Source organism: Orcinus orca, chromosome 12 (genome assembly GCF_937001465.1).
Source record: "Orcinus orca chromosome 12, mOrcOrc1.1, whole genome shotgun sequence".
Taxonomy (NCBI): domain Eukaryota; kingdom Metazoa; phylum Chordata; class Mammalia; order Artiodactyla; family Delphinidae; genus Orcinus; species Orcinus orca.
Window position 1 is genome coordinate 41080874 of NC_064570.1, and position 212475 is coordinate 41293348.

The window sequence follows — 212475 nt, forward strand, 5'->3', positions numbered from 1 at the left end:
GTCACACCATCACACAACTCCTAGGAGCAAGGATCTTTCCTGACCTCAGCACTAACTTTATAAAATGTACATAGATTGTTTCTTCTCTCACTCAGTGACTTTGAGTAGACAAAGTTTATTCTGGTAAGAATGGATGTGGCTTATAAAACTGGAATATTAATTCAAGGAGACTAGGAGACCACTTACTGGTGTATGGAACTGGCTTTGGTGATGAAGCAAATGCTCTTAGTAACCTGCGCTATGTCCACTCAGCCCACCTTTGATTTTCGCTGCAGGAGTAGTGGATTTTCCGATGCGTGCTGACAGAGTCCCATCCCAAGTGCCCTCTTCATCTCTCTGGCTTTCTTTTCCAAGTCTTTCTCTGAAGCAGTGGGAGCTTATACAGTGTGCAGGAAAAGCTCAAAATGTAAGGAAGAAATGCCCCCCCAGGTATGCTTCAACCAACGGGGCATGGAAGCCAGGGGATAAATGCTTCAGCCTCCCATTCATTGGAGGAATAATTCTGAGGTGTATTCCACAAGGTTCTTCAGAGGATCCTCAGAAACTTGAGCTCTGTTCTCCTCAGTGGTAGTAGTTAGCTCAATAGCATAGCTTTCACTGACTTTATCCAGTCTTTCTTTTTCTTTCTTTCTTTCTTTCTTTCTCTTTCTTTCTTTTTCTTTCTTTCTTTCTTTCTTTCTTTCTTTCTTTCTTTCTTTCTTTCTTTCTCCATTCCTTCCTTCCTTCCTTTCTTTCTTTTTCTTTCTTTCTTTCTTCCCTTCCTTCCTTTATTTCTTCCCCCTTCCTCTCTTCCTTCCTTCCCTCTCTCCCTCCTTCCTTCCTTTCTTTCTTTCTTTTTACTGAGGTATAATTGACATACAACATTATATTACTTTCAGGTGTGCAACATGGTACACTATTTGTATATATTGCAACATGATCACCACAATAAGCCTAGTTAATGTCTGTCACCATACATAGTTACAAATATTTTTCTTGTGATGAGAACTGTTGAGAATTACTCTCTTAGAAAAGTTCTTTTTTTTACAGTGTCATAAACATAATTTATTTCATCAAAAATTACTATATCATAGTAAACATCATTTATTTCACCATATGTTCTCGGGTATACCGTGGGTTGTCCTGATAGTTGCATTAGGCTCTTCAGACCTCAAGGAAACAGTAACACCCTGTAGGTTTTTGGATGATACCCAGGTCTTTCACTTTTCAGTTTAATTTACTGACCTTTTAAAATAATAACTTTTTACTCCTGTTCCACCTCATAGCAATTAATAGTTGATGAATGTTTAAGTGTACATAAAGTCAGGTGACATGACTCGCGAAACTTATCCTTATGAAGAGTTATTGAAATCTATCCAGGCTTTCTTTAAGCCCAGTAGTAGTTAATTCATAAATGTGAGATTTGGTGAGATATACCAGGTATATATACAATACTGATGATTATGGAATGGGATAGCTCAAGAAGATTCATATGAGGCCAAGAAAACTTGGGACATATATGTTTATAGAATGGATTCTTCAGGGAGATTGACCTTTATGAGGTTTCTATAGTTCTCCAACTCAAATTCTTTTCTTATTGCTTTTCTAGCACCCTTTACTATAACAAAATACTCACTAGGGTTGTTAAGAGTTAAAGCTGGGTATGAAATGATAGATTTGGCTTATTTTACTGACTTGATGAGTACAGGAAAATTGTAAAAAAGACTTTGCGATAAAGAATATGCTATGCTTTTTAAAAAATATGTTAACTTATTCCAAGTATATTATAATAGAAGTCAGTAGGGGAAATAAGATTTGATATATAATTATTAGCTTTTTCTACTGAGAATTAATATAATATGTAAAATTGGGTCATTCTATGTGCCTTTTAAAAAAAATACTTAACACCTAAGTGCTACTTGTATGTTTAAGATTCTTAGAGGTTTTTGGTTTGGTAGCAAGACAAAAATTCTTCTTTCACTTATTGTGTGTCAGAGATCTTGGAGAAACATGGACTTGAGAAGCCGATTTCATTTGTTAAAAACACTCAGTCTAGCTCAGAAGGGGCATGCAAGCTGATGGTTAGATTGACCAGGCGCACTGGTTGGAAGTAATAAACAAAATTAATTGAGAATTGTATATGATTAAAAAGAAGTACTGCTCTTTTTCTTTTTTTAACTTCTTTGGGTTATAATTGACCAAAAATATATTGCACACATTTAAAGTATAGAATCTGATGTTTTGCTATAGTTATGTACCTATGAAACCATCACCTCAGTCAAGATAATGAACATATCTGTCATTCCTAAAAGCTATGTCTTGCTCATTTATAATCCCCTCCCTCCTCCTGCTTCTCCCCTTCACAACCCCATCTCCTCCCCAGGCTACCACTGATCTATCTTCTGTCCCTACATATTACTTTGCATTTCCTAGAACTTTATGTGAATGGAGTCATGTAGTACACACTCTTTTTGGCTTCTTTCACTCAGCATAATTATTTTGTGATGCATTCATGTTGTATCATGGATCAATAGTTTCTTCTATTTTATTTCTCTCGGCAACTTTAAAACGTGTAATGCAAATAGTATTATTAAATGTAGTCGCCAAGCTGTATATTACATCTCCATGACTTATTTATTCTATAACTGGAAGTTTGTACCTTTTCACCACCTTCACCCATTTTGCCCACCCCTACCCCTCCCCTCTGGCAATCACCAATCTGTTCTTTGTATCTATTGGCTTGGTTATTTTATTTTATTTTTTTAGAATCTAAGTGAGATCATATGGTATTTGTCTTCCTATGTCTGACTTATTTTACTTAGCATAATGCCCTCGAGATCCATCCATTTTGTTACAAATAGCAAGATTTCATTCTTTTTTTGTGACTGAACAGTATTATGTCACATTTTCTTTATCTGGTCATCATTTGATGGACACTTAGGTTGTTTCCATGTCTTGGCTAGCATAAATAACGCTGCAGTGAACATAGGGTGCATATATCTTTTCGAGTTAGTATTTTTGTTTTCTTTGGATAAATACCCAGAAGTGGAATTGCTGGATCATATGGTAGTTCTATTTTTAAATTTTTGAGGAAATGCCATACTGTTTTCCACAGTGACTACACCAGTTTACATTCCCACTAACAATGCACAAGAGTTCCCTTTTCTCCACATCCTGGACATTTGTTATCTCTTGTTTTTCTGAAAATAGCCATCCTAAGAGGTGTAAGGTGATATCTCACTGTGGTTTTGATTTGCATTTCCCTGATGATTAGTGATGTTGAGCAACTTTTCATGTTGCTGTTTGCCACCTGCATGTCTTATTTGTAAAAACATCTATTCAGATCCTCTGCCCACTTTTTAAATTGAATTGGTTTGTTTTTGCTTTTTTTTTAAACTTTTGAGTTGTATGAGCTTTTTTTAAAAATATATTTTGGATATTAACCCCTTATCAGATATATGATTAGTAAATATTTTCTCCCATTCACTGACTTTTTCATCTTCCTTCTCTCAATAAGCTTACTCACTTCCCTCCTATTTTCTGGAGTCATCCAGAAAATTAATTACCTAAACTCAAGTCCTTACTTCAGGCTCGCTTTTGAGGGACCCCCAAACTAAGACAGTAATACCAGATATAACCCTAGAAAGCAGACCTCAGGATAGTATTCTGAAAATGGTTTATTCGCCAGTTAGATGGAAACAAAAACTCCATTGCTGGTGGTATTTGTAATGTCCATACCTCTGGCATAAATACCAAACTCTCAACTGTGGGGGATAGGATGTAGAAGAAGAGGGAGATTTGCTTATCCAGTATCTCTAATACTGGCATGAAAAGGGGCAATGGTATTTACACATGGAGTGAAATTGGATGGCTCTTGTAAACTGCCTTAGAAGCCTTGAAGAATGATTTAAAGGAAAAGAGAGATAAGTTCAGTCCAGCCAACTATCAACTCATGGCATTCTGTGAAAATCAGAGTCCTCCGTGACAGACAGTAAGGAGATCCTGTGGCAAAAGGGCAGGCTGTGCTGAAAGCCAGATTCCGAATTTAATATTAAGAGTGACACAATGGCAAAGGAGAATGAACATGAGGGTCTCCCTGCTCAAGTGACAGCTTTGAGAGAGAAAGACCGGGACCCCAACACCTGGAATGTAGGCATCAGTGAGGACCTTAAACCCTGGATGCTCTTGAGTCATGGAGGCTGTAGAAGCCAGTCTCCTCCCAATGGCTAGAGGACAGCAGTCTCCCCTTGCCTCAAGAGGATAAACATCTCCCTGAGAGGAAGGGCTTACAAGATGATGCCGTCCTCCTTGGGATCCCCTCCACTGACTCCTCCACTTGCTTTCAGATTGATAATGTGAGTCAGGACCTAGAATATGGTAAGAGGGAGGTACAGTCTCTGCTATGGGAAGAAATAACCATGAAAGAATTACAGTATCTGGTTAGTATGTACTGACAAGAATGAGGGAAAGATCTATGGGAATAGATTAAAAAGTGTTAAATTGAATAGTGAGTGGGATATAAGGGTCAATAGGGGAGAGTTTATTGGAAAATATAACATGACACAGGATTTAACATCCTTTCAATTGTCCCTGGAGCTTGTCCCAACACACTGCTAAGATGGTGCTTGGAAGCTTGGACAAGACAATGACTTAGAGATGCCAGAACTGCCATCAGAGTATAGAGGAACAGGTCAGAAGGCTCAAGGAGGTAGCATATTAGAATGAGCTTTTTATGTGAGACCCACTCTTTGACTATGTTTCCCAGAATACTCCCTTCACTAGGGCAATAAGAAATGCACTAGCATTTTTTAAAATCTCAGTGTCATTGTTGTCTATGAACCAGGGTTCATGGAATAAAAGGCTGCCACAGAATTGGGTTCCCTAGAGTCAATGGGATTGAAAAAATTCCATGATATTAAAGGCCAAGTAGCTGTACTTAAACATCAAAGGCATAATTACTATAATAGGCAATAAGATTAGAAGGGTAACCAGGGTGCCTGGACCCAGGGATTTGGAGTAATTGCTAATAGACCTTTATGTTCCTAGGGATAAGATAGATAGTCAGCCTGCAAAAGTATTACTTGACTTTCATATTCAGAAAAAATTAAAAGCAGGTGAGTAGCAGGCGAAGATCAGCAACCATAATAGAAAATCATAATCCTTTGTTGAGTTTCCATATCTGAGATAGTTCTCAGACCCAGACCCACTGCCTGAGGGGGAAGCCTGATCCCTCTTGAGGAAAGACCCTGAAACTCCATTATAAATATATACATTAACTCTTCAGTTCTTCCCCTAAAAAAGCCTATGACCTTTTACCCAAACCTTTCAAGGGCTGTTAGATACAGAATTTAAGGTGACACTGATAACAGGGAACCTAAATGCCAACATGGCCCCGTCAGTAAAGTGGGAGCTTAAGGAGGTCAGGGGATAAATGGAGTCCTGGTACAAGGCATCTCCAGTAGGCTTGCAGGCCATCTTATGGTTACTCTCCCAATTTCCGAGTGCATAACTAGGATGGATATACTTAGTTATTGAACTTTGTATTCCTAACATTTAGAAAGAGGTACAGCACAAATTTGGTCCTTAATTTTGGAGGCAGCAGATACCACATGGGGTATACTGTTCCAAACCATTCATTGAGTGACTCAGAAATTTTCCAATTACAAGTAGGGTCCAAAGCAAGAGAAGACTCTACGGCAGCTTCAGGCAGTGGTACAAGCTTCCTTGTATCTAGGACTACGTGACCCTACAGATTCAGTGGTGCTAGAGATACTTAACAAAAGAGTGGCAACTCAGAGATCTGAGAATCTGAGTCAAGACATGACTATTGCTACAGGGAACCACCCAGTGTTTGAAAAACAGTTTCTGTTATATTCCAGGGTCCTAGTACAGACTGAAAACATGACCATGTGACATCAAGTGACTGCAACTGGAAATGTCAAAACATCTAAGTTACAAGGTGAGCTTGCACAGCAGCAATTCATCATATGATAGAAATGGTACATACAGGATGGGGCCTGAGAAAGTCCAGGAGGCACAAGTAAATTTTATAAACAGGTAGTCAGATTCTCATGTCACTATCCTCTGTTGCATCAGTGAGTCTCTATCAGTCCACATCCATGGCTTCGTGGGATGTTCCCTGTGACCAAGTGATAGAGGAAGAAAAAAATCAGAGCCTATTTTAAAGATGGCTTGGCTCAATATGTTGGTACAGGTGCAAATGGTCTGCTATTGCACTATACCCCATTCACAGGTAGCCCTAAAAGACAGTGATGAAGAGAAACTCTCACAGTGCTCAGAGCATGGAATAGGCACTTGGTGTATGGAGGAAGAACTAGCCTAACCTAAGGTTATATATGCTCTCTTGTGCAGTTGTGAATTATTAGGCTGATTTGTCAGAGGCCTAGAATGAGCAAGATCATAATATTTAGTATAAAGAGATTTGAGGAAAAGGCATATGTAAGTACCTAAAGGAATAGAAACAAATATGCACAGCTGTATGGCTCACACTAACGTCTATCATAAAGCATCTTTCACTGAGTAGGCTCTTAAAAACCACACAGACAGGATTCTCCTCAGGTAAATGTCAGCCAGCCTCTATTCTTTTTTTTTTAATTAATTTTATTGGAGTATGGTTGCTTTACAATGTTGTGTTAGCCTCCACTGCAAAACAAAATGAATCAGCCATACGCATACAGATATCCCCTCCCTTTTGGACTTTCCTCCCATTTAGGTTAAGCCAGCTTCTTTTCTTGACATCTCAGTGCTAGTGCGATGAACCCATGAATATAGTAGCCTTGTTGGCAGGTATAGAGACTATACATGGCCCTAATAGTATTGGCTGCTTCTCACCAAACTGACATAGCTACTGCTTCTGCAGAAGTTCTGACTTGTCAGCGACAAAGACCAGTACTAAGCATTGGGAAGGGTATCAATCCTCAAGGACACAGCCAAGCACTTAGTGGCAAGTTTGTTACATCAGATCTCCCCACCCCCACCCCACAGAGGAGGAAGCAGTTCATCCCTACAGGAAGCATCTCCTATTCTGGATATGTGCTTGGCTTCCTTGCTTATAGTGTATCTTTCAGGATTATTATCTGAAAGCTAAGGTTAGTTTGGGACAACATCCTGCATGGTTGAGAGTTGTCCTACAGGATGTGGTATATGCATTTAGCCAATGACCGATATAGGGTGCTGGGTACCAACAGCTAAAATACATGAGTCTGGGAACCAAGGAGGGGAAGTAGGAATGGCTCCTCTCACCATCATACCCAGTAACAGAAATACTTGCAGAATTTGTGCTTCCTATTCCCATGTCCCTAGGTTTTATGACATTTTTAGGTCTTGGTTACTGCTAAAGGTGGGAGAAAGAAAATCACTTCTAGTAGGGGACACAGTAAGAGTCTCACAAAACCTATAGCTGTGACTACCACCGGTTCACTTTGGCTCTTTATTCCAGAAGATCAGCACTTAAAGAAAGGCCACTTTTTATACTGGTAGGGTAATTGATCCAATTATCATGAGCACCTAGGATTTTTGGTAAATAATGGAGAAAAGGAGGAGTCTTTCTAGATCGCAACACATTCACTGGGATTCACCTTATCCTTCCATGCTTGGTGATAGCACCGCATGAAAAATTGTAGCAACCTCAGCCTGACATGGGCAAAGCTTAAACTCCTCAAGGTTGAAGGCCTGGGTCTCCCCACCAAGCAAATAACTTATATCAGCAGAAGTGTTTGCTAAGGGTAATAAGGAATGTAAAATGGGTGGTGGAGAAGGAACCTGATGAATGTGTTATGGCCTTTGGACCAGTTGCAGCAAGGGACATCTGCTTGCTACACTAACTCTCTTGCCTTAACTCCTTTTGAAAATTAGCAGCTGGCCGTGACCTTAAAGAACTGGTGGTAGAATGGACTTTACACACGGCAAAAAATGTATCTGAAAGGTGCAAGTCATAGACTACAGCAGATAGTTTTGGCGTACTGTGCCACTTCCTTTGATTTCAGCTGCAGAGGTGCTGGACAGTTCCTACACAGGCCACGGTACCCAAGTGCCTGCTGCTAACTCACAGCTCTCTCCAAAGCCCCAGGAGCTAAACCCATACTGAATGACCAGACACACAGGGAAGTTAATTCCTCTGAGAGCCACCCTCAACCAATGAGTGAAGCGATATAGTGGATAAATATGTCAGCCTTCTGTCCCAGCAGGGAAAATTTTGATATGCATTCTACATGGTTCCTCAGAGAGTCCTTAGTGAGATTGAGTCCCAATTGATCAAAGTGGTAGTCAGATCAATAATGTATCTTCTAATGGCTTTTCCTTCTTATCTTTGTCAATTTCTCTGGCTCCCACAATCACCTACCGGGTAAATTACCTGATTCAGTCTCTGCTTTCAGAGAAACTCACACAAAGCAGGTTGATAAACCAGTTAGCTGCTGGTTGATCATGATGTTTATAGAAAAATTTGGCTTTGTTAATAAAGGAAAAACTAATAATATTTTTGCTGGATGAAGTCAACTAAAATTCAGAAACAAACAGTTATTAAACATTTGTTATGGATTGTGCCCTTTAGAAGGTATTCAATACTATTTTCAGTTGATTGATGTGACAGAGATTAGTTTTCTGAGCTCAAGGGGAAGGAAAAAAAATAACAAAGAGGTTAAAAAGAGAAGGAAGCACATAGCAAGACATCAATGAATGACAATCAAACTCATTTATGGTGCTGTCTACCAGCTTGTAGCCATCTGGATTTATCTGGACAGATTCGAAACCTGATTTAGGATTATACTGTGTACCATGCTTTGGGTGTGTTAAAAGGTGAAAGTGAAGGTTGGGACATGATTGATTTGTGGTATATCCAAATAAATGTAACAAAATTATGTTCTAAAAATACAAGGTAATTCACCATGTAATATGTGAGAAATATAAGAAACCCTCAAGATCATTTGGGCAATGTCTTTGCTTTAAAGATGAAAAAAAAAAGAGGTAGCTTAGTGGCACAATCAGGGCTGGACTATCAGGATTCTGATACTCTTTCCAATTATACTTGGAGCCTTGCATTAAGAGAAGAGTGGTCATCTGAAAAATGTTTAACGCAAAATATTTTCTGTATTTGTGTGACGTCTTACACAGATCTACTGTGTTTATTGATTCCGCTGGAGTTCAGTTGCTGGTAGACAGTCTCTATTGATTCTGAGTTCCTTATGCAACTAAGCCTTGTTGCATGACCTTAGATTAAGTCCCATTCAAGTACTGAATGTTCCCAAGAGGCTTAACAATGTGATGCAGATGAGAACAAAAGGTTCCTTGGAGATCACCTGGCCAACCCCACTTGTCATGCATTTTTGTAGATATTTAATACCATTTTTTTTTCGTGGTACGCGGGCCTCTCACTGTTGTGGCCTCTCCCGTTGCGGAGCACAGGCTCCGGACGCGCAGGCTCAGCGGCCATGGCTCATGGGCCCAGCCGCTCCGCGGCATGTGGGATCTTCCCGGACCGGGGCACGAACCCGTGTCCCCTGCATTGGCAGACGGACTCTCAACCACTGCGCCACCAGGGAAGCCCTTGAGCATCTTTTCATGTGCTTAGTGACCATTTGTATATATTCTTTGGAGAAATGTCTATTCAAGTCCTCTGCCTATTTTGCAGTTGTGTTGTTTTGTTATTGTTGAGTTATAGTTCTTGATAAGTTCTGGATATTAATCCCTTACCAGATATATAATTTGCAAATATTTTCTCTATGGGTTGCCTTTTGACCCTGTTGGTGAAGTCCTTTCATGCACAAAAGTTTTAAATTTTGATGAAGTCCAATTTACCTGTTCTTTCTTTTGTTGCCTGGGGTTTTGGTCCACTAAGTTTTGAGTATGCATCTTGATCCTCATTTTAAAAAAAATTTTACCATTTAAAAAATTTGAAGTATAGCTAATTTACAATGTTGTGTTAGTTTCAGGTATACAGCAAAGTGATTCAGTTATACATATACATAAAATACATACGAAATTCTTCTGAAAAATAATATATATATATATTTTTAGATTCTTTTCCATTATAGGTTATTACAAAGTATCGAAGATAGTTCCTTGCACTATACAGTAGGTCCTTGTTGTTTACCTATTTTACACATAGTAGTGTGCATATGTTAATCCAAAAACTCCTAATTTATCCCCTTCCCCCCACTATCCCCTTTGGGAACCATAAATTTGTTTTCTATGTCTGTGAGTCTGTTTCTGTTTCGTAAATAAGTTCATTTGTATCATTATTTTAGATTCCATATACAAGTGATATCATATGATATTTGTCTTTCTCTGTCTTACTTCACATAATATGATAATTTCTAGGTCCATCCATGTTGCTGCAAATGGCATTATTTCATTCTTTTTATGGTTGAGTAATAGTCCATTGTATGAAATATTCCATTCCAGTCCTCATTTTACTTCTTAACTTTAGGTACTGCTGCCTGGGGTTAATCTAGGTTTCCTGGAGCCTGAAGTATACACAATTTGGGAAGTTTAATGGAAAAATACAAAAAATGTTATCTTTATAAATTTTTACTAAATTTTATAATCATGGTATCACTCGCGAGGACACATCCTGGAAGGAATCACATGAGCCTCATTAGCTTCATCATTAATTGGTCTTTACAGTGACCACTACCACTTTCTTCTTCCCTCCTCCCACCATTTCTAACAATTCAGAAAGTGTGTAGGGGATTTGCAAGCCTGTGCGACATCATTGCAAATATAAATCATAGTTGAAAGATCAGTGTATGGAAATATTAGCATAAGAAATGTCTAGTTAAAGAATACCAGAACAGAGATTCTCTGATAAACAGCTTTAAACTATTGTTTGGTAAACCAGAGAGAACTGGGGTTTAAAATATCTAGGTCATAATCTAGCTCTAACTGGTTTTTAAAATCTGTGCAACTCAACCTTTCTAATCTTTAATATGTGTAAAATAAGAGACTTGAAGTTCTGTTCCAGCTCTAATCCTCACAATTATTTTTACTTCCAGCTCATTCCTCTACTTGCTTTCAGTGACTGTTCCCCTGCATCAGCCTCTACTCCTGCTGTGCCCAAATTCTGCATTAAAAGCCCACTTCTCAGGTATCATTCCCTTGGGCCTGATGCTTCCATCTATGGATTACAACTACTTCTCAAGGATAAGTTCTATCATGTCATGGATGACAACCCACCTAGACAGATGCTTCTTTTCACATACCGATGGCTTCTGGTCTTCTCACGTAAGCAATGCTTACCTTCTCTTGTTGTATTCAAATTTGATTACTCTTTTTTGTCTTTTTTTTTTAACATCTTTATTGGAGTATAATTGTTTTACAATGGTGTGTTAGTTTCTGCTTTATAACAAAGTGAATCAGCTATACATATACATATATCCCCATATCTCCTCCCTCTTGCGTCTCCCTCCCACCCTCCCTATCCCACCCCTCTAGGTGGTCACAGAGCATGGTGCTGATCTCCCTGTGCTAAATGTGATTACTCTTATTACCTCTCCTATTCTATATTCAATTGCAACTGAAATCTCCACTTAGGCGTTCCACAGGCATCTCAAAGATAACACGTTCTACCTTGAACTTATCACCTTCCCCCACCTCTTCCTCCTTCTCCAGTCCCTGTCTCAGGGGGAGCCCCTGACTACTCTCTCCTCCTCAGCCCCAGTGTCCTTTCTATTTTAACTTATGGTTGTTTCAGATCCATCCATTTCTTTTATTCTCACTGCCATATTTTAGGTCACTGGTCCATCCTCTCTTACCTGAGTAAGTGCAATAGCCTCCCAGCTAACTAGTCTCCATGTCTACAAAGTTGCCCGTGTAACCCATTTTCCACAGTCACAAGAGTTAACGTTACTAAACTGTGAATGTGATTATTTCAGTCACCTACTTAAAGCCCTTCAGTGGGTCTTTATTGCCTTTAGAATAAAGTCCCAACCTCTTTATCAAGGCAAATAAGTTCTCCTTCCCGAATAATCTTGCTACATACTCTGCCTCATATTTCGACATCCCATCAAACCCTTTGCTTCAGCCATATCATACCACTTGCTGTTCCCTAAATGGGTTATGCTGTCCCTCATCCCCAGGGCTTTGCCCTTGCTGTCCTCAGAGCCAGCAGTCCACATCTACTATCTCTCGTAATCCGAAGAACTCATCCTTCAGGAGTCCATTCAGACAGGACCTTTTCACATGTGTGAAGCCTTCTCAACACTCCAAGGCTGGGTTAAGGGCCCCTCTTGTGAGTTCCTTTAATTAACACTTACCACACTGTATTGCACCTTATTACTTGTCTGTCTTTCCCACTAGACTGCTAACAGAGACTGATTCTTAGTCATCACTGCAGCCTCAGCACCTGGCACACAATAGGCTTTTGAGAAATATTTCTGCATAAACCGTCTCACGGGAGATACAGGTGCTAAACAAAGATTTCTTGCCTAACTAGCTTTTCCTCTTTTCTCTGTTATTGCACAACTTCTTTACTGAATTTTTAAAAAGTGTGATTCTGAGTGATGGGATTATGAGTGTATTATATTAGACTTTATATTTCTATGTATCATTCATAATTAAATAGAATTCTGTATCAGATGACCTGTTTTAGCCCACTGTGGTCAGGTAGAACTATCTGATTCATGGAATGACACTGGGTGTCTATTGAGCAGAGTATTTAGGAAAAGGCTCCTCCTGGGCTATGCTGTATAGCAATGGCAGGAACTCTTGTGATGGGGTTCAGAGTGAACTACTAGTGGACCAGAGTTGCAACCTTTAACTCCCAAGTTAGACCGGGAAGGGGCTGATAACACTCTGCAGAGGATGCACTTGAGGGATGAACAAGATTGGTGACTCAGTTGAGGCTACATGTTGGTCTTATTTCCAGTCCTATATTCTTTCCACTATATCATAGAGACAAAAACAAAAAACACCTTCTTTGCCCTAGCAAAAGTTAGCTATAAAAATTTAGGGAAACTTAGGAGCATTTGGAGCACACACACTTCTGCATAGAATATAAAGGACACGAGGGTTCTAAAATGATTGTGAATATTCCATGCCTAGAATTTGATGAAATAACTCACCTTCTAATTCTCTTTAATTTCATTTAATCATTAGAGTTTAAGAAGGGAGCAAAATTTGCATGGTATTTGTTTCTGGCCATCTGCTCCATTCAGGACCTTGGAACTAGACAACTTATTTTCTGAAAGTTCTGTTAGAGGGAAGGCTGAGTACTTAGCATCTGGGAAAAGAGGTAGCCAATTTCAAAATTCCTTTCTGGAATTCCAGCAGTTCCAGAAGTATTTCAAGATCCTATTTGACCTTCATCTTGTAGGTTTAGATTTTGTCACAAATACTTTAATATGGTCCCCAATCGGATTTGTTAATAATATCAGATTTATATGGTGGTTAGTTGCATGCTAAAGAGAAATTACATATTATAACAGGAGAGGATTCAGACAATGCTCTAAAATGACTGATTTACTTCAACAGAGGACAGCACGTTAAAAAAAATTATTTGACCTGCAGAAGTAGAGATGTTAGGAGAAAATTAGTAGGAAATAACACATTTAGTAAGGTGAAAATGCACAAGTAATGACACATTTTAGCCCAGCTCCAAATCCTTAAGGACATCTTGTTCAGCTTCTGTTTTCCCCTTTACTTGCAGCCAAGTAGATTTCATATATAATTGTCTGGGGCTCCATTAGACTGGGAAGAAGTAGTGGTGCAATGCTATACCAATTGACTGATGAAATGTGTTCTCTCCACATAGACACTTGGTGTTGAATGAGGGACCAGTGCCTGGCACGTAGTCGGTCAGCCTAAGACACTCTTAACAATCATGTTTGTGTGAGTTTGAAAGGAAGGGTCTGGGTAGGGGGTATCGGATTCCCCGCGACTTCATTACGCACGTCTCCGGTGCTGAGGCCATTGTTGGGAGGGAGCGGGATGTGAGTTTGCCGCTTTTCTTGGGGAAGAGCCACTTGGGTCCCGCGCACGCGATGATGCACGTGGAAAGGCTCGGTAAATCGGCACGCGCTCTACACACCGAAGGTGACCACGGCCCAGTTTTTTCTGGCACGCGCGGCACACGGGGCTTACCACGAGCCGGCCGGAGCTCGGGGCTCCCCGCCGCAGTGGTAGACACTGGCTGCGAGCCCCGCAAGAGGAACCCGCGCCGGTAGCCGGGCTGCGGGGCAGGCGGCGGCGCGGGGCGGAGCTTGGCTGCGGGGAAATGACGTCGCCACCCCGCGCGCTCCGCGAGCCCTGGTAACGGCGGCTCCGCGGCTCCCGCGTCCTCCTCCAGGTCCCCGCCTCCCCCCGCAGCAGCCCGCCCAGCCTCCTCCTCCCTCCGCACCTCCCTAGGCGGCTGTCCCTCTGGGTGTCGGGTGGGAGCGGGACCTGCGGGGCCACGCTGCCCTCGTCTCCCCTCGCCAGGCGCGAGCTGAAGAGAGGGTGAGAGCGGATAGGGCCCGGGGCCGCCGCCGCACCCTGGGCATCTGCCCCGCGCCGGTGTCACCCGCAGCTTCGGGCCGGCGGGGCAGCCCCGTCCCTGGACGGCGGTGACTCGGGGTTCGCGGGCGGGGTGGCGCGGGCGGCCGCGGCTGGCGGGCACCGGGTGTCGGGTCCGGAAGCGGCCGCCCCGGCTCCTGCGCCCCCGTCGCCGTTGCTCGGCGGGCCGCACCCCGAGCGCGGGCACCGGTGCCCCGGCCGGGGTCTGCCGGGAAGATGGCGACCCCGGGCATGAGCTGGCAGCAGCACTATTACGGCGGCTCGGCGGCTGGGGCGGCCAAATTCGCGCCCTCGCCGGCCGCCGCGCAGCAGGCGGGGCACTGCATGGACTACAGCCTGGACTTGCACCTGAAAATGAGCAAGAAAATCGCCCAGCTCACCAAGGTAAGGGAGCGGCTGCGGGGTGGGCACTGCGGAGACGCCGCGCGGGGCCCACCTGCCCGGTTGGGAGGCTGCGCGCCCTGCGCCCGGGGCGAGTTGAAAGGGGGCTGTTTTGGGGAAGCAACAGCCAGAGGCTTACCTCCTGTAACCGTTCAAACTTTGGTGCAACGCCGGTGACGTTAATTTAAACTAAATTAAACCCGACAGCAAAGCTGGGTTTATGGGACTTGCCCCCCGCTACCCTTTTGGGGTAAGCCAGCACAGAACAAATTAGGATTTACTTCTTTTACGGCACAATAATAAATCACTTTAGTTTTGCTCTCGTGCATCTGCCAAGGCTCCACGAGGCTTTACTGTAACTGTATAAAGTACAGTACCGTATTTACCCAATATGATCCGGAGTCTTCGAATTCCATCAGTATCTTTCATTGGTTACGTAGTTAAGGGGAGAATAAATCCTGCTGAGCGATGTAGGAGGATAAAACATACCTAGCGTGCCATTTTCAGGATGTAATGAGTCATTCCTTATACTGACAGAATGTCAAACAAGGCTTTTTAGATGAATCATGTGTCTGCATTTACTTAAATGTTTCAGTCTATCAGAAGATAATTGTCAAAGGGCAAATACGCCCGCAGATTTGGCCAATTGTAGTTTAGAATCGTCTTTGGATAGTGAGCTTTTTTTTCTGCTTAAGGAAATGTTGATAATGAGAAACAGTTGGTATCTGTGAAGCAGGAGCAACTTAGATCAATTACATTGCTCTCTTTAGAGCTCAGGAGCAATCTTTCAATACCCATTACGTGAGAAGTGATTCGTGGTTTCTGAAAGCTAGTAGAAGTGATAGACCTTAGTTTAGTGTTTAAGTGGAGTTGGCTAACCACTTGGTAGGAGTGTTGGTATGTGAAGAGAGGCTGGCATTGTGGGGTTTGCTACTAGATAACCTCTGAAGTGCGTCTCTTTCAACTTCAAGCAATTTTGCTTGTTGGTGTTTGGTTTTTGTTTTACGTCAGCACCGTCTCAGAGGTTGCTACGTGTCCAGTTTTTACTTTTTCTCTTTTGACTGAGGGTCCCCAAATTCAGAGAAGGGAAGGCCCAAGAAGGAACAGTAGTATACCATCAGAGCATTTACACATTTGGGAGCTAAAAGCCAGGCTTTCTGAGATCATGTTTGGTCTTTAGAATACTGATGTCCAGAATGAAGCACATGTATATTTATTTGTTCTGATTTTCTCTTATAGTGTGTCCAAAACATCCATTATTTTTGTTTTAGGTTGTAACCCTCTAGGGCCCTGCTGTAAGTCATAGAAACACTCAGTAAGCTGGTAGTGGAACTGTGTACAGTTTAACAAATGAAGTTTCTTTTCTCTCCAGCAAACTACTTTACTTTTAACTATACTTTTTCAATTTCCTGTTCTTTTATCAGAAAAAAATCACAACTGTGAAATGTTGGAGTACTACTAGAAGTTGCAATCACTTTCTTTATACTACCCACCTCAAACCTAACAAAGCAGGAGGCTGCCCTCTTTCCAGCGCTCTCATCACGGCTTGAGTGCTATATCTAATCTTTCCTGAGTATTACTGGACTCTGATTTAGTGTTTATAGTTACAGTCTCTAAACACTCACGCCACCCTCTCTGCTAAGTGCCTCAGACATTTAATCTCACACTAGAGTTTCTCAGCCTCGACACTACTGACATTTTAGACTGAATAATTCCTTGTTGGAAGTGGGCAGGGCTGCCCTGTGCACTATAGGATGTTTAGCACCATCCCTGGTGCTACCTAGCAGCTTCTACTTGTAGTCCCCACATGCACACACAGTAGTGACAATACACATGTCTCCAGGCCAATTTATGTTGCCAAATGTTCCCAGGGGAGGGACGGGCAGGTGGAGAATCGCTGATTAACACTGAAATATCCCACCCCGTCTCTTAACCTCTGTTACTAAGACAATGCAGGAGACTGGAACAGTCTGATAATAGGGCTGTGTTTCAGCCAACACCCTTCAGTTTCTGAAACATACAATAAGACCTGCTTGCTTTAGGTACCAACTTGGAAACTGTCAATTTTATAGTCACATATACTTATGGTAAATACCATAAGAATGATATCATGAGTAATATATTGACTGATAGAAATTTTACTGCTATCTGCTTTATAGAGTTTTCACTCATGAAGAGTTTATTAATAAATTCACACCAGTAGAGGTTTGTTAATAGAACTATGTTTGGAACTTGGCAATAGCTTGTATTTCAAAATTAGACATTATAAAGGTAACCATTAAAATAAGATTTTATTTCTTTTGGAAATGAGTCAGCAGAACTCACCTCTTCAATGTTATTGTTAGCATGGCTTGGGAATCTGACACACTGTCTTGAGTTAAAACTCCTGCTCTACCATTTTTTTTTTTTTTTTTTTGCTGTACGCAGGCCTCTCACTGTTGTGGCCTCTCCCGTTGCGGAGCACAGGCTCCGGACCCGCAGGCTCAGCGGCCATGGCTCACGGGCCCAGCCGCTCCGCGGCATGTGGGATCTTCCCGGACCGGGGCACGAATCCGCGTCCCCTGCATCGGCAGGCGGACTCTCAACCATTGCGCCACCAGGGAAGCCCCAGTTGTTGCACTTTTGATATACTTTAGTCCAGTTATCACTTACGGATGTAACTAGTATAAGATTGGGTATAAGGTTGCAAAGAGCAGGAACAGTTGCTTTGTGTTCTCTGTGCTTAGCATCAAACCATTCTTAAAAGTCTTCTTTTAATACCAAACTTATGTGTCTCCTCCCAAGAACTGCCCTGACCAACCTGGGCCTTTTTGGGTTTGCCTTACTCTGAATTACTGTAACATTTATTGTCTGTACTTCTTATTTGATACTTAATAATACACATTTGCACACCATTTATTGTGTTTATAAATATACTTTGTTTCTCTAATTTGGCTGTAAGTTCCTCAGCTGTAGAGACTATATATTTCATGTAACCTTAATATGAATGTTTTGCACGTAGTGTTTTAAAAGCTTAATAAATATTTATTGAAGATAATGATGTACCACGTAATTTTGTTATATAGTAGAGTAAGTCAGTAAATATTTTTGAGTTGTATCTGCTACTCTTCTGGATTAATGCTAGATCATTTCAGCTGAGTTAAATTACTCTTAAATATTTGGCTTCCCCTTAAACTGCTTCAAAAAGCTATATATTATTTTATTATTTTTGATGCAAAAATAAAAACATAAAGCACTTTGTCTAAAATATAAATATTATTTATCATTTCAAAAGGAAGGTAATTTATATGCCAGATTCTTAGCAAATATGCAAAAATAGTCTTTTGATCATTTAACATTAACTCTGCTTTTACTATATTCAAAACCTGAATGTGTTTATATAATACCAAAACCAGTGAAATTTTCAAACAATTCTGTTTTCTCTATGTTAACTTCAACTGAGTTCTCACTAGTTGGTTTGTTTGAATTACCTAAATACTGTTTCATAATAATATTTAGTTTTGGTTATGACTTGGACTGTTTCAGCTTGGCATATGCCAAACGTGGCATCTTTTTTTCCCTTCTTTGTTACATTGCAGCTTTGTCATTCTATTATGCAGCAGCTTAGGTGTAGGTGTAATCTTTTGGTCATAGCTGAGTGGTTTGAGTTAATTTCCTGTGTTTTAATAATGGGCACAAAAGCATGATATGCTATTAATCAGTTGTCTAAAAACTTATAAATCGACTGCCTTTAGAGTTAAAAGGTTTAGAGCTGGAAGAAACTATAGATTCTTACCAGCCTAACCCTCTCATTTTACAGGTATGGAAGTTGAGGGTGTAAAGTCATTTGAAGACTATATAGCTTGTCACTGGCAGATCTTGGATTCGAACCCAGGTCTCTGGAATGGTCTAGGAGAGGGGCAGCCATACTAGCAGGTGTCTTTTTGCTGTGTATGCCTTCCTTCTAACTAATATTACCCACTCAGCTCCTAAGAGGCCACGGGGTTTTTTCCCCATGTTGGAACTGTTTTGCTTACCATTTGAATCACAGACCTGATGAGAGTGAAACCCGCCTGCCTCTTCCATACACTGCACAGTTTCTGGATATGTGGGTTGTACAGTTTGTGACTGTGGCTTTGGTAGATTTGTAACAGCTATTTTTTTATATTCTCAGATAAATGTCATAATATTTTCATGTTTTTATTAACAGCTTCAGTCGTTCCAGACTTTAAAAATTCTTTAATTAGGTTGATTTAGATACTGTCATACTTGGTGTCCAAGTTACTACTATGTGGTTATTTTAATTATTTTTCTTTTGACTGCTTGCTTTCTTAATTGGATTGTTGCTTAAGTCCCATTTCTGAGGGCAGTATGTTGGAAGTTTTCCAATTTTTCTCCCCCTGACCCCTCTCTGTCTTATTTGTTTATGAAAATCTTGTGCTGTCTTCTAAATTGTCAACCTCTAAAAAAGTAGTATGAAGGATAATGGTTCAGCAAAATTTGAAACAATTTATTTATTTTAATTAATAAGTAAATTTCTATGCTTTCTTAAAATTATGAGTATTTCTGAAATTTTCGTATCTTAAATTTGAGATGAGAATGGAGTAACCTGGGTCTGTAAAGCCAGTTAACTTCCAAATGACAATAGGAGGTAATGGGGGTGGGGTAAGAGTGGTAAAGTACTGTTATTCTGCCCTTTCAATTTATGTTATGAGATTAAAAACCTCTTTTATCTGTGAGCAAATAAACTTGAATATTATGCCATGAAAATGGGATTGATGTGAATAATAGAAATTCTTTTTTTTTTTTGCGGTACGCGGGCCTCTCACTGTTGTGGCCCCTCCCGTTGCGGAGCACAGGCTCCGGACGTGTAGGCTCAGCGGCCATGGCTCACGGGCCCAGCCGCTCCGCGGCACGTGGGATCTTCCCCGACCGGGGCACGAACCCCTGTCCCCTGCATCGGCAGGCAGACTCTCAACCACTGCGCCACCAGGGAAGCCCAATAATAGAAATTCTTAATTCCATATTTGTTTTTTCATCGGAGAAAGTTTCTATCCTTCAGGCTACTTTTGAATGAAAACAACAGTGAGTCTATTGGAACTGGTGTCCCCCATCCCTTTTGGGAGACAAACACCTGAGGAGAGATGGGAGAAAATTGCTAACTGAATTCAGTGTTTGTTTTTTTTTTAAATAAAAACTTTTATAAATATGTGGGGAAAATACAACTTTCAGGTGTGCTCTGAGCCATAAAGTTTTTTTTTTTTTTTTTTTTTTTTTACTTTAACTCCATAACTTAACGGTCCTTTAAAATATTTTGGAAAATAGTCTCTGACTGTCAATCAATTAATATATAGAAATGAATTTTGGAAACACCAATCTTTGCAGGTTGAGGATCACCAGTTATTGTCAGTTAAGTTTGGTATACTTAACATTTGAGACCAGAGCAAATATTTTAGAAAATAAACCTTTTATTTTTAGCTTTCTATTAAACCACAGCAGTGAGTACTGTCATTTGTAGGCCTCAAACTTATTTCATTAATGATTACATCTTTCTTTCCTACCAAAACTTTAACAAGAATGTATAAAAAGTGGTGAAGTTGAATATGTGAAAAATTTTTGTTCTATATCTTTTATTACTGTCATTTTGAGATATAAAGGGAGGCTGAGACTACCAAAGGACCTATAGTGGATGGAAAAACAAGACTTAGTGATTAACCATAATACTTGGGATTCGGATAATAGACTCAGCTACGCGGTAACACCTTATTTATTATAAGGGAGATAGTATTTTAATGACTTTTAAAAATTACTAATCTGTATTTCTTTATATGTACATCTCTGTTTTGAGGTTTAAGAAGGTTTGAAAATAAAATGTTGGTTCATAAAGTGCATTACTAATATTTAAATTATCAATAAAATTGCTAATTTTAGTAAAATATAAAGATAAATCCCTATTCAAAATTGTTGGATAATGAATTATTTCAGTTAACAAGAAGTTAACCATAGGGATTAATGATTTTCTACCTTCCAAAATAATATACTTACATTCAAGTCATACCATTCATAAATTATGTAGAGTCCTTTATCACTTCCAGGTCATTGTTGATGATCAGTATATTTACAGATTAGGCCAGACATATACCAGTCCTTTGCCAAATGCTGAAACTTTATTTGTGAATAAATTGTTATTTTCTTTTTTTTTGCGGTACACTGGCCTCTCACTGTTGTGGCCTCTCCCGTTGCGGAGCACAGGCTCCGGACGCGCAGGCTCAGCGGCCATGGCTCACGGGCCCAGCCGCTCCGCGGCATGTGGGATCTTCCCAGACCAGGGCACGAACCCATGTCCCCTGCATCGGCAGGCGGACTCTCAACACTGCGCCACCAGGGAAGCCCTACTTTCATTTTTTATTTGCCATGTCTCTCTTCCTTATAAAATGAAGTGCGGAGTTTGGATAGTTACATACTCTAGATATTGGGCTTTCCGGTTGGAAAGATTTTGTTTATTCTGTTAAATGTGTGTCTGAGTGTTCACAGGTATTTGCATTTTGCATCCTGTTTCTCCTTAAGCACAGTCTTAACAGAATCTCATTTCTTTCAGAAAACATTTCATAACCAAAACACTAAATAGTATTCTATTCATTTTTTTTTCTTTTTAAAATTTTTATTGGAGTATAGTTGACTTACAGTGTTGTGTTAGTTTCAGGTGTGGTGTACAGCAAAGTGAATCTGTTATACATATATATATATATAGCGCCACTCTTTTTAGATTCTTTTCCTTTATAGGCCATTACAGAGTATCAAGTAGAGTTCCCTGTGCTATTCAGTAGGTTCTTATTAGTTATCAGTTTTATATATAGTACTATGTATATGTCAATCCCAGTCTCCCAATTTATCCCTCCTCCCCCCTTGCCCCCTGTCTATTCTTATATCTTTTGCCTAGTGAAGCACTATGTAGACAAAATACAAGTAATTTTGAGAGGAAGTTGTGTATTCGTGTATGTTTAATATAATGATCTACTCAGAGCAACAAGAGAAGATATACTTAAATATGACTAAAATAGAGCATGTAGATCTAAAAGGTTGGTAAACTTTTGTTGACTGTCTAGTCCTTGAAAGATACTGTGCTGGGCACTATTAATTAATACTATGAATTTATAGTACCGTTTTTAGCCTATATATTTAGCCTATATATTTTTCTCATTTTTTTCTATAGACTTTTTTTTAACAGCACGTTCTTATTAGTCATCAACTTTATACACATCAGTGTATACATGTCAATCCCAATCGCCCAATTCATCACACCACCATCCCCACCCGACCACAGCTTTCCCCCCTTGCTGTCCATACGTATTTTCTCTACTTCTGTGTCTCAATTTCTGCTCTGCAAACCGGTTCATCTGTACCATTTTTCTAGGTTCCACATATATGAGTTAATATACGATATTTGGTTTTCTCTTTCTGATTTATGTCAGTCTGTATGACAGTCTCTAGATCCATCCACATCTCAGCAAATGACCCGATTTCATTCCTTTTTATGACAGAGAAATATTCCATTGTATATATGTACCACATCTTCTTTATCCATTCATCTGTCGATGAGCATTTAGGTTGCTTCCATGACCTGACTATTGTAAATAGTGCTGCAATGAACATTGGGGTGCATGTGTCTTTCTGAATTATGGTTTTCTCTGGTTATATGCCCAGTAGTGGGATTGCTGGATCATATGGTAATTCTATTTTTAGTTTTTTAAGGAACCTCCATACTGTTCTCCATAGTGGCTGTATCAATTTACATTCCCACCAACAGTGCAAGAGGGTTCCCTTTTCTCCACACCCTTCCCAGCATTTGTTGTTTGTAGATGTTCTGATGATGCCCATTCTAACTGGTGTGAGGTGATACCTCATTGTAGTTTTGATTTGCATTTGTCTAATAATTAGTGATGTTGAGCAGCTTTTCATGTGCCTCTTGGCCATCTGTATGTCTTCTTTGGAGAAATGTCTGTTTAGGTCGTCTCCCCATTTTTGGATTGGGTTGTTTGTTTTTTTAATATTGAGCTGCAGGAGTTGTTTATATATTTTGGAGATTAATCCTTTGTCCATTGATTCGTTTGCAAATATTTTCGCCCATTCTGAGGGTTATCTTTTTGTCTTATTTATGGTGTCCTTTGCTGTGCAAAAGCTGTGAAGTTTCATTAGGTCTCATTTTTAAATTTTTGTTTTTATTTCCATTACTCTAGGAAGTGGATCAAAAAAGATCTTGCTGTGATTTATGTCAAAGAGGTTTCCTCCTAGTTTCTTCTAAGAGTTTTATAATGTCCGGTCTTACATTTAGGTCTCGAATCCATTTTGATTTTATTTTTGTGTATGGTGTTAGGGAGTGTTCTAATTTCATTGTTTTACATGTAGTTGTCCAGTTTTCCCAGCACCACATATTGAAGAGACTGTCTTTTCTTCATTGTATATCCTTGCCTCCTTTGTCATAGATTAATTGACCATATGTGCGTGGGTTTATCTCTGGGCTTTCTATCTTGTTCCATTGATCTATATTTCTGTTTTTGTGCCAGTACCATATTGTCTTGATTACTGTAGATTTGTAGTATAGTCTGAAGTCAGGGAGTCTGATTCCTCCAGCTCCGCTTTTTTCCCTCAAGACTGCTTTGGCTATTCGGGGTCTTTTGTGTCTCTATACAAATTTTAAGATTTTTTGTTCTAGTTCTGTAAAAAATGCAATTGGTAATTTGATAGGGATCGCACTAAATCTGTAGTTTGCTTTGGGTAGTAGAGTCATTTTCACAATATTGATTCTTACAATCCAAGAACATGGTATATCTCTCCATCTTTTGGTATCATCTTTAATTTCTTTCGTCAGTGTCTTATAGTTTTCTGCATACAGGTCTTTTGTCTCCCTAGGTAGGTTTATTCCTAGGTATTTTATTCTTTTTGTTGCAATCATAAATGGGAGTGTTTCCTTAATTTTTCTTTCAGATTTTTCATCATTAGTATATAGGAATGCAAGAGATTTCTATGCATTAATTTTGTATCCTGCAACTTTACCAAGTTGATTGATTAGCTCTAGTAGTTTTCTGGTGGCATCTTTAGGATTCTCTATGTATAGTATCATGTCATCTGCAAACAGTGACAGTTTTACTTCTTTTCCAGTTTGTATTCCTTTTATTTCTTTTTCTTCTCTGATTGCCGTGGCTAGGACTTCCAAAACTATGTTGAATAATAGTGGAGAGAGTGGACATCCTTGTCTTGTTCCTGGTCTTAAAGGAAATGCTTTCAGTTTTTCACCATTGAGAATGATGTTTGCTGTGGGTTTGTCATATATGGCCTTTATTATGTTGAGGTAGGTTCCCTCTGTGCCCACTTTCTGGAGAGTTTTTGTCATAAATGGGTGTTGAATTTTCTCAAAAGCTTTTTCTGCATCGATTGAGATGATCATGTGGCTTTTATTCTTCAATTTGTTAATATGATGTATCACATTGATTGATTTGCGTATATTGAGGAATCCTTGCATCCCTGGGAGAAATCCCACTTGATCATGGTATATGATCCTTTTAATGTGTTCTTGGATTCTGTTTGCTAGTATTTTGTTGAGGATTTTTGTATTTATATTTATCAGTGATATTGGTCTGTAATTTTCCTTTTTTGTAGTGTCTTTGTCTGGTTTTGGTATCAGGGTGATGGTGGCCTCATAGAATGAGTATGGGAGTGTTCCTTCCTCTGCAGTTTTTTGGAAGAGTTTGAGAAGGATGGTTGTTAGCTCTTGTCTAAATGTTTGATAGAATTCACCTGTGAAGCCATCTGGTCCTGGACTTCTGTTTGTTGGAAGATTTTTTGTTTGTTTGTTTTGTTTTGGTTTGGTTTTTGCGGTACGCGGGCCTCTCACTGTTGTGGCCTCTCCCGTTGTGGAGCACAGGCTCTGGATGCGCAGGCTTAGCAACCATGGCTCACGGGCATAGCTGCTCTGTGGCATGTGGGATCTTCCCGGACCGGGGCACGAACCCGTGTCCCCTGCATCGGCAGGCGGACGCTCAACCACTGTGCCACCAGGGAAGCCCTGTTGGAAGATTTTTAATCACAGTTTCAATTTCATTACTTGTGATTGGTCTATCCATATTTTCTATTTCTTCCTGGTTCAGTCTTGGAAAGTTATACCTTTCTAAGAATTTGTCCATTTCTTCCAGGTTGTCCATTTTATTGGCATAGAGTTGCTTGTAGTAGTCTCTTAGGATGATCTGTATTTCTGCGGTGTCTGTTGTAACTTCTCCTTTTTCATTTCTAATTTTATTGATTTGAGTCCTCTCCCTCTTCTGCTTGATGAGTCTGGCTAATGGTTTATCAATTTTGTTTATCTTCTCAAAGAACCAGCTTTTAGTTTTATTGATCTTTGCTATTGTTTTCTTTGTTTCTATTTCATTTATTTCTGGTCTGATCTTTATGATTTCTTTCCTTCTGCTAACTTTGGGTTTTGTTTGTTCTTCTTTCTCTAGTTCCTGTAGGTGTAAGTTTAGATTGTTTATTTGAGATTTTTCTTGTTTCTTGAGGTAGGCTTGTAGAGGTATAAACTTCCCTCTTAGAACTGCTTTTGCGGCATCCCATAGGTTTTGGATTCTCGTGTTTTCATTGTTATTTGTTTCTAGATAGTTTTTGATTTCCTCTTTGATTTCTTCAGTGATCTCTTGGTTATTTAGTTATGTATTGTTTAGCCTCCATGTGTTTGTGTTTTTTACATTTTTTTTCCCCTGTAATTCATTACTGATTTCATAGTGTTGTGGTCAGAAAAGATGCTTGATATGATTTCAGTTTTCTTAAATTTACTTGGACTTGATTTGTGAACCAAGGTGTGATCTATCCCAGAGAATGTTTCGTGCGCACTTGAGAAGAAAGTGTAATCTGCTGTTTTTTGGATGGAATGTCCTATAAATATCAATTAAATCTATCTAGTCTGTTGTGTCATTTAAAGCTTGTGTTTCCTTATTAATTTTCTGTTTGGATGATCTGTCCATTGGTGTAAGTGAGGTGTTGAAGTCCCCCACTAGTATTGTGTTACTGTCGATTTCCTCTTTTATAGCTGTTGCCTTATGTATTGAGGTGCTCCTTTGTTGGCTGCGTGTATATTTATAATTGTTATGTCTTCTTCTTGGATTGATGCCTTGATCATTATGTAGTGTCCTTCCCTGTCTCTTGTAACATTCTTTATTTTATCTTTTTTTTTTTTTTTTTTTGGTACACGGGCCTCTCACTGCTGTGGCCTCTCCCGTTGCGGAGCACATGCACCGGATGTGGAGGCTCAGCGACCATGGCTCACAGGCCCAACCGCTCCGCGGCATGCAGGATTCTCCCGGACCGGGGCACGAACCCGTGTCCCCTGCATTGGCAGGCGGACTCCCAACCACTGCGCCACCAGGGAAGCCCACATTATTTATTTTAAAGTCTATTTTGTCTGATATGAGAATTGCTACTCCAGCTTTCTTTTGATTTCCATTTGCATGAAATATCTTTTTCCATCCCCTCACTTTCAGTCTGTATGTGTCCCTAGGTCTGAAGTGGGTCTCTTGTAGACAGCATATACATGGGTCTTGTTTTTGTATCCATTCATAAAGCCTGTGTCTTTTGGTTAGAGAATTTAATCCATTCACATTTAAGGTAATTGTCGATATGTATTTCCTATGACCATTTTCTTAATTGTTTTGGGTTTGTTTTTGTAGGTCCTTTTCTTCTCTTGTGTTTCCTCCCACTTAGAGAAGTTCCTTTAGCATTTGTTGTAGAGCTGGTTTGGTGGTGCTGAATTCTCTTAGCTTTTGCTCGTCTGTAAAGCTTTTGATGTCTCCATCAAATCTGAATGAGATCCTTGCAGGGTAGAGTAATCTTGGTTGTAGGTTCTTCCCTTTCATCACTTTAAGTATATCATGCCACTCCCTTCTAGCTTGTAGAGTTTCTGCTGAGAAATCGGCTGTTAACCTTATGGGAGTTCCCTTGTATGTTATTTGTCATTTTTCCTTTGTTGCTTTTAATAATTTTTCTGTGTCTTTAATTTTTGTCAATTTGATTACTATATGTCTCGGTGTGTTTCTCCTTGGATTTATCCTGCCTGGGACTCTCTGTGCTTCCTGGACTTGGGTGGCTATTTCCTTTCCCATGTTAGGGAAGTTTTTCAGTCTAATTTCTTCAAATATTTTCTCAGGTCCTTTCTCTCTCTCTCTTCTCCTTCTGGGACCCCTATAATGCATATGTTGTTGCCTGTAATATTGTCCCAGAGGTCTCTTAGGCTGTCTTCATTTCTTTTCATTCTTTTTTCTTTATTCTGGTCCGCAGCAGTGAATTCCACCATTCTGTCTTCCAGGTCACTTATCCATTCTCCTGCCTCAGTTATTCTGCTATTACTTCCTTCTAGTGTAGTTTTCATTTCAGTTATTGTATTGCTCATCTCTGTTTGTTTGTTCTTTAATTCTTCTAGGTCTTTGTTAAACATTTCTTGCATCTTCTCGATCTTTGCCTCCATTCTTTTTCTGAGATCCTGGATCATCTTCACTATCATTATTCTTAATTCTCTTCTGGAAGGTTGCCTATCTCCACTTCTTTAGTTGTTTTGGGGGGTTTTATCTTGTTCCTTCTTCTGGTACATAGCCCTCTGCCTTTTCATCTTGTCTGTGTTTCTGTGAATGTCGGTTTTGTTCCACAGGCTGCAGGATTGTAGTTCTTCTTGCTTCTGCTGTTTGCCCTCTGCTGGATGAGGCTATCTAACTTCTATAGACTTTTGAGAAAATGTGACCAGAATAAAGTAGGTGAACATTTTAATCAAGAGATTAGTTTAATATGACAAATTTTAAATGTTTAATTATTGGCAGCTTTTTCTGTTTGGTTTGTTTTGAGTAGAATATATATATATAATTTTCTTAGAGAAACTATGCTAATACCTTTCAACTTCTTCTTTAATAAGGCTTTTAAGAATAATTTAAAGAATAAGGTTGACACATTCTCTGGTTACAAACCTTTGTAATGACCAGGGGTAAAGGGGATGAGGGAAATTTCGGTTTTTTGAGTCCCAGGAGTTAATGGGTATGTTTTGGGTTTTGGTGTCTAGGTTGTGGGTCAGAGAATGATGTTCCCAGAGCCACTGGCCCAATAAGGCAGCAGTGCCTGCCATACGGGTCAGAGGTGCGGTTCAGTGGGTTAGACAGACCCCAGTTTGAATTTCTGTTTCACCACTTACTAGGCTGTGACTTTTAGTAAGTGTTTTAACTTCTCAGAGCCTCAGCTTCATCATCTGTAAAATAAGAATAACAAAGCTTATTTCATAGAATTACTGTAAAGATGAAATAAGGTAATTTGTGTAGGAGAGGAGGTCAATAAATGTCGATTTGTACCCACTCTCCAGGCCTCTCCCGTTTGGTTCAGCCTCTGCTGACATTGTCTCTAACGTATTTGTTTTTGTATATATTTTCTCCTCTGATGGGGATATATTCTACATTATTAGGGACCACAGCTATCAAAAGTAAAGGTTGGACGGACAATAAAATACATTTGACTCTCATTATTTGAGGTAGTTATATTCTATGAAGTTATATAGGGGAAATACGGGGTTATGATCCTAACACCCTGTGGTCACATTTTCATCAAGCCATCAATACATAACCTTGTTTTACGTGTATTTCTGTTTAATGACACTTTATTTAATACATATTGTTGATTCATTAACAGAGTACTCACAGCAAACAGCACTATCATTCATGCCTGAATAAAGCTTGTCTAACACATTGTGTTAGATTTTGAGGTTCCATGTAAATTTTAGCAAGTAGCCGAATTTGGAAATATGGAATCCATGAATAACGAGGATCTAGTGTATCTAAAAATGGATGTAGAACTTTGCATCTGCTGTTTACTTAGTCCTACTTTGTCAGATGTTGTCATGGGCCTGTATGACTATGACTCTTATTACACCTTAAACACCCTCATGTGAGTGTGAGTTTGACTTAATATTTCCCTAAATACCCTTAGATGAGAGGGCTGGAAGGGATGGTGGGGATGGGAATACTCATCTTTTGTGTGAGTTGCCAATTACCTAGCAGCCACCCTGCAATCATAAGCATGGGATAAAATTACAATCAGATTCTCTCCTTGTATGTAAATTGTAATCTGCATAACCTGAACTTGGATCTACCATATTGCCCTAGGTCAGAAAAAGGAAATGTATAAATTATTTCATGGCATGGAGTGAACCCTTTAAAAATATAATGTTGACTTAAGTAAAACAAAGCCTTATTTTTTATAGTCATCATTTGCTTAAAATGTTTGCAGTTACAGTTACTTTCTTTCCAGCACAAACTGTCAGTGTGGGAGTTGGTTTTGTTAAAAGCCTTTGTCTAGGCACCTAAAGATAACTAGAAATCTTTTACTCACTGAGACTACAGCACAATTGGTTGGATGTTTCTGGGTTGACTTCATGCAACATACAGAAAGCTCTTAAAAACTATTTATTCAAATATAGAATGTCTTTGGCAGATAATTAGTCTTACTGGTTTCTATTCTGACATATATCTTCCTTAAATGACCTAGAAGAATGTGCACTTTCAATGTTGTTAATTGTAAGGTATGTTCAGATCGGTACAGGCTTTCTTGTCCCAGTCTCCTGGTGATAATCAGAAAATACTGGTGAAAAAGGAGCCCAGATAAGACTACTCTGTGGTCATGAAGGAATTAGCAAAGTTAACTGCTGTAGAAAAAAATAAGAATTTGATCTGAAGCCAAGCCTGTCGCTTTAATATTGCTCTTTAGGACTCTACATATTTTTAACCTTCAATCCTGCGTCACACCTGCTATTTGTTTTCTCTGTTTGTATTTCTGGATTGTGGAACATCGCTAGAGCAGATTCTGGGACTGGACCATGGCAGAATACTGCCATCCTCCCCCCACCTCCAAGACGTCCCCGTCCTAATCCCTGGGACCTGTGAATATGTTACATTACATTTACGGGTATTATTAAGTTGAGGATCTTGAAATGGAGATTATCCTTGGTTATTTGGATGGGGCAGTATAATCACAAGGATTCTTCTGAGCAAAAGAGGGAGGCCGGAGAGTCAGTGTGAGAGCGATGGGGTGTGAGAAAGACTTGACAGCCATTGCTGGCGCTGAAGATGGAAGGGGACCACAAGCCCAGGAATGCGTGACCTCTAGAAGCTGGAAACAGCAGGGAAACAGATACTCCCCAAGAGCCTCTTTTCAGACTTCTGACCTTCATAGTTATAAGATTAATAAATTTGTGTTGCTCGAAGTCACTGACTTTGTTATAAATTGTTACAGTAGCAGCAGGGAACCAGTGCATGGACTTCTATTGCTCTACAACATCATGTAACCCAGTGTTATCTAATCAACATCACGTAACTCAGTATGGCTGCGCTGTGCCATGTGGCTGTCTCTGAATTGTCCACAGTTGTATCCTCTCCTCTTTCTGTATACACATTGAGTAGGTAAGCTACTTTCTATTTTACTAAAACTATGAAGACTATCAAGCCTAAGTTACTTGTGTACAAAGACTACAGAGTCATCTAATCCTTGAGAGAACTTCCTCCTGGTCCTGCCACCTTAACTCTTGTGTATGTGCTGTTTCTCTGTGTCTGAAATAGATCACACTTGACAGGGACAGATGAGAATCAAGGAAACTAATTGGGAGTCTATTGTAATATAGTATTGGTGAGAATTGTGAGGGCCTGAATTAGGACTATGGTGAGAGAGGGAAAGAGGTGATTTGGGAAATCTCAAATATGAGGGGCAGATTGGAGAAACGTTTTGGAGATAAACTTGTAAAGATTTTATGACAGTTTATTGTAGGGAAGATTGAGGATAAGAGGTCTCTGTCACATAGTAAGTACTCAAATAATGGTTAAATGAATGAATGAGCAACTAGATAGATGTTGATTGATGTCAACTGAGATAGGAATATAGGAAGGACATCTATTGTTGTGTAACACATTACCTCCAGATTTAGCGTCTTAAGACAACAAACGTTTATTATCTCCCAGTTTCTGAGGTCCAGGAATCCAGGTGTCACTTAGCTGGGTGGCTCTGGCTCGGGGCTTCTCGTGCGGTTGCAGCCACTCTGAAGACTTAACTGGGTCTGGAGGCTCCAGCTTCAAGTTGACTCGTGGCTGTTAGTGTGGGACTTCAGTGCTTCACCAAGTGAGATTCTCTGTAGCAGGTGTTGCGAGGGAGTTGAGGAGAGATTACTAAATATGAGGGGAAGTGTAGTAATCTCCCCTCATATAGGTGATTATTAAAATCATGAGTGACTGGGGCCTTAAGCAGAATAGAAAACATTTAGAATAGCTGCGGTGGGAAGGAGGAGAAAATAGCTAACCAGATTCAAGTGAAAGGATCAGTGAGATGTGTGGTTGTCCCAGGAGGAATTTAGATGTGATATTTGGTATCAGTTTGAATGCTGCGCAGTTTTCTGCAAAGTCCTGCCGTACTGTGGAGAGGACCATTGTTCACCAAATGTAGGAGAAAAGGCATGTTATTAAAGGATTAATCCAGAGTCTGAGTTTTGCCCGAGAGGTGTAGCAGAACTGGGATTTAAGAGACTTAAAGAGCTTTGATAGAGAATACTTCAGTTAATCTATCCTGGTGTGCTGCAGGGGGAAGGAAGTGAGGTTTAGGATGGAGCTAATAGATAAAGGAAAATTTAGGAATTGAGAGGACCATCGGTGTGTAATGTAGATAATGGCCAGTGGTTGAGGGATAACACAAGGAGTTGTAGCATGAGAGGGAGCTATATGAAGATTTCTAAGATGGACTAAGTTATAAAAAGATCCAGGGCACAGTCTTGAGAATGTTTATGGGTGAGTGAGGTTCTTAGAGTTAGGAATCCCAAAGAACTTTAAGTCTGGTCTTTTGGATTCTACATGCATTTTTGAAATCTCCAAAGATAATGGCAGAGTTGGGATAGGAGGATTTGCGAGTCCCATGGCTAAATTTATTCTAAAGTGGGCAGTGACTGGGAGCCTGGTTTGTTACTCTGATGAGGCAGGTGGAGTGAGTGATAAAGCTAAGTAATAAAGCAAGAGGCTGTTTTCATTATGGGGGAAGAATAATGATTTGGAATGGTTAACAGTAAATACCATTTTTAAGCAACGATTTCGTGTTATTTTCTTATGATATTTAATTCAATTCTTACCATACCCTGTGAGGTTATTAGACTTTATGAGGAAGTTGAGCATTAGAGAGTTTAAGTGACTTGCCCTGGGCCCTGCTGCTAGAAGAGGTAGGAGTTGAACCTCGGTTGTCTGACTTTTTAGAAAGCAGCATTAGGCAGCTAGGTGAAGGCCCGCATCACTTCCAGACCCCATGATGTATTAGGTACAATGTAAAGTCCAGCTTCTGTTGGAAGAGAATCTGTGTCTTTGGCTGAGAGAGACAGAGATGGGTGAAGGAACCAGGGAGTGAGGATGGATACTGGAATTTAATTTGCAGCCGTTCTGCATTCACATGTCTAACTAAGCTGGAATATATGGTCTTACAACGCAGAATCTTATTTTGCTTAAGCGTTTTTTTTTAGCATCAACTAGAAAATTATAGGTATTCAACAAATGTAAAACAAGGGGCTAGATTTTTTGAGAAAAATGTGATGCTTTTAAGTGAATTATTTGCTCAAATTGTCTTTTCAACTTGATTGTTAACTTGTTTATACAACATTTCTGGATAGTTTGTCCTCCTAAAAGTAGTGAATAACGTAAATAAAAATGCCTATTTACTAAATATCTGGGACTTTTTTTAGATTGTCAGCTTTTTGTTGATTGATACTTAATCTTAAATCTGAAAATGACAGTTTATAAAATCTAAGCATCTTTTAGAAAACTAGCATAGAAGTTATTTAACAAAAGAAGAGATTTTGTGCAAAATGTAGCCTCTGGAGTGAACATCTCTGAGGTGTGGGACTTTGCCTTTATCCCTGTGTGGATAGTCATTCAACAGCCATTCAGAGTGTCTGGTAAATACTAGACTCTGTGGGGGACACGAGTAAGTCAGGAGTATGTCCACCAAGAGCCTGCAGTCTAGCAGAGGTACGAGACAGAAGTTACCTGAGGCAAAGCGGTATTTGTAGTCAGTAAACCGCTTAATGGTCAGTGTTATCTGAGTGGAACTCTGGTCAGATCAGCAAGAACGTTCTGAGTGCTTTCATCCTCTACTGAGCACAGCTGCCTTCACCACAGATGGGAGGCAGTGGGACTGATCAGTCTTGCCTCCCACATACCTGGTTACAGTTTCTTGGGAGGACCACGTCAAGAACAAAAGCCATTAAACCAAAAAGCGTATTGCGCACTAAAGTGTATCAGGCCCTGTATTAAGCAGTTTACTTGTGTTGTTTCGTCATCATACGTTTATGAAGTTGGCAGTATTCTCTTCACTTTACAGAAAAAACCCCGAGGCTTGGAGACGTTTAAAGTAACTTTCTCACAGTTGTACAGTGGAAGTAAGAAGGCTGGCCTTGGTCACTTTTCTCTAGCATATCTGGGATCCTGTGTAAAACCCACAGTCTGCTGTGTTCAAAATGGTAAGACCAGAGCCCATCTTGGAAGCTTCAAGCCAGCTCTTTCTATCTTACGTCACGTCTCTGTCCCTGGACCCGGCTCCACATATAGCCCCCTGGGTCATCTGGCTTATCCTCAGGCAGTTGTGCTTTCTTCTCCCGGACACTTGTTGGGTTTTTATATTTGCTCTCTGGAACTCTTATTCCATGCTCAGCAAACTTCTCTGCAGCCACATCTCTTCAGAAAATATGCCGTCTTCTTACTTTAATTGAAAACCTGGCTCCCTCCCCAGGATACTGCCTTCCCCTGCTGCTTTTGCAGGTGACTACTACTCACTTTCACACATTTCATCAACCAAATACTCATAAAGAAAATGAAGTTCCATTAGGAAAATGAAGAATTTGATTTTTTTATGCTGTGATTTGTGAGTGACCAATTTATACTTATTAAATATAGTAGTAAGTTATAAAATAGGCTGTATTTACAAAGATGCAGTGGTTTGAAGAGTTTATATTAAGATTATATCTCAAATAAGAATAGTCTTTTTGCTGAAAATAGTAAAATGTGCTTTTCTGCCAAGATAATTCTTATGGGTAAGAGTAGATAAAATTCAGTATAGCCACTTCTTATTAACACAGCATTTATAATGATAAACGCCTGAAGTACTGGTATAGTTTATTGTTATGATAAGTACTGAATAATTCTTATGCCTGACAGAATATTTACTTATCATGGTATAGTTGGGTGCACAGCATTTGCTTCAAGTAATTATGCCTTTAGTCATGACCTAATTCAAACACAGATTGGATTAAAAGGGTGAAAAAAACTGAAATAATTCCAATAAGTAAAGAGGGATGTTAGAAAGAAGCTTTTAAAACAAATAAGCTGGGAATTCCCTGGTGGCACAGCGGTTAAGAATCCTCCTGCCAATGCAGGGGACACAGGTTCAATCCCTGGCTGGGGAAGATCCCACATGCTATGGAGCAACTAAGCCCATGAGCCACAATTACTGAGTCTGCGCTCTAGAGCCCGCAAGCCACAACTACTGAGCCTGTGTGCCACAACTACTGAAGCCCATGCGCTTAGAGCCCATGCTCCACAGCAAGAGAAGCCACTGCAATGAGAAGCCTGTGCACCGCAACGAAGAGTAGCCCCTGCTCGCCGCAACTAGAGAAAGCCCATGCACAGTAACGAAGACCCAGTGCAGCTAAAAATAAGTAAATAGGGCTTCCCTGGTGGCGCAGTGGTTGGGAGTCCGCCTGCCGATGCAGGGGACATGGGTTCGTGCCCCGGTCCGGGAAGATCCCACATGCCGCGGAGCGGCTGGGCCCGTGAGCCATGGCCGCTGAGCCTGCGCGTCTGGAGCCTGTGCTCCGCAACGGGAGAGGCCACAACAGTGAGAGGCCCGTGTACCGCAAAAAAAAAAAAAAAAAAAAAAGTAAATAGATAAATTTATAAAACAAGCTGAAGACCAAACCCTAGGAAATAGTTTTATTGGATATGATGGTTTCTAAAGTTGAGCTGTCAAAATAAATTGGGGAAATTAACAGGGACATCTAAAAAAAAATATTGGAAATGAAAGTTTCAGTAAAGTAAACGGGAAGAAAAATGTGGACTGTGGTCATTAAAGTGAGGAGATGGCCATGTTACCTAAGGTACCTTCCAGTTACCTATTGCTGCCTTTCACACCACCCAAAAACTTGTATAAAACAACCACCGTTTTATTCTCATACATTGTTGGGCTGGGAATTCAGAGAAGAAACAGTGGGGATGGTTTGCTCCACAATGTCTGGATTTTCAGATGGGAAGACCAGAATAGCTGGGTATGACTTGATCAGGGGGAGTTGAAACAACTGGGGCTGGAGAATCCACTTCCAGGATGACTTCTTTACTCGTGTGGTGCCTGGACTGAGATGACTTGAAGGCTGGGCTCAGCTGGGGCAGTTGACTAGAGGAACTACATGTCCTCTCCAGGTAGCTGGAGCTTTTCACAGTTTGCCGGCTTCTGGAGACTGGGTCCTCCAGAGACGAAAGAAAGCTGCAAGGCTTCTACTGATGTAGGCTTGGAAGTCTCAGTATCACTTTTGCCACATTCTGTTGGTTGCAAGTGAATCATTTAGGCCAGTGTAGATTTCAGAGGAGGAGAGTCAGACTCTACTTCTTGATGGGGGAGTGGCAAGGTCCCACTGCAGAAGAGCATGTGGGATGGGAAATGTTGTGATCGTTTTTGGAAAATACAGTCTGCCAAAACATACACTTTCTGAGAAGAGAGGAAAAAATTTAACTCACACTTACAGCTTTTTCAGTGATTAACCACAAACTTTCAAGGGATTAAAAAAAGAGAGATGGTACCTTATATACATTACTAGGAAATAGCTCTTACTGCCATTTTATTTTTATTTATTTATTTTTTACATCTTTATTGGAGTATAATAGCTTTATAGTGGTGTGTTAGTTTCTGCTTTATAACAAAGTGAATCAGTTATACATATACATATGTTCCCATATCTCTTGCCTCTTGTGTCTCCCTTCCTCCCACCCTCCCTATCCCACCCCTCCAGGTGGTCACAAAACACCGAGCTGATCTCCTTGTGCTATGTGGCTGCTTCCCACTAGCTTACGTTTGGTAGTGTATATATGTCCATGCCACTCTCTCGCTTTGTCACAGCTTACCCTTCCCCCTCCCCATATCCTCAAGTCCATTCTCTAGTAGGTCTGTGTCTTTATTCCCATCTTACCCCTAGGTTCTTCATGACATTTTTTTTTATTCTTAAATTCCATATACATGTATTAGCATACGGTATTTGTCTTTCTCTTTCTGACTTACTTCACTCTGCATGACAGACTGTAGGTCCATCCACCTCATTACAAATAGCTCAATTTCGTTTCTTTTTATGGCTGAGTAATATTCCATTGTATATATGTGTCACATCTTCTTTACCCATTCATCCAATGACGGACACTTAGGTTGTTTCCATCTCCGGGCTATTGTAAATAGAGCTGCAATGAACATTTTGGTACATGACTCTTTTTGAATTATGGTTTTCTCAGGGTATATGCCCAGTAGTGGGATTGCTGGGTCATATGGTAGTTCTATTTGTAGTTTTTTAAGGAACCTCCATACTGTTCTCCATAGTGGCTATACCAATTCACATTCCCACCAGCAGTGCAAGAGTGTTCCCTTTTCTCCACACCCTCTCCAGCATTTATTGTTTCTAGATTTTTTGATGATGGCCATTCTGACTGGTGTGAGATGATATTTCATTGTAGTTTCGATTTGCATTTCTCTGATGATTAATGATGTTGAGCATTCCTTTGTGTGTTTGTTGGCAGTCTGTATATCTTCTTTGGAGAAATGTCTATTTAGGTCTTCTGCCCATTTTTGGATTGGGTTGTTTGTTTTTTTGTTATTGAGCTGCATGAGCTGCTTATAAATTTTGGAGATTAATCCTTTGTCAGTTGCTTCATTTGCAAATATTTTCTCCCATTCTGAGGGTTGTCTTTTCGTCTTGTTTATGGTTTCCTCTGCTGTGCAAATTTGGTCTTGTTTATGGTTTCCTTTGCTGTGCAAAAGCTTTGAAGTTTCATTAGGTCCCATTTGTTTATTTTTGTTTTTATTTCTATTTCTCTAGGAGGTGGGTCAAAAAGGATCTTGCTGTGATTTATGTCATAGAGTGTTCTGCCTATGTTTTCCTCTAAGAGTTTGATAGTTTCTGGCCTTACATTTAGGTCTTTAATCCATTTTGAGCTTATTTTTGTGTATGGTGTTAGGGAGGGAGTGATCTAATCTCATACTTTTACATGTAGCTGTCCAGTTTTCCCAGCACCACTTATTGAAGAGGCTGTCCTTTCCCCACTGTGCATTCCTGCCTCCTTTATCAAAGATAAGGTGACCATATGTGCATGGGTTTATCTCTGGGCTTTCTATCCTGTTCCATTGATCTATATTTCTGTTTTTGTGCCAGTACCATACTGTCTTGATTACTGTAGCCGTGTAGTATAGTCTGAAGTCAGGTAGACTGATTCCTCCAGCTCCGGTTTTCTTTCTCAATATTGCTTTAGCTATTCGGGGTCTTTTGTGTTTCCATACAAATTGTGAAATTTTTTGTTCTAGTTCTGTGAAAAATGCCAGTGGTAGTTTGATAGGGATTGCATTGAATCTGTAGATTGCTTTGGTAGTAGAGTCATTTTCACAATGTTGATTCTTCCAATCCAAGAACATGGTATATCTCTCCATCTATTTGTATCATCTTTAATTTCTTTCATCAGTGTCTTATAATTTTCTGAATACACGTCTTTTGTCTCCTTAGGTAGGTTTATTCTTGGATATTTTATTCTTTTTGTTGCAGTGGTAAATGGGAGTGTTTTCTTGATTTCATTTTCAGATTTTTCATCATTAGTGTATAGGAATGCCAGAGATTTCTGTGCATTAATTTTGTATCCTGCTACTTTACCAAGTTCATTGATTAGCTCTAGTAGTAGTTCTGGTAACACCTTTAGGATTCTCTATGTATAGTATCATGTCATCTACAAACAGTGACAGCTTTACTTCTTCTTTTCTGATTTGGATTCCTTTTGTTTCCTTTTCTTCTCTGTATGCTATGAATAAAACTTCCAAAACTGTGTTGAATAAGAGTGGTGAGAGTGGGCAACCTTGTCTTCTTCCTGAGCTTAGTAGAAATGCTTTCAGTTTTTCACAATTGAGGACGATGTTGGCTGTGGGTTTGTCGTATATGGCCTTTATTATGCTGAGGAAAGTGCCCTCTATGCCTACTTTCTGCAGGGTTTTTATCATAAATCGGTATTGAATTTTGTCCGAAGCTTTCTCTGCATCTATTGAGATGATCATATGGTTTTTCTCCTTCAATTTGTTAATATGGTATATCACGTTGATTGATTTGCGTATATTGAAGAATCCTTGCATTCCTGGAATAAACCCCACTTGATCATGGTGTATGATCCATTTAATGTGCTGTTGGATTCTGTTTGCTAGTATTTTGTTGAGGACTTTTGCATCTATGTTCATCAGTGATATTGGCCTGTAGTTTTCTTTCTTTGTGACATCCTTGTCTGGTTTTGGTATCAAGGTGATGGTGGCCTCATAGAATGAGTTTGGGAGTGTTCCTCCCTCTGCTATATTTTGGAAGAGTTTGAGAAGGATAGGTGTTAGCTCTTCTCTAAATGTTTGATAGAATTCGCCTGTGAAGCCATCTGGTCCTGGGCTTTTGTTTGTTGGAAGATTTTTAATCACAGTTTCAATTTCAGTGCTTGTGATTGCTCTGTTCATATTTTCTATTTCTTCCTGATTCAGTCTTGGCAGGTTGTGCATTTCTAAGAATTTGTCCATTTCTTCCAGGTTGTCCATTGTATTGGCATAGAGTTGCTTGTAGTAATCTCTCATGATCTTTTGTATTTCTGCAGTGTCAGTTGTTACTTCTCCTTTTTCATTTCTAATTCTATTGATTTGAGTCTTCTCCCTTTTTTTCTTGATGAGTCTGGCTAATGGTTTATCAATTTTGTTTATCTTCTCAAAGAACCAGCTTTTAGTTTTATTGATCTTTGCTATCGTTTCCTTCATCTCTGTTTCATTTATTTCTGATCTGATTTTTATGATTTCTTTCCTTCTGCTAACTTTGGGGTTTTTTTGTTCTTCTTTTTCTAATTGCTTTAGGTGCAAGGTTAGGTTGTTTTTTCGAGATGTTTCCTGTTTCTTAAGGTAGGATTGTATTGCTATAAACTTCCCTCTTTGAACTGCTTTTGCTGCATCCCATAGGTTTTGGGTCATCGTGTCTCCATTGTCATTTGTTTCTAGGTATTTTTTGATTTCCTCTTTGATTTCTTCAGTGATCACTTCGTTATTAAGTAGTGTATTGTTTAGCCTCCATGTGTTTGTATTTTTTACAGATTTTGTCCTGTAATTGATATCTAGTCTCATAGTGTTGTCGCAGAAAAGGTACTTGGTACGATTTCAATTTTCTTAAGTTTACCAAGGCTTGGTTTTTGACCCAATATATGATCTATCCTGGAGAATGTTCCATGAGCACTTGAGAAAAATGTGTATTCTGTTGTTTTTGGATGGAATGTCCTATAAATATTAATTAAGTCCATCTTGTTTAATGTATCATTTAAAGCTTGTGTTTCCTTATTTATTTCCATTTTGGATGATCTGTCCATTGGTGAAAGTGGGGTGTTAAAGTCCCCTACTATGAATGTGTTGCTGTCGATTTCCCCTTTTATGATTGTTAGTATTTGCCTTATGTATTGAGGTGCTCCTATGTTGGGTGCGTAAATATTTACAATTGTTATATCTTCTTCTTGGATCGATCCCTTGATCATTATGTAGTGTCCTTCTTTGTCTCTTCTAATAGTCTTTATTTTAAAGTCTGTTTTGTCTGATATGAGAATTGCTACTCCAGCTTTCTTTTGGTTTCCATTTGCATGGAGTATCTGTTTCCATCCCCTTACTTTCAGTCTGTATGTGTCTCTAGGTCTGAAGTGGGTCTCTTGTAGACAGCATATATATGGGTCTTGTTTTTGTATCCATTCAGCCAAACTGTGTCTTTTGGTGGGAGCATTTAATCCATTTATATTTAAGGTAATTATTGATATGTATGTTCCTATTCCCATTTTCTTAGTTGTTTTGGGTTCGTTATTGTAGGTCTTTTCCTTCTCTTGTGTTTCTTGTCTAGAGAAGTTCCTTTAGCATTTGTTGTAAAGCTGGTTTGGTGGTGCTAAACTCTCTCAGCTTTTGTTTGTCTGTAAAGGTTTTAATTTATCCATCAAATCTGAATGAGATCCTTGCTGGGTAGAGTAATCTTGGTTGCGGGTTTTTCTCCTTCATCACTTTAAATATGTCCTGCCAGTCCCTTCTGGCTTGCAGAGTTTCTGCTGAAAGATCAGCTGTTATCCTTATGGGGATTCCCTTGTGTGTTATTTGTTGTTTTTCCCTTGCTGCTTTTAATATGCTTTCTTTGTATTTAATTTTTGACAGTTTGATTAATATGTGTCTTGGCGTGTTTCTCCTTGGATTTTTCCTGTATGGGACTCTCTGTGCTTCCTGGACTTGATTAACTATTTCCTTTCCCATATTAGGGAAGTTTTTAACTATAATCTCTTCAAATTTTTTCTCAGTCCCTTTTTCTCTTCTTTTTCTGGAACCTGTATAATTCGAATGTTGGTGCGTTTAATTTTGTCCCAGAGGTCTCTGAGACTGTTCTCAGTTCTTTTCATTCTTTTTCTTTCTTCTGCTCTGCAGTAGTTATTTCCACTATTTTCTCTTCCAGGTCACCTATCCGTTCTTCTGCCTCAGTTATTCTGCTATTGATCCCATCTAGAGTATTTTTAATTTCATTTATTGTGTTGTTCATTGTTGTTTGTTTCATCTTTAGTTCTTCTAGGTCCTTGTTAAATGTTTCTTGTATTTTCTCCATTCTATTTCCAAGATTTTGGATCATCTTTACTCTCATTACTCTGAATTCTTTTTCAGGTAGACTGGCTATTTCCTCTTCATTTGTTAGGTCTGGTGGGTTTTTATCTTGCTCCTTTATCTGCTGTGTGTTTTTCTGTCTTCTCATTTTGCTTATCTTACTGTGTTTGAGGTTTCCTTTTTGCAGGCTGCACGTTCGTAGTTCCCGTTGTTTTTGGTGTCTGTTCCCAGTGGCTAAGGTTGGTTCAGTGGGTGGTGTAGGCTTCCTGGTGGAGGTGACTAGTGCCTGTGTTCTGGTGGATGAGGCTGGATCTTGTCTTTCTGGTGGGCAGGTTCACGTCTGGTGGTGTGTTTTGGGGTGTCTGTGGACTTATTATGATTTTAGGCAGCGTCTCTGCTAATGGGTGGGGTTGTGTTCCTGTCTTGCTAGTTGTTTCTCATAGAGTGTCCAGCACTGTAGCTTGCTGGTCATTGAGTGAAGCTGGGTGCTGGTGTTTTGATGGAGATCTCTGGGAGATTTTCGCCGTTTGATATTATGTGGAGCTAGGAGGTCTCTTGTGGACCAGTGTCCTGAAGTTGGCTCTCCCACCTCAGAGGCACAGCACTGACTCCTGGCTGCAGCACCAAGAGCCTTTCATCCACACACCTTTTGGGAGGTCTGAGGTCTTCTGCCAGCATTCAGTAGGTGTTTTGTAGGAGTTGTTCCACGTGTAGATGTATTTCTGGTTTATCTGTGGGGAGGAAGGTGATCTCCGCGTCTTACTCTTCCACCATCTTCCTCTTACTGCCATTTTAAACACAAATATAGAATCTCCAGATTAGCAGAGACGCTTTCCCTCAACGTTTAAGGAAGGCATTATTAGATATGTGGTAATATATGGTAATAAGAAAACTTTCTATTGTAAGTGTAGGGGAAAGTTAGAAAATATACTGGTGTGCATTTTGGATATTGTCACTGCTTAGCCATTTGCCAGTCTTACTTACCTATTGGGACAGTAAGCAAGAAGACAATAATTTCAAGGCCTTTGGAGATTACTTCCAAGATTTCGGATCTTTTGTAATGGTGTATGTGTGTATTTGGGCAACAACCTTTATTGGCTTCAAGTTACAGTACATTAATATTTAACCATATTGTGGAAGAAAATTTTCAATGTGATTAAGCTCTTATTTCTGTCCTCTTTGAGAAGGGGGCAGATGGTAGTATTTACATAAGTAGTGTGTCAGGAAGGAAGAGAACCGAATCTTTAGCACACTGGTGAGTTCCCACCAAGCCAGGATTATCTAGGACATAGTTCCATCTAGGGGGATTTAAGGAGGTTAGTGATATTGTGGTTCGAATACTGAATATTTATGACAGCTCTTTCCTTTGTATTTGTCCTTGGCTTCATTTTATCACAGTGTAAATGCTCAGCATGTTTGAGTGCCCAAATTTACATCACTTTGGAAAGGGATAAAATACTTGGTATATTATATGAATAATTTTAGTTTGGGAGATATTTGAAGATTTTCGTGACAGAGCTGAAACTAACTGCATGCTGGAACTGTGATTCAGTAGCCAGTTACTTTGATGCCCAATGCCAAGTGATGCCCTTGAATAAGACGAGAGATATATTCTGGTGAGCATAAAATGTTGCTGTGGGGTGGTAGAACTCTAAATTAATTTTAGGAAGCTTCTGTCCATTTAATTTTTAAGACTGTCGCCTGTACCTGGATATCTGCCATCACCTGAAATACCACATGTCCAAAATTGAATTAATCATCTTCTCCATCAGACATCTCCCACATGCCAAAGAATAAAAGAAATAGGCCAAAAAAAAATCTAGTTTCCTTTCTCTACTCTAGCATTTCTGTCTGACCCTACCTTCCTTTGAGAGTGGAATTTGGGGATTAAATTTTTCTTTTTAAGTATTTTTGTTTTTTTCTTTGGTATTTCTATTAGATTTTCCTTTTCATTTGCATTCCCCCAGGTAGGAATCAGTGTAGACCTTGTTTTTGTAGTCTCCTGACTTTCGTGCTCTCCCTATTTCAATTTATCTTGCTTCTTAGTGCTGTGGTACGATTAATAAATGTAATCCCCTGCATGAGTATTCATTTTCTCTTCTTAGTTCACTAGACCAAATCTAAACTCCTCTGCATGTTTTTTGCTTATTTGCCTATTCGTGGGACAAGGGGCTTCCAGGGCTTAAGTATAAGTCAGATTTCTCCAGAGAAACAGAGCCAGTAGGATATATATCGTTAAGTTAATTAAACAAGGTGGCTCTTAGACTAAGGTGGCTCTAATGCCATGGTGGCCTAGGTAAGCCCACCAAAATCTAAGCCTGTAAATGCCTCAAGATTATGAAATCTAAGCCTAAGGAGAACCCATCACAAAGAGCCAACTAGGCTTTAAGCTGTAGCCAATCAGATAACTTCCTTGCTTTGCTTCTACCTCTTCTCTGTTAAAGCCCGTCCCCGAGTTCCTGTTGGTGGAGTGCTCCCAATCACTTCCGGTTTGCTACTGCCCAACGCGACTCAGTTTTTTCTCAAACAAACTCTTAAAATTTTAAATATCCCTCCGTTTATCTTTTAGCAATATATAATAGGATATATAAATATGATTTATTATTAGGTATTGGCGCACATGATTATGGAGGCTGAAAAGTCCCAGCATCTATCGTCGGCAAGCTGGAGACTCAGGTGAGCCCAGTCCAAGGGCAGGAGAGGACAGATGTGCCAACTCAAACGGCACAAAGAAGTTCCCTCTTAACTCGGCCTTTTTTATTCTATTTAGGTCTTCACTTGGTTGGGTGAGGCCACCCACGTTAGGGAGGGCAACCTGCTTTACTCAGTCCACCAATTCAGATGTTAATCTCATGCAGACTAACCCTCACAGACACACTCAGAATAATGTTTGACCAGATATCTGGGTACCCCATGGCCTAGTCAGGTTGACACAGAATTAACCATCACATCACTTCGATTGGAAAAGGTTTTCTTCCATTATTGCTTTTAGTCACTTACAACTCAAATGGCAGACAGACTCCAGGCTGTAGTGAGAAGTGGGGAGTAGAGAACAAGAGTGGGATAACATTTCATAGTGCGTAGAAGAGAGAGTCAGTGAAGGGCTAGGTGTAGCGCTTGTGGCCTGAGGCGTGTCAGGAGGGGGAGACATGCAGAGGACCAGAGGGGCACAGAGGAGGCTGGAGTCACAGGGAGAGGTGGTTTGGAATGTGGAGGAATTAGGAAGGACTTTGGAAATGTGGAATGTCAGACTGGGAAGTGGAAGAGGGAGTTGAAAGAATGGGAAGGACTGAAGTCTGCAGAGTTAGGACTGACAGAGTCTACTGGTATGAGAGCAGGGCTCTCTGAGGTAAAGCGGAGTATGTGTCGTTGGGTGGGAGCAGGAAAATGATAAAGACCAGGCTTCTCTGCAGAGAAGAAGTGGGTGCTGCAGGCCTTGTAGGAGGGAGAAGAGAGTAGTGTGTTAGACAAAGGGCATGGCTTTTGGGGAGGCAGTCAGGACAAGGGCTGAAAGGGTGGAAGAAGCCCGCAATAAACCACATCCACCGCAGAGAGTAGTAGAGGGTAAAAGAGCTTGTTGTAATGCCGAAAGAAATGTAGAATATGAGATTGGACACCAGAGAGATGTATTATCTGTACCACGTGTACTTTCAAGGAGTTAGGTTGCCATCACTAGTCATTAGGGAACTGCAAGTCAAAACCACAGTGAGGTACCACTTCACACCAAGTGGGGTGGCCATAATTTTAAAAGTGACCAATAAATTGTTGGCAGAGGTATGGAGAAATTGGAGCCTCATGCATTGCTGGTGGGATTGTAAAATGATGTTGTCACCTTGGAAAATAGCTTTTCAGTTTCTCAGTAGGTTAACATACGTGAAGTTACCACGTGATCCCTCAATTCTAGTCTTAGATATATACTCAAGAAAATTGAAAAGACGTCCACACAAAAACTTGTACATGAATGTTCAGAGCAGCATTACTTATAATAGCTAAAAAGTGGAAACAACCCAAATGTCCGTCAACTGATGAATGGGTAACAAAATGTGGTATGTAGTAGAATTTTACTTGGCCATAAAAAAAAAAGGAATGAAGTACTGATACATGCTAAAACACAGATGAACCTTGAAAACATCAAAAGTGAAAGAAACCTGACACAAAAAGACACATATTGTGTGACTCCACTCTCTGAAATGTTCAGAATAGGCCAGTCCATTGAGACAAAGGGTGGATAGCTGTCACCAGGGGCTGTGGGGAAGCGGGAAGTGGGAATAACTACTAATGGTCATGGGTTTCTTTTTAGGCGAGGATACTCTGGAATTAGGTAGCGGTAACGGTTATACAACCTTGTGAATATACTCAGAACTGAGTTGTACACTTTAAAAGGGTGACTCTTCTGGTATGTGAGTTATATCTCGTCGTTATCTTTTTAAAAGGGATTGTCACACTATTCAGTTACTCAAGGCTCAGAGCAAGAGCATTCCTGAGTATAGGACCTATAAGACAAGGTGTCTATGTGAATTCCTCTGCCTGCTTCAATCTTACCTTACGCAATAATATATGACTTCACAGATTTGATGTGCTACTACTGTGTTATTTCTAGGGACCATTAAAATAAATATATTGAATATTTAAAGTCATCTGTGTCACACTTTGGAAAAATCTAGATTATTGTATCTAATTACTAAGCCAACCTGCTTTATTTTATTGTAATTCACTCATTTATCTTAGCTTTCCTTTCAGGGTTACATACAGTATTTTCTTTAAAATTTGCTGATAAAAAAAGCAGAGACAGGGGCTTCCCTGGTGGTACAGTGGTTGAGAGTCCGCCTGCCGATGCAGGGGACACGGGTTTGTGTCCCGGTCCGGGAGGATCCCACATGCCGCGGAGTGGCTGGGCCCGTGAGCCATGGCCACTGAGCCTGTGCGTCCGGAGCCTGTGCTCTGCAACCGGAGATGTCACAACAGTGAGAGGCCCGTGTACCACAAAAAAAAAAAAGCAGAGACAGGATGGTAAAAAGAGGAATATGTGGGGTTTTTTTGTTTTGGTCATTAATATGAATTTTTTTCTCTAAAGAATTTGAATATTGACAACTTTAAAGCTCTTTTCTAGGATTTCATTACCTTTCTTCAGATCCTTTCAGAATGGCACTGAGGTTTTCTCAGTAGGAAGAGCATCATAATATTCGTTTCATTAAACTATATGTAGTTCCTGCTGAGAAATAAATTGAGAACTGAAAATGTTTATCATCGTAAAAAACAACAGAAAAAAATATTTCAAAAACACAGAGTAACTTCTCTTGGAACTCAGTATAGGATACTATTGTTATGTTTCATAATTCTTATTCTTATAGAATAGGTAGGCATAGTGTTTCTTCTTTTTAATTACTGAATTAATTTTATAGGCCCTTATCTTTGCATTTAGTAAAGCAGCAGGTAGTTCTCAATCTTTCCAAGCAGGGACTTCCTTGGTGGTGGTGTGGTTAAGAATCTGCCTGCCAATGCAGGGGACACGGGTTCGAGCCCTGGTCCGGGAAGATCCCACATGCCGCGGAGCAGCTAAGCCCTAAGCTGAGCCTGAGCTCTAGAGCCCGCGAGCCACAACTACTGAAGCCCGCGCGCCTAGAGCCCGTGCTCCGCAACAAGAGAAGCCACCGCAATGAGAAGTCTGCGCACCACAACGAAGGGTAGCCCCCACTCGCCGCAACTAGAGAAAAGCCCGCGCGCAGCAACAAAGACCCGACGCGGCCAAAACTAAATAAATAAATATTTTAAAAATTAAAAGAAAATCTTTCCAATCAGTCAGTCCCCTTGGTGGGTGTGTGGATAGCCATCTGAAAGGGGAGGGGAGTGAGTGTGTAGTGTTTTAAAAGGGCACTTGCTGATTCTTATACCGTGTCCTACCCCTACATCAGGTTGAGAATGACCACCATAGTGATCACAAGTTATTAATGGGAGTGTAACAGCCCTCTGGTTGTTGAGTAGAAAATAGTTCAGCACAGCGAGCCGTAGCGAAGGCTAGAGAAATTTGAGTGGTGTGTTTTTAGAAGTGCCCGCTCTGCTGGGAAGATAGATGCTCAGAATGGAATGGTGGACCTAGAGTCAGAGGCTCCTGCGTTACAACCCATCCCAGCCCAGAGATCGCCAGTGGGGCGGGGAGCATGTGAGTAATCTCAGTGAGGGGTGCCATACGAGTCCCTGTAACTCGTCAGATATGAGCCCTGCTTGAAGCTACAATAAAATCTGTAGAGGTCCATAACCTCCTTGACAGACTGAACACCTCGGAGCGGGTGTCTCTCCTCCCACCTTGAATCAACCACCAGATTCTCATGCTGTGTATGACCTCCTAAACAGCTCTTCAGTCAGGTCTCATCCCTCCCCATCAAGATTTGTGTAGGAACCTCAGGCTGTTTCCTGAGTTATTGTGATGCATTTTGACTGTTCTTTAGTTTCCTCCCATTGCATATATCCTCCACAAGGCAACCAGAATTTCAGTTTCTAAAATGCAAGTCAGATCTAGTTATTTCTCTGCTTAAAATCCTTCACTGGTTCTCCATTACGTACAAAGAAAGGCATGTTTATTGAATTCTGTGAAGTGTTGGTACCTTGACTTTTGATTCATTCATTATATTGGGGTACTTCCTTTAAGAAAACTCAGTATATAGAAATTCAGATGCCCCATGAGTTTTACACAAAACCTCTCTCAACACAGCTACACAGTTGGTCTCTCTCAGCTACTGCTGCTTCCTGACCTGTCTCTGGTGGTATGTTTGTTGATTCCTTTGGTGAAAGTGGCTTTAGGCTTAGGTCAGGAGTGGGGACCAGATCAAGTACAACTTTGAAGGCCACAGAAAAGGATTTTGGCTTTTTTTTTCCCTGTATGTGTGTGATGGAAAACTATTAGAGGGTTGAAAGCAAGGGTTAGTTATGATTTATATTTTGAGAGGACCACTTTGGCTGTTGAGTGAGGAATGGATTGCAGCACAGCGTAAATGGGAGCCGGGAGGTCATTGAAGAGACCACTGCAGTGGTCCTTGCTCTGGCGCCAGTGGTGATGGTGGCTTGCACTAGGGTGGTTGCAGTGGAGATGGAGAACTGCAGAGATTCATGATATATTTTGGAAGTATAACTGATAGGACTTAACAACGACTTCATGTGGGAGGTGAGGAAAAGAGAAGGAAGAACTCTTAGGTGACACATTTGTATATTTTCATTCTAAATAGCATATTTAGGTGTAAAACGAGGAAATGAGAAAAATATAGTTGTCTACATCCAAAACAGATAATTAATATTATTTTAAGTCCTTGAATTATGCTTGAGCAAGGGAATACGTGACTTAGTGTACATAAGGGTTAGTCAAGGGCTGACATAGTGGAGGGCCCAGTCTGAGAGACTGATTGTACCTCAGGAGCTATTCAGGAGTCCACACCCCAGCTCAGGACCTGAGTCTTCAACACTGGTGTCTGGGGACCTGGGCCTCTGTATAGGGCCACTGGCTCTGAAGGCTCTGATTTTTCAAGGAGGGTATCTCCCCAAATTCAACCAGGTTCTAAAGAGCTTAGTGTATGTTGTATGGAATAATATTATTCCAATCTTACATGACTCACCTTATTGAATTTTGCTGACATCCAAGCCCTTATTCAAACGCCTACTTACTTGAGTCCAGTGACCGGACAAGATAACACACTATAGCCCTCCTGTTCTAACTCCACCTCTCCATCCAGTGGCAGAATATTCTTACCAATAAAGATTCTACAGTCTTGTGGATCCTGTGATGTACCAGGTAATTGTTGTAGTGACATTCACTCTTCTTAATATCTTTTCTGCATTCCTGGCCATTCAGAGGCACATTATTGGAGTATGCAAGAGTAGGGCTGGGGCCAAAAAAAAAGGATTGGGGTCTGACGTGGCTTCTCCCAAATACTGGTGACATGCCAGTCATAATGGCTTCACTCTCTTGATATGTGGCACAGGGAATGCATGCTTTTGATGTACTGCTTCTTGAAGTAAGAAGCAGGAAAATTGTAGAAGAATCAGCTTCCTGCCTGGGCCTCCTGAAAAGAAGGTACTTGTCAGCTGCAGGAATGTTACATTGGCTTCATCTTCCTTCTTCCTGGCTGATGACACTTTACTCTTCATCCTGTTTCCACAGCACAGGATCTTTGGAATATTATTATTATCCTGTTTTGTATATCTGATACAGAACCTTCTAGGACTTGAGTTAAAATGTTGGTTAACAATTCACTAATACTGCCCAATACACATTTACATATGATACCTTATATATCCAGTTATTGCAAAGGCTCTAAATATAGGATAAAAAATAGATTTTTATGGGGATGGGCTATATTATATCATGTTAAATAAGTACCGTAGTGGAGATATGTTCAAAATATTATAGGAACCTACATATTGTAGGTCTCCCTAGGATTCATATGCTGGTTGGAATAGAGGTGATATTATGGTAGATTTAAAAATACTTTTACATAGCCTTACCACTTCAGTTTTGACAGTATTGATTAGTGTATTACATATTATGCATGTCTCTGACTGAAGTTCCTTTGAGAAGAAAAGTAGAAATGGAGAAGAGCAATACTACAGGAAGTTGGATGGGTATCATAAAAACTATGGTGCATAGTTATGGTGTATTTGGGTAATTTTTTATCTGGTGGGCATAACAATTACTACAAAATTGTCTGTTCATCTGAGGATCAACTTGGTAGAATTAACTTTACAAAGTATACCTTTTCCATCATAGACACAACTGTTTTTCTGACTTCTTAGGTTACAAGTATTAGTGTGATTTTCATTCTTCTTTGTACTTTGTTCCCTGTATCCAATCTCTTATAAAATTCTGTTATAAGGAGAGAGGTGAGAAAAAAAAAAAGGTAACAATTGTAATAGCATAAAGGGTGACAAATATTTTTTCCTTTTTTTTGTTGTTGTTGTTTTTATCTATTCTATTGGGTTGGCCTAAAAGTTCGTTTGGGTTCAGTCAGGTTTTTCCATAACATCTTATGGAAAAACCCAGACGAGCTTTTTGGCCAGCCCAATATTTTTCAAGTTTTCTACGAGGCACAAAGATTACTTTAGTAATCAGAAAATATATAGAACATACAACTTTTTAAAAAGATAGTTTTTGATAATTGGACATAACAAGAGGAAGACATTCCAGGGAGAACACGAGTATTGGCAAAGGTCCAGAGAAAAACATAATTAGTTATGAAATACTTATCTACTTCCCTAATCCAGATTTTTGCAGTATAAATGTTTTTTAAGAAACAATTGTTCATTGTATTTGAGAAGATGGTTTGAGTTGAACTTGAAAATATAGGAAATCTTTGTTGTTGCAGCTTTGTTATTTGCCATTCTCATTACTAAATTCATTGTGGTGCCTTATGCATCGTCTGTCTGTGAATGAGGATGGCAGGCACTCTGGTCTCCTTTGCCATTTTTGTAGCCTACTCCACATTCCCTCTCCACTAGTATTCTGACTCCTCCAAGTCCAAGCTGCAGAATGCAGTGCGTGGGCTTCTCATTGTGATGGCTTCTCTTGTTGCGGAGCTTCTCTAGGCGCACGAGCTTCAGTAGTTGTGGTACGAGGGCTCAGTAGTTGTGGCTCACAGGCTTAGTTGCTCCGCGGCATGTGAGATCTTCCCGGACCAGGGCTCGAACCCATGTCCCCTGCATTGGCAGGCGGATTCTTAACCACTGCGCCACCAGGGAAATCCCTGTGGGTGATTTTTCTACTGGAGAAATAGGGTTTGGTAGGGCAGGGAGTGTTGCCAGAGTGGCTTTTTGAGGGGACCTGAGCAAGAGCCAGCCCTATGAGATGATCATGTAAGCTGCTCAGCAGCTAGGAGGAGGAGAAACAACTAGAAGCCAGTAAGTGGTTTAAAAAAAAAGGCTAGTTTCTATTAGGGTCTCTTTCCTTGATCTAATTAGAAGAATAAAACAAAAAAAGAAGTTTTGAGAGACTCATGGACAGTAATAGCATTTTGTGTTGGTGAGTGGAAGAGAGGAACAAGCCTTCCTTTACTCTTGATTTATTTTTATCAATATAGCAAGGGTTTCCTAGCTTCTCTGTAATTAGGAGCTAATTTTCTTTTCCATGGGTCTTTGAGATGGTTCTTTGACCACAGAGCCATGGAAGATGAGTAGATGAAGGAAGGAATGTCACTTATGGTTTCACTTGCCTTAAGCCCGCACACCGCAACGAAAGAGTAGCCCCCGCTCGCCGCCACTAGAGAAAGCCCAGGCACAGCAACGGAAGCCCCAACGCAGCCAAAAATAAATAAATACATAAATAAATTTATAAGAAACAAGCTGCAGTTTGCCAGTCCATTTCAGCTGCGTCTCAGAAGTTTTGATATGTTTTGTTTTCATTTTCACCCTTGCCCAAAAGGTTATACTCTTTTTCTCTTTCCCCAGACTCGGTTGGTTATCACCTGTGCCCTGGGGGGAGGGGGGAGGTAGGGCCGATGGGGAAACAAGGTTTGTTGCTCTTACCCAGGTAGCTTGCGGCTCTTGTTCCTTAGATGATAAGGATCTGGGTGGGGTTTTGTGCTTTTTCAGCTGAGGCTGGCTGGCCTGTTGCATGGAGGAAGGCTTTCTCTTGTTTTCTGCCCTGTCCCCAGTCTTTCTTGTGGTCACCCACTGAGGTCATGGCTGAGAGCTTGTGAGTGTGCGCAGTCCTGTGTGCCTGTGGCATTCGTGGGTTCTGTGGTCTCACACTTGCCCATTGTAACTTTGTTAAATTAACATTTGTAACTTTGTTAAATTTGTTAATTTAACTTTGTTAAATTAACATTTGTTAACATTTTTGATGGATGGTTCAATAAAAGACCACAAGAGAATTGAAATCGAATTGATTACTTTACAGGTCCTGGAGGAGGTACACGGCACACCTTAAGGGGCCGTGAGGGAGGTTAAGGCAGGGTGTAGGCAGCGATCGGGGTGGATCCAGGGGGAGTACTTTGGGGGATCCCAGGCTAAGGCCAGATTGGTCAATTCAAACCAAAAAGGAGGGGGAGGTGGTTGGTAAGCTTCTCAGGGGCCTGTTTTTATCCAAGGGGCACAAGAGGAAGACCCTGGGAGGTGGGGGAGACTGACAATCACCAGGGCAGCTGGGGGAGTCACATCAGGAACTTCCATTTACTTACGAGCCCGTGGGCTGTTTTCTAGGGCATGCATGCTAGATGGAGAGGATAGTATCAGTTCAAGGCCCTGCAGGCCGATTGGCCACACAAAATGCATGCTGAGGCAGCAATGTTGTGGAGTGGTTTAGCTAAGCCCATGCTCTACTCTTAACAGCTTGTTATAAATTTTAGCTGAATTCTTCTTACTCACTTGTATGAGAGCCTCATCTTACGTCTGTGCTCTGCCGTAAGTTTGTGTCCTGTGTGTCCTGGGAGGCTTGTCTTAGATTTAAAGCCAGGAGGAGTGTTGTGATTTCAGCTCTTTGATAGGTTCAAGAAAACTTACGATTTTGTAGGTTGTTTGGTATTTTTAGTTGTTACTGAGGAGCATTGCTCTTTTCATCTTTCTGCATCCTGCATAGAAACTGGAAGCCCCTCAGATGATTTTTTTAATTGAGCACACACACCCAAATGTCGTTATGATTAGGTTTTTTGCTTTGAGTGGTTCACTTCCTCCAGAGGGTTCTTTAGTCTGCTGCCAGGGGCCTGTTCTAAGCCTGACTCCTGGCATTTGGCATCTAGGGAGGGAAGGGGAATGGGGACTCACTGTACAGGCTGCAGTTTTTATTAATAGGCTATATTTTAGAGCAATTTTAGAGTCACAGAAAAATTGAGCAGAAAGTACAGAATTCCCACATACCCTTCTCCCCTAATGGACACAGCCTTCCCCACTATCAACATCCTGCGCTAGATGGATACCTTTGTTAACTGATGAGCCTACATTGACACATAAACACCCCAAATACATAGTTTACGTTAAGGTTCACTCTTAGTGCTGTATATTCTATAGATTTTGACAACTGTGTAATGACATGTGTCTACTATTATAGTATCATACAGAACACTTTCACGGACTTAAAGATCCTCTGTGCCCTGCCTTTTCATCCCTCCCTCCTTTTTGGCAACCACTGATCTTTTTACTGTCTCCATAGCTTTGTCTTTTCCAGAATGTCATATACATACAGTATGTATCCTTTTCAATTGGCTTCTTTTACTTAATAATATGCATTTAAATTTCTTCCACGTCTTTTCATCGTTTGATAGCTCATTTCCTTTTAGTGCTGAATAATATCCCATTGTCTGGAGATACCACAGTTTACTTATCCATTCATCTACTGAAGGATAACTTGGTTGCTTCCAAGTTTGGGCAATTATGAATAAAGCTCCTATAAAACATACATGTGCTAGTTTTTATGTGGACATAAGTTTTCAACTTATTTGGGTAAACACCAAATAGAAAGGTTGCCAGATCATATGGTAAGAGAGCATTTAGTTTTGTCAGAAACTGCTCAACTGCAAAATGGTGCAGCCACTTTGAAAGGCATTCCTGCCAGCAGTGAATGAGCGTTCCTGTTGCTCCACTTCTTCATCAGGATTTGATGTTGCCCGTGTTCTGGAGTGTGGCCATTCTAACCGGTGTATAGTGGTAACTCACTGTTTAATTTTCAATTCCCTAATGACATGTGATGTTGAGCATCTTTTTATATGCTTATTTACTACTGCATATCTTCTTTGGTGAGGTGTCCAGATCTTTTGCCCATTTTTTAATCAGGTTATTCATTTTCTTATTGTTGAGTTTTAAGAGTTCTTTGTATATTTTGGATAGCAATTCTTTATCAGATGTCTTTTGCAAATATCGTCTCCCAGTCCGTGGCTCTCACTGAATTCTCTGCTCTTAGTTTCATGCCTTATCACCTGCCCTCCTCTGGTTCCCCAGGCTGGAACTGCTCCCGCTCATTTTCCCCATTCACTTCTCTCCTGTTTTTTTACCAGCATAGAGGAGGGTTAACTGCTTGGTACAAGTGATGACCTGAGGGCTTAACTGCTCTTGACAAACTTGGAAACAACCTCTTTATCATCAGCCCCTGGTTTTACCCCGTGTTTTCTAGCACTCTGCTGGACAATTCAACTTGCTTTTCAATGGCATTTCTCTCTCTCAGCATTTAGGTTTTACAGCTTGTACTCTGACGAATAATTTACTATTTCTGCATTTGCCTTATATCCTCTGGTCTCTCTGGCTTGGACTCATCTTCACTTTCTGTGTTAAGAAAGTCAATTTAGACTTGTTCCTGCGCCTTCCTACTGTAGACCCTCAGGTTTCTTCTGTTCCTTGTGAGCAAGAGGTTCAGACAATTTTTTGCGGAATTGAGAATTGATTATGTTCTACTTTAAACATAAAAGACTTTACTCATTCGTTTGTTCTGATGACTTCATAGCACTCTTGATTCGTGGTGGTGGTTGATTCTTAAGATGCATCATTGTTTTATGTACCACTTAGAGGGAAAAAATGCTGTCCATCTGTGATACACAATTGATTATAAGATTCTTCTCAACTTACGAGATGTTTAAATATGGGGGAAAAGAAATGTATGTCTTAGAATCATTGTCCAGCACCACTGTGAGCATACAGACCGAAAAATATGTATAGATTCTAAATCTCTAAAATTCTTAGAGAGACTCGTTTCCCAATTAAATTGCAGGGACAAAACGCATCACCGGGAACTTTTTGACTCTATCTGGCTTTCCCTGGCACTCACGCGTCTCTCTGTTCAGGATTATCTGACCATACCAGCCACCCGCCAAAACCATTCCTGTCTTGTGCCTTAACTCAGGTTGCTTTCTTCACAGTTCTCTCCACCGGCCTTTGTCCTTTCAAGCCTTTCTGTTTACTGCAGTCTTCATCCAGTTCCTCTACTGAAAACCTCTCATGCTATATATACAGTATTCTGTACTCAACAGCTTGACACTTTACGTGTATTATCTAAAATTGTCTGCTGTTAAGTTTGTGTGTGTGTTCAGCAGTTCTATTTAAGTAAGATTAAGTACGAACATGTATACTTTTCTTTATCATAATGCATATTTAAAAAGTGCTGAGAACATAGTAAGGCATTCACTCAAAATTTGTTGATTGATTTTTTTTGTTGTTTTTTTTTTGGTTAAGGTTTGGTAGCACAGATCCCATTGCATGGACCTTAAATAATAAGCCTTATAATAAGACTTCTGTTTGCTATTTCAAAAGTCAAGTTAAATTTTTCTTGGAGAAACAGATGTATTCTCTATTACCATCAAGGAAAATACCTCCAATGTTATTAGACTTTATATTTTTAAAAAGATTCTTCTAACAATCATTATAGAAATGCATAGAACAAACATATCTTTAAAGGTAATTCTTTCCCAAAGCAATTGGATTTCAAAGGTCTTTTTATTTATTTTTTTAAATTTTTATTTATTTATTTTTGCACATAAAGGGTTTGTTTTAAATGTTTTAAGGATAGGATAGAGTTACATCATAATTATAAAAATTACAGCATTAACAGATTTATATTGTTTATACTTCTAAATGCAGAGAACAGGGAACTGTCTACACATTGTATAAAATAAAATTAAAAATGAATTCAAGCTTGAAAGATGAGGTCATTTACCTAATTTTAAAATGCGAACACAGAGACCTCTGAACTATACACATTCGTTCAAACTGCACTGATGATGGAAAATACAAAAAGCGCAGCATTTCCAAGGAACCACAGACATTTCGACCGTAATTATTTTCTGTTACAATAATTCCTGTCTTGTCTTTGGAGAACTTTCTTTCTTTCTTTTTTTTTTTTTTAAGACAGTCAGCTTGAAGAATGTTTTCAGGCACTACGATTTGTGACAATCAAAACAGTCTTCTAATGGGTCCACAGCGTTCAGAGATTCAAGACCAATGCCTTTCGGGGTTTGGCACGTAAAACAATAATAGAAATGAAATCTGGTTTAGAAGCAACTGTGATTGTTTTAAGAATGCACAGTCCCTTCAAATGCTGCAGGACATACACAACTGGAAAATCACCTTCTGTTGGCACTACATTTGCTTCACCAGTGCATCTTTATCCTACAACCACTAAAACGGCACAATTAAGCAAATATACAGAAACTGAAAACAAATAAAAACAAAGATAGAAAAGAAAAAACTGAAATATATTTAACATGCAATTTTAGTTAGTTACATTGAACATTCTACTTAGAATAGAGCATGCAAAAAAGGATGGTCTGCTTTTAAGGTTTTCCTTTGAAGCTTTACATGGCAGCCAGACATCACACACGCATACACACACGACACAATAATACTACAGCAGGTCAATGAGAAAGGCCAATACATTTTATACAGCGTTTCATGTCTTGTGTTGTCACAAGTCCCATGATAATTTTAGAAATTAATGTTGTATTCCTAGAACAAGGAACCAACATTCCGATACCAGGAAAATGCAAGCAACGCATGCAGATCTGAAACATGAGCCTAGACGAAGGCTGAAATACTCGGCCGGGGAGCAGAGTTAGTCACGGCATCAGGAAGTGTGGTTTAGGCCACCAAAAGAAAAAAGAATGGGAAAAAAAAAAAGGAAAAACAACAACAACAAACCCTTCCCCCTCCTTCAAACCTAAAGGCAATAAATGGAACAGTGATTAAAATAATGATGATAGTAAATCACACGTCACATTCATCTAGAGAGATCACGGGTATTAAAAGTTGCTAAAGGTACTTGCAGCAAAACCACAATGCAAGTCATTAAGTAATGCCAGAAATGTTTCAACTGACCCAACCCTCAGGATACCTCCAAAGGACTTTGTTTCTCAGTCTGAAGTCACTGTGTCCTGTTCACGCAGTGCACGCTGGACAACTCCCTCTCTGGGCCACACATGTCCACTTGGGCACGGGGAGCTCTGCTCAGCCTTGAGATTCACATGCAGGAACTCTTACAAGAGCCACCGGGAGAACGGATGACAGATCTGTAGCATGACACTTGTTTCAAGCACAGGAGGAACATCTAAGACCTGGGTACCCACTGCATGGAGAAGCTCACCCCTGGCTGCCCTCGGTGAGGCACTGGGCATGCTGGAGAGAAGTGGGGTGCTGTATTTACGTGGTGAGCGAGGTTACCACCCACCAGCACAACAAGGCACAGCCTTCCTGAAGGCGAAAATGGGCATCACACAAACCTCGCATAGCGCGGCCTTGAAACTACAGAATCTCTTAACATCAAGAACAGCCATGACGGACGTCACACAGACCTGGTGTTTGGCTGAGATTCATATGCATTTAAGCTTTCTGCCCAAATCTTAGGTAAGATTTTCAATCTCCACAAGACTGGTTTCACAAACCATCTTTGTCCTAGCTTTCAAACTGCCAGGGACCATCCAAAACAAAGTGATAGACTGACGTTTTGCTTCTAAACGAACCACTTTTGCAGTTCTATTTTAGTTAAGGACAACTTGCAGGAAAGGATTCAATGGCTAAGGGCTGCTATCAGTCGCACCCACAAGCCAGTGCAGGTGACTGACCCTGATGTGGTAGGACCCACCAAATGGAATGAATCCACATGGGCAGCACGCCATGAGCAAGAACATACAGCACCACAAGAGGTGTCAGGAATTCAAGCTGTTGTTTGTCTAGTCACTCTTTGAGGGGAAAAGCCTTCTGACCATAATCATATATCAGTAATAATAGTAATAAAAATAAAGGTATCCCAGAGAACTTGTTAAAAGGCAACACCGCCATTCTTAAACTTACATTTCTAATATAAAAGCACTATGTTCTTCCAGGAGCTTACCAAATACACAGAAACCACTGATACACTGTTGCCTTTTAAATCCATGTGCTAAAATCCAGATTACTAATTTATACAAATAATGGACCAAATGTGCCATCCAAAATACACCTGCATTACACTGTGTGGACCAAGTACCTGGGCTTTGCTTAAAAAGAAGTATTTATGATAAAAAAAATGTAAACAAATAATGTACAAAGCTTAGAATTAAAGGCAGCCTTTTACCCAGATTTCTAACTGTTTTGTAAAATTCTAATGTGGGTAATTAAATGTTCCCAGGTGATTCATATTTGAATTTACACTTTAAAGCCTCCAGACTGAAATGGTGCTCTGAACTTGACTTTCAAAATAAGCTGAATGTCCCGATGCGCTTCCTGTGCCCAAATTTAATTTTGAATAAACAGCAGTAATACACTAAATACACTGAATACAAACGGCTTGGGTCAGCACTCCTGTTAAACTGGAGAAAATTATGTAAGCCCCACTCCAACCCACAAAGAAAGGACTGCCTATGCAGTGCGTGTGTGTGTACACACAGATCTGTTTGTATGTACATATACATTATGTATGTATACACACAGATATAGATAGGTAGGTAGATATAGATACATATATATCTCAAAAAAAGCAATAACAAAAATACCAAACTATGCTTGCATTGTGGCAGCAGAATAAGAGTGTTAAGCATGAAGGGGAAAGTGGATAAGATCTACTGCAGTTTTAAATGACTGTGATACTAGCTTAACTTTTACCGGACTTGCCTGTAAGTCCCTTCCAAACGGATAGGCTTCTTTTAAGAGGAAGGAGTTCCTTACGCAAAATGCTTTGTGTTCACCTAAATCTGTACTATTCAGAACAAAACCAGTTCTGCTGGCAGAGATTGTGGCTTCACAGGGACATATAAGCTTTCATTAAACTGGAAAGCAATCAAGTCTTTATGTCTACAAATTATACATTTAATAGTTCCACAAATTTGGCAAAGTCCGTGATGACATCTAGGATGTTTTCACCAAATCGTAGACATAAATATGGAAATCATCATCAAACTTAATGAAATAGGTGGTTTGGCTTCTACTTGATGAATGACCACGCCAGTCCTTTCAGCGTCATCTTCTTTGGCATATTCCACTTGTTTGCCTACCAGGCTGTCCACAACTTCTCCCGGTTCCCTTTCTGCTGGAGGTGAATCATTAGAATCGGGCATAATGCGAAGGTCACCTTCTTTATAATCATCGAAGAGCTGGTACATGTACAAGACAGGATCCTTTTCATAGGTGATGTAAAACCATGTGTTCATTAGCTCGTGCTAAGACCATTCCCCTCCACTCGTCTTTAGAGCCATCCTCCGTCTCAAACATGTGCTCCACTGCTTTGCCAATCATCGTGTCGGCTAGGTGTGCATCACTGATTCAAGATGTTGCAACTCTATTAGGGAGGACTTCAAGCGCAGAAACTCTTTCATCTTTATTAAGTTCTAGTCCATAAATACAGTCAAATCCATCGTATTTTATAAGATACAGAGGATTTACAGGCACCTGGCCCAGAACGGTTCCTTTCCACTGGGTGATGGGGCCATTCCCCTCTTTCCACCCATGCTGAATCCTGCAGCCTACGATGTTCCTCCGGGGCTGGGAAACAGGTTTACTCGGCCGCACACTGGTCCGGTGTTTTTTGTGGGATGTTTGTTTCTTCATCATGCTTGCAGATACACCAGCATGGCCTGCATCAGCTCTGGACCGCTGGCCAGGTGTCTTCCCGAATGGGGTCTTCATTCATCTGTATTTAAGTGAGCAGCAGAGCTGCTGGACTAGGATGAAAATTCAGTATGCTCCAATTTGAAACTTTTCACAGAATTTCAATGTTCTTGTTAATCCACCATCCCAAGCGTCTTTGTGTGTGTGTGTGTGTGTGTGTGTGTGTGTGTGTGTGTGTGTGTGTGTGAGTTCAGCAAAAATACGTGAAATCCTAAGTACTCGGCCGGCCACCTAGGCCACCGTCGGCAGCCCGCTGGCCCTGCGGTCCCGCACCGAGCTCCGGCCCCTGCCCGACCGAGCCAGACGGCGCTGCCCCGCCCCCGGCCGCACCGCGCATGCGCCCTGCGCCCTCCGATGGCCGGGCGGCCGGGCCGTACTACCCAAAGGTCTTTTTAATTTAGAGTTTTATAGTGCCTTTGGCTTAAATAAATCCAGATGAGCTTTTTATTTTGTTAACTGGTTCGTAAATGTTTTATTTGGACATAAGTCTGTTGTTGGAATTAATTTGATTACATAATGAATGAAGAACAGACTTTGTTTAAAAAACTTTTTTTTCTAACTTATAACAAAAGAAACTGGACCAAGAAAAGAAAAACGTGGAAGTAATTCATTGCTAGGAGTAAACTCCTGTATATGGGTAGCATCTGTTCCCCTTACACTCACCTTGAACTACACATATTCTGTGAATCTTCCTGGTAGATCCAGTTCCATAGTTAATGATGGCAAATGAATATGTGGCTTAATATTTTGTGAGAATATGGGTTAAAAGGTTTACATCTCATATCATATTCCAAAAGACTGTTAAAATTCTCTCTAAATATCTAGCCTGCCAGTTGCCTTGTTTCTTCACCGTTCTCTCAGCCTCTTTAAAAAATCCCCTCAGAGTTACGAGCAGTTCATGCTTGGCCTTTGGACAGGTAGCCCACAGGGGGAGCTCTTACTATTCAGGCAGCCCCTTTGGAGGGCTTGTCACATATAGGTAGGATGGGTTTTCATAGGGACTAAACCTTTTTAAACAAAATTAAATTCGTTTTGTCATTTTTTTCTCGTTTCTTTAAACTGAGTAGGAAGGACATCATGAAAAAGGAACAGTGGGTTGGAAGAAGGTTGGTAAAGAGTAATAGTTGAAAAGAAGACTGATAAATGTGCCCTCATAATGTGGTATTAAGTACTCTAATCACCAATAGGGTGGATTGAGAAAGCACAACATAAAATTTCCACAAAGAGGAACTTGACATAATTCTATGAGTCTGTATCATATGTATTCTACAAGACAGCCAGCCTGGTCTCTTCAAAAATGTCAATGTTCAGATTAAAGGAGACTGAAGACTCAGTACAGTGTGGGATCCTTGATTGGATCTGCACTGATAGAGAAAAGCTGCTATAAATTTTATTATTGGAATAATTTGGTAAACCTGAATATAGGCTGTATATTAGTTAATATTCCATTAGGCTGAACTTCTTGGGTATAATAGTGCTATTGTCTTTGATCTTAGGAAATATATACTAAAGTATTTAGGGGTGACACGTACCTGGAACTTATCTTCAGATGGTTCAGAAAAAAGTGTGTGTGTGTGTGTGCGCATGCATGCGCGCGTGCACGCATGCACATGCTTAGTGCTGTATGAGTTTGGGATTTTTTTCTTTCAGACACTGATTTTACACTAAATGATGTTCTGTGGGTTTTGCTTCTTGTTTTTTTTTCTTCAGGATGAATGGTCATTTGTGACCTCATTTTATTTCTTTCCTTTTTTCCACCTCATTTTGCTAGCATGGAGCTGCTTGAGGCTAGTTCTTGAATTCAGTTCTGTAAACTTTTCTTACATTGCAATGATTAATCCTATAACCTAGGTAGCATAAATATATGCTATTATTGATCATCAGTAGAATAGTAAAATATGGATGGATTTGTGCAATTTCATCACCTCTAAAACACATTTTAAATGCATTTGATTAACATGCCCTTAAGGATGCTAATAATAATCAGGTTCCAAAAAGTGAACCATTTTATAGAAACATTAGATTCTCTGAGTTAGCTACTTAGAGCGCATCAGTTATATTTAATAATTTGTGAAACATTTACTTGTAAAGCTGGTCTGGGAGTGCCATTGAATGTAAATTGAGGTGCAGAGTTCTCTGGTCTGTGTTATTGCTCTAGAACAGATAGAACAGACCCTATATGGCAGAGGTCAATAACCCACTGTTTTTGAGAAGTTTGAGAGCCTCTTTTCAATATTCTTTAACTTTGGTGGCTTAAGGACCAAGTAACCTTTTGCTAATTGTATCTGAGTGCTTAATAATAAAAACAGAATTATAGAAACATATTCTTCCTGTGTTTAGGGCTGCTTTTTTTTTAATATTTATTTATTTGGTCATGCCAGGTCTTAGTTTCAGCTCATGGTCTCCTTAGTTGTGGCTCATGGTCTCCTTAGTTGTGGCATGCTAACTGTTAGTTGTGGCATGTGTGATCTAGTTCCCTGACCGGGAATGAATCCCGGGCCCCTTACACTGGGAGCGCAGAGTCTTAACCACTGCGCCACCAGGGAAGTTCTTCCTTTGTTTAAAATGTATGAGATCTGTTTTTTTAATCAAAGTATAACTGACCTACAACACTGCATTAGTTCCAGGTGCACAATATAGTGATTCGGTATTTCTATGTTACAAAATGATGTCTGTTACCATCTGACATAATACAAAGTTATTACAATATTTTCTATATTCCCCATGATGTACATTTCATGCCCACAACTTGTTTATTTTGTAACTGGGAGTTTGTACCTCTTAACCTCCCTTACCTATTTCACTCACCCCACCCCCACCCCTGGCCCTGGCCCTGCCCCACCCTGCAACCACTTGCTTGTTCTCTGTATCTGTGAGTCTGTTTCTGTTTTGTTCTTTGTTCTTTTAGATTCTACATGTGTGAAATGATATGGTATTTGTCTTTGTCTGGTTTATTTCATTTAGTATGATACTCTTTAGGTCCATCCATGTTGTCTCAAATGGCAAGATTTCATTTTGTAAATAAGTTTCAAATGAACTTATTTACAAAACAGAAACACAGACTTAGAGAACGAACTTATGGTTACCAGGGGGAAAATGCGGGAGGGGAGGGATAGATTGGGAGTTTGGGATTGACATGTACACAGTATTATATTTAAAATAGATAACCAACAAGGCGCTGCTGTATAGCACAAGGAACTTGGCTCAATATTCTGTAATAACATAAATGGGAAAAGAATTTGAAAAGGAATGGATACTTGTATGGGTATAACTGAATCACTTTGCTGTACACCTGTAACTAACACATCATTGTTAACTATACTCCAATATAAAATAAAATTGTTTTTAATTTCATTTTTTAGGGCTGAGTAACATTCCATTGTGTGTGTGTGGGTGGGTATGTGGGTGTACCACATCTTCTTTATCCAGTCACATATTGATGGGCGCTTAGGTGGCATCTTGGCTGTTGTAAACAATGCTGCAGTGAACATAGGGGTGCATATGTCTTTTTGAATTAGTGTTTTTGTTTTCTTTGGAAAAATACCCAGAAACAGAATCGCTGCATTGCATGGTAGTTCAATTTTTAATTCTTTGAGGAACCTTCTTACTGCTTTCACTGTGTGTCGGTACATAGTGACTGCACCAACCTGCATTTCCACCAACAGTGCGCAAGGGTTCCTTTTTCTTCACATTCTCATCAGCACTTGTTATTTGTTGTCTTTTTGATAATAGCCATTCTGACAGGTGTTAAGTAATATCTCACTGCGGTTTTGATTTGCCTTTTCCTGATGATTAGTGATGTTGAGTATCTTCTCTACGTCTCTTGGCCATCTGTATGTCTTCTTTGGAAAAATGTCCATTCAAGTCTTCTTTCCATTTTTTAATCGAGTTGTTTGTTTGATGTTGAGTTGTATGAGTTATTTGTACATTTTGAATATTAACCCCTTATCAGATAGATCGTTTGCAAATATCTTCTCCCGTTCACTAGTCTGCCTTTTTGTTTGGTTGAGTTTCCTTCACTGTGCAAAAAGCTTTTAAGTTTGGTGTAGTCCCATTTGTTTGTTTTCATTTTTATTTCCTTTGGCTGGGGAGACATATCCAAAAAGAATATTGTTAAAACTGATCTCAAAAAGCATACTAACTTGGGGCTTCCCTGGTGGTGCAGTGGCTGAGAGTCCGCCTGCCGGTGCAGGGGACACGGGTTCGTGCCCCGGTCCGGGAGGATCCCACATGCCGCGGAGCGGCTGGGCCCGTGAGCCATGGCCGCTGAGCCTGCGCGTCCGGAGCCTGTGCTCCGCAACGGGAGAGGCCACAGCAGTGAGAGGCCCGTGTATCGCAAAAAGAAAAAAAAAAAAAGCACACTAACTACATTTTATTCTAGGAGTTTTGTGATTGGTTTCACATCTTACATTTAAGTCTTACATCCACTTGGAGTTTATTTTTGTATATGGTGTGAGAAAGTAGTCCAGTTTGATTATTTATTTTTGCATGTAGCTGTCCAGTTTTCCCAACACCATTTATTGAAGAGGCTGTTTTCCATTATATATTGTTTATCATAGGTTAATTGTACCAGAACTTAAAAAAAAATTGTCGAATCTGAGATTGCTCCTTTTTGCTTTGTTAAGTAGTCTTGTGCCTCATGTAGTACTTATATACTCTGAGGGTGAGTTTTTCTCTCTCTCTCTTCTGTTGGTCTGTCTGACTGTCTCTGGCATTGATCAGAAAAGGAAAGTGAACAAATATCCAGAATTTTCGAATAAGCAAGAGATAGAGGAAAACATCACCCTGAGGAGCAGTGATGACAGGGTCTGCTCATGGTTGCTGAGTGGTTGAGTCTGTCGTGAGACAGACATACTGGGAAGACTGACTGAAGCTGGCCTCACCAAGGTGAAGAGCATCATCTGTGGCCAGTGGAGAGAAGCTACTGATGGCTTCTGCACTCTAAGAGTGTGATCTCATCTCCCTGTTACGGAGGAGCATGCAGCAGTCAGACGGGAGCTGCCCGTCTTCCTTCTCCACCTCTTTAACCTTGCTCTCTCGGGAGGAGTTTTTCCCTACTGTCAGTCAGTGCCAGTCTCTCTGCCTGTCAGGCAATCCTAGCCTCAGACTTTCTCCATGACTTTGGTGCAACAATTAGCCCTTCCTTAGGATACATTTTCAATTCCTCTTTAAAAAAAAAAAAAAAACTGTCCCTGGAATGGACGCTGCTGCCCCCTAAGCCATCATCCTAGTTGTCCCTATGTATTTCCTTCCTTTGACCGACTATTTCTTGGAGTTTTTTTTTCTGCTAGCTGAGCGCCTCCATTTACTCGGTATCCACTTGTCCACTCGCTCTGCCCTCACCACTCTACTGAATGTGCTCCCTCAAAGATTATTTCTGAGATTGTGAATGCAGGGGCTTTAAGTGTTCCTTTTTCTTGACTTTTGTGCAGCTTTTGACAAGACGCCCTGCCTGTCCCTCACACCGTGGACTGTGATTCCCTGCTTCCACTCTTGCTCATCTCTCTCAGCATGTGGCCTCTGTCTGTGGGTCCTCATCCTCCTCCCGCCGCAGAAACCCGCCCAAGGCCTGGTCCTCGGTCTTCTTCATTCTTCCTCAGTAGCTTCTCCCTCTTGATCTTGTCCAGCTCAGCAGCTATGAGTATCTCTGCAGTGTGGACCATGTCCACTTTTCTAGCTCCAGAGCCCATCTTTCCTTTCACAGAGTCCTGTGCTCACCCATCGATGTCTTTCGCTCATACCGTTCCTTCAGCCTGTAATTCCATCTCTATAGCTTTCCCCTTAACGTTTTGACTAAAAGAGATTCTGGTTAAAATATCCTGTGATAAACCATAATGGAAAAGAATATGAAAAAGAATATATGTATAACTGAATCACTTTGCTATACAGCAGAAATTAACACAACATTGTAAATCAACTATACATTGGTAAAATTTTTTTAAAAAAGAGATTCTGGTTAAGATAAAGAAGCATTTTACTCAGAATAAGGGAAAACTCATACATTACCATCCTCACTCCCACCCCAGCAGAGACTCATTTTGTATTTCTCCTCCTTTGTAAGACTTATCAATATTTCACTTTGACAAATTGAGTAAATATTTCTTTAAGGTTAGTCTCCACTAAGCTGCAAGAGAATAGACACCACACATATGCATCCAGTTCGCTGTTGTGCCGATTATAGGTCTTGGCACGTAGCAGGTGTGCAGTAAATTTTTGTTGAAGGGAAGAATGAATGAAGTAGGAATTGACCATTAAAGATTTGCTAGTAAGCTATCAAACTTTATCTAGGTAATTAGATTTTTTTTACATTTCCAAAATACATGTTCTTTTTTATAAGTGTAATGATTAATGTTCAGTATTCTTGAAAAAGTTTAAGGATGATTTTTATAAATCAGTTTTATTTCAGTCAGTGATTTTTAAGGAAATTTGAAGGGTATCTGTTGGAATTAATGTTCCTTTAACTTTCTGTTTTCATTTTCACTGTCATGTTTTTCTACAGCTAAGGCATTTCGAGTATTGATTCATTCTTTTAGCACTGTTAATGTTAGTCTTTGAAAATGGTTTATTATTTTCTGATTATAGTAGTAACATGCATTCATTACAGAAGGCTTAGAAATACTGAATATCCTCAGTTAAAATTTGGTTAATTTCTTAATACACCTTTAAATATGCATCTGCACACACATGCACATTCATTGTTTTCTCTGTATGCGATTGGATCTTATTGTATATAGTAGCATGTGTATTTGCCTTATACTACAAGCTTTTTCTTTGAAATATCCTCCTAAATGAGATGTGCTTTTTAATGGTTTCATGGTTTTACATTGTGGGAATGTACCATCATTTATTCAACGATTCTCTTACCTTAGCAGGGTTAAACCTATTGGTATAATATTGCAACAATTGAGGTCCACTTAAAATATTTTAAGCTAATATAACATACTTATCAATGAACATGCTTTATTACTAATGAGTTAGCTTTTAGTGGGAACATTTATATTGCCAATGTATTTGCTCTGTCGACCATAGCAGAATACTGTAGAACTTCTTGCTGTGTCCTCACATGGCGGAGACAGAGAGAGGAAGCAAGAGCTCTGGTGTCTCTTCTTACAAAGGCACTAAGTCCTATCATGAGGACCCCATTCTCATGACCTGTCTAAGCTTAATTACCTCCTGTTATCTCCATATAACATCATGTTGGGGGTTAGGGCTTCAGCATATGAATTTTGTGGGGTTGGGGGGAGACACAGTTCAGTTCATAGCAGTCAACAGTGAGAACTATTTCAGACACTTTTGTTTTTACCTAAGTAGCATTTTTAAAATTAGGATCTAGAATTGTTCTCACTTTATCTGTGGGTAAGAGTACCTGAAAATCTTCATAGAAAAAATTAAAATTACTCACAATTGCTTACTCATCATGGGTTATATAGTTAAATTATGCATCATTGGCATAAAATGGAACTGTGAAATTGCATGAAATTGCTGAAATGATTGTACTGTCCCATTCCATGAATGTTCATAGTTCCAGAAAAATTGCGAATGGCTCTTAATGTCTTTTAAAATAGTTTATGAAAAGAGACGTTAGAGAATTTCCTTTTCTATATGGAAAATCATAGCCAAGTTTTTGGATGATTATGATCAGTTACTGAAGTTTCTTTTAAAATTAGTCTCGTTCTCTCCATAAATAAATGATACAACTAACAAGGAAGGCTTAGTATCTTATAGTGCTTTATATTTTTAAAAATATTTATATAACATTTAAAAATGTCAATGATAAGTTGATCTTATAACAGTGTCACTAGGGTAGAATAAATACAATCTCCATTTAATATTGAGAAACTTGGGCTTCCCTGGTGGCGCAGTGGTTGAGAATCTGCCTTCCAATGCAGGGGATACGGGTTCGAGCCCTGGTCTGGGAAGACCCACATGCTGCAGAGCAATTGGGCCCGTCAGCCACAACTACTGAGCCTGCGCATCTGGAGCCTGTGCTCTGCAACAAGAGAGGCCGCGACAGTGAGAGGCCCGTGCACCGCGATGAAGAGTGGCCCCCACTTGCCACAACTAGAGAAAGCCCTCACACAGAAACGACCCAACACAGCCAAAAATAAATAAATAAATTTATTTAAAAAAAAAAATATTGAGAAACTTGAAGCTTGGAGAAATTATTTTACCTAGGGTCAAAAATTCAGTTTGGGTCCATTCTGTTACTTCAAGTCATATATCTTCTGTGTGTTCAAAGAACATAGAACCATCTATATTACCTTTGTCTGAGAAATAATAATTAATCAGAGAAAGATACTAATAAATGGTTACCTTTGTAATTATGTAGAAAAGTGAATAGCTAGAAGGTACTTTGTATAGTTAAGGTACTTGAAAATTCATATATAGCATTCTCATTTAAAAATAATATAATTAGTAGTATATTTTATATGGTCATTTCTAAGAGCACTGCTAATTTGTTATTGTCCTTGCCATCTTTTTATTGTTCCTTTTTAAGGTTTTAGAAATTTATTTTAACATTGCTTTCCTGGAAGATACAAATATATGGTCAGCATGATACTGTATTTATTTTATGTAATATACTTTCAGAATCACATAATTGGTGTTGTCAGTGTATGAGTTTTAGTGGTACAAAGCCTAGACTGTTTAGTAGAGAGTAAACAAAGCTAGTGCAAAATCAGACTTTTTTATTTTGGCTGCCAGTTTTGGCTGGTAAGATAGCTATGTATAGGTTAGGACAGGAGTTGGTAATAAGGTCTTTTCCACAACTCAACTCTGCTGTTGTAGTGGGAAAGCATCTGTAGGCAATACATAAAGGAATGGACCTAGCTGTGCTCCAATAAAACTTTATTTACAAAGACAAGCAGCAGCCATATTTGGCCTGTAGGCTCTAGTTTGCTGATCCCTGGATTAGAATATATAATGAAATAGAACTTCTCACCATAATATTTCCCTATTATTTATCAGATGTTTTGTTTACTTAAATTGTTTTAATTTAATGCTTTAATTCATAACCTTGATCCCCTTTAATTTCACCTTTTTATTCACATTTTTGTGTGCTCCTGAGCATCTGTACCTTCAGCTACTTTTCTAGGCTAACATCATCACACAGCTTTCCAGCCTTGTTGTCAGGACACCCCAAATTAAACCAATCTAACAATTGCTGAGTTTCAGGAATGAGTGGTGGTAAGGAAATGGTGATGTTGGATATAAAGAAAAGATAGAATCCCATGGATGTAGGTGGCTTTGGAAGGCTTATTAAAAGAGGCAGAACTTGAGCTGACTCTTGAAGACTGAGGGAAATTAAATTAGAAAAAAGAGAAGAGTATTTCAATAAATAGTTGGCAAGGGGAGGCTCACATGTTGCTTCCCTCTCCCTTTTCATCACCAGTTATACAGAATCCCACCATGGACTGGTCCTTTTCATGATCATTTCCTGGAGCAAAGTGCTAACAGCGTGACTCATTTTCTTTGGGGATCCCATCTCTTGGGATTATCTCTTTTCCTTCCACGTGCTTATTAGTAGCACGTGATGAAGTGCTGAAGAGGGAATGCATGCAGACATGCTCTGGGAAGGTCTGCAACCTGTGGGCTCGACCAGCTCTGTTCCAGGCACTCTGGCAAATGGACTTCTCTCCAGCTGGTTGGTGTCTTTTTCCGTAGTGCCCCTTCCAGTCTTTTCTGGCGTCAGTGTGGTAGACAGGTATGACCCTGAGGGAAGGGAACAGGAAGCCACCCAACTTTCTTGGTTTACAGGCTACCTTTAAGATTAAAAGTGTAAATAAAAGGAGTCCTCCACGGGGGTGTGTGTTAGCCCATTTAGGGACATAACGTGGAATTTGGAATTAGGTTTATTAAAAAAGAGAGAGACACCGTGAATAAGTATTTATTTTCCTCTGTGCACATGTTTTCCTGTGGCCCTTGTAGGAGAAGGGTAGTTGTGGCAAGACAGGTAGAATCTTGCCATCTCTCAACCTTTTTTCTTTTGGTATGACCACATCTCAGTCACGCTGAAGAAAATAGATACAGCAGACCTAGCCGAGTGTATGGACAGGGGACTGGGTGTGGAAGACAAAGCCCTGTATGGAGGGAGTGAAGCCCCTGCGGTGGGGTAGCTCCAGTGTGTATTCTGCCTTCTGCCAGTGTAGCTGCAGGCTTAGCAGGCGACAGCCTAGATTTAGCAGCAGGATTTGGAGTTACCAGGATCTGTGGAGAGCCAGGTGGTTTGTCTCAGTTGCCTCAGTCTGCATAAACAAGTTCTCTACAAAAAGGACAACACTTCCTCATCTTAATTGCAAAAGTATTTGGTGCTGGGACTTCCCTGGTGGAGCGGTGGTTGGGAATCCGCCTGCCAATTGAGGGGACGCGGGTTCAGGCCCTGGTCCGGGAAGATCCCACATGCCGGGGAGCAGCTAAGCCCGTGTGCCACAACTACTGAGCCTGCGCTCTACAGCCTGTGAGCCACAACTACTGAGCTTGTGCTCCGCAACAAGAGAAGCCCCCACTCTCCACAACTAGAGAAAGCCCACGTGCAGCAATGAAGACCCAACACAACGATAGATAGGTAGGTAGGTAGGTAGGTAGGTAGGTAGATAGATGATAGATAGGTAGTATTTGGTGCTGGACTTCATTTCTGAAGCCAAAGTAAGATCATATTAAAATAAGCGAAGTTCCAGGACGCTGATTTTTGCCTCTGGATTTTTGCTGGAGTGTATAATATTTACTTTTTTTTACTTCAGAAGAAAGTAGGCACATCTCTAAGCCTTAAGTTGTGAATATTACTGTTGGACCGCGGGGCTGTGTGGAGGACATCAAGGAACATATGAGAGTGGGAGTGTTACTATAAAAGGAGTATGTTGTCATTGGAATTAAGGTGGGGAAATCTCAATGGAATCATTAAAACCCAAGGACAAAAATGAAAATAAAGACCTGTACTCAGAACACTCTGGCTCTAGGAATCTGGCTGGCTTGGAGGCAGAGGGAAAATTAGGCAATGAGTAAAACTACAACATTTGATAGGTGAGCACAAAAGTACTAATTGGATTTTGTAAGGAGACCACTTGGGAGTGAAAAGGATCAGCTTTAAAAACAGACCATAATGGAATTAGAAAAGGAAATTTCTAAATTTAAAATATACCAGACTTTAGGCAGTTGAAAGAGGCCTTTGGGAAGACTTAGGGCCTAGAACTTCCACTCATGCAAAGCCTCCTTCACCTCTAGGCCTCCAGTGCAGGGCAGAGACTTACCATGAGGCTTTTCTCCTGATCCCACCACAGTCCCCAGGAAGCTAGACTGGGCCGTAGGAAAACTCCATTCTCATAGACCAGGTAGCCTCCTTTGTCTCTTTCCTCCTCACTGTTTCATTTCTAGGAAAACATTCTTAATTTTGAATGCTTTAAAAACCTACTCAAAAAGTCTTCAAGTATAGGTTTTAAGATTGGGCTATGTAAATTTGCTAAATAAATCTATGAGTACAAAAACAGTGCATGAAGATTTAGTATTTAATATTTACCATAGCCAATATTATCTGCATAGAAAAAAATGTCAATCCAAATGAAAGAATTAACTTCAATTAGAAAATAACATGGTTTACTGAATTCTTCTCCCTTTTTCTTTAAAACCATGCAGGTAATATATGCTTTGAACACTAAAAATGATGAGCACGAATGTGCAATTCAAGCCCTCAAAGATGCTCATGAAGAAGAAATCCAACAAATTCTTGCAGAAACAAGAGAAAAAATATTGCAGTATAAAAGCAGAGTATCAGAGGAGTTAGACCTTAAGAGAAAGATTCAAGTTTTAGAAGCATCATTAGAAGATCACATAAAAATGAAGCAGCAGGCTTTGACAGAATTTGAGGCTTATAAGCACAGAGTTGAGGACATGCAACTTTGTGCAGAAGCCCAGCATGTCCAACGCATAGTAACCATGTCTAGAGAGGTTGAAGAGATCAGAAGGAAATTTGAGGAAAGATTACGGAGTTTTGGACAAGTCCAAGTACAGTTTGAAAAAGACAAACGGTTGGCATTGGAAGATTTGCGAACTGCTCACAGACGGGAGATCCAAGAGCTGCTGAAGTCACAGCAGGATCACAGTGCCTCAGTTAGTAAAGGACAGGAGAAAGCGGAGGAGCTGCACAGAGTGGAGGTGGAGGCCTTAAACAAGACACTGGAGGAGCTAAGGATCGAGCGGAAAAAGCTAATTGAGGATTATGAAGGCAAGTTGCGTAAAGCTCAGTCCTTTTATGAACATGAGCTGGATACTTTGAAAAGGTCACAGCTTTTTACAGCAGAAAGCCTCCAGGCTAGCAAAGAAAAGGAGGCAGATCTTAGAAAAGAATTTCAGGGACAAGAAGCAATTTTACGAAAAACCATAGGAAAATTAAAGACAGAGTTACAGATGGTACAGGATGAAGCTGGAAGTCTTCATGACAAATGCCAGAAGCTTCAGATAGCACTTGTTACAGCAGAGAACAGTGTTCAGGTGAGTAAAGAATATTACATTCAACACATGGATTTTTTTTCCACTTTTTTTCTTTTCGATTAGACCACTTTAACTTTTTTTTTTCCATTTTGCTTTTTTTCTACTTTTGTGACAAAATCAGTGAAAAGGTAATCTTTATTACCCTGTAGTGTTATTTCCTACAACAATTTCAGATATGAAAGGCCCAAAAAGACAAGCTTGAAACCTTATTGATTGTTTATGAAAGGATTTTTTAATAACATGTTAATATTTTCCCAGTGATTTGGGAAGTTTAAAATATTGGTCTTTAATTATGTTTTTTTCCTTTTCCTCCATTAATGATGGGGTCTGCACATCAGTTGATGTCCAGACACTGAACAAAAAATTAAGATTGCTTTATAAATAGGGGTATGGCACAAGTCTAAAAAAAAAGCCAAAAAGTCTCTCTGGCAAGTCTTTGTTTCTTGGCATAGAAAATTTCATAGGTATGTTTTTAATATCTGCGCAGCATTTAAATATATTAAAAAGGGTCGAATAGCCTTTCATGTTTGGGTCATATGACTTATGAAGATAACAAGTTATGTGTCACTGATACAGATTCAAAACTAGGTATTGTTAAGTGTGACTTTTGAATAAGAGGAAGTTGCTGCTCGTAGTTTAAATGAATTTTTTAGCTTAGCATCATCCTTGCATATTAATAATGGCTATCTGATTTTTCTTAGGTTCTTCAAAAACAGCTTGATGATGCCAAGGAGGGAGAAATGGCCTTATTAAGCAGGCACAAGGAAGTGGAAAGTGAGCTAGCAGCAGCCAGAGAACGTTTACACCAGCAAGCTTCAGATCTTGTCCTCAAAGCTAGTATGTCTGACCGCAGTTCTTGGTGTATTCCTCAGCTAAAACCAACACTTAAATGTTAATTTGAGACAGATTAGCCTTTTCTTCTCATATTTTAAAATTATTTAGATTCTAAACATGTTAAAGGGTTCTGTTATCTTGTTAATCAATCATGAGATAAGCAAATGATAACTTATTTTTAGGAATATATTTCTATAAAAAAATTAAGATTTATAGGTTTTAGCACCAATGTCAGTCACTAAAAGAAAAACACTCTAAGAGGCTTTGTCCTTTAAAAACATGTCCTTTTAAAACATAAATATTTGAAAATACTTAAATTAGCGGAACTATATTTAAATTACAACAGCCTCATTTCATTTGGCTTATTAATGAGGATCATGTTACGTACTAAAGCTGGGTCGCCCGTCCTGACGTGGCTGACATGCTCACTTCGAAGCCCTCACTAGAGGAGGGGGGTGGCCTGTATTGATCTGGAGTGACATTTCGCTGGGGTGTTTGGTGAGCCCGGGAGGCCCTTGAATGAGTTCTGTGAGGATATCATGTGATTGACTGGCTCATTGGTGAATCCCAGATTACCCTCCCCCTGAAGCAGAAGCTTTTCGACTTTAATGTGTATGAAAATCACCTGGACAGCTCGTGCGACCACAGACGCTAGGCCCCAGCCCCAGAGTTTCTGATGCAGTAGGTCTGGGGCGAGCTTCACTTATGACCAGTGCTCCCAGGCGCTGCTGGTCCAGGGCGCTTTGAGAACCGCTGTCCTAACGCATATGCCTTCTGAGCATATTTTCTCATATTCACTTTCCATCTCTCTGTCTCTGTTCATACCACCCCCGCACACTTTTGTCTTTTTGCTGTCGTCATTTAGGTTTTCATAGCCTTGCTGTCCTTATCTGTCTCTTGCTCTGCCTCAGTTCTTTATCAGGTCTGTTGTCTACAACAAATTTAGTTTCAGCCAAACTGCTGCCTGCCGTCTTTCCTTGCTGCATACAGATTTCTTCCTCTTTATGTTAGAATTTGAAAAAAAAGAGATTAGAAAAGAATAAGTTACTCATTTTAGTGCCATCGTGCTACTCAGTGCATCTTCTCTTACTTTGCTTTACTCCCAGGACTTTTATATGTACCTGAGGAGTTGTTTCTACCTCAACCTGTAGAGCTTGAAATCTTCAGAAATGATTGGAATGGTTCTAGGTGCAGGGAGCAACATCAGTGATGTGAAAATGGACTGCTTTCTAGTTTAAGTAATTCTACTTGGATAATAAGTATTCCCATGGTAAATATTTCTATTGCATACAGCGAGGAAACCAAAGAACTATTTGTACATGCAGACCATTTACTTTACTTCCATATTAAGTACATTGTGTCATTAACTATAAACTTTTATACCACAACGTAACATTTTAAATTGGGGCTTTCTTTTGGGGGGGTAGGTCATATTGGAATGCTTCAAGCAACTCAAATGACCCAGGAGGTTACAATTAAAGATCTAGAATCAGAAAAATCAAGGGCCAATGAGAGATTATCTCAGCTTGAAGAAGAAAGAGCTTTTTTGCAAAGCAAAACCCAGAGTCTGAATGAAGAGCAGAAGCAGCAGATTTTGGAACTGGAGAAGGTAAAGAATGATGGAGAACTCCACCCCCCCTCCCCCGCCATGAAAGAAAAGAAAGAAAAGTTCAGTTTTCCTTTTTCAGATTTTATTTAGAGTGTTTACTTCTATTTCATAGTAACAGTCTATGTCTTAACTCCAGGAATTTTTTGTTTTTATTTTGAGGAGAAAAGGTATTGATATAAAGCTGGGCTATCCCATATTGTGTATATGTTCAAAATATTGCTGATAACAATTTATAACGTAAGAACTTAGGACATTTCAACCTATTTCAAGCCAGAAGCTGAATGAACTCTTACTTCAGTGGGATGTACATTACGGTTAATCGTATTTATTTTTCTGTTGATGAAACGTATTATTGTGTATACACCTAGGAAATGTCTGTTAAACTGAAAAGGATGACCAAAATCAAGCCCTGAAAATTCATATACCAACATACTTAATTTCTAAATGAAATAAATAAGACATATGATGTGTAGAGTAATTGCTGAATATTTATTCCAGTTTTTCACATATCTACAATACCAGGTGAGGGTTTGGGACACTCTTCCTCCTTCTCTCAGCAGCCAAGTGTATTGAAAAGTGTCTGTTCTCCTCGCCCTGGTTCGCCTCCCACTCACTCCTTACCTCGTGTGGGCTGGCTTCTCCTGCCACCACTCCACAGGCTCGACATTGGCCTCAGCCTCCAGTGACGTCCTGGCTGCTGGACTGGGGGGAATCTTGTCTTCCTGGGATACTGACTCCTCTGATTTACAGCATCTCTCTTTGGTTCTCTCACACTTTCCTCCTGTCTCCCAGGCCCTGCAGTCCCAGGCCCTGAGTCTGTGAGCTTCCCTCTTCTCTCTGTGGCCTTACCTTTTTTTTTTTAAATTTTTATTTTTTAATTAAATTTTTATCTAATTTTTTAAAAAAAGTTTTTATTGGGGTATAGTTGATTTACAATGCTGTGTTAGTTTCAGGTGTACAACACAGTGAATCTGTTATACATATACATATATTAGTCTTTTTTAGAGTCTTTTCTGTGTCCTTACCTTTAATGTTCCTCTTGCATTCTCATCTCATTCCACAAGCTCATCCATTCCAGTAACATCCGCTGTCACTTGGTCAGTGATATCTCCCAAAGCCGTTCGTCTAGGCCAGATCTTTTCCCTGAACTTGAGTCCTGTGTATCTAACTCCCACTAGATAACTCCCACTGCAGACAGATATCTGTTTCTCACAGATGTGTCAAATCAACCTGCCTAGAACTTTCTCCCCTCAAAATACTATATTTCCTTTATTCCTTTTTCAACCAGTAGCACTATAGTCTGTCTAGTTTGGTAAATCAGAAACCTGGGAGTCGTTCTCGATTACTGTTTCATTAACCCCCTTATCGGTTCCCAAGTCCTGTCAGCTCTGCACTCCCCCTGCCTTCCGTCAGCTCACTAGCCTACTGCCAAGATGATTGTGTTTTTAAAAATGTCAGTCACTGAAGACATTCTGCCTGTGGACAGCAGCTTTAGCCCATGCCCAAGAGTTCCTGCCCACCCTTCCTGATGGCCTCTCTCTTCCTCAGCACCCCTCCCCTTCTTTCTCCTTCCTGCTTCTCTGGTTGAGCCCTGACTGGTACAGTTTTATAGGTAAAAGCTATGATCTATGATGAGGGGGACTTCGTGTCTGAGCTGTGAAACAAAAAGACCTGGGGGTGATGTTGGTAAAAGAACCTTAAAAGTGTTGTATTCAAGTAGGGGCTCTGGTTTCTGGTGTCCCCAAGTCAGGGAGAGCTAGCAGAGGGATTGGGATCCAGCTCTAGAACACTGCTCTGAGCCCTGAGCCCCCAGTACCCCCATCCCTGTAGGGGAAGCTTGAAGGGAAGAGCTGACACCCAGTCTGGCCCAGGCAAGAAAGAAGAAGCTGGGAGTTTCTGTTTCCTCTGTCTACACCTTCTGGCTTTGAAAGGAAAGAAAGTCCAGTGCCTTACATTCAAGATTCTTCCCTAGGGCTTTCCCCCCTCATTGGGCCTTGGGAATAATGATAATCTCTTTATTATGTAAAATAATTGCTAACTATAAAATATTTACAGTAGGCTGGGTATATTGCTAAACATTTGGGGGCACATTATCTCATCTTCAGCAACCCTGTAAAATAGGTTCTTCCTTATTGTTCCCATCTCACAGATGGAGAAACTGAGGCCTATAGACGTTATGCACGCATGGTACCCCCAGTCACATGGCTAATAAGTGGCAGAGCTGGAACTTGAACCCAGGTCTGTGAGACTCCAAAACCCATGTTCTCCACCTCTGCAGTGTGCTGCCTCCTATGACGTGAGGACCTTTAATTTCCACCTGGGTAGTTCTAGGGACCTGCAGACTGAGCCAGGCAGGCAGGTGCTGTAGAGGCCAGACAGCAGGATCGCTCTGCCCATCCAGGAGGAATTAATGATCCAGATGAGGTGTGTCTGTCTTCCGAGAGTCTTACAGAGCATCCAGGTCGGGGGGATCTGCTCCAGCCCCTAAAGAGATTTAAAACATCTTTCAACCTCATTTTCTTGAAGTTTTACTTTCTCATCTTCCTCTTTTGTAACACCACATAAGTTCTTCAAAGAGTAGCCTTCATTCAGTACCTCCATTTCCTCCTTTCGGCCTGGCTTCCCCTCTCCTGCTCTGTTGTACTGGGTCCTAAGGCATCAGTGGGAACACAACCAGCACACCCAAAAGCTGTACGCATTTTCTCAGCAGCACTCACAGCTCTTGGCCGCCCCCTGCCCACCCTTTGTCTCTGTGATGCTCTCCTCCTTCCCAATGGCTCGTGCGCCTCCTTCACCGGCTCCCCTTCCTCCTCCTGCTCCCGAAATTCAGATACTTCCCAAAGTTCTTCCTGTCTTTGTTTCCTTTCTACTTTCTCCCCTTGACAAGTTGTCTTGGTTTGCTGGGGCTGCTATAACAAAACGCCACAGCCTGGGTGGCTTAAACAACAAACATTAAAAATAAGTAACTTGGGCTTCCCTGGTGGCGCAGTGGTTGAGAGTCCGCCTGCCGATGCAGGGGACGCGGGTTCGTGCCCCGGTCCAGGAAGATCCCACATGCCGCGGAGTGGCTGGGCCCATGAGCCATGGCCGCTGGGCCTGCACGTCTGGAGCCTGTGCTCTGCAACGGGAGAGGCCACAAGTGAGAGGCCCGCGTACTGCAAAAAAAAAGTAAATAAAAATAAATAAGTAACTAAAAATTAAAAAAAAAATTTTTTTTAAATGTCAGTTTCTCATTGCCATCAGAATAGAATCCAGAGGCCTTAGCATAAAAGACCCCTGGTCATCATTTGACCCTGCCTGCTTCGGAGCCTCATCCCTCTCCACTCCCAGCCTTGAATCCTGTGTTCTAGCCACACTGCTCAGCTGCATGGGTTTCCATCTCGCTAACTTCACCGCCTGGTAAACTGCTGCTTAGCTTTCAAAATGCTGGAAATGGTTATGAATGCAGGCTTTTGACATCAGATCTAGGTTTGAAATTTTCTCATCTCTTGTTTCCTGGTGGGCTTGTGAGAATTAAATGAGAGAATGTGTCATCATCAGCTCAGATGTTTTCTCTTCTGGAAAGCCTTCCCTGATGGATCAATCTCACTCTGTCTCTCTCTTTCTCTCTCTCTCTCTCTTTCTTTGTCTCTCACACACATCACATTGTTTCCCACCCCATCCAGGTTAGGTTCCTTTCCTGTATACTCTCACAACATACGACGCATGCTCCTTTCAAAGAACTTAAAAAATTATACTGCCACACTCTTTTGACTTTTTTCATCATCAGACTGTTCATGCTTAAAAGGCATATAATTGGCACACAATAAAATTGTATTGAATAGTATCATTTGAGTGGGTAAATTGGTAAGCCATTTTGTGTACAACTTTGACATATAGGAAGCCTTTTTCTCTTAAGCCTGCAGATGTGCTGACTCGCACTTGGTTCTAACCTAATAATAGTGTATTTTATCATTTGCTTTAAAATTACTCATTTTGCCTGTGCCACCCTGTCATTTTCTGAGAACACCCAATGGTGTATTCTCATGTACCATATCTAAATCCTGTAGCACTCAGTTCATCCAAGTTTATTTACTGAGTATTCAAAATACTAGTAGCAGGGCTTCCCTGGTGGCGCAGTGGTTGAGAGTCCGCCTGCCGATACAGGGGACGCAGGTTCGTGCCCCGGTCTGGGAAGATCCCACATGCCGCGGAGCGGCTGGGCCCATGAGCCATGGCCGCTGAGCCTGCGCGTCCGGAGCCTGCGCTCCGCAATGGGAGAGGCCACAGCAGTGGGAGGCCCGCGTACCGCAAAAAAAAAAAAAAAAAAAAAAAATACTAGTAGCAGTAATGAAAAAAGCAGATGCCAATTATTGATCTTTATTTTTGTTCAATTTTAGAAAGTAAATGAGGCAAAGAAAACTCAGCAAGAATATTATGAGATGGAGCTAAACAACCTGCAAAATAGACTGGAAGGAGAGGTGGCCCAGTTAAATGAGGCCCATTCTAAGACTTTGGAAGAATTAGCTTGGAAGCACCATATGGCAATTGAGGCTGTCCACAGTAATGCGATTAGGGATAAGAAAAAACTGCAAATGGTGAGTAAAAATTCAGCTTAGCATTGCATTGTAAATTGGTGGGCTTTCTATAACGATCTAGCTGCTGTCTTGTAATCACTCTGTAAATCTCGGTTCAAAGAGTAACATACATAAAAGTTTTTATAGGGGATGTAGTTTATTAAATTGATATGAGGCATTTCTACTTGGTGTAAGCCGTAATAGAAACACTTGCTTGATCTTGAGACAGCAACATTGGTGTCCTCCTCAGGAAGCCTCACTAGTTGAAGCACTTATTCTCCTGTAGACAGTTTCCTTCCCTGGGAAAATGATCTGTTTTGTTTTGGTTTTGCCCTCAAATAAGTAATCAGCTCGCTAATAGTAATACATGGCAGACGGTAATTATATAGTAGAGAAAGCAAGGGAGCTGACAGATTGGGGCCTTACACTGAGTTCTTTGCTTACCAGCTGCTTATTCTTGGGTCCCAAAAGCTATGCCTGAGGCTCTCTGCATTTGACAGACGAAGATAAGATCCATCTTGTGATATCCCTGTGAGGGTTAAGTGAGGCAAAATGTAAAAACCCAGACATGTCTGAGTATATAGTGATAAATAAGTGTTAGTATTTCTTACTGTGTGTGCCAGACACTGCCATGATGTTTTACGTTTATTTTTTCATTTAATCCTTGTAACACTGCTTTTGGTTTCATTGCTGTACCCATTTTACTGAAGAGGAGGTGGAGGCACAGAGGGGTTAAATACTTGCTCAAGCGCATGCAACTAGTAAGAATCAGTCAGACCTTGAATTCAGGTCTCAGGTATCAAACCCTGAGGCATTTAGCCACCACATTGTGTAGGCATGTATTAATGATGCTTGTTAGGTGTTTATATAATAGCACTTGACAGTTTACTGAAAGCTTTCTTGTATATTCCTTATTGTTTGTGTCTTGGAGATTAATGACATTTTTATTCTATGGGTGGTGAAATAGGTTTAATAAACCTAAATGATTTACTCAGAGCCACAAACCTAGTAAATAGAAGAGGTAGCATGTGAATTGAGATCTTCTGCCTCTATATTTCTTCCTTTTCTGACAACCAGTTGGAAAAAATAACACCTAAAGTTAATTAAAAATTCAAAATAAAACTTTCGTTTAGAATATGTCTATCTAAACATACTGTTATATGTTTATATAACTAAAGACAAAACTTGATGATATGTTATTTCTCAAAGTTGTGGTTGTCCTTTTTTCTGTGCCAGCTCACTATTCCAGAACCAATCAGTACAGCTTTAATTGATTAGTTAATTAATTAAGCGTGTGCGTGCTTACCGACTCTGGATATATGTATCAAGTGTTCGAGGTTTTATAGTAAAGGATTTAGCGGTAACTGTGGCTTCAGTAATCTTTCCCGTAGCTATTTTTTGTTACTCTTTTTCATTTCTACATTCTCTTTTCACCTTAACCTCCTCCTCTCTTACTGGAATATTTAAATTGCAGGTGCCTTTTGCCTCTCGTTATTCCTCTGTATTAAGTTCTAAGTGCTAGAATCAAGGCATCTTTCATCAATACAATTTTTACCTCATTACTACTCTTCTAATCATCCCTTCACCCATTAAATTTCAATTTCTGAGCTACCTGAAAATCTACTTTCATCCATTTGCATTTCTTACAAACTTTCATTAAAGCATGGTTGCCATAAGGCAGATGACATGGATTTCCTGTATGTGAACATAGTCAAAACCTCTTAGGATAGCCTCATCTTTACCCTTGTCTTTTCTCAGAATAACTTATCACTTGCTGCTTCATTCCTTTCTTGCCCAGCTAGTTCATGTCTGAGCCTAAGCTAAAACCAGCCTCCTTCCAAATAGTCTTTCTCCTATGTCAAATATCTTTTAAAGAACATTTAGCTAAAAGTGACTTCACTATTCCTTATTACTTAGCTACCAAAAAGGATGTGAATATACAGAGAATCCATGCAGAAAAGAGATAACATAGCAGGCCTGAAACTGCCATCCTTAGAAAACGTGGTGCAAGGTTGGCCCTTGGCTGGTGTCTAGAACTTGAATTTCAGGAGGGTTCCCACCATTCCCTGATAAGAATGGCTCCCTGTGCCTAAACTGTTTATGCAAACAATATGGTTTATCCTGAACATGTACTTTCCTTCCTGGAGTCTCGAATTTTGGAACATGCTAAACTGGCCAGCCCCCAGTAAGAAACCTGGCACTAAGTCCCTCATGAGCTTTCTTTTTTCCCCCAAGTATGTTTATTTGGGAAATGAAGTTAATCATCATGAAAGTAGATACCTAACCACCTTGGCTGAACTGACAAAGTTCTGTACCATTTTTATAGACACAAAGGCAATTTTACAAATCCATCCTAAGTGTAAGGATATCATTTAGGGTTAAGGTAAATTTATAAAATAATAATTATAATAATGTGTTTGTTATATTTCTCATATTTAGTTATTTACCAATATCTGATTCTATGAAAGTTTTCTTTTTTTCTTTTTAATTTTTATTGGAGCATAGTTACTTTAGAGTGTTGTGTTAGTTCCCTCATGAGCTTTCCTAGTGGACATTTCACATGTGTTGTCCCAGCTTGCGGGAGAGTTCTGTGTGAGAGGACTCTTAGAAGCTTGAGGCTGGCTTCCTGCAGACTTTGCCCCATGTGCCTTTTCTCTTTGCTGATTGTGCTTTGTATCCTTTTGCTGTAATACAAATAGCTGTGAGTACAACTAAATGCTGAGTGCTCTGAGACATCCCAGCAAATCATCAAACCTGGAGTTTGTCTTGGGGACACCCAACATAGAACCCTATTTATTACTGTTCTCACCTTACACTGTAGAAATACTGAACGCCTGTAACATACCTTGTTCTTTGCTACCTCTGTGGTTTTTGCACATGCTTTTTCTTCTGACTAGAATGTTATATCTCCCTCTTGGTTCACCACCTTTTCTTACTGGTACACCCCAAACTATGCTTAGGAATTGCTTTCTCTGTGGAAGTTTCACACCAAGCCAGCACTTATCAGTTCCCTATTCATATACTCCAGTACTCCCCGTTACATCTAATTTTAATCACATATTCTTTAATGAGCCTATTAAGGACAGGGACCGTGTCTTTTTGCCTTTGTATCCCAAGTAGTAAGTAGCATGTCTGGCAAATAGTAGGTGTTCTTCAGAAGGATCAATTTTAGTAGTATTGCTCTTTAGATACCTTAATTTCTTACTTGTTAATCCTTGACTACACTCCAGTGCTAGACCACTGAGTTCCAGAAGTGTTACTAAATTTTGTATTTTTGTGTAAATATAAAAGAATTATGAACCCAAGAGATAGTTAGAATTTTTTCTCATCTCACCAAATTATCATTTATATCACACATTTCTTTTTTTTTGACTTCAGGTTGATCTAGACTAGTCAGATATTCTTACCATTTAAAAAATGACTTAACCACTGCATCATAAGTGATTCAGAATGATAGAGTCTAAGCCCCTAGGATTAATTAGATTCACCATTAACTCTGATATTAATAATTAAGTATAAGACTAACTTGAAGAGCAAGGCATCAAAATATAAAACAGAGCAGTCTTTTTCTTGGAGTCTTCGAAGTATACAATATTTGCAATTTTGTTAATTTCTAAAAAATTTCTTTTTCTAAGGAATTGGAGGCACAACATAAAAAGGAAAAGCTAAACCTGGAAGATGATAAAAATCAGCTTCAACAAGAGCTAGAAAACCTGAAGGAAGAACTGGAAGACAAGCTGAATTCAGCCAATCAACAGGCAAGAATTCTTTAGGCCAATCATTCACCTATGTTATATCTCATTGATAGTACCTTATTTGGTAACATTGTATAAGTAGATGAGCCTCAATGAAGGTAACATATCTGGAGTAAAAATAATCAAAAACTTTCTTTAATGCTGAAATTTTCATAGTGACATTGATTATATCTCACCAGGTAAAAATTTACTACAAAAAATGTTGGACCAAGATGCTTTTGTGGGGAAAAGCAAAACAAGGGAGAATATCCCGTTACACGAAAGAAAACAAAAGAGTTTTTTCTACCCTTTTGCAAAACATTGACTTTGTATTCTCTACCCTGGATCTTTAGGAAGTGACATCTAAAATAATTTTTAAATTCTATATGAAAATAGTATTGTTTAGCTTGGAAAAGAAAAGACTAAGAATAGAATAGAATAAAATGTTATAAATCAAAAAGTTGTGAATAGAAGAAATGTAAAGACAGTTGAAAAGCTATAATATTGCTTGTTCCATCCCTTGCTGTCCTGTGTCCTGGTTCATCTGCGTCCTAGAACAGCCCCCCCTACTGTCCTCTTTTCCTTCCTTTCCAGCTCATCCTTCATGGGGCTCGTAGACTGGTCTTCCTAAAACAAGTTCTTGTCTTGATGTGTCTCATCTTGTCAGCTGTTCCTACCTCACTAGCCTCATCTTTCTCAACAGTCTTTAAGTTCTGCTTTCTCATCAGTCTGCTTCTGCTCACAGAAACCACACCAAAACACATGAGTGCCCCTGGGCAGGCTAATGATTTGCACTCAGTATTCTTTAATTATCTTTAAACATTTATCCAGAGAAGGTACCAAGCACGACATTTGGATATAATAGAGAATTAATGTTGTTACTGGTATTAGCTCAGTCTCTCTTCGATTGCCCAAGATCATCCACTGCATACCTCTCTCGCGGTCTGTGATCCTTGTGGTTATGGTGTCCTGCTGTCATTAGAAGGTGGTTTAGTGACCATCTGTGTTTCTCATGCATGTGCCCTGGAGTTCTACTCTCAATTCCAAGTGGTTTCAGCATTCCTCCAACCTACATATTATAATGTCACTGAGAAGAGTTCTAATTAATATGTAATTGATTTTGCTTCTAGATACATTCTCAGTTATGTTTTAGCACCTTGGTAATATTTTGGTGCTGCTTTAGAGTGGCTCCCAAGAATCTGCCTGACTCATCCCTCTGTATGTATCTGCCTTCCCTTCACGCTGGGACATTTTCTTTCTTGTCCTACTTTGCTGGCTAGGATCTCCAGAGACAGTAAGCATTCTTGTTTTGTTTCTTGCTCTTAAAGTGAAGGGCGTCAACATTTCCTAGTTAATTATGATGCTTCTCTGAAGCTTTATTTCGTAAATGCTCTTTATCAGGTTTAGAAAATTCTCTTGTAATTCTAGTTTCCTAATTCAAAAAAAAATTACAAATTGATGTTGATCTTTCTGCATCTATTGGGAACATACTCATTTTTCTTTAACTTGTTAATGTGGTACCTTACATTAATCAGTTTTATAATTTTAAATCAACTTCGGAGTTCTAGAATAAGTCCTAGTTAGTCATGACAGATTATATATATCTTTTTTATATAATACTAGATTCAGTTTTGAAATATTGATTTTAGGATTTTTAAGCCTAGGCTTAAATAAGATGGCTTCGTACTTTTCCTTCTTTATACCATCCTTTTCTGGTTTTGGAATCAAGGTTATATCAAGCCTCATAAAATGAAGTGGGATTTATATCCTTTTCTGTTCTCTGGAAAAGCTGTGTGAGATTGAAATGCTTTTGTAACCTTAATTGCATTGTGGTTCATGTGAAAACAATTTTTGAAACTTGTTAAGGCCTAGCATTGTGACCTCACACATAAAAGAAGTTTAATGTTCTGAGTGCATCCACTCATTTAATGCAATGTAGTCTGCATTCTGGTTCATTAAATCAAGATTTTAAGCTATTTTCTTCAAATATTCTGTATTCTTTTCAATTTTTATCTTCTTGATCTGTCATTTTCTAAACACTGATACTATGATGGTGTATTTGCTTATTTCTTCTTACATTCTATCAATTTTTGCTTTGTATATTTAGAGGCTTTGTTACATGCATACAAATATAAAATTGTTTTAGCTACTTAACGAATCATACTTTTTGGCTGAGTCTGTGTTATTTGATATTGTATAAGCTGTCTGGTATATCTTTTTTCATCCACTGACTCTCTGTTTTTCTGCATCCTATGTTTACGTGTGCCTCTTGTCCAACACATATAGCTGCATTTTAAAAAATACCTCGTCAGAAGTTTTGCCTTTTAAATAAAAATTTTATTCCACTTACATTTATTGGATGGAAAATAGATACATCTGTGGAAAGACAGGAGGAAAGAATTAGGGGGGTAGTTCATAAAAACGGAAAGTGATTGTTTTAGAAAAAATTAAGGAATGTACTATCTTCATCAGTTGGTAGATCTTGATACCCTTCCAAGTGAAATAGCCTCAAAATGTAAGTAGTTCAACTGTGGATCTAGATGATAAATTCATAAATGCCAGAATCATAATAGTATATTAAAGGAAGCTAGTGAGTTTAAAATCTCAGGTGGAGGATAACCCTGTTATCCTATGAAATGTTATTTTGGGATCACCTTTGAAGATAAAATCGTAGGCTGAATCATCAATAATTCTGACCATTATGGTCTTTTAAAATGTACTTATAACATTTAAGTTGTAGATTTTCTTCTGGAAATAAGCTTTTTAAGTGGATATATATTTTTTCAATATTTTGTTAAAATGAAAAGCATTTGGATTTGTTTATTATAAGATGTTCTGTCACAGTTGTTATGCTGCCTGACACATGGTAGGAGATCAGTAAATATTTGACATCAATTGTAGTAATATTTTTTGGATCTGTCTCCTAAGGTAAAAGAAATAAAATCAAAAATAAACAAATGGGACCTAATTAAATGTAAAAGCTTTTGCACAGCAAAGGAAACCATCGACAAAAGAAAAGACAACCTACCGAATGAGAGAAAATGTTTGCAAAAGACATGACCAATAAGGGGTTAATATCCAAAATATATAATCAGCTTATACAACTCAATATTGAAAAATAAACAACCCAATCAAAAAATGAGCAGAAGACGTAAATAGTCATCCATATGTCTACTTTGGAAAAATGTCTAACAGGCATATGAAAAGATCTGCAACATCACTAATTATTAGACAATGCAAATCAAAAACAACAATGCCACGTCACCGCTTACCTGTCAGAATGGCTACTATCAAAAAGTCTACAAATAACAAATGTGGAGAAGAGGGATGTAGAGAAAACGGAACCCTCCTACACTGTTGGGGGGTATGTAAATTGGTGCAGCCAAGATGGAAAACAGTATGGAGGTTCATCAAAAGACTAAAAATAGAACTACCATGATTCAGCAATTCCACTCCTGGGTAAATATCCAAAGAGAACAAAAACATTAATTCAAAAAGATACATGCACCCCTCTGTTCATAGCAGCATTATTTACAATAGCGAAGATATGGAAGCAACCTACGTGCCCATCAACAGATGAATGGATAAAGAAGATGTGGTATATATTGGATTGGCCAAAAGGTTCATTCGGTTTTTTCCACAAGATGGCTCTAGTAGCCCTTAGTTGTCTTTAACTTCATTTGAAACAATTTTGTTAGATTGTATGTGACAGCTGTCATATCAATGTGCATTTAAAAAAAGACTTATCAAAATTGGCTAATTCTTATATAGCCATCTTAATATTGAAGATGGAAGAAAAGAAAGCAACATTTTCAGCATATTACGCTTTATTATTTCAAGAAAGGTAAAAACGCAAGCGATACACAAAATAATATTTATGGGACTTCCCTGGTGGTGCAGTGTTAAGAATCTGCCTGCCAATGTAGGGGACAAGGCGGGTTCAATCCCTGGTCCAGGATGATCCCACATGCCGTGGAGCAACTAAGCCTGTGCAGCACAACTGCTGAGCCTGCGCTCTAGAGCCTGCGGGATGCAACTACTGAGCCCATGCGCCACAACTGCTGAAGCTTGTGTGCCTAGAGACCATGCATCACAACAAAAGAAGCCACCGCAATGAGAAGCTTGTGCACCACAATGAAGAGTAAGCCCCCGCTCACAGCAACTAGAGAAAGCCCGCACGCAGCAACGAAGACCCAGTGCAGCCAAAAAAAGAAAGAAGATTTGTGCAGTGTATGGAGAAGGTGCTGTGACTGATCGAACGTGTCAGAAGTGGTTTGCGAAGTTTCATGCTGGAGATTTCTCGCTGGATGATGCTCCACGGTTGGGTAGACCAGTTGACGTTGATAGCGATCAAATTGAGACATTAGCTGAGAACAATCAACGTTATACCACGTGGGAGATAGCCCACATACTCAAAATATCCAAATCAAGCATTGAAAATCATTTGCACCAGCTTGGTTATGTTCATTACTTTGACGTTTGGGTTCCATATAAGTTAAGCAAAAAAAAACCTTCTTGACCATATTTCCGCATGCTATTCTCTACTTAAACGTAATGAAAATGTTCCGTTTTTAAAACAAATTGTGACAGGCGATGAAAAGTGGATACTGTACAATAATGTGGAACGGAAGAGATAATGAGGCAAGCGAAATGAACCACCACCAACGACGCCAAAGGCCAGTCTTCATCCAAAGAAGGTGATGTTGTGTATATGGTGGGATTGGAAGGGAGTCCTATATTATGAGCTCCGTCCGGAAAACCGAACGATTAATTCCAACAAGTACTGCTCCCAATTAGACCAACTGAATGCAGCACTCGATGAAAAGCATCCAGAATTAGTCAACAGAAACACATAATCTTCCATCAGGGTAACACGAGACCACATGTTTGTTTGATGACCAGGCAAAAACTGTTACAGCTTGGCTGGGAAGTTCTGATTCATCTGCTGTATTCACCAGACGTTGTACCTTTGGATTTCCATTCATTTCGGTCTTTACAAAATTCTCTTAGTAGAAAAAATTTCAATTCCTTGGAAGACTGTAAAAGGCACCTGGAACAGTTCTTTGCTCAAAAAGATTAAAAGGTTCGGGAAGATGGAATTATGAAGTTGCCTGAAAAATGGCAGAAGGTAGTGGAACAAAAGGGTGAATACATTGTTCAATAAAGTTCTTGGTGAAAATGAAAAATGTGTCTTTTATTTTTACTTAAAAGCTGAAGGCACTTTTTGGCCAACCCAATATGTATATAATGGAATATTACTCAGCCATAAAAAAGGATGAAATTTTGCCATTTGCAACAAGGGATGGCCACAGAGAGTATTGTGCTTAGTGAAGTAAGTCAGATAGAGAAAGACAAATACTCTTTATGTTAATGCTTATATGTGAAATCTAAAAAAGGAAAACAAACAAATGTATATAAGAAAACAGAAACAGACTCACAGATATAGAGAACAAACTAGTGGTTACCAGTAGGGACGGAGAGTGGGGAGGGGTTAGATGGGGTATGGGATTAAGAGGTACACTCTACTATGTATAAAATAAGCTACAAGGATATATCGTACAGCATGGAGAAATATAGCCATTATTTTGTAATAACTTTAAAATGGAGTACGATCTATAAAAATATTGAATCACTATGCTGTGTACCTGAAACTAATATAATATTGGAAATCAACTATATGTCAATAAAATAAAAAATAAAAAAATTTTAAAATAAAATAAAATTTATAGGGCTTGATATGGTGAGTGGTAGAAAGTGACTCAGGTATCTAGCTTAGGTATTTGGACAGATAATAATGCCACTATTAGAAGATAGGAATCTATACTTCCTGTAGAGGAAAAATACATTGGATGGCAAGACATCGAGTTGTTTGTCTATGCTGACTTTGTGGTGATTGTGAGACATCTAGGCTGGAACTAAGTAGAGTGTGCAGGCTTGGAGCTAAAGATTGGGCAGTTCTGGAAGCCATTTAAGTAGAAGAGCTTACCCAAGGAAGGGTAGCTAATGAGAAGATTGCTGGTAACAAAAAGTGCACCAATATTGAATTAACAGAGCCGGGAAAAGCGATTGAAAAGGAGAAATCAAAAGCATGAGAACAAGGATTAGTGGATATCAGAAAAGCATGAAAGCAGACACTTGCAAGAGGGTGGAAGTGTCAGTGTCAGACAGTGATTAGGATCAGACTGTGAGGCCTGAAAATGTTATGCAACCAAGAGTTCTCTGAGGACTTACCTGTAATGTCAGTAGAATAGTAGGATAGAGGCCAGAGTTAATAGGTTTAATCTGAATCACAGTGGATTTAAGACTGTATGTAAGTGGAAGAGAAGAGGAGAATGAAGTTAGATTCTTTCTTCAACCTTGTACCAAAAAAGTTCCAGGTGGGCTAAGCATTGAAATGTAATATTAAATCATGAATATAAATATAAATAAAATACAAAACTCAAGTGACAAAATACAAGGACAAAGAAGGCTTTTTGAAATATGATGGCAGTGTCATGAATTAAAAACACAGAATATTTGTACAGATATCAAAACACACCATAAGCAAAATTATGAGAGGAGAAACTGGGAGGGGTGGAATAGGTGATTGGCAAATTGTGTGAGTATTGATTGGTACCTAATATTTGTATGTTGCTTTCTAGTTAAAGAACCTTTTCCCATATATCCTTGAACTTAATTATCATAGTAACTCTGTGAGGTAGGTATTTTTACTGCTGTTTTATACTGGCAGACCCAGAACTTGAAACTAGATTTTCTCCTAAATTCAGTCCTCTTTAACTCTGTTAACAGTCACTTTTCTTCCATTCATTCATTCACTGCTGCAGAACACATTCTGCAAGCCAGACCAACACAAAAAGTAGAGAAGATACAAGTAATCTATGTAGACTAGGGAAATGTGACATAAATACAGTGACAGAGAAAATTTTACAGCATTGTAAATGAATATTATTTACAAATATGCTAGTTAATTTTGAAATTTAAGGAAAACTGATGTCTTCCTATGAGAATTTAAATTTCTAAAATGACTCAAAGTAGTTGAACAACCTGGCCAAACCAATTATAGCCATGAAAGAAACTAAATAGTCCAACATGTATCTAGAGAGGCACTAGACCCAGAGGATTTTAATGGATGAATTATACTAAATTTTCAAAAAACAAGTAAATCTTAGCTATGAAAATATTTCAGAGCCCAGAAAAAAATGGCAGCTCCCAGCTCATTTTATGAGGTTGGCATCTCTTTAAAGATACTAACAAGATAAAATGCTACCATCACTGGAATTGTTCAGCATGTGCATATATCTGCATGGAAAGGAGACAGGAAGTTGGGGGCAGGGGATTTTGGGTCAGAGAGGGGATTAAAGAAGGATTTTCAGTTTTCTTTGTGATGTCTGTATTTACAGTGAGAAATACTCAGGTATTATTTTTTAATTACCAGTTGTCATTTCTGTAGAGTTTTGATAAGCTTAGCTGTTTTATAAAAATGAGATTTTTACTTCGTAATATTTTCTTAGATAATTGAAAGTATTTCATTTACTGATTTTATAATAGTTCTCATTACTTGAGGTCTGCTTAATCAACAAATTGTCTACTAGCTCCTAATTTCAAGAGTGTGTGAATTCAACTCTTAACAATTTCAAGACACACATTTTTTATGGAAACATAGCGATCACAACATATCCTAATTTAAGCTACATTTACCAGTTTATCAATATTGACCTAAATCTGTCACTTTTATAAATAGATGGAGAACAGGGCTCAAATGAAATATAAGTGATTCAATTTTAGAGAGCAGTTTAAAAAATATTTTTGTCTAAAAGATCCTTTTTTCTCAATCTTGGGTATGATCTTTATCTTCAATTCTTTTTTATAGGTATTTGATTATATGATAGAACCAGGAATTCACAGGAGCTTGAGGTATCCATGTATTTACATGGTTGCCGTGACAAAGGGAAATCATAAATATAGAGGTCTTTTCAAAAAACAACAAATGAAGACTATCATGGTTGAGTGCTTCTTCCAAATTCATCAAGAAAGATCCATCAGTAAAATTACATCTAAAGAAAAGACTTCAAGAAAACAAACGTGACTGTTTGCTAGTCGATTACACTGAGGTGTATTAAAAGTACTGTATTTACTTGCAGATTGGCCACCTCCAAGAAATGGTAAGCAAAAGTGAACAAGGTCTTGGCTCTGCAGAGGGACTCATTGCTAGTCTTCAAGACTCCCAGGAAAGACTTCAAAATGAGTTGGACTTGACTAAAGGCAGGCTGAAGGAGACTGAGGATGCTCTATTAAATGCTGAGGTAATGTCATTATCCTGTTATAATCTAAATATCAGCGAGGTAAAAATATAATTTACTTTGCTTAAAGTTTATTACAAATATCACATTTATATATAATTATTATTAGTTTCCTAGGACTGCCGTAACAAAGTACTACAAACAAGGTGGCTTAAAACAACAGAAATTTATTCTCTCAGAGTTCTGAAGATTGAAAGTTCAAAATCAAGGTGTTACCAGGGCCATTATCCCTTTTAAACCTCTAAGGGAGGATCCTTCCTTGTCTCTTCCAGCTCCTGGTAGCCCCAGGCATTCCTTGGCTTGTGGCAGCACAACTTCAATCTTTTCTCTGTCTTTGCATGGCATTTTTCCTGTGTCCTCACATCTTCTTGTAAGGACACCAGTCATACTGGATTACGGGCTTACCCTATTTCAGCGTGGCCCCATCTTACCTAATTACATCTTCACTGACCCTGTTTCCAAATAGCATCACGTTCTGAGGAACTGGGGTGTTAGGACTTCTACATATCTTTTTGGAAACACAGTTCAATCCGTTTACAGTTAGTACGCACAGTTCTTTTACTGGTAAGAGTTGAACTCTCGTGCATAGCAACTAAGTGATTCTCTGTGACCTACAGATTTTGGAAAAGATTTGTCTTTCCTCTTCAGGGTCATGAAGCAGAGCAAATATTTAGACTGCATTAGAAGGTAGAGAAATGAACCATACAACTAGGGGGACAGTAGCTAGAGATTTATCATTTTTTCTTTCAGAGAGATGGTTTAAGGCGTGCGCTCTGAACTCAGATTGGTTGGGTGTGAATTCTCCCTCTGTCACTTAGTGTGTAACTTTGGGCAAGTTACTTTTTCTCAGTCTTAATTTCTTCATCCACACAATGCAGGAGAGACGGGGGATGATGAGAATGCACGTCACACTGCTGTTGTCATAACTGACTGAGGTAAACCATTACAGCACAGTGCTTAGCAAGATAGTAAGCACTCAGTAAATGCTGCCTTCAAATTTTATTTTTTTAGCTTAGAATTGGATTCAGTTTCATTTCTTTTAAGTTCCTAGCTCATATTTACATTGTTCTTCTATCAAATAGTAGAACATAATAAAAAACTTAAGCAAAACCTTATCAACTGTTCATTTTCTGTTCTGCTGGACAAATTTAATTGAGCAAATATAGGTGCTGCATCACAGTTTACCATAACTTTGAGTAAGCTTCTTAAGAGCAAGTGTTTTCTTCTTTTCCCACCCCAATAATGTCTAATAAAGTGCTTTGCATTCAGTAAAAGAAATACTCTTTGAGAAATTCTACTCCATTCAACACTGTCTTTGGTGGAAAAAAATAATTCTTAGAGGCAGAGTACTTAGTGAAATGACAGTTGGCTAAGATGGCTGACTTCAGGTTTCAGTACTTACTGCTTACTAGCCAGGTCAACAATTTCAGCACTGACTTGCTACTTTCCCATCAATCTGGATATGCCCCTCAACAATGCTGCAATGTGCTCCTGGCAAGTGGGTGATCCAGAAAGGGTCATTGTGTTAACAGAAGGATGGACCATCATCTCTTCCTTTTCCATTGTACCCTAAGAGCAGCTACACTGCTGCAGGCAGGGATCGATGGTTGCCAGTGTTGTCCAAACAGGTCATATCCAGCCCCAGGCTCCAGAAAACCACTTGATTTATGCTACTCTACAGAGATTTCATATATATCATAATAACACTAAACCCATGAACCACTGGTTTGAAGTTACAGGATGAAAATAGAAGCCTAAATTTCTCATGATTATTTTAATCACGTCAGTGAGATACAACGGTAATGCTTAAGCTTTGTAGATAGCATACTTTTGATATGAATGGGAATGAATTTTAACAGCGTATCTGCCTAGGTAATGTGTGTACAGGTGAAGATAACGGAATTCTTAGATACCTATGATATGGAAAATTTAGTTAAGATTATTCATTTAATGCTGACTTTAAACTATTAAAATAATTTGCAAACTTTAAGCCTTAATAAAATATAGTTTGCACAAGGACATTTAAAATATTAAATGGGTACCGTGATTTTATTGTCAGAAAATCTCAAGTAATTGTCATAGATAGCACTATCAATTACTGTGCTGTAGAATTTAAAAGTTATAATGCAAGCACTCTGTTATTTGAAATAAGCAACAGTGACTTTGCTTTTGAAGACTAGTCTTCATTGAAAAGTTTTTATTCTTCAGAGTGAGCTAGAACAAGAAAGGCAACAGCATGAAGAAACACTTGCTGCCATGAAAGAAGAGGAGAAACTGAGAGTGGACAAAATGGCCCATGACTTAGAGATAAAATGGACTGAAAACCTTAGGTACATTCTTTACTCAGTAATGTAATCTTACCTATACAGACGTGCAGAAAATGGTTTTCTGTCATATGGCTTATATTGTCTCGTTGTTGAAGCTGTAGTAGCAGCATTTTTAATGAATTTTTCCCATGATTAATTGCAGAGAAATTGGAATTCTCTTTTTCTGCTTAAATATAGATTACTTTTTATTTCATTTCCTGGACTATAACATAGGAAGAGTACTCACCTGAAGTCAGAGGACTTATTGCTCTAGTACCTATTCTGCTGTTAATAATTTGATAAATAAATGATCTTGGATAAGTTACCAATTTACTTTATGGTCCTTAGCTATGAAATAATCACCTCTTATTCTGAGTTGGCTTTTGAGGAGGATTAATTAAATGCTTAGAAAACCTGCAAGCAACTATACTGCAGTTATTGAGAGGAATAATTCTCTTCACAAATTAAGTGCATTTGTTCTATTTTAGACAAGAGTGTTCTAAGCTTCGCGAAGAGTTAAGGCTTCAACATGAAGAGGATAAAAAGTCAGCGATGTCTCAACTTTTGCAGTTGAAAGAGCGAGAGAAAAATGCAGCCAGGGACTCATGGCAGAAAAAAGTAGAAGATCTCTTAAACCAGGTAATTAATAGTCTGTAGATTATGGAGGTTCATTTTCCTTGACATTCTCTAGCTACAGAAATATAAAACATTGTATGTTAATTCACTGTATTTTGTCATTTTTCATAGGGCAAACTTAATTTTTTAAATGTATAAAATCAAGGAGACATGAACTTATGAAACCGTGTGCTAAATAATTATGTTACATCTGCAGTCCTAAATACTGAGAAGCACTTACAGTTTTTTGGTTTAATATTTGAAATGAATGCATTAAAGATTTTAAATGGAAAACTTCTATTTTTTGAAAGTATAACATCTTTTTCCAAGCCACTAGATATCATTTGGGCAGTGGAAGGTAAAATTTATTAGATGTTATTCTGATTTCCTAAACTTACCAGAAGTGAGTAATTTACTTTCTCACCAACAGGAAGTTGCCTCTTATGCTTTAAAATGACATAAATGAAAGGTGGTTTTCTAAATCTATCTTCTTATGTCAGGCTTGTTATTTCCAGAACATTTATAACTATAATTAAAAGAATTTGCACATTTTCACTCATTTACACAACTTCTAAATTTATGAATTCTTAACAGTCTCCTGCAAAGCCAGTAATTAAATAGGACTGACTGCATGAGTCACCACTTGATAAGCAAGTGCAGAACTTGGACAAGAAGCAGCTCAGCAATTTAGTGCCAGAAATCCACTATTATCTTTCTATTGTGATCATGATGGATTTCAAAATAAACAGGGCAAGACTTTTGTTAGATTATTTATTACATAGGTACATACGTGCAGTGTCCTTCAAGAGTACTTTGAGCCTGCCAATTTGTGACTGGTATTTCATAATAACTTATAATGTTACTCTGGAAAGGGAGTATACCTACATGAATATTTATGAGCTTTTGTGAATAAATAAATCTGAAACCTTTGAAACAAAAATAGGAAAACAACAACTCTCATTAGAAGTTGGTCAGCATGTTAGCGTTGCTTATTAGTTACCTTCTGTATACTTACATTACATTTCTACTTCGGGATCTAGGACAAGTTTTACTGGGTAGAGTGGTACTACTCCTCTATGATGTTCTGTACTTTGGAAGATTTAATTTTATCATATAATTCAACTACATGATAAAAATGGAAAACATCCTTAAAAGTCCTCCTTGTTTTTCAATCAGGAAGTATTGACATAGATATTTTCTGGCTAGATTTGGCAATGTAAAGAGGGCCCACCACTTCTCCCACCTGTTTTCTATCAAATTATTTTATTCATTATTCATTTACTCTCCTTATATTAAATTGTCAGATTTCATCCATGCTTCTCTGATATTCTTTTCTTGTCTTGTCTTTTTTTTTTTTTTTTTTGATACCTAGTCTACATTGTTCATTCCCGAGAGGACATAATGCTTTGCATCTTGTTCGAGGTCTGTGCATCATAAAATACTTTATTACATGTGGCTCCAATTTTTACTAGCTTGATAGAAATAATTTTTTAATCAGTTTTCAAAGCAGATTAACCATAAATATCAAGATAACCAAGAATTAATTGCCTCCAAAGGTAAAACTGTTCTGTGCTGCTTCAGGCCATCAGGCCATTTCCAAAATTACAGTATCTTCCTTTCTCGCCACTTCTAAAATATGTAGGCCACACACATTACCGTAGATAAGCTGGAAAATAGCTGTTGCATCCAGGATTGTCTACCTGAGGAAAGTTAAGAAAACAACTAAACAAAGGATTTCACGTTAAAGTGAAAGTGGGTATTATGTTAGAGGTTTCACTCTTTGTAGACGTATGAGATGACAGCGGTTCTAGCAACCCAGCAATTTTTTAATGGAACTTTGTTTTGGAAAGAAGACCCTTCCTGGCCCTTTGGATCTTGTTCTCTTGATTCTTTCTGATAGTTTCCTAGAGGCTGTGCTCTGACACCTGCTCCACCACTTTCCACTTGCCTGACTCCTGCTCAGCCCAGCTCCTCAAACCTTCCACCCCCGACCCTGAGCTCTACAGCCACTCCACTCTATTCACCCAGCACAGCCTGCACCCCTCCGCACTTAGGGAAAACAGACGTGGCTTGGGGTTCGTGACATTAAGGAAGTAAGAGGAGAGAATAGAATGGGAAACAGCCAGGGCCTAGGCAGAAGCGTATGTTATGAAAGGTATGAGAAGATCTGCATTTTCATGTATTTTAATTATTTCTGAGTGAACTGAACACAAGTCTAACTTCTGTGCCTTAGTATATCATCCTACTTAGAGCAAAGAAGAATTTGTCTTTCACATGAATTTAAACTCTTGAGAGTTAAATTTGATTTAAACTAACCCTCATAGCCTACGTATCAGAAAAATGGGCATAGAAAAGCATAAGAATTTCACTTTTCTTTAATCAGATGTTTTTTACTTTATGAAAAGTTCCAAAAGCTATTATTTTCATTCTGTGCTCCAATCAGAGCCTTTTTTTTTTTTTTTTTTTTTTTGCTGTACGCGGGCCTCTTACTGCTGTGGCCTCTCCCGCTGCAGAGCACAGGCTCTGGACGCGCAGGCTCAGCAGCCATGGCTCACGGGCCCAGCTGCTCCGCGGCATGTGGTATCTTCCCGGACCGGGGCACGAACCCGTGTCCCCTGCATCGGCAGGCGGACCAATCAGAGCCTAATTTTATATCTTTTAGTTTTCTTTTAATAGTTCATTGTGTTCTTTTTTTCTATTCAATGATTACACTTTAGTGCAAAACTAATTATGCTTCCTGGGCTGATCAGAGCGTACATTTGAATTCCTTGAAAGTAAAAGAACTACATTGTTATTTTTCAACTCAGTCTAAAGCAAAGCGATTATATAGATTCCCCTGTGATCGTATTTTCTATTTGTGATCCTAAACTGTCATCATTTATTTCTTTATTTCACCTTTTTCAAGGCAGATTTAATTTTGGAACCAATATGACTTCATATTCTAATGCCCTCATTCAGATCAGTGGACTGAGAAATTTGAGAGACACACGGATCATTCAGGCATAAAATTATGGAATTTTGTAGTTCATGTGTGACTTTCCATTTTGAACTTTGCGGCCCCAAGGTCATTTAGCTGGTTTTAGTGATGTATATGACACAGTTTTTACTCTCCACATATTTACAGTGTAATAGGGGAAAGATTTGTATACAGATACCTACAGTAAAAGTCACTGTGTAGTAAGTGACTTTATAAGTGGTCTGGACAGTTCGTACTGTAGGAGCAATGGTGCAGCAGCTCTACCAGCTCACCAAGCTTGTCATGCACATACCTTCTCAGCTTCATATTCAGGGTCATCACGGTGGTGGCTTGCGGTCATCATGGTGGTGGCTTGCAGTCATCCATGGTGGGAGTGTTTACATCACAGATACAGCACATGCTACAGCTGAGGGCTTTGTTTTTCAGAGAGCTGTTAAACATTTACCAACATACTGCTGGGTAGGAGAAAAGAGTAGAGAAGGAGTAGTATAACCAGTGCGATTGGGAAAGAGTTCATTGAGGAGGTCAGCTTTAGTGTGACTCTTGAATAAGGTGAAGGATGAACACAAATATTTTTATTCATTTACCAAACATTTAATTGAATATACTCTTATTTCCCAGGCATTGTGAGAAATACAGAAAAATAAGAGGACAGTTGGGGAGAGAGATCATTGTGAAAAACTTTGACTTCTAGGCTTGGGAGTTCAAAGTTCACGCAATAAGCTGTGAGATTCTATCAAAGGTTTGTGGACAGAGGAATAACATGCTGAAATTTTTACGTTAGACAGCTTAATATGGCTGTGATGTTGAAGTGAGGATGAAATGGAGACATCTCGATATAAATCCCTAAGTTGAAGTGTCTGAAGCAGACCTCTTGAATGCGTGCCATGCACCCCTCTGCCATGCCAGCCTAAGGCAGCCCGCCCCTCCTTAGACCCCTGCCGTTCCTCACTGCTCAGCCTCCTCTTTCACACCAAACAGCCAGCCTGTCAGCACTTCCTGCTCTCTACCTTCAGAGTAAGTAAGCGCGGATCTGCCCGTGTCTCACCACTTCCTGCACTACCAGCCCAGGCCAAGCCATTTGCAGTTCTCTTCTGCACTGCACCTGGAACCTACATTTGGTCTCCCTGCTTCTCCTCTTACCTACCTACAAATTGCTTTCCAGCCGGCCAAAGTGGTGCTCTTAAAATTTTACGTTGGGGCTTCCCTGGTGGCGCAGTGGTTGGGAGTCCGCCTGCCGATGCAGGGGACACGGGTTCGTGCCCCGGTCTGGGAAGATCCCACATGCCGCCGAGCGGCTGGGCCCGTGAGCCATGGCCGCTGAGCCTGCGCGTTCGGAGCCTGTGCTCCGCAACGGGAGAGGCCACAACAGTGAGAGGCCCGCGTACCGCAAAAAAAAAAAAAAAAAAAAAAAATTAAGTTGGATGAAGTTATTCTTCTGCTTCAAATCCACCAGTGGCTTCGCGTCGCGTTTAGAACACACTCCACACTCTTATCATGGCCTGCAGTAGCCTCGTGATTCGGACCTTGTGATTTGGCCTCTGGCTGCATTGCCAGTGTCATCTTCTGCCACTTTCTCCCTTCCTTTTTTACAGTCATACTGGACTACTTGGAGTTTCTGGACCACACACACCAAGCTTAATCCATCTCAGGGCCTCTGCATCTGCCAGTCCCTCCAAACGGAATCCTCTTTCCCCAGATCTACATGGCTTGTTCCTCAATTTGTTCAATTCTCTGCTCAGATCTTAACTCCTCAAAAAGATCTTCCTTGACCACTTTAAATAGCACCCGCTGTCACTCTCTGTCTTCTTATTCTGCTTTGTGTTTCTTCAGAACATTTGTTACCACATAGCATCATATTGATTCCCTTCCCTATTAGAATGCAGTTCCATGAGAGCTGGATCTTTATCTGTACTGTTCACTGCTGCATCCCCGGCAGTTTAAACTGTGCCTGGCATGTAGTAAGCCCTCAGTAGTTGCTGAATAAGGAAAAACTGAGGCACGGCATCCAAAGAGGAAGTTGTCACATATATGAAGTACAAATAATTCTACCCAAATAGCACCTGAGTTAAGTTTATTTCACTGAGAATTACCAGAGAAACTGTAAAGGAACAAATCATATAATTTGATGGAATACTTTGGTAAAGGAGAAGGAAATGTTAAAACTGACCCAGGATTTGAAACCAGGATAACGAAAAGAAGACCATCGTCTGAGACAGGGAGGTCACGACAAACCACTTCACTGAAGGGGGCTGAGGTGGTGAGTGTGGTTTTAGACGCATTGATTCTACAATCCCAGGGTATTTTGGCATTTGTCACACTCAGTAGGAAAGAACAATGACATGAATAAGAAACAGAGCATTAAAATCAATGCTCTTGATCAAGAGTGACTGAAAAGCCAGTTTCTTAAGGCTGTTGCAGACCACTTTCTGCATTTTAGTGCTGTCTAAAATGGTAGTGACAGGCCACCTGTGACTGTGCAGCACTTGAAATGAACTTCATCCAATTTCAGATGTCAGTGTAAAATTTATACCGGGTTTCAAAATTTTAGTATAAAAAGAGAATATGGAATGTCTCACTAGTACTTTTTATATAATTTCATGTTGAGATGCTAGTGTTTGGGATATATTGGGTTACATATATGCCTAAAAATAATTTTACTTTCTTTTTAATATGGCTACTAAAAAGTTAAAATTACATATGTGGCTCTGAATTATAATTCTATTAGCACTGGACTAGACTATTTAGAACGCAAAATTTTGAGTAAATTTGGCACTATAAGCTCAGGACTCATTCTGCTGGCTCTCTCTCTTAACTCTTTAAGAAGTTTTATGTTAGGAAGAAAGGAATTCTCTCTCTTTAGAAATCATATTTCTGTCTATTGAAAAAAGATTATATTTTCATCAGTTTTATGCCCATTTTAAATGAGTAACAGTACTATCTTTTAATGGAAGAAGAGCTGCAAGCAGATTCTGAGGTAGAAGGAATAGAAAAGGACTTGGAATAATCATCTCTTCTCAGCTAATTCGAACCATGACCTTGACAGAAGCCCTAAGCAGTGCCAGGAGATCAGTGAAGCTGACCCTGAAGGTTCAGAATCCTCTCCCAAGAAATTAGGAGGGCAGGAACTATGTAAAAGAAGCATCAGAGATCCAGCCTGAACCCTGGGAAAAGAGAGAACTTGGGTAAGGAAGAGGGAAGTCAAAGGAAGAAGAAGCAGGAAGACGAAGGGAAATACCATGGAGAAAAGAGAAAAGCCAGCTGGAACAGAGAGTGGGAATAGCAGGCATGGCTCAGTTTTGCTTTCTCAGAAAATGTGGAATGGAATTAAGGTCTACCAAAAACCAACCAACATCCATTATACGTCATTCTTCCTACTTCAGTTCCTGGATTCAAAGTTAATTTGCAATGTTTTCCTTAGTAAATATGGAAGTTTAAAATTTTTCTTCAGTCAAAAAAATTAATGACATTCTTACTTCAACTATGTTATATCCTCTTTTATCAGACCTATGTTATTTTTCTGCTTTTTTTCTTCTAAAATAAATAGTACTAAATTGCTTTCTGAATTAATTTGCAAATCTAAAAATATTTAATTTTCTTTTCCCTGCCCAAAACTCCCTTTTGCAAATTTAAGTCTATCCAGTTTTTATATTGACATCTTTAGGAGAAGAGAGTGAAGAGATGAAACTATGATATCTATACCTAACTTTAAAAGAGATGTTAAAATACTGGGTAGTTTTAATGTGTACTGAGTGTGTGTGTGTGTGTGTGTGTGTGTGTGTGTGTGTGTGTGTGTATCTGTTCTGCAAAATACTATAGTAGGACTGTGATGAAATGCAGAACAGTTTGTGCCTTCGGGGTACTAGGGCCCAGAACACACCTGAGAAATACTTAAAAACTTCTAGGTGGCATTGTAGTAATAAATCAATGTAATCTATCTCTATTTCCTATGGCAAGATACTAAAAAGAATTAAAATATTTTGGATATGAAGGCGTTTAATGGATGTATGATTATAAAGTTATTTAAAGACGTAGTCTCTGAGAAGTGTTAAGATTACCTAACATATTAGCTTTTCTCTACCTTAATTTCATTTAAAAGCCAGTTATTACTAATTTAGTTAAAACATTAAACAGTTGTTCATGACTTTTTCTTCTATTTTTTGCTTCAGGAGAATTATTAAAGTTGTGATTCCTACTTCTAATCTTAGGTTTATTGGTTGCTTTTCTCTAGATATTAGTATATTTGAAATTAATATTAGAAAAAGCTTTACATAATTTAAGAAATTACAGTATTGTATATTAAATATTTAATTTTGGAACATTTTATTAAGATCTAACATATTTTACTTGAATTGCAACATAAGATTAGTGTAGATATTGCTTCAAGGAATTTGGAAATTTAACAAATGACATTTCTTTTGTTAGTAATGAAAATTTTATTCTATATATTGGCATTTGATGACATTTTGACATATGTCAAAAATTCAGTGCTTCTGATATGCCATGCACTGTGTCAGACCAGTGATGGGGTTGTAATGATCTCTGCCTTCTCACTGCTTATAATCTAGAAAAGAAGGCAAATAGAAATAACAGTGTGACACATTAATTCATTACAACCATGGGACACAAGTGTATGTACCATGAGGACCTACCATAGTCTGGGAACTTGGGGAAGCCTTCTCTGAGTGGGGGATCCTTTACCTGAGACCTGAAAGAGAAGCAATAGTCAGGCCAAGAGGGGAAGGAGAACAGCAATCTGGGGAGAGGGGGAAGTACGTGCAGAGGCCCTCAGCCTGCCCCCAAATACCTTTGTTTTGGGGAATAGAGAGCTAGGAAGGGGGTAGAGGTAGGCAGGGTCGGATCTTGTTTGCCTTGTTGAGACTTTAAAGGGCAATGAGGAGCTACTGAAAGGTTTTAATCAGGAGCGTGACGCATTCAAATATTGAAATTTCAAAACTGTGACTGCAGTATGGAGAACAAAATAGAGCAGGGCAAGATAGGTGCCATTCAGTGTATGTTGCTTCCCTCTTGGCAGTCTGATCAGATTAATATTTTCTGAACAAATATTTACTATACTCATTAGTTCATTTCTCTAAAGGGCTACATTTCTAAGTCTTACATTCTGTTGGCTTTTGTCAACAGGATTTATGCAAGATATACATATTTTTTCTAAATAATTTCTTTTTCGTTATCTAGAAGTTTCTCATTACTGCTTATGTTACTGTGGGGAAGGGGAAAAGGTAGAGAGTAGTAAGAACTAACTCAATAATAAAAGTCCATGTCATTCATTTAGTTTTTTAGTAAACATTTATTGACCACTTACTCTTTGCCAGGTACCAAGTCTGGCATTTTGGATACAAAATATGAACAAGGCAGGGTCCTCTAAAAGCTTGTAATTCAGTGGATTTCAATAGTTATATACCAGTATGTTTGCAAACTACAAACATGTAAAAATCCTTGTGCTATTTTCTAAATGAATAAACTGAGGTTTAAAACAATGAGATTACTCCTAAGAGCATAGTTTCTTAGGTACAAAGCTGTAAATTTCTAATTAAGTGCAGCAATTTTTAGTTATTTTCAGTTTTCTTCCTCACTTAGCTGAAAGTCTTATTATATTCGTCCTTCAAGACTAGAAATGCTGAAACACATTAGTAAGCCTTCTATGCTGAAGTATCCAAGTGCTCTCAGTGAGCTGAAGAGGACCTCTTGAGGCCCTTTTCACTCATCTCAAAAACTAACAAGTAGCTTAAGATGCTTTAAAACAAATTGACTATTATATAGGGCATTGATTTTTATTAGCACGGATCTTGCTTATATAGAATATTGCCAAATAATATTTTTGCATACAGATTTTTAGTACATCCGATATTCTTTCAAGCAAACATTTACTTGGGGGATCTCATCCAGTTTTGTGGTTTAAACACCATCTGTATGTCAGTGACTTCCAAAGTTAAATCTCCAGCCTTGATATCGTCACCTAAATTCAGTCACTTGGTTGTCTAATAGGCATCTCAGGCTCAGCATGTCTGACTCAAAAGTATTGATTCTCAATCTCCATCCCATCATCTTTGCTTCTTGGCACTGCTTTTTGCTCAAAGGATGAGGAGTCGTCCTTGCTTTCCCTCTTTTCTTTATCTCATGTAAATGTCAATCCTGTTTATTCCACCTCCCAGCGCCACCTGCTTCCACCTGCCTTAGAAAACACTAGTCCAAGACACCATATAACAGCCTTCTATCTAGCCTCCCCAATTTCACTTTTTTCCACAAACTTGAAGTAATCTTTTATGATGTAAATCGAATCATGCCATTTTAAATGTCACGTTTTTCAAAAGATCTTTTCTTACCATCAACCCAGTATCACCTCTAGTCGTTTCCTGTCACATCAACCTTTTTTTGTCATAATATTTACCATGAACTTTTTCTTATTTTTTGTGTATGTTTGTTTTACTATCTTATTCAGTTCTCTATATCACTCTGTACTTCCTGGAATATAATAGTACTCTAATAAAAAATTTTTAAACAAAAGAATAAATCTTACTTCGTTTATGTACTCATCAATAAGGGTACTGTGACCCAGCACCACTGTTGTGCCTTTTCTAATTGCTGTTGCCAGGTCTATGGTGTAAGTCACCCCAGGGCACAGCTTAGCGACCATGCCTTTGGTTTGGATATTTCCATGGCCTGCCAACAGTATGTTGACAGAGTTAGTGACCATATGAGTTTAGATTCCAAATGTTCAAATATACTCTCAAATAAAATCTAAAATCTAGCATTCCTACAGAAGAACCTCTGATCTTTCATATTGGTCTAATTCATCAGTTAGTTCAGGAATCCTAAATAACATATATTTTTGTCTGATGATACCTTAAAGAGTGAAAAAATCTACTTCATAAGTAAATGGCGTACATTTTACATTAACTTCTAATGCTGGAGCATCAATTCAGAGAATACAGAGGTAAAAAACTACAACTAAAACTCCCTCAGATTTTCATAAGTTTTGTGAGGTCTGGAGAAGTTGTGTCTCATTAGTATATAAAGCATATTATGAGTATGAGAACGCATAAAGAAAAAAAAATAAAATTAACAAACTAATTTATTTAAAAGTATGAGCGTTTAAGAAGTTATGGTGTAATCAAATAGAAAGTTAATCATTTTTCTCAGCTTATTTTTTCAACTCTGTGAACTATATCCTAAACTATATTTTGTATTAGTCTTAATTTATTGGTAAAAAATTGTTTACCAAATAAAAGCTAGCTTTAGTTTATGACACACCAAGGGATATTCACATTATGAGGAAAAAAAGAAAATTATGTGTTGTCTGAAAATTTGATTAGTGTCCAAAGTAAAAACCATTTTATAGGAACTTTTCTAGTTATATTAATAATATAAATTTAAAATACTATTTTGTATCCTTGGAAGGCACAAAAGTGAGGCAATTGAAAATGAAATCACATTTTCCCCACATTTGGGGGAGGGAGAGTGTGTGTTTTTCCAATGGTTTGTCACTCAGAATTCCAGTGAACTTCTTAAAAATGAACCTAGATCATACATAATTTTACCAAATATATCCTAGAGAATAGGGTTGAAAAGATATGAAGGCATCTCTTCTTCCTTTCCCCTGAGTATAAAACCTGATTATTATCAAATCTTTACATTTTCAATGATTATCCATATTTATTTCTGGCCCCCAAATTATGTAGTCAATCAAGTTAGTGTTTCAGTTCTCATCTGCTCATTTCTCATAAGAGAAATCCTTCTAAAACCTACTCCAATGCTGAGTGAAATGCTTTGAAGCATTATATTGCAGATTTCTGGGAGGCATTTAGAACAGTAATATTCCTTCTAGGTGCTTCAGTAACCATTATCTTTTAAACTGACCTCTGGTTTACTTGTACTAGCCTTTGGTCTCTTGCATAGGTAAGTCTGCCAGCCCACAAGCATCAGACACTGTTCTAAGCGACTATAAATAATTTAGACTCTATGCTGTAAATTTCTTTTCGTCTGATTTCTTTTTCAGAACTGTTTTCAACTTATTTTTTTCTTGAGCATATTGTAATTAATGTTCTGTATGTTACTCTCCCTTTTTATTCTTCTTTCTTTCACTTAGTTGATTTCTGAATGTTTCCCTTTATTCCTGTGATCTTTTTCATAGAGGCACTCTCTGGGTGAAGCTTTGCATAAATCTATCAACAATGTAAGTGAGCGGCACTTACAATTTGTACATAAGGGCATGTTGCACTTTTGGTTTTGCATAAACATCATGACCGCTTTAAAGCTTTAACTTATGATTTTAAAAAATACACTTTTTGGCATTCGGTAAGATATGTTTTGTATATGGGTAACAAAAGCTTCTAACTTTCAGGCATGCATCTGTGTATGTGCATACATCTACCACATTGTATTGATAAGCATGTATTTTATTTTAAAGCCAAGCAAGATTTTACCTCTCACACGTAAACTTCATTATTTTAATGTTTACTTTGAAAGATATAGTAATATTTTTGAAAAACTATTAAGTTGTTGCCTCTCATAAAAATGGAAATAAATGTATTTCTTCTTTTGTTAAACTAGTTTATTTTTTGAAAAAGTAGCATCAATTGACTTCTTAGATAGAGTGTTAGATAGTTGTGCAGGTTCATAGATTTAGAACATATTTTACATTTTAAAATTACTAAAAGATTTAAAGCAAATGGAGTAAATCCCTTTCCTAAGAATTGGCAAAGCTATTCTTCTACTTATGTACACTAAAATGTGCAGAAATTAAGCTTCAAAGTTATATTCCATTTAAACACATTAAAATTTTTTTTCTTTACACGTGAAGAGAGAAAATGAGATTTATTTTCACATCAAACCCGTACCCAACTTGTTTTTTTAAAATAAGTTAACAGAGAGCTAAGTAAGCATCTTTGAATATTTTTCTTGCTATCCTAGGGCAGAGGTCAGCCAGCCTCTTCTGCCAAGGGCCAGACGGTAAATATTTCTGGCTCTGTGGGTCATGCAGCTTCTGTGGCAGCTACGGGATTCTGCTACTGTGTGAAAGCAGCCATAGGCAATATGTGAATGAATCCGTTAATCTACAGAAACAGACTGTAATGTGCCAATTCCTGACCTAGAGGAACCAGGTCTTGAGTCTAGAGATAGCCTGTGAAATTTTGATAACTTCAAAACTTATGTTCTCATACCTTTCTAATTTCTTTCTACTGTGCAAGAAAAATTTTATCTACTCTTTAGATTCAACTTTACTGTCTATGTAAAAATTAGAAATACATGAATACATTTAAAGCCAGCTTCTTTAATATATTTTAAAGTAAGCAATAAAGATATTTATCTCAATGTTGGTGAAATAAGGCTACATTTAGAAATTTTTTTAAACAGTCACATAGAACATAGTAAGAATTTGGGCATGATTGCTATATTAATCCAGACTTTTTGACATATGTGCTAATTGGGATAGAAATACAAACCCAAATAAGATATGAGTATTGTCAAAAATTAGTTGAATTGTAATTCAGAATACTTGCAACGACATAGTCACTTCTTCCTAAATAGTTATAAATGAAAAGGTGTTCATTAAAATAAAAACCGCCTTACTGAAGTTGAATCTATTAGTAATTGAAATGAGAATGCGTTGACTCATCTCCTACAAAATAAGTAAAAGGGGTTTGTAACACACTGACATCCCCATTCATTAATTCTCTTTTGTAACATCGTAGTCATTGAGGATGAACTCATCACTCAGTCATCAACCGAACAAGATGTGACCTTGTCAGTGTCATTCAGCAGGGTGAGATCTACCCACCCGCTCCACACACCGTCCTCAGCCAGCCTTCCATGGAAGAAGTTTCCCACTATATGCTGTCTTGTTCTAAACAAGTGATTGTTGATTCCTCTGTTCTTTATAAAAGCTTTATAATTTTTTTCAACTAAGAATGAGAGGATAATTAGAAACATATTCCAGAAATATCTTGAGGACATTAATTAGGCATTACTGTGGTTCTTAATCAACTCAGTTTATAGGTCTTAGAAAATACCAAAAAAATTATGAACAATTCAGAATTTTTCAGGATGGTCATAATTCCAGAAGCTTAAGTTTACTTTTCTTAGCTAGACTCTCCAAAAATAGCAAATTAGAGGTTAAAAAAGGAAAAAGCATAGAAAGAATTAAAATATTCAGACACCTTCAAACATTTTACATGAGCATTTATGTAAGTTGTTGACGTAGTAAATTAGCCTTACTGTCCTCTACTAAGCCTGTGGTAGCAGTTTTTAATATTGCTTCATATATTTGAAAGTATTGCACTGAATATTAATATCACGTGGTTTAGACTTTCTAGTAATTTGTGTTGGCCTTTCTTGTCAAAATTAATAAGTGTTCTGGCTCAACACAACTCCATACCTATAACTTACTGAAAAGCGAAATTATATTTACACATCCTATTTTTCAAATTGCTTTTTCTTACAAATTTTCTTGTTTTCACAAAAATGAATGAACCCTCTCACACAAAACCTCTACCCTAAAAAGCAAATCATTTTTGAAAAATCATGATTTATGGAACAGCCTTCTTCAAAAACACACAGAAGCACAAGATAAACAGTTCGCCAATATCTTGATAAATTGATCAAAACTACAGGAAGAAAAAACCATAGGTAATACTACTTGAGGAGAATATTTTGTTTTCCTCCTTGATCTCATAAAATGAACGGAGAACAGAGGACAAGTAAAAGGCCAGGGCTTCAAAGACTTCTCTAGACATTGCTTTAAGATTATCATTAGAGAACCAGCCAGAGTCTTTCATTTTATGAATTCTGGGGCAGTGGTTCTTGACTGTGACTGTGCGTTAAAGTCATCTATGAAACTAAAAGAGAGTTATGTACAGCTTTCTGATAGACTCATATGTGTGTGCATTTAGACCATTTGTGGTTTTTTGCGGGGGGGGGGGTTTGGTGCAGTGTTTATAATAGCAAAACCAGATGAGATGATCTGAATTTCCATCAGTAAGAATTAAAGTAATTATAGTGTATTTATACTTTGGAATGATGTCTATTAGGATACATTTGGCTATAAGCAGCAGAATACCCAGGTGACAGTGGCTCAAGCTGTCAAGATAATTAAGTGCTCAGGTACTTTCTGTACTTCTGCTTTGCCATGCTCAATGTGTTAACTTTTGGACCTCAAGTTTGTCATGTCATAGTTGCAACATGGCTGCTACAGCTCCAGCTGTCATGTTCTTGAACAACTGTGCTAATGCAAGAGACTCTCCTTAAGCATTTTTTACTTTTATCAGGAAATAAAGTCTTTCCCCTCCCCCCCCCAAGTTCCCCACATACTTCCTTTGAGCTTATTAACTAAAACAGAGTGATATGACCTTAGAGTTAGATTACCGTGACTTTCTTATCCCAGTCACAATTCACTCCTTGGTGCTGGGAGAGGGGCGTACCACCTTGAAGATAGGGATTTCCATTTAGTCCGTGAACAAACTCAAGAGTTCAGCTAACTGGGAAGAAAGGAAAAGGGGGAGATGGGCACTTGGGGAGGCAAGAAACAGTGCCTGCCATTCGCATTATATGTAGTCATTGGAAAGAATGGGGCATGCCTACATGTCATGGGTTATGTACCCTAGAAGTGTCACCGTGCAAGGAAAAACAAACCTCTAAAACCAAACTTGTTGGCCTCCCTAATGGAGAAATCATTGACCGTCATTGAGTAAATCCATGAGTATACGCATCTTGAAGGGAGCTACATAGACTTGAGTGTTTGAAAAGCCACTCCATCACATAGCAACACCTGCAGGTCTGGACACCCTCCCTCATGGTTTCACAAATGAAGTAGTGTTTCTTTCTCTGTGTAAGACATAGGGAATGTCTGTCCCAATCAGCAGCCCCATGGGTCTCTGTTCCAGCTACCTTGGACATTAAGCACTGGTCTCTTGAGGTGTGCCCTGGGGACCCCAAGTAACTTTTGTGTGTAAGACATAGCCAATATTTTGTCATGTCATGGCAGCTGTACTCTCTACATGGTGGAAAGCATCCACCCGTTTACACACAATGTAGTAAAAAAAAAAAAAAGCAAAACAGGAAATTATATCAAAAGAGAAATAAGTCGTAAGAGTCTGGGGAGATAACAAAGTGGTAAAACTGGTTACCCTTAGGGATTGGAATTTGGCAAGGAAAAGGGAAGGAAGGAGACTTTCACTTTCATTTTATAAACTACTTTATTTAAAAAAATTATTTTTCACAATGAACACTTATTACTTAGTTAGGAATAAAAATATATTAGGTAGCCTGGGCTCAATTCCAGACCTATTTAATCAGAATATCCAGGGATCAGGGCCTGGGCAAGTACATTTATTAACATCTACAGAGATAATTCTGATATACAGCCAGGTTTGAGAACCACAGATTACATTTACTATCTCAAGAAATGCTTTGTTTCGAGGATAAACTATTTGTATACTTTCTGTATTCTTTCATTTCTGTAATAAGAGTGATTTTTTTTAAAGGGGGGAAAAAAACCCAACAGTGCATGAGAAATGTAGGATGTACATAATTAATGACATATCTCATGTTGACATCCTATCATATCCACTACCTCAGATTTGATGTTTCAGTTTCTATTTTGAGGGATTTCTGCAGGCACCGTTGTAGAGGTACAGAATCTTTGTGAAACTGCCTTGTAGGAAGTAGGTAAAGCTTTCCCTTCTTCAGAAAAATGTATCCATATGTTTTTAGTTTTGTCTTTTTGAAATTTTTACAACACTTTATTTTCAAAAAAATAGTATTTTAAATGGTAGAGATCAGAAGGTAGCAATCACTATCAGCAAAGTTTGGCTTTTAAAATTGTTTGAAAGTATCTGATACCTCCTTGATCAGTAGAATATATTATATAATTCATATCTAAACTGCTGTGGTTAGAATTTTTTAATTAGGATTAAAATTTTTACTGAAATAAATATTCTCTTTGGTTTATTTAAGATCAGCAAAATAAAAAGCCTTAAGATTTAAAATTATAACAAATGTGTAGAAACTAGTACCATATGCTTCATAATTTGAAAATATAATTTGAAGTAACTACTTCTTCTCATTTATTCAACACATGCCTTTCTATAATACTGTAATAAAAGTATTGATCAAGGTTACCAAAAGTATTTAATGCAAAATCTACCGTTCTCTTTTATTTTGAATTAATGAAATTTTATATTATTTGTATTTCCATAGACTAAACTCTGCTGTTTTAAGTTATAGCTATAAAACATTAGTTCATTTTATGTTGCTTTGCTCATTTCTGTCTTTAAAGTGCCATGTAATTTTCATGCTGAATAAAGGCTGACAATATGATGCAATCTACTAATTTATTAATTTGTAAAAAGAACAAAATAAGTAAGTTTTGATGCTGCATTGCATGATAAAGGCTTCCTGCTTTTATAATTCATGTTACTGTCTTGAGCATGAATCCAAAGATTTTTAGATAGCCTTAATATTATTTTGGTGTGCTTTCAAAATTAAGAATATAAAATATATAAACTAAGTATACTTGAACACTAAATTGCATGATAATGTCTTTTTGCATATACTTTATGTTTTCTTGAGTATAGATAATAAAGATTAATCATATATCCTAAAATGAAAAATATTACTTTGGAGTTCTTTCAAGGTAAAGTATATTATGATATAAAATATTTAAGTGTATTTTATTTAAGCTTGAGAGGTTGGAAAGTGTGCTTAGATTTTAAATGTATAACTGTTATATTACTGTGGTACTTCATAATATGTTATAATTCTTGATAAATTTCATCCTTAAATGGTTCAAGTGTTAGTCAAATTAACATGTGGGAGCTCTTTTTGACACAGTGAACTTTTGAAGTAGGTATTTCAGAAAATAAGCTACACTGCTGTGAACTGATTGGCTTCTTATTAACCTGAGTGCACACTTCATTGGAGGACAGAATCCAGGGCCACTGCTAGCCCATATAGTGCCTGTGTACACATCAGAAAATCATGCCCGTTTTCTTTGAGTGGAGACAGATGCGTACCAGGCCGGATGGCCTGGTGAGCAGTTCATTCACTGGGTAGATTAGTCCTCACGTGGCCAGTGGCCAGATAACAGCTTTGACAATATGAGTCATTATTCTACATGTAACAGTAGTCTTTTCCTAATGTTCTCATATGTGTTCTAACAAGTTGTCACCAGAGACAAGGTAGTCATGTGGGTCCCTGTGCTGGGTCTGGGACTAGGGTTGAGCTTGGGAAGAGAGTGGCTAGGTGCCTTCTCTATTTCAAGAACCACCTAGCTGGGAAGAAAATGGCTCTGTCACTTTACACATCAGGGTTCACAAACATTTTTATTGTCTTTTACCCTTTTATGATTTGTTTTTTCTTTCTGGATTGTGTTTAATATTCATTTCAGCCTGATTTTCTTTGCATAAAATGGTAAGAAATCACATAGTATAATTTGTTTTGGTCCTCCTTCTCCACAAATAAGGCTTAGCTGTTGCTTTCTCCTGCAGTTTTCACACTTGCAGGGTTTATTTGGGCTGTAAATCATGAGTGCCACTGCCATTTAGAGGTGTAGGGAGTTGCATTGCCTGGGGTCAGAGTGTTGCAGTTCACCGTGACTCCAAACATATGTAATAACCTCTGAAATCTTAGGCTTATGTAGAAATTAATAAGTAGAATTCATATAACTTTCAATAGGTAAACTTACTTCTTTGGAAATATGTTAAAACAGACTGAACAGGGCTTCCCTGGTGGCGCAGTGGTTGAGAGTCCGCCTGCCGATGCAGGGGACACAGGTTCGTGCCCTGGTCCGGGAAGATGCCACATGCCGCGGAGCGGCTGGGCCCGTGAGCCATGGCCGCTGAGCCTGCGCATCCGGAGCCTGTGCTCCGCAATGGGAGAGGCCACAACAGTGAGAGGCCCACATACCGCAAAAAAAAACAAAAAAAAAACCAAAACAGATTGAACATATGTCAGTTGTATCATTTCTCACCGGTGCTTGACCCTTTACACAAAGGCACGTGCTAACCTTTACAACTAACCCTGATGTATAACTTTGCTCAAAACCCTTCCAGACAGCTGTTATCCACCCTAAGCTCACTACAGTCTGTGACTGTTTCCAGCCGCTGACCTCTGACCTCTCCTGTCTTCCAGTTCCTTCTTTCTTTTCTTTCTTATTTTGCATCTCTGGCGATTCTCCACCCTTTCTCTTTCTTTCCCAGGTACCTTCCTTGGTGAGACATGTGAGGCAGACTATATCTGCCTTCCATCAATCGAAAGAAAGTCTTTTCTCATTTACAAAAACTCACTTTAAAGTTCTCTTTCCATTAGCTTTCTTGGCCACAGAAACGGTTTTACTTGTGTATAAACACAGTATCTTAAGTTATTTAATGGAACACATTTGACACCTTTTTATCTGGTTCCCTTAAGTTCCCCTTAGCCTCAGACATCTAGAATATGATTATCTAGTTTCAAGTTTATAGTTTCCTGTATATTAGAAGAGAAATAAATCAAATAAAAATTTGGTTTCAACAAATGTGTAAATGAACACACACACACACACATACAGATGCATGTATTTTGTGCTTTTAGTCTTTAAAATGGACTTAAATTTAAGTATTTTAAAACACATAGAAGCAATGTGGACATATTAAGGGTGATTTGTCTGTTTTCAAAAGGAGGGACAAATCAGTTTTCCATAGTGAATGAAAAGCACCTGTCATTATTAGAAGGCTGTAACTGGAGGATTGTGAGGGGTTTGTGATTTTTAAAAAGCTTGAAAGTTTGAAATCCTTTGAATTAAATCAAAATTCAAAAATAAAAACCTTTTTTAATATAAGAATTCTAAATTATAAACTAATCTTTTAAAGTGTAGTTTTTTAATCCTCAAATAATCTTAGCTAGCTTTCATTGAGCACTTACTACGTTGCAGGGGCCATTCTGAGTGAACTGTGTGTAGTAACACTCTCCCCTCTGACACAGCCTGGTGAGGTATTGACAGTGACAAGTGGCAGAGCTACAATTTTAACTCAGAGCCCACAGTCCTAACTACTCAACTTTGCTGCCTCAAAAATAAGCAGTTTAACTTCTCATACTAGATAGTGTGATTCCGTAAAGTGACCATAACCTAGTAAATACGTTAGCATCTTTGTTTTTGTTTCACATCATGAATTTTTGTTGCAGTGCAGCACAGGTATTTGTTGTATTTTTAAAATGTGGGCTGCAGTGTTCTTTAGAGAGTCTACAAGCTTAATACCACTAAAACAGTCTATTTTTAGGATAATCACTGAAAACAATAAAAGTGGTAATACCTAAAGATTAGTTATCTGTGATATATTATAAAACATTTTAAGTGGATATTTTGTTAAGGCAATTATTTTGCTCTTGTTAGTATCTCTGAAATGTTTTTTTCCTTAGATAGGCAATATGTGAAACATGCCTTGTATTTATTCTTCTTTGTGTACCATTCTGTGGCATAGATTTCCTTGCTGAAACACAATCTGGAGATGCAGCTTTCCCAGTCTCAGACCTCTTTGCAGCAACTGCAAGTCCAGTTTACACAAGAACGACAACGACTTACACAAGAGCTTGAAGAATTAGAGGAACAGCATCAACAAAGACATAAATCTTTACAAGAAGCACATGTCCTTGCATTTCAAACTATGGAAGAAGAAAAGGAAAAGGAACAAAGAGTAAGTTTAAAGTGACATAAGTTCAAATGTAATCAACAGCCTAATAATTGTTAGCCTTCTAATTTTAAAGAGTTCATTTTTTGCTCCAAAAAATTATATATTGCTTTATTTGTGTTTTCTAGGCTATGACTTCTTGTAGGGGGTCACAGTAATTAAACACAGACACTAATTATACCCTATAGCAGACAAATTTTATTTCTGTTTCCCATGATATTGCCAAGTTCATGATGAAACTAGTATACCGTCTGGCTTGTCATATGTTAGCAGTGATGAAATAAATTTAGTTGTAACCACTGTAATCACTTAATACTATCTTGAACTTACAATAGTCTTTCATCAAATTTTTAATTTTTCTCTTTCAGTCTGGATCTACAAAAGACACATGTACCCAAGGAATTTATATTTTTTAATCTCACATTTTTGTCCCTCATACTTTTTCTTATGCACAGAAGTCACAATGAATCGAAATGGGAGACATTTTAAAATAGTATAGTTCCCTATATACAGCCCTAACAGCTATATGAAAAGTAGTGATACAAATAAATCACTAAAAAAAATACTTAAAAAGATACATTATTTGTTTAATTATATGCCAGAATTGCCCCATATCCATTATTTAGTTCTGTGTTAAAATGTTAGTTTGACATAGCCTTAGTGTGATTAATTTTGGTTTAGTTCACTTCTTAACACTGTATTTTTCAATTTCTTCTAGGGACCTTATGGATAAAGATAAAGATTTGATAGAAAAAGTGTTACTAACTAATTTTCACCATGTATAGTTATTACAGTTATTATTTGGGTATAGATACTATTTTAAGAAATGGTATGTTATTTAAAGATTGTTAAAACAAAAAAGTCATATTCTTTTAAAAACAACTCATTTGCCTGTACAATAAGTTGTAGTCTATTGATCTTGTCCAGAAAATCAAGGAAGTTCCTTTGGTTAAAAATTCGACCTGTTCGCATTAACTAAATAATCTATTCATTGGATTCCATTTGTGAACTGTGATAACTTGTAAGCTTTCACATCAGTGCTTTAATTTTACACATTCAGTCTTTTCAAAATTGTAATCATTTTTCAAAAGAAATCGGAACTGGCAGTTTTATTGTCTGTCATTAGGTAGCCAAGCTTACCTGCGTCATGTTGTCTCTACAAGAAGTCCTTTATTTTTACCTGTATCCAAAGGAACTTACGCTGTACGTTTCAGAAAGGACATAAGTAGTCAAATATTTTTAAAAGCAGCATTTTAGAGTAGTGGTTGAAGAAACACAGCCCTAGTTAGAATGTGGTATCTTTCTCAGAAACCTTTCATGTTATAGATTATAGTAAGGAAAACCCTTCCTGGCTGAGTGCTACAGTTCACTCTAAACTTGAAGTACCCTGAGCTCTGTTTTTTTTCTCTTGTGACCATATATCTTCTCTTCGTCTTGGCCACGTGTAGTGTGTTCTCTCTGGCTAGGCTTTTAAAATTAATCATATGAAGGGCTTTAGTTCACTTTTCCAGCTGCCTCCTCTAGCTTTTGCTTCTGTTCACAAATGCAGGAGCAAAGAATGACTACAGAAAATAGCTACAAAAATTTTGTTAAGGTTGGAGTAGGAAAAGCCCTCATCTCTCTTCTCCTGATCAGAAGATCTTTTCTGATCTGCCCTCCCCCACCTCTTTCCTAAGTCTAAGTCTGCACACAGAGGAAGTATTCATTCATTTTAGGTGGTTTATGTCCCTTAGCAGCTTCAGAAAACAGCTTTATTTGAAAACTGCCTTCGGTAAAGGGTCTGTATCCCAATTCGAACACTGTATATTGACTCAACCTGATTTCATGATGATTATTCTACTGAAGTGAACCTACTAATTTATTTTCTAATGATGATCATTTATATCTAATTTTCATGAAAATGAATTAAAAAGACTTGTTTTCCTTGAATAATAACTGAGTTTTAGTAATTTTTCTATTTTGTTTCCATTTCCTTCCCTATATTCTAGCATAATAATTTGAATATGTTTCTCTTATTCTAGGCTCTTGAAAATCATTTACAACAGAAACATTCTGCAGAGCTTCAATCATTAAAAGATGCACACAGAGAGTCAATGGAGGGCTTCCGGACAGAAATGGAACAGGAACTTCAGACGCTTCGGTTTGAATTAGAAGATGAAGGAAAGGCTATGCTTGGTATTTGGAAAAGATTATAATCCTGTCATATTTATTTTTACATCCTTCTAACTTAAAATTCAACAAGAAATCACAAAGTTTTATTCTTAATTTTTGAAACATCAAAATGAACATCTAAGTGTTGTTCATATTTTATTTGAAGCTACTGGGTGAAGGAGCAAGTATGGCAGAGTAGAATGGATAGAACACAAACAGTAAATTGAGGTCCTCTCAACGTTCTCCTGGCTGTGTAAGCAACACCCAATGGTGCTTCCATTTGTCATTAAGGGACTAAACGGAGTCAGAACATTCAGGTTTCCCACTATCCAGTGACTGAAGGGAATAGATAAGGATGGAGCCGCATGTCTTTAGACTAGATCATCATATTGGGTTTTTTTAAGGATTTTGTTTTAATGAGAAAAGTCATGTCTAGGTCTGACTCTTTGGATATTTTCCAGAATTTTTATTAAATGGACTTTTATCTTTGAGGTATTAAAATCACTATAGTTTTTATAGGAGATCAATTGAGTTTGGAAGAAAAACTGAGTATGTATTTAAAGGATTTTTTGTTTGTTTTTTAGTGTCATTCGATGACTTTTTATTCCTGTCATCTCATTTTCCTTCTGTTTGTGTTTTTTTCCAAATTCTCCTAGTGTTTTTGACGTCTTTTGTCACACCTCAGTGGCACACTCTTTTCCAAGTAAGAATTGAGAAAAGAAGACCAAAGTGTTCTGAATATTTGGGGCCTCAAAGGGAAAACCAGTTGACCCAATTCATCTTCTCTACTATTGCTGGGAGTTCTAGGCCAAGTCGTTATAGTCCTCTCCTCTTCCCGAGGAGAGGTAAAAATGGGCGAAGTGTTGGAACTTGTATCCACTGAAACATGATTTAAATACATTTGTCTTTGTAGACAAAAGACTTTTTGTGGTTTCTTAAACTTTTTATTTTGAGATAGTTGTAGATGCACATGAGATTATAAGAAATAGCACAGAGAGATCGTCTGAACTTCTTACCCAGTTTCCTTCCATGGTAACATTTTCAAAACTAAAGTGCATGTCACAGCCAGGGTGTTGACATTGATACTGTCAAGACACAGAACATTCCCATCACCATGGTATCCCTGCTGCCCGTTTATAGCCACATGTACTTCACTCCCTGCGCCCACCATTAATCTCATCTCCATTTCTATAATGTTGTCATTTTAAGAATGTTGTGAATGGAATTGTACGATACGTAGCCTTTTGAGATTGGCTTTTTTCACTCAGCATAATTCTCTGGAGATTCATGCAGGTTGTTGCATGTATCAATAGTTTGTCCCTTTTTATTGCTAAGTAGTACTCCATGGTATTGGCCTACCATATTTGTTGTCCTTTACCTACTGAAGGACATCTGTGTGTTTTCAGTTGTGTGCAAATTTAAGTTTTTATTTCTTTGGGATAAATGCCCAGGAGTTGAGTTGCTGGGTCATGTGATAATGGTGTGTTTAGTTTTTTAAGAAACTGCCACTGTTTTCCAGAGTGGTTATTCCATTTTACATCCCCACCAGCAATGTATGAATGATCCAGTTTCTTCACATCCTCACCAGCATTTGATGTTGTCATTATTTTGTTATTTTAGCCATTCTGGTAGGAGTGTAGTGATATCTCATTGTGAATTTTACTTTGCATTTCCCTAGTGGCTAATGGTGTTGAACATTCTTCCATGTGCTCTTTTGCCATTTGTGTATCTTCTTTTCCAATTGTATTGTTTCTATTTCTACACACACATCTGTGGCTTCAATGGCCATCTGTTGTGCTTGTGACTCCAAATATGTATTTCTAGACCAATCTGCTTTCCTTGTGAATTAGATTTATATTATTTACTGCTTATTACACTGTTAGATATTCTAACTCACACTCTGTTTTAAAATATTAGCTCACCATCTCCCTCAGGTCTAAAATATATTTCCATTCCCATACCTCCCACTTGAATTTATGATATCACTGTTTACTGAGTTGCCAAAACCACGAATCTGGGAGATGCATTCAACCTTTTTTCTTTTGCTTGCATGTCGTGTATTCCCTCCTCTTAAATATTCTCTGTATCTATTTCCTCTTCTTTCATCCTTTCGCCACCCTTAATTCAGGGTCGTATCATTTCTCACCTGGATTATTACCGCAACCTTCTTGCTGACCTTCCTTCCCACAGTCCATTCTCCAAACTCCAGTTGGGTTAATTTTTTTTTTTTTTTTTTTTTTTTTGTGGTACGCGGGCCTCTCACTGCTGCGGCCTCTCCTGTCGTGGAGCACAGGCTCTGGATGCGCAGGCTTAGCGGCCACGGCCCACGGGCCCAGCATCGGCATGCGGACTCTCAACCACTGCGCCACCAGGGAAGCCCCAGTTGGGTTAATTTTTGCAAGACTCAAATCTCACCATGTGACTTCCCCACTTTAAATCCTTCAGTGATTCCTCATATCCTTCACCAGGTCCTGTCAATTTTTCCACTGAAGCAGCCCTTAACAGCAGGGGAAACTGAATTTATGCTCTACATGAGGGTCTTGGGAGGAGCCTAAGTTGACTTGCTACAAGCACAGCATTTCTTTGAAGTCTCATGTTTCAGCTTTGAAATTTGTAACTTGTATTTTACTCATATATTCAGTGTTAACATTAAAAACAGTGGCTTTTCCAAAAATGTAAAATTCATGTTTTGGAAGATGATCATGTGTACTCTAAAAGTCCCTCAGGCACACTGCCACACACATCCTTAGTTTGAGGACCATGAATGTAAACATGGAGTGAAAATCATTTTGTACTAAAACTTTCTCAGGCTGGGCTCCGTTTTCTTTCCAGTATGACCACTTGCTCTGTGGGTGCCTGCCATACCAAACTTCTTATAGCTTGTCTGACAGAGCGGGTTCTTTCTGCTTTTGCATATGTTACTCCTTCTTCCTGAATGCTTTTATCTTTCTCCACTTGGAGAACCCCAGCTCAGTCTTTTAGACTGTGTTACTGTGACAATTCCTTTGTTGACAGCATCCCCAGTTTCCCTCTCCTAGGAAATCTGGGTTCTTACACCACCCTGCTTTCATTATAACTGAAACACTGTATTTCATTATAATGTTCATCTCTGATATCCCACCTAATTCCTTGATGCTCTTCCCTCTAGCCTGTGCAATTATAAGAACAGGGTCGTATTTTATTCTCCCATAGTATAGTACCTGGCATTCAGTAAGTGTGGATTGTATGAAATAATCTCAAATTCAGATAAAAATAATGACTTCGAAATCACTAAGAACAATCACCAGACAGTGCTTAACATCTTTGAGGGATATCATGGAAGAAGTCTTATGTGTGTGGGAAGTTGCCTCCTAAATATATGTTATAGTACCATTCAACCCTAAAATGTGTTATTCTACTAGTGAGTGAGAAGAGTTAAAAATTTCCTCTCCATTAGCACCTTACTTGCAAACTGAAAACATATATAGAAAACCTTGATCCATTTGAGCAGCTGAAAATTTTCTTACCCTCTTCAAAGCCAGATGACCTCTAAATTTATATTTTATGATAGTATGTAGTATTTTAAGAGGCATAGACAATCCTGTGATATTTTAATGGGAATATGTGTCCTAATTTTAAAAAGTAATACTCTTTTATGATGTTTATCTAAAATACTAATATTTTAAAAAGACACGAAATCTTTTTTTCCTTGGATTCCAGCTTCTTTACGCTCAGAACTAAACCATCAACATGCAGCTGAAATTGATGTGTTACGGCATCATCATCATCAAGAATTGGCCGCTGCTAAAATGGAATTAGAGAGAAGCATAGATCTCAGCAGAAGACAGGTGAAGAACATTCTGTTCTGTGATGTCTTAAATAAATGCGAATAGATTTGAATGTTCACAATTTTCTGAAAATTATTTTGTAATAACTAATATTTTCACTAGTAATTATTTACTATCTATATTAAAGAGTTTTATTTTTAAAGGGAGTTAGGTAATTCAGCTTTAGTATAATGGTCAGTTTATTTTATGACCTTTTAATTGAATATTTTGAATTTTATTTGCATCTTGAGTGAACAATGAAATGTAAATAATACAGAGTGAAAACAGAATACTGTAAAACAGCAGTGTCTGTCCAGTAGAACTTTCCATGATGAGGGACCTCTTCTATATCTGTGCTATCCACCATGATAGTCACAAGCCAAATATGTCTAGTGTGACCAAGGACCTGAATTTTTAATTAAATTTTACTAATTTATTTAATTAATTTCAGTTAATTTAAACAGCCATATCAGCACAGCTATCGAAGTAGCAGGTCCTTAGGAAAAAAAGATAATTTATATGTCCATCTCACTAGCACAGCTACTATTCACACTTTTTAAATTTTGCTCATTAGCCAAGTGTACACTCTTTAATTAGATGGTTTGTGATCCTGAATGTATGTCTGGATGAATGGATTTCTAGTCATAGTACAATGAAGGCTATTCCCTGTTTATTAGTTTATTACTTATGACTTTCACTTTGTTAGTCTTCAAATACGTTAAATGATCAGCTCAAATTTTTCTTCATTACTAGAAAGTTTTAAATGAGCCACCTTATAACCATGGAGGGAACTTATATTCTCTCCAACTAGGCTGCTGCTGAAATTGACAATGTCTAGGCCTGCAGAATTTGCAGAAAACAGTGACTTGTAGGAAAATGGAAGGGAGCTTATCTGTCAGACAGGATAACTACTAGACCGGCATGAAGCAGACAAAGTCTTCTAAGCAATGGGATGTGTATATACTGGGATGGCCTCCATAGATGCAGGTCCTTTTAAATTAAAGGATGATGGCAGCAGCATTTTACTGCAAGACCATGTAACTTATTGAATACTTAAGAGCCCTGTATTCTAATATCGGCTCTGCCATTGATTATAGATCATCCTTGGACAAATCATCTCTTGGGTATTGGTTTCTTCAACAGTAAAATGAGGGAGATGTGCTTATATGGTCTTTTGGGTCCCCTGTGGCCCTGTGGCATCCATATAAACACTTCTTGTATATTGATTATGAAAATAGAGGAGGCCTCGAGGTTCCCTTATTTCAGCAGTTTGCTTTTGAAGCAATGTCAGATTTACGTTTGACATTCCAGTATGTCATTTTCTTTCCCTTAAACACAGAAAGTAAATATGCAGAAAACTTTTAAGAACTATTTGTATTTTTCAGAGTAAGGAGCACATGAGTAGAATAACAGATCTACAAGATGAAGTAAGGCACAGAGAGCATCACATCTCAGACTTGGATAAGGAAGTACAGCACCTTCATGAAAATATAAATGCCCTAACCAAAGAATTGGAACTTAAGGGAAAAGAAATTCTCAGAATAAGAAGTGAATCCAACCAACAGATGAGGTATGCCTTCAGTCACCACAGAAGGAATTTGCAGTGTTACCTGAAAGACTGTTGCAATGGTATTTAGCAATACATGCCTATTTTTATGACTAGATAGCCTTCTAGTAAGATATTGAGGACCACTTTTTACTTTATTTGTTGACTATGTTATAATTTGGATGTAGAAGAAATGTTTATATTTTGAAAGATGTATATACATTCACTAACTTTGGAAATTGTATGTAATTAACTAAAATCTTTTAAAAATGTTATTTTAAAAAGCATTAAAGGAGACAACTTTAACAAGCTAGAAGATTAGAGCAAAGTAAGTACTTTACTTTAGGCTGTTTCCACTAATTTTCTGTATATTATACCTAAAACCATTTCAAATCTGTTAGAATATAGAAAGTTTTGAAAGCTCGACTTCAGAATAACGTTTTCTTAACTAAAAATAAATTAAACAGGTTGCATGAACAAGATTTAAACAAGAGACATGAAAAAGAGCTGGATGTCATGACAGCAGACCACCTCAGAGAGAAAAATATCATGCGGGCAGATTTTAATAAGACTAACGAGCTACTCAAGGAAATAAATGCAGCTTTACAAGTGTCGTAAGTCGCATTATATTAAAGAAAATTCATGTGTGGACAATAAACTGAGGAGCACTGTGTCTAACCTCAGATTAGCTAGTCTTTTGAATCTAATTAAATGATACTTTAAAAAGAAAACTTAAGTGCTGTATTTACAGATGGTAACTGCAATATGATGTATTCTTTAATTACAAGAAGGCAGTTGAACAATTATGTTTTATGAGCTGCTACTGCTGTGGTTCTACTAGGATAATATTTGTCCAAAGACTGTCCCTCAGGATCATGAACCTATCATGCCATGGTGAAAACTCAAAAGATACCCATTATGTAATGTTAAGTAAAAAGAGCATATTGTGACCAATGGGGTTATTATGATCCTATATATACACTAATAATACATATTTTACAAAAGTATCAAAAGATCTTAAACAAATACAAACTTTAATGGTAGTGATTCCATCTATGGACTGGATTAGGAGGTATTGGAGATGGAGAAGAGCAAAAACTTCCTTTTTATTTTATATACTCTACTTACACCTTGTTTGAATTCCTATAACAAGCATTTGATTGTTTTATGATTTTAAAAATCAATAAATGTAAAACATCACAAAGTTAGTACTCATTTATAGTAGCTCCAATATCATTAAAACCCAAAGTTCTAATTATTGCTTTATGTTTTAAAAAATATTTAATAGCCCCTCCCTTTCCTACACACTTACTTATAAACTTCTATAGCTAATGCACCTGGCATTCACTCCATCTCTGTGGCCTAAACTGTGGTCCAGTTTAAGTTATCTCAGAAATAATTTACTCTAAGCTGCTGCAATGGTTTATTCACTTTCAGTCTCTCCTCTTACAATCAATTAAAAAGTCTTCATAAAAAAATATAAATATCTCCATATACTTCAATAAAGTCAAAATAGTGACTTAATCCCATTACCCTCAGTGCCAAAGTCAAACTTAAACTCTTAGCTCCAGCGTGCCGTCTCCTGCCTCATCCCACAGTCACCCGTATTCCCTGTCTGCTACCTTTGTGTCAGCCACACTGACGCTCACAGTTTCCTTCTAAGAGTCTCCTGTGTTATCCTCTACAGTCTAGAATAAGCTTCTATGTCATTCCTACCTATTACCTTCCTCCAATCTAAAAATCATCTTGCATCTCATCCATTTAACCAGCTAAGCCTCCCAGTAAGTCTTGTTAAATTTGTACCACATATGCCCACATTCACTTCAGCTGAAACAGAAAACAGACCCCCAGTCACTGGCATTTACTTCAGAGGCCTCTGAGGTGAGGTGTTCTTTCTAATGGACACATACAGAATTTTCACATCAGTAGGCACTCAATGAATATTTCACAAATAAATCTTTGAGGATTCCCTATAATATTTACCACTTCATAAAGTTACCCTTGAAATGGTAAAGAGACTCATGAGGTCATTTCCCCAGTCGCAGTGATTCTGGGTGTTTGCAGGTATTGGGGGTAATTTTTAAATCTTGTGGGCTGCAGTAAGAGCTTGCACACATGCCGTGTCGAAAAGCTCATAATCTCAGGCATTTTGCAGAGATGAGTTACAGTGAACCCCAGTGACCACAGTGTTGTTTATCAGGCAGAGGCTAAAATCCTGGTATCGCCCTCTTTATACTCTGAGAAAACATGCTCACAGAAAGAATAACCTCTGTCTGTCCGTGTGTCCGGTCTCCTTAGGAATGTTACGTTACAGAGTAAGGGTTATATCTTTGTTTTTACTTTATTCCGTTTTTTATAGTTTTGCGCATTATGAACTTTCAGTAGATAGAAGATAATTTAGTATTTTAATATTCATTTTTAATCAAAGGATTAGTGTGACTTATAAGTCAAATATTTTATCTGTTTTTCTATATCTACCATTTGTTTTCTACTTCAACTAGGTCTATGCTAACTGACCATATTTCTTTCTTCACCTGCTGTCATTATGTAATTAATCTCTAGTCTTAGGTATCTACTCATTTAGTTAAAAACAAACACATATACAACTGTATTTAGGCTAGCAATGTCTAGTAGATTTTTCTGTAATAACAAAAATGTGCTGTATCTGCTCCGTCCGGTATAGTAGCCGCTAGCCACAGAGGCTGTTGAGCACTTGAACAGTGGCTGGCGCAACCAAGGAACTGAATTTTTAACTTCATTTAATTTTAATTAAGTTAAATGTAAATAGCCACATATGGGCTAGTGGCCTCCATATTGAAAAGCACAGTTTTAGACAGGTGGATATTTCTGGCGCATATCCTCAGAGGCAGCCTGCTGGGATCTGCTGAATGGTTTGGATTTAAACAGATGGAAAGCAGGGAGGGTCCATTCCAGTTTAAGGAACTGGGGAGAACAACTTTTGAACTACTCTCAGCCTGTTTCAGAGAACTAAGGGTACCCTACTGAAGTTCCTAATCAACTGCATGCTGACTTTAAAACTTCACAATCGGCAAAGCCCTGTGGATTCTTGGCAGTGGGTATGGTGGAGGGACTGGAGGGGCACGGGTCAGCCTGCCACCTGAAGCCTGCAGCTGACGGGCCTCTGGAGCAGCTGGACATTTCTTGCTTCTGTCCCTGCCCCAAACCTTGTTGGACTCCAGGGAAATGAAATGGGGACAAAAGTTTAAAGGAGGGACCGTACCCTCTAAACATCGTTGAAATGGTGGTAAGAGTTCTGTGTCTCTTACGGAATTATTGCTAGAAATCCTCTAGTGCTGGGTATTAAAGTCTACTTAGGTTTTCAGATATGCTACAGAAATTGTTTTATTTTCTTGAGTGGTATAGTATCTTAGTAAAAACATTGTATCTAAGAAATATGTCGTGGTTTTTGTTTTAGAAACAAATGAGAATGGGCTGTTTTAAAGAACTTTAAGCTAAATGTAAATATACACAGAACTTGGAGTCGTGGCAGATCTTTATTATGCAAAAAAGGTATTTGGTTCAGAGATTATTATTGTTTAGGGTTATTTTACCTTAACTTCTCACTGTACTGAAGCCAAAAGGTAATTTCTTATTGGGGGAAACATTTGAGTTTCTGTACTTGGACTTTAAGTAGGTCAGTAATACCTGATTAAAAAGAAGCTCTCCACCACACCAGAATTACTTATTCCTTAAAAGTTGCTTGAGTTTTTTAAATCTATAATACCCTGATAGTTTTTTGTTGTTGTTATTTGATTTTTAAGTTGCCATACAGCTTATTTTCATAATCTTGTGAGGTAAGGATGAAGTCGTTCTATTGTCACAAGTCTGAATCTGTGCCTGTAATTTATGGGAAAGAGAAGTTTGACGTTAAGCTGCTTGAATTACTATATTTCCTTTACCTTAAGGCTGTAGGAGATAGTATACTAGAGTTCTTTCATTTTATACAATTAAAATTCTAAAATAGATATGACTATTTTAGAATTTAGTCATATTTTAGAAATTAGTCATTAGTGACTAATAATACTGTTGTTTGGCTCTAAAATCTCAACTTACTGATTTTTTTTTTGTCATTTATTTTAAAAGTGTGGAAGGACTATCAGCTGGGAAACTTTTTTATACAGCTTTTTATGCATTCATATTTTTGGTTTGTGTTATCCATGAGCCATAGACACTGACCTATATATTCTCAGAGCCAAAAAAAAAAAAAAAATCAGGGCGTGCGTGCCTGGGGAGAATCAAGCAGTGACCCTAATTAGTAATTTTATATGTTCTACTTCCGTCTGTCCTCTCTTTGTATTACTTCTAATGGGAATCTGTATTTTGAGTAAAAGTCTGTATGTACTTGTGTGGTTCCCTCAAGGCAGTTATTTCCCAGGCTTTAATCCTTCCTATACAGCCTTTGGGAATTTGGTCATTTCTGGCTACCTATGATATTATTGTCTTAATATTTTTAATTGACTCGTTTTAACTTAATCAACTTTTCCTGTTAAATTTTTAACTCTGCAGTAAAACCATTATCACTACTGAAAAATTTCACCCATTATTCTAAATAGAAGTTAAGCCATAACTATATAAATGTGACTTCTGTGAAAATACAACAGTGTTATTAGATCCTGGCTAGCACTGATGCTTGAGGCCTGCCTGAGTGCTGTGAAACAGCGTAATAAGCATATATGCTATGAAGACCAGTCAAGATACACAGAACCTAACAGACTTTCTCCTTGTGGTCAGAAAGATTAAAGGAGAACAAACTAAACTGTCTCCTGTATCACTAGTCGTTCACACCTAGTCTTTGGGAAGCAGCTGGCTTAGAGAGTTGAGTGGGGCAACTGAAAGGGAAAATGTTGACTGCCCGGAGTTGGCGTGAATGGGCATCAGAAGAGGACGAAGTGTGCTTCCCCCATCAGGATTTTGAAAGACTAATAATTCTTGGAATATGTTTGCAGGTTAAATCTACATCATATTACTTGTTCTCTCCTTTAATGCTTTCCCATTTGTGTTTATATGGATGTTTCTTCAGTTTAATCAATTATTTTTTTCCCTTTACTATCCAGGTATCTTTTAAAAAAATTTTTGGTGCTGTAAAGGTATTTTGTGGAGAAGATTAACTGATAATAATTTTGTAGGTAAAGAATGTTGAAACTAAACAAAAACACACACTGGAATTTAAGTTCAGAGACCTTTATTATGCAAAAAAGGTGGTTCAGGGATAGTAACTGACTATTTTAGACTCACTTTACCTTAACTTCTCATTGTACTGGAACAAAAAGACATAATAGTTATTGTTTTTTTTTTTTTAACTTTACAAATGAAGTACATGTATTTATTTACACCCCAAGAAGATGCTTTCTGAATTTTCCATACTTAAAAGCAACATGCAGAATTATTCTAAGACATCATAGTTTTAAATAAGGCTTTAAATTGAGTTTTTTAGTGACCATTTACTACCAAGTATTTTTGTTCAGCTGCAGGAAACAGTTCAAAAATCTTGTACCTTGTTTTTACTGATAAAGAAAGTACTCCAGTGACATCTTGTGGCTACTCTGGTATGAAACGCAAATGCTTTTTCCACGTTTCTCAAGCTTTTCAAAACCGTTGCCCATAAAATATAAAACTTTGCCCATATAATGCCACATCATGATAAAATGCAAGGTTAGTTTATGTGAGCTCAGTGAATTGTCACAGAAGAACAAAAGTGAAGATAATGAAACTAGCCTCACACTGAACTGACGAAGTCAACTGATCCTGAGACAGTCACTCCCTAACCCCACACTTCCTCTCCCTCATACCTCCCTACTTCCCAGATTAGAACTTTAGCCATGGGGCTGGGTAGGGAGCCAAAAATGTTATCTCCAAGTCTTTGGCTTGAGCTGAGTTAGTGGAATTTACTAAAAGTACTCAAATGCACAGATTCTGGTATGCCTCTGGAACTGGAGGGTGGGAGTGGATCATTGATACCTAGAGGATAGATCATCTAGAAGTTACTCAATATTTGTTGACTGAATAAATTTTTCTGTGACTCTTCATTAACCATAATTTTGTTGAGCTTAGTTTATTCTTCATATTTGGAAAGCAAGTTTTAAGATTGTTCTAATTATTTGAATTTTCTAAAATCGAGAGTGCTTTTTTTCAAACTACACTAGCAGTTTCCATTTGCGTCCTCTTCATTCTGCCCTGTGCTATATTCTTAGACTCTGCAGGGTCCATGGCACCTCTGCTCATAAAAAATGGCCTCTATTCTAGAGTCTTCAGTGGCATTTAGTTCTATTACCTTCTCATTTCATTCAGGGCAGAACAGGCCTAGAAGGAAATATGATTCTTCTTTTATCCAATGAACTGGTTTTTTTTTTCCAGTTTATATATTCAGTATATTAACTGATATTCAGAATTTGTAAACTGCATTTCCCATAAACCAGGAAAGAATGATGTCATATGTGTGTGTCCTTTGTACCCCTTTCCTCTGTATCTTCTGTCCTTTTTGTATATGTTAACAAACGTTATGTCATCCCACATTATCGTATATGTGGTAAGTTCTCCTAATAGTAAGCCTACATTTCCAGCATCAAGCCTGCATTGCTAGGTTAGTATTATTCAGTATATTATTTCTTCTACAGAGCATACCTCACCTCATTCCCATATACACTTAAATGACTTAAAAATGAGTGGATTCTTTCAAAAGTAATCTGCAAAGCCTTTAATAACATCATCTGCACTTGGAGAGCCTTTCATAACACTACCTCTTGAGGCAATCATGTCATTATGCTTACAGGTTTTAACGGAAAAAGTTTGATTTTAAATTTTTGTGTGTTCAACTGAACCAATTTGAAAAATATAGGCATTGCAAAAGAATGTCTGCATCATCAATGAAAGGTTTTCTTGTTTTTAGACTAGAAGAGATGGAAGAAAAATATCTAATGAGAGAATCAAAACCAGAAGATTTACAGATGATTGGAGAATTAAAAGCCATGCTTACAGAAAGAGATCAGGTCATAAAGAAACTAATGGTAAGTTGTTTTGGTTTGGGGGGTAGGGGGTTCTGGTGTAACCATGTTAGTAATCTGTAGACTGTTGATTGGGAAAACATGAGAAAATATTTTTAAGTAATGCTAAACAAAAGTTGAAAGTACAAAATATATGTATTGTGATTGAACGTTTATTAAAATGTTTATGAATGAGGATAAGAAATACAAAGTAATTTTAAATTTGGTTTTATGGTAAGGAGATTGTGTCTTTTTTCAGTAATTTTTAAAAAGAAATACTTTTTAATACATATTGAATGTTTAATAATATGTTATTGCCAGTGTACAGTTAACATACTATTGAAGTGTGTGTGTGTGTATTGTACATGTAGAATTAGAATTGGATGGGAAAGAACGGTCAACACATCCATGCACAAGCCTGCATTGCACACTTCCAGTTAGTCCTGTTAACTTCCTAAAGTGTGTCCCACTAAAACCTGATCCAAAGACATACTTCATGGAAAAAGGATTCTATTTTCTTAGGGTTCTAGCCTAAGAAAAGCTACAGGCTCTGTCTTGAGAGTCTCAGTGCACACTGAGATGTTAGCGGCTCTGAAAAGTCCATCAGGGAAGAAAATACAGATTTAACAATAAATACACTGCCTTCATTAAAGTCATTATTCCTCAAGAATTAAAAAAACACAGATGTTTTAAAATTCATAAAACATTTCAGAGTCTTCTAAAATTATATGACCTGATCAATAATTAAAATATTGCTTTTTACTGCCACTAACAAATAAAAATCAGTAAAACTAGAAATAGAATGCTAATCATTCTGTTTACTCATTGATCTCTTCATGAAAACTTTGGACATTAGCATGCAAAGAGAGCCTAAGAGCATTTATTTCTGAAGTCCTTTTTCCTTAACATATTTATTTCTCTTAGCATTTAGGAAAGCCATCCTGTTGTATGGGACTAGAAGTTCCTGCCAAAAAGCAACAGGTAGTTGATTGGGGTTCATAGATGGAACCCAGGAGCAGGCATTGGAAAGACAGAATATGTGCTACTTCATCCCAATAACCACCCAATTTTCCAAGCTTTGTGAACATGAGCACAGGCATCATAGCTTGCTCTGTCTCTATCTGAGAACAGTAGAGTCATGAAAAATTACCTTATATTCTACATGTGAAATTAGCAAATGTATTACTACGTTTCATCTATGGTAGAAATAGCTGTTGATTTTCCAATTCTAGCCAGGGAATGGTCTACACTCTTTTCACTACACCCTAAGTCTGTGGACTGTGAGGCACATGGGCTGAGATTAATGATGGTCAGTGGTAACTAGGAGGGGGTTGAAAATCTAGTTCTCCTAGAGCACACAACCCTGCCTTTCACACACACAGTGATCCATTCACTTACGTGTTTACTTCCTACACATAGGAAGTCTGGTTGTTCAATTAGCACCTGTTGGTGAAGCCAAAGGCAAAGGGTTTATCTCTGCATGGGCCATTCACTTTTTCTCTGTTCTGTGGTTACCATTGCTGTAATACATTGACGTCTCACAGAGGAGATTAGGCAAGATCAAATACTTTTCCAGTACTCAAGAATAATGATATACCATAGTGCCATCTTCATGTCTGGAAACAACTCAGCCATGCACAGAGCAGCTCCATGAATGCAGGTTAAGCCTGCTCAAAATGCACAGTCAGCCCTCTGGAAAAGAGATGGGCCAAATAAAACATTTAGCTCTAGCCTTGGAGGGAGAAGGTATGAAAGGGTAGAGAAGAATCCCGGAGCACAGGGTTTGAAATGTGTTGAAAACTCACCCACCAGCAGAATTTAAGATTTCTAAGATTTCTAGACCTGACAGGTCTAGAAATCTTTGAATAAGGTATATAAATTTTCATTCAGGTTTTATATTAAATTTTGAATAAAATGGCATTTATACAATGAAGTTTTTAAATATTCAATAGAAAATGTTTAAGAAATGTTTGTAATTCTTTTTCATAGGAGGATAATAAATTTTATCAGCTGGAATTAGTCAATCGAGAAACTAACTTCAACAAAGTGTTTAACTCAAGTCCTACTGTTGGTGTTATTAATCCACTGACTAAGGTATGTGCTGTAAACATTGTAAAATAGGAATATGGTTTAAAACTTGATTAAAATTTTTATAAAATATTTAGAGCAGCAGAAGATAAAGCTTCCAAAAATGTTTTCTTAAATTTAATAATCTAGGACTAAAATCTATGAATTCTTTATATACTCATTTTCAAATGAGATGCTAATAATATTCATTTATTTGTTGAGAATTCATAGTCCTTAAAACAGTATTTTATTAATATTATAAAACCTTGGTTATACCATTTTGTTTTCTTATATCTTAAAAAAAAAGAAAACTCACTTCTGAGTTGCTTCGGGATAACTTCTTGTCATTTCCTTAGTGTTCACTGTCCTCTATGGGGTCTTGAAAAGTACTCCAAGCCCTGTATACCCAACAGCTCTCCCTGACTTAAGGCCTGCCATCTTAATGGGCCTTGGGTTGGACATGTATTTTGTTGCCCACTAATCTTCAGAGAAGGGCCTTACTTCTCACAGTCTTAATCACCTTTCTTGACAATTAAACTTGAACATGACCTATTCTTACATTTTGTTGCTGTCTTAGGACAGATAGAAGAGCCTTGCAGATAAATGAAATGGACATGGCTAAGTCTTATACATCTCTGTACCCGAGCTTCCTATGACTCCCATCATAGTGCTATAGGTATAGTGAGTACTAAGTAAATATTTGTTCAGTTGCAAAATTTCATCATGTTTTCCATAAGCTACTACAAATTATTCTAGTGAATAAAGCAAGTAATAAAGAATGAATAATTATGTATATGGGCTTTATAGGGATTACGTATCTTTTAGCAGGAATCAGTAGTAGAAATAAAAATGCCCATGCTAAAGCTATGTTTTGGATTCAGATTTAATTAATTTGCACATCATATCTAATTTCTCTTAGGCCCTGAGCCAGAAAAATTTCTGCTTTCAAAGCTCATAAAACTTCTCTATTAAGAAGATGGAATCTATCCTTTCTTCACAACTTAAAGTGCTCCAAACTTTGAACTTAAATGTTTATTAAAACAGAATGACTTGAATGATTTGCAAAATGGAATGACTAAAGTCAGGAAACCTATAGCTGTATCTCCGGAGTCCAAAACAGTGTCTGACACATAAAGGCCTCTCAAAAAAAAAATTGGTGAATGAATGTAGTTAGTTTCAGTTTTTAAATTCATTATTTAGGGTGAAATAAGCTTTTAATTAAAAAGCTACGTTATGAGACTTGTTGAAACAAGATTAGAAATATTTCCTTTTTACCTATTTTATTGGAATTACATTTTTAGCCACAAAACCATTACTGTAGAACTTTACCAATGATACTTTTGATTTCTTAAAATAGAAACCTTAAGTAGGTTTAATTATGCCCTCTCATGACTAGAACAAGAAAATGCTAAAGATACATCTTTGTAAATTAGGGACTCAATTTTCACAAATAATTCTGAAGAAGATATTGTTCTTCCTTTCTTTTTGCAGTTATGCTAAAATAGGCTTCTTTTCAGAGACTTTGTGGTTCACAGAAAATGACAAAGGACAATGTCTAGATAGTTGAGATCATTATAAGCAAAGGAAAAGGACCATCTTGTCTATTAATTGCATTTTTTTCAAACTCTGGAATCATTTTGCAAAAAGTTATTTCATAAATTAGCACACATTTATGTTAATTTTTATTACACAAAGCAAGATGATGTTCATTGAATCTACAGATGAATAGAGACTAAAGTTAATGATTTGAAAGCTGATAGATTTTAATAATCTGAAATTGTATTGCTCTTTTCACCATCAATTTTAAAGACCAATTAAAAGAAAAAAACATTGATCGCTTTTGTTTTATAACCTTTAATTTTTTTCAAAGATTGTGAGCTAATGGTAATACTACCAATTAATTGGTAATTGAGACTTAAGTATACAGATTTCATCTTCCCTCTTCAGAGAGATGATGCAGTGAATTTAAAACCAAATTATTTCTCTAGGTCAGCTCTAAGTCTTAGGCAGAAATGTGAGATTTGATTCAAACTACTTTGCCAAGCATTTTCTCATTCCTTTTATTTTCCAGGCAAGGACTGCCTCCCTTTGACAGATGGCTAAAGTTCACAGACCTCTCTTTTAAAATTATGTTAACTTTTCACCTTCTCCTAATTTTAGCCTAAACCCATTTAACCTCATGGTATCCATGAGATCTGCTGTTTCCCCCTTTCCCTTTTCCTCCCAATATTCTTTATCCCTTGGCCTTCTTTCCACCCCCTCCTCTCCTCCCCATGAACCATTCCTAAACATTTCTTCCTCATTCTTTCTGACCTAGCAGCATGTCTGTCTGTGAGGATTCCATGTAGATAAAGAGCACCTCCAAGGATCCCCAGACCGCACTTTGGGTAACACTGGTTCATCTTAACATCCAGCTTCCGAAATTTTCCCATGCCAAATTTGTATCTTCTATTGTTCCTATTTTCTCATTCGTCCTTATGCAGGGACTGTCCTCACATGTATTATTTTTAATACAGCAAAAGAAGAAGAACAATAAATCACCAACAAACAGGTTTGTGAGTGTTCCCAATCTAAGTGCTCTGGAATCTGGTGGAGTGGGCAATGGACATCCTAACCGCCTGGATCCCATTCCTAATTCTCCAGTCCACGATATTGAGTTCAACAGCAGCAAACCACTTCCACAGCCAGTGCCACCCAAAGAGCCCAAGACATTTTTGAGGTGAGCCCCGTCTCACCAGTGATTTCTTTTCTTTTTTAACTTGAGAAATTTACTTTCTTACATTGCAGAAATCTACTACTTTAAGAACAGCCTAGGAAAAGAAATTTTACTGTGAAATATTTTCAAAATATATTCACCACCTCTCTAGAGAACTCCTTTTTAACTCTGTTAAAAAGATTTTTTCTGTTTCCTTGTCAATTTTCTAAATGCTTAAAGAGGTACTAATGTAATTCATATGCTTAGAATTTTAGTATTTATATTTATGGACCGGTGCTTCATTTTTAGAATTATCACCGGTTTTTCATTAATAATCCATCCCCCTTATTACAGAAATTCAAGATATTTTTTATTTATTAAGTGGCTTTTGTTTCTTATCTGTTTATTTTTCCCTTGCTTATTTATAAATATATATGCACTTATTGCCAAAATAAAAAATATATAAGCTCTGGGAACTTAATGACAGAAGTAGGAAAAAAATTTTATAATTAATATTCCAGTTTTATCTCAGAGTCCTTGAATAAATATATTAACAAGTAAAATTTGAATGAAATCCAATTGTTTATCCATTAAATAATTAGAAAGTGCTGTCATTTTGTGCTTACCTTACTATTACTGATCTTGTGCTATTTTAAAATTTATTTTTTGACTTATTCTTACTAAGTCTCAGTGTCACTAGTAATAATCATATAGGTAGACTACTTTTTTTTTCTAGGCTAAGTGATTAATGACTAGTTAATGACATTATTTTAAATAGAAAAAAAATAGCAAGAATGAAAAATAGTCAAATACACCTTTGAATGTGTCTCCTGCTAAATATTTTGTGTTGCTTATTTTCCCTTGTGCATGGGTATGTTCAGGTATCAGTAAGATGCATGTGCATGGGCTCAAGGAACATGACTACTGGAGTTTCCATTACACATTGTTGCGTGCCTTGTAATTTCCCCCAAAGACGGTAGGGATCCTTTTATTTTCTTAACTAGCCCAAAGAATCTTTAGTTAGAGTTAAGATAAGTATAAATTATATAACTTTGAAGATGGAGGGAAAATTGGGATTTTAATGTACTCCTTTCCCCTAGAGTATCTGCTTATGGAATTATGAAAGTTTAATATAAACATACATATATAAAAAATATTATACCATGGTTTAGTTACTTAATTTAGTTATAGTTAAGGACACATCTGTAAGAAATGCTTGTGTCAGATTCTAAAAAATTTTTTTAATTAACTAAACGAGAAAAGGTGCTGAACAAGAAGAATGTTACCTGGTTCTCTCTTATTTCCTACAGTTCCTCCTGAACTTTTTTATTCCAAGAAGGTCACCTGACTTTTCTCAACTGTTTGATTTTTTTGTTTCTTGTAATTGTTGTAATGTGGCTCCTCCTTCACGGACTTCATCTGAGCTGCTGCTGCACTCTCATGGAGTGGAGAACACAGTCCAGTGTAGAGGAAGTAGCAGATCTTTAAAATGCATCTCCTAACGTAGGGAACCAGTTGTGGTCATCTGCACTGATGTTTTATGTGCTTTTCCCTTCATTTTGCAAAACAGCTTAATGCTGGGTTACATGTCTCTCTTTTTATGAATTCAGTCCTCCTCAGAGTGAAGCTTCCCCGGTGGCTTCTCCAGATCCCCAGCGCCAGGAGTGGTTTGCCCGGTACTTCACATTCTGAAAGAATTGCTTTGGCACAGTTCTAGGCGGACTGTTACTAAAAGCATGACCTTATGCAGATCGTTATGTGAACAGGGTTTCCTATGTCAGACACGGTGAAAGTATTTGTCTCTCCAATTGAAAATGCCCTGTATTTCCTGTAATATTTATTGGAATCACTCTATAAGGTACTGTATTATGTGTGTAATTATAACAGTTATTTTTATTTGAGATGGGAGAGTCTTTAATCTTTGTAATTACTGGATAATAAATTTTGTTAGAACAAACAGTCTTTCTTTTTTGCTAGTAAGTTTGTTTTAACTTTTAAATACTTTTTAATTCCAGGTAAGACTTGCCAGAAAAAGTTTTACTACAAAATAATCATACAATATTAAATTACTTCAATAACAAAATCAGGACAGGGAAATATAACCTGTTAATTTCTTTCATTTCCATGTATAACTGTAACTGTGTTCTCTAAGTTTACAAGGCTAGAATGAAAACACACGTGGAAATTATGGACTTTCAAGTACATAAAATACTGCCAACTTATTTATATTGTTTTTTAAAATTATTCTGATGGTTGAGAACCTAGGATTTCTGGTACAGCATCTATGCTCAGTGTTACGAAGCCAGCTTGTTAGTTTTCTAAATAGGCAATTTGGTACTGACACATGAACATGGACCCAACTAACCACTATCACATGTTAATGAGACCTTTTCTTCTTTAAGTTTTCAGTCCACCTTGGCAGGCTACTGTATTGTATTCCGTGGCCTGAAAGAGTGCATCCATTTCTAAGAGTGCTAAATATAGTTGACTCAGTAATTATAGTTGACTCAGTAATGTAGATTTTAGAAGAACCTGGGTGAACATGATCTATGAATGATTATAATAATGTTAAAGACCAACTTTTTAAATGATTGTTGTGTGTCAGGCACTGTGCTGAGGGGCCAGTAGAAAGATTATCTCATTTAATCCTCACCAAATCTTCAAGGAATAAACCACTGCATATGAGTATGCATGGCTGGTAGTGTGTTCTTTAAATTATCCTGAGAAAAAGTTCTTATAAAATGCTTGCTTTGAATTTTTTCTTCAACTAAGAGATTGAATTTTCCAACAAAAAATGGTTAATGCTTATTTCAGAAAACACAGTTATAAGCTCATTTTCTTGCCCCTAGTTTATACATATCTTACAATTTGGACGTTTATTTACCAAAGATTTGATGATTAGAACTCTTGCAGGTGACTATGGGCATACAAAGATGAACACCTGGCCTCAAGGAGCTAATCATATACTCGCTGAAATAGTTCAGTACCAAATGGTTTTTTACAGCAGTATCAGAAGGGCCACAGTCAGCTCTATGGAGGGTACATTGGGAGTGGAGAAGAGGAAGTGATTGCTGCCTAAGTGGTGGCTACTTGCCTACGGTGTCAAGCTACCTAAGCTGGATATGGAAGTGGTACTCAAGTATAATATTGTATATATAGAATATATATAATATTGAAAGATGAGTAGGAATTAAACAGCCCCACCTTTGGTCTGTCTGGTTAAGGCACAAGCTGAAACAACAGTCAGGAAGGAGCAGGCCAGCTGCATCCGAAGAACTCAGTGTAATCCTATAGGACCATGGGGCATAATAAGAGAGCACCTACCTTGTATTAGACAGTATAATTTTAACATTTTTAACCCTTCAACCACCCAGATGAAAAACCTGAACTCCTCCTCTTTGTCATCCCCCCACTATACAGACATACATACACACACACAACTCGTAAAGGTTGAAACCTGTACTCTTTATGCTACAAACGGCCTGGAATGCTTAGTAAGGAATCCAACTTGATCCTCTAGTATCTGGAGCAGATAATAAATAGCATGGTTAGGTTTTAAACTGTTTAGTCAGCATATTGGCCGCAATTTGTTCAGAAAATATGGGGACCTGACTAACAGCAAGACGAATTCAAGATTTATTGAATTGGTTCAGATGAGGACTGAAAGGAAGAATTGTTCATGGGAACGGAAATGAGGGAATAAAGAGTGAAAATGTAGAATTGCTGACAGATATGTATGGAATGTGAAAGAAAATGAAGTGTGGGCAAAAGATGCAATGTGATTTCAGGTATGTTGAAATTAAAGTTTCTCTGGAATGACAGAAGCAGTTAAACACAAGGGTCTGGAGTGGAGTATGGCATATATGAGATAAATAAAGTCAAAGCCGTGTGGATGAAACAACAAGGAATAGAGTTGTGAGCAGAACTTTGGGGGGGGCACCAACACTTAAAGGGCACGCAGACCTTGGATGAGAATGAGAAGTAGAGTTATAGATCTCCAAAAGCATGATGTTGTGAAAGAAGAATGCTTCAAGGAGAGAGCAGCCAACCAACAGTGTCAAGTGCTGTAGAGATCAGGAAAGGGAAATAATGAAAAGTGTCTGTTGGTTTTGACGACTAGAAAATGGTCTTTGCAAAAGCAGAGTCAGGGTAAATGGCAGGAGCAAAAGCTAGATTCTGGAGAAGTGAGGTGAAAGGGAGTTGAGAGAGTGAGTGAAAACCCCTCTTTGAGGACATTTGGCTATACAGGTAAGGGAAAGAGGCAGAGAAGGTAGTAGACTGAGATTGGGGGGGGGTCAGATGGGTTTTGTTTGTGTTTTATCATATTTTGCTACTGGGGAGGGAGAGAAGGAGAAAGAAGAGACAAGCAACAATTTTATAACCTTCAGCTGTGTCACTGGGTTACACGTAATACCATTAAAGAGATGGTCAAAGAAGTCCCATAACATTGTTAACATTGTGATTGAAGAAGTTGTTTCAGCAAGACATTTATTTTGGTAGAATATAAGAAGCAACATGGAATCCTAGGATCTTGGAGTTAGAAGAGGCCTTAAAGGCCATCTCTTCTAATCTCCCACAGAATGCTTGAATCTCCTCTATAACATCCCTGAGTGAACTTTAATACTTCAGTGATAGGAAGCTCACCTCCTCTGAGGCACCCTCCCTGCCTACTGGCTCTGCCACCAACAAGTATCTTAACCTCTGTGACTTAGTCTCCTGGGCTTTGTAGTAAGATGGATACTCTTAACCCTACCTTCCTACAAAGATAATGAGTTTGAGAAAGGTATAAATTACTATAGGTGAGTAAATAGTTGTCTTGGAAAGTAGAGCAAATATACTGGAGAATTGTACAAGGATTGTCAGGCAGTGGTTGAGCTCAGAGGCTGTATGTTTATATTGACACCCAGCAGCATGATTTTGCTCTTTGACCATGTTCAGCTGCTTGGATGCAGAATTATAGGAATGGATAATAATGGACACTTAACCAGGATTAGGATTTTGTTAGGTAAGTACAACAAAAGGAATAAAGTCAGAGGAGCAAGAGTGTTTGCAGAGAACTGATTGTTTTTTTTATACTAGAATTTTAGAAGTAAAACCACAGTGGACAAATACTATCAGTTGCCTTACCAAAGGGTCTCGTCACCAATTTCCAATGTGTGACATTTCCCCACACATCCAATTCTGACACCAGCTGGGTGTCCTACAATTCAACTCAATTCTGACACTAATTACCCAGAGATGACATCAGATCCCACAAGTTAAGGACCCAGTCCTATAAGACTACCCTCTGCTTCAGATGCCTATAAGCCCAGGCTAGTACTGGCTATAAAACAGAGGTTCTCATGACCCCCTCCTTGGGTTTGATTAATTTCCTAGAGTGGCTCACAGAACTCAGGAAACCCATTTACTTGCTAGATTATTGGTTTAGTATAAAGGATATTAAAGGACATGAATCAACAGCCAGATGAAAATATATATAGCGTGAGGTCCCAAACAAAGGAGCTTCTGTCCTACTGGAGTTTGCGGCCCAGCACGATGGCACATGAAAGTGTACTGGTTCCCCAACCTGGAAGCTCCCCAAACCCAGTCCTTTGGGTTTTTATGGAGGCTTCATTACATAGGCATTATCAGTGTAATCCACTGATTAAATTCATTGGTCATTGGTGATTGAACTCAGTCTACAGCCCCTCTTTTCTCCCCTTTCCTGAGAACCAAGGAGCTCTAACCCTTTAATCACATGGTTGGTTTTTCTGGCAACTATCCTTAGGTGGGGTCCAAAAATCACCTTATTAACATAAAAAAAGACACCTTTTTATTCCTCTCATCACTTAGGAAATGCCAGTGGTTTTTTAGGAGCTCTGTGCTAGAAACTGGGACAAAGACCAAATACATAAACACAATATCATTCTTACCTTAGAAGTTGTCAAATTAATCTTTGTATTTAGGTCAAGATGTTCAGTTGTTAGTTTTTATCTCATTCTGTCACCTCCTTCATAACCAGTCACATGTAGGTATGATTAAAATTATTTGTATCTTAACATCATATCTTAAAATATTTACCTAAGGCTTTTCATTATCATCAAACAGTAAGTTTCTAACTCATAGCTTTTCCCCAAATACTGATTTTAAATCTGGAGTGAAGAGATAGGTCCTAATGGGACAATCGTAAGGAATATTTTCTTTCTATATATGGCACTCTATACTACAGCTAGAGCAGAAAAAGTGCTTCTTGAAAAGCTGAACCACGATTGGTTTTTGTTGCTGTGTCCCTCTTTATGTTGTAGGGAATGTTAATGTGGATTAGGGAGTGGAGAAGGAAAAATGTATAACATGGTAGGAAATGCTTCATTCATGTACACAGGAAACACATGCAAAAGTTTGTCCAAAAACAATACAAATTAGATGTTTAGAAATAGGTCTAAAACAAGTTTAGTTATGCATTCAGACTCTAAAAAATGTATTAATGATCAAAGCATATGAAAATATTTTGAGAGCAGTATCATGCTTTGGACCCAGCTAAAAATTATCCATAGGAAGTCTCATAACTTTTAACTTATTTTCATATACGAAAGGAGAACACATTTTATCTTTCCAACAAAACAAGAGCAACAACATTATTTGGAATAGACATATTCTTTGACAATAATGGTGTGCATAATTTTTCTTTTCATGTTGTTACAAATATTCCAAATTCTCTGTCACATGACACCACTGTGATAATGGATTATACCATATTAATTTCAGTTTGGAAGATTACTACACATTAACCACCTCTGGTAATACCAGGAGTATAATATCTTTGTAATTTTCTGAATGTAGCTATATTTAATTTTAACAATTTTAATTTACTCTTATTAATAGTCAAAATCTCATTGAAATAGAATAGATACCCCAGACACGAACTCACATATGTGGCCAAATGATTTTTGACAAGGGTGCCAAGATCATTCAATTAAGAAAGGACAGTCTTCAACAAATGGTGTTGGGAAAGCTGGATATCCACATACAAAAGAATGAACCATGGACCCTTACACCACATACAAAAAAAAAAACGAACTCAATGTGAATCAAAGACCCAAACATAAGAACTATAAAACTCTTAGAAGAAAACACAGGGTAAAGCTTCATGATACTGGATTTGGCAATGATTTCTCTGACATGACACCAAAAGTACAGGTAACAAAAGCACAAAGATAAATTGGACTTCATCAGAATTAAAAATGTGTGCACCAAAGGACAGTACTAACAGAGTGAAAATGCAATTCCCCCAAATAGGAGAAAATATTTATAAAGCATATACTTGGTAAGGGATTAATATCCAGACTACATAAAGGACTACTAAAACTCAACCAAAAAAATAATTCAAAAATGGGCAACAGACATAAATAGACATTTCTCCAGGGCTTCCCTGGTGGCACAGTCCACCTGCCAATGCAGGGGACATGGGTTTGAGCCCTGGTCTGGGAAGATCCCACATGCCGTGGGGCAACTAAGCCCGTGCGCCACAACTACTGAAGCCCACGTGCCTAGAGCCTATGCTCCGCAACAAGAGAAACCACCACAATGAGACGCCTGTGCACTGCAACGATCAGTAGCCCCCGCTGGCCACAACTAGAGAAAGCCCGGGCGCAGCAACGAAGACCCAACACAGCCAAAAATAAATAAAATAAATTTTAAAAAATAAACATTTCTCCATAAAGATATACAAATGGCCAATACGCACTTGAAAAGATGCTCAATGTCACTAGCCAATAGAAAAATGTAAGTCAAAATCACAATGAGATACCACTTCACGCCCATTAGGATAGCTTTTATTTATTTAAAAAAAACAAAAAACAAGGATGTGGAAAAATTGGAGCCCTTTTGCACAGCTAGTGGGAATGTAAAACGGTACAGTTGCTGTGGAAAATAGTCTAGCAGTTCCTCGAAAAGTTAAACAGAGAATTACCATATGATCCAGCAATTACACTTCTAGGTATAGTCCCAAAAGCAGAATTGAAAGCAGGAATTCAAACATTTACTTGTACACCAATGGCTGTAGCAGCATTATTCACAGTGGCCAAAAAGTGGAAACAATCCAAATGTCCATCAACAGATGAATGGATAACTAAAATAGAGTCTTTCCTTCCTGTTGTAGGGAAAATCCTTAGTTCAGTCTATCTCCTGTGGGTCTTCTTTACTCCCTATACAAAACACCTTATTTCTGGTCACCAAATGTGTGGGCGGGTTTTGGGTTTTCTCCACAACAACATGCAAGTCTCTGCTACCAGACAGGCATTCTATAATTTAACTCAATTCCAACACTTACCAGGAGATAGCATCAGATCCCACAGATTTAGGCCTCAGTCCCACAGGACTGCACAGACCACACACACACACACACACACACACACACACACACACACACACACACACACACTTCAGATGTCAGTCCCAAGCCCAGGTGATCACTTGTGCTTCCAACCAATCCGCTACAGATCAGAGGTTCTAATGACACCCCTCCTTGGATTTGATTACTTTGCTAGACTGGCTCACTGAATGCAGAAAAAGACATTTACCAGTTTATTAAAGGATATGATAAAGGATACAGATGAACAGCCAGATGAAGAGAAACACAGGGCAAGGTCTGAGAGGGTCCTGAGGGCAATAGCTTCTGTCCCCATGGAATGTGTTCACCAACCTGGAAACTCCCTGAATTCCATACTATTGGGACTTTATGGAGGATTCCTCACGTAGGCTGATCAATTATTAACTCTGTTTCCAGCCTCTCTCCCCACTCTGGAGAAATGGGGGAGACAGGGCTGGAAAATTCTAAGCTTCTAATCAAGGTTTAGTTTTTCTGGAGACTAGCCCCATCTGGAAGCTATCCAGGAGCCCACTCAGAGTCACTTCAATAGAACAAAAGTTGCTCTTAGTGCTCTTATCACTTAGGAATTTATAAGGGTTTTTGGAGCACTGTGTCAGAGACAGGGTTAAAGACAATATTAGAACAAGAGATGCTCCTAATTTTTTATCATTTTAGGAAAGGATTTCAGGAGCTCTGTGCCAGGGACCAACAGCAGAGACCAATACTTATTTCCCATTCTCTCACACATATGCTTCGGATTTGCTGAATTCCTTGGATCTGTAGGTTCAGTTTTCATGAAATTTGTAAAATATTTTGGCTTTTATTTCTTCTAATATTTTTTCTGCTTCCCTCACTCCTGGCCTTTGAGGACTCCAATTATACATATATTATGCTACTTGACATTGCCCAATACTCTGTTGAATTCTGGGAGCTTTTTTCTCAGTTTCATTTTGGATAGTTTCTATTGCTATGTCTATAAATTCACTAATCTTTTCATCTGCAATGTCTAATCTGCTGTTAATCCTATTGAATGTATGCTACACCTCAGCCACTGTAGTTTTCATCTCCAGAAGTTAGGTTTGGGTCTTAAAAAAATTTTTTTTTCTATCATGTCTCTACCTAACATGTTCCTCTACCACTTAATCTTTCAAATTATTATGTAGTTTTAAAACATGAATCTTATTTTATCTTTGTAAATTTTTAGTTGTGTAAATTAAAATGATTATACTGTATTACAAGATTGCTTAATTTCTATTTTTGTCCTACTATTTTGTATTCTTTTATTCTATTTTACTTCACAATTTACACTCTGCTAAAATGTGAGCAGGAATTTTTGTTGGTTTTGAAGCTCCTAAATTAGTGCCACTGAATACTGCTTGTTGAATTTTTGTCATATCACTAAAATGTTTGTTTTTGTATAACCTTGTTTTAAACCAATTTATGTGTTATCTATTATCTTACAATAACAGAATTTGGTATATACATAGAATGGAATATTATCGAAACTTTAAAAGGAATGAAGTTCTGATACATGCTAAAACATAGATGAACCCTGAAAACATGCTAAGTGAAATAAGCCAGACTGAAGAACAAATATTGTATATTATGTGAGGTACGTAGAATAGACAAATTCTTAAAGACAGAGGAACAGAGGTTGCCAGAAACTGAGGGAAGGAGATAAAGGGGAGTTACTATTTAATGGGTACAGAGTTTCTGTTTGAGACAATGACAAATTTCCGGAGATGGCTAGGGTGATGATTACACAACATTGTGAATGAACTTAATGCCACTGAATTGTACACTTAAAAATGGGTAAAATGATAAATTTTGTGTTATATATGTTTAATCCTAATTTTAAAAAGCAACAAAAGCAAAAATAAACAAGTGGGACAACATGAAACTAAGTTTCTATACAACAAAGGAAATTATCAACAAGATGAAAAGGCAACCTACTGAATGGCAGTAGAAAAGAAATAGAAAATGTGAACAGACAATCATAAGTAATGAAATTGAAACTGTGATTAAAAATCTTCCAACAAATAAAAGTCAAGGACCAGATGGCTTCACAGGTGAATTCTATCAAACATTTAGACAAGAGCTAACACCCATCCTTCTCAAACTCTTCCAAAAAATTGGAGAGGAAGGAACACTCCCAAACTCATTCTATGAGGCCACTATCACCCTGATACAAAAACCAGACAAAGATACTACAAAAAAAGAAAATTACAGACCAATATCACTGATTAATATAGGTGCAAAAATCCTCAACAAAATACTAGCAAAAAGAATCCAACAACACATTAAAAGGACAATAAACCATGATCAAGTGGGATTTATCCCAGGGATGCAAGGATTCTTCAATATATGCAAATCAATCAATGTGATACACCATATTAACAACTGAAGAATAAAAACCATATGATCATCTCAATAGATGTAGAGAAAGCTTTTGACAAAATTCAACACGCATTTATGATAAAAACTCTCCAGAAAGTGGGCACAGAGGGAACCTATCTCAACATAGTAAAGGCCATAAACAACAAACCCACAGCAAACATCATTCTCAATGGTGAAAAACTGAAAGCATTTCTTCTAAGATCAGGAACAAGACAAGGATGTCCACTCTCACCACTATTATTCAACATAGTTTTGGAAGTCCTAGCCATGGCAATCAGAGAAGACAAAGAAATAAAAGGAATACAAATTGGAAAAGAAGAAGTAAAACTGTCACTGTTTGCAGATGACATGATACTATACATAGAGAATCCTAAAGATGCCACCAGAAAACTACTAGAGCTAATCAATGAATTTGGTAAAGTTGCAGGATACAAAATTAATGCACAGAAATCTCTTGCATTCCTATATACTAATGATGAAAAATCTGAAGAAGAAATTAAGAAAACACTCCCATTTACCTTTGCAACAAAAAGAATAAAATACCTAGGAATAAACCTACCTAGGGAGACAAAAGATCTGTATGCAGAAAACTATAAGACACTGATGAAAGAAATTAAAGATGATACCGATAGATGGAGAGATATGCCATGTTCTTGGATTGGAAGAATCAACATTGTGAAAATGACTCTACTACCCAAAGCAATCTACAGATTCAGTGCAATCCCTATCAAATTACCAATGGCATGTTTTACAGAACTAGAACAAAAAGTCTTAAAATTTGTATGGAGACACAAGACCCTGAATAGTCAAAGCAGTCTTGAGGGAAAAAAGCAGAGTTGGAGGAAACAGACTCCCTGACTTCAGACTATACTACAAAGCTACAGTAATCAAGACAATATGGTACTGGCACAGAAATATAGATCAATGGGACAGGATAGAAAGCCCAGAGATAAACCCACGCACCTATGGTCAACTAATCTATGACAAAGGAGGCAAGGATGTACAATGGAGAAAAGACAGTCTCTTCAATAAGTGGTGCTAGGAAAACTGGACAACTACATGTAAAAGAATGAAATTAGAACACGCCCTAACACCATACACAAAAATAAACTCAAAATGGATTAAAGACCTAAATGTAAGACCACATACTATAAAACTCTTAGAGGAAAACATAGGAAGAACACTCTTTGACATAAATCACAGCAAGATCTTTTTTGATCCACCTCCTAGGGTAATGGAAATAAAAACAAACAAATGGGACCTAATGAAACTTCAAAGTTTTTGCACAGCAAAGGAAACTACAAACAAGATGAAAAGACAACCCTCAGAATGGGAGAAAATATTTGCAAATGAATCAAACGAGCTCATGCAGCTCAGTATTAAAAAACAAAAACCCAATCCAAAAATGGGCAGAAGATCTAAATAGACATTTCTCCAAAGAAGACATACAGATAGCCAAGAAGCACATGAAAAGCTGCTCAACATCACTAAATATTAGAGAAATGCAAATCAAAACTACAATGAGGTATCACCTCACACCAGTTAGAATGGGCATCATCAGAAAATCTACAAACAAAAAATGCTGGAGAGGGTGTGGAGAACCCTCTGGCACTGTTGGTGGGAATGTAAATTGATACAGCCACTATGCAGAACAGTATGGAGGTTCCTTAAAAAACTAAAAATAGAATTACCATATGACCCAGCAATCCCACTACTGGGCATACCCAGAGAAAACCATAATTCAAAAAGACACATGTGAGCTTCCCTAGTGGCGCAGTGGTTGAGAGTCTGCCTGCCATCACAGGGGACGCAGGTTTGTGCCCCGGTCTGGGAGGATCCCACATGCCGCGGAGCGGCTGGGCCCGTGAGCCATGGCCGCTGAGCCTGCGCATCTGGAGCCTGTGCTCCACAATGGGAGAGGCCATGGCAGTGAGAGGCCCACGTACTGCAAAAAAAAAAAAGACACATACACCCCAATGTTCACTGCAGTGCTATTTACAATAGCCAGGACATGGAAGCAACCTAAATGCCCACTGACAGATGAATGGATAAAGAAAATGTGGTACGTATATACAATGGAATATTACTCAGCCGTAAAAAGGAACAAAATTGGGTCAGTTTTTGAGACGTGGATGGATCTAGAGACTGTCATACAGAGTGAAGTAAGTCAGAAAGAGAAAAACAAACATCGTATATTAACGCATATATGTGGAACCTAGAAAAATAGTACAGATGAACCAGTTTGAAGGGCAGAAATTGAGACATAGATGCAGAGAACAAATGTATGGACACCAAGGGGGCAAAGTGGCAGGGGTGGTGGTGGTGGTGTTACGAATTGGGAGATTGGGATTGACATATATATACTAATATGTATAAAATGGATAACTAATAAGAACCTGCTATAATAAAATAAAATTCAAAAAAAAAGAAAATACTTGCAAATCATATCTGATAAGGGGTTAATACCCAAAATATATAAAGAATTCATACAACTCAATAGCAAAAAACAAACAATATGATTTAAAAATGGGCAGATAATCTGAATAAAATTTTTCCAAAGAAGACATAAAGATGGCCAACAGTTATATGAAAAGATGCTCTACATAATTAATCATCAGGGAATTGTAAATCAAAACCACAATGAGATGTCACCTCACACTGGTTAGAAAGGTTATTATCAAAAAGACAAGAAACAAGTGTCAGCAAGAATGTGGAGAAAAGGGAACCCTCGTGCACTATTAGTGGGAATGTAAATTGGTGCAGCCACTCTGGAAAACAGTATGAAGATTTCTGAAAATAATAAAAGCAGAACTACCATACAATACAGCAATTCTACTGCTGGGTATTTATCCAAAAAACAAAAACATTAACTCCAAAGATATATGCACCCCCATATTCATTGCAGCTTTACAATAGCCAAGACATGGAAACAACCTAAATGTCCATCAGTGAATGAATGGATAAAGAAAATGTGTCATGCATGTATATATATTATATTTATACATAACAGAATATTATTCAACCATAAAAAAAGAATGATGTAAGTCAGAGAAAGAAAAATACCATATGATCTCACTTATTTGTGAATCTAAAAATACAAAAAGAAGCTCATAGATACACAGAACAGATTGGTGGTTGCCAGAGGTTGGGGTGGGGGGTAGCAAGGGTGTGAGAAATGAGTGAAGGGGGTCAAAAGGTACATATACTTCCAGTTATGAAATCAATAAGCCATAGGGATGAAATGTACAGCATGGTGACTAGTTAATAATATTGTATTGCATATTTGAAAGTTGCTAAGAGAGTAGATCTTAAAGTTCTTATCACAAAAATAATAAATTTTGTATAACTATGTAATGTGATAGATTTTAACTAGACTTATTGTGGTGATCATTTCACAATGTATACAAATATCAAATCATGTTGTACACCTAAAACTAATATTATGTCAATTACACCTAAATTAAAACTTTTTTAAAAAAAGAAGACTTAGTAGTAGAATAGTATCCCAGTGATTCTTCATTGCTTTCTGAATAAAAATAATTATAAGGTGCTATATTTGCAAATTATTCAAGGTGAAATCTCTTCTGTTTAATAAGATCCATTCCTTTTGCTTTTTTTCTACATGCCATTTGCTACACAAATGAAAGTTCTGCTCTTGGTACCTCAGTATGTTTAAGTTATGTTATCTGAACAGAAAGTGCTTGGAATGTACAGTCAGAGAGATGGAGAAGGATGACTGAAGATTACCTCAGATGCTGGGGGGATGTCATGTACAGACCAATGCATGGGTTCTACCCAGAGTATTACCAAGGCATTTACCCTTCTTATTTCTGAGTAATCTGGGCTTGTCTCTGAAATATCTTTCTGTTGACACCTAGTGAACTCTCCTGTCACCTCCTCTGTGAAAGCTTATTCCACACCCTCACACTGAATTAGACATTCTTTTCTAGGTGCACCTATAGCATTTATATTACATTTATTCAATCATTCAACAGATATTTGTTAAGTGCCTTCTATATGCCAGGTATTACTTAAGGTGGTTGGGATGAATATATCATTGAAAAAGACAAATATCCCTGTCCTCATAGAACTCAGATTAGAAGCAGGGGATGTAGACAATAAACATCATGAATACATTTAATGTTAGAAAGTGATAAGTTCTATAGACAAAAGGGAAAGATGTGTAAGAGTGCAGAGGGTGAGAAGGGATGGGCATGATGCAGTATTGAACAGAATCGTCTGCGTTAGCCTTATAAAAAAGTGATACAGGAGGAAAGACTTGTTTCCTGTCTCCCCAAAATGTCAAAGTCAATTACTATGTAATTTATCTTTTGCCTTTCCCTTCTAGTACAATGCCCAACACTTATTACGTTAGTGGAAGAATAGAATAAAATATGTCTGTATCTTGAAGAGAAAATGACTGGGACTTCCTTGGTGGTGCAGTGGTTAAGATTCCATGCTCCCAATGCAGGGGGCCTGGGTTCAATTCCTGGTCAGGGAACTAGATCCCACATGCATGCCGCAACAAAGAGTTCACATGCCACAACTAAGGAGCCCATGTGCCACAACTAAGGAGCTGGTGAGCCACAACTAAGGAGACTGCCTCCTGCAACTAAGACCCAGTGCAACCAAATTAATAAAATAAAATAAATAATAAAAATGACTCTGTGTGTTCCATATGTTCATGTACATATGTGTGTGGTAACACATATACACAAATTATTTTACATTCTAAATTCACTGTCATTTTATATATGTAGATATATGTTAATTTAACATATATGTAGATATACATTAAAAATATAGACACACACTGCTCCATTCAAAAAGGATTAGAAGTTACTACATGTATGATATACAATAAAAATATATATTCTTGGGCTTCCCTGGTGGCGCAGTGGTTAAGAATAAGCCTGCCAATGCAGGGGAAAAGTGTTCCAGCCCTGGTCTGGGAAGATCCCACATGCCACAGAGCAACTAAGCCCGTGCACCACAACTACTGAGCCTGCGCTCTAGAGCCCGTGAGCCACAACTCCTGAAGCCCACACGCCTCAACTAGAGACAGTGTTCCGCAACAAGAGAAGCCACCGCAATGAGAAGCCCATGCACCGCAATGAAGAGTAGCCCCCACTTGCCGCAACTAGAGAAAGCCCGCGCGCAGCAACAAAGACCCAACTCAGCCAAAAATAAATTTATTTTTAAAAAATAATATATATTCTTTATCAAAGCAACTAATTAAATGGTAGTGGAAAATCAGGACTAACTGAAAGAATACAAACATGCAGTTGAAGGCTAACATAACTATGCTTAAATTAAACCTCAGTGTTTGCCTGATGTGTCTTTGAGCTCAGTGTTTGCCTGATGTGTCTTTGAGCTCAGTGTTTGCCTGATGTGTATGGTTATATGATTCTTATTATCATAAAAGAGGAACGGTTCTCATGAGGATAAAAAGATTTCTGAGCCCTGAATTCTAGAAGTAATTCTTCATAGAACTTCATTATAGGAGACAATCAATTCTCAATTGATGATACTGAATGGTATTCTCAATTATTTTTAAAACAAAACGTGAATTTTAAAGCTGTTATCTTGAATAACCTTATATAAAAAGGGAAACTGTAGCATTAAAAAACAACTCAATTTAAGAAATTCTGTAGAAAATGCCAGACTACTAAGCAGTAACTGTCTAATGTCTAACTTGATCCTAGGATAGAACTGTAAATAAAGGAGTGAAAAGTCCCTTGGACAAGTTTCCTTACATATCATTTCTCTTAGCTAGACTCTTGGATAGAAGAAAGAGGCTGTAATCAGACAAGCTACTGATGACAATACCTGGAATGCTGTTATTTTGTATTTCTAACCAATGGTAGAACAATATGCTTTGGAAATGGTAAATTTGAAATCAAATTATGAAATCTGAAATTACCTATATTATGACTATCTCCTCTGACTGTTTTATTTCAAGCAAAATGAAAATTTTCCTCAGAAATCTGATTTTAATTGAATCTATTTTACTTTTTTAAAACACTCTACTTAAATTCCAGACTTTCATGTCATAAAGCATAGCCAAAATAATTTTGGCTGGAACACTTTCAAAGCAATTGTTGACATCACCCAACATGGCTAAAGAACAGCCTCAGTCATGCATCCCTGTAGCATCTGTTTAGAGCTGCATGACTTCCTGCTTTATAATATAGCTGAAAAATGTCCTTCCAGAGAAGTGGCCAATATGGCAGAGTAGGAAGACCCTAAGTTCATCTTCTCCCACAGACACACCAAAATTACAACTATTTACAGAGCAACTATTGATGAGAATGACCTAGAGACTAGCCGACAAGATTTTCCACAACTAAAGATACAAAGAAGGAACCACAAAGAGATGAGTAACAGGAGTGGAGACTTGGTAAAATCAAGACCCATATCCCCAGGGTAGGCAACCCACAAACAGGAGGGTTGCAGAGGTTCTCCCCAAGGAACAAGGAGTTCAAGTCCCATAGTGGGTTCCCTAGCCTGGGGTTTCTGCACTGGGAAGAAGTGCCCCTAGACATCTGGCTTTAAAGGCCCATAGGGCTTGCATATAGGAGAGCTGGAGGGCTGTAGGAAACAGAGACTGCACTCTTAAAGGGTCCTCCAAAATCTCACATGCTCCAGTTACAATGCAGAATCAGGAATTTGAAAGGAGCCTGGGTTAAACCCACCTGCTGATCTTGGAGTGCCTTCCAGAGAGGTAGGAGGCAGCTGGGACTCCCCCTAGGGACAAAGATGTTGGCAGCAGCCTTTTTCGGGAAGCTTGTCCTACTATGAGGACAGTGGTGCTGGCAAGCACCATTCTGGGGTCCTCCCTCTTTTCCTATTAGTGCTACAACCTGGCTCCAAGCACCAGCAGCCAGGACACCCCGGATCATGCACCCAGTCACACCATGACCCAGTCCCACCAGTGGCTGGCAGCCTCCACACAAGGCAGGCTGTGGTAATCAACCAAGCAGTGGACCAGCCCTGCCTACCAGTGTGCCCACCGTAGTCCACCCCAACACAACAGAAGGACCCATGAAGCCCACATAGGGGTCACCCTGAGATCATATAGCCCTGGTGACCAAAAAGGAGTGTGTTACTGGGCTCCATAGGACATATCCCACATAAGGACAGTCCTCCAAGATTGGGAAATGTAGCAAACATACCTAACACACATAAACACAGAAAATTAGGCAAAATGAAGTGACAAAGGAGTATGTTCCAAACAAAGGAACAAGATAAAATGCCGAAAGAATACTAAGCAAACCGGACCTAAGCAATCCACTGAAAAACATCGTTCAAGGTAATGATTATAATTATGTTCAATGAACTCAGAAGAATGGATAAACACAGTGAAAAGTTTAACAAAGAGATAGGAAATATAAAGTAGAGCCAAACAGAGCTGAGGAATACAATAACTGGAAAAAAAATACACTAGAAGGAATCAAGAGTAGATAAGATGATACAGAGGAACAGAGCAGCAACTGGAAGACAAAAATGAAAACACACAAGCTGAACGAAAAGAAAAAAGATTTTAAAAAAATGAGGATAGTCTAAGAGACCTCTGGCACAGCATCAAGCACACTAACATTTGCATTAGAGGGATCCCAGAAGGAGAAGAGAGAAAAGGGCAGAGAACTTATTTGAAGAAATAATAGCTGAAAACTTCTTTAATGTGGGGAAGGAAACTGATATCCAGGTCCAGGAAGCACAGGGAGTCCAATAGAAGATTAACCCAAAGAGGTCCACACAAAGACACATTGTAATTAAAGTAGCAAAAATTAAAGATAATAAAAGAATATTAAAAGCAACAAGGAAAAAGCAACTAGTTACGTGTAAGGCAACTCCCATAAGACTGTAGCTGACTCTTCAGCAGAAACTCTGCAGGCCAGAAGGGAGTGGCACAATATATTTAAAGTGATGAAAGGAAAAAACCTACAACCAAGAATACTCTACCCAGCAATGCTATCATTCAGATTTGACACAGAGACAAAGAGTTTTACAGACAAGCAAAGGCTAAAATAGTTCGTCACCACTAAACCAGATTTTAAAAAAAATGTTAAAAGGACTTCTTTACGTGGAAAAGACAAGACCTAAACTAGAAATATGAAAATTACAAAAGGAAAATCTCATTTGTAATGACAAGTACACAGTAAAGGTAGTAGATCAACCACTTATAAAGCTAGTAGGAAGGTTAAAAGACAAAAAGTAGTAAATTCATCTACCCTCAATAAGTAGTTAAGAGATACACAAAACAAAAAGATGTAAAATATGATGTCAAAAACATTCAACATGAGGAGCGGGAAGTAAAAATGCAGGGTAGTAAGAATGCATTAGAAGTTAAGAAAATCATCACCTAAAATAATCACAAATAGAGAAAGACAGAGATAGACAGAGATAGAACTCTCAGTAGCCACAATACAAAAATCATGATTGATAAACACACACAAAACAGAAAGGAACCCAAACATAACGCTTAAGTTCATCATCAAATCACAAAAGAGGGCAAAAGAAGAAAGAAAAAGAACTACAAAAATAACCCACAAACAATTAACAAAATGGCAATAAGTAAATACCTATCAATAATAACTTTAAATTTAAATGGACTAAATTTTCCAATCAAAAGACAGAGTGGGAGAGGGGGAAGATGGCGGAAGAGTAAGATGCAGAGATCACCTTCCTCCCCACAGATACATCAGAAATACATCTACACATGGAACAACTACAGAACACCTACTGAACACTGGCAGAAGACCTCAGACTTCCCAAAAGGCAAGAAACTCCCCACATACCTGGGTAGGGCAAAGGAAAAAAGAATAAACAGAGACAAAAGAATAGGGACGGGGGCTACCCTGGTGGCACAATGGTTGAGAGTCCGCCTGCCAATGCAGGGGACACGGGTTCATGCCCCAGTCCGGGAAGATCCCACATGCCGCGGAGCGGCTGGGCCCATGAGCCATGGCCGTGAGCCTGCACATCCGGAGCCTGTGCTCCGCAACGGGAGAGGCCACAACAGTGAGAGGCCCGCGTACTGCAAAAAAAAAAAAAAAAAGAATAGGGACGGGACTTGCACCAGTGGGAGGGAGGTGTAAAGGAGGAAAAGTTTCCACACACTAGGAAGCGCCTTCGAGGGCGGAGACTGCGGGTGGTGGAGGGGGGAAGCTTCGGAGCTGCCAAGGAGAGTACAGAAACAGGGGTGTGGAGGACAAAGCGGAGAGATTCCCGCACAGAGGATCAGTGCCGACCAGCACTCACCAGCCTGAGAGGCTTGTCTGCTCACCCGCCGGGGCGGGCAGGGCTGAGAGTTGAGGCTCGGGCTTCGGTGGGAGCTCTGGGAGAGGACTGGGGTTGGGAGCGTGAACACAGCCTGCAGGGGGTTAGTGCACCACGCCTAGACTGGAGGGAGTCCGGGGAAAAGTCTGGACCTGTCGAAGAGGCAAGACACTTTTTCTTGCCTCTTTGTTTCCTGGTGCGCAAGGAGAGGGGATTAAGACCACTGCTTAAAGGAGCTCCAGAGACCGGCGCAAGCCGCGGCTAAAAACGCGGACCCCAGAGACGGGCATGAGATGCTAAGGCTGCTGCTGCCGCCACCAAGGAGCCTGTGTGTGAGCACCCCCCTTCCGGGGAGCCTGTGCAGTCCGCCACTGTCAGGGTCCCGAGACCCACGGACAACTCCCCCGGGAGAACGCACAGCGCGCCTCAGGCTGCTGCAACGTCACACTGGCCTCTGCCGCAGCAGACTCGCCCTGCATCGTGCCCCTCCCTTCCCCTGGCCTGAATGAGCCAGAGCCCCCAAATCAGCGGCTCCTTTAACCCCAGCCTGTCTGAGCGAAGAACAGACGCCCTCCAGCGACCTACACGCATAGGGGGGGCTAAATCCAAAGCTGAGCCCTGGGACCTGTGCTAACAAAGGAGAGAGAGGGATATCTCTCCCAGCAGCCTCAGGAGCAGCAGATTAAATCTCCACAATCAACTTGATGTACCCTGCATCTGTGGAATGCCTGAATAGAAAACGAATCATCCCATATCGAGGAGGTGGACTTCGAGAGCAAGATTTATGATTTTTTCCCCTTTTCCTCTTTTTGGGAGTGTGTATGTGTATGCTTCTCTGTGAGATTTTGTCTGTATAGCTTTGCTTTCACCATTTGTCCTAGGGTTCAATCCGTCCTTTTTTATTTTTTTTTTACTTTTTAAAAATATTTTTTTCTTAATAATTATTTTTTTATTTGAATAACTTTATTTTACCTTATTTTATTTTCCTTTATCCTCTTTCTTTCTTCTTTCTTTCTACTTTTTCTCCCTTTTATTCTGAGCCGTGTGGATGAAAGGTTCTTGGTGCTGCAGCTAGGAGTCAGTGCTGTGCCTCTGAGGTGGGAGAGCCAACTTCAGGACACTGGTCCACAAGAGAACTTCCAGCTCCACATAATATCAAACGGCGAAAATCTCCCAGAGATCTCCATCTCAACACCAACACCCAGCTTCACTCAATGACCAGCAAGCTACAGTGCTGGACACCCTATGCCAAACAACTAGCAAGACAGGAACACAACCCCACCCATTAGCAGAGAGGCTGCCTAAAATCATAAAAAGTCCACAGACACCCCAAAACACACCACCAGACGTGGACTTGCCCACCAGAAAGACAAGATCCAGCCTCATCCACCAGAACACAGGCACTAGTAACCTCCACCAGGAAGCCTACACAACCCACTGAACCAACTTTAGCCACTGGGGACACACACCAAAAACAATGGGAACTACGAACCTGCAGCCTGCAAAAAGGAGACCCAAACACAGTAAGATAAGCAAAATGAAGACAGAAAAACACACAGCAGATGAAGGAGCAAGATAAAAACCCATCAGACCTAACAAATGAGGAGGGAATAGGCAGTCTGACTAAAAAAGAATTCAGAAAAATGATAGTAAAGATGATCCAAAATCTTGTAAATAGAATAGACAAAATGCAAGAAACATTTAACAAGGACCTAGAAGAACTAAAGATGAAACAAGCAATGATGAACAACAAAATAAATAAAATTGAAAATATTCTACATGGGATCAACAGCAGAATAACTGAGGCAGAAAAACGAAAAAGTGACCTGGAAGATAAAATAGTGGAAATAACTACTGCAGAGCAGAATAAAGAAAAAAGAATGAAAAGAACAGAGGACAGTCTCAGAGACCTCTGGGACAACATTAAACGCACCAACATTTGAATTATAGGGGTTCCAGAAGAAGAAGAGAAAAAGAAAGGGACTGAGAAAATATTTGAAGAGATTATACTTGAAAACTTCCCTAATATGGGAAAGGAAATAGTTAACCAAGTCCAGGAAGCACAGAGAGTCCCATACAGGAAAAATCCAAGGAGAAACACACCAAGACACATATTAATCAAACTGTCAAAAATTAAATGCAAACAAAACATATTAAAAGCAGCAAGGGAAAAACAACAAATAACACCAACGGAATCCCCATAAGGTTAATAGCTGATCTTTCAGCAGAAACTCTGCAAGTCAGAAGGGACTGGCAGGACATATTTAAAATGATGAAGGAGAAAAATCTACAACCAAGATTACTCTACCAGCAAGGATCTCATTCAGATTTGATGGAGAAATTAAAACCTTTACAGACAAGCAAAAGCTGAGAGAGTTCAGCACCACCAAACCAGCTTTACAACAAATGCTAAAGGATCTTCTCTAGGCAAGACACACAAGAAAAGGAAAAGACCTATAATAACAAACCCCAAACAATTCAGAAAATGGGAATAGGAACATACATATCGATAATTACCTTAAATGTAAATGTATTAAATGCTCCCACCAAAAGACACAGACAGGCTGAATGGATACAAAAACAAGACCAATATATATGCTGTCTACAAGAGACCTACATCAGACCTAGAGACACATACAGACTGAAAGTGAGGGGATGGAAAAAGATATTCCATGCAAATGGAAACCAAAAGAAAGCTGGAGAAGCAATTCTCATATCACACAAAATAGACTTTAAAATAAAGACTATTACAAGAAACAAAGAAGGACACTACATGATGATCAAGGAATAGATCCAAGAAGAAGATATAACAATTGTAAATATTTATGCACCCAACATAGGAGCACCTCAATACATATGGCAAATGCCAACAGCCGTAAAAGGGGAAATTGACAGTAACACATTCATAGTAGGGGACTTTAACACCCCACTTTCATCAATGGACAGATCATCCAAAATGAAAATAAATAAGGAAACACAAGCTTTAAATGATACATTAAACAAGAAAGACTTAATTGATATGTATAAGACATTCCATCCAAAAACAACAAAATACACATTTTTCTCAAGTGCTCATGGAACATTCACCAGGATAGATTATATCTTGGGTCAAAAACCAAGCCTTGGTAAATTTAAGAAAATTGAAATTGTATCAAGTATCTTTTCTGACCACAACGATATGAGACTAGATATCAATTACAGGAAAAGATCTTTAAAAAATACAAACACATGGAGGCCAAACAATACACTACTTAATAACGAAGTAATCACTGAAGAAATCAAAGAGGAAATCAAAAAATACCTAGAAACAAATGGCAATGGAGACAAGACGACCCAAAACCTATGGGATGCAGCAAAAGCAGTTCTAAGACGGAAGTTTATAGCAATAAAATCCTACCTTAAGAAACAGGAAACATCTCGAATAAACAAGCTAACCTTGCACCTAAAGTAATTAGAGAAACAAGAAGAAGAAAAAAACCCCAAAGTTAGCAGAAAGAAAGAAATCATAAATATCAGATCAGAAATAAATGAAAAAGAAATGAAGGAAACGATAGCAAGATTAATAAAACTAAAAGCTGGTTCTTTGAGAAGATAAACAAAATTGATAAACCATTAGCCAGACTCATCAAGAAAAACAGGGAGAAGACTCAAATAATAGAATTAGAATTGAAAAAGGAGAAGTAACAACTGACACTGCAGAAATGTAAACAATCTTGAGAGATTACTACAAGCAACTTTATGCCAATAAAATGGACAACTTGGAATAAATGGACAAATTCTTAGAAATGCACAACCTGCCAAGACTGAATCAGGAAGAAATAGAATATATGAACAGAACAACCACAAGCACTGCAATTGAAACTGTGATTAAAAATCTTCCAAGAAACAAAAGCCCAGGACCAGAAGGCTTCACAGGCGAATTCTACCAAACATTTAGAGAAGAGTTAACACCTATCCCTCTCAAACTCTTCCAAAATATAGCAGAGGGAGGAACACTCCCAAACTCATTCTACGAGGCCACCATCACCCTGAAACCAAACCAGACAAGGATGTCACAAAGAAAGACAACTACAGGCCAATATCACTGATGAACATAAATGCAAAAATCCTCAACAAAATACTAGCAAACAGAATCCAACAGCACATTAAATGGATCATACACCATGATCAAGTGGGGTTTATTCCAGGAATGCGAGGATTCTTCAATATACGCAAATCAATCAACGTGATACACCATATTAACAAATTGAAGGAGAAAAACCATACGGTCATCTCAATAGATGCAGAGAAAGCTTTCGACAAAATTCAACACCCATTTATGATAAAAACCCTGCAGAAAGTAGGCATAGAGGGAACTTTCCTCAACATAATAAAGGCCGTATATGAAAAACCCACAGCCAACATCGTCCTCAATGGTGAAAAACTAAAACCATTTCCACTAAGATCAGGAAGAAGACAAGGTTGCCCACTCTCACCACTCTTATTCAACATAGTTTTGGAAGTTTTAGCCACAGCAATCAGAGAAGAAAAGGAAATAAAAGGAATCCAAATCGGAAAAGAAGAAGTAAAGCGGTCACTGTTTGCAGATGACATGATACTATACATAGAGAATCCTAAAGATGCCACCAGAAAACTACTAGAGCTGATCAATGAATTTGGTAAAGTAGCAGCATACAAAATTAATGCACAGAAATCTCTGGCATTCCTATACACTAATGATGAAAACTCTGAAAGTGAAAACAAGAAAACACTCCCATTTACCATTGCAACAAAAAGAATAAAATATCCAAGAATAAATCTACCTAAGGAGACCAAAGACGTGTATTCAGAAAATTATAAGACACTGATGAGAGAAATTAAAGATGATACAAATAGATGGAGAGATATACCATGTTCTTGGATTGGAAGAATCAACATTGTGAAAATGACTCTACTACCCAAAGCAATCTACAGATTCAATGCAATCCCTATCAAACTACCACTAGCATTATTCACAGAACTAGAACAAAAATATTTCACAATTTGTATGGAAACACAAAAGACCCCGAATGGCCAAAGCAATCTTGAGAACGAAAAACGGAGCTGGAGGAATCAGGCTCCCTGACTTCAGACTATACGACAAAGCTACAGTAATCAAGACATTATGGTACTGGCACAAAAACAGAAAGATAGATCAATGGAACATGACAGAAAGCCCAGAGATAAACCCACACACATACGGTCACCTTATCTTTGATAAAGGAGGCAGGAATGTACAGTGGAGAAAGGTCAGCCTCTTCAAAAAGTGGTGCTGGGAAAAGTGGACAGGTACATGTAAAAGTATGAGATTAGATCACTCCCTAAAACCATACACAAAAATAAGCTCAAAATGGATTAAACACCTAAATGTAAGGCTAGAAACTATCAAACTCTTAGAGGAAAACACAGGCAGAACACTCTATGACGTAAATCACAGCAAGGTCCTTTTTGACCCACCTCCTAGAGAAATGGAAATAAAAACAAAAATAAACAAATGGGACCTAATGAAACTTCAAAGCTTTTGCACAGCAAAGGAAACCATAAACAAGACGAAAAGACAACCCTCAGACTGGGAGAAAATATTTGCAAATGAAGAAACTGACAAAGGATTAATCTCCAAAGTTTATAAGCAGCTCATGCAGCTTAATAACAAAAAAACAAACAACCCAATCCAAAAATGGGCAGAAGACCTATATAGACATTTCTCCAAAGAAGATATACAGAGTGTCAACAAACACATGAAAGAATGCTGAATATCACTAATCATTAGAGAAATGCAAATCAAAACTACAATGAGATATCATCTCACACCAGTCAGAATGGCCATCATCAAAAAATCTAGAAACAATAAATGCTGGAGAGGGTGTGGAGAAAGGGGAACCCTCTTGCACTGTTGGTGGGAATGTAAATTGATACAGCCACTGTGGAGAACAGTATGGAGGTTCCTTAAAAAAGTACAAATAGAGCTACCATATGACCCAGCAATCCCACTACTGGGCATATACCCTGAGAAAACCATAATTCAAAAAGAGTCATGTACCAAAATGTTCATTGTAGCTCTATTTACAATAGCCCGGAGATGGAAACAACCTAAGTGTCCATCATCGGATGAATGCATAAAGAAGATGTGGCACATATCTACAATGGAATATTACTCAGCCATAAAATGAAACGAAGTTGAGCTATTTGTAATGAGGTGGATAGACCTAAAGTCTGTCATAGAGAGTGAAGTAAGTCAGAAAGAGAAAGACAAATACCATATGCTAACACATATATATGGAATTTAAGAAAAAAAAAATGTCATGAAGAACCTAGGGGTAAGGCAGGAATAAAGACGCAGACCTACTAGAGAACGGACGTGAGGTGATGGGGAGGGGGAAGGGTGAGCTGTGACAGGGCGAGAGAGAGTCATGGACATATACACACTAACAAACGTAGTAAGGTAGATAGCTAGTGGGAAGCAGACGCATGGCACAGGGATATTGCCTCGGTGCTTTGTGACAGCCTGGAGGGGTGGGATAGGGAGGGTGGGAGGGAGGGAGACGCAAGAGGGAAGACATATGGGAACATATGTATATGTATAACTGATTCACTTTGTTATAAAGCAGAAACTAACACACCATTTTAAAGCAATTATACTCCAATAAAGATGTTAAAAAAAAAAAAAAAAGAAACGAAGTTGAGCTCTTTGTAATGAGGTGGATAGACCTAGAGTCTGTCATACAGAGTGAAGTAAGTCAGAAAGAGAGAGACAAATACCGTATGCTAACACATATATATGGAATTTAAGAAAAAAAACATGTAATGAAGAACCTAGGGGTAAGACAGGAATAAAGACACAGACCTACTAGAGAATGGACTTGAAGATATGGGGGGGGAGGGTAAGCTGTGACGTAGCGAGAGAGAGGCATGGACATATATACACTACCAAATGTAAGGTAGATAGCTAGTGGGAAGCAGCTGCATAGCTCAGGGAGATGAGCTCGGTGCTTCGTGACCGCCTGGAGTGGTGGGATAGGGAGGGTGGGAGGGAGGGAGACACAAGAGGGAAGAGATATGGGAACATATGTACACATATAACTGATTCATCTTGTTGTATAGCAGAAACTAACACACCATTTTAAAGCAATTATACTCCAATAAAGACGTTAAAAAAAATAATAATACCGAGTTTCGATAAGGATACAGGGAAACTGGTACTCAGTACGGTTAGTGAGAATATAAATTGGCAGACTATATTTGGAAGGGAATTTGACATTATCAAAAAAATGTTAAACGTCCATATCTTTTATGCCAGATAAGCCTTTTTTTTTTTCTTGCGGTACGCGGGCCTCCCACTGCCGTGGCCTCTCCCGCCACGGAGCACAGGCTCCGGATGCGCAGGCCCAGCGGCCGTGGCTCATGGGCCCAGCCGCTCCGCGGCACGAGGGATCTTCCAGGACCGGGGCACGAACCCACATCCCCTGCATCGGCAGGCTGACTCTCAACCACTGCGCCACAAGGGAAGCCCCCGATAACCCAATTTTTGGAATCAAAACTAAACAAATCCTCTTGTGTATGTGCAAAGAGATCTGTGTAGTAAGAATGTTAGTTAATACATTGTTAATTTAATTAGTAATAATAAAGAAAGGAAACCATCCAGATTTCTTATGATAGGGATCGACTAAATAAATCGTGTTGCACCGCCACGTTGAAACGGTATAAAGCTGTAAAAAATGAGATAGATCTATATGCCTAAGATACACTATTGAAAGAAAAATCAAATTGCCAAAATAGAAAAACCTTCCAACAAACAAAAGCCCAGGACCAGAAGGCTTCATAGGCGAATTCTATCAAACATTTAGAGAAGAGCTAACACCTATCCCTCTCAAACTCTTCCAAAATATAGCAGAGGGAGGAACACTCCCAAACTCATTCTACGAGGCCACCATCACCCTGATACAACCAGACAAGGATGTCACAAAGAAAGACAACTACAGGCCAATATCACTGATGAACATAAATGCAAAAATCCTCAACAAAATACTAGCAAACAGAATCCAACAGCACATTAAACGGATCATACACCATGATCAAGTGGGGTTTATTCCAGGAATGCGAGGATTCTTCAATATACGCAAATCAATCAACGTGATACACCATATTAACAAATTGAAGGAGAAAAACCATACGGTCATCTCAATAGATGCAGAGAAAGCTTTCGACAAAATTCAACACCCATTTATGATAAAAACCCTGCAGAAAGTAGGCAGAGAGGGAACTTTCCTCAACATAATAAAGGCCGTATATGAAAAACCCACAGCCAACATCGTCCTCAATGGTGAAAAACTGAAACCATTTCCACTAAGATCAGGAAGAAGACAAGGTTGCCCACTCTCACCACTCTTATTCAACATAGTTTTGGAAGTTTTAGCCACAGCAATCAGAGAAGAAAAGGAAATAAAAGGAATCCAAATCGGAAAAGAAGAAGTAAAGCTGTCACTGTTTGCAGATGACATGATACTATACATAGAGAATCCTAAAGATGCTACCAGAAAACTACTAAAGCTGATCAATGAATTTGGTAAAGTAGCAGGATACAAAATTAATGCACAGAAATCTCTGGCATTCCTATACACTAATGATGAAAACTCTGAAAGTGAAATCAAGAAAACTCTCCCATTTACCACTGCAACAAAAAGAATAAAATATCTAGGAATAAATCTACCTAAGGAGACAAAAGACGTGTATTCCGAAAATTATAAGACACAGATGACAGAAATTAAAGATGATACAAATAGATGGAGAGATATACCATGTTCTTGGATTGGAAGAATCAACATTGTGAAAATGACTCTACTACCCAAAGCAATCTACAGATTCAATGCAATCCCTATCAAACTACCACTGGCATTTTTCACAGAACTAGAACAAAAATATTTCACAATTTGTATGGAAACACAAAAGACCCCGAATGGCCAAAGCAATCTTGAGAACGAAAAACGGAGCTGGAGGAATCAGGCTCCCTGACTTCAGACTATACGACAAAGCTACAGTAATCAAGACATTATGGTACTGGCACAAAAACAGAAAGATAGATCAATGGAACATGACAGAAAGCCCAGAGATAAACCCACACACATACGGTCACCTTATCTTTGATAAAGGAGGCAGGAATGTACAGTGGAGAAAGGTCAGCCCCTTCACTTAGTGGTGCTGGGAAACCTGGACAGGTACATGTAAAAGTATGAGATTCGATCACTCCCTAACACCATACACAAAAATAAGCTCAAAATGGATTAAACACCTAAATGTAAGGCCAGAAACTACCAAACTCTTAGAGGAAAATATAGGCAGGACACTCTATGACATAAATCACAGCAAGATCCTTTTTGACCCACCTCCTACAGAAATGGAAATGTCAACAAAAATAAACAAATGGGACCTAATGAAACTTCAAAGCTTTTGCACAGCAAAGGAAACCATAAACAAGACCAAAAGACAACCCTCAGAATGCGAGAAAATATCTGCAAATGAAGCAACTGACAAAGGATTAATCTCCAAAGTTTATAAGCAGCTCATGCAGCTTAATAACAGAAAAACAAACCACCCAATCCAAAAATGGGCAGAAGACCTATATAGACATTTCTCCAAAGAAGATATACAGAGTGTCAACAAACACATGAAAGAATGCTCAACATCACTAATCATTAGAGAAATGCAAATCAAAACTACAATGAGATATCATCTCACACCAGTCAGAATGGCCATCATCAAAAAATCTAGAAACAATAAATGCTGGAGAGGGTGTGGAGAAAAGGGAACCCTCTTGCACTGTTGGTGGGAATGTAAATTGATACAGCCACTGTGGAGAACAGTATGGAGGTTCCTTAAAAAATACAAATAGAGCTACCATATGACCCAGCAATCCCACTACTGGGCATATACCCTGAGAAAACCATAATTCAAAAAGAGTCATGTACCAAAATGTTCATTGTAGCTCTATTTACAATAGCCCGGAGATGGAAACAACCTAAGTGTCCATCATCGGATGAATGCATAAAGAAGATGTGGCACATATCTACAATGGAATATTACTCAGCCATAAAAAGGAACGAAGTTGAACTATTTGTAATGAGGTGGATAGACCTAGAGTCTGTCATACAGAGTGAAGTAAGTCAGAAAGAGAGAGACAAATACCGTATGCTAACACATATATATGGAATTTAAGAAAAAAAAATGTCATGAAGAACCTAGGGGTAAGACAGGAATAAAGACACAGACCTACTAGAGAATGGACTTGAAGATATGGGGAGGGGGGAGGGTAAGCTGTGATGTAGCGAGAGAGAGGCATGGACATATATACACTACCAAATGTAAGGTAGATAGCTAGTGGGAAGCAGCTGCATAGCTCAGGGAGATGAGCTCGGTGCTTCGTGACAGCCTGGAGTGGTGGGATAGGGAGGGTGGGAGGGAGGGAGCCACAAGAGGGAAGAGATATGGGAACATATGTATACATATAACTGATTCATCTTGTTGTATAGCAGAAACTAACACACCATTTTAAAGCAATTATACTCCAATAAAGACGTTAAAAAAAATAATAATACCGAGTTTCGATAAGGATACAGGGAAACTGGTACTCAGTACGGTTAGTGAGAATATAAATTGGCAGACTATATTTGGAAGGGAATTTGACATTATCAAAAAAATGTTAAACGTCCATATCTTTTATGCCAGATAAGCCTTTTTTTTTTCTTGCGGTACGCGGGCCTCCCACTGCCGTGGCCTCTCCCGCCACGGAGCACAGGCTCCGGATGCGCAGGCCCAGCGGCCGTGGCTCATGGGCCCAGCCGTTCCGCGGCACGAGGGATCTTCCAGGACCGGGGCACGAACCCACATCCCCTGCATCGGCAGGCTGACTCTCAACCACTGCGCCACAAGGGAAGCCCCCGATAACCCAATTTTTGGAATCAAAACTAAACAAATCCTCTTGTGTATGTGCAAAGAGATCTGTGTAGTAAGAATGTTAATTAATACATTGTTAATTTAATTAGTAATAATAAAGAAAGGAAACCATCCAGATTTCTTATGATAGGGATCGACTAAATAAATCGTGTTGCACCGCCACGTTGAAACGGTATAAAGCTGTAAAAAATGAGATAGATCTATATGCCTAAGATACACTATTGAAAGAAAAATCAAATTGCCAAAATAAAAAACCTTCCAACAAACAAAAGCCCAGGACCAGAAGGCTTCATAGGCGAATTCTATCAAACATTTAGAGAAGAGCTAACACCTATCCCTCTCAAACTCTTCCAAAATATAGCAGAGGGAGGAACACTCCCAAACTCATTCTACGAGGCCACCATCACCCTGATACAACCAGACAAGGATGTCACAAAGAAAGACAACTACAGGCCAATATCACTGATGAACATAAATGCAAAAATCCTCAACAAAATACTAGCAAACAGAATCCAACAGCACATTAAACGGATCATACACCATGATCAAGTGGGGTTTATTCCAGGAATGCGAGGATTCTTCAATATACGCAAATCAATCAACGTGATACACCATATTAACAAATTGAAGGAGAAAAACCATACGGTCATCTCAATAGATGCAGAGAAAGCTTTCGACAAAATTCAACACCCATTTATGATAAAAACCCTGCAGAAAGTAGGCAGAGAGGGAACTTTCCTCAACATAATAAAGGCCGTATATGAAAAACCCACAGCCAACATCGTCCTCAATGGTGAAAAACTGAAACCATTTCCACTAAGATCAGGAAGAAGACAAGGTTGCCCACTCTCACCACTCTTATTCAACATAGTTTTGGAAGTTTTAGCCACAGCAATCAGAGAAGAAAAGGAAATAAAAGGAATCCAAATCGGAAAAGAAGAAGTAAAGCTGTCACTGTTTGCAGATGACATGATACTATACATAGAGAATCCTAAAGATGCTACCAGAAAACTACTAGAGCTGATCAATGAATTTGGTAAAGTAGCAGGATACAAAATTAATGCACAGAAATCTCTGGCATTCCTATACACTAATGATGAAAACTCTGAAAGTGAAATCAAGAAAACTCTCCCATTTACCATTGCAACAAAAAGAATAAAATAGCTAGGAATAAACCTATCTAAGGAGACAAAAGACGTGTATTCCGAAAATTATAAGACACAGATGACAGAAATTAAAGATGATACAAATAGATGGAGAGATATACCATGTTCTTGGATTGGAAGAATCAACATTGTGAAAATGACTCTACTACCCAAAGCAATCTACAGATTCAATGCAATCCCTATCAAACTACCACTGGCATTTTTCACAGAACTAGAACAAAAATATTTCACAATTTGTATGGAAACACAAAAGACCCCGAATGGCCAAAGCAATCTTGAGAACGAAAAACGGAGCTGGAGGAATCAGGCTCCCTGACTTCAGACTATACGACAAAGCTACAGTAATCAAGACATTATGGTACTGGCACAAAAACAGAAAGATAGATCAATGGAACATGACAGAAAGCCCAGAGATAAACCCACACACATACGGTCACCTTATCTTTGATAAAGGAGGCAGGAATGTACAGTGGAGAAAGGTCAGCCCCTTCACCTAGTGGTGCTGGGAAACCTGGACAGGTACATGTAAAAGTATGAGATTCGATCACTCCCTAACACCATACACAAAAATAAGCTCAAAATGGATTAAACACCTAAATGTAAGGCCAGAAACTACCAAACTCTTAGAGGAAAATATAGGCAGGACACTGTATGACGTAAATCACAGCAAGATCCTTTTTGACCCACCTCCTAGAGAAATGGAAATGTAAACAAAAATAAACAAATGGGACCTAATGAAACTTCAAAGCTTTTGCACAGCAAAGGAAACCATAAACAAGACCAAAAGACAACCCTCAGAATGCGAGAAAATATCTGCAAATGAAGCAACTGACAAAGGATTAATCTCCAAAGTTTATAAGCAGCTCATGCAGCTTAATAACAAAAAAACAAACCACCCAATCCAAAAATGGGCAGAAGACCTATATAGACATTTCTCCAAAGAAGATATACAGAGTGTCATCAAACACATGAAAGAATGCTCAACATCACTAATCATTAGAGAAATGCAAATCAAAACTACAATGAGATATCATCTCACACCAGTCAGAATGGCCATCATCAAAAAATCTAGAAACAGTAAGTGCTGGAGAGGGTGTGGAGAAAAGGGAACCCTCTTGCACTGTTGGTGGGAATGTAAATTGATACAGCCACTGTGGAGAACAGTATGGAGGTTCCTTAAAAAAGTACAAATAGAGCTACCATATGACCCAGCAATCCCACTACTGGGCATATACCCTGAGAAAACCATAATTCAAAAAGAGTCATGTACCAAAATGTTCATTGTAGCTCTATTTACAATAGCCCGGAGATGGAAACAACCTAAGTGTCCATCATCGGATGAATGCATAAAGAAGATGTGGCACATATCCACAATGGAATATTACTCAGCCATAAAAAGGAATGAAGTTGAACTATTTGTAATGAGGTGGACAGACCTAGAGTCTGTCATACAGAGTGAAGTAAGTCAGAAAGAGAGAGACAAATACCGTATGCTAACACATATATATGGAATTTAAGAAAAAAAAATGTCATGAAGAACCTAGGGGTAAGACAGGAATAAAGACACAGACCTACTAGAGAATGGACTTGAAGATATGGGGAGGGGGGAGGGTAAGCTGTGACGTAGCGAGAGAGAGGCATGGACATATATACACTACCAAATGTAAGGTAGATAGCTAGTGGGAAGCAGCTGCATAGCTCAGGGAGATGAGCTCGGTGCTTCGTGACCGCCTGGAGTGGTGGGATAGGGAGGGTGGGAGGGAGGGAGCCACAAGAGGGAAGAGATATGGGAACATATGTATACATATAACTGATTCATCTTGTTGTACAGCAGAAACTAACACACCATTTTAAAGCAATTATACTCCAATAAAGACGTTAAAAAAATAATAATACCGAGTCTCGATAAGGATACAGGGAAACTGGTACTCAGTACCGTTAGTGAGACTATAAATTGGCAGACTATATTTGGAAGGGAATTTGACATTATCAAAAAAATGTTAAACGTCCATATCTTTTATGCCAGATAAGCCTTTTTTTTTCTTGCGCTACGCGGGCCTCCCACTGCCGTGGCCTCTCCCGCCACGGAGCACAGGCTCCGGATGCGCAGGCCCAGCGGCCGTGGCTCATGGGCCCAGCCGTTCCGCGGCACGAGGGATCTTCCAGGACCGGGGCACGAACCCACATCCCCTGCATCGGCAGGCTGACTCTCAACCACTGCGCCACAAGGGAAGCCCCCGATAACCCATTTTTTGGAATCAAAACTAAACAAATCCTCTTGTGTATGTGCAAAGCGATCTGTGTAGTAAGAATGTTAATTAATACATTGTTAATTTAATTAGTAATAATAAAGAAAGGAAACCATCCAGATTTCTTATGATAGGGATCGACTAAATAAATCGTGTTGCACCGCCACATTGAAACGGTATAAAGCTGTAAAAAATGAGATAGATCTATATGCCTAAGATACACTATTGAAAGAAAAATCAAATTGCCAAAATAGAAAAACCTTCCAACAAACAAAAGCCCAGGACCAGAAGGCTTCATAGGCGAATTCTATCAAACATTTAGAGAAGAGCTAACACCTATCCCTCTCAAACTCTTCCAAAATATAGCAGAGGGAGGAACACTCCCAAAGTCATTCTACGAGGCCACCATCACCCTGATACCAAAACCAGACAAGGATGTCACAAAGAAAGACAACTACAGGCCAATATCACTGATGAACATAAATGCAAAAATCCTCAACAAAATACTAGCAAACAGAATCCAACAGCACATTAAACGGATCATACACCATGATCAAGTGGGGTTTATTCCAGGAATGCAAGGATTCTTCAATATACGCAAATCAATCAACGTGATACACCATATTAACAAATTGAAGGAGAAAAACCATACAGTCATCTCAATAGATGCAGAGAAAGCTTTCGACAAAATTCAACACCCATTTATGATAAAACCCCTGCAGAAAGTAGGCAGAGAGGGAACTTTCCTCAACATAATAAAGGCCGTATATGAAAAACCCACAGCCAACATCATCCTCAATGGTGAAAAACTGAAACCATTTCCACTAAGATCAGGAAGAAGACAAGGTTGCCCACTCTCACCACTCTTATTCAACATAGTTTTGGAAGTTTTAGCCACAGCAATCAGAGAAGAAAAGGAAATAAAAGGAATCCAAATCGGAAAAGAAGAAGTAAAGCTGTCACTGTTTGCAGATGACATGATACTATACATAGAGAATCCTAAAGATGCTACCAGAAAACTACTAGAGCTGATCAATGAATTTGGTAAAGTAGCAGGATACAAAATTAATGCACAGAAATCTCTGGCATTCCTATACACTAATGATGAAAACTCTGAAAGTGAAATCAAGAAAACTCTCCCATTTACCATTGCAACAAAAAGAATAAAATAGCTAGGAATAAACCTACCTAAGGAGACAAAAGACGTGTATTCAGAAAATTATAAGACACTGATGAGAGAAATTAAAGATGATACAAATAGATGGAGAGATATACCATGTTCTTGGATTGGAAGAATCAACATTGTGTAAATGACTCTACTACCCAAAGCAATCTACAGATTCAATGCAATCCCTATCAAACTACCACTGGCATTTTTCACAGAACTAGAACAAAAATATTTCACAATTTGTATGGAAACACAAAAGACCCCGAATGGCCAAAGCAATCTTGAGAACGAAAAACGGAGCTGGAGGAATCAGGCTCCCTGAACTTCAGACTATAAGACAAAGCTACAGTAATCAAGACATTATGGTACTGGCACAAAAACAGAAAGATAGATCAATGGAACATGATAGAAAGCCCAGAGATAAACCCACACACATACGGTCACCTTATCTTTGATAAAGGAGGCAGGAATGTACAGTGGAGAAATGTCAGCCTCTTCAATAAGTGGTGCTGGGAAACCTGGACAGGTACATGTAAAAGTATGAGATTCGATCACTCCCTAACACCATACACAAAAATAAGCTCAAAATGGATTAAACACCTAAATGTAAGGCCAGAAACTATCAAACTCTTAGAGGAAAATATAGGCAGGACACTCTATGACATAAATCACAGCAAGATCCTTTTTGACCCACCTCCTACAGAAATGGAAATGTCAACAAAAATAAACAAATGGGACCTAATGAAACTTCAAAGCTTTTGCACAGCAAAGGAAACCATAAACAAGACCAAAAGACAACCCTCAGAATGGGAGAAAATATCTGCAAATGAAGCAACTGACAAAGGATTAATCTCCAAAGTTTATAAGCAGCTCATGCAGCTTAAAAACAAAAAAACAAACCACCCAATCCAAAAATGGGCAGAAGACCTATATAGACATTTCTCCAAAGAAGATATACAGAGTGTCAACAAACACATGAAAGAATGCTCAACATCACTAATCATTAGAGAAATGCAAATCAAAACTACAATGAGATATCATCTCACACCAGTCAGAATGGCCATCATCAAAAAATCTATAAACAATAAATGCTGGAGAGGGTGTGGAGAAAAGGGAACCCTCTTGCACTGTTGGTGGGAATGTAAATTGATACAACCACTGTCCAGAACAGTATGGAGGTTCTTTTAAAAAGTTCAAATAGAACTACCGTATGACCCAGCAATCCCACTACTGGGCATATACCCTTAGAAAACCATAATTCAAAGATTCATGTACCAATATGTTCATTGTAGCTGTATTTACAATAGCCCGGAGATGGAAACAACGTAAGTGTCCATCATCGGGTGAATGCATAAAGAAGATGTGGCACATATATACAATGGAATATTACTCAGCCATATAAAAAACGAAATTGATGTATTTGTAATGAGGTGGATAGACCTAGAGTCTGTCATACAGAGTGAAGTAAGTCAGAAAGAGAGAGACAAATACTGTATGCTAACATATATATATGGAATTTAAGGGAAAAAATGTCATGAAGAACCTAGGGGTAAGACAGGAATAAAGACACAGTCCTACTAGAGAATGGACTTGAGGATATGGGGAGGGGGAAGTGTAAGCTGTGACAAAGTGAGAGAGTGGCATGGACATATATACACTACCACATATAAAACAGCTAGTGGGAAGCTGCCACATAGCATTGGCAGATCAGCTCGGTGCTTTGTGACCACCTAGAGGGGTTCGATAGGGAGTGTGCAAGGGAGGGAGAGGCAAGAGGGAAGAGATATGGGAACATATGTATATGTATAACTGATTCACTTTGTTTTAAAGCAGAAACTAACACAGCATTGTAAAGCAATTAGAGTCCAATAAAGTTGAAAAAAAATAAAGAAAAAAGAGTGGCTAAATGGATGGCGAAAACAAGACCAATGTATATGTTGCCTATAGGAAATTCACTTCAGAAATAAAGACATACACAGACTGAAAGAGAAGCGATGGAAAAAGGTATTCTTTGCTAATGGAAACCAAAAGGAAAAGAAAACCTGGAGTAGCAGTACTTATATCAGAAAAAATAAACTTTAAAACAAAGTCTGCAATAAGAGATAAGAAAGGATATTACATAATGATCAAGGAATCCATCCAAAAATAAATAAATATATATACACCTAACACAGCAGCACCTAAATACATAAAGCAAATATTACCAAACAGAAAGAGAGAAATTGACAACACAATAATAGCAGGAGACTTTAAACTCCACTTACATTAATGGACAGATAATCCAGACTGATAAATAATAAGGAAACACTGACCTTAAATGACTTATTAGACCAGATGCACTAACAGACACATATGGAACATTCCATCCAAAAGCAGCAGAATACATAAATTTTTCAAGGGCAAATGGAACTTTCTCCAGGATAGATCATATGCAAGGCCACAAAACAAGTGTCAATAAAATAAGAAGATTAAAATTATACCAAGAAATTTTTTCTGACAACACTACGAGACTATAAAACAACTACAAGAAAAAGACCAGAAAAAACACAAATGTAGTGGTTAAAATATGCTACCATTAAAATACCATAAATATGCTACTAATTGATCAATGGATCACTGAAGTAATCAAGAAGAAATAAAAACCATACCTGGAGATAAGTGAAAATGGAAATACACAATCCAAAATCTATGGGACACAGAAAAAGCAGTTCTTAGAGGGTAGTTTATAGCAATACAAGCCTGTTTCAGGAAACAAGAAAAATCTCAAATAAACAACATAACCATACATATAAAGGAGCTACAAAAAGAACAAAGAAAACCCAAAGTTAGTAGAAGGGAAAAAATCGTAAAGATCAGAGCAGAAAAAATTAGAAAAGATCAATGAAACTAAGAGCTGGTTCTTTGAGACAATAAAATTGATAAACCCAGACGGAAAGAGAGGACCCAAAAGAATCAAACCAGAAATGTAAAAGGAAACGTCACAAGTGAGATCAGAGAAATACAAAGGATCATAAGAGATTAGTATGAACAATTATACAAAAATAAAATGGATAACTGAGAAGAAATGGACAAATTCCCAGAAATGTACAATCTCCCAAGACTGAACCAGAAAGAAATGGAAAATATGAACAGACCAATTTCCAGTAATGAAATTTAATCAATAATAATTTTGAAACTCCCAACAAACAAAATCTCAGGGCCGGATGGTTTCACATGTGAATTCTATGAAAGAATTAGATGATAGATAACACCAATACCCTCCAAAAACATTGCAGAAGAAGGAACACTTCTGAAATGGTTCTATAAGAGCAGCATTAACCTTATACCAAAATCATACAAAGGTAACAACAACAACAAAAATTACAGACCAATAACACTGATGAACGTAGATGCAAAAATCCTCAATAAAATATTAGCAAACAGAATCCAACAATACAGTGAAAAGATCATATGCCACAATCAATTAGGATTTATCCCAGGGACACAAGGATTTTTCAATATCTACAAATCAATTGATGTTATACAACACATTAACAATTTGAAGAATAAAAAAAATATGATCATCTCAAATGATGCAGAAAAAGCTTTTGACAAAATTCAACATCCATTTTATTTATGATAAAAACTCTCTACAAGGTGAGCATAGAGGGAACATACCTCAACATAATAAAGGCCTTATATAACAAGCTCACAGTTAACATCATACTCAGTGGTGAAAAGCTGAAAGCATTTCTTCTAATATCAGGAACAAGACAACGATACTCACTCTTACCACTTTTATTCAACAGAATTGGAGGCCCTAGCCACAGCAATCAGAAAAGAAAAGGAAATAAAAATAACTTAAATTGGAAAGAAAGAAGTAAAACTGTCACTGTTTGCAGATGTCATGATACTATACAAAGAAAATCCTAAAGACACCTCCGGAAAGCTACTAGTGCTCATCAGTGAATTTGGTAAAGTTGCAGGTTACAAAATCAATATACAGAAATTCGTTGCATTTCTATACACTAACAACAAAATATCAGAAAGAGAAATTAAAGAAACAATCCCATTTGCAATCACATCAAAAAGAATAAAATACCTAGGAATAAACCTACCTAAGGAGATAAAGGACATATACTCGAAAAACTATAAGACACCGATGAAAGAAACTAAAGATGACACAAACAGATGGAAAGATATACCATGTTCATGAATTGGAAGAATTTTGTTAAAATGACTGTACTACCCAAGGCAATCTACAGATTCAATGCAACCCCCATCAAAATACCGTGGGCATTTTTCACAGAACTAGAATAAATAATTTAAAAATTTGTATAGAAACACAAAAGACCCAGAATAGCCCAAACAATTTTGAGAAAGAACAAGAGAGCTAGAGGAATCATTCCCCCCTGACATCATGCTATTATACTACAAATCTACAGTCATCAAAACAGTATGGCACTGGCACAAAACCAGACACATAGGTCAATGGAACAGAAGAGAAAGCCCAGAAATAAACCCATGCACCTATGGTCAGCTAATCTATGACAAAGGAGGCAAGAACATACAAGGAAGAAAACACAGTCTCTTCAATAAGAAGTATTGGGAAAACTGGACAGCTATGTGTAAAATAACGAAATTAGAACACTCTCTAACACTGTATACAAAAATAAACTCAAAATCAATTAAAGACCTAAATGTAAGACCATAAATAATAAAACTCCAAGAAGAGAACATACGCAGTATGCTCTTTGATACAAATTGTAGCAATATTTCTCTAGATCTGTCTCCTAACGCATAGAACATAAAAGGAAAAATAAACAAATGGGACCTAATCAAACTTTAAAACTTTTGCACAAGAAAGGAAACCACTGTCAAAATGAGAAGGTAACCTACAGAATGGTAAAAAGTATTTGCAAATATGACCAATAAGAGATTAATATACTATATATATATATATATATATATATATGTACAGCTCATACAGCTCAACATCAAAAATACAACCTGATTAAAAAATGGGCAGAAGAACTAAAGAGACATTTTTCCAAAGAAGACATACAGATGGGTAATAGGCACATGAAAAGATGTTCAATATCGTTAATCATCAGCTAAATGCAAATTAAAACCACAATGAGATATCATCTCGCATCTTTCAGAATGGCTACCTTCAAAAAGAACACAAATAACAAATGCTGGCAAGGATATGGAGAAAGGGGAACCTTCATACACTGTTGGTGGGAATGTAAATATGGAAAGCAGTGTGGAGGTTTCTCAAAAAACTAAAAATAGAACTACCATATGACCCAGCAATTCCACTCCTGGGTAAATATCTGGAAAAAACAACCAAAAAAAAACACTAATTGTAAAAGATAAATGCACCCCGATGTTCATAACAGCATTATTTATGATTCCCAAGAGTGGAAGAAACGTAAGTGTCCATCCACAGATGAATGGATAAATAAGATGTGATATGTATGTGTATATTATATATACACATATATATATACGCACACATAAATACACACACACACAAAATGGAATACTACCCAGCTATAAAAAAGAATGAAATTTTGCCATTTGCAACAACAAGGATGAACTTGGAAGGTATTTCACTTAGTGAAATAAGTCAGACAGAGAAAGACAAAAACTTTATGATATAATTCCTATGTGGAATCTAAAAAATAAAACAAATTAGTGAATATAACAAAACAGAAACAGACTCACATATAGAGAACAAACTAGTGGTTACCAGTGGGTGAGGGAAGAGGGGAAGGGAAAGATAGGAGTAGGGGACTAAGAGGTAAAAACTATTATGTATAAAATAAGCTACAAGGATATATTGTAGAACAAAGGAATATAGCCAATAAGTATATAGTAACTATAAATGGAATATAATATTTAAAAACTGTGAATCTCTATGTTGTACACCTGAAACTTACATCATATTGTACATCAACAATCTCAATGAAAAAAAGTCACGGGTTTTCCTGACAAGACAGTGGAGTAGAAGGACCTGAGCATGTCTCCTCTCCAAAAACACCAAAATCACACATAACTGCTGAACAACCATTGACAAAAAGGACTGGAACCTACCAAAAGAGATTTTCTACTTCCAAAGACAAAGAAAAATCCACAATGAGATGGTAGGAGGGGAGCGTTTGCAATACAATCAAATCCCATACCGGGCAGGTGGGCAACATACAAACTGAAAAATAATTATATTAAGGAGGTTCTCCCACAGGAGTGAGAGTTCTCAGCCCCACGTCAGGATCCCCAGTATGGGGGTCTGGCATCGGGAGGAGGAGCTCCCAGAGCAATTGGCTTTGAAGGCCAGTAGGGCATGATCGTAGGAACTCCACAGGACTGGGGGAAAACAAAAACACCACTCATGAAGAATACGTGAGGTCTCGTGTGCACCAGGATCCAGGGGAAAAAGCAGTGACTTCAAAGAAGCCTGAGCCATACCTACCTGCGGGTCTTGGAGAGTCTCCTGGGGAGGCAGTGGTTGGCTGTGGCTCACTGCAGGGACAAGGACACTGCTGGTGGAGGTACAGGAAAGTACTCATTGGCATGAGTTGTCCTGCAGGCTGCCATTTTGATGCCAAGACCTGGTCCTAACCAACAGCCCTTAGGCTCCAGGACTTGGATGCCTCATGCCAGCCAACCAACCAAGGGCAGGAACACAGCCCCATTGATCAGCAGACAGGCTGCTTAAAGTCTTCCTGAGCCCACAGCTGCCTCTAAACACATCCCTTGACATGAACCTGCCCACCAGAGGGACAAGATCCAGCTCCACCCACTACTGGGCAGGCACCAGTTCATCCCACCAGGAGACCTGCACAAGCCCCTTAGACTAGCCTCACCCATGAGGGGGCAGACACCAGAAGCAAGAAGAACTACAGTCCTGTAGCCTGTGAGACCACAAAACAGAAACTTAAAATGAGACAGCAGAAAAATACATTCCAGTTGAAGGAACAAGATAAAACCCCAGAAGAACAACTGAGTGAAGTGGAGATAGGCAATCTACCTGAAAAAGAATTCAGAGTAGTGATAATAAAGATGATCAAAATTCTAGGAAAAAGAATGGAGGCACAGAGAAGATACAAGAAATGTTTAAGAAAGAGCTAGAAGATTTAAAGAACAAATGAACACTGCTGAACAATACAATAAGTGAAATGAAAAATACACTAGAAGAAATCAATAGCAAAATATATGAGGCAGACAAATGGGTAACTGATCTGGAAAACAGAATGGTGGAATAACTGCTGAGGAATAGAATTAAAAAAAAAAGAATGAAAAGGAATGAGGATAGTTTAGGAGACCACTGGGACAACATTAAATGCACCAACATTCACATTATAGGGGTATCAGAAGGAGAAGAGAGAAACAGCCTGACAAAATATGTGAAGACATAATAGCTGAAAACTTCCCTAACACAGGAAAGAAACAGTCACGCAAGGCCAGGAAGCACACAGAGTCTGATACTGGATGAACCTAAGGAGGAACATGACAAGACACATATTAAGCAAATGGACAAAAATTAAAGACAAGGAGAAAAATTTAAAAGCAACAAGGGAAAAACAACAAATAACATACAAGGGAATCCCCATAAGGTTATCTGCTGATTTTTCAGCAGAAACTCTGTAGGCCAGAAAGGAATGGCATGATATATTTAAAGTGATGAAAGGAGAGGCCTGAACCAAGATGGCAAAGTAGAAGGACATGCTCTCACTCCCTCTTGCAAGAACACCAGAATCACAACTACTGCTGAACAATCATCGACAGGAAGACACTGGAACTCACCAAAAAAGATACCCCACATCCAAAGACAAAGGAGAAGCCACAATGAGATGGCAGGAGGGGTGCAATCACAATAACATCAAATCCCGTAACTGCTGGGTGGGTGACTCACAAACTGGAGAACACTTATACCACAGAAGTCCACCCACTGGAGTGAAGGTTCTGAGCCCACGTCAGGCTTCCGAAACTGGGGCTCCAGCAACGGGAGGAGGAATTCCTAGAGAATCAGACATTGACGGCTAGCAGGATTTGCTTGCATGACTCTGACAGGACTGGAGAAAACAAAGACTCGACTCTTGGAGGGGTCACACATAGTAGTGTGCACATTGGGACCCAGGGGAAGGAGCAGTGACCCCAGGGAAGACAGAACCAGACCTACTGCTAGTGTTGGAGAGTCTCCGGCAGAGGCAGTGGGAGGCTGTGTCTCACCGTGAGGACAAGGACGCTGGCAGCAGAAGTTCTGGGAAGTACTCGTTGGCATGAGCCTCCCAGAGTATGCCATTAGCCCCACCAAAGAGCCAGGTAGGCTCCAGTGTTGGGTTGCCTCAGGCCAAACAACCAACGGGGAGGGAACCCAGCCCCACATATCAGCAGACAAGCAGATTAAAGTTTTACTGAGCTCTGCCCACCAGAGCAACAGCCAGCTCTACCCACCACTAGTCCCTCCCATCAGGAAACTTGCACAAGCCTCTTAGATAGCCTCATCCACCAGAGGGCAGACAGCAGAAGCAAGAAGAACTACAAGCCTGCAGCCTGTGCAACAAAAACCACATTCACAGAAAGATAGACAAGATGAAAAGGCAGAGGGCTATGTACCAGATGAAGGAACAAGATAAAACCCCAGAAAAACAACTAAATGAAGCGGAGATAGGCAACCCTCCAGAAGAAGAATTCAGAATAATGATAGTGAAGATGATCCAGAACCTCGGAAAAAGAATGGAGGCAAAGATCGAGAAGATGCAAGAAATGTTTAACAAAGACCTAGAAGAATTAAAGAACAAACAGAGATGAACAATACAATAACTGAAATGAAAACTACACTAGAAGGAATCAATAGCAGAATAACTGAGGCAGAAGAACGGATAAGTGACCTGGAAGACAGAACTGCTGCAGAACAGAATAAAGAAAAAAGAAATGAGGACAGCCTAAGAGACCTCTGGGACAACATTATATGCAACAATATTTGCATTATAGGGTTCCCAGAAGGAGAAGAGACAGAGAAACAACCCGAGAAAATATGTGAAGAAATTACAGCTGAAAACTTCCCTAACATGGGAAAGGAAATAGCCACCCAAGTCCAGGAAGTGCAGAGAGTCCCATACAGGATAAACCCAAGGAGAAACGCACTGAGACACATAATAATCAAACTGCCGAAAATTAAAGACAATGAAAAATTACTGAAAGCAGCAAGGGAAAAAAAACAAGTAACATACAAGGGAACTCCCATAAGGTTAACAGCTGATTTCTCAGCAGAAACTCTACAAACCAGAAGGGAGTGGCATGATATTCTTAAAGTGATGAAAGGGAAGAACCTACACCCAAGATTACTCTACCCTGCAAGGATCTCATTCAGATTCGATAGAGAAATCAAAAGCTTTAGAGACAAGCAAAAGCTAAGAGAATTCAGCACCACCAAACCAGCTCTAAATCAAACGCTAAAGGAACTTCTCTAAGTATGGAACACAAGAGAAGAAAAGGACCTACAAAAACAAACCCAAGACAATTAAGAAAATGGTCATAGGAACATACATATTGATAATTACCTTAAACACGAATGGATTAAATGCTCCAACCAAAAGACTCAGGGTTGCTGAATGGATACAAAAACAAGACCCATATATATGCTGTCTACAAGAGACCCACTTCAGACCTAGGGACACATACAGACTGAAAGTGAGGGGATGGAAAAAGATATTCTATGCAAATGGAAATCAAATAAAGCTGGAGTAGCAATACTCATAACAGATAAAATAGACTTTAAAATAAAGAATGTTGGGGCTTCCCTGGTGGTGCAGTGGTAGAGAGTCTGCCTGCCAATGCAGGGGACATGGGTTTGTGCTGCGGTCCGGGAGGATCCCACATGCTGCGGAGCAACTGGGCCCGTGACCCATGGCCGCTGAGCCTGTGCGTCCGGAGCCTGTGCTCTGCAATGGGACAGGGCACAACAGTGAGAGGCCCGCATACCACAAAAAAAAAAATAGAAATAAAAAAAGAATGTTACAAGAGACAAGGAAGGACACTACATAATGATCAAGGGATCAAACCAAGAAGATGATATAACAATTATAAATATATATGCACCCAACATAGGAGCACCTCAATACATAAGGCAACTGCTAACAGCTATAAAAGAGGAAACCGACAGTAACACAATTTTATAGCTAACAGTAACACAATTTTATAGCTAACAGTTATAAAAGAGGAAACCGACAGTAACACAATTATAGTGGGAGACTTTAACACCTCACTACACCAATGGACAGACCATAACAAATGAAAATAAATAATTAAACAGAAGCTTTAAATGACACAATAAAGCAGATACATTTAATTGATATTTATAGGACATTCCACTCAAAAACAGCAAATTACACTTTCTTCTCAAGCACACATGGAACATTCTCCAGGATATATCACATCTTGGGTCACTAATGAAGCCTCAGTAAATTTAAGAAAATTGGAATCATATCAAGTATCTTTTCTCACCACAAGGCTAGGAGATTAGAAATGAATTTCAGGGAAAAAAACATAAAAAACACAAACACATGGAGGCTAAACAATAAGTTACTAAATAACCAAGAGATCACTGAAGAAATCAAAGAGGAAATCAAAAAATACCTAGAGAAAAATGACAATGAAAACATGACGATCCAAAACCTATGGGATGCAGCAAAAGCAGTTCTAAGAGGGAAGTTTATAGCTATATAAGCCTACCTCAAGAAACAAGAAAAATATCAAACAATCTAACATTACACCTAAAGGAACTAGAGAAAGAAGAACAAACAAAACCCAAAGTTAGCGGAAGGAAAGAAATCATAAAGATCAGACCAGAAATAAATGAAATAGAAACAAAGAAAACAATAGCAAAGATCAATAAAACTAAAAGCTGGTTCCTTGAGAAGATAAAACAAAATTGATAAACCATTAGCCAGACTCATCAAGAAAAAGAGGGAGAGGACTTAATAAAATTAGAAATGAAAAAGGAGAAGTTACAACAGACACCACAGAAGTACAAAGCATCCTAAGAGACTACTACAAGCATCTCTATGCCAATAAAATGGACAACCTGGAAGAAATGGACAAATTCTTAGAAACGTATAACCTTCCAAGACTGAACCAGGAAGAAATAGAAAATATGAACAGACCAATCACAAGTAATGAAATTGAAACTGTGATTAAAAATCTTCCAACAAACAAAAGTTCAGGCCAAACGGCTTCACAGGTGAATTCTATAAAACATTTAGACAGGAGCTAACACCCATCCTTCTCAATCTCTTCCAAAAAACTGCAGCAGAAGGAACACTCCCAAACTCACTCTATGGGGCCACCATCACCCTGATACTGAAACCAGACTAAGACACTACAAAAAAAGAAAATTACAGACCAATATCACTGATGAATATAAATGCAAAAATCCTCAACAAAATACTAGCAAAAAGAATCCAACAACACATTAAAAGGACCATAAACCATGATCAAGTGGGATTTATCCCAGGGAGGCAAGGATTCTTCAATATATGCAAATCAATCAATGTGATACACCATATTAACAAATTGAAGATTAAAAACCATATGATCATCTAAATAGATGCAGAAAAAGTTTTTGACAAAACTCAATAGCAATTTATGATAAAAACTCTCCAGAAACTGGGCATTGAGGGATCTTATCTCAACATAATAAAGGCCATATATGACAAACCCACAGCAAACATCATTCTCAATGGTGAAAAACTGAAAGCAATTCCTCTAAGATCAGGAACAAGACAAGGACGTCCACTCTCACCACTATTATTCAACGTGGTTTTGGAAGTCCTAGCCACGGCAATCAGAGAAGAAATAAAAGGAATACAAATTGGAAAAAAAGAGGTAAAACTGTCACTGTTTGCACATGACATGATACTGTACATAGAGAATCCTAAAGATGCCACCAGAAAACTACTAGAGCTAATCAATGAATTTTGTAAAGTAGCAGGATACAAAATTAATGCACAGAAATCTCTTGCATTCCTATATACTAATGATGAAAAATCTGAAAAAGAAATTAAGAAAACACTCCCATTTACCATTGCAACAAAACAAAATACCCAGGAATAAACCTACCTAGGGAGACAAAAGACCTGTATGCAGAAAGCTATAAGACACTGATGAAAGAAATTAAAGATGATACGAACAGATGGAGAGATATATCATAGTCTTGGATTGGAAGAATCAATATTGTGAAAATGACTATACTACCCAAAGCAATCTACAGATTCAATGCAATCCCTATCAAATTACCAATGGCATTTTTTTTACAGAACTAGAACAAAAAATCTTCAAATTTGTGTGGAGACACAAAAGACCCCAAACAGTCAAAGCAGTCTTGAGGGAAGAAAGCAGAGCTGGAGGAATCAGACTCCCTGACTTCAGACTATACTACAAAGCTACAGTCATCAAGACAATATCGTACTGGCACAAAAACAGAAATACAGATCAATGGGACAGGATAGAAATCCCAGAGATAAACCCACGCAACCTACGGTCAACTAATCTATGACAAAGGAGGCAAGGATATACAATGGAGAAAAGACAGTCTCTTCAATAAGTGGTGCTGGGAAAACTGGACAACTACATGTAAAAGAATGAAATTAGAACACTCCCTAGTACCATACACAGAAATAAACTGAAAATGGATTAGACACCTAAATGTAAGACCAGACACTATGAAACTCTTAGAGGAAAACATAGGAAGAACACTCTGTTTTTGTTTTTGCAGTACACGGGCCTCTCGCTGTTGTGGCCTCTCCCGTTGCAGAGCACAGGCTCCGGATGCACAGGCTCAGCAGCCATGGCTCACAGGCCTAGGCTCTCCACGGCATGTGGGATCTTCCCGGACTGGGGCATGAACCCGTGTTCCCTGCATCAGCAGGCTGACTCTCAACCACTGCTCCACCAGGGAAGCCCCAAAGAACACTCTTTGACATAAATCACAGCAATATCATTTTTGATCCACATCCTAGAGTAATGGAAATAAAAATAAACAAATGGGACCTAATGAAACTTCAAAGCTTTTGTACAGCAAAGGAAACCATAAACAAGACGAAAAGACAACCCTCAGAATGGGAGAAACTATTTGAAAACAAATGAACGGATGAAGGATTAATCTCCAAAATATATAAACAGCTCATGCAGTTCAGTATTAAAAAAACAAACAACCCAATCTAAAAATGGGCAGAAGACCTAAACAGACATCTCTCCAAAGAAGACATACAAATGGCCAAGAAGCACATAAAAAGCTGCTCAACATCACTAATTATTAGAGAAATGCAAATCAAAACTACACTGAGGTATCACCTCACACCAGTTAGAATGGGCATCATCAGAAAATCTACAAACAACAAGTGCTGGAGAGGGTGTGGAGAAAAGGGAACCCTCTTGCACTGTTGGTGGGAATGTAAATTGATACAGCCACTATGGAGAACAGTATGGAGGTTCCTTAAAAAACTAAAAATAGAATGACCCTATGATCCAGAAATCCCACTACTGGGCATATACCCAGAGAAAATCATAATTCAAAAACACACATGCACCACTTTGTTCACTGCAGCACTATTTACAATAGCCAGGTCATGGAAGCAACCTAAATTCCCATTGACAGATGAATGGATAAGGCGGTACATGTATACAATGGAATACTACTCAACCATAAAAAGGAACAAAATTCCGTCATTTGTTGAGACGTGGATGGATCTAGAGACTGTCATACAGCGTGAAGTAAGTCAGAGAGAGAAAAACAGATATCGTATATTAACTCATATATGTGGAACCTAGAAAAATGGTATAGATGAACTGGTTTGCAGGGCAGAAATTGAGACACAGATGTAGAGAACAAATGTATGGAACACCAAGGGGGTGAAGCAGCAGGTGGGTGGAGGTGGTGGTGTGATGAATTGGGCGATTGGGATTGACATGTATACACTGATGTGTATAAAATTGATGACTAATAAGAACATGCTGTATAAAAAAATAAAATAAAATTCAAAAAAATAATAATAATAAAGTGATGTAAGGGAAAGTCCTACAACCAAGAACACTCTACCCAGGAAGGCTCTTGTTCAGATTCAGTGGAGAAATCAAAAGTCTTACAGACAAGCAAAAGCTAAGGGAATTCATCATCACCATACCAGCTTCACAACAATTGATAAAGGAACTTCTCTAGGTGGAAAAGGAAAGCTCACAACTAGACACAAGAAAATGACAAATGGGAAAGCTCACTGGTAAAGGCAAACATAGAGTAAAGGTAGAAAATTATTCACACACAAATATGATATCAAAACCAGTAATCATGAGAAGAGGAGAGTACAAATGCAGGTTATTGGAAATGCATTTGAAATTAAGAGACTGGCAACTTAAAACAATCTCGTATACTGATAGACTGCTATGTCAAAACCTCATGGTAACCACAAAGCAAAAATTTACAATAGATATATACACAAAAAAGAAAAAGGAATCCAAACACAACAATAAAGATAATCATCAGATAACAAGAGAACAAAAGAGGAAGGAAAGAAAAAACACTTACAAAAACAAACCCAAGGGCTTCCCTGGTGGCACAGTGGTTGAGAATCTGCCTGATAATGCAGGGGATATGGGTTCGAGCCCTGGTCTGGGAAGATCTCACATGCCACAGAGGAACTAGGCCCGTGAGCCACAACTACTGAGCCTGCGCATCTGGAGCCTGTGCTCCGCAACAAGAGAGGCCACGATAGTGAGTGGCCCCTGCTTGCCACAACTAGAGAAAGCCCTTGCACAGAAATGAAGACCCAACACAGCCAAAAACAAACAAATAAAAAATTTTTTTAAAAAAGAAACAAACCCAAAACAATTAACAAAATGGCAATAAGAACTTACATATCAGTAATTACCGAAAATGCAAATGGATTTAATGCTCCAAACAAAAGATACAGACTGGCTGAATGGATACAAAAAGAAGACCCATGTGTATGCTGTCTACAAAAGACCCACTTCAGATCTAGGGCCACATACAGACTGAAAGCCAGCAGATGCAAAAAGGTATTCCATGAAAATGGAAAGCAGAAGGAAGCCGAGTTGCAACACTCTTATCAGACAAAATAGACTTTAACATAAAGACTGTTACAAAAGACAAAGAACACTACACAATGATCAAGGCATAAACCAAGAAGAAAATATAACAATAATAAATACATATGCATCCAACATAGGAGTACCCCAAAATATAAGGCAAATGCTAACAGTCATAAAAGGAGAAATCAACAGTAACCCAATAATAGTGGGGGTCTTTAACACCCCACTTATATCAATGGACAGATCATCCAGACAGAAAATTAATAATGAAACACAGGCCTTAAATGACAAATTAGACCAGATGGATTTAGTTGATATTTATAGAGCATTCCATCCAAAAGCAGCAGAATACACATTCTTTCCAACTGCACATGAACATTCTCCAGGATATATCACATGCTGGGACATAAAGCAAGCCTCCAAAAATGTAAGCAAGTTGAAATCATATTAAGTATCTTTTCTGACCACAATGCTATGAGATTTGAAATCAACTGAAAGAAAGAAACTGCAAAAAAACACACAAACAGGTGGAGGCTAAAAAAATATGGTATGAAAAAAACAAATGGATCACTGAAGAAATCACAGAGGAAGTCAAAAAATACATACAGACAAATGACAACTGAAGCATGACGATCCCAAACCTATGACACACAGTAAAAGCAGTTCTAAGAAGGAAGTTAACAGCAATACAATCTCACCTCAGGAAACAAGAAAAATCTCAAATATACAATGTAATCATACACCTAAAGGAAGTAGAGAAAGAAAAACAAACAAAACCCAAGGTGAGTAGAAGGAAAGAAATCATAAAAGTCATACCAGAAATAAATGAAATAGAGACAAGGAAAACAATAGAAAAGATCAATGAAACTAAAAGCTGGTTCTTTGAAAAGATAAACAAAATTGATAAAGCTTTAGCCAGACTCATCAAGAAAAAAGAGAGGGCTCAAATCAATAAAATTAGAAATGAAAAAGAAGTTACAGCAGGCACCACAGAAATACAAAGGCTCATAGAAGACTACTACAAGCAAGTATATGCCAATAAAATGGACAACCTAGAAGATGTGGACAAATTCTTAGAAAGGTAAAATTTCCCAAGACTGAGCCAGTCAGAAGTAGAAAATATGGACAGACCTATGACAAGCACTGAAATTGAAACTGTGATTTTAAAACTCCCAACAAAAGTCTAGGACTAGGTGAATTCTATCAAACAATTAGAGAAGAGTTAACACCTATCCTTCTGAAACTCTTCCACAAAATTACAGAGGAAGGAACACTCCCAAACTCATTCTATGAGGCAACCATCACTCTGATACCAAAACCAGACAACGGTACCACAAATAAAAGAAAATTACAGGCCAATATCACTAATGAATATAGATGCAAAAATCCTTGACAAAATACTACCAAGCTGAATCCAACAATACATAAAAGGATCGCACACAACAATCAACTGGGATTTATCACAGGGATGCAAGTATTTTTCAATATCCATAAGTCAATCACTGTGATACACCACATTAACAAAATGAAGAATAAAAAACCAATATTATCATCTCAATAGATGCAGAAAAAGCTTTTGACAAAATTCAACATCCTTTTATGATAAAAACTCTCCAGAAAGTGGGCACAGAGGGAACATACCTCAACATAATAAAGGCCATATATGAAAAGCCTACATCTAACATCATAATCAAAAGTGAAAAACTGAAAGCATTTTCTCTAAGATCAGGAACAATACAAGGAGGTCCACTTTCACTCAATATGGTTTTGGAAGTCCTAGCCATGGTAATCAGAGAAGAATAAGAAAGAAAAGGAATCCAAATTTGAAAAGAAAAAGTAAACTGTCACTGTTTGCAGATGACATGATACTATACATTGAAAATCCTAAAGATGCTACCAGAAAACTACTAGAGCTCATCAATGAATTCAGTAAAGTTTCAGGATACAAAATTAACACACAGAAATCTGTTGCATTTCTAACAATGAAAGATCAGAAAGAGAAATTAAAGAAACAATCCTATTCACCACTGTATCAACAAGAATAAAATACCTAGGAATAAACCTACTTAAGGAGGCAAAAGACCTGTATTCCAAAAACTATAAGATGCTGATGAAAGGAAAGATGCTGATGAAAGAAATTGAAGATAACACAAGCATGGAAAGATATACAGTGTTCTTGAATTGCAAGAATCACTACTGTTAAAATAACTGTACTGCCCAAGGCAATCTACAGATTCAGAGCAATCCCTATCAAATTACCAATGGCATTTTTCACAGAACCAAAACAAAATGTTTTAAAATTTGTATGGAGATATAAAAGACCCCAAATAGCCAAAGCAATCCTGAGAAAGAAAAAGCTAGAGCTGGAGGAATCAGCCTCTCTGACTTCGGGCTATACTACAAAGCTACGGTCATCAAAACAGTATGGTACTGGCACAAAAACAAAAACACAGATCAATGAAAAAGGACAGAAAGCCCAGAAATAAACCCACACACTTATGGTCAATTAATCTATGACAAAAGAGGCAAGAATATACAGTGGAGAAAAGACAGTCTCTTCAATAAATTGTTCTGGGAAAACTGGACAGCTTAACACCATATACAAAAATAAACTCAAAATGGATTAAAGACCTAAATGTAAAACCAGATACTATAAAACTCTTAGAGGAAAACAGGCAGAACACTCTATGACCTAAATTGCAGCAATATCTTTTTTGTTCCACCTTCTAGAATAATGAAAATAAAAATAAACAAATGGGACCTAACTAAACTTAAAAGCTTTTGCACAGTAAGGAAAACCATAAACAAAACAAAAATACAACCCATGGAATGGGAGAAAATATTTTCAAACAATGTAACTGACAAGGGATTTATCTCAAAAATTTGCAAACAGCTCAATACCAAATAAACAACCCAATAAGAAATTGGCAGAAGATCTAAATAGACATCTCTCCAAAGAAGACATACAGATGGTGGAGAAGCACATGATACTCAACATCACTAATTATTAGAGAACTGCAAATCAAAACTACAATGAGGTATCACCTCACACCGATCAGAATGGCCATTATCAAAAAAATCTACAAGGAATAAATGCTGGAGAAGGTGTGAAGAAAAGTGAACCCTCCTACACTGTTGGTGGGAATGAAAATTGGTATAGCTACTATGGAGAAAAGTATGGAGGTTCCTCAAAAAACTAAAAACAGAACTACCATATGACACAGCAATCCCACCCCTGCACGTATATCCAGAGAAAACCACAGTTCAAAAGTATACACGCAACCCAATATTCACTGCAGTGCTGTTTGCTACAGCCAAGACATGGAAGCAACCTAAATGTCCATCAACAGATGCATGGATAAAGAAGATGTGGTAAATATATACAATGGAATACTACTCAAACATTAAACAGAATGAAATAATGCCATTTGCAGCAACATGGATGGACCTGGAGATTACCATAGGAAGTGAAGTCAGTCAGACAGAGAAGGGCAATATATGATACTGCTTATATTTGGAATCTAAAAAAAATTGATACAAATGAACTTATTCACAAAACAGAAACAGACTCACAGACCTAAAAAACAAATTTATGGTTACCAAAGTGCAAAGGTGGGGCTTGGGGAGGGATAAATTAGGACGTCGGGATTAACAGATACACTATATATAACATAGATAATCAACAAGGCCCTACTGTATAGCACAGGGAATTCTATTCAATAATCTGTAATAATCTATATGGAAAAAGAATCTGAAAAAGGATGTATATATGTATATGTATAACTGAATCACTGTGCTGTAGACCTGAAACTAACATATCACCTATATTCCAATATAATAAATTTTTTTTAAAGAGTAAGGGAAAACCCCTGAAAATAATAATAGAAATAAGTAATTTACCAGATGAAGAATTGAACATACTGGTCATTAAAATATTAAATGAATTAGGTTAAGGATTTATGCACGCAGTGAACACTTTAACAAGGAACTACAAAATATAACAGATACCCAAACAAATACTGAAATGAATTCAATAGATGCAATATAATTATAAAAAACACTAGAAGGAATGGATAACAGACCGAATGATACACAAGAATGTATAACTGATCTAGAAGATACAGTAATGGAAATCACCCAATTAGAAAACAAAAAGAATTTTAATGAAAACAGTTTTAGAGATCTCGGGATAACATTAAGCTTATGAGGATTCACATTATAGGGGTACCAAGAGGAGAAGAGAGAGAGAAGAGGATCAAAAATGTACTTGAGAGGGCTTCCCTGGTGGCACAGTGGTTAAGAATCCGCCTGCCAGGACGGGGAAAATGGTGGAAGAGTAAGACGCGGAGATCACCGTGTCTTACCGCGTGATCTGTGGGGAGCCACAGATACCCCAGAAATACATCTACACGTGGAACAACTCCTACAGAACACCTACTGAATGCCGGCAGAAGTCCTCAGACCTCCCAAAAGGCAAGAAACTCCACACGTACCTGGGTAGGGCAAAAGAAAAAAGAATAAACAAAGACAAAAGAATAGGGACAGGACCTGCACCAGTGGGAGGGAGCTGTGAAGGAGGAAAGGTTTCCACACACTAGGAAGCCCCATCGTGGTCAGAGACTGCGGGTGGTGGAGGGGGGAGCTTCGGTGCTGTGGAGGAGAGCACAGCAACAGGGGTGCGGAGGGCAAAGCGGAGAGATTCGCGCACAGAGGATCAGTGCCAACCAGCACTCACCAGCCCGAGGCTTGTCTGCTCACCTGCCAGAGTGGGCGGGGCTGGGAGCTGAGGCTCGGGCTTCGGTGGGAGCGCCGGGAGAGGACTGGGGTTGGCGTCGTGAACACAGCCTGCAGGGGGTTGGTGCACCACGGCTAGCTGGGAGGGAGTCCGGGGAAAAGTCTGGACCTGCCGAAGAGGCAAGAGACTTTTTCTTCCCTCTTTGTTTCCCGGTGCGAGAGAAGAGGGGATTAAGAGCGCTGCTTAAAGGACCTCCACAGATGGGCGCGAGCCGTGCCTAACAGCACGGACCCCAGAGACGGGCATGAGACACTAAGGCTGCTGCTGCTGTCACCAAGAAGCCTGTGTGCGAGCACAGGTCACTATCCACACCTCCCTTCTGGGGAGCCTGTGCAGCTGCCACTGCCAGGGTCCTGGGATGCAGGGACAACTTCCCTGGGAAAATGCACGGCGCGCCTCAGGCTGGTGCAACGTCCCGCCGGCCTCTGCTGCCGCTCACCCGCATCCGCACCCCTCCCTCCCCCTGGCCTGAGTGAGCCAGAGCCCCCGACTCAGCTGCTCCTTTAACCCTGTCCTGTCTGAGCAAAGAACAAACGCCCTCCAGTGACCTACACGCAGAGGCGGGGCCAAATCCAAAGTTGAGCCTCGGGAGCTGTGCGAACAAAGAGGAGAAAAGGAAATCTCTCCCAGCAGCCTCAGAAGCAGCGAATTAAAGCTCCACAATCAACTTGACGTACCCTGCATCTGTGGAATACATGAATAGACAACGAATCATCCCAAATTGAGGAGGTGGACTTTGACAGCAAGATTTATGATTTCTTCCCCTTTTCCTCTTTTTGTGAGTGTGTATGTGTATGCTTCTGTGTGAGATTTTGTCTGTATAGCTTTGCTTTCACCATTAGTCCTAGGGTACTATCCATTTTGTTTGTTTTTTTTTCCTTTTAAAAATTTTTCTTATTTTTTATTTTAATAACTATTTTATTTTACCTTACTTTATTTTATTTAATCTTTATTTTATTTTATTGTCTTTCTTTCTTTCTTTTCCTTCCTTCCTTCCTTTTTCTTTCCTTCTTTCCTTCCTTCTCTTTCTTTCTTTCTTTCTTTTGTTCGTTCTTTCTTTCTCTCTTTCTACTTTTTCTCCCTTTTATTCTGAGCCATGTGGATGAAAGGCTCTTGGTGCTGCAGCCAGGAGTCAGTGCTGTGCCTCTGAGGTGGGAGAGCCAACTTCAGGACACTGGTCCACAAGAGACCTCCCAGCTCCACATAATATCAAATGGCAAAAATCTCCCAGAAATCTCCATCTCAACACCAGCACCCAGCTTCACTCAACGACCAGCAAGCTACAGTGCTGGACACCCTATGCCAAACAACTAGCAAGACAGGAACACAACCCCACCCATTAGCAGAGAGGCTGCCTAAAATCATAATAAGGCCACAGACACCCCAAAACACACCACCAGATGTGGACCTGCCCACCAGAAAGACAAGATCCAGCCTCTTCCACCAGAACACAGGCACTAGTCACCTCCACTAGGAAGCCTACACAACCCACTGAACCAACTTTAGCCACTGCGGACAGGCACCAAAAACAACGGGAACTACGAACCTGCAGCCTGCAAAAAGGAGACCCCAAACACAGTAAGATAAGCAAAATGAGAAGACAGAAAAACACACAGCAGATGAAGGAGCAAGATAAAACCCCACTAGACCTAACAAATGAAGAGGAAATAGGCAGTCTACCTGAAAAAGAATTCAGAATAATGATAGTAAAGATGATCCAAAATCTTGGAAATAGAGAAAATGCAAGAAACATTTAACAAGGACCTAGAAGAACTAAAGATGAAACAAGTAATGATGAACAACAAAACAAATGTAATTAAAAATACTCTAGATGGGATCAATAGCAGAATAACTGAGGCAGAAGAACGGATAAGTGACCTGGAAGAGAAAATAGTGGAAATAACTACTGCAGAGCAGAATAAAGAAAAAAGAATGAAAAGAACTGAGGACAGTCTCAGAGACCTCTGGGACAACATTAAACGCACCAACATTCGAATTATACGGTTCTAGAAAAAGAAGAGAAAAAGGGACTGAGAAAATATTTGAAGAGATTATACTTGAAAACTTCCCTAATATGGGAAAGGAAATAGTTAATCAAGTCCAGGAAGCACAGAGAGTCCCATACAGGATAAATCCAGGAGAAACACGCCAAGACACATATTAATCAAACTGTCAAAAATTAAATGCAAACAAAACATATTAAAAGCAGCAAGGGAAAAACAACAAATAACACACAAGGGAATCCCCATAAGGTTAACAGCTGATCTTTCAGCAGAAACACTGCAAGCCAGAAGTGAGTGGCAGGACATATTTAAAGTGATGAAGGAGAAAAACCTACAACCAAAATTACTCTATCCAGCAAGGATCTCATTCAGATTTGATGGAGAAATTAAAACCTTTACGGACAAGCAAAAGTTGAGAGAGTTCAGCACCACCAAACCAGCTTTACAACAAATGCTAAAGGATTTTCTCTAGGCAAGACACACAAGAGAAGGAAAAGAACTATAATAACAATCAAAACAATTAAGAAAATGGGAATGGGAACACACATATCGATAATTACCTTGAATGTAAATGATTAAATGCTCCCACCAAAAGACACAGACTGGCTGAATGGATACAAAAACAAGACCCATATATATGCTGTCTACAAGAGACCCACTTCAGACCTAGAGACACATACAGACTGAAAGTGAGGGGATGGAAAAAGATATTCCATGCAAATGGAAACCAAAAGAAAGCTGGAGTAGCAATTCTCATATCAGACAAAATAGACTTTAAAATAAAGACTATTACAAGAGACAAAGAAGGACACTACATAATGATCAAGGAATCGATCCAAGAAGAAGAAATAACAATTGTAAATATTTATGAACCCAACATAGGAGCACCTCAAAACATCAGGCAAATGCTAACAGCCATAAAAGGGGAAATTGACAGTAACACATGCATAGTAGGGAACTTTAACACCCCACTTTCATCAATGGACAGATCATCCAAAATGAAAATAAATAAGGAAACACAAGCTTTAAATGATACATTAAACAACATGGACTTAATTGATATTTATAGGACATTCCATCCAAAAACAAAAGAATACACATTTTTCTCAAGTGCTCATGGAACATTCTCCAGGATAGATCATATCTTAGGTCACAAAGCAAGTCTTGGTAAATTTAAGACAACTGAAATTGTATCAAGTATCTTTTCCGACCACAACGCTATGAGACTAGGTATCAATTACAGGAAAAGATCTGTAAAAAATACAAACACATGGAGGTTAAACAATACACTACTTAATAAGTAAGTGATCACTGAAGAAATCAAAGAGGAATTCAAAAAATACCTAGAAACAAATGGCAATGGAGACACGACAACCCAAAACCTATGGGATGCAGCAAAAGCAGTTCTAAGAGGGAAGTTTAAAGCAATACAATCCTACCTTAAGAAACAGAAAACACCTCAAATAAACAAGCTAACCTTGCACCAAAAGCAATTAGAGAAAGAACAAAAACCCCCAAAGTTAGCAGAAAGAAATAAATCATAAAGATCAGATCAGAAATAAATGAAAAAGCAATGAAGGAAACGATAGCAAAGATCAATAAAACTAAAAGCTGGTTCTTTGAGAAGATAAAAAAATTGATAAACCATTAGCCAGACTCATCAAGAAAAAAAGGAAGACACAAATCAATAGAATTAGAAATGAAAAATGAGAAGTAACAACTGATGCTGCAGAAATAGAAAAGTTCATGAGACATTACTACAAGCAACATTATGCCAATAAAATGGGCAACCTGAAAGAAATGGATAAAGTTTTAGAAATGTACAACCTGCTGAGACTGAATCAGGAAGAAATAGAAAATATGACCAGACCAATCACAAGCACTGAAATTGAAAATGTGATTTAAAATCTTCAGGCAAACAAAAGCCCAGGACCAGATGAATTCACAGGCGAATTCTATCAAACATTTAGAGAAGAGCTAACACCTATCCCTCTCAAACTCTTCCAAAATATAGCAGAGGAAGGAACACTCCCAAACTCATTCTACGAGGCCACCATCACCCTGATACCAAAAACCAGACAAGGATGTCACAAAGAAAGAAAACTACAGGCCAATATCACTGATGAACACAAATGCAAAAATCCTCAACAAAATACTAGCAAACAGAATCCAACAGCACATTAAAAGGATCATACACCATGATCAAGTGGGGTTTATTCCAGGAATGCAAGGATTCTTCAATATATGCAAATCAACGTGATACACCAAATTAACAAACTGAAGGAGAAAAACCACATGATCATCTCAATAGATGCAGAGAAAGATTTCGACAAAATTCAACACCCATTTATGATAAAAACCCTGCAGAAAGTAGGCACAGAGGGAACTTTCCTCAACATAATAAAGGCTATATATGACAAACCCACAGCCAACATCATCCTCAATGGTGAAAAACTGAAACCATTTCCACTAAGATCAGGAAGAAGACAAGGTTGCCCACTCTCACCACTCTTATTCAACATAGTTTTGGAAGTTTTAGCCACAGCAATCAGAGAAGAAAAGGAAATAAAAGGAATCCAAATCGGAAAAGAAGAAGTAAAGCTGTCACTGTTTGCAGATGACATGATACTATACATAGAGAATCCTAAAGATGCTACCAGAAAGCTACTAGAACTAATCAATGAATTTGGTAAAGTAGCAGGATACAAAATTAATGCACAGAAATATCTGGCATTCCTGTACACTAATGATGAAAAATCTGAAAGTGAAATCAAGAAAACTCTCCCATTTACCATTGCAACAAAAAGAATAAAATAGCTAGGAATAAACCTACCTAAGGAGACAAAAGACGTGTATTCAGAAAATTATAAGACACTGATGAGAGAAATTAAAGATGATACAAATAGATGGAGAGGTATACTATGTTATGGATTGGAAGAATCAACATTGTGAAAATGACTCTACTACCCAAAGCAATCTACAGATTCAATGCAATCCCTATCAAACTACCACTGGCATTTTTTACAGAACTAGAACAAAATATTTCACAATCTGTATGGAAACACAAAAGACCCCGAATAGCCAAAGCAATCTTAGAACGAAAAACGGAGCTGGAGGAATCAGGCTCTCTGACTTCAGACTATACTACAAAGCGTCAGTAATCAAGACAGTATGGTACTGGCACAAAAACAGAAATATAGATCAATGGAACAGGATAGAAAGCCCAGAGATAAACCCATGCACATATGGTCACCTTATCTTTGATAAAGGAGGCAGGAATGTACAGTGGAGAAAGGACAGCCTCTTCAATAAGTGGTGCTGGGAAAACTGGACAGGTACATGTAAAAGTACGAGATTAGATCACTCCCTTACACCATACACAAAAATGAACTCAATATGGATTAAAGACGTAAATGTAAGACCAGAAACTATCAAACTCTTAGAGGAAAACATAGGTAGAACACTCTATGACCTAAATCACAGGAAGATCGTTTTTGACCCACCTCCTAGAGAAATGGAAATAAAATCAAAAATAAACAATGGGACCTAATGAAACTTCAAAGCTTTTGCATGGCAAAGGAAACCATAAACAAGATCAAAAGACAACCCTCAGAATAGGAGAAAATATTTGCAAATGAAGCAACTGACAAAGGATTAATCTCCAAAATTTATTAGCAGCTCATGCAGCTCAATAACAAAAAAACAAACAACCCAATCCAGAAATGGCAGAAGACCTAGATAGACATTTCTCCAAAGAAGATATACAGATTGCCAACAAAAACATGAAAGGAGTCTCAACATCATTAATCATTACAGAAGTGCAAATGAAAACTACAATGAGATATCATCTCACACCAGTCAGAATGGCCATCATCAAAAAATCTAGAAACAATAAATGCTCGAGAGGGTGTGGAGAAAAGGGAACACTCTTGCACTGCTGGTGGGAATGTGAACTGGTACAGCCACTATGGAGAACAGTATGGAGGTTCCTTACAAAACTACAAATAGAACTACCGTATGACCCAGCAATCCCACTACTGCGCATATACCCTGAGAAAACCATAATTCAAAAAGAGTCATGTATCAAAATGTTCATTGCAGCTCTATTTACAATAGCCAGCAGATGGAAACAACCTAAGTGTCCATCATCAGATGAATGGATAAAGAAGATGTGGCACATATATACAATGGAATATTACTCAGCCATAAAAATAAATGAAATTGAGTTATTTGTAGTGAGGTGGATGGACCTAGAGTCTGTCACACAGAGTGAAGTAAGTCAGAAAGAGAAAGACAAATACCGTATGCTAACACATATATATGGACTTTAAGAAAAAATGTCATGAAGAATCTAGGGGTAAGACGGGAATAAAGACATAGACCTACTAGAGAATGGACTTGGGGATATGGGGAGGGGGAAGTGTAAGCTGTGACAAAGTGAGAGAGTGGCATGGACATATATACACTACGAAACGTAAAATAGATAGCTAGTGGGAAGTAGCTGTATAAACAGGGAGATCAACTCGGTGCTTTGTGACCACCTGTATTGGTGGGATAGGGAGGGTGGGAGAGAGGGAGATGCAAGAGGGAGGAGATATGGGAACATATGTATATGTATAACTGATTCAGTTTGTTATAAAGCAGAAACTAACACACCATTGTAAAACAATTATACTCCAATAAAGATGTTTAAAAAAAAAGAATCTGCCTGCCAATGCAAGGGACACGGGTTCGAGCTGTGGTCCAGGAATATCCCACATGCCACAGAGGAACTAAGCCTGTGTGCTACAACTACTGAGCCTGCATTCTAGAGCCTGTGATCCACAACTACTGAGCCCTGTGCCAGAACTACTGAAGCCCACGTGCCTAGAGCCCGTGCTCCGCAACAAGAGAAGCCACCACAATGAGAAGCCCCCGCAACCACAACTAGAGAAAGCCCGCCCACAGCAACAAAGACCTAATGCAGCCAAAAATAAAATAAAATAAATTTATTTTAAAAGATGTACTTGAGGAAATTATGGCAGAAAACATCCCTAACTTGAAGAAAGAAACATATATCCAGGTACAGGAAGCACAGAGGGTTCCAAACAAAATGAACCGAAACATATCCAAACCAAGACATATAATTAAAATGGCAAAAGTTAAAGAGAGAATTTAAAGTTAGCAAGAGAAAAACAGAGTCATATACAAAGGAATCCCCACAAGGTTATTCCATAATTTCCTTGCAGAAACTTTGCAGGCCAAAAGGGGCATGATATATTCAAAGTCCTAAAAGGGAAAATCTTGCAACCTAGTGTACTTTACCCAATAAGATTATCCTTTAGCATAGAAGGAGAGAAAAAGAACTTCTCAGACGAGTAAAAACTTAAAAATGTCCATCATTACTATGTCTACCAAGAGAAATGTTAAAAGTTCTTCCTCAAGTCAAAAAGAAGAATCTATAGAAAAGGGAATATCCCACTAGGAAAGGCAAATATATAGTAGGGACTAAAGATCAACCACTTAAGACAGTATGAAGATTAAAAGATAAAAAATTTACAAAGCAACTATAACTATAATAAACAGTTAAAGGATAAGCATGATGGTATAAAAGATGACATCAGAACCACAGAATGTGGGGGAGGGAAGAGAAAATATAGATCTTTTAGAATGTGTTTCAACTTGAATGACTACCAGTAGATATAGTTACAGGTCAACATATATGAACCCCATGGTAACCAAATATCAAAAACCTACTATAGATACAAAAAACTGAAAATAATAGAGCACAAGCATACTATGAAAGAAAATCATCAAACCAAAAGAGAAGAAACAGAAAGAAGTAATGAACAGAGAACTACAAAGCAACTGGAAAACAAACAAAATGCCAGTAAGTACATAACTATCAATAATTACTTTAAATGCTAGTGGACTAAATACTCTGATCAAAACACATAGGGTAGATAGACCCTTCTATACACTGTAAACAAGAGACTTACTTCAGAGCTAAAGGCACACAGACTGAAAGTGAGGGGATGGAAAAATATACTTCATGCAAATGGAAACAACAAGAAAGTAAGGGTAGCAATCCTCATATCAGATAAAAAAGACTTTAAAACAAAGGCTATAACAAAAGACAAAGAAGGGTATTATATAACGATAAAGGGAGCAATAAAAGAAGCGGTTATTATTACACTTGTTAACATACAAGCACCTAATACAGGAGCACCTAAATACCTAAAGCAAATACTAACAGACATAAAAAGGAGAAATTGACAATTATATAATAATAGTAGGGAACTTTAATTCCCCACTTACATCAATGTATAAATCATCCAGATAGAAAATCAATAAGGCAACTTGGTCTTAAATGACACAATGGACTAGTTGGAGTAAACAGACTTCTACAAGACATTCCATGCAAAAACAGCATAATATATATTCTTTTCAATTGCACATGGAATATCATCCAGGATAGATCACATTCTACCTAGGCTGCCAAACGAGTCTCAGATTTTTAAGAGGATAAAAATTATATCAAATATATTTTGACCACAACAGTATGAAACTAGAAATCAATTGCAAAAAGAAAAATGGGAAAACAATAAACATTTTGAGACTAAACAACATGTGACTAAAAAACCAAGGGTTAATGAAGAAATCAAAGAGAAAATGAGGGACTTCCTTGGTGGCACAGTGCTTAAGAATCTGCCTGCCAATGCAGGGGACATGGGCTCGAGCCCTGGTCCAGGAAGATCCCACATGTCGTGGAGCAACTAAGCCCATGTGCCACAACCACTGAGCCTGTGCTCTAGAGCCCGTGAGCCACAACTACTGAAGCCTGTGTGCCTAGAACCTGTGCTCTGCAACAAGAGAAACCACCACAATGAGAAGCCCGTGCACTGCAACGAAGAGTAGCCCCCAGTTGCCGCAAATAGAGAAAGCCTGCACGCAGAAACGAAGACCCAATGCAGCCAAAAACAAATAAATAAAATAAACACAGTTTTTTTAAAAAGGAGAGAAAATGAGAAAATACCTTGAGGCAAACGAAAATGGAAACACAACACTCCAAAATCTATGGAATGCAGGAAGAAGAGTTTAGGATGGTAGTTTATAGTGATACAGACCTTCCTCAAGAAATAAAATCTCAGGACTTCCCTGGTGGTCCAGTGGTTAAGACTTCATGCTTCCACTGTAGGAGGCACAGGTCTGATTCCTGGTCAGGGGAACTAAGAGCCCACATGCTACATGGCGTGGCCAAAAAAAAAAGAAGACACAAGAAAATCTCAAACCACCTAGGCTACCACCTAAAGGAATTAGAAAAAGAAGAACAAACAAAGCCCAAAGTCGACAGAAGGAAGGAAATAATAATCAGAGAGGAAATAAAATAGAGAACAAAAAAAAGAAAAGAGGAAGCCAAGAGCTGGGTTGTTTTAAAAGTAAATAAAATTGATAAACCTTTAGCCAGGCTCATGAAAAAAAGAGAGAGGACCCAAATAAATAATAAATGAAGGAGGAGAACTAACAACCAATACCACAGAGATACAGAAAATCATAAAAAAGACTATGAACGGTTATATGCCAACAGACTGGACAACCTAGAAAAATGGACTAATTTCTAGAAACACACAACTGCCAAAAATGAATCAGGAAGAAACAGACAATTTGAACAGACCAATCACTAGTAGTGAAATTGAATTTGTAAGAAAAAAATTCCAGCAAACAAAAGTCCAGGACCAGACAGCTTCATAGGGAAAATCTACCAGATATATAAAGAAGAAAAAGTACCTTCCTTCCCAAACCACTTCAAAAAACTGAAGAGGACGGAACACTCCCAAATTCATTCTACAAGGCCACAATTACCCTCATATAATAACCAGACAAAGACACTACAGAAAGAAAATTACAGGCCAGTATCTTTGATTAATATAAATGCAAAAATCCTCAACAAAATATTAGCAAACCAAATCCAAGAATATGTAAAAAGGATCATAGGGCTTCCCTGGTGGCGCAGTGGTTGGGAGTCCGCCTGCCGATGCAGGGGACACGGGTTCGTGCCCCGGTCCAGGAGGATCCCACGTGCCACGAAGCGGCTGGGCCCGTGAGCCATGGCCACTGAGCCTGCGCGTCTGGAGCCTGTGCTCCACAGCGGGAGACACCGCAGCAGTGAGAGGCCTGCGTACAGCAAAAAAAAAGGATCATACACCATGATTAAGTTGGATTTATTCCAGGGACACAAGGACGGTTCAATATTTGCAAATCAATTGGTGTGATACGTCACATTAACAAAAGGAGGGATAAATCACATGATCATCTCCATAGACCAGAAAAGGCATTTGACAAAATTCAATACCCATTCATGATAAAAATCTCATGCAAGTGGGTGAGATTATATCTCAACATTATAAATGCCATTTGTGAGAAACCCACAGCTAACATCCCATTCAATGGTGAAAAGCTGAAAGACTTTCCTCTAAATTCAGGAACAGGACAAGGATGCCCACTGTTGCCACTTCTATTTAACACTGTATTGAAGTCCTAGCCACAGTAACCAGACAAGAAAAAAAAAAGGCATGCAAATTGGAAGGGAAGAAGTAAAACTGTCACTATTTGCAGATGACATGATACTTTATATAGAAAACCCTAAAGTCTCCACCCAAAAACTACTAGAACTAATAAATGAACTCAGCAAAGTTTCAGGATATAAGATTAATATACAGAAATCTGTTGCTCTTCTATACACTAATAATGAACTATCATAAAGTTTTAAAACTCCCATTTAAAATCACCTCAAAAAGAATAAAATACCTAGGAATAAACTTAACCAAGGAAGTGAAAGACCTATACACTGAAAATTATAAAACATTGATAAAGGAAATGATCCAAAGAAATGGAAAGTTATCCTGAGCCCTTGGATTGGAAGAATATTGTTAAAATGGCCATACTACCCAGAACAATCTACAGATTTAATGCAATCACTATCAAAATACCTGGGACATTTTTCACCCAACTATAAGAAATAATCCTAAAATATGGAACCACAAATGACCCCAAATTGCCCAAAACAATCTTGAGAAAAATTAAAAAATCTGGAGGTATCACCCTCCCAGACTTCAGATTATACTACAAAACTACAGTAATCAAAACAGCATGGTACTGGCACACAGACACATAGGTTCATTGGAACAGAAGAGAGAGCACAGAAATAAACTTATGCACCTATGGTCAATTAATCTATGACAAAGGAGGCAAGAATATACAATGGAGATAAGACATTTTCTTCAATAAATGCTGCTGGGAAAACTGGATAACTACATATAAAACAATGGGATTAGAACATTTCCCCACAGCATATACAAAAATAAATGCAAAATGGATTAAATGCCTAAATGTAAGACTTGAAACCCTACAACCCCTAAAAGCAAACATAGGCAGAACACTCTGACATAAGGTGTAGTAATTTTTTGGATCTGTCTCCTAAGGCAAAGGAAATAAAAGCAAAAGTAAATAAATTGGACCCAATTAAACTTAAAATCTTTTACACAGCAAAGGAAATCACTGACAAAATGAAAAGACAAAGACAACCTACACAATGGGATAAAATGTTGGCAAATGATGACTGACAGGGGTTAATATCCAAAATATATAAACAGCTCAAACAACTCAGTATCAAAAAAACAACCCAATTGAAAATGAGAAGACCTGAATAGACATTTTTCCAAAGAAGAAATGCAGATGGCCAACAGGCACATCAAAAGATGTTCAACATCACTAATCATCAGGGAAAAGCAAATCAAAACCATGAAATATCACCTCACATCTTTCAGAATGGCTATTATCAAAAAGATCACATAAAAAAAGTGTTGGTGAGGAACCCCTGTGCACTGTTGGTGGGAATGTAAATTGGTGCAACTGCTATGAAAAACAGTATGGAACAACATTGTAAATAAAATATTCCTCAATTTTTAAAAATTATAAAATAAAAAACAAAACAGTATGGAGGTTCCTCAAAAAGTAAAAAAATAAGTTCTATAAAATCCAGCAATTCCGCCCCTGGATATTTATCTGAAGAAAACAAAAATACTAATTCGAAAACACACATTCATCCCTATGTTCATTACAGCAGTATTTACAATAGTCAAGATATGGAAGCAAACTTCATACCCATCAATAGATGAAAGGATAAGAAGTTATGGTATATAATAATGGAATGTTACTCATCCATAAAAAGGAATGTAATTTTGCCATTTGCAACAACATGGTTGGACCTACAGGGTATTATGCCAAGTGAATACTGTATATACTGTATGATTTCACTTACATGTGAAATCTAAAAAACAAATGAATAAACATAAGAAAACAGAGGCATAGATATAGAGAACAAACAGCTGGTTGCCAGAGGGGAGGAGACAAATAGGTGAGTGAGGTTAAGAGGTACAAACTTCCAGTTACAAAATAAATGAGTCACAGGTATGAAATGTACCGAGTGGGGAGTATAGTCAATAATAATGTATTATCTTTGTATGGTGACAGACGTTAACTACTTATTGTGATCATTTTGTAATGTATAGAAAGATGGAATCACTATGTTGTGCACCAGGAACCATCAGAGTGTTGTAAGTCAGTTACACTTCAAAAACAAACAAACTCGGGCCTCCCTGGTGGCGCAGTGGTTGAGAGTCCGCCTGCCGATGCAGGGGACACGGGTTCGTGCCCCGGTCCGGGAAGATCCCACATGCCACGGAGCGGCTGGGCCCGTGAGCCATGGCCGCTGAGCCTGCGCGTCCGGAGCCTGTGCTCTGCAACGGGAGAGGCCACAACAGTGAGAGGCCCACGTACCGCAAAAAACAAAAAACAAACAAACAAAAACAAACTTATAATAAAAGAAAGAGATCAGATTTATGGTTACCAGAGGTGGGGGTTAGGGGGAGGGGAACTGGATGAAGGTGAGGGTTGGGGGAGGGGAACTGGATGAAGGTGGTCAAAAGTTACAAACATTCAGGTATAAGAAAGTAAGTACTAGGGATTCAATGTACAACATGATTAATATAACTAACACCACTGTATGTTACATATGAAAGTTGTTAAGAGAGTAAATCCTAAGTTATCTTTTTATTTTATTAATTAATTTATTCATTTATTTATTTTTGGCTGTGTTGGGTCTTCGTTGCTGCGCACAGGCTTTCTCTAGTTGCGGGGTGAGCGGGGGCTACTCTTTGTTGTGGTGCACGGGTTTCTCATTGCAGTGGCTTCTCTTGTTGCAGAGCATGGGCTCCAGGCACACAGGCTTCAGTAGTTGTGGCATGTGGGCTCAGTAGTGGTGGCCCACGGGCTTAGTTGCTCCATGGCATGTGGGATCCTCCCGGACCAGGGTTTGAGCTCATGTCCCCCGCATTGGCAAGCAGATTCTTAACCACTGCGCCACCAGGGAAGTCCCCTTATCTTTTAATTTGTATCTATATTAGATAATGGATGTTGACTAAACTTACTGTGGTAATCATTTCATGATGTATGTAAGTCAAATAATTATGCTATAAACCTTATACAGTGCTGTAAGTCAATTATATCTTGGAAAAACTGAAGAAAAAAAAGTCCTTCCAGGCTAAAATTCAATTTTCTGTGTAGCAATGTCATAAACAAATAACATATTGTGGAAAAGTCACTGATTTTATTTTTCATTTAATAACTTTGTTGCATCATCATTATGTGCCAGTTAGTGTTCAAAATGCATTTGTAGTTGCTATTGAACCACTTTTTTCTAATAATTTAAAAATAGGCCACAATTCATGTTTCTTAAAAACGTTTTAAGTGGGGAAATTTGTCCTATTGACTATGACGGCCAGGCACGCATCAGTGATATCCATCCCCCAAAATAATCTAGAAACCAGAATAGGCTTTAAAGTGTTCTAGTAATAAGAGATCATTACTCTAATTTACTCAACTTCGATGTTTAATAAAGTGATTTACGGCGAGAGGAGTTCTGGATCCCAGCATTGGGTGGGTATTTGGGCTCCACTGGGTGGGTATTTGGGATCCACAAAAATACAGGCATTTGGAGGCTCCTGAGAATCAGTGAGGATCTATGCCCAGCTAATGAATCAACAATTCTTGTTTTCTCTGTGCACTTCCCCTAAAAACACTCCTTGGTCCACAGGGCTGGCCCCTGGCAGTCACGTTTAACTGTATGACTTGGCCGGCCTCGCTGTAGCTAATTGAACCAAAGATCAGTATAGAGCTCTAACTGGGAAAATCTGATTCTCTCACCAAGAACGTGGAACTCAGCACAAAGCAAGTTCAGTTAATTTTATCATGTAGCTGCATCTGTAACACCTAAGACTTGGAGCTGCAAGGCCACCAAGTTCAACTAAACCGAGGAGTAAGAAACAGCAACCAACAGAAAGAAACGGTGGAGCAAAGAAGTGTGAAAGAGACTGAAGATTCAGAGATTCCTGAGGGCTTTCACTTCTTGGTTAAGTCCTTCCCTGAGGAAGGACTTAACCTGAATTCCTCCTCTTTGGCTATTTAAGGTACTTAGTATCTTTATAGGAATTTTACTGAAGCTATTTTGAGTTAGCTTCTGTTATTTGCAGCCAAGAATTCCTTAAAAACACATACACTTGGAAATAATATCAATAGATTTATCCTTAATAATCTGGCCAAGTCTGTGCCCTCTTAATGGCATTTATTTCACTTGTTACTTTGAAGCTAAGAAGTTTGCATTAAGATTTAAACCCACCTTCATGAACAGTCTCTATCAAATGCAGTTTGGCATATTGTTTTGCTGCCTTAGCCAGATGTCTTTTCACTTCCCTGCAGTCTTAGGTTAACCAGAAGTTAAAACAGTTATCTTTGTATGGTGACAGACGTTGTGTGTTGATACTCTCATTTGCACAAACGTGACAAAACGATTGATCTCTTTCTGTCATTAACGCTTTAGTAGGAGATGAAGAGGGAAACTTTTTCATGGGAAATTAGGAGTGTTCAAAAGATCTTCAGATAGCTGCCTTCATTTTAGTTTTTATAATACTCTAATTTCAACAATATAGTTACCAATGGGCTCAGAAATTGTTATTTTGAAAATTAAGATTGAGGGGAAATATTTAAACGTCATCTAACACAGTGGTTCTCACGTTTTGGTCTGCATGAGTCACCTTGGTTACTTGTTTAAAATACTGACTTCAGGGCCCCACCTCCAGAGATTCTTATTCCATGAGTCTCAGGTGAGCCAAGGTATCAGCCTTTAATAAGCATTTGATTCACATGGTGAGCTATAAAGATGGTTAAAAAAAAAAAGGGAGGCTAACTTTTTCATAAACTTTCACCATAACCCTAAAGCAATGTTTGTTTATTATATACCCATAGTAAAATGTTTGTGAGCACACAACCCCAAAGAAGTAACTAATTTATGTAGATGCACATATTATTGTACTGATATACACATTATGTAGAAAAAAACCCATCACTATGGTGATGGCATTTATATTTCAAGGCCTCTTCAGGCACAGTTCATGGCTAATGATAGTAGATGATATAATCTAAGTTTTTTCTATGTTAATTTAGTTAAATTTAGAGACATATAATCTGTAGGGTGACAACATATATTTAAATAATATATCATTGTTATATACTAATGTAATACATCAATGTCATATTAATTGTATCATTATAATAAAAATATGATATAACCTGAACAATATATAATCTGTAGATCTATGCACAAACTGCAACACAGTCACAACAGAAAACAAAGAAATTGAGGTACAGTGCTACAGTCCACACATGCAATTTTAGACCTCCCCCTCTCCCCTGAAAACTCAAGAACTTTACCTGAAAATCATCTGACATAAACATAAGGGTCCAGTTGCAATTTTTACAATACTTTTTCTAAAATTTAAAATTTTTGGCTGCATTGGGTCTTCATTGCTGTGTGCAGGCTTTCTCTAGTTGCAGCAAGTGGGGGCTACTCTTCGTTGCGGTGCATGGGCTTCTCATCGTGGTGGCTTCTCGTTGCAGAGCATGGACTCTAGGCAGGCAGGCTTCAGTAATTGCAGCACGTGGGCTCAGTGGTCATGGCAGGTGGCCCTAGAGTGTGTGGGCTTCAGTAGTTGCAGCACGCGGGCTCAGTAGTTGTGGCTTGTGGGCTTAGTTGCTCCACGGCATGTGGGATCTTACCAGAGCAGGGATCAAACCTGTGTCCCCTGCACTGGCAGGCAGATGCTTAACCACTGTGCCACCAGGGAAGTCCAACAATAAATACTTAAATATATTATTTTTAGACTCAAAAATAAATATAAAATATATAAATAGAAGTTCCAATAAATGTCTCTTCATCACAGTGGCTCATCTTGCACACCCCCTGAAGTTGAATACTGCTTCCTCAGATCACAGATAAAGGTTTCTCTATGAAAACTTTCTCCTATAACTTGCCCTTCCAAATAATACATTATAAATTATTGGAGCTTGAAATTTTCTCTGATTCATTGAGGAGTGATCCATGGGAAAATATTCTTCCAATCCATATTCTCTCCATAAAGGATTTAGCAACACCATCACCTACAGTGGCACTGAGATGGTCAGAGACAAATATGTGCTGCATTGGTTGAATTGAGAGCAGGCAGCAAAACAATAAATGTGCCCTCTCAAACGAGGGGTGTAAAAAATAGGCATATTAAGGGCTTCCCTAGTGGCACAGTGGTTAAGAATCTGCCTGCCAATGCAGGGGACATGGGTTCAAGCCCTGGTCCGGGAGGATCCCATATGCCATGGAGCAACTAAGCCTGTGCTCCACAACTACCGAGGCTGCGCTCTAGAGCCTGCAAGCCACAACTACTGAGCCCATGCACCATGACTACTGAAGCCCGTGCACCTAGAGCCTGTGCTCCGCAACAAGAGAAGCCACCACAATGAGAAGCCCGCGCACAGCAACAAAGAGTAGCCCCCGCTCGCCACAGCTAGAGAAAGCCCGAGGGCAGCAACGAAGACCCAACACAGCCAAAAATAAATAAATAAAATAAATTTATATTAAAAAAAGGAGGCATATTAAATATCCTTGTTAGGAAGCCAAATCTAGACAGAATGAATCTATGTGTTCAAAGTGAGTTTAAAGAGGTCTGTCTGTTTCTAAGGAGAGGGCTGGAATCTATTAGGGACCATGGTTTGAATTCACAGAGCAGGAAACATTGAAAAAGACATCCTGTGAACCTTGTGAACTAGTCTCACCAAAAACAAAACTGTAAAAAGTCAAAGGTTGAAGTAAATTTTTAAAAAATTAGTCATGTAAAAATAATATCTCCAACATTTGTTGCACACCTTCAATATGCTGAGAACTGTTTTATGACTAGGGATATACCAATGAGGGGAAAAATGCAAAAAACCTGCTTTGTGTGCTCTGTGGAGCTTATATTGTTGTGGGAGTGTATCTGTATACATATATACATATGACAGATTAAAAAATCAGTAAAAAGCACAATTGTGTATTGTCAGATGGTAATGATAAATAAAATGGAGAAGAACAAGGGAGGGAAGACATGGAGTATGAGGCAGGGAGTGGGGATGTGGGGACTGAACCAGGTAGGGAACTGGGGGTGAGCATTCCAGGCGGGAGTAACAGCAAATGCAAAGTGCTAGGAAAAGCAGGAATGTCTAAGCAGCAGCACTGTTGCTGTATTGGAGTGAGCAAAGGAAGAAAGTAGTGGATATGCAATAAATTGATGAAAATTTTAAAAACTGAAAAACATATTTAAAGACTAGAACCAATTCATAAGCTCAAACATTTCAGTAATATGACAAGAATTCAATTCAACAAACAGTATTCAGAATCTACTATGTGAAAGGCCCTGTTTTAGTAGCTTCAAAACCAACAAAAATTCCTGCTTGCATTTTAGCAGAGTGTAAATTGTGAGAAAGTAGAATAAAAGAAAATACAAAACAGTAGGACAAAAATAGAAATTAAGAATTCTTGTAATACAGTATAATAATTTTAAACTATACAACTAAAAATTTACAGAAATAAAACAAGATAAAAGATTCAAAACTACATAATTAACAATATGAACAATAAGTGGTAGAGGATCATGTTAGGTAGAGACATGATAGAAAATACTTTTTAAATGACCCAAATCTAACTTCTGGAGAAGAAAATTACAATGGCTGAGATGTAACATACATTGAATGGATTAACAGCAGATTAGACATTGCCCAAGAAAAGATTAGTGAACTTACAGACATAACAATAGAAATTATCCAAAATGAAACAGAGTCCAAAATATTCAGGGTATCAGTGAGTTCTGTAGGACAAAGTCAAGTAGCATAATATATGTATAATTGGAGTCCCCAAAGGACAGGGGTAAGGGAAGCAGAAAAATATCAAAAGAAGTAGAAGCCAAAATATTTTCCAAATTTGATGAAAACTATAAGCCCACAGATCCAAGAAACTCAACAAATCCAAAACACAAGTGTGAGATAACAGAAGGTATATACATTTGACCCTTGAACAACACAGATTTGAATGGTGCAGGTCCACTTATATGTGGATTTTTTCAATAAATACACACCATGGTACACATCATGTGAGGTTGGCTGAATCCTTGGATGTGGAACTGCAGGTATGGAGGGCTGATTGTAAAGTTATATGCGAATTTTCGACAATGCAGGTGATCAATACCCCTAAATCCCCACATTTTTCAAGAATCAACTATACTGGGCTTTGCCTCTGGTTTCTGGCACAGAACTCCTGAAATCCTTGTAATTTCCTAAGTGATAAGAACACTGGAGCATCTCTAATATTTATCTTTGACGCTGTTCCTGACATAGTGCTCTGAAAACCCTTGTAAACTCCTAAGTGATAAGAGGAGTGGGAGCAACTTTTGTTCTATTGAGAAGACTCTAAAGGGCTCCTGGATGGCTCCTGAATGGGGCTGGTCACCAGAAAGACTAAGCCAGTCTCTCACATTTCTCCAGAGAGGGGAGAGGGGCTGGAAACAGTTAATAACAGACCATGCCTATGTGAGGAAGCCTCCGTAAAATCCCAGTAGTATGGGGTTTGGAGACCTTCCAGGTCAGCCAGCACTTCGACACCAGGAGGATGATGCACCCCAACTCCATGGGACAGAAGCTACTCAGGGGCTTTCCCAGACATGATCCTATTGTAGTTTTTTATCTGGTGTTCATCTGTATCCTTTATCATATCCTTATAAACGTAAACATAAGTATTTCCCTGAGTTCGGTAAGCTGCTCTAGCGAATTGATCAAGCCCAAGGAGGGGGTCGTTGGAACCTCTGATCTACAGCAGATTGGTCAGAAGCACAGGTGATAACCCGGGCTTGCAACTGGCGTCTGAAGTATGTGTGTGTGGGGAGGAGGGGTTCAATCTTGTGGGACTGAGCCCTTAACCTATGGGATCTGATGCTAGCTCTGGGCAGATAATAATAGAACGTGGTTAAATTGTAAGACACCCCACTGGTGTCAGACGTGCGTGTTTTTGTGGGGTAAAACCCCCACACATTTGGTGTTCAGAAGTGAAGTGTTTTTTGTGAGGACTAAAGGAGACTCACAGAGAAAAAACACATAGTAGGAAAAAACCTTTTTTTTTTTTCCTACATAGAAAGGAACACAGAAAAAACTGAGTTTTTCATTTTCAACAAGAAATTGAAGAAAAATACATCCAGGCAAATCACAAACTGCTGAACCCAGTGATAAGTAGAAAATTTGCAAAGGAGCCAAAGGGAAGAGGTACAGCAAATACATGAATAAATAATGAAAGAGCACTGGAAATCATAACTGCATGCATAAATATATACAATTATTTTCTTGTTATTTAAATTTCTTTAAAAGATGATTGAGATGTCTGATTTCTTGTCCAGCAGAAACCTGAAAATTGCCACTCAGTTCTAACAAGTAAAAACCTGAAACACTGAAAAATCAACAACTCTTCTTAAACCCATGAGAGTGAGGTCACAGGGCAAATTATTGCCCTCCAAACTGAAGAGACAACAGAGAATCACAACTTACCAGAGTAGAAACTCATGAGCTGAAAACTTCTACAGGAACTGGTGCTGGGGTAGGAAAACTTGAACTGTAATTGACAAATCACTGGAGGCTTGGTGCAGGCAAGTCTGAAAAGTTAAAAACTCCAGAGGGGCCCACTCACACTTTTGTGGGTTTTACCTCCAGGAGTTCATCAGGTTCTCACAGTAAATACTGGAGAAAAATCCCTTCCTGCTTCTGGCAGGAGCTGGGGAAAGAGAGCCATTTTGAAATACACCAGAGCGTTCTGTTCTTCTTAATAAGCTCTGCCCTCAGCTGAAACTATTTAACCAGAGCCTAACCTGCTGGGGTCTATCAGAGACTAATTGACCTTGGGAAAGGGAAATATCCATCTCCAGCTGGATCTAGCTTTCCACATGAAGGAAGGAAAATACACAACTCCAGCCTCCTTTAGCCTTCCACATGGGAGAAGGAAAATATCCAGTTCCAGCCCATTCTAACCATCCTGTCCCACATAACTGGGGAAGGGACTGAGAAGAACATGCAAACTTCATAATCCAGTGGCAAAGATAATCCAGTCACTAAAAGACTGACACCTAATCACAGGACTACAGAACTTCTTCCCACTCCACACCATACCACCACATTACTAAAGGCATATTTACAGCACTTTTATCCAGTACATCATCTCCATCTTTCAACAAAAAATTATATGATATATTAAAAGAAAAAAAACCCCACACAGTTTGAAGAAACAGAGCAAGCAACAGAACCAGGCTCCGATATGGCAGGGATGTTGGAATTATCACACTGAAAATTTAAAACTATGATTAATATGCTAAGGGCTCTAATGGATAAAATAGACAGCATGCAAGAACAGATGGGTGATGTATGCAGAAAGATGGAAATTCTAAGAAAGAAGCAAAAAGAAATATTACAGATTAAAATCACTGTAACTGAATAAGAAATGTGTTTGATGGGCTCATTAGCAGACTGCACACAGCTGAGGAAAGAACCTCTGGGCTTGAGGATATATCAGTAGAAACCTCCAAAACTGAAAAGCAAAGAGAAAAAAGACTGAAAAAAAAAAACAAACCCCACTGGAATATCCAAGAACTGTGTGACAATTACAAAAGGTATAACATACAAATAATGGGAATACCAAAACTAGTAAGAGAAAGGAACACAAGAAATATTTAAAGTAATAATGACTGAGGACTTCCACCAAATTTATGTCAAATTAATGATAAAGATAAAAAATCCTGAAAGAAGTCAGGGGGGAAAAAAAACACTTGTAGAGGAACAGAGATAAAATTTATATTCAACTTACCTTCAGAAACTATGCAAGCAAGAAGAAAGTAGAGTAAAATATTTAGTGTTGAGAGAAAAATCCCACCAACGTAGAATTCTGTACCCTGCAAAATTACCCTTCAAAAGTGAAGTAAAAATAAAGATTTTTCTCAGACAAACAAAAATTGAGGGAGTTTGCTGACAGCAGACCTGCCTAGCAAGAAAAGTTAAAAGTCCTTTGAAGAGAAGGAAAATAATATGTCAGAAACTCAGATCTATATAAAGTAAGGAAGAGTATTGAAGGAGGACTAAATAAAAATAAAATCAAAACTTCTATTTTTCCTATTCTTAATTGCTCTAGCAGACAACAATTTGTTCGACATAATAATAGCAACAATGTAGTCATTATGCATATCTAAGTCTTATAAGCTTATATAAACAAAATAGATGAGTGCAATGATACAAGGGATAGGAGGGAAGATTCAGGATTACTTTGCTACTATAAAATATTTGCACTACCCTTGAAGTGGTATAATGTTATTTGAAAGTGGACTTAGATAGTTATAATGTAAATTCTAGTAGGCAACAAATTAAAATGAAAAAGGAAGCAACTGAATGCTAAGAAAGGAGAGAAAATGGAATTATATAAAATGCTCAATTAAAACCACAAAGGGCAGAAAAAGTATGGAAGGCAAATATAGGAAAAAAGAACAAGGGTAACAAGTAGAAAAGACTAACAAATATAGTAGATATTAATCCAACCATGTCAATAATCACTTTGTATGTCTAATGGTCTTAATTCACCAATTAAAAGTCAGAGATTGTCAGAGTGGATTAAAAAAATAAGACCCAACTATATGTTTTCTATAAGAAACCCACTTTAAAGATAAAAACCTATAGATTAAAAGTAAAGGGATAAAGAAAGATATACCATACTAACACTAGTCAAAAGAAAGCAGTAGCTATATTAATTTCAGACAGAGTGGACTTCAAAGCAGGAATAGTTGTCAGGGAGAGAGAGGGGCATTACATAATGATAAAGGAATCAACACACCAAGAACACATAACACATATCCTTAATATGTATGGGCCTCAGAATATGTAAGCCAAAAACTGATGGAACTCAAGGGGGAAACAGATGAATCTAAATTATAGTTGGAGACTTAAACACCCCTCTATAGAAATGTACAGATCCAGCTGGCAGAAAATCAGTAAGGCCATAGTTGAACTCAACAACACTATCAATCAACTGGATATAATGGACATCTATAGACTGCTTAATCCAATAACAGCAGATTACATTCATCTCAAACTAACATAGAACATTGACCAAGACAGACCACATACTGGGCCATAAAACACACCTTAACAAATTTAAACGAACAGAAATCATAGTGTCTGCTCTCAGACCATGGTGGAAGTAAACTAGAAATCAATAACAGAAGGAACGATGGAAAAACACAAAATACTTGAAGATTAAGCAACACACTTCTAAATAACAAAGGGGTCAAAGAAAAAAACTCAAAAGAAAATCTTAAAATATTTTAAACTAAATGAAAATGAAAACACAATTTATCAAAATTTGTGAGATGCAGTGAAAGCAGTGCCTAGAGAGAAATTTATAGCATAGAATACATATATTAGAATAAAGGAAAAATCCAAAATCAATCATCTAAGCTTCCATCTTAGGTAACCAGGCAAAGAAGAGCAAATTAAATCCAAAGTAGGCAAAAGAGAAGAAATAATAAAAATCAGAATAGAAATCAATGCAACTGAAAAGAGGCAATCAATAGAGAAAATCTTTGAAAAGACCAATAAAGTTGATAAGCCTCTAGCCCAAGAAAAAGAGAGAGAAAATACAAATTACTAATATCAGAAATGAGAGAGGGGATATTATTAAAGATCTCACAGCCATTAAAAGGATCATAATGAAATATTACAAACAACTCTATGCCCACAAATTTGATAACCTAGATGAAATGGACCAATTCTTTGAAAGACACAATCTGCCAAAAGAACAAATAGAGTCTGAATAGGCTTATATATGTATATATATATAATATATATATATTATATATATATATATACACACACACATATATATATATATAAAATTAATACAGAAAGCACCAGGTTCATAGGTTTAATGGTGAATTCTTATCAAACATTTAGGGACAAAATTATACAAATTCTCTACAATCTTCCAGAACACGACAGCAGAGAGAATACTTCCTAATTCATTCTTTCAGGCCAGCATTACACTAATACCAAAATCTTACAAAGACATTACAAGAAAACCACAGACCAATATCTCTCATGAACATAAATGCAAAAATCCTTAACAAAATATTAGCAAATTGAATCTAACATTGTATAAAAAGAATTAGGCACCACACCCAAGTTGGATTTATCATGATATGTAAGGCTGGTTCCAATCTAAAAATCCATTAATGTAATCCCTCACATGGTCAGGATAATGAAAGAAAATCACAGGATCATATCAAGAGATGCAGAAAAAGCATTTGACAAAATCCAGCACCCATTCATGATAAAAACTCTCAGCAAACTAGAAATAGAGGGGAACTTCCTCAAGTTGATAAAGAACATCTACAAGAAACCTACAGCTAAGATCATACTTAATGGTGAGAAAATTGAAGCTGTCCTACTAAGAAAGTAACAAGGCAAGGATGTCCCCTCTCATCACTGCTTTTCAATATCATACTGGAAGTCCTACTTTATGAAATAAGAAAGGAAATAAAAAGCATACAGATCGGGAAGGAAGAAATAAGCTGTCCTTATTTGCATATGACATGTCTGTTTATATAGAAAATATGGAAAAAATCTACCAAAAAAACTTCTAGAACTAATAAGTGATTATAGCAAGATTGCAGGATATAAGGTTAACATGCAAAGTCAGGTGCTTTCTTATATACCAGCAATGCACAGGTGGAATTTGAAATTAAAAATGTATTACCATTTACATTAACACCCTCCCCAAACAGTTTGGTGTAAATCTAAGAAAATATATACAATATGTATATGACAGAAACTATAAAAATC

At 38.4% G+C, this 212475-nt stretch overlaps 1 protein-coding gene and 1 pseudogene across 5 annotated transcripts; one reads left to right on the forward strand and one right to left on the reverse strand.

Moving 5' to 3' along the window:
• Positions 1–14243: 14243 nt before the first annotated feature.
• FAM184A (family with sequence similarity 184 member A) lies at positions 14244–134652 on the forward strand. 5 transcript variants are annotated; one of them, XM_049695500.1, is made up of 19 exons: positions 14303–14871; positions 70969–71823; positions 72525–72660; positions 74085–74266; positions 78646–78843; positions 82458–82580; positions 90698–90859; positions 93065–93186; positions 93651–93801; positions 104907–104948; positions 113227–113439; positions 115455–115608; positions 119284–119411; positions 120776–120960; positions 121404–121550; positions 127844–127961; positions 129927–130031; positions 132521–132723; positions 133581–134652. In XM_049695500.1, the coding sequence occupies exons 1-19, from the start codon at positions 14704–14706 to the stop codon at positions 133588–133590; spliced, it is 3402 nt and encodes a 1133-aa protein (XP_049551457.1). In that variant the 5' UTR covers positions 14303–14703; the 3' UTR covers positions 133591–134652. The 5 variants fall into 5 exon arrangements, with proteins under 5 accessions (XP_004263923.1, XP_049551457.1, XP_049551458.1 ...); XM_049695499.1 differs by having other exon boundaries at positions 14304–14871; positions 134310–134652; XM_004263875.4 differs by lacking the exon at positions 104907–104948 and having other exon boundaries at positions 14244–14871; positions 134310–134652.
• Positions 58328–59472, reverse strand: LOC101278857 (spindlin-1-like; annotated as a pseudogene).
• Positions 134653–212475: the final 77823 nt, after the last annotated feature.

What these genes read in the sequence shown, in the direction of transcription:
- FAM184A (XM_049695499.1), top strand. Translation starts at nt 14,704, where the DNA reads ATGGCGACCCCGGGCATGAGCTGGCAGCAGCACTATTACGGCGGCTCG. An exon ending in CAGCAGAGAACAGTGTTCAG is followed by an intron (nt 71,824 to 72,524) that starts GTGAGTAAAGAA and finishes GATTTTTCTTAG; the next exon opens with GTTCTTCAAAAACAGCTTGA. An exon ending in GAATCCAACCAACAGATGAG is followed by an intron (nt 120,961 to 121,403) that starts GTATGCCTTCAG and finishes TAAATTAAACAG; the next exon opens with GTTGCATGAACAAGATTTAA.